The sequence below is a fragment of the Miscanthus floridulus genome, chromosome 15 (assembly GCF_019320115.1).
Source record: "Miscanthus floridulus cultivar M001 chromosome 15, ASM1932011v1, whole genome shotgun sequence".
Taxonomy (NCBI): domain Eukaryota; kingdom Viridiplantae; phylum Streptophyta; class Magnoliopsida; order Poales; family Poaceae; genus Miscanthus; species Miscanthus floridulus.
The window spans coordinates 2,838,723-3,124,452 of record NC_089594.1 but is presented as its reverse complement, the minus strand read 5'-3'; the positions used below and the strand labels follow the sequence as shown (position 1 = coordinate 3,124,452).

The 285,730-nt window shown below is 47.0% G+C and overlaps 14 protein-coding genes, 4 long non-coding RNA genes, 2 other non-coding genes and 6 pseudogenes across 29 annotated transcripts; 7 read left to right on the top strand and 19 right to left on the bottom strand.

Moving 5' to 3' along the window:
• Positions 1-1,265: 1,265 nt before the first annotated feature.
• LOC136506642 (uncharacterized) lies at positions 1,266-2,429 on the top strand. Its single transcript, XM_066501542.1, has 2 exons — positions 1,266-1,409; positions 1,470-2,429. The coding sequence occupies exons 1-2, from the start codon at positions 1,266-1,268 to the stop codon at positions 2,427-2,429; spliced, it is 1,104 nt and encodes a 367-aa protein (XP_066357639.1).
• Positions 2,430-8,114: 5,685 nt separating this feature from the next.
• On the bottom strand, positions 8,115-12,057 carry LOC136508499 (uncharacterized). 4 transcript variants are annotated; one of them, XR_010771996.1, is made up of 6 exons: positions 11,919-12,057; positions 11,747-11,820; positions 11,474-11,575; positions 11,018-11,273; positions 10,750-10,939; positions 8,115-8,312 (listed from the first exon to the last, which is right to left on the bottom strand). It is a non-coding gene; the product is annotated as an uncharacterized lncRNA (long non-coding RNA). The 4 variants fall into 4 exon arrangements; XR_010771997.1 differs by having other exon boundaries at positions 10,750-10,935; XR_010771998.1 differs by having other exon boundaries at positions 10,750-10,813.
• Positions 12,058-15,977: 3,920 nt separating this feature from the next.
• Positions 15,978-16,050, top strand: TRNAK-CUU (transfer RNA lysine (anticodon CUU)). The gene has a single exon. It is a non-coding gene; the product is annotated as a tRNA-Lys (tRNA).
• Positions 16,051-16,201: 151 nt separating this feature from the next.
• On the bottom strand, positions 16,202-20,369 carry LOC136508098 (PRA1 family protein B2-like). The gene is made up of 3 exons (XM_066502715.1): positions 20,227-20,369; positions 19,952-20,136; positions 16,202-18,454 (listed from the first exon to the last, which is right to left on the bottom strand). Exons 1-3 carry the CDS (start codon positions 20,235-20,237, stop codon positions 17,628-17,630), a joined length of 1,023 nt encoding a protein of 340 aa, XP_066358812.1. The 5' UTR covers positions 20,238-20,369; the 3' UTR covers positions 16,202-17,627.
• A 22,335-nt stretch (positions 20,370-42,704) lies between these two features.
• On the bottom strand, positions 42,705-57,452 carry LOC136508097 (uncharacterized). Of its 2 annotated transcripts, none has more exons than XM_066502713.1 (12): positions 57,228-57,452; positions 47,592-48,297; positions 47,216-47,341; positions 46,994-47,142; positions 46,410-46,676; positions 46,215-46,336; positions 45,257-45,374; positions 45,062-45,154; positions 44,860-44,943; positions 43,676-43,763; positions 43,148-43,192; positions 42,705-42,906 (listed from the first exon to the last, which is right to left on the bottom strand). In XM_066502713.1, exons 1-12 carry the CDS (start codon positions 57,336-57,338, stop codon positions 42,893-42,895), a joined length of 1,923 nt encoding a protein of 640 aa, XP_066358810.1. In that variant the 5' UTR covers positions 57,339-57,452; the 3' UTR covers positions 42,705-42,892. The 2 variants fall into 2 exon arrangements, with proteins under 2 accessions (XP_066358810.1, XP_066358811.1); XM_066502714.1 differs by having other exon boundaries at positions 46,410-46,532.
• Positions 50,331-50,403, top strand: TRNAK-CUU (transfer RNA lysine (anticodon CUU)). The gene has a single exon. It is a non-coding gene; the product is annotated as a tRNA-Lys (tRNA).
• Positions 50,855-51,817, bottom strand: LOC136508099 (PRA1 family protein B2-like; annotated as a pseudogene).
• An 18,045-nt stretch (positions 57,453-75,497) lies between the features above and the next one.
• LOC136506838 (protein DETOXIFICATION 44, chloroplastic-like) lies at positions 75,498-78,313 on the bottom strand. Its single transcript, XM_066501749.1, has 9 exons — positions 77,801-78,313; positions 77,519-77,610; positions 77,286-77,386; positions 76,930-77,093; positions 76,775-76,846; positions 76,567-76,683; positions 76,381-76,476; positions 76,132-76,253; positions 75,498-75,978 (listed from the first exon to the last, which is right to left on the bottom strand). Exons 1-9 carry the CDS (start codon positions 78,311-78,313, stop codon positions 75,927-75,929), a joined length of 1,329 nt encoding a protein of 442 aa, XP_066357846.1. The 3' UTR covers positions 75,498-75,926.
• Positions 78,314-82,676: 4,363 nt separating this feature from the next.
• LOC136508101 (uncharacterized) lies at positions 82,677-103,203 on the bottom strand (annotated as a pseudogene).
• Positions 103,204-111,737: 8,534 nt separating this feature from the next.
• LOC136509607 (uncharacterized) lies at positions 111,738-112,194 on the top strand. The gene is made up of 3 exons (XR_010772395.1): positions 111,738-111,806; positions 111,899-111,965; positions 112,086-112,194. It is a non-coding gene; the product is annotated as an uncharacterized lncRNA (long non-coding RNA).
• LOC136509606 (xylan O-acetyltransferase 12-like) lies at positions 112,067-128,244 on the bottom strand (annotated as a pseudogene).
• Positions 128,245-129,839: 1,595 nt separating this feature from the next.
• On the bottom strand, positions 129,840-132,057 carry LOC136506600 (probable serine/threonine-protein kinase PBL28; annotated as a pseudogene).
• A 1,542-nt stretch (positions 132,058-133,599) lies between these two features.
• Positions 133,600-136,127, bottom strand: LOC136509031 (uncharacterized). Its single transcript, XR_010772199.1, has 3 exons — positions 135,508-136,127; positions 135,347-135,381; positions 133,600-135,274 (listed from the first exon to the last, which is right to left on the bottom strand). It is a non-coding gene; the product is annotated as an uncharacterized lncRNA (long non-coding RNA).
• A 14,667-nt stretch (positions 136,128-150,794) lies between these two features.
• LOC136508879 (xylan O-acetyltransferase 12-like) lies at positions 150,795-153,258 on the bottom strand. 2 transcript variants are annotated; one of them, XM_066503659.1, is made up of 6 exons: positions 152,855-153,258; positions 152,708-152,764; positions 152,088-152,262; positions 151,794-152,002; positions 151,474-151,632; positions 150,795-151,378 (listed from the first exon to the last, which is right to left on the bottom strand). In XM_066503659.1, the coding sequence occupies exons 1-6, from the start codon at positions 153,163-153,165 to the stop codon at positions 151,030-151,032; spliced, it is 1,260 nt and encodes a 419-aa protein (XP_066359756.1). In that variant the 5' UTR covers positions 153,166-153,258; the 3' UTR covers positions 150,795-151,029. The 2 variants fall into 2 exon arrangements, with proteins under 2 accessions (XP_066359756.1, XP_066359755.1); XM_066503658.1 differs by having other exon boundaries at positions 152,708-153,257.
• A 3,221-nt stretch (positions 153,259-156,479) lies between these two features.
• On the bottom strand, positions 156,480-160,751 carry LOC136506837 (reticulon-like protein B16). Its single transcript, XM_066501747.1, has 4 exons — positions 160,720-160,751; positions 158,521-158,662; positions 156,753-156,947; positions 156,480-156,578 (listed from the first exon to the last, which is right to left on the bottom strand). Exons 1-4 carry the CDS (start codon positions 160,749-160,751, stop codon positions 156,480-156,482), a joined length of 468 nt encoding a protein of 155 aa, XP_066357844.1.
• Positions 160,752-160,988: 237 nt separating this feature from the next.
• Positions 160,989-164,041, top strand: LOC136506836 (uncharacterized). Its single transcript, XM_066501746.1, has 2 exons — positions 160,989-162,309; positions 163,647-164,041. Exons 1-2 carry the CDS (start codon positions 160,989-160,991, stop codon positions 164,039-164,041), a joined length of 1,716 nt encoding a protein of 571 aa, XP_066357843.1.
• A 10,220-nt stretch (positions 164,042-174,261) lies between these two features.
• LOC136508670 (LOB domain-containing protein 23-like) lies at positions 174,262-183,631 on the bottom strand. 4 transcript variants are annotated; one of them, XM_066503409.1, is made up of 4 exons: positions 183,503-183,604; positions 182,673-182,939; positions 175,568-175,769; positions 174,262-175,433 (listed from the first exon to the last, which is right to left on the bottom strand). In XM_066503409.1, the coding sequence occupies exons 3-4, from the start codon at positions 175,748-175,750 to the stop codon at positions 174,990-174,992; spliced, it is 627 nt and encodes a 208-aa protein (XP_066359506.1). In that variant the 5' UTR covers positions 175,751-175,769; positions 182,673-182,939; positions 183,503-183,604; the 3' UTR covers positions 174,262-174,989. The 4 variants fall into 4 exon arrangements, with proteins under 4 accessions (XP_066359506.1, XP_066359509.1, XP_066359507.1 ...); XM_066503412.1 differs by having other exon boundaries at positions 182,673-182,906; XM_066503410.1 differs by lacking the exon at positions 182,673-182,939 and having other exon boundaries at positions 183,503-183,631.
• A 614-nt stretch (positions 183,632-184,245) lies between these two features.
• LOC136506835 (protein DOUBLE-STRAND BREAK FORMATION-like) lies at positions 184,246-186,456 on the bottom strand (annotated as a pseudogene).
• A 6,823-nt stretch (positions 186,457-193,279) lies between these two features.
• Positions 193,280-194,956, bottom strand: LOC136506544 (uncharacterized). Its single transcript, XM_066501458.1, has 4 exons — positions 194,163-194,956; positions 194,004-194,087; positions 193,715-193,903; positions 193,280-193,599 (listed from the first exon to the last, which is right to left on the bottom strand). The coding sequence occupies exons 1-4, from the start codon at positions 194,541-194,543 to the stop codon at positions 193,429-193,431; spliced, it is 825 nt and encodes a 274-aa protein (XP_066357555.1). The 5' UTR covers positions 194,544-194,956; the 3' UTR covers positions 193,280-193,428.
• A 13,182-nt stretch (positions 194,957-208,138) lies between these two features.
• LOC136506415 (uncharacterized) lies at positions 208,139-210,763 on the bottom strand. Its single transcript, XR_010771587.1, has 5 exons — positions 210,465-210,763; positions 209,715-209,889; positions 209,468-209,591; positions 209,308-209,374; positions 208,139-208,998 (listed from the first exon to the last, which is right to left on the bottom strand). It is a non-coding gene; the product is annotated as an uncharacterized lncRNA (long non-coding RNA).
• A 1,239-nt stretch (positions 210,764-212,002) lies between these two features.
• LOC136506766 (L-type lectin-domain containing receptor kinase SIT2-like) lies at positions 212,003-214,055 on the top strand (annotated as a pseudogene).
• Positions 214,056-215,355: 1,300 nt separating this feature from the next.
• On the bottom strand, positions 215,356-216,656 carry LOC136506470 (SWR1 complex subunit 6-like). The gene is made up of 4 exons (XM_066501399.1): positions 216,445-216,656; positions 216,183-216,285; positions 215,649-215,752; positions 215,356-215,559 (listed from the first exon to the last, which is right to left on the bottom strand). Exons 1-4 carry the CDS (start codon positions 216,553-216,555, stop codon positions 215,356-215,358), a joined length of 522 nt encoding a protein of 173 aa, XP_066357496.1. The 5' UTR covers positions 216,556-216,656.
• A 13,417-nt stretch (positions 216,657-230,073) lies between these two features.
• Positions 230,074-232,494, top strand: LOC136509180 (L-type lectin-domain containing receptor kinase SIT2-like). Its single transcript, XM_066504009.1, has one exon. The coding sequence runs from the start codon at positions 230,187-230,189 to the stop codon at positions 232,230-232,232; it is 2,046 nt and encodes a 681-aa protein (XP_066360106.1). The 5' UTR covers positions 230,074-230,186; the 3' UTR covers positions 232,233-232,494.
• A 3,523-nt stretch (positions 232,495-236,017) lies between these two features.
• LOC136509487 (SWR1 complex subunit 6-like) lies at positions 236,018-237,787 on the bottom strand. The gene is made up of 4 exons (XM_066504267.1): positions 237,560-237,787; positions 237,310-237,412; positions 236,574-236,683; positions 236,018-236,483 (listed from the first exon to the last, which is right to left on the bottom strand). The coding sequence occupies exons 1-4, from the start codon at positions 237,668-237,670 to the stop codon at positions 236,280-236,282; spliced, it is 528 nt and encodes a 175-aa protein (XP_066360364.1). The 5' UTR covers positions 237,671-237,787; the 3' UTR covers positions 236,018-236,279.
• A 3,513-nt stretch (positions 237,788-241,300) lies between these two features.
• LOC136506834 (L-type lectin-domain containing receptor kinase SIT2-like) lies at positions 241,301-243,352 on the bottom strand. The gene has a single exon (XM_066501745.1). It carries the CDS (start codon positions 243,350-243,352, stop codon positions 241,301-241,303), a length of 2,052 nt encoding a protein of 683 aa, XP_066357842.1.
• A 4,802-nt stretch (positions 243,353-248,154) lies between these two features.
• Positions 248,155-254,111, bottom strand: LOC136506654 (uncharacterized). 2 transcript variants are annotated; one of them, XM_066501546.1, is made up of 4 exons: positions 253,844-254,111; positions 253,221-253,323; positions 249,253-249,391; positions 248,177-248,284 (listed from the first exon to the last, which is right to left on the bottom strand). In XM_066501546.1, exons 1-4 carry the CDS (start codon positions 253,937-253,939, stop codon positions 248,209-248,211), a joined length of 414 nt encoding a protein of 137 aa, XP_066357643.1. In that variant the 5' UTR covers positions 253,940-254,111; the 3' UTR covers positions 248,177-248,208. The 2 variants fall into 2 exon arrangements, 1 of the variants encoding a protein (XP_066357643.1); XR_010771689.1 differs by lacking the exon at positions 249,253-249,391 and having other exon boundaries at positions 248,155-248,284.
• Positions 254,112-285,730: the final 31,619 nt, after the last annotated feature.

Below are 285,730 nucleotides of genomic sequence, written 5' to 3'. Positions count from 1 at the left end.
TACCCTCATGCATTAGCACTAGGAAAGCTGAACGTGGCGTCGTCCCCGAGTACATGGTGAAAGGATTAGATAAACAGAGGTGGGAAGGAAAATAATAAGTTTCAGGAGCATCTCCAAGAGTTTCCTAAATCTCTTTCTAATCCATATTTTTTAGCAAGATAAGAAAAAAAACCCCTCTCTAACAACTCCTAATCTTTTAGACTTGAGAAAAGTTACCTGTTACGCGTAAAGTTATGCGCTTTCGAGTCACGCGTATCTTCTCTCCCCGCGCATGTTTGTCTAAAGGTGGAAGGACGTGGAAAGAATAAAGAGTAGGAAATGGTTTCTGATGCAAATATACAAGAGAGAAAGAATATATAAAAGTGGTTAGGATAATTTGAAAATAGTATAGGATTCCTGATGTAAAATTATCTTTTATATTTTAGCAGTGGATTATCAGAAACTATCGGAGATAAACTAATTACTGATAAAAAAAACCGAGTTCCCGAGGCAAACGTGGGTGTGGGTGGGTAACACCTTGGCCCAGCCCAGCCCATGTCCTCCCAACCAAACGATGCTCTCTCATCACCAGTCCCAATCGCGGCGACCCATCAACCAAACGATTAGATTAATGGATGGATTGTGCGGTTTTTTATGATGTTTATTTATTATTATGGCCGGTGTCATTAGAGGCGCTCAAGCTCGTTCACAGTCCGGGGGTCGAATCGGACTTGAATGACCGAGGCGGATACGTGTACCAGTTCCAATTTTAATTTGGGTCCAATAATACACAACACCGATCCGATGGAGGAGAGGAGTCCACGCCGGCCTCCGCCTAGCTAGCTTATATAATCGAGCGAGCCTGCATGATGATATCTCATCGTGTACTCGACAATACCTGCTGCACCTCAAGATTAGATTAGATAGATATTATTGTCGGAGGATCCGACGCCTTCTTGCTACACCGGTCGGCTGATCTAGCTGGTGAGAAGCATCAATCCATGTGCCTTTGTTTATCAGATTCAGATCAGATATATAAAAAATCTAAATGTTTTTTTTTTTGAAAATTAATCAGAATGTTTATCAGATATATAAAATTCTAAATCATGATTCAGACAGGCAGCTGCCATCTATACCTGTTCTTCTTTCTCATCATTACATTATTTTGATTGATTTATAGTCATCTATATACCTGCGCTTCTTTCTCATCATCGTTTCGATTTATTCTCTTGTGATTTGAATCACGTAGGGCCCGCAGCAGGTACACAACCGATCGACCGACCATCATGGGCATGTTGATGATGAATAATGGCGGTAGCGGGACTAGCAGTAGCAGCTGCATCCAGCCATCGCCGCAGGTCCTTGCCTCCCTGCCCTTGCTCGTCTACGAATACGAGGATCATCCCGATGCAACGACAGCGCCCACTGCTGTTGTTGATCCAGCAGACTCTACTGCTACTGCTGCCACAACCACAAGCACAACCACAAAGATGCTCATGTATAGCCTGTCCGAGCGGAGCATCGTCTACACGCACGGCAGTAGGCCTCAGATGATGGATGGTAACTTCTGCTTCAGCACGCCTCAAGGATGGCTGCTCATCCTTGGACAAGTGTCGGAGGCCTCGCTGTGGCATCCGCTCACCGGAGAGACCATCACCCTCCCACCCATACACGACGACCACTACATCCCCGTCAACTGCAAGTGCCTGCTCACCCACAACTCCGCCGCCCACCCAGACTGTGCCGTTGTGCTTCTCGACGTCACCGATCCTCTCATGTGGTTCTGCCGGGTCAATGGCGGGACTGACCGGAGGTGGGGGCAGCACACCTATGACATTGGCGACCACGACCTCCCTGAGGAGTTCCGCACCCCCTCTACGCCCACCAAGAATGTCATCGAGGACGTCGCCGCGCTGAGAGGGAAGCTGCATTTCAACTTCACGAAATCAGACCAAGACAAGATGGGCATCATTGACTTGGATTTCCCGTCTGATCATGGACACCCTCCTGCCGCAGAGTTCCACGAGTTTGATGTCTCCGAGCTCCCCGAGGGCATGTGCTCTGGTTCCATCTACTTGGTAGAGTCCATGGATGAGCTCTTTGCTGTTTGTATCTGCTGTGTGGATTTTGATCCCAGCAACATTGGCGCCGCTCTTATCTACAGGGTGGACTCGTCTGGTGAGAAACCCGTAGCCTGGCACCGGGTGGATGATATTGGGGACAGGGCTTTTCTTTTGACGGACATGAACATGGCAACTTGGTGCTTTGCAAGCACCAATAACCTTAAAGGGAACACCCTCTACTTTCTCAAGGAATTAGTGGCTGGCAACAGGGATCTATGCATCTATGATATTCAGGAGCAAACCATGGAGATTGTCCAGGTTCACGACCAAGAAGATTTGGAGATCGTGCGCACGCAGCCATACTGGATTAATGTACCTCCGTGCTAGTATGCTAGTATTAGCAGCCGATTACATTGTACTTGCTTAATTAATTGTAGCTCGTTGCTAGTGCTATTTGCTCCAATTTTGCATTATTCGTATGAAGTTTTAGAAGAGGATTTTGCATCTCAATTTTTGTGACAATGTACATCTATAGGTACGTACGTATATATGTGTTTTGCAGTGAATTACTATCATGACTACCCGGTTGTTTCCCCCCTTGCCTATCGCTTTTCTGTCCAATTCCAATGTATATTGTTTCTTCTCTTGACGACCGGCAGCTCAACTGAGAAGGCCGATCGAGCGTGATCGTGCGCGCTGTTGGCTGTTGTCAACACCACACTAGTATGTTGTTCTGCTGCACGTCAGAGTTTTTCCAATGTGTCCTAGGTATTTGCATGGGAAGGTTCCTGTTTTTCCTTGGAAGCTTTGGGCTATATATGGGCTCCATATATCCATATATTTATGGTTGGTGTTCAATCCAGTTGCTTGACCAAACGCCTACAATATGTTCCTCACAATTGTTGATGTCCATTACTGTCGGTCTAATGAATAGAGAGCAGCATCGGCCTCGCCCGGCGTAGAGACTGGGTTTGATCCTAATTGGATGAAAGCACTTTGGCAGCATGGTGATACAAGGCCTGCTTGCTCCGATCCCGTCTTGGTTACAGGGTGTATTTATCGATCTTTATTGCTGACGAGTGGGACTTGCTGCCGTGGGCCCGTGGCTGTATGTCTCTCCGACGAGCTGCTGGTGCTGCTCCTCCGATGCTCGTCCTCGCCTCTGGTCCGGCCATGGCCCTCCCTGGCGTAGCCGTTGACAGGGATGGGACCGACCGGAGAGTGTAGGGACTGTTTCATATTTTTTATATGCACTGTTTTTTCCTGAAACATTCTAAAATATAAATGACCTGTCGTCCTAAGTAGTAACATTACATTATTACAGAAAAAAAGAGAAGAAAGAAAGAGTCCCAAACACATACATACACAATATAGATTATAGTAACTACTAGCCTGTAGCCACTTTGAGTTATGATAATTACTATGTTAATTTATGAGATTATAGTAAATCTTTACTAAGTGGTTTACTATAACATTATGGTAAATATCTCCATGTGTTACAGTGACCCAACTATCGTAAATATGTATTGACATTATCGTAAATTAGTATATAAAATTATCGTAAATGGAGGTGGCTACAGAATAACTTATTTTGTAGCTGGCTACTGAATATACTGAATATATATATATATATATATATATATATATATATATATATATATATATATATATATATATATATATATATTGGGAAATCAAACATCGTGCCTAATAATAATGAATCTGTAAGACATCCTAGCCTCCTATGTATACAAAACAGTTTGCTTCATTTTCTAACCACCCTGGGCAACGGGAACTGAGCTACGCTCAGCTGGTTGGGTTACTTGTGGTGGAGCATGCCCATCCGGGTTTAAGTCACCAACTTAACATGAGTGATCGCATTTTTTTGGATTTATTTCAGAATTTAACGGCGTTATTCTTTTAGTGGTAGGTGATGTGCCCGTTGATAGCGAGCCGTGCGTTCATAGGAGTGAGTGTGCGCTCGTGTACGTGAGCGTCTGCGTTTGTAAATGGGTCTCGCAAAAAAAAATCACCCTGGGCAACTTAACCTTTTATTAGAATTAAGTAAGTTTACTAATTACTCTTTTAGAAGAGCGGGCCTAGTGCAAGCGGTAGAGTCTTACCGCATATGACCGGAAGGTCCCGGGTTCGAGTCGCGGTCTCCTCGCATTGCACAGGCGAGGGTAAGGCTTGCAACTGACACCCTTCCCCAGACCCCGCACAGAGCGGGAGGTCTTTGCACTAGGTACGCTCTTTTTTTACTAATTACTCTTTTAGTTCATTTTGGTTTTTGTCCTACATATTTTCTTTTTGAAAAAAGGGCAGATCTTGAAAAAAAAATATACCAACATTTATATCATGAATATCAATTTTATTGAATTAACCATAAAAATATATTTTGATGGTGTATATTTATTCGAACATGTACATATTAATTAATATACATAGTTCTCTAAAAGTTTGAACAAAGTTAGAGAAGTTTTACTTCCAAACAAAGCCAAAATGAACCATAATCTAACAGAGGGAGTAGTAAAGTTGTGGCAACTGCCACAAGTTGGTACATGCAAACATTATACATAAAGAACTATAAGAAATAAAGAAAGAAAGAAAAGAAAAGAAAAGAAAGAAGGAAAAAATGAGACCCGGTGTGTCGGCTCAGTTCCTAAGACCACCTATCATCCACACGAGGGACAAACAGTTACCCGTGCGAGTGACATGATCACGTACGGGTGTCCTTTTGAATAATAAAAAGCTGAGCTTCTTTCTTTTAAAAAGAAAAAAGAGCCATCAAATACCAAGCTCTTTTGGAGTGGCTAAGCGGCCCCATCCCATGGTCAGACGCTAGAGGTCATGTCACGAGCTTTAAGGCAGGAGGACCTTGCGACTTTGGCCCCGTTCGGCTTGCTGAAACTTGGCTGAATTGGCTGAAAAATATTGTTCTGGCTGAATTGTTGTGAGAGAAAAACACTATTCCGGCTGAAAAAACAAGCTGAATAGTGCGGATTATAAGGTAAGCCGAACGAAGCCTTTGCGAGGAGGGATGCCAATCGTAAGCCTAGCCGGTCGATTTTTACAGTAAATCATTTTTTTTTTTGACAACTTTCAGTGTGTTCCACTAAAAATTAAGGTGTGAATAGGAACGTTCAGTTTTAGGGTTCATTATTCAACGTGGAGCCCGTGTTGACCTTACAATTCCGATTCACACAGAGTAGCTTCATATCATTTGAATCAGATCCAACAAATCTCAGTCGATTTCATTAAAATTGTAATTGTAAGGTGTTAACACAATGTTTTTTTATTCGCCTTTTGATGTGAGGACCCACATGTTGATAGTGGTATTCCCAAAATAGGTGTCATTGTGATATTCGTGCCGGTGAAACTTTCTTAAGTTTGACTAAGTTTGTAAAAAATATTATCAATATTTGTATCTTCAAATAAATTTATTATAAAAATATATTCAACGATCTATCTAATGTTACTAATTATGTACTATAAATATTAATAATTTATTAAATATATTTGGTCCAAGTTAAAAGCGTTTGACTTTTCGCGAATCAGAAAATGACACTTATTTTGGCCTTGGGACGGAGGGAGTAGTTATCCTTTGAATCTTTGATGTCACGGTTTTATGTTGAAACACTAAAATATACATATATAGACTAGAAAATATAGACTAGCAAAAAAAAAGTCAAAAGGGATATAAATATCTCTACCTCATATATTTGAGGTGTTAATTAGTTTTATGTTAATGTCGTCATAGTAGTCATATCGAGTAAACGTCGAGTCAAGCAACTCGTTTAACCTTTTTAGCCACATCTAACTATTTTTAATCACGATGAGATAAATGGTGTGTTAATTGGTGAAGGTTTTTACATTGAATGGTCTCCAAAGTGCAAGCGAAATGGCGTATTTTTCAACCTTGAGCCTGTTCGCTGGTTGATTTCTGGGCTGATAAGTCCGGCTGGTGCTGATTTGTTGTGAAAAAAAATACTATTGGCTGGCTGATAAGCCCTGGCTGAAACCAACAAGCGAACAGGCTGCTTTTTATCTCCTTAATTCAAAATTCAAAATGATGGAAACAAGTGGAAGGAGGAAAAAAAAAAAGGTTCCGTCCCACGCAGGAACCACTTCGACTTGCGGCGCACGCTGGGTGGGACCAGCTGTGCAGCGTCGCAGCGATTGGTTGGGAGTTTAACGATTGGCGATTCGTCGTGTTGGTTCGATCCTGTACAAAGGGACAGGAGCAGCAAAAAAGCAGCAGCGCGCTTGTGAATTCTGATCTTGTCTACCACCGCGCGCCGCCGCCGCCTTTCGCATCAGGTCGCCGTCTCGTCGCCCAGGTGAATCTGATGTGACTGATCATCTCTAAGGCTGTGTTTAGTCGGAGGAATTTGGATTTTGGGATTACCGTAGCACGTTCGTTTTTATTTGGCAAATAGTGTTCAAACATGGACTAATTAGGCTCAAAACGTTCGTCTCGCAATTTCCCACCAAACTGTGCAATTAGTTTTTCTTTTCGTCTACATTTAATGCTCCATGCACGGGCCGCAAACATTCGATGTGACAGGTACTGTAGCAACTTTTTAGAGGTTGGGGTGAAACTAAACAAGGGCTAATTCTCTATCCACCCGTTGCATTAGCCTTTGTTTAGTTTCACCTCAACTTTCAAAAAGTTGCTACAGTACCTGTCACATCGAATGTTTGCGGCCCGTGCATGGAGCATTAAATGTAGACGAAAAGAAAAACTAATTGCACAGTTTGGTGGGAAATTGCGAGACGAACGTTTTGAGTCTAATTAGTCCATGTTTAAACACTATTTGTCAAATAAAAACGAACGTGCTACAGCAGCCCCGAAATCCAAATTCCTACCGCTAAACACAGCCTTAATCAATGCATCTGCCTCTCATCTCTACTGCAGCGGGAACCATGCCGACGGTCGCCGTGCCGAAGCCGGTCAAGAAGAGTGCGTACAGGGTTGTCTGCGCCGTGTGCGGCACTAACGCAGGTTACTCGTTCAGCGCTTTCGACTCCCATAGCCAGTGGTGCGCCGCCGCTAAAAAGAAAAGGGGACTTCCTGTGTGCTATTATAAAAGATCGTAATCTTTTGTATGTCTCTTAAAAAATTCAGCAGTCTTTAGCGTCACTACTGTAACTTTTTCGTGTCCTCCATGCCACTTTCATCAGTTTGGGTTCTAACGCCGTCAAACTGCAGGTGTGAAAAGACGAAAATGCCCTTAAGTTCAAATATGTTATTTTTTTTTACATCTTAACGACTTCAAATAAAAAAACTCAAAACTAGAAAGTTGTAGATCTCGTCGAGATCTATAATTTTCATATAATTTTTTTTCATTTAATTCCACAAAAAAAAATATGATTTTTCTAAAATATATTAATCATATCAAATCATATTTTTTTGGAATTAAATGAAAATAATTTTTATATAAAAATTATAGATCTCGATAAGATCTACAACTTTCTAGTTTTGAGTTTTTTCATTTGAAGTCGTTAAGATGCTTAAAAAATTAATAACATATTTAAACTTAAGAGTATTTTCGTTTATTCACACCTGCAGTTTGACGGCGTTAGAATCAAAACTGACGGAAGTGGCATGGAGGACACAAAAAAGTTAGAGTAGTGGCGTTAAAGACCGCTGAATTTTTTTAAGGTCACACAGAAAATTACGATCTTTTATAATGGCACACCGAAAAGTCTAAAAGAAAAGGGATGATGCCGCAAGGGCGAAGGCGGCCAAGGCCCACCGCACCCCTCTCCGCCGTTAGCCAACCCACCGCACCCCCGCTCCGCCGTTAGCAACAGGTGAGAAAAAAAAAAAAAAAAACAGGATCCCCTTCTCACCCACGCCGCCTCGTAATCTCAGAACAGTTTTTCTAACAGATCTGTTTATTTCTGCGCTTTTACTGCAGGGATGGGTTTTCAAACGCAATATCCATTGCAGTAGTATCTATCCGTACTAGTAGTATTTTGTAAAATATTCAGGTTGTGCTAGAAGAGAAGCTGAACACCGGAACCTCGTCCTTCCCAGACTAAAAAGTCTGTAAACTGGTATGATACTTGTGCCATGCACGTCAATCATGTTTGACGGGTGAGCAAGACACCATGCAGGATGCTCCCAGAATAATGCTAATGTTTCTGTGTTTCATTGTTGGGCGAATTTGTTTGGTGCCATCAGAAAATTCTTTCACGCTGCCGGGTACATCGGGGGATCATTGGCTTGTGGTGCATGGATGGTCAGGGTCTTCAGCTCTTGATCTGCATATGATATATGAAATTGTTATATGAAACTGAATTTAGTTTCTTTAGGACGATGCTATTCTGGTTGTGATTGGCACAATATGTCAAATTGCTATGCGAAAAGAAATCTATATTCGTGTGTATACCCTAAACTCATAACATAGACAAGTTAAACATTTTAGTAATGGTTGCTGCAATCTTCATGGATCATTCTGACTGCATAGATAGAGACCCAAAGCCAGAACATGTTGACAGTAAAATAGGTGTAGAAACCTTGAATTCACATAAGTAGGAGAGGTAAGCATGAGTACATCAGAAAACACTCTGTGCCACTGGATGATTGCATGTAAAAAAGAGCGCTGTCCTAAGATACAGCCTAAGGTGAATTTAATATGAGGAAAGGAATGTGTTATTTTACTAAGTAGTAAAGGCTGGGTCTAACAGGCACAAACATGTTTTAATGTCCATGTGTTATGATGTTCGGTATCTCGAACTCGCCTCTTTGCCAAGGGCTTTGATGATGAGGTAGCACCTTTTTTAGCAACTTGAATAGTTTTGTCTGTATACATTTCTCCACTGTGCATATATTAGATACACTGTTTAAGCAGCCTATGGATTATGAAGTCATATATAAGGGCATGATTAAATATTTGAGCTGATTTCTGGGTTCTAGACGAGGTTTTGTGTTTTCAGTAAACACTATGAATAAAGTTGACTAAAGGTCGTTTGAAAATGTCTGATTTCGTAAGCAAGGAGGAACTATTTTGCTTAATACGTACATCGGTTTGAGCCATAGCTCTGTAGGGACATGTTTCTATTCGACAATGTTGCGCTGGTAAGTACACTAATGATCAGGAAGAGAAACGAAAATAGGCACGGCACAACAGCACATCACATTATTTAAATGAATCTCTAGGATATGCATAAAATAATTCTGTGCATGGAATGATTCATGAGAACCTATCTTTTTCAGCTCCCAGTGTCCTAGTTTATTTTAAAGAAATACTTGACATAATCAGCATAGAACCATTTCTTAATAAAAAAATTGCTTGGCAGAGCTTATAAATTAAACCTAGAAACAGCTTTAAGAGCTCTATGAAACAGAACCTAACTGACTTAAACACTAAGCTAAAAGCACAATTAGGAAACTCCTCAATGTACCTGAAGGAAAGACAGTTTTGCATTCACAGTAGACATAACAAAGACTGGAACCTAGAGAAAGTTAGGATAGCCCAAATGTGATCTGCGACATGTCTGTTGGTATGTACTAAGCAATGGCTATGTAAATTGTTAGCTCTGATTAAGAGCTTTTAATAGTTGGGTAGCAAATTACTGAAGACGAGGTTCTCTTACAGCAATGGTTCGATTGTTTGGAAGTTGTGTTCTAACATGAATGGTAGAGTAGTGTGGAAACTGGAAAGGTCACAAAGTGGGGGGCTAACGACTCTGCAGCAAGCAGCAAACTCAATTGGTTGGTTATGACTTCTGAATGTGGCGTTTGTCTCTAATTTGAAAACATGTGAGGTCCAAGTGGGCATGAAATTTAGAACTCAAGATCTACATTCAAAATTCTTCACACAAAGCTACACTTGTTTATTCTTTGCCTGCATAATGATAATATGATACTATTGCTTTGGTACTTGATTGAGATGTACACTTCTGAATTAATTGGGTATATACTTTTATGTGCCCGTTGTGTTAAACCGTGCTGCCTCCTCTGTTCTGGTCCCCCAAATCTCCCAGCCACCTGCCGCTTTTTGTATTTCTTTGCTCTGCCTTTGCTCCCTTTGCTCACGGACTGATGTGGGTACTCTGTTCTTAGCTGGACTGGTGCGTGTACTCTGCTCTTAGCTGCACTAGTATGTGCTGGGTTCAAGAATTGGGAACAAACAAGGTATGCATGTGCTGCACTAGTATCTAAAATTCTAGCCTACACAACGCCTTCATGGCGCTTAAAATGTGCGTATGGCGTCGCCTAGGTGTCCACCATAAACGCCTAGGCGTTGTGAGGGGGGTCGGGCGCCGCGCCTCACCACAGCGCCTCAAAAACCATGGCCTTATCAAAAGCAGGGGCAAATTTGAAAGGGTGTATTTGTCTTTTCATATATCATAGCTCAGTTTGACACCATTAGGTACCATTGACGGAATAGGGGCAATCTGAACCTTCGGTTCAAAAAGCAGGGGTAAATAACAGAATTGAAAAAATGGGAGCCAAAATCATCATTAGCCTTGAGAGTAGGGGCACAAACACAAGAGACCCTTTTTTGTAAAGGCAAAAGTGATTATGATAGGTAGTTTTTGATAGTCAATTGACCATTTATCTTTTTTAATAAATGAGACTGAGTATAAACATTTGATGTAAAGATGGCCATAAAAAAATTCAAAAGATGAATCATCATTTCAAATGCGCCAGTGAAAATGGTGATCATGCAAATCAGGGTATTTGGGTATTTACCTTTTAGCTCTCTGGTTTTGAAATTTGATGACTTCTTGATCTTCGAGTCTACTTTTTGTTCCTGCTTTAGACGATAAATGGGCAGATGAGAGGTGGAAGGTGGCGACAAACATGAATTTGTGTCACAGCACCCAAAAATCGCATAGCATTTGGATCGCATATAAGTTGCAGCACATTCAGGATAATCTAGCTTGAAGAGAATGGTAAAGTTCAGTAAAATAAAGCCAAGAAAGACCAGAAACAAATGAAATAATTTAATGGAAATTACCGATACTTTGTTGCCATCCACAATTAGATCATAGTGTAGCTTTTAACAGCAACCAGATTGCCCCTCCATGAGGACGAGGGCAATGTCTTTGGTTTCCAATTATCTGATCGATTTGCCCTTTCATTCTGTCCTTGGTAGTTATAAAAAGTTGGTGTGTGTTCCATCTGGGTCCCATGGTTTGTAGGCTCACTTGTCAATCCAAGCTATAGACCTCCTGCTCATCACTGTCTTGGTTGTTACTTGTCACGCAGAGGACCTACATACATACAGTATGATGGTTTCCAAAATTACAGGCTAGTTAAACACAAAAACGGCATAGCTGTCCATGCATATTCTGTGAAACCATGTTTGTATTTCTCACAAGACTACAATGAATGAAAGACTACAACGAATGAACAAACATGATCGAATCTATATACGTCACATGTAACAAAACGAGGAGCCAAAAAAAATCACCTGTTAGGAGGAGTCTCTTTCATTCAGATCCGATGAGAAGAGCCATGAAACAGCAGTGGTACTCCATGGCTCCGAACAGATGTTGATTTGCACCTCACGGACCTGGGGCACGTAAATCAACGGATTGGACATAGCGTCTAAGGGGATTTCACATGGCGTTCAAGGGGATTTCATGTCAGACGGTAAGAACCGAGAGGGAAACTGAAAACTCAAGGGGATTTCACATGGCGTTCTGTCAGACGGCAAGGACCGAGAGGGAAACTGAAAACCCACCGCATCTCGGCTAAAGGTGCCGCCTTTCGGTCCCAGGACGCCCAAGGAGGCCGCAGACATGAAGATTCATGAACCTGGTGGAAGAAATTTGCAAGATCTATGAGAATTCATCCGACGACAGCACAGGACGAGAGAAGAGAAGAGACGAAGAGCGAGAGGTCAGGAGGCATACCAATCGTGAGATCTCAGGCGCAGGCATGGAGCGCCCGGCCTCCGGTCCGGCGAGAGATGAGGACCCGCCGCCGCCGCCGCCGCCGCTCGGGTCAGAGGGGAAGAAGGGGAAGTTCTATCTTGGCTTGGCCGGCCTTTCTTGTTCCCTTCGTATTCCCCTTGCTATGATGACGTAGTAAGGCCGTCGACTGAGACGTGGGCCCCACACCATGGACCCACATCCCGTTAAGACGACGTACACCGTACGTAAGTACGTGCCTTTGTCAACGTCTGCCGTGACGTGATTGGCTCCGCGTAATACTGTACTAGTCTCCTTCCACTTTTACGGCTTTACGTTCTGGCTGGAGTAAAATAAAAAATACATGATTCATCAGTCATATATACCTGTACCATGTGCTAGATAAAAATATGTATAGTACTACAATAACAAAAAAAAAGTATTATCTTGAGACAATTTCCCTCAGTGACTTTTGCATTTATTATTTGTCATCATATATAAATTGAAGTTATATTAGTTTTTTTTTAATTTTTGCTTACCTTGCTCGACATGATTTTTGGTGGGAGTGAATTGCATCCACCATGCAATAACTATGGGTGCATATTGGTTTAACATCTTGTAATCTGTTTAATTTAACACGCACAAATTTGGTTTTCTGCGTCTACGGTCCAAATACCATGATTGGTGAATTTGGCCACATTGTATTTTGAGGATAATCTGCTGTTACTTGAGGGTGTGGTCCAGCTGGCTTGGTTTGGTCTCCTTAGCACGCCCGACATCACGACGGTAACTTATTTTGATCGGCTGCCCAGCATCACGACGGTAACCTAGTGATAGTGAAACCCCTTGATAGGTCACCATCTAGCATAGAAAAATACACACGCATGGTAGTGTTTGAGTCGTAGGTGCACTAATCTGCCAAGTGCTTCTAACAAAATGAGTATTTGCATGTTGTTGGATTAATATGCACCTACCTGCTTAGTTGTTGTATGATGTATACAATTTTACTCTTTTTGGTGGGGACTTAAAAGCCCATAAAGTGAAATCGAGCATGCTACAATGTATAAATAATAAGTGAAATAATCTATTTACATGATTTAATGGAGGAGTTCAAGAAAATTAAATGAAATATTGGAGTCCGAGAGAAAAAGACAACAAAAAGAAAAAAAACAAATGCACATACCTTGGACTAGGTCTCACCATGCCAAACGTAGGAGTGGAATCTCTTTGTCTTGCCTTTTGACCCGTAGGCATCTCTCTCTTTACCTAGAACAGACTTGGGGAAAATAGAGACAGGCTTAAGGTAAAAGATGAAAGGTGTGTGTATATAGGTCATCAAGGAGATACATAGGTGGCTATGATGAGAGACATGACGAACTCGAAGATAGAGGGACGGCATATCAACAAAATGAGTATTGAAACAAGGGATATCATTAGATATCTCTTTGGTGTTGCTTACATTGTGATGATAGATCATTTGTTACAATACTAACTGATTTTTCAGAAAAGCAAGACTACAAGCTACGCTAAACTTATCAAAACTTTCGCTTAAATTGTTAGTTCCGTCATCAACAATAAATATTTGACATTGGGACAAAGAAAAGTAACTTAAAACTAGTGCTACGTTTCCAAGAAACTTTTTTTGTAGATAGTATAAAATTTTAGTACGTTCTTTTTATGTCATTGTGTTTGCTGATGTTTATTTATACATAGAAAAGCAACTTAAGGGTCCCCTTTGGATTGCCGGATTCTTTCCCGTTCCATGCGTTTTTCCTGTAAAAATGAACTGATTCCTGTTAAATTCCTTCACAATTTCTGCAAAATTCCTGCATTCCAAAGGGGCCTAAAACTTTTAGGCTGGTCGGAAAAACTGTATATATTATATGCATAGTAGTTTTGAACTTTTTTTAGGGTAACAACAAAGATCACCCACACCTATGATTACCCATGTGTAGACGCATGTGCGGCATGAAGTCATAGCACATAAGGGGCAAAGCTAGCAATAGTTGAACTTTGGTGCACAACTAAAAGACCACATATATTTTTATAAAGATATAGGGTAAATCTCAGACATTTTAGTGGTAAAAGATAAAATTTACCTTAATGCATTAGCACTAGGAAAGTTGAACGTGGCGTCGCCCCCCGAGTACATGGTGAAAGTACTATATAGATAGAGGTGGGAGGGAAGATAATAAGTTTTAGGCTAAGTTACATCAAAGAGCATCGAGCACCAATCAAGTCCCGCCTGCCACGCATGCTGCTAAGGGGGTGTTTGGATCCAGTGACTAAAGTTTAGGAGGTGTCATATGGGGGTGTTGCATGGGGTGTTCGGATACTAATAAAAAAACAAATTACAGAATCCGTCAGTAATCCGCAAGACGAATTTATTAAGCCTAATTAATTCGTCATTAGCACATATTTACTGTAGCACCACATTGTCAAATCATGGACTAATTAGGCTTAAAAATTTCGTCTCGCAAAATAGTTTCAATCTGTGCATTTAGTTTCGTAATTAGTCTATATTTAATACTCCATGCATGTGTTCAAACATCCGATGGGACAGCGACTAAAGTTTAGGAGGTGGAACCAAACACCCCCTAAGCTTGCCCCGCCTTTTCCAAAAAAAGCATGCCCCGCATGCAACCCTTTGTGCCTGCACATCCCGCATGTAACTGCTGCGCCTGCACACCCGCCCCTGCATGCTAGTGCGCCTATACATGCATTTGTGCGCCTCGTGCCTGCTAATGTGCATGCAGGTGGGGACCGCTATGGCCGCGGGGATCGCATCTGCATGCGACCGCTTCCTACGCCTGCTAATGTTGCAAAATGAAAGCACTTCTGCAACATACGTCTGAAATAGGTGGAACATTTACAAACATACGTTTGTATAGCAACTACAACATCTCGATAAACACATTTGCAACATATGTCTGAAACATATGCAACATCCGCATGAAACACTTGCAACATACATGTATAGCCACAACAACATACGTTTGAGACAGCTGAAACATTTGAAACATACACTTGCAACATACGTCTATAGCCATTGCAACACATGCAACACCAGATCTACTTTTGCAACATCCAGATGAAACATATGCAACATACATCTGAAACGCATGAAACATACGGTTGCAACATGTGCTCACCTACTTGCTACCGCCCAGTGGAGGCTAGTTGACGCGGCGTGGGGGAGCGCAGCGCGAGGCGCGGGCGGCGCGTGGCGCGAGCGGGGGGCGCGTGGCGTGAGGTGGGTCTGGTGCAACCGTACGGGGCGCGAGGTGCAGGGTGCACGACGCGAGACGGGAGGCGTAGGGGCGCGAGGCGTGTCCGCTGCAACCGTGCGAGTCACGAGTTTTTTTAGGAAAGTGCGAGGCGCGAGGTGCAGGAGCACGAGGCGTCCGACGGACATCCTGACAGGAGCATTACTGATCAAGAAAGGTCAGGCGTCAAGGTGTTGACGCATCAGCGGTACAACCGGGAGAAGTGATGGATGCCAGTCCCATGTTCGACTTGCTTTCAACTACTAGTAGGGCCAGGGGACTCGATATGGCATATGCAGTGCCTCCGCTAGACCTTGATTTTAGCGCATCATATCTTCTTCTCTTGTGCATCCCGGTTTTCTCTAGTGTTTTTGCCTCTGTCTCTACCACGAATCGATCAATGGAGCTCTTATATATTGTCATGGTTGCACAACACTTTAATTTCTATGAGTCCTCCACTATTGCCTACTAGATCTCTACTTAGCTTGGTTCCAGTTAGACGCACGTGAATCTTTTTTCCCTTGATAGCACTTGCAAGTGCAAATACATTTATTGTACCCGATCCAAAAAAAAAGTGCAAATACATTTTTTATCACTACATCATCGTCAAAAACTAACTACTAAGGATTATAATAAGATAGACGCAGTAGTAATAATAGTCACGTTGCATAATATATGGAGCGATTACAGCGCTATCCTCAGCTGCAAAGAAGAGTGGACAGCGAAGGAGTTGGCTAAACGAGACGCGGGCAGCTTGTTCGATCTGATGATGGAAGGAGATGTCGCTGCCAGCCAAGCCCGTCTAGCTCAGTCGGTAGAGCGCAAGGCTCTTAACCTTGTGGTCGTGGGTTCGAGCCCCACGGTGGGCGCTTTGTATTTATTTTCCCAGAAAACTCCTGTTTGCACACATGAGACATCCTATAATCTTTTGCCTTTTATTTTTTGTTTCCAGGAAACTCCTCTTTGCACATATAAGAGTATAAGACATACTATACTCTTTTGCCTTTTCTTCTACATCATCGCCAAAGTTATTTTGATTTAATGTTTCCACAAAAATCCTATTTACACATATAAGACATATTACAATCTTTTGCCTTTTCTGTAAGCACTCGTGCTGAAATTTTCTTTACACCATCGCCAAAAGTAAAGCCCAAATCCAGTGTCCCTAACAAACATAATAAAATGCTTGCAACCATTTTTTTTTTGAAAGTTTAAATTTTCATTGTATCACAAACAAAGTACACATATAGGGCTAAGATTGCCCCATTCGAAATGCTCCAAAACTTGAGGGAAGAGAGAAGACAACAGTTTAGATTCTAGCACACCTTGCTTTTTTGGCAAGTGTGTCAGTTGTTTTGATTGACTCTCTTCCGATCTTCATGAATGAGAGATTTCTGACTTGACTGATCTCCTGCAATTCAGAAAGTAGAGGCCGTAGTGTCCAATGACCTAGATGAGTTTGATGTGAACCAGCACAAGCAGACATAGCTAGCACCTGATTGTCAGTACAGAGAGTTGCTTCCTACAAGTTGAGTGTCATAGCCTCCAAGGGTTCCAAAACCTGGGGAATTGCTACCTGGAAAAAAGATGCATGGGAAACACTTCTTGCAGGGGTTGTGAGAATGAAAATCCCAATGTCTGTTTGGTTTGGCGTGGTGGCACACCGGCATCACAAATAATTCTAGGACCAGCTGAAATCTGTAAGCATGTGGGCCTAGGTTGTGGAGGAATATGCGTAACAGGGTCCTCCTCAATAGCCATGCAATAAGCTTTGTCAATTGCATTTGCCTCATGTAGAACTCTAGAAACCGACCAATTTATGTTGTTGAATCTATGATAGAGGAAATCATACCTAAGGTAGCATGAGAGGGTCCTTATTGCACAATATATAGTAGCAATTTGAGTGTGAAGTCCATGGTCTGACGAAGGCAAGGCATCAACTCTAAGGCCCCGTTCGGCTTACCTTATAATTCGCACTATTCAGCTTGTTTTTTCAGCCAGAACAGTGTTTTTCTTTCCCAACAATTCAGCTAGAACAGTGTTTTCAGCCAAATTTTAGCAAGCCGAACGGGGCCTAGGTCCGAGGCAAACCAAACCGCCCTGGCAACCATATCTTTTACTGGTGCGAGTTGAACACAAATTTCGTATGTTTACTGATTATTTATTATCATAATAGGTAATCATTAAAATACAGATATATAATGCTATAAATAACAAGATTTGTCAAAAAAAAAAAAGACATAACAAGAAGATTTGTTCTGCTTTTCTGGTTTCTCATACAGGGGACACCACTAGATCGACTAGACTAGTAAATCCAATGTTTAATTTCCTTGTGTGCTAGCTAAGGTACCTTTTGTGTTGTAGTATAGTTTCGTATAATCGAAAGAAATGATGATAAGTGACCTCTCACACTCATGAGGGTGTGCATCTGGATCTCAGAGACTCATCAGACACGGCCTCCTCCGGTGGCGGACGCGATGAACGACAGCAGCGGGTTACCGGCGCCACCACCGGCAGCCTGGTCAACCTCATCGAGGAACAGGTCCTCAGGCACCCGGCACGCGCCGTGCGCGCACACAACCGCGGCCCCGAGAGCGAGCGCGGAGAAGATGAGCGAGCCCACCGACGTGAGGAAGATGACGAACGCGGACGCGGCGACGAGCCCGCCCAGCACCTCGCGGTCGGAGAAGGTGCGGCCGAACGCGGCGACGGGCGGCGCGTCGGCGGGGCGGAGCACGTAGAGGAGGCACCAGGCGGCCAGCAGCGCCAGGAGCGCGGCCAGCGAGAACGGGTGCGCGAGGAGGGACGCGGCCAGGCACAGCGCGGTGACCGCGGCGTAGTTGACGCGGAAGTAGGCCAGGTTCTTGCGGAGGCGGGAGGTGGCCTCGGCGAGGGACTCTGGGCGGGAGAGCGCCGAGCGGTCTGCCAGCTCGGACCAGGGACGCGCGCCGGAGAGAGCGCGGCGGGTGGTGTCGACGAGGCGGGAGAGGAACGCCCGGATCGCCGCTGGGTTGGTGTCGGTGGCGTCCGCGGAGGAGAGGGCCGTGGGTATGGGCGCGGGGGTGGGGGTGGGGGATGGTGCGGCGGCCGGGACCACCGTGGTGGGGAGGATCGGAGGCGAGGCCGCGGCCATGGCGAGGTGGCGATCGGCGATCTCTGTGTCTCGCGGGTTTGGTGGATCTGAGGAGTGAGGAGTGAGGGAGGGAGGACGCGGAGAGAGAGATGGGGCACGAATACAAATGGAGACCACGCCGGAGAGAGAAGGTCGCACGCCTGCACCGCACCGACACACAGGTCAACGGTTCACCAGTCAGCACTCGCCAGTCAGCCGCTTGGGTTATAATCCATACTTTTCAGCTTGTTTTTTTAACGAAATAATATTTTTCTTTTATAATAAATTAACCAAAACAGTATTTCAAATTATTTTTTCGCGAAACGAACAGGGCCCATGGCTCCAGTTCATCAAGTCAAGAGTTCCTCATTTTACACTCAGAATTGTGACTGGCTGACAATTGTAATAACAGCAAAAAAAAGAAAAGTTTTTTTTCCTGGCTCCATTAAAAGTTCGTTTTTTATTACATCAATTCAAAATTCATACAAGCAATGTCGGATGGGCAGTCACTCTAATAAATTCATTTAAAGATATAAATATTATACATATTTTTTATAAATCTAGTTAAAATTACAACACGAAAACTAAAAACGATAATTAATTTGGAACAGAGGGAGGGAGTAGGCTCGAGTTGCCGACAAAAGCAGCAAAGTCAGTGCTTATACAGCTAACATTGATGGTTTGGTAAGGTAACGACGCAATGTGCTCTGAAATTGTGATGCACAAGAAACAAAGCTCGGGTGGCAGAGGAGTTTTCGGCAGGACTGAAAAATAAGCCGAAATACTATTTCGGCTGATTATTGTGAGGAAAAAAATACTATTTCGGCTTTCGTGAGCTGGCTGGCAGCCATCCAGCCATCCAGGTTAGGCAGCAACAAAGAGTAGGTCCAGCACCAACAGCAACAAGTCTGCAATGCATCTTCCTCTTTTTTTCAATATCAATCAACCACCATGTACTTTGCTTGGATCTAGAAGAAGAAACAGCCGGCACACCAGAAAAGCTCTTCCACCATACCCAAGGGCCAAAGTCCAAACCTCCCTCCCCTTGCATCATTTCTTGAATGTACTATACTACTATACCAGGACAGCAAAATCACAACTGCAAAAGGCTAGTCTGAAAAGCAACATTGGCAGATTTTCACTGTTAACAAAGATCAAACTATTTCAAGCTACGGTCACCGTACCCGAAGTCCAACCAAGACAATATAGACTGATCTCAAGCCAATAATAAGATAGCACAAGCATGCTAGGAGGCACTCAACACGTCTGGGTCCCAGTTTCAGTCCCACAACAACAGTTACCGATTCTCAGTTCAGCACCAATTAACACACATGTAATGACATTGTTCTTAATAGGCAATAGCCATGGCATTAGGCACCATGAATTTCCTTTATTAAAGATATGGGCCCCAAATCTAGAAGGTGGAGCCGTTCCAACCGAAGTCCGAGCCCTCCATGATTCATTATAATGAATGTATCAGTGCTCACAATTAGCATGACATTGAAAATATGCTTGACAGTGAAGATCTTAACACCATCTACGTAGGCAAGATGCAAAACAAGAAAATGGAATGAAACAACAGGTGATTATTTACATGATCTATTCTTGATGCAAAACCACCCTGAAGGGCGGGCCTGGTGCAAGCGGTAGAGTCTTACCGCCTGTGACCGGAAGGTCCCGGGTTCGAGTCGCGGTCTCCTCGCATTGCACAGGCGAGGGTAAGGCTTGCCACTGACACCCTTCCCAGACCCCGCACAGAGCGGGAGCTCTTTGGCACTGGGTACGCCCTTTATTCTTGATGCAAAACATGCAAACATTGAGCATTTTCTTGTGCAGGATGAGCCTAACAAACAACAAAATTAATATGAGAACTTTGGTGAAGGTTAAAAGGACCCCATGAGTGAGCACTCAATAAGAAATATTCGCTGCCTACCTTTGAGTCATTGAACTTGAGGTAGAAGCGCGACTTGGGAACGGACAGCTTTGACTCCAGGATAGAAGCAATGCCAGCACTAAGCTTCTTATTCACATTAGGGTTCAGGCCTCCAATGGAAACGATCTCACCGTAAGCTGCAGGCTCCTGGGTACCTCCAAATGCCATAGGGACTGAACCCTTGAGAACAACCATCACGTACTGTGGGAGGATAACCATTCCAGTTAGCTCCTCAAGATGATAGTACTCAAGAGAAATGGCTTCATCCAAATAAGTCAAGAACAGAGAAACAATAAAAGCTAAAGTTCAGTAATTTGAGCCTAGCACCACAGGTCAAAACCAGGAATCCAAATAATGTTAGTATATGAGTTATGAGAATGACATTAGCATGGTCAGATTATGAACACAATGTATTCACTATTCAGAGAGGTCATTTTTGTCCTTGATAGTAGCTAAGCAGCTGCCTGACTAACACAAAATGGACTAAACGACTAACAGAAGATGAAAAGCTGTGACCTCTAGTACAGGGCATAAAAATTTGGGTACTGAACTACATAGCAAAGCAGCTGCATGAGTAACACTAGCACGAAGTGACCGATAAACATGAACTTTCAAAATTCATCTATGTAAAATTGATGGCTGTAGTACTAGGGTAACATAAAGGAAAAGCACACGCAGCCCATGGTCCACATATTTAACAGCACTTGGGATTAGTGCTGAAGAAAGGTATACACCAGGGGTTGCTGGTTGATAGAAATCTGGTCCAGAAAAATTGTGAGCATAGACTTTCATCAGTTAGTTTGCTTTAACTACATCTGTTAAATTGGTAGACGAATGGTTTGGCATTTCTTGTACTGAGTGATCACAATGGTCAGTATATCAGTCCCACATAGACCCTGGATGTGCAATCTGATACTTTGAGTTATCTAGTTGTCTTCCTCAACGCTGAAACTATTAATATTAAAAAAAATACAGTTTACTGATATATGAACTCAATTTAAGAATGTCCATGATATACAGGAGATTGCAGTCCCATCCTAGGGATTCTCCGAGTGAGTTCAGTGAGAATCAACATCGGGACGTCCATAATGCACCTAGAGGGTATTCCCCCAAAATAAAAGCCTAGAGGTAAAAATCTCCACTTGCAGTATTTACCAAAGAGAAACATGGGGAGATTGACTGATTCAAACGAAATTAATAGTACAGTAATATTTGTTTTCTTACCCCAAGATGTCAGCCTGGCGGTGATCTCACCCAAGGAGACGAAGTATGTCACGCAATCTGTGTTTCCCCCATGTAGCAGCCCAAGAACTTTACCTGCCGTGTCCACCACTGGTGCGCCTGAGCTCCCGGCCTCAGAAGTGATATTCACTTCAATAGCAGAGAAGTTATAGCCATGTTCATTGTCATCATGGATATCTTCTTGACCCCTCAGGTTATGAGACATGGACCCTTTGACAGTTGTCCCATGCCTATCAAATGGCCAACTAACCATACCTACCAGGCCTAGATGGCTAGGGGGTAGGTTCTCAGCCACCTCCAGAACCAAATGGTTCTCAGTGCACAAACCCTGCTTCTGAACCCTCAAGAGCAGCATGTCTTTCCTTGAGTCAACCCTGTAAACTTCAGCCTCGGTATACACTCTCGGTCCCCTCTGGTTATGCTTAAGCTCTTCATGACCACACCTGACCGAAATCTTGAACAGTTTCCTCAAAGATGTAGCTGAAATTGGATTAGATCGATTGAAGCATGCTTGGAATGCATGAGCGCAAGTCAGTATGAACAGATAACCCTGATTTTCTCCAACCACAAAGCCCGTGGTAGTTTCTGAGATAGCACCCACAATTTCATCCCTCTTTTTATGCCATTCATCTTTCCTCGCAGCAGGCAGTTGGCTATCAGTTGCTGGATATAAGCTTCGAGATCAGATTTATCCCTGGACCTCAACTTCACATGAAAAATGGACCCGGATATCTTTACCAGCCAATTTCAGACGTTCGTCATCAGAGACCGAGGCAACCTATTGAAAACAAAGAGTAATCACTATTGAAACACACTCAGCTGGGCAAATCGAACACACGCTGGGAAACATCGAAATCTCGCTGGGATGGCAAAACCACCTCAAAAACGGGGAAACCTGAAATGGCTTCGTGAAAGATCTCGGGTCATTTTTCAGGAAGTTTGAGTCCAGGGATAATCTGATCCGACTATCGCAACATAGCCAAGCTCGCTGCGGAAAGAGATGGGGGATGATTGTGGGTCTATCCAGAAATACCCGTCTTGTGGTTGGAAAACAGGTTACTCGTTATCTGACTTGGTACCATCCAAGCAATGATCTATCAATAGCTACATCTTGAGGTGGGTGAGATGGGTGCTTACATTGGGGACCGCAGTAGCAGATGTGCCGCTCGCGGGCATCGCCGGGGTGGATCCGGCCTTGCTGATGTGTGCCGGTTCACCTGGAGCCGAACTGGGCACCTGTGCGGGGACGGGTCCGGGAGACGGCGGTGTGGATCCGGGGGCCGGCGGCTTGGACTCCATGACGGGAGCAGTCGCGATCCGGAGGACGGAGGAAGAGGAAGGTGTGAATCCCACGGGGAGCGGCGGGCGGGTACGGCAGTGTGAAACCTGTAGCGCGCCGCCTGCGTCGGCCGCAGCTGTGGGAGGGGATACGAGAGCAACGGGCTCCGCGGTGGAGCGTGGTTTTTTTTTTCAATTTGATCTTTTTTTAAAACTATTTTTACATTTAGCCCCGAGCAAAATTTATTCTAAAAAATAGACCCTTTGTCTCGGCGTTTACCGAGGTTTGTGGCTCGACATGGTCCCGTGATACGCCGAGATTGCCATGTTAGTGCCCAGCTCGGCGTGACAGCCATTAACACCGAGCCACGTACCTCGGCGTTAACCCGCGCCACAACGAGGTCTGGGCACTTAACGCCCGTGACCAGCCCTTCTTCCTTCTCCCCTCTTTCTTTTTACTTCTGGCGTCGCCCCCTGAAAGCATCTAGGCCCCTAGTTAGGTTTCGGTGATTAATGACAATACAAGATTACTATGACTAACGTGTGTTTTGCAGAGGCAATTAAGTTAGGACATGGTAATGGAGATCGATTGAGCAATCAAGATGTCATGCCCCTACGATGTAAATCATTTCGGTTTTCAAAGGATGGACGACAAGGTTAAGGATGACTAGTTCTAAGTGTCGATTGGAGTTGGAGTGATACTTAGAGTAGTTTAGAATTTTGTTTTTCCTTTGGCCGTACTATTAAGGGGGTATGAATGGGTAGCTTGACCTAGGTGAGTCTAGTGAGTTAGCTGTGGTGCACACTTGTTAAAACTAGCTCTAGGTAGCTCCTATAAATGCCTAAGATCCTTTGGAGCAAACTTCATTCACATATGATCGAGAGTTGGAAATGAATGGAGGGTCAAATGCTGACCGGACGTTGGCCCCGGTGCGACCGAACGCTGGCCGCAGGGTCCGGTCAGTTCATTTGATCAGCAGCCTACGTTCGATGCGACCGGACGCTGGAGAGGTCAAGTGACCGGACGCTGAAAGGCAGCGTCCGGTCGACTCCAGTAAGGTTCCAGAGAAGGGAATCTGCGACCGGACGCGTCCGGTCAGTACTGACCGGACCCTGAGGGTTTAGCATCCGGTCGAGTCCAGTAAGGTTCCAGTAAGAGTTTAATGCGACCGGACGCGTCCGGTCAGTGCTGACCGGACCCTGCCAGCGTCCAGTCAACTCATTTTCACTAGTTCGCGGGTTGAACTGACCGGAGCGTCCGGTCACCCCGCAGAAGCTCATAACGGTTCGTTTTTCAGGCTGCCTTATAAATAGAAGCTCCACTCGTGTGTGGAGTTACTTTTGCTCATTCCAACAGCTGAGAAACACGTTTGTGAGTGCCAAGAAGAGCAATGTCCTAGTGAGGTGATTGAGATTTGAGAATCCAAGATAGTAGCCTCATTAGTGAATCAAGAGTAGTCAAGTGTGCATCCATCTTCTCATTAGGCTTCGCGTGGTCAAGTGAGAGTTTGTGCTTGTTACTCTTGGTGATCGCCATCACCTAGATGGCTTGGTGGTGATTGGGAGCTTGGTGATCACCCGGTGGAGCTTGTGGGTGACCCAACTCAAGTTGTGAGCGGCTTTGGGTGATTCGCCGTGACGGAGTGTCGAAGAATCAACCCGTAAAGAGCACTTAATCCTTACGCGGATCAAGGAGGAGCTACACCCTTGCGCGGGTGCTCCAACGAGGACTAGTGGGGAGTGGCGACTCTCCGATACCTCGGCAAAACATCACCGCGTTCCTCTCTCTCTCTTTACTTTGAGCATTTACTTTGAGTATTTACTTTGAGCAATTCAATACTTGTACTTACATTCATAGAATTGCCATGCTAGAGTAAGTTTGGAACATATGTTGCAAGTCATTTGTGCGTTAGTTTGATAGAAACATTTTTCTAGGCACAAGGGGTTAATTGGGCTATCCGTAGGATTTGATTATTGCAAGAAAATTTAGAATTAGCCCAATTCACCCTCCTCTTGGGCATCTTGATCCTTTCACCCCCTTCTCTCTCCGCACCCAAAAAACTAGGATCGATTTGACATGTTATGAGCCCGCATTCAGCGTGGATTAGTCTCCCCGAGTGTCGGTGTTTTGGAACCGGGGGGTCCTCAACCGACGAGTGAATTTGTGCTGCGTGCCCCTGTCCCGGATGGTGATGCAAAGAGATACAAGGTTTATACTGGTTCAGGCAATCGAGGCCCTACGTCCAGTCTGAGAGATCGATCTTGTATTCCTTGCACCGGAGTGCTTGTAGTAGGGGGTTACAAGCTAGGTGAGAGAGGGAGCTAGCCCCAGGTCTCGGCGGGGGTGGTGCGGGCTACTTGAGGCGTTGTTCTCAAGCAGCGTAGAAGCGTGTAGTTCTATTGGTGAGTTCCTCCTTCTGTTCGCCGTTCTCCCCTAGAAATGACCCCGGTCCCTCCCTTTTATACTCTAAGGGAGAACCAGGAACATACATACATAGCGCTTTATAAATGGGGGTGGCGTGTCCGAGCCCTGTAGCCGGCCACTGTTGTGGTATGGTCGATGGAGTGGCCCCGTCCTTGTCGTGCAGAAGTGACGCGCCGGTCATACTTGATCTTGTGCGTCGTGGGGCTCCAGTACAGCTTGAGGCAGGACATGGCGGGCGACGTGCTGGTCATCAGTGCGATGACAGTCGTAGGGAGCCGTGGCTCTGCAGATGCCGAGGCCGAGCCATCGTGGGGGGCTCGGCGGACATGGATCCTCAGGCTGCCGAGCCCCCGAAGCAAACTGCCGAGGCCTTGGAGGGAATTATTGGTCCTGGGTACTGATTCCGAGGCCACAGTATCCCAGACGTGGCTCCCCACGCCGCGTTGTTCTCGGAGCAGGAGTTGGCAGCACAGTGAGGCATGGGCGTCAACCATGTGCATAGCGGTTGGCACAGTGGCGAGTAACCCCTGCCCAGTCCTGCCTCCTGTCCCGTCGGCCATTCCACCATACTGTGCCGAGCATGCGCCCGATGTCAGGGGTAGCAGTTGGCTGAGTTAATGTGACACGACGTTTTGTCGGAGGGACGGGTGAAGGAAGAGGCAGCGGAGTGCTGCCGAGCCCGCCTCGCGCGAGACGGAGGGTCGGCGACCCGGCCGAGGCCTGCGACGAGGGGGGTCGGCCGAGGCCTACGGTGGGGGATCGCCCGAGGTCAGCGGTGAGGGGGCCTCGGGCGAGTCGGAGAATCGACCGAGGCCAGCGGTGTTTAGCTGGTTTCGATCTTTACGAAGTCTAAGCAGTCGTTTTTTGGTTCTTGCTTAGGGTACCCCTTCTCACGGTATCCGACAGTAGCCCCCGAGCCTTGGGGGAGTAGGAGGCACTCCCCTGAGGTTCTGACGAGAATTGGCTCTTGATAGTTCCTGTCGGGATGGTGTTTTGTACTCGAGGTTTTGGTGGGTGCGCGCGAGCGCACCCGCCGGGTGTAGCCCCCGAGGCCCTGGAGGAGTGATTTCACTTCTCTAGGGGCTTTTTTCTCTTTCGAGTGAGGGGTTTACATTGTGTTTGCCGGGCCCGTGGGTGCGAGTTCAGATCGCAGGGCCTCGACGATGCTGCGGGAAGAGCCCCTTAGCCTCCGCCTGGAGCGAGAGGGCCGTCAGGGGTTCCCACGGCTTTTTGTACGGCCCTTGCGCTTCCTTTTCGCTCGGAAGGAGGGGTGGAAGATGCCATGCTACCCTCGGTGGGCGCGAGCGATGACATCCCCGGTGAGCTGTTATCGGGTAAGTCCGAGTGGAGGCCCGTACCCCGTTCGCTGGGGGTTGGCTAGCGGTCTGGAGACGTGCTCCAAGAGTATCGGAGGGTTTCTCTAGTGGGTGCCGAGGCCGTTCGCTGGGCCTCGATGGCTCGGTGCCTCCCTACATGGGATCCCATTCGGAGACCTCCCTGCCGATCTCGGACACAATTTAGGGCGTCCCAAGCATTTCGCTTGCTTGGACCTCGGCCTCGTACAGGCTCGCCCGTAGTCGTCCCTGACTCTGTTGCCATGGGGCAGCTGTCGAAACCCCTGGGGGCCCAGCCTTCGAACCCCTGGACCGTAACCGGCTTGAGTCGCTTGTCTTTATCTTAGGTGCGGGAAGAGCCCCCGAGCCTCCGCACGGAGCGAGAGGGCGGTCAGGGGTCCTCCTAGCTTTTTTGTTCGTCCCTCGCACGTCCTTTTCGCTCAGACGGGGGGTTGTTTGCCGAGCCCACTCGTGTGCGAGCCTGAGCCGCTAGGTCTCGGCAAAGTTGCAGGAGGAGCCCCCGAGTCTCTCGCACGGAGCGAGAGAGCGGTCAGAGGTCCCCCTAGCTTTTGGTTTGCCCCTCGCGCTGTGAGGGTCTGTCTGCCGAGCCCCCCTCGGGTGCGAGCCTAGGTCGCGGGGATCTCGGCGTCTTTTGTAGAAGGAGCTCCCTAGCCTCTGCACGGAGCAAGAGGGCCGTCAGGAGTTCTTCTAGCTTTTTGAACGACCCTCGCGCTTCCTTTTCGCTCGGAAGGAGGGTTTGTTTTGCCGAGCCCCCTCGTGTGCGAGCCCAAGTCGCTAGGGCCTCGGCAATGTTTTGCAGGAAGAGTCCCTTAGGCCTCTGCGCAGGAGCAAGAGGGCCGTCAGGGATTCTCCTGACTTTTTATTCGACCCTCGCGCTTCCTTTTCGCTCGGAAGGAGGGGTGGAAGATGCCATGCTACCCTCGGTGGGTGCGAGCGATGGCATTTCCGGTGAGCTGTTATCGGGTAAGTCCGAGTGGAGGCCCATACCCCATTCGCTGGGGGTCGGCTAGCGGTCCGGAGACGCGCTCCAAGAGTACCGGAGGGTTTCTCTAGTGGGTGCCGAGGCCGTTCGCTGGGCCTCGGTGGCTCGGTGCCTCCCTACGGTGGGATCCCATTCGGAGACCTCCCTGCCGGTCTCGGACACGACACAGGGCGTCCCAAGCGTTTCGCTTGCTTGGGCCTCGGCCTCGTATGGGCTCGCCCGTAGTCGCCCCTGACTCTGTTGCCCTAGGGCAGCTGTCGAACCCCCTAGGGCCCAGCCTTCGAACCCCTGGACCGTAGTGGGCTCGGTGCCTGGTTCCTTCGCCTGAAAGGAATCGGGTGGGGGTTATTTCTCTCCCTATGGCTAACAACGGCAGGCGCGTCTTTTGAGGCGGCCTTTTCGGGGAGGCGAAACGGCGCCTGCTGCTGCTGTGGTTGGACGCGACGTGGCGTCAGCCGACGGGACGTAACTGCATGCGCGATTAATGAGGAGGGAGTGGGCGCGTGGGCGGTAAGACCGGATCTGGGTAACCGCAGCGGATTTTTTGGGGGAAACTTCCCCGATTTCGTCGCCCGGTGGTTTCGTCTCGTCCCTGCATAAATACGCAAAGAGCCTCGCCCTCCCCCTCCTTACCTTTTCCGCGTTCGCTTTCGCTGTCTCCGTGCCGTTGTTGAGAGCATAGAGCGGGGAGGAGAAGGGCGAGAGAGAGACTGAAAGAAAGAGAGAGAGAGAGATTACCGCCGTAGCAGCGTCCTCAGCCACGCAATGGCTGGTGGTCCCGTCATCCTCCCGGCGGATCCCTGGGAGCGGTCTGACGTCACCGAGGAGAAGCTGCAGTCACTCGTGGAGGCCAGTCTTCTTCGCCCGATTACCGACCCTGACGAGCCGGAGTGGATCGCTCCGGGGAACGAGTTGAAGCCGAGGCCACGTGACGGCTACGTGGTGAGCTTCGTCGTCTTCCACGAGCGAGGCCTCGGGTCGCCGGTGGATCAGTTCATGCGGGCGCTCCCGCATTACTATGGCGTGGAGCTTCACAACTTCAGCCCCAACTCCATCGTGCAGGCGGCCATCTTCGTCGCCGTCTGCGAGGGGTACTTGGGGATCGCTCCCCACTGGGAGCTGTGGCTCCACTTGTTCCGAGCGACGTTCACCACCAAGCCAGGGGGAATGAGGGGGGCTCGGAAGGTGCTGAGGGCCAGCGGCTGCACTCTTCACGTGTGCCAAGACCGGCAGTCCCTCTACAGCCCGGCCTAGCTGTCATCGTCCAACCGTCGTTGGTATGACAGCTGGTTCTACCTCTGCAACAACGACGGAGGACTTCCCCCTTATACCGGGCGGGTTGTAGAGAGTCAGCTAGAGAAATGGGGATACGGCGTCATCAAGGTTGATCAGCCTAGGCTGGAGCCACTCTTGAGGGCCTTGGGGAAGCTGCGTGACCGCAGCCTTTCGGCGGCCGTGGTCGTGGCGGCTTTTCACCGCCGGAGGGTGTTGCCGCTGATGGCTCGGCGGCGGCGGCTGTTCGAGATGACGCCGAGCGATCCGATCGCCGGTATCAAGATGTCCGCCTTCGCCCTTACCGACGACGAGACCCTGCGTCGGGTGAGAGAGGCGGTAGACGGGAAGCCGAAGATTGGCGATTTGATGCCGTTCCCGATGCGCCCGTCGCAGGGGCACATTTCATTGGTAAGTTGGATGTTGCCGAGGCTTTCGTGGCCTTCTTGTTTTTCGCCTCTTTGGTCTGTTGTCTTACTTCGTCGTTCCCACAGGGGATAAGAGACGTGCGAGACTCCCCGCCGCCCGTTCCCGAGGACGCCCGGCGGCGAGCCGTGAACAGGGCGCGCGCCGAGGAGGAGAAGAAGAAGAAAGATGCCAAGGAGGCGAAGCGCACGAAGAAGCTCCTCGCACGCGAAAAGCTGGACGCCCGTCGCCGGCGTCAGAAGCTCGACGGTCTCCCGTTGGAGCCGTCTCCCTCGTCGTCGGTGTCGGATTCTTCGGGCGACGGCGGCGGGCGCGAGGTGGGGACGGCCTGCCTGGAACACCTCCCCGACATTAGGGAGATGGTGCCCGGGGCGCCGGCAAGGAGCCTGACGCTCCTAGGAGGAGGAGGTGTCCCAGGGCCAGGTGGCGGCCCATCCCGGGGCCGAGGCCGAACCGCCCGAGGCGCGGGTGTCGGAGGAGCGTGCCGTCGGCCCGATGGGCCCGACGGTGGAGGTGGAGCGAGCGATAGTGGGGGCGACCCCATTGTCTCCGCGAAGGGTCGAGGAGGTGCCGAGGTCCGGCGGAGGCCAGCTGGCACCGGTGGACACAGAGGCCGTGCTGCTGCTGCCACCGCCGCCGTTGCAGAGGAGGCTGGCGGTGCCGAAGCGGCTGCATCCCCGTTCACGGTAAGCGTCTTTTTCTGGTGGAGTTCGTAGTACTTCTTGTTTGCCCCTTGGTCGCATGCTGACCTTGGGAGTGTCTTTGCTTCCAGCCAGAAGCATCTGGTGGAAGATCCTACCTTGGCGCCCCGTAAGGCGCTCAAGGTGAACGTTAGCTCCTCCGCCCATCAGGCAGCGGAGGCGCAGGCTGGCATGCAGCGTGGCGTGGCGTCGGGCGGGGCCGTTTCGGAGGAGGCGGCTGCCCAGGAAAAGGGTGCCGAGGCGGCCGCGGAGCGAGTGGAGGAGGAGGAGCCCGCGCCCCGCGATGTCGTGGGTCTTGGGGCGAAGGAGGCTGGGGCGTCCACCATCGCCGAGGCCATTGAGGCTGAGACCGGAGCCCCCAAGACCTCCGAAGTCAGGGCGGTGGACGTCGGGGCCACCGAGGTAGAGATGGCGGAGGCCAGAGCCCCTGGGTCTGTCGAGGCTGAGGCGATGGAGATGGAGACGGAGCAAGTTTTGGCGCCGCCCCTGGTTCAGGCAATCTCGTCTGATGATTCCTCCCATGGGAAGGAGGCGGCGGACGTCGAGGCGGCCAGTACCGTGGAGCAGCCAGTCCTAGATCCCGCCGAGGGGAGTTCGGCCCTTGTCCGGCTATGGCTCGAGCCCCGTGGGTGGAACTTCCCACGTGTTTTCTGGTGGAACCGGGCTGACCCCAAGGGGGAGCCCATGTTCGCCCTTGAAGATATCGCAGAGGGGGGGCGATGGGATACCCTCGAGCAGTACCGCCAACTGGCAGTACGGTCGCTGCAGACAGCGATGACTATTATGGGAGGGGACTTGCCCGGTGTCACCCAGGTAAGTACTTTCCTCTCTCGTGCCGCGTTGTTTTCTCTCCGAGCCCCCTCGCAGTGTTTGACGTGCGTTTTTTGTTTTGCCTCCTTAGGAGCTCGAGACCCGATCCCTTAGGAAATCGGTGTTCCTACGAAGGGAGAGGGATATCTGGGACCAGCTTCGGCGGTAGAAGGGCCTGCTCGCCGATGCCCAGGGGCTTTTGTCGGCGCGGAGTGCGGAAGTGGAGGACCTCCGCCTTTGTTATGCTGACATTCAGGCCGAGTTGGCCACGGCTAAAGAGCAGTCTACCCCTCTGGTAGCGAAGATCAAGGAACTGGAGGAGGAGCGAGACGCCTCCAGGTCTCGGGCCCAAGAAGCGATGGCCTCTGCCAAGGCCATAGCCGGGTAGCTAGGTGCGGAGCAGAGCGAGCATCAGCTGACAAAAGTCACCTTGGCAGAGGCTACCAAGGCGGCCGAGGCCTCTCGGGTCGAGGCCTTAGACTGGAAGAGCAAGGCCAAGGGTAAGTTCCACTGAACCGTGCTCCTTGTTCTTTTTGTTCTGGTTCGCGTTTGACTCCTGACCCCTTGTTGCGACGTAGATCTGGAGAAAGAGGCCTCCTAGGCGGCTGAGGCCTCCGTCGCAGCGCAAGCGGCGCTGGATGTTGAGGTCCGGGAGCACGAGGCGTTGCGCAGCGCTATCCGTACCGCCTGCGAGGCCCTGGATGTCAAGGGAGTCCAATCAGCCAGCTCCCTTGGGAGCCGCCTAATTGCGTTGAGCGGCCGCGTCCACGAGAGGCTCCGGGGGCCGTTGCACACAGGTGTCAAGCGCGCCCTGGCCGTCGTCTCCTCGCACTACGCCATCAACCTCGAGGCTGTCAGCGACGGCTATGTGTTGCCAGAAGATGATGAGGAGGCTGATGTAGAGGTCATGAAGCTGTTGGAGGCGGCCGAGGCACCTGGCACAACGCTGGCCGGTCTATTTGAAGAAGAGGTGGTCCCTCCCGCGCCGGCCGCCGACCCTTGAGCTTTGACCTGGGCCAAAAGGGGCCATGTAACCGGATTGAGTTAGTTGCCATACCGTGATGTTTTTGTGGCCGTCGAGGCCTTTAAAGTATTTGTGTATGTGCGTCTTTTAACCATTTTCTGTTCTACTTCCGAGCCTATGCCCTCTGTCTCGATCTTGGGAACCTGCAAAGAAATTCCTCGGAACCTAAGCCATCCTTTGGCGAAGGGTGGTGAGGGAGCTGCCGTAGCCCAGAGGCGTAGGCCGTTCTCACGACTCGATCGGCCCTTTGGCCTCGAGACAAGCTTTTGGTCTTTGGGTTTCTTGTGAAGGTCCCGTCGGAGCGCGAGAGAGCTTGGCGTAGAAATTTTTTGAAAGTCCATTAACAAACGGTGTTCGGGACTTAGGGGGTTCCCCCTTTTTAGCCACCGAGGGAGGCTCGGCTTTGCAGAGGCAGAGCCGAGTCTCCCTTATAGCGCTATTGTGGCGTCGAGCCCCTATTGATAGACAAGCTCTCTGCACAGAACTTCCTCGGAGCCTACGCTGTCCTTTGGGTGAAAAGGTGGTGAGGGAGCTGCCGTAGCCCGGAGGCGTAGGCCGTTCTCACGGCTCGGCCGGCCTTTTCGCCTTTGAGACGATCGTACGGTCCTTAGGTTCTATACAATCGACTTGTCTATAAGGGGGTTCCTCGAAAGATTATAACAACTAAGAACGCTTCTTTATTGTATTTCGAGAAACAATGTAAACAACGTTTGGAAATTTAAGGGTAGAAACGACGTAGCTGTTCTATGTTCCAAGCGTTGGTGAAGATTTCGCCCTTCTCGTTGGCTAACTTGTAGGTCCCGGGCTTCAGCACATGAGCGACGATGTACGGCCCTTCCCAGGGTGGGGTCAGCTTGTGGCGGCCCTTGTTGCTCTGCCTCAGTCTCAGCACCAGGTCGCCCACCTTCAGGTCTCGGCTTTGGACGCGCCGGGCTTGGTAGCATCGTAGGGCTTGCTGGTACTTGGCTGAGTGTAGCAGCGCGACGTCTCGGGCTTCCTCCAGTTGGTCGAGGGCGTCTTCACGGGCAGTGTGGTTGCTTTGCTCGTTGTACGCCTGTAGCCTCGGGGAACCGTACTCTAAGTCAGTGGGGAGGATGGCCTCGGCTCCATAGACCGGGAAGAACGGTGTGAATCCCGTGGCTCGGCTCGAGGTATTTCTTAGGCTCCAGATGACTGACGGGAGTTTGGCAAGCCATTTCTTGCCAAACTTCTTCAACCGGTTGAATATTCTTGGCTTAAGGCCTTGTAGGATCATGCCGTTGGCACGCTCTACTTGGCCATTCGTCCTTGGGTGCCCTACGGCCGACCAGGCCACCCGGATGTGGTGGTCGTCGCAGAACGTTAGGAACTTGCGACCGGTGAATTGTGTCCCATTGTCAGTGATGATGGTGTTAGGAACCCCGAACCTATGGATGATATCCATAAAGAATAGCACCGCTTGCTCGGATTTGATCTGAGCGATCGGACGAGCCTCGATCCATTTGGAGAATTTGTCGATGGCTACCAGCAGATGGGTATAGCCCCCGGGTGCCTTCTGCAGAGGCCCAACCATGTCCAGCCCCCACACAGCGAATGGCCATGTGATGGGGATGGTTTGGAGGGCTTGGGCCGGGAGGTGCGTCTGTCGAGCGTAGTACTGGCATCCCTCGCAGGAGCGTACTAGCCTCGTGGCATCGGCCACCGCCGTTGGCCAATAGAAACCTTGGCGGAAGGCGTTACCCACGAGCGCCCGAGGCGCCGCGTGGTGCCCGCAGACTCCCGCGTGCAAGTCCCAAAGTAGGGATTGGCCAGCCTCGGTGGTGATGCATCGTTGGAGAATACCAGATGGGCTATGCCTATACAACTCGCCGTTGCAGAGGACGTAAGTCTTGGCTCGTCGCGCAAGCCGTCGGGCCTCGGTTCTGTCCGCAGGAAGCTCTCCTCGAACGAGGCGATCAAGGAAAGGGACTCGCCAGTCCGTTCCTTGGTCGGCCTTGGGAGGCTCTGCGTCAATCGCCATGGCCTCGGGCTTGGCTGGCGGGGTCTCGGTGGCAGAGGGGGCCTCGGGCCCTGCGATGGGCTCGGCCGATGGGCCCTCTTCTATCGCCGAGGCGTAGTCGACGGATGGCTTGTGGAGGTCTCTGGCGAAGACGTTCGGGGGGACCGGTGTCCGCGCCGACGCCATCTTTGCTAGTTCATCTGCGGCCTCATTGAACTTTCGCGCAACGTGGTTGAGTTCGAGGCCATCGAACTTGTTCTCTAGGCGATGTACTATCGTGCAGTACGCCTTCATTTTGGGGTCATGGCAGCTTGACTCTTTCATCACCTGATCGACGACGAGCTGCGAATCACCCCGTACGTCGAGTCGTCGCACTCCAAGTTCGATGGCGATTTGCAGGCCGTTGACGAGGGCCTCGTATTCGGCCACATTGTTGGAGGCGGCGAAGTGAAGCCGGATCATGTAGCGCATGTGTGCTCCGAGGGGCTGAGACCAGGAGCAGGCCCGCGCCAGCCCCCGTCTTCATCAGAGACCCGTCGAAGTACATGGTCCAGCATTCTGATTGGATCTGAACGGGTGGCAGCTGCGAGTTGGTCCACTCGGCTACAAAGTCGGCCAGGACCTGTGATTTGATCGCTTTCCGAGGCGTGAAAGACAAGGTTTCCCCCATGAGTTCGATAGCCCACTTGGCTATTCTACCCGAGGCCTCCCGGTTTTGGATTATCTCTCCCAGAGGAAAAGACGACACCACAGTTACTGGGTGGGACTCGAAGTAGTGACGTAGCTTGCGTCGAGCCAAAACTACGGTGTACACCAGCTTCTGGATGTGGGGGTAACGCGTCTTAGTCTCGGAGAGCACTTCGCTGATGAAGTAGACTAGGTCATTGGACGGGTAGAGCATGTCCCTTCTCCTGCCTCTCGACTACTACGGCCGCGCTGACCACTTGGGTCGTCGCGGTGACGTAGAGTAAGAGGTGCTTGCCCTCGGTGGGCGGAACCAGGACTGGGGGGGGGTTGGTGAGCAGTGCTTTGAGCCTGGCGAGGGCTTCCTCGGCATCGGTGGTCCAAGAAAAGCGCTCGGACTTTCTCAAGAGGCGGTACAGGGGCAGGCCTTTTTCGCCGAGGCGCTGAGATGAAGCGGCTTAGGGCCGCAAGGCATCCCATGACCCTCTGCACCCCTTTGAGGTCTCGGATCGGGCCCATGTTGGTCACGGCCGAGACCTTCTCCGGGTTGGCCTCGATTCCACGTTCCGAGACTATGAATCCCAAGAGCATGCCATCGGGGAACCCCGAAGACACACTTCTCGGGGTTGAGCTTGATGCCCTTCTCTCTGAGACATGTGAAGGCAACCTCCAAGTCGCCGACGAGATCACCGGCCTTCCTGGACTTGACTACGATGTCGTCCACGTAGGCCTCGACGGTTCGCCCGATGTGTTCGCCAAAGACTTGGATCATGCACCGCTGGTAAGTAGCCCCTGCGTTTCTGAGGCCGAACGGCATGGTTATGTAGCAGTACATGCCGAATGGAGTGATGAAAGAAGTCGCGAGCTGGTCGGACTCTTTCATCTTGATTTGGTGGTAACCGGAATACGCATCAAGGAAGGAGAGGGTTTCGCATCCTGCAGTGGAGTCGACGATTTGGTCAATTCGTGGTAGCGGGAATGGGACTTTCGGGCACGCTTTATTTAGACCAGTGTAGTCCACGCACATCCTCCACTTGCCACTTTTCTTCCTGACTAATACAGGGTTAGCCAACCACTCCGGATGGAATACTTCCTTGATGAACCCGGCTGCCATGAGCTTCTGCACTTCTTCGCCGATGGCCCTGCGCTTCTCCTCATCAAACCGGCGCAGGCGCTGCTTTGCCGGCCTGGAGCCCGCCCGGATATCTAAGGCGTGCTCGGCGACCTCCCTTGGTATGCCCGGCATGTCCGAGGGACTCCATGCGAACATATCGACGTTCGCACGGAGAAAGTCGACGAGCACGACCTCCTATTTGCTGTCGAGGGTGGCGCTGATCTTCAGTCCTCGGCCGCTGGGGACGGTGGGATCGACGGGGACGAGCTTGACGGCCTCCGCGGGCTCGAAGGTCCCGACGCACCGCTTGGCGTCGGGAACCTCGCTACCAAGCTGGTCGAGATCGGCGATGAGGGTCTCGGCCTCCACGATGGCCTCGGCGTACTCGATGCACTCGACGTCGCAGTCGTATGCATGTTCGTACGTGGACTTGACGGTGATGATGCCGTTGGGGCCTGGCATCTTGAGCTTGAGGTAGGTGTAGTTGGGGACCGCCATGAACTTGGCGTAGCACGGGCGCCCCAAGATGGCGTGGTAAGCCCCCTTGAATCCAACCACCTCGAAGGTGAGGACCTCCTTGCGGTAGTTAGAGGGAGTGCCAAAGCAGACGGGTAAGTCGATGCGCCCGAGGGGTCATGTGCGCTTTCCTGGCACGATGCCGTGGAAGGGCACGGAACCGCCTCGGAGCCATGACTGGTCGAGCTCCAGGAGCTCCAGAGTGTTGACGTAGAGGATGTTGAGGCCGCTGCCTCCGTCCATGAGCACTTTGGTGAGCCGGGTGTTGCCGACGATCGGGTCGACGACAAGCGGGTACTGCCCAGGGTTTGGAACATAATCGGGGTGGTCATCCCGATCAAAGGTGATTGCCTCCCGAGACCAGTCGAGGTACCGGGGGGTGGCCACCTTGACCGAGAAGACCTCCCGGCGTTCCCTCTTTCGCTGGCGCGCCGTGAGGCATGCCGAGGGTCCGCCAAAGATCATGAAGGCGTTGCGTACCTCGGGGAACCCATCATCTTTATCGCCGTCCCTCTCGCCGGCGCCCCTTTTCCTGGCCTCATCGTCGTCGGGGAGCCCAAGCCTGGCGTAGTAACGCCGGAGCATGGTGCACTCCTCGAGGGCATGCTTCACCGGACCTTGATGGTAAGGACAGGGCTTCTTAAGCATGTCGTCAAATAGCCCGGGGCCCCGGGGGCCTCGGGGATTCCTGCGATCTGCTGTGGCGACATGGCCGGCCTCGAGGACCTCCTGCTTCCCTGGGCGACCCTTCTTCTTTCTCTTGGGGACGCGGGTGGGCGAGGCCTCGGGGGCCTCGTCCTTCTGCTTCCCCTTGGCGTCGTTGTTGGGGAAGATGGCCCCAACCGCCTCTTCGCCCGAGGCGAAGTTGGTGGCGATGTCGAGGAGTGCGGCCGCTGTGGTTGGTACGTTCCGGCCCAATTCTCGGACCAGGTCTCGGCAGGAGGTGCCAGAGAGGAATGCTTGGATGATTTCCTGAGTCACCAACGCGGGGCAACTCGGTGCATTTCTTGGAGAAGCGCCGGATGAAATCTCGAAGAGATTCGTCCGGCTTCTGGCGGCAACCTTTGAGGTCCCTAGGAGTTCTCGGGGCGCACGTAGGTGCCCTAGGAAATTCCCGACGAAGACCCTCACCAAGTCGCGCCAGTCGTGGATCTGTGCGGGAGGAAGGTGTTCGAGCCAGGCTCGCGCTGAGTCTGACAAGAACAAAGGGAGGTTGCGGATGATGAGCAGGTCATCGTCCGCACCACCTAGCTGACAAGCCAGGCGATAATCGGCTAGCCATAGCTCGGGGTTCGTCTCGCTGCTATACTTTGTGAGGTTGGCAGGTTGCCGGAACCGGGCTGGGAAGTGAGCGTTGCGGATGGCTCTACTAAAGACCCGAGGGCCAGGTGGCTCGGGAGAAGGACTGCGGTCCTCTTCGCTGTCGTAGCGACCAGCCTCGGTGTGGGTGGTAGCCCCTGGGCGGCTCCGTCGTCGTGGCGCCGTCGCCTGCCAACTACTTCGTGGTCGCCTTGTGCCTCGCGTTGGTCTCCAGGTCGATCGCGCACCGAGGGGGCCCTGTTGACCGTCGGCGCGCGAGCAGCCTCGGGGCGGACCGAGGCATCCTGGCCCCGGCGAGGTTGCGCTGTGGGTTGCTCCGAAGTGCCTCCGCGCCGGCGGGAGGCGGAACTTTTGGCCTGCTGGACCGCAGCGGTCTCGAGGAGGTCGCGGAGCTCTCCGCGGACCCGTCGCCCCTCGGTGGTGGAGGGCTCGGGCATTGCTCGGACCAGCATCGCAGCGGCTGCGACATTCTGGCTGGCACGATTAAAGATTGGGGGTGGCTCTCCCCCCTCGTTGTCGTTGATGCGGTGATGGATGTCGTGGGCCCTCCGTCGGGCTCCTCCGCCCTCACCGCGCCCTTGCTGCTCCTGCTCGAGAGTGTCCCAAAGCTGTTGCAGAAGGAGTCGGTCTTGTTCGACCTTGGCTTGAAGCTCGCGGAGCTGCTCCAGGTCTGGGCGTCGATGCTCCCCGCGGACGGGATTCTCGTTCCGTGCTGCCGGGGCTTCGAGACGCGGAGGCGTGGCATCGCCCGCCCTTGCCCGGGGCGGGGAATGGTTGCCTGTCCCCTCGTCCTCTTCGCCCGCCCTTGGCATCCCGAGCCCGACGTGGAAGCACTCACGAGATGGATCGTAAGTCCCTTCGTCGTCGGAGTCGGAATAGCCGAGGCAGTAGTCGCTTGCGGCCAAGAATTGGCGCAAAGCCCCAGGGTTGTGGAGTTCGGAGAAATCCACCCCGGGCCATGCCTCGTCCTCGTCCGAGGAGTCGGAGTGGGTGCTCAGGTCGAGAGCGAAGCGCTGGCGGCGTTCCGAGGGGTGCTCGTGAGCGGCAGTGTAAGCGTAGGCATAAGAGGCGGCGGCATTTCTCAACCCAAAGGGGTATGGGGATGGTGCCGTCTCCAGATTCTGCCCCGCCGGGGTTGGCTCTTCAGGGAGTGGTGGAGCGGAGCTAGACGACGGGGCATCGCCGCGAGCCACCGGCGATTTTCCTTTGTCCATGCTCAGGCCAGACAGGTCCCCAGCTAGGGACCCCGTACCAACAGCTGGTCATAGGATACTAGCGGAGAGTGGCATGCCACCCCGGGTTCACGTAGCGTCGGGGTGGCCTTGCTCGCGTCGTGCCTGGCGAGCGCGGCGAGAGCGGCCGCCCGGGCGCCGCCTGCGCCTAGGCTGCCGGGGCATGACTTCATCGTCGGACGGTGGGGCTCGAGGAGTGAGGAGCACCATGTCGTACTCATGCCCTAGAGACATGAACTCTAGGCTCCTGAGCCAAACTACGGTGCCGAGACGCAATGGTCGTATGGGATCTGCCATCCGGAACTTGCTAGGATGACGAAGCTGACACGCAGAGACCCCTACCTAGCGCGCTAACTGTCGGTGTTTTGGAACCGGGGGGTCCTCAACCGATGAGTGAATTTGTGCTGCGTGCCCCTGTCCCGGATGGTGATGTAAAGAGACACAAGGTTTATACTGGTTCAGGCAATCGAGGCCCTACGTCCAGTCTGAGAGATCGATCTTGTATTCCTTGCACCGGAGTGCTCGTAGTACGGGGTTACAAGCTAGGTGAGAGAGGGAGCTAGCCCCAGGTCTCGCGCGGGGGTGGTGCGGGCTGCTTGAGGCGTTGTTCTCAAGCAGCGTAGAAGCGTGTAGTTCTATTGGTGAGTTCCTCCTTCTGTTCGCCGTTCTCCCCTAGAAATGGCCCCTGGTCCCTCCCTTTTATACTCTAAGGGAGAACCAGGAACGTACATACATAGCGCTTTATAAATGGGGGTGGCGTGTCCGAGCCCTGTAGCCGGCCACTGTTGTGGTATGGTCGATGGAGTGGCCCCGTCCTTGTCGTGCAGAAGTGACACGCTAGTCATACTTGATCTTGTGCGTCGTGGGGCTCCAGTACAGCTTGAGGCAGGACATGGCGAGGCGACGTGCTGGTCATCGTGCGATGACGTCGTAGGGAGCCGTGGCTCTGCAGATGCCGAGGCCGAGCCATCGTGGGGGGCTCGGCGGACATGGATCCTTAGGCTGCCGAGCCCCCGAAGCAAACTGCCGAGGCCTTGGAGGGAATTATTGGTCCTAGGTACTGATTCCGAGGCCACAGTATCCCAGACGTGGCTCCCCATGCCGCGTTGTTCTCGGAGCAGGAGTTGGCAGCACAGTGAGGCATGGGCGTCAACCATGTGCATAGCGGTTGGCACAGTGGCGAGTAACCCCTGCCCAGTCCTACCTCCTATCCCGTCGGCCATTCCGTCGTACTGTGCCGAGCATGCGGCCGATGTCAGGGGCAGCAGTTGGCTGAGTTAATGCGACACGACGTTTTGTCGGAGGGACGGGTGAAGGAAGAGGCAGCGGAGTGCTGCCGAGCCCGCCTCGCGCGAGACGGAGGGTCGGCGACCCGGCCGAGGCCTACGACGAGGGGGGGTCGGCCGAGGCCTACGGTGGGGGATCGCCCGAGGTTAGCGGTGAGGGGGCCTCGGGCGAGTCGGAGAATCGGCCGAGGCCAGCGGTGTTTAGCTGGTTTCGATCTTTACGAAGTCTAAGCAGTCGTTTTTTGGTTCTTGCTTAGGGTACCCCTTCTCACGGTATCCGACACCGAGGTAATTCCCATCTCCTCTTCTCTTTGAATCGAATGGATTTTAGGTACATTTCTTCTTTGAGTTGGAGCACTAGGGTTAGAGTTCATGAATGGTTGTTAGAGTTTCGGGTTGGAGCACTAGCATTGTTAGAGCACTAGCATGAGTTGGAGCACTAGGGTTAGAGTTCATGAATGGTTGTTAGAGTTTCGAGTTGGAGCACTAGCCTTGTTAGAGCACTATCATTGTTAGAGCACTTCATCTAGCTAGATATGTATTGGTCAAAGATAAATAGTTACATCGTCATTAGAGCGCTCTCTCTCTTTTAGTACACTCAGCATTGGTTGTTATCTCTTTTAGAATGTTCCATTTGAGTATTGCAGTTGTTATTTTTAAGAGTAAAATGCACCGGAGGTTCATCAATTTGTAAGAGGTGTCACTTATGTCCATCAGCTCTGAAAGTGTTTTTTTGGGTCCATCAATTTTTTAAGTCATTCACCGTAGGTCCATACCCCTCTACATGGACATCTGATGATGATGTGGCACGCTTATTGGATGTCTTAATTCTCTATGTTAAGGAGCTGATCCGAATACAGATACAAGGCCCCCCACTCATCACAACGAATGGCGAGCTTTCCCACTAGCCTCACACGATTAATTGATCATGTTGTGGGCGCCTCGACCACCACAAGCTTGGCCAGCGCTCACAGCAGCCACCGGCGAGGACGCGCCGTAGCCCACCGAGGGGGCTAGCCTGGCGTGCCGTTGTCCACTTCCTGCCTCCCATCTACGTGGGCTATGGTGGCGCCTCTCTCCTCCGCGACATGAATGGCGATGAAGATGGATAGCACCACCAACACTGAGGGCTGAGGCGGCATCGTGTCCTACATCCGTCTTCACGGCGTACTTCTTTCCTCGAAGGAGAGGGAGGAGGGCTGGGCCGATGGGTCTCTGTCGGGGCCCCAAGGAGGAAAGGGAAACAAGATGACGCTCGTTAAAGTCTAGGCACATAGGAAATTTGAGCTTCCTCAATTCTTCGAAATCCCAACAAGATGGGCACGAATGAGCGCAGGACACGAGTCTACCTCCATGGACGCTAGGAGCACGCGAGCCGGCGGGAGAGGTCGGCCGCGGCAAGGTGCCACTACTCACCGTCCCCTGTCTCGTTGGCGGCGCCGCCCAAGGCCGACGTCGGTGATGGCGACTAGCGGGGTGGAGCAGCGCGTGAGGGAGACGAACAAAAAGCGGATGCAGAAAGGAACGTCGGCGCTCAAGATATGCTCGATAAAATGCCAGAGATGGATGGAGAGAAAGGAGAGGGATGAGAGAGGAGATTCCTCGTCGGCGTGTCATGTCAACATTAGATAGCCATGTGGAGATGTATGGACCTGCGGTGAACGACTTAACAAGTTTATAGATCCAAAAATGCACTTTCAAAGTTCGTAGACCTAAGTGGCACCTCCTTACAAGTTGATATGCATTTTACTCTTTTTTTTAATGATGGGGCCATGGTAGTTTATGGTATCTAATCATAGAATTTAAGGATTATTGGTCAATATGAGAGCATTTGGCAACCATATAATTTTCTTACATTACATCATTGCATTTTTTCCGGCAATGAAGAACAACGACAAAAGGGCAATCAATCGTCGCGCGCGTTGACGCCGCGGACCGACTCCCACCGGAGCGACTCGAGAAGGCGAAGAAGGAAGCATTGGAGCAGGAACTGCCAACCACTCAGCCAGAAAAAGGCAGAACAGTTTTGTGCGACGAAAACATTTTCTTTTTTTTTTCTTTTTTGATAGAAAACATACTTCCATATCAACAGCATGGAGCTGTTAGAACCATTAGAGAGTCAATGGTTACAGTTTGCAGTGCATTAGCTACTGTGCACTGGTGTACATGATCTGCATTAGAACAGCTATAAGAAGAAACAGGAGTATCAGACTCTATGTTTCTTAGCGCTTGTCTTGCAAGTGAATCAGCAGTTTGATTCAGACTCCTATTGATGTTGAAAGTTGCTGTTCTTCTGTTGCGGGTGCAGTTGATGAAGAGCTGTCAGGTGCTTGATTCTCCAATCCGGGGGATTGGAGTGGTCTGCTGAATTTAAGAACTCAACCAGCTCTTGATTATCCAATAAGAAATTTGTGTGTTGAAGATGTAATCGATCAGTTTTGTGCAACGAAAACATTAAAACAGTAGCAGCGAAATAGTTTTTATCGCGAAACAACGTGACGACCGCACCCGTCTCCCCTTTTTGGCGACCGAGGCTTGTCTATCACTCACCCATTTGCCTGGATTAAGGGCAGCCCTTGCCCCTTGGAGCCTAACAGCCATTTTGGATGGTCTCACAAAGTGTATGATCCCAATGTACGGAACTTCTGGATTGCGTAAGCTTTTTAACCGTCCCCCCGCACAGGCTCGAGTAGCTACAACCAAAACCCTAGCCCAAATAGCTAGCCGGAGAATCGGTTTTACACGATGGAGCCCCCATGGATGAACGGGAGAAAAATCACCTGAATGGCTTTTAAAGAAAAAATACGTTGGCCGTAGCTCGGAGAGTCCAACCAAACATAAATTAGGAGTTTATACGATTAAATGACAAATATTAAATTATCACATACTTGTAGTACAACACCTGACATTAAACAAGATAGCGAGAAAATAAAGGTCTACCCATAGACAAACAATTGCAAGTTCTTCAAGGAGACGACTGAGCAGCCTTCATTTTTTTCACCAAGTTCATCATCATCTCTTCTAAAAGGAGACATCTGTCATGTGAATGTAATCAATGCGTACAAGAGAAAAAACTTATCAGCCTTCAGATTATTTTCTCTCACAGAAAACTATTGAATCAGCCGAAAAAACTACTCAGCCGAACAGCCCCAAAATGAAAAATTATCACAAGAGTGCACTGGCGTACGTAAACGACAGGCAAAGCACTCAAAAGTGCAATGGACAAGCAAAGCACTCAAAGGACAACATAATTAACGCGGGAAAAAATTAACTTGCCTGGAGCAGCTACATTTGGCCTTTTGTAGATAACATTGTATTTACCTAAACAATAAACTATTTGTTAGAATCGAGGTAGAAAGGCCTCTTGTGGAAATAGGGAATTCACTAAACAGCAAAATATTGGTTAGATGTATAATCTATGTTGATGTTATGATACAACCATTTTCGTTCTCAATTGTATAACCATCATAGCACTGAAGCCCAACCATCTCTGTTCTTAAAAGAACTGGACTGAACCAAGATCTATATAAATTTGAACTAGAGTTGCTAACAACTCAACGAGACCTACATAACAATTGAACTTCACTTTTACACACAAAAAGAAAATCACTTGACTGCATAGGAGTGCTAGGTTTCATTGTGACTATAACTGACCATCGATTTTTAGAAAGGGTAATTACAACATGCTGGATCAGCCAACCCAAAAGAAAAGGCTAACTACTACTATACTTTGACATAAATTGGAGTAAATGTCTCTCTTTTTCTTTCTCTAATGGGTGTTTAAACTTGAAATAAGATGTATACCTTCTTCGATGATTTCCTCATCATTTGACAGTTTTGCTCTTAACAGTATTCTGCCACGGGCACATTTGGTGGTGTTGAATACGCCGAGCTACAAACATAAATTAAAACAAAATACTTAATGCAGCTGAACAGGATTATTTCAATCTCAAAGAAATACACCACCACAGAGCTCAAGTTTCAAGCAAATTGGTGTATGATAGAGATGAAAACATGTGCCACTAACAAAGATATACAGGTTTAAAAATCCAACCCTCCGATCACAAAAATGCAAGTCATTTAGGACATTGACATTGTCTACAAGGTGAATCTTGACAAGCAGTTTCCATAAGAATTTGAATGTAAAAGGACTTATATTTCTGATTAATCTACTAATGGTCTAATGTAGACATTACATTATCAAACTAAATTCTTTATATACTGATGGTCAAAGTAGAAAAAGCTTGATTGACAAGGATTCTAAAACATATATTTACAATTGGAGCACGCATAATTTCTTACTCTATTCGTTTTGATATCTTTACCGTCTCATGTCATGTTTTAGCTGACCTATTCATCTCGTCACATTATTAGAATGTCATAGGATTTTGGTGTGTTTGTTTGGTTTTGCACCCAAAATTTCACAAGCTATGCAAAGATTTTTTTTACTATGGTTAAGTTTGCCCACTTCATTTGGTTGGCTGCAAAACTTGGCATGATAGCCCTCAGAACTTTGTGCAAGTGTTACTACAACCAGAGTTAGAAGATTAACTCAGATAAGTCACTGACTAAATCATTCTTCCATGCCTTCATCCATATCGAACTGTGCACACACATCAGGAAAACATAGGGAATACGCTGCCAATGATTTGTGTGGTTGGCAATACACAACAGATGTCGGACAACATCATCCACTCATCTCTTTGTGTGTTTGCAACAGCAAACTAATGATTCAGGCATTCAGCGATTGGTAGGTGAAGACAAGCAAAAGGTTAAACGAAGTTGATAAGAGGATTCAACTTGCTAGTAATCCTAGGAATTTGATGGGTATGGAATGAAAAAAAAAGAACACAATGTTCACGTGTTGAATGGTGCGACACCAAGTGCTCAAAGGGGCCCTTCGACTGACCAGAGATGAGGGTTATGGTCTGATGCGGGGGCTAAGGGTGCACACCTCGCTGGTGGAGGACAGTTGAAACAAAACTTACCGCTAACGTTACATCCACGCCGGAGCCAGGGACAATTCCTTTTTCCAAAAGGGCCTTGCTTATATCTAGCAACTTATTCTCCAACTAAAAATAACAACAAGTAACATATATGAGCATAAAGCAAAAGATTATGCATGAAATATGACTTCTGTTTATAATAACATTTATAGAGAACATGATTTGATCAATAATGCACATATACCTCAACTGCAGTAGCAATGACTTCACCATTCACGGATAGAATAATATCACCCATCCTAACACCAAGTTTCTCAGCATTAGATTCTGCTGACACCTGCAGTTCAATGGAAATAAATAAGCCCTTATGCATAACAATGAAAACAAATGTTAGAAAAATGAAAAAAAATGGTTCTACTTATGGATGGACAATCAATACCTCTTTGACGATAAGACCGGCATCAACATTATACTTCCGAGATATCTTCTCTTTACTGACAAGGTTTAAACATTTGATGCCAAAAAGCTTCATCCCAAGATGGATCCGAGGTACATGACTATACCAAACATTTATTAGATTCCAAGGTAGGCAAATAACAGCAAACATTTTCAACAAAGTGGTTAAAAGTTACAAACGAAAGTGTGTATCAAACAGAACCAGATAATTTGATCTTAAATATATAAGCCTACAAAGTATCGTGTGATTTAACCCCTCCCGACCCAATAAAAAACCCTTGTAAAAAACTTGTTCAAATGACCTTCTACAAGGTTTTAGAGCTTGTTCAGTCAACCCAGGTGGTGACAAAACACAGTTTCATCCTAGCTTTGGTGTTGAAGATGACCTGACACAGTCCCCTTTTGGTCAGAATAAAGAGTACAGATAGTCATATGTATGTTTTATGTTTAGAATCTACAATGCATTACAAATTTCATCAGAAATGCTTGCATGTTTCTGAAACTAGCATTTCTCGTCACCAATTTCCCATCAAATGGTCATGGTCACGTAAGAAGATATATTCTGTTAGATTAATCAAAGGATCAGTGTGCTTCTACCGGTGCATTATTTATGTAGGTAAATGTAGGTACAAATTACATCAGACACTTGGATGTTTCCAAAATAGGCATTGGTAGGTACTAATACCCAAAATGCGCAAAACTTAATATACCTAACCCAGTTCCATGGCAGGCAGAAAATGGCAATGCTCAGATCGCATCCATTTCCCACCTCACCAAACCCAATATCTAGAAATAAAGCGGTTGTAGTCTAAGGCATTAAAACAAAACAAGACCAACTAGGCTTTTATACAAAAGCATAACTAAGAAAAACTAAGAAAAGGCTCATCTTCAAAGGGGGCTGAGCAACATTATAGAACAATAGAAAAGAAAGAGAAACATACCTGTATGTCCTCCAAATCTCCAAACACTTTCGAATGATTGAAGAAGGTATGAAATGTATGGAACTAGTTATCATTCCAGTAACATCTCCTTCAAAGTTTATAACTGCCCCTCCAGCACCAAACTACATATTTTTTGTTGTTAGCACAAAATTTAAAGCGGCGTGCAAATCAAAATAAGAAGAATATGAATTGTACCGGAGAGATATGACCATCGGTGTACATGTAATGGTGATGTTGAAACTTGCCTGCACCTTTGCTCAGCACTTTGCCATTACCTATTTGTAAATTCAACTCGTATCTTCCAAGAAGGAAAACATCCTGAGCAAACCGTTCATTGCTGAAACGAGGTAACTTCTTTGGTTCATCCATGAGTACACGGAACAGGGCAAAACCATATTGCTTATCTAAATACATCAATTCACCCTTCCCAAAATCATCCTTATGCAATAACTGAACACGGACCTAGAACAATAGTTGGAAAAGACATGATGCTATCTTTGAGAAAGTAGCTTTCTAGAAATGCAGAACATAACCTATTAAATCTAAAACTAAAGCATCTAGAAAAGCCAAGGGAGTTATCATTTTTTTAGCTATCTACACCATAAGTGATACCAAGGAATGGTACAGAAGTAAATAATGTCCACAGAACAATGCACAATCTGCCACTCCCGCTTTGGGTCGAAATTTCTTATCATTCGATATAGCCCGTCAAATTGTTCTGAAAACTAACGCTAATATTTTTTTCTTTTAAAAAAGGCATTATATTTTGAAAAACTTACCTCAGCATTTAGAGCATATTCATCTCCGCCTAACCACTCATCCACATTTGGAGATCTTGAGCAGATGAGTTGCGATGTTGTTAGAATGGTTCCAGCGCCCTTACTCCACTCCATCAAAATGCCAGAGCAGTTTCTTAGTAACTCACCATCTGCATATGCACATTTGCGTTAGGAAATTACAGCAAAATCTGTAGCACAACGAAATACAACAATATTACATACCAATATATGAGGAGAGCCCTAAAACAAACTCTGATGCTTTAAGGATGGTATCTGCTTCACTTTCTTGAATAATATTTGGACTAGTAGCAGTGTCTGAATCCAGTGTGGGAAGCTTCGTTATTTGAGCTACACATAGAAAAAAAGAAAAACACAAAGTGAAAAAAAAAATAGGACGAAGTTTAACTACGAACATGAATTTTGTGCTGCATAGGGAAAGACAATATATATATAGGTCCATAAATTAATTAGCTATCGAACATAGTCTTGCCTACTACTACTGTACTTTGTTGGTTCTAAGCAATGATGCATGGATACCAATTGTTGTTCTTTGGTCCTAGACAGGATACAAAGAGGAATTGGGTGCTGAAATACGAACCTATCTTGTCAAAGTACTCTTTTTCCGCCTTCCAGTAGGGTTCCATCAGCACTGGGTCCGGGTCAGGGGATTGTTCTTCGCAGAGTTGTCCGTTTGAATCCTGCTCCAGCAGGTACGGCATACGGAGGGGAGAGGAGTTGGGTAAAAAGGCACCTGCAGCAGCAGTATCCTCAGGCTCCAGCATGGCACCCGCAGCAGTATCCTCAGGCTCCAGCATAGGCTCCACCTCTTCCCCTCCGGCAGGTGAAGCTGGAGCTGTCAACTCTTCCCCGCCGGCAGTTGAAGCTGGCAAAGCTTTCCCTCCGGCAGTTGAAGCTGAAGCAGGCTCGGGAGTCACCAACTGTGCGCCAATTGAATCTCCGGCAGCCGCTTCCTCTGGAGAGGAAGGTGCGGCCGCAGATGCGGGCATGCCACGAGGGCGTCGTGCGGAATAGGACCGTCGCGTCGATCGGGACCCCGACGACTCCACCTCCTGAGGGACGGTTGGCGCCAAACCTGAGGGGGTCGAGGTGCCAGATCTGGCCGCCCTCGACCGGGACCTCGTCGCCGGGGGCGACCGCTCTACGGAGGAGGGGGAGGGGGAGGTGGGTGAGGATCGCCGCCGCTTTCTACCCATGGATAGAGAGCCGGTTTTCGAGTATGTCTTCGAACGAATCACGCCGCCGCTGCGATTTCGATTTCGCGGTGGAGTCGATGTAGGGGAAGACTGGGGGGTTTTGCCTTTTTTTTTTTTTTAGGGCAGGACTGGCGCTATGCCCTGCCCAGCCTTGCAATTCCTTCGCCCCACGCTAGCCTGTGCCCGGCTTCTAAAAAAGGAAACCGGAATCTCAGGGGCTCTCAATCTCCTTCCTCCGTCCCGTGTGCTCCCGATCCTTCCTTCCCAGCTCGTGCGATATCTGTTCCCCTTCGATCGCTAAAGGTGACAATCTCTCTCGGTAGCCCTAGCCATCGCATGCCATCACCGAAGCCAAATTGCCATCGCGCTGCAGTTCTCCGCCCTCGCCATCGCTTTGCGACCATGGGCGCATCCCCGACGCCCTAAACATAATCATAATAATTTGGTGATGGCGTGATTATTATCATAATCAAGTGCGAGTTGAACACAAATTTGGTGACGTTCACTGATTATTATCATAATAATATAATGGGTAGGTAATAAAACACAAATATAATGCTACGAATAACAAGACATAGCAAGAATATTTTTCTGCTCATCAGGTTTCTCAGATCATACATGGGAGAGACACCACTAGATCCACCAGACTAGTAAATCCAATGTGTTCATTTCCTTGTTTACTCTAGCTAAAGTATCTTTTGTGTTGTATACTTTTGGCGACCGACTTGACCGTACTTAAATAGGTGGCCTCTGTGAACGTTCCCGTGATTGGCTCGTCTCCCTTGCCTTGCGTCTTACGCCGATTTTTTTTTCTTGACTCTATAAATCTAAACGGAAGTAGTAAAAAAATACTACCAGAGTGGAGAGAGTGAATTGTGATTTTGTTGGTTAATTGACCGCCATATTAACTATGGCTAGTAGCATGAGGAAGTCGAATTTTTATATAATAATAGTCAAAGCCAAAATGCCCCCACTTTCTTTTCCACGTTTTTTTCCCAAATATCACCAAGTAGCCTGTCATGTTCAAGGACTAGTATGCATTACCACGATCCACGAGTGCCTTGTCGTAAATCTTTATCACACTCACTCCGCTACATGCATCTGTCGTCCAAGGCAACCGATTCATCATCCGGCGATGAGACGCAGACACGCTCTAGATTTGTTCATTTTCGCCATCTGGACAAGAGTCGCTAACCTTAATTTGGCACCATCAGAAATTGCATAGCCCCAAAAATGGTAGTGGGAAGAAAAAGAGTATTGCTAGAAATAAGAATATTAACAAAAAGATATTTTAAAAAATAAAATCAGAATATCAAAATATAACTATCTACACACAATAAAACAAAGGAGTTTTTGAAAGGTTGCCAACCCTTTCAATCTCCATACCTTTGTAAGAAGGAGTACATCCAATTCATCCACTGATTGTTATCGACCACAAGATGTAGATATGAGCATATCTATATTCATTATGCTGGGTGTGACCGTACTCACGGAAAAAAAACAATAGTAGGTGTCAAATTATCACTATATTCACACCCCCCATGTCAAAAAAACCTTTCGCGTGCAAGGTATACACACTCTCCTTGGATATGCTTCAGCTCCACCTCTGGAGCTACACGCACATGTGTGTGAAATAGAGCCCTATCTTTTGGAACACAATACTTACATTGTCTTATATAATATTGTAACTTTACCTATAATTTTTTGTGATCATCGTGTTCGGTTGTCTAATTTGCATTACCCATTGGGTTATGTACCATGCCACGTGAAAATGTCATAAAAAATATTATTTTGAGACAGTCTCTCTTCGTGACTTTTATATTTTGCAATTTACAATATATGAATTGAGTTATATGAATTTTTAAAAATATTTTGGTTACCTTATTCGATATGATTTCGTGGGGACTCAAAAAGGCCATAAAGTGAAACCGAACATGCATGATACTACACCAGAGACATAATAGCCTCATCATAGCATAATATATGGAGCAGTATCCTCAGCTAACAGTGAATCAATGGCCAAACGAGATACCGGAAGCATTCTCAATCTACCTATCTAGCAGAGACAAAATGTCGGAAAACTTTTATGTCATTAGAGAGAAAGAGGTGTCACTACCAGCCAAACCCGTCTAGCTCAGTCGGTAGAACGAAAGGCTCTTAACCTTGTGCTCGTGGGTTCGAGCCCCACGGTGGGCGCTGTTATTGTTTTATTTTGATTTTTTCATTTTCCTCTCCTTTTTGTGTTGCTTAAAACATGTTTCAGGAAACTCTTTTCCCTGCTTTTATGTTGCTTATTATTCTCTTTGCAGAAAACTTGTTTTGCACATATAAGACATACTTTACTCTTTTGCGTTTCATTCATGTAATGAATTGCGCTGAAATTTTCTTCTATGTCATCGCCAAAAGCAAGCCCAAATCCAATGTCCCTGACAAACATATCCATCTTTTACTGGTGAGAGTTGAACACAAATTTGGTGAGGAAAAAGTCTACTTAACCCCCACCTTTCATACTTGGTCTACTTCACCCTCCAACTATGAAACCGTCTGTTTTACCCCTAAACTTTCCAAAACCGTCTATTTTACCCTCAGATGGTTTTGACAGCGATTTTGCTACAGCAACCGCGGGTTGCTACAGTAAGGGTGCGTTTGCTACAGTAACGGTGGATACCGTAGCAAACCCGCTGCTCATCAGGTTTCTCAGATCATACATGGGACACCACTAGATCGACCAGACTAGTAAATCAAATATTTCATTTCCTTGTGTACTCTAGCTAAGGTTTCTTCAGTGCTGTATAGTTTCGCGTAATAATCGATCAACAATTCAAGAAATGATCAAACGACAATGACCTCTCACTCTCCCTGCGAGACGAGAGAGTGCATCTAGATCTCACAGAGACTCATCAGACACGGCCTCCTCCGGTGGCAGATGCAATGAACGACAGCAGCGGGTTACCAGCGCCACCGGCACCCTGGTCAGCAACCTCATCGAGGAACAGGTCCTCAGGCACGCGGCACGCGGCACGCGCCGTGCGCGCACACGACCGCGGCGCCGAGCGCGAGCGCGGAGAAGATGAGCGACCCCACGGACGTGAGGAAGACGACGAACGCGGACGCTGCGACGAGCCCGCCGAGCACCTCGCGGTCGGAGAAGGTGCGGCCGAACGCGGCGACGGGCGGCGCGGAGCACGTAGAGGAGGCACCAGGCGGCCAGCAGCGCCAGGAGCGCGGCCAGCGAGAACGGGTGCGCCAGCAGCGCCGCGGCGAGGGACAGCGCGGCGACCGCGGCGTAGTTGACGCGGAAGTAGGCCAGGTTCTTGCGGAGACGGGAGGTGGCCTCGGCGAGGGAGTCTGGGCGGGAGAGCGCCGAGCGGTCTGCGAGCTCGGACCAGGGGCGCGCGACGGGTGGTGTCGACGAGGCGCGAGAGGAACGCCCGGATCGCCGCTGGGTTGGTATCGGTGGCGTCCGCGGAGGAGAGGGCCGTGGGTATGGGAGTGCGCGCGGGGGTGGCGGATGGTGCGGCGGCCGTGACGACGCTGGTGGGGAGGAGCGGAGGCGAGGCCGCGGCCATGGCGATCTGTGTCTTGGCGGGTTTGGGGATCTGAGGACTGAGCCCTCGTTTAGTCGGAGAAGTTTGGATTTGGGGCTACTGTACGTCCGTTTTTACTTGATGAATAGTGTTCAAACATGGACTAATTAGGTTTAAAACGTTCGTCTCGCAATTTTCCACCAAACTGTGCAATTAGTTTTTCTTTTCGTTTATATTTAATGCTCCATGCACAGGCCACAAACATTCGATGTGACAGATACTGTAGCAACTTTTTAGAAGTTAAGGTGAAACTAAACAGGGCTGAGGAGGGACGGGAGGACGCGGAGAGAGAGGAGATGGGCGCGAATACAAATGGTGGCCTGACCGACCAACCCCGTCCGTCGCGTGGTTGCCAAACAAAAAGGGCCTGGTTTAGATTGCAAAATTTTGCAATCTGAACACTGTAGCACGTTTCGTTTGTATTTAACAAACTTTATCCGATTATGAATTAACTAGGCTCAAAAGATTCGTCTCGTGATTTACAACCAAACTGTGCAATTAGTTATTTTTTTTATCTACATTTAATACTCCATGCATGCGTCCAAAAATTGATGTGATAGAGAAAGAGCGAAAAAACTTTGAAATTTGGAGGAGATCTAAACAAGGCCAAGGCCAAGGCCGCACCGCACCGACACACGGGTAACGTTTTTACCAGTCAGCACTCACCACACTGCACATTTCCTTGTCAGAACTGTGACTGGCTGCCAATTGTAGTAACAGCAAAAAAAGAAGAGAATTTTTTCCTTGGCTCCATCAAAAGTTCCTTTTTATCACATTCAAAATTCATACGAGCTATGTCGCATGGGCAGTCACTCCAGGGCTCCAGGTTCGTGTTGCCAAGAAAAGCAGCAAAGTTCTTAACATTGATGGTTAGGTAAGGTAACGACGCAATGTGCTCTGAAATTGTGATGCACAAGAAACAATGCTCGGGCAGCAGAGAAGTTTCCCTTTCCAGGTTAGGCAGCACTAAAGAGTAGGCCCAGCACCAACAGCAACAAGTCTGCAATGCATCTTCCTCTTTTTTTCAATATCAATCAACCACCATGTACTTTGCTTGGATCTAGAAGAAGAAACAGCCGGCATTCCACCATATCCAAGGGCCAAAGTCCAAACCTCCCTCCCCTTGCATCATTTCTTGAATGTACTATACTACTATACCAGGACAGCAAAATCACAACTGCAAAAAGCTAGTCTGAAAAGCAACATTGGCAGATTTTCACTGTTAACAAAGATCAAACCATTTCCAGCTACGGTCACCATACCCGAAGTCCAACCGAGACAATATAGACTGATCTCAAGCCAATAATAAGATAGCACAAGCATGCTAGGAGGCACTGAACACGTCTGGGTCCCAGTTCCAGCCCCACAACAACAGTTACCGATTCTCAGTTCAGCACCAATTAACACACATGTAATGACATTGTTCTTAATAGGCAATAGCCATGGCATTAGGCACCATGAATTTCCTTTATTAAAGATATGGGCCCCAAATCTAGAAGGTGGAGCCGTTCGAACCGAAATCCGAGCCCTGCATGATACATTATAATGAATGTATCAATGCTCACGATTAGCATGACATTGAGAATATGATGACAGTGAAGATCTTAACACCATCTACGTAGGCAAGAAGATGCAAGACAAAGAAGATGGAATGAAACAACAGGTGGTTATTTACATGATGATCTATTCTTGATGCAAAGCATGCAAACATTGAGCATTTTCTTGTGCAGGATGAGCCTAACAAACAACAAAATTAATATGAGAACTTTGGTAAAGGTTAAAAGGACCCCATGAGTGAGCACTCAATAAGAACTATTGGAAAAAGTCTACTTGACCCCCCCAACTATCATACTTGGTCTACTTCACCCCCTCAACTATGAAACCGTCTGTTTTACCCCCTGAACTATCTAAAACCGTCTGGTTTACCCCCGGGGGCGGTTTTCAGCGGCGGTTTTACTACAGTAACAGCGGTTTGCTACGGTGGGTTTGCTACAGTGCCATTGGTTTTGAATTTTCTTTTTTTTTTTATTTATTTTCGGTGAATTTTTGAAAAATCATAGTAAATCATAGAAAAATCATAAAATGAAAAATCTAATTTTATTGGACTCCACATGAGTAGATCTACATAGTGAATATATAATACGGTATACTTTAGTACAAAATTTTTACTGTAGTCTTAGATTAATTAGAAAATCTAATTTTGTCTGTAATTAATTGGAATAATTCATAGCTGCAGCTTCTATGGTCCAATTGTGGTGAAATTTTTATGGTACGCTAATTATTGTATGCTTGAACTATAGTAAAAATTTCGTACTCATTGGACTATGTATAACTTAGTTATAGATAAATTCTAATTAATTACAGACAAAATTGGATTTTCCAATTAATCTAAGGCTACAGTAAAAATTTTGTACTAAAGTATACCATATTATATATTCACTATGTAGATCTACTCATGTGGAGTCCAATAAAATTAGATTTATCATTTTATGATTTTTCTATGATTTACTATGATTTTTCAAAAATTCACCGAAAATAAATCTAAAAAAAAGGAAATTCAAAAACAATGGTACTGTAGCAAACCCACCGTCACTGTAGCAAACCGCTGTTACTGTAGCAAAACCGCCGCTGAAAACCGCCCCCAGGGTAAACCAGACGGTTTTAGATAGTTCAGGGGGTAAAACAGACGGTTTCATAGTTGAGGGGGTAAAGTAGACCGAGTATGATAGTTGGGGGGGTCAAGTAGACTTTTTCCAAGAAATATTCGCTGCCTACCTTTGAGTCATTGAACTTGAGGTAGAAGCGCGACTTGGGAACGGACAGCTTTGACTCCAGGATAGAAGCAATGCCAGCACTAAGCTTCTTATTCACATTAGGGTTCAGGCCTCCAATGGAAACGATCTCACCATAAGCTGCAGGCTCCTGGGTACCTCCAAATGCCATAGGGACCGAACCCTTGAGAACAACCATCACGTACTGTGGGAGGATAACCATTCCAGTTAGCTCCTCAAGATGATAGTACTCAAGACAAATGACTTCATCCAAATAAGTCAAGAACAGAGAAACAATAAAAGCTAAAGTTCAGTAATTTGAGCCTAGCACCACAGGTCAAAACCAGGAATCCAAATAATGTTAGTATATGAGTTATGAGAATGACATTAGCATGGTCAGATTATGAACACAATGTATTCACTATTCAGAGAGGTCATTTTTGTCCTTGATAGTAACTAAGCAGCTGCCTGACTAACACAAAATGGACTAAACGACTAACAGAAGATGAAAAGCTGTGACCTCTAGTACAGGGCACAAAAATTTGGGTACTGAACTACATAGCAAAGCAGCTGCATGAGTAACACTAGCACGAAGTGACCGATAAACATGAACTTTCAAAATTCATCGTAAAATTGATGGCTGTAGTACTAGGGTAACATAAAGGAAAAGCACACGCAGCCCATGGTCCACATATTTAACAGCACTTGGGATTAGTGCTGGAGAAAGGTATACACCAGGGGTTGCTGGTTGATAGAAATCTGGTCCAGAAAAATTGTGAGCATAGACTTTCATCAGTTAGTTTGCTTTAACTACATCTGTTAAATTGGTAGACGAATGGTTTGGCATTTCTTGTACTGAGTGATCACAATGGTCAGTATATCAGTCCCACATAGACCCTGGATGTGCAATCTGATACTTTGAGTTATCTAGTTGTCTTCCTCAACGCTGAAACTATTAATATTAAAAAAAATACAGTTTACTGATATATGAACTCAATTTAAGAATGTCCATGATAAACAGGAGATTGCAGTCCCATCCTAGGGATTCTCCGAGTGAGTTCAGTGAGAATCAACATCGGGACGTCCATAATGCACCTAGAGGGTATTCCCCCAAAATAAAAGCCTAGAGGTAAAAATCCCCATTTGCAGTATTTACCAAAGAGAAACATGGGGAGATTGACTGATTCAAATGAATTCTCTTTAAACTAATATCAATAAACACGACCAATTGATTGATTGACTGACAACGTACAGAAAGGTGACAGCAGCAATGCACATCCTGCTCAAAACCCTAACAGATTGCCAAGTGCCAGAACCCTTGAGAACAACCATCATGTAATGTGGGAGGACAACCATTCCAATTAGTTCCTCAAGATGATAGTACTCAAGAGACATGGCTTCATCCAAATAAGTCAAGAACAGAGAAATAATAAAAGCTAAAGTTCAGTAATTTGAGCCTAGCACCACAGGTCACCCAACCAGGAATCCAAATAGTGTTAGTATGAGAATGAGATTAGCGTGGTCAGGATATGAATATTCAGAGAGGTCATTTTTATCCTTGATAGTAGCAAAGCAGCAGCCTGACTAAAACTAAATTTACTACACAACTAACAGGAGATGAAAATCTGTGGCCTCTAGTATGGGGCATAAAAATTTGGGTACTGAACTACATATCAAGCAGCAGCTTGAGTAACACTAACACAAAGTGACTGATAAACATGAACTTTCAAATTTGATCTATGTAAAATTTGGGTACTGAACTACATATCAAAGCAGCAGCTTGAGTAACAGTAACACAAAGTGACTGATAAACATGAACTTTCAAATTTGATCTATGTAAAATTGATGGCTGTACATGCAGCCCATGATCTACATATTTAACAGCCCTTGATATTAGTGCTAAAGAATGTTATACACTAGGGGTTGCTGGTTGATAGAAATCTAGTCCAGAAAAACAGTGAGCATAAGACTTTCATCAATGTCAATATACCACATTCAATAATCAGATTGGCAGGATAGTGAAAATGGTGGGTGAATGGTTTGGAATTTCTTGTACTGCGTGATCACGATGGTCAGTATATATTCTACATAGACACTAGGGATGCAGTCTCATACTTTGAGTTATCTAGTAGTATTTCTCAATGCTGAAATAACAGTTTAGTTATATATGAACTCAATTTAAGCATGGCCACTATAAGCAGGAAAATTGCAGTACCATTCTAGGGATTGTAGGATGTGCCATGTGAATATTATCAAAGTTCGAGTGAGTTCAGTGAGTGTGAGCACAGTGGCGTCCATACTGCACCTAGAGGATATTCCCCAAAAATAAAAGCTTAGAGGTAAAAATCCCCATTGCAGTATTTACCAAAGACTAGAAATATTGGGAGATTAACTGATTCACACGAAATCTCTTTAAACTGACATCAATAAACACGATCTATTGATTGATAGCCTGCAGAAAGGTGTCATGCAGCGATGCGCATACTGCTCAAAACCCTAGCAGATTACCATGTGCCAATTAAAAAATGGAAGCATAATCTCCACCAACCAAATAGACTCACAATCTACAAGAGCCTACCTACACAAGCAACAAGAGACAGAAGGGGAGCCAGAACCAGAGGGGAAGAGAGAAGTCCGGGGGCAGGGGAAGGCGGAGGCTTACGGCCTCTGGCTTGCCGATGATGTCGGCGACGGACTTGGAGGCTTCGGCGAGGATGGTGGAGGTGTCCACCCCCTCCAGGTTCACGTTGGTCGACACGTTCAGGCACGGCATCCTCGCTCGCTTCCTCTTCCTCCTCTCCGCCTCTGCCTCCGGCTGGCCGCCTTCTGCTCCTCCTCTGCTCTGCTCCGCTCACTGTTCTCTGGTCTCTGCTGCTCCTCTCCCTCTCTATCCTCCTGCTACGGAAAAGGAATCTCCTCTGCTCTGCCTGGGCTAATAATGGGCTTTTGGGCCTGTTAGTTTCCACTTCGCTATGGGCTCTAGCCAATGGCCTGTCTAGCCTCCTCTCTTGGCCTAGAGCCCGTGGTGGCCGGATATCGAGCCAGGCTCGGTACAGCTCGTTATACAAATAAGCCAGCTCGTTTGGCTCGTGAGCCAAAGCATAAAAACATAGTACATAGATATTATAATCGTAGGTTAACAACAAACACATCATATGCATATTTAAAATAGAATAAACAAATTACATATGTGTCGGTGTTTCGTACAAACACCGGCAAGTAAATTTATAGTAATGCGCGTTAGACTCGGATGGTGCGCTAAAGGACACAAGATTTATACTGGTTCGGGCCAAAAGTCCTTATGTCCAGTTTGTTGCTGCTCGTGTTATTAGCACCGTGAACGGTTTGTAGTAAGGGGTACAAACGATCGAGAGAAAGACTGGTCCCAAGTCTCTGATGGAAGGGTTGAAGGGAGGTCAAGAGGTTCGAAACAACTTGACTGTGTGTATCTGTGTGTCGTATTCTTCGGTCTCAAGAGTCCATCCCTCTGATGGAGGAAGCGCATCCCCTTTTATAGAGGAATGGGGTGGCTTTTACAAGGGCGAGGGTTTAGGATGTATACTCTACTTAGTCTTGTGGCTCACGTCTACCTGGCTTTGTTCTTCATTTTGATGAGTACGAATGAAGATAAGCGCCTACAATACTGTTGATGTCTCTGTAGAATGTCAGGTTGATTACAGAATGCTGCCCTGCGCAGGGTGTGGGCTATAGTACAGTGGTTTTGACTTATTGGCCTCTCTCCAGCCTTGCTCCGCACGTCTTCTGGTTCCTGTGAGTCTTCGTCGGAGGGACGAGGGGTTGGAGTCTGGAGCGAGGATGTGGTCAAGGCCTTCTGACTTGGCGGACCTGAGGGGTCGGGAAGCGGGTGCCGCTCCCTTGGGTCCATAGCATGGTGACGGAATGTCCGTCGTGCATGGAGATATTAAGTCTTTTTCTGGAGCGTAGCGGTTGTCGTATATCTTCGTCGGGTTGCGTGTCCCAGGGCTGAAGGCGGCGCCTATAACTCTACAGGGCGAGGAGCACGCACCTGTACAACCTTTCGGGCTCTGCGGCGCCCGGAAGGGTCTAAAGCACCTGTCCTGTCATCCCCTGGCAGTACTTTTCCTGCCAGGGCGCAGAGTATGGTCCTTGGAGCCATGGTTGACCCGAACGTCTTGTCTTGCCCTATACTTATCATCTTGAGGGAATGGGGAGAAGTTGTCAGGGAGGATGAATTCAATCTTTAGATATGGAGCAGGGTGAGACTCGTTCCTTGCCGTCGGGCGAAACAGAGACCAATTCCTATCTCTCGGGTGAGACCGACCTCGCCCCTCCGGGGTCGGGCGAGACGGAATCTATCCCTCAGCCCTCGGGCGAGACCGAGCCCGCCCTCAAGGCGTCGAGCGAGACGGAGTTTATCCCTTGGCCCTCGGGCGAGATCGAGCCTGTCCCAATGACGTCGGGCGAGATGGAGATTAACCTTGAGCCCTCGGGCGAGGCAGAGTTATCTCCCAAAGGCGTCGGGCGAGGCGGAACCAAACTCCTGTCACTCGAACAAGGGATGAAACGGCGCCCTTATGCGTCCAGAAGTTTTTCACGTTTGGTGGTTATTGGTTCCACCTTCTGGGGTACCCCGGTATTAGGTCCCCGACAATATGAATTTTAGACTCATCTCGCGTGAACATAATGCCGTGGGGTAGGCTGGTGGGGTGACTGGGTGGGGCCATGGGGTGGATTGGTCTAGAGTTTTAGTGTTTAATCGTGTTGAGCCATAGGAAGAGAGATATATGGTCAGCTTAAAATTGTATTGGGCTGGACCGAGTGTATAGGGGGCGATTGCAGTTGTTGTCATGTGAATTACCTTGGCTTGTTTTGGCTCGTGAGTGGCTCACGAGCTGGCTCGTTAATTAACCGAGCTGGATCGAGCTGGCTCGTTAATTAAAAATTCAAACGAGCTGAGCTCGAGCTGAACCACTAACGAGCGAGTCGAGCGAGCTAGCGAGTTACGAGTTTTTCATCTAGGCCAGGTGCAGGACAAAACTTGTCCATGCCATCACATTACTTTCGTCCGCAGCAGATTCTCAAAAAAAAAACAAGTGATATTTACCTGTATAGCCCTAGAAAAAATGCCCCTTTCTTGTATGGTCCGATTTTTTTTGAACTTATCTGTCGGTGTTTCGGACCGGGGGGTCCTCAACCAACCAGTGAATTTGAACTGCGTGCCCCTAATCCCGGATGGTGATGCAAAGAGACACAAGGTTTATACTGGTTCAGGCAATCGATGCCCTACATCTAGTCTGAGAGATCGATCTTGTATTCCTTGCACCAAAGTGCTCGTAGTAGGGGGTTACAAGCTAGGGGAGAGAGGGAGCTAGTCCCAGGTCTCGGCAAGGTGTCGTGTGGGCCGTCTGAGACGTTGCTCTCAGGCGGCTGGGATGTGTGTGTGTGTTACAATGTGTTCCTCCTTTTTCTTCTCTTCTAAGTGGCCCAAGTCCTCTCCTTTTATAGTTGAAGGGAGGACAAGGACAGTACATGTGTTTAACTATGCGGCGTCGTGCCAACAGGGGCGGCATGTCCGAGCCCTATGGCCTGTTCCTGTGGTGGCGTGGTCGTCGGAGTGGTCCGTCCTTGGAGCACTGGGGCGGCGTGCTAGTCCCATCCGATCCTGTGCGTCGTGAGAGCCCTGGGACTGCCTCGGAGTGGGTGCGGCGGTGGACGTGCAAATCACTGTGGACGGACTGTGCGCGAGGCCGAGGCTTGGTCGGTGCCGAGGCTGCACCGCTGTGGGGGGCCTCGGCGGGCATGAACCCTAAGATGGCCGAGACCTTGGTGCACAGTGCTGAGGCCCCGAGTGGGCGGCTGACCTAGTGCGCCGGCTTGGAGGCGGTGATGATCTGGGCCAAGTTGTCCGTGCGATGTTGTTTTCGAGGCGGGGATCGTGGGACACAGTGTAGTGTGGGCGCTGATCGTGGGAACAGCGTTAGAACACAGTGGCCGGTAATCCCCGCCGTGCCCTATCCCAACCGGTATGGCGCTGATGCGACCTCGGGTCCCGTCGGCCATTCTGTGGCGTCGAGCCATCGTCCGCCTGAGATTGCGGGAGTGGTTGAAGTATTAATGAGACATGACGCGCTGTCGGGAGGGTCGGTCGAGGTGAGGGGTGACGGGCTGCGGACAAGCCGGCCTCGAGCGACACGGAGAATGAGGCCTCTGAAGGGTCGAGACGGCGGACTAGAGGGCGGGTGAATAGTCTTTTCTTAGTCTTTTCTAAAATTAATCACGTCGGCTAACCGAAACAAGTGCGGAATTATAACTATCGGTCTAGCCAAGACTACACCCCTCTATCTATGTTTTCTAGCACCTTGCAAAGATACTAATTATGCAACTAAGGTGCCGGGCTAGCTAGAGCTCTCCTAAATAATTCTAGGAGCAATGTTACACAAACCTATGCCACTAGTACATTAAGCAACAAGGGAGCTCCTACACATGCTAGTAAGCAAAAGCACAAAGCTTAACTAAGCTCACTAGCAATGCTCAATAACAAGGCAACCAATGCCTAATTAGAGAGCGCAAATACTTAGTTACACAAACTAAGCAATATGACTAACAAGGTTACTAAAACCAAATTAGCCACGCAAGGGAGCTACTTCTATGCTACACAAGCAAGAAGGTAATTAGCAAGCTACACAAGCTATCTAATTACAAGAGCAACTACACAAGCTTAATATGTATAAAAGTAATTGCAAGCTTGTGTAACGGGGATGCAAACCAACGGAAAGAATAAGGTTGACACGATGATTTTTCTCCCGAGGTTCACGTGTTTACCAACACGCTAGTCCCCGTTGTGTCGACCGCTCACTTGGTGGTTCGGCGGCTAATTAGCATCACCCGCTAAGCCCGCACGTCAGGCGCTGCAAGAACCTACCCCTTAAGTGAGGGTAGCTCAATGACACGCTTTACTAGAGTTGCTCTTCGCGGCTCCCGCGGGGCGAGCACAATGCCCCTCACAAGCACTTCTCCGGAGCACCGCACAAGCTTCTTGCGGGCTTCGACGGAGACCACCACCAAGCCGTCTAGGAGGTGGCAACCTCCAAAAGTAACAAGCACCATGGGCTTGCAACTCGATCACCTAGTGCCACTCGATGCAACCTCACGATGCAATCGCACTAGAATCACTCACTCACACAATCGAATGATCACTATCAAGTATATGTATGATGGAGGGCTCCCAAGCACTCACAAGCATGGACACTAAGTCCCTTGAGGTGCTCCACACCAGCCATGGCCGAAGGCCACTTCTATTTATAGCCCCAAGGGCTAAACTAGCCGTTACCCCTTCACTGGGCAACGGTCGGGCTGACCGGACGCTCCGGTCGTGTTGACCGGACGCTGGACCTCAGCGTCCGGTCGCCCGCAGACGACCACGTGTCCCGATTCCAACGGTCACTTGACCTGACTGGACGCAGCAGCTTTCAACTGACCGGACGCTGAACCCCCAGCGTCCGGTCGTTTCCAGTAAGGTACCGACCTCGACCGGACACGTCCGGTCACACTTGATCGGACACAGCCAGCGTCCGGTCACACTCCAGCTTCTGCGTCATCGTACATCAGCCTGATCGGACGCAGCCTGCCAGCATCTGGTGCATTCAGATCCAGTGTCTGGTCAGTTGACCGACGCCAGCATCTTTGCGATCAACTCGTTTTCACTTCTAACTTCTTCACCCTTGCTCCAATGTGCTAACCACAAGAATTTGCATCTGGCGCAATAGAAAATAGGCATTCCATTTTCCTGAAAGCGCCGAATCCCGCTGAGCTTGCGAGGCGGGAGGGAGAGAGGGACCCAAACCCATCTCAACCCTGCAAACACCACCTCCTTTGTAAATGTGCCAACACCAGCAAGTGTACACCACCATGTGTATGTGTGTTAGCATTTTCACAATCATTTCCCAAAGGATGTTAGCCACTCAACTTGCCACGCCACTCGATCCTAGCGACAATGCAAAGTTAGATCACTCGAGTGGTACTAGATGACCAATATGCAAACAAGTTTGCCCCTCTTGATAGTACGGTCATCTATCCTAAACCCGGTCATAAACTTATCTACACACCTATGACCGGTGAAATGAAATGCCCTAGGTTATACCTTTGCCTTGCACATTCCATTCCATCTCCTCCAATGTCGATGCAACATATGCACCAACACGATCAACAATGATATGATCCACTTCATATCATCACGTGATCATATTGGTTCATCGATCTTGACTCTACTTGCTCTTCACCGTTGCCATCGTCCATCGGCGCCAAGTCTTGCTCAAGCTTCACCGCCATGCGGTCCATCACTCCAAAGCCTTCGACTTGCCCTTCACGCTTGCAACCGGTCCATCAAGCCAAGTCTTGTCTTGATCTTCTCCACCTTGATCACATGACTCAATGTCATGTCTCATGTGCATTTAAGCTCCTTCATCATCACATGTGTGAGCTTTGCAACATTTCCAAGCCATCTTCACCTTCATGGCATATGTTGCTCACACACATGTACCTGTGGACTAATCACCTATGTATCTCACATAAACACAATTAGTCCACCTAAGTTGTCACTCAATTACCAAAACCAAACAAGGACCTTTCAGCCTCGTGCGAGACGGAGATCGGACTTCTTGCCGAGGCATGCCGCGAGAGGCCTCGCACAATACGGAGAATGCACCCCCTGCCGAGGCCTTCCGTGGAGAGCCTCGCGCGAGGCGGAGTTTGCGTCAGGACGCCGAGACCTCCTGCACAAGGCTCGAGGCGAGGCGGAGGGCCTGGTGGGCTCGGTTGTGGCGGGTGAGGGGCCCATGACTTACCTTCTAGCTTTATTTTTTGATGGGACTTTAGCGACCCCTTTGATGTTCACTCGGGGTACCCCGTTCTAAGGTACCCAACAGTAGCCCCCGAGCCTCGGGGGGAGTGCTTGCACTCTCCCTGAGGGTTTGCCGAGGCTTTGGTTTATACCCGCTCCGTAGGAATTGGGTTTTGTTTTTCGAGGTTCCGGTGGGTGCGCGCGAGCGCACCCGCCGGGTGTAGCCCCCGAGGCCCTGGAGGAGTGGAGTTACTCCTCTAGGGGCTTTTTTCATTTTTGCGTTTGAGCGAGCAGTTTTTACCGCGTTTGCCGAGCCCGTAAGCGCAAGTTCGGGTTGCGGGGGTCTCGGCGAGGCCGCAGAAAGAGCCCTCTAGCCTCCGCACGGAGCGAGAGGTTCGTTAGGGGTCCCCCTGACTTTGGGTACGACCCTCATGCTTCCTTTTCGTTTGGAAGGAGGGGTGGAATGTGCCAGGCTACCCTCGATGGGCATGAGCGTGGACACTTCTGGTGAGCTGTTATCGGGTGAGTCCGAGTGGAGGCCCGTACCCCGTTCGCTAGGGGACGGCTAGTGGTCCAGGGACGCACTCCAAGAGTACCAGTGGGTTTCTCTAGTGGGTGCCGAGGCCGTTCGCTAGGCCTCGGTGGCTCGATGCCTCCCTATGGTGGGATCCCATTCGGAGACTTCCCTGCCGGTCTCGGACACGACTTGGGACGCCCCGAGCGATTGCTCGCTCGGGCCTCGGCCATTCGTAGGCTCGCCCTGAAGTCGTCCCTGACTCTGTTGCCCTGATGCGGCTGTCAAAACCTCTTGGAGGCCCAGCCTTCGAACCCTTGGACCGTAACGGGCTCGGCGCCCTTTATCGTGTTTTGTAATGAAACCTCTAGCATGGGCTTGGACCGTTTGTCTTTGTCTTGGGTGCAAGAGGAGCCCCCGAGCCTCCGCCTGGAGCAAGAGGGCGGTCGGGGGTCCCCTGACCTTTTCATCCGACCCTCACCTATCCTTTTCGTTCGGATGGAGGGTTTGTTTGCTGAGCCCCTTCTGGTCTCGGCAAGGTTGCAGGAAGAGCCCCTAGCCTCTACGTGGAGCGAGAGGGCCGTCGGGAGTTCCCCTGGCTTTTTATACGCCCCTCGCGCGTGAGGGTTTGTTTGCCGAGGCCCCTTTGGGCGTGAGCCCGGGTCATGGGGTCTCGGCGTATTTGCAGGGAGAGCCCCCTAGCCTCTTCATAGGGTGAGAGGGCCGTTACGAGCTCCCCTATCTTTCTGTACGACCCTCGCGCTTTCTTTTCGCTCGGAAGGAGGGTTTGTTTTGCCGAGCCCCTTCGAGTGCGAGCTAGGGTCGCTGGGTCTCGGCAAGGTTGCAGGAAGAGCCCCCTAGCCTCTGCATAGGGCGAGAAGGCCGTCGGGGGTTCCCCTGACTTTTTGTGCGACCCTCACGCTTCCTTTTCGCTCGGAAGGAGGGGTGGAATGTGCCTCACTACCCTCGGTGGGCACGAGCGGTGGCACTTCCGGTGAGCTGTTATCGGGTAGTCCGAGTGGAGGCCCGAACCCCGTTCGCTAGGGGATGGCTAGCGGTCCAGAGACACACTCCAAGAGTACCAGAGGATGTCTCTAGTGGGTGCCGAGGCCGTTCACTAGGCCTCGGTGGCTCGGTGCCTCCCTACGGTGGGATCCCATTCGGAGACTTTCCTGCCGGTCTCGGACACGACTTTGGGCGTCTCAAGCATTTCGCTTGCTTGGGCCTCGGCCCCGTATAGGCTCACCCGCGGTCGTCCCTGACTCTGTTATCCTGGGGCGGCTGTCGAAACCCTTTGGGGCCCAGCCTTCGAACCCCTGGATCGTAATAGACTCAGAGCCTGGTTCCTTCATACGAAAGGAATAGGCCACGGGGAATATCTTCCCTATTGGCTTAGCAACGGGTGGCGCGCCTTTTGAGGTGGTTTCATGGGGAGGCGAAACGACGCCTGCTGCCGTAGTGGCCGAGCGTGACGTGGTGGATGGGACATAACTGTCCTCGCATTTAATGCGAGAGGCATGAGCGCGTGGGCCGGCGAAATCGGCTCATGGTTAACTGCGCCGGATCGGGGGGAAAACCTCCCCGATTTCGTCGCCCGTTCGTTTCGCCTCCTCCCTGCATAAATACCCGAAGGGTCTCGCCCCTTCTCGTCTTACCTTGCCTGCATTAGCACTGCCTCTGTCGAGCCACCGCTAGAGCATTAGGTGCTGGGAAGAAGAGGAGAGAAGAGCGAGCCTAGGGAGAAAGCGAAAAAAAAGCGAGAGAGTGGGAGAGAGAGAAAAAACTCACCGCCACACCCGATTCCTCCATCGCACCCATGACCGGCGACATCGTCGTTGTCGAGGCGGACCCCTGGGACCCGTCGGACGTCACCGAGGAGATGCTTCAGTCGCTTATCGACGGTGGACTCCTTCGCCCGGTGACAGACCCCAGCAGGCCAGAGTGGATTGCTCTGTACGGCGAGCTAGAGCCGAGGCCTCGCGACGGCTACGTCGTGAGCTTCGTCTCCTTTCACGAGCGCGGCCTCGGCGTCCCGGCGGGCCGGTTCATGCGGGCGCTCCCGCACTACTACGGCGTGGAGCTCCACAACTTCAATCCCAACTCCATCGCTTAGGCAGCTATCTTTGTTGCCGTCTGCGAGGGGTATTTGGGGATTGCTCCCCGTTGGGAGTTGTGGCTCCACTTATTCCGGGCGGGGCATACTACCAAGCCGATGGGCACGTCGGGTAAGAGGAAGGCGACGAGGGCCGGTGGCTGCACTCTCCAAGTGCGTCAGGACCGCCTGCACCTCTATATCCCGGCCCAACTCGCGTCCTCCAATCGTCGGTGGTACACGAGTTGGTTCTACCTCCGCAACAATGACGGAGGACTTCCCCCCTACACTGGGCGGATTGTGGAGAGTTGTCCGGAGAGATGGAAGTACGGCGTCCTGAAGGACGACCAGCCCAAGCTGCAGCCGCTTCTGGAGGGGCTGGCGAGGCTATGGGGCCACGGTCTCACCGTGGCCGTGGTTGTGGCCGCCTTCCACCGCCAGAGGGTGCTGCCGCTGATGGCTCGGCGGCGGCGGTGGCTGTTCGAGATGAAGCCGGGTGAGCCTATTGAGGGCACCCGGATGTCCTCCTCTGCCCTTTCCGACGAGGAAATTCTTCGTCGGGTGGGGGAGACGGTAGAGGCGAAGCTGAGGGGCGGCAATTTGACCCCTATCGCGATGCGACCATCGCGGGGGTTCCTCTCGCTGGTAAGTCATGTGCTGCTGTAGCCTCCGAGCCTCCTCAATCTCCCCTTGCCCCTTGTTTCCTTATGCGCGTCCGTCGTTCCTATAGGGTATGAGGGACGTGCGTTCCTCTCCACCGCTCATCCCCGAGGACGCGAGGCGGCGGGTGATCAACCGCGCGCATGCTGATGCGTAGAAAAAGCGGAAAGACGCCAAGGCGGCGAGGCACATGAAGCAAATCCTCGCGCGCGAGGAGCTAGATAAGCGCCGCCGCCAACAACGGAAGGATGGTCTCCCGTTGGAGGAATCCCCATCGACGTCGCTGTCGACGGAGGCCTCGGACGGGGATGATGGGGGCGAGATGGGGCGAGGTCCCCTGGACTACCTTCCTGACGTAGTGGAGGTGGCGCTCGGGGCATCGGCAAGTAGCCCGGCACTCCCGGGAGGAGGAGGAGAAGCGGACCCGGGGCCGGTGATCGCTCGCTCCGGGGCCGAGGCCGACACGCCCGAGGCGTGGGCGTTGGGCAAACGCGCCGTCAGCCTGGTGGGCTCGGCGGCCGTGGTGGAGCGAGTGGCGATGGAGACGACGCCACCGCCCCCGCAGAGGACCGAAGGGGCGCCGAGGTCCATTGAGGACCGACCGGCACCGATGGATACGGAGGCGACGCCTCTGCCGCTGCCTCCGCCGTTGCGGACGAGGTTTGCCGTGGCGAAGCGGTTGCCGCCCCGTTCAAGGTAAGTGTATTTTTGGTAGGGTCATAGTGCATTCCGTTCGCCTTTTTGGTCTCGCGCTGACCCTGTAGGTTATTTTTCCTTAGTCGGAAGCGGCCTGCGGACGAGCTCCCCTTGGTGCCCCTTAAGGCGCTTAAGGCGAGCCCCGGCTCCTCCGCCCACTGGGTGGCGGAGGCACAAGCCGCTATCCAACGCGACGCGGCATCGGCGAGGGTTGACCCGAAGGAGCCGACCGCCCAAGGAGGGGCTACCGAGGCGGCCCCTACACAGACGAGGGAGGGAGCGCTTCCGCCTGGTGGGGGTGAGGCTCACGAGTTGGATGGGGCCGGCGTGCCCTTGGTTGCCGAGGCCCCCGGGGTCTCCAAGGCTGAGGCGACGGAGGATAGGGCGCCCAAGACCGCCGAGACCGCTATGGCCATGGTTGGTGTTTCTGCGTCCTCCGAGGCCATGATGGCGGAGGCCGGAGCCCCTAGGGGTACCGATGCCACCGTAATGGCGGTGAGGCCATCTTCCCAGGAGGCGGAGATGAAGGCGGGGGAGGCCTCGGAGGCGCCCTTGGTTTAGGGGTCGCCGTTGTTGCGAGAGGGCGCTTGGGAGGCGGAGGTCTATCCGATCTCCTCCGACGATACTTCCTGGGCGCGGGAGGTGGTCAATGCCGAGGATGCCGGTGTCGTGGAACAGCCAGCGCCGGTCTTGGACGAGGGAAACTCAGCCCTCGTGCGGGTGCGGCTCGAGCCTCACAGGTGGGATCACCCGCGGGTACTGTGGCAGAGCCGGGACGACCCTGAGGGGGAGCCTCTGTTTGCCCTTGAGGACGCAGCCGAGGGTGGGCGCTGGGGTAGCTTTGAGCAATACTGCAAGCTGGCGGAGCGGTCGCTATGGATGGCCCTGTCCATGGTGGCCGACGAACTGCCCGGAGTCACCTAGGTTCGTGTTTTCCTTTCTCGCGCGACGTTGTCCTTTTTTGGTTTTGTTGCATTCAATGACCCTCGTTCTGCTTCCCTGGGAGCTCGAGACCCGGTCGCTTGGGAAGTCAGTCTTTCTCCAGCGGGAGAGGGGCGTCTGGGACCAGCTTCAGTGGCAGAAGGGCCTTCTTGCCGGCGCCAACGAGCTCCTATCGGCGCGGAGCGCAGAGGTAGAGGACCTCCGCCTTCGTTGTGCCGACGCGAAGGTCGAGGCGGCCACGGCCCGGACGCAGCTTGCCCCTCTGGCGGCGTGGGTGAAGGAGTTGGAGGAGGAGCTCACCTGCACGGTCAGAGATCGGGATGCCTTCAGGGGCCGAGCCGTTGAAGCTACGACCTCGGCCACTGATCTCGCGGGGCAGCTGGGGGCGGAACAGAGGGCGCACCAGCTGACGAAAGGTGCCTTGGATGAGGCCCTTGCTGCAGCTGAGGCCTCGCGGATCGAGGCTGTGGTTTGGAGGGGGACGGTCGAGGGTGAGTTTTAGTCCCCTTATTTTGTTTTCTTTTTCTTATGTTCGCTCCCTAACTCCCTTGCGTGACGCAGAGCTAGGGAGTGAAGCTTCTAGGGCACCCGAGGCTTCTCGGGTCGAGGCCCAGCGCTTAAAGGAGGAGGCCAAGGCTTCCCGGGCCGAGGCCCTGCGCTGGAAGGAGAAAACCGAGGCCTGTCAGGTCGAGACCCGACGCTGGGAGCATAAGGCCAAGGGTGAGTTCCGTTGGTTTCCGCCCCTAGCTTAGGTTGTTTTCTCCCTCGCTCGACCTCATTCCATTTTCCACGGTGCAGAGTCAGAGGCGGAGGTTACTCAGGCCGCTGAGGCTTCCAACGTGGTGCAGACGGTGCTCGAGACCGAGATCGAGGAGCACGAGGCGCTGAAGCATGCTGCCCTTTCCGCCTGCGAGGCCCTGGAGGTTGAAGGGGTTCAGTTAGGCAGCTCCCTGGGGAGCCGTTTGATCGCACTGAGCAACCAGATGCGCGAGCGACTCCGAGGAGCGCTGCACACGGGTGTCAAGCACGCGCTGGCCATCATCTCTTCTCACTACGTCGGTGTCGACCTCCCGGCCATCAGCGATGGGTATGTCCTGCCTGATGATGACGAGGAGGCTGACACGGCTGTCACGAAGCTGATGGAGGCAGCGGAAGGCCCTGGCATGGCGCTGGCGATGCTCTTTGAAGAGGAGGTGGTTCCTCCCCTACCACCCGCTGATGTTGAAGGCCCTGAGCCTTGATCTGGGCCCCAGGGGCTTATGTAAAAATAGAGTAGGAGTTATTTTTGTATCATAACGTTTGTGGCCGTCGAGGCCTCTATTTCTGAAGTATTTGTGTTTCTTAGTTGTTTTTCTTATGTTTCCGAGCCTCTGCCCTCTGTTGCTTCTGATCAGATTTCGTTTGCAAAACACCCCTTTGGGGCCTAAGCCGTCCCTTGGGCGAGAGGTAGTGAGGGAGTGCCGTAGCCCGGAGGCGTAGGCCATCTCGCGGCTCTACCGGCCTCTTGCCTAGGAAACAGGCCTTGGTCCGAGGAGTTTTTACAACTGATTCGTCAGAGCCTGCTAGAGTCTTGGCGTAGGAATTTTTGTGAAAACAACTAAAGAATGGTGTATGGGACCTAGGGGGGGAGTCCCCCATCTAGCCCCCGAGGGAGGCTTGGTCCTGCCGAGGCAGAGTCGAGTCTCCCTTGCCGTGTTACTGAATTGCCGAGACCTACGATGGGCTCGGGGGGTTACTCGAAAAATTTAGACCAACTAAAGAACGCTTTTTAATTGCATTTCGAGAAACGACATATACAATGCTTGGAAATTTAGGGATAAAAGCGACGTAGCTGTTCTATGTTCCAAGCGTTGGTGAAGACTTCACCCTTCTCGTTGGCCAGCTTGTAGGTCCCGGGCTTCAGTACTTGGGCGATGATGTACGGTCCTTCCCATGGCGGGGTCAGCTTGTGGCGGCCCTTGTTGCTCTATGCTAGCCTCAACACTAGGTCGCCCACCTTCAAGTCTCGGCTTCGGACGCATCGAGCCTGATAGCGCCGTAAGCTCTGCTGGTATTTGGCCGAGTGTAGTAGCGCGACGTCTCGGGCTTCCTCCAGTTGATCGAGGGCGTCCTCTCGGGTGGTGCGGTTACTTTGTTTGTTATAGGCTTGTAGCCTCAGGGAACCATATTCCAAATCGGTGGGGAGGATGGTCTCGGCCCCATAGACCAGGAAGAAAGGCGTGAACCCCGTGGCTCGGCTTGGAGTGTTCCTCAGGCTCCAGATGACCGATGGGAGTTCGGCGAGCCATTTCTTGCCAAACTTTTTCAACCGGTTATGAATCCTTGGCTTGAGGCCTTGTAGGATCATGCCGTTGGCACGCTCTACTTGGCCGTTGGTCCTTGGGTGTCCTACGGCCGACCAGGCCACATGGATGTGGTGGTCGTCGCAAAACGTCAGGAACTTTTTGCCGGTGAACTGCATCCCGTTGTCGGTGATGATGGTGTTGGGGACCCCAAACCTGTGGATAATGTCAGTGAAGAACAACACCGCCTGCTCGGATTTGATTCGATTGATTGGACGAGCCTCGATCTATTTGGAAAACTTGTCGATTGATACCAGTAGATGGGTGTAGCCCCCGGGGGCCTTTTGCAGAGGCCCGACCATGTCGAGCCCCCACACGGCGAACGGCCATGTGATGGGGATGGTTTGCAGGGCCAGGGCCTTGAGATGTGTTTGCCGAGCATAGTACTGGCATCCTTCGCAGGAGCGTACTAGCTTGGTAGCGTCGGCGACCGCTGTCGGCTAGTAGAACCCTTGGCGGAAAGCGTTCCCTACGAGCGTCCGAGGCGCCGCATGGTGCCCGCAGGCGCCTGCGTGCAAGTCCCAAAGTAGGGCTTGGCCCGCCTCGGCAGTGATACATCGTTGGAGGACACCTGAGGGACTTCGCCTGTACAATTCGTCATTGTAGAGGGCGTAGGTCTTGGCTCGGCACGCAAGCCGTCGTGCTTCGGTTCTGTCCCCAGGAAGGTCCCCCCGATCAAGCCAATCGAGGAACGGGATTCGCCAATCTGCGTCCTGATCAGTCTGCGGAGGCTCGGTGTTGACTTCCATGACGTCAGGCTTGGTCGAGGGGGTCTCGGCAGCAGAGGGGGCGTCGAGCTTTGCCATGGGTTCCATAGGTGGGCCCTCCTCTGTTGTGTAGCCAATGGAAGGTTTGTGGAGGTCTCTGGCGAAGATGTTCGGGGGGACCGGGGCCCGTGTTGAGGCCATCTTTGCTAGCTCGTCGGCGGCCTCGTTGTACTTCCGCGCGACATGATTTAGTTTGAGACCGTCGAACTTGTCTTCTAGGCGTCGTACCAACTTGTAGTAAGCCTCCATTTTGGGGTCAAGGCAATTTGACTCCTTCATCACTTGATCTATGACGAGCCGCGAGTCGCCTCGGACGTCGAGGTGCCGTGCCCCAAGTTCGATGGCGACTTGTAAGCCGTTGATGAGGGCCTCGTACTCTGCCATGTTGTTGGAGGCGGCGAAGTGTAGCCGCACCATGTAGCGCATGTGTACTCCAAGGGGCGAGATGAACAGCAGACCCGCGCCTGCCTTGGTTTTCATCAAGGATCCGTCGAAATACAGGGTCCAGCACTCCGTCTGAGTTTGAGCCGGTGGCAGTTGGGTGTCTGTCCACTCGGCCACGAAATTGGCCAAGACCTAAGACTTGATCGCTTTTCGAGGCACAAAAGTCAAGGTTTCCCCCATAAGCTCGACGGCCCACTTGGCTATCCTGCCCGAGGCCTCCTGGTTATGAACTATCTCTCCCAGGGGGAAAGATGATACCACAGTCACTGGGTGAGACTCGAAGTAGTGACGCAGTTTGCGCCGGGCCAGGACCACGGCGTAGATCAGCTTCTGGATGTGGGGGTAACGTGCTTTGGTCTCGGAGAGCACCTCGCTGATGAAATAAACAGGTCGTTGGGTGGGCAGAGTATGTCCCTCTTCTTGCCTCTCTACCACTACGGCAGCGCTGACCACTTGGGTCGTTGCGGCGACGTAGAGTAAGAGGGCCTCGTCCCTGGCCGGGGGTACCAGGACGGGAGGATTTGTGAGCAGCCTCTTGAGTCTGTCGAGGGCTTCTTCGGCCTCAGGGGTCCAGGAAAAACGCTTGGATTTTCTCAAGAGTCGGTATAGAGGCAAACCTTTTTCGCCGAGGCGCGAGATGAAGCAGCTCAGGGCCGCAAGGCATCCCATGACCCTCTGTACTCCCTTGAGGTCTCCGATTGGTCCCATGCTGGTATGGCCGAGACCTTCTCTGGGTTGGCTTCAATGCCGCGCTCCGAGACTATGAATCCCAAGAGCATGCCTCGGGGGACCCCGAACACACACTTCTCGGGATTGAGCTTGATGCCCTTCTCTCTAAGGCATTTGAAGGTTATCCTCAAGTCGTCGACGAGATCCTTGGCCTTTCTGGTCTTGACCACGATGTCATCCACGTAGGCCTCGACGGTCCGCCCAATGTTGTCGCCAAAGACCTGGGTAATGCACCGCTCGTACGTTAGAGTCGGAGTAGCCGAAGCAGTAGTCGCTCGCGGCCAAGAACTGGCGCATAGCTCCGGGGTCGTGGAGTCCGGAGAAATCCACTCCGGGCCATGCCTCGTCCTCCTCCGAGGAGTCGGTGTGAGTGCTCAGGTCAAGAGTGAAGCGCTGGCGGCGTTCCGAGGGATCCTCGTGAGCGGCAGTGTAAGCGTAGGCGTGAGAGGCGGCGGCATTTCTCAACCCAAAGGGGTATGGGGATAGTGCCGTCGCCCTACTCTGCTCCGCCGAGATCGGCTCCTCATGGAGTGGTGGAGTGGATCTTGACGACTGGGCATCACCGCGTGCCACCGGCGATTTTCCTTTGTCCAAGCTCAGGCTAGACAGGTCCCCAGCCAGGGACCCTGTGCCAACAGCTGGTCGTAGGATATCGGCGGGGAGCGGCGTGCCGCCCCGGATTCGCGTAGCGTCGGGGTGGTCTTGCTCGCGTCGTGCCTGGCGAGCGCGGCGAGAGCAGCCGCCCGGGCGCTGCCTGCGCCTAGGCTACCGGTGCATGACTTCATCGTCGGTTGTTGGGGCTCGAGGAGTAAGGAGTACCATGTCGTACTCATGCCCTAGGGACATGAACTCTAGGCTCCCAAACCAAACCACCGTGCCGAGACGCAATGGTCGTACAGGGTCTACCATCCGGGACCTGTTGGGATGACGAAACTGACACGCAGAGGCCCCTACCTGGCACGCTAACTGTCGGTGTTTCGGACCGGGGGGTCCTCAACCAACCAGTGAATTTGAACTGCGTGCCCCTAATCCCGGATGGTGATGCAAAGAGACACAAGGTTTATACTGGTTTAGGCAATCGATGCCCTACGTCCAGTCTGAGAGATCGATCTTGTATTCCTTGCACCGAAGTGCTCGTAGTAGGGGGTTACAAGCTAGGGGAGAGAGGGAGCTAGTCCCAGGTCTTGGCAAGGTGTCGTGTGGGCTGTCTGAGACGTTGCTCTCAGGCGGCTGTGATGTGTGCGTGTGTTACAATGTGTTCCTCCTTTTTCTTCTCTTCTAAGTGGCCCAAGTCCTCTCCTTTTATAGTTGAAGGGAGGACAATGACAGTACATGTGTTTAACTATGCGGCGTCGTGCCAACAGGGGCGGCATGTCCGAGCCCTGTGGCCTGTTCCTGTGGCGGCGTGGTCGTCGGAGTGGTCCGTCCTTGGAGCACTGGGGCGGCGTGCCAGTCCCATCCGATCTTGTGCGTCGTGAGAGCCCTGGGACTGCCCCGGAGTGGGTGCGGCGGTGGACGTGCAAATCACTGTGGATGGAATATGCGCGAGGCCGAGGCTTGGTCGGTGCCGAGGCTGCACCGCTGTGGGGGGCCTCGGCGGGCACGAACCCTAAGATGGCCGAGACCTTGGTGCACAGTGCCGAGGCCCCGAGTGGGCGGCTGACCTAGTGCGTCGGCTTGGAGGCGGTGATGATCTGAGCCAAGTTGTCCGTGCGATGTTGTTTTCGAGGCGGGGATCGCGGGACATAGTGTAGTGTGGGCGCTGATCGTGGGAACAGCGTTAGAACACAGTGGCCGGTAATCCCCGCCGTGCCCTGTCCCAACCGGTATGGTGCTGATGCGACCTCGGGTCCCGTCGGCCATTCTGTGGCGTCGAGCCATCGTCCGGCTGAGATTGCGGGAGTAGTTGAAGTATTAATGAGACATGACGCGCTGTCGGGAGGGTCGGTCGAGGCGGGGGGCGACGGGCTGCGGACGAGCCGGCCTCGAGCGACACGGAGAATGAGGCCTCGCGCGAGACGGAGATCGGACTTCTTACCGAGGCATGCCGCGAGAGGCCTCGCGCGATATGGAGAATGCACCCCCTGCCGAGGCCTTCCGTGGAGAGCCTCGCGCGAGGCGGAGTTTGCGTCAGGACGCCGAGACCTCCTGCGCGAGGCTCGAGGCGAGGCAGAGGGCCTGGTGGGCTCGGTCGTGGTGGGTGAGGAGCCCACGACTTACCTTCTAGCTTTATTTTTTGATGGGACTTTAGCGACCCCTTTGATGTTCGCTCGGGGTACCCCGTTCTAAGGTACCCAACATTATCTGTGCGGCCCCAAAATAAAATTATCTTTCTTCATTGGCCTTCCGTCTGTTTTTGGCACTTGACGGTGTTAAGGGTAAATTGACCATTTTACCCCTAGCGAAAGAAATAAAATGCAGAGTTTTATTTGTTTGTTGTATATTTGAAGTAATATTACGCAAATAAGTTCACACATAACTGTACATAATATGTGTGTACTCTTATGTAATATTACGCAAATATGTGTCAACTTATTAATATTACTCCAAATATACAACAACAAACAAAGTTTTGCATTTTATTTTTTTCACCAGGGGTAAAATGGTCGTTTTATTCTTGACTAACACCATCAAGTGTCAAGGAAGATAATTTCATTTTGGGGCCATACAGGTAAGTTCAAAAAAAAATCAGGCCATATAAGGAAGAGGCATCTCAAAAAACAAACCTTTTGTCTGCAGCTGAGGCGTCACCCAAATCGTAGCAAATTTGCAGTGTCCGATGATGATGCATATTGGAACAACCAACTCAGATTATTATATTTCAGATAATCACTGCGTTACATAATAATACCAAAAATATTGGACAAGGCTTTCATTTACAGTTTACAGATCAACTAAAAAATAATGATAACCAACTAAAAAATAATGCATGTTGGAACAACCAACTCAAAAATAATGATTGCCAGATTTACAGATCCTAGAATATTGGACAAGGCTTTCATTTACACGGAGGATTTCCAAAACGAAATTTACAGGAAGGGATTTTCTATTCGAACACAGCTTTCGTTCCTTTTTTTGGTTATAACTAAACACAACTTTCTTGTACAGTATATGGTATGCAAAACACAGTTGAAAGCTGTGAGCTCCTAGTCTCCTACAATACAACAGCCACAAGACAGCCCAGTTATCCGACACTGGTACATCTTCCACACAGATGCATCAGCTACCTCTCACGCAGGGCTATATATGACCTGCAGCAGTATGCACATTTCTTGCTACCGTTACCCTTTACCTGCTGTGGGAGTGTGGGAGATCAATTGAACAATCGAACCTACATAGTCATATATCTGTGCTTTACTCACTATCTGACCAGATAATCTCCCAAGGTCCACCTTTGCTCCCTAACCTGAAAACAAGAAAAAACCGATTGTAAAATCTAAGACTTCCATGCTGCTTCTATTCAAAGACTCCAGTACATGAATATTCCTTTTTCCTCAAGTTTTTAAAAAAATATGAAAAAAATAAATCAGAGAAGAACAAAGGGATCATCAATTACTACCTCCAGAATCCAGCAACTGCACGCAAACTCATGAACAGAGTAAGACCAGCCCATATGCCACCCAGACCAAACTTAGGAGCAGCTACTAGTAGAAATATTGATGAGACTGCCCCCGCAAAAAACTGAAACAACAAAGGTTCAACACGATTAGGATGGTAAAGTTGTGTTGAAGTGATAACTGATGACATGATAATGTGTGATAGTATCGTTGACATAACAATGCGACAGAGTAAGATTATGAATCACAACCGTGGAATATGCAGCATAGGCAAAGTCACAAACACCATAGTAGAGCCCATCAGCCACAAATGCAATAGCATTCACCGGCTGAGAAATAGTGACAAACTGCAAAAATCCAACAACTGTGAACATAAATCGCTGTACATTTCTTCAGAAATTAAGTGTAAACTTCTCATTTCTCAAGCATGTTCTTACCCAGACTCCAGAGCGCGCAATGTCTAAAACTGCTGGATAATCTGTAAACAGCAAGGACAAAGATCGAAACCCCACAAACAAGGAAGCAGCAAGGGCAAAGCCAGTCACACCTCCAACCTACAAGGAAAAAAGGAACAGTATCAGCTCCTTAATGAGAAGGATAAACTGGTGGCATTTGCGAACTATTTCCAAGAAATGACTTCTTAACCTGCAGGACTCTGTATAAAACCGTGCGGGCTTGCTTGTAGTTCCCTTTTGCATATTCGCTAGCAAGTAGAGCCTGCGCAAATTAGGGATACTTCACAAGCAGATACACATAGGTAACGAGTTCAACGAAAGTTCCATTCCAGTAATTTTGCAGACCTGGCCAGCAAGGGCTAGAGCATCATTGAGCAGAGAAATTGTTAACCACACTTGCAAGCATATCTCATAGCCCGCCATTGGAACGGGTCCTTCCCTTGCAGCCAGGGATGTAGATAGTGTCAGTGTCAACAATACTGCAATTGTCCTGCCAATTAGTAGACCACCTGAAAATCGTTCAAATTCAAGTGGCTATCATAAAGGTCAATTACACTAAGATGTTTTTTTTACCCGAAAATATATTACACTAAGATGTAAGTTTGGGTGCTTAATGCGATAACTATCAAAAGAAGTTAAGATTAGGCAAAAACCATCAGATGAAAAATCCTTGCATATGAGCATGAGGGATATTGATCAACCAGATTTCAGGTAGCGGATGACTCCATCCTCAATTATATTCCATGAGAACAGATCTACTTCTTTATTCAGCTTCCAAAGGAGGATGAATGCTGTCAAGTACCTGAATACATGTAGACAAAAGATAGAAATACTTTAGATAATTATAAGTTCGATAATAGTAATAGAGGCAAATATACTCCAAATAAGTAAACCTCATTTTATATATAAGAATATCATGATGGCATCAACATACTCAGAGGTCATAGTGGCCAGTGCGGCACCGCTTACTCCTAGACCAAGTGGAAAAATAAGTAATGCATCAAGCCAAGTTTTGAAAGTCGACGACTACGACGCGCCTAGTCGCGCCTAGTCGCTAGGCTACGGCCCGGCGCCTGGACTAGGGGGGTAGTCGGCCCTCAAGTCGACGGGAGCGCCTAGGCGGCGCCTCCGCGCGACTCGGCGGCGCCTAGAAGCCCTAGGCGGCGCGGAATCGACTCGAGTCGGCCCGGGTTTCCCAGCGCGCGCAAAATATTACGCGGCGGCCGGCGAGCGCGCGCGCGGGAAAGGTTGGCGCCCGGGGGAAATTGCCGCGCGCGCGCGACGGATAAGGCCGCGTATGGGTACCGAAGCCGCGCGCGACGCTATTCCGCTGCCAGGCGACGCTCCTCTCCGCCGGGAAGCAGCTTCCGCCGGCGCCGACGCTCCTCCCCGCCCGCCAGTCCGTTCCGACCTCGTTCTCCTCCACTCCTCCCCGGTCTCCGCCCAGCTCGTCCTCCTCCCCGCATCGAAGCCTCGAAGGGCCTCCCCGCTGGCCAACTCCCCGCCGCCCAGTACCCTCCCCGGCGGTCATCTCCCTCAGGCGGAGCCCCAGCCCCCAAGGCCGACGCCCGAAGCCGAAGGTATGTCCTCCCCTGCTCTGCTCTGCTCCCTTGAACTGCTCTGCTCTGTTTCCCTGCTGCTCTCCTTTCCCTGCTGCTCTCCTCTCCTCTGTTTCTGAAATCTGAAGTATGAATCTGTGAATTGCTGTAGTACTGCATGTATATATCATTATATCTGATTGCTTGTTCTGAAATCTGATTGCATGTTCTGAAACTCAGATTGGTTGATTGCTACAGCCTACAGGCATACTGATTGCTTTGATTTCTGAAATCTGAAATCTGATTGCATATACTGATTGGCTGATTGCTTTGATTGCATGTGTATGTTTGTAATTTGATTAGATGAACCCTACTGAAGAAGTGTGAGACAGCCTCATGTCATGTTTGCTTTGCTTTTGTGATCTTAGAACTCTTTGCTTTTGTCATGTGTGCTTGTGTTTTGTGTTGTGAGAACTAAGAACTGAGAATCATGTGTTGTAATGTGTCTTCTATCCATTTTATGTTCTCTGTTGCTGCCTGTTGTTGTCTTCTACTCTTCTCCATTGCAGTTGGACTATTGGAGACTTGGAGCATTGCTGCATCAACTACAAGTAAGGAACATCACTTCTGTTATTCTGTATCAACTACAAGTAAGGACTAAGGACCTAAGGTATGTCTATCTAAATTATTCATGATTTCTGCTATATAAATATATATATTATGCTATATATATTATATAGAGTAAATTGCACCCTGGGTACTTAAACTATTGGGGCATTACCATCAAGGTACTCGAACTGAAAAACCTATCACCTAGGTACTTAAACTATTGGGCCATATCATCTGGGTACCGTCGCCGCCGCTGCAGAGTGAACAGGAGCGCGGGAAAATGAATTTTGAATCTTTTTCTTTTTCTGAAAATGGATGAATAGTGCTGGAATTTGTTATTTTTGTAAAAAAAATAATTAGAGCTCCAAACATTCTAAAATTTTTTGTGTAGCCTCTATATGATGTACTCTACCTAGGAAAAATATGAAACTTGAAAAATGAATAGTTTTTGTATGTTTAAAAATTACCTCTTTTAATTAATAAATGAACTTCCATAAATTTTATAATTAAAATAAATAAATGTCCAAACCATCTCCGAATTATATTTATTTTAAATGTCCAAACCCCTGGGACCTCAAGAGCTGTCAGCAGGAGCCCAGCGAATCCCTGCGGGATTATATCCGTAGGTTTTCTCAACGATGCAACTCCCTCCCTGATGTCGTCGACGCAAACGTCATCAGCGCATTCCTCTCCAGGACAAACTGCGAGTCCCTGATCCACAAGCTTGGCTGCCTAAAACCCCGTACCACCTGCGATCTGCTCGACGTTGCCACCAACCACGCCTCTGGCGAGGAGGCGGTCGGACTGGTCTTCAGTGGAGGCCAGGACAAAAGCAAGCCCAAGCGCGCGGATCCGGACGAAGGCCCCTCCACTCAGAGGGGCAAGAAGAACAAGAAGGATTGGCGCCGGTCGGACAACACCGCGTTGGTCGCCGCGGCTGATCGCACACCCAGGCAGCCCCAATAGGGACTGCCTAACCACTTCAACAAACTCATGGACGGTCCGTGCCCGAACCACGCCTACCCCGTCAAACACCTCTTCAAGGAGTGCGAGCTCCTCAAACGCTTCCTCTAACAGGCCGGCGGGTCAAAGGAGGGAGACAGCAAGGACCCGGCAGCCAAGAGAGGAGGCACGACAGGCAAGGACGGAGACAGTTTCCCCGAGCCCGAGGAGTGCATCATGATCTTCGGAGGGTCCGACGCCATCTAGACTAAACGCCAGCATAAGGTACGCTACAGGAAGGCATGTGCCGCCGAGACGGTCGTCCCCTCTTTCCTCAGCTGGTCAGAGTCCCCGATCACCTTTGATCAGAGGGACCATCCCTCCTGCGTCGCGAGACCAGGACGCTAGCCGCTTGTCGTCGACCCCATCGTTCGCAAGAAGCGCCTCACCAAGGTGCTAATGGACGGAGGGAGCGGCCTCAACATCCTGTACATCGACACCCTCGATGCCATGCGCATCCCCCGGTCGGAGCTCCGCCTGGTGGGCTCCCCCTTCCACGGGGTGATCCCGAGAGTGTAGGCATACCCGCTCGGACAGATCAATCTGCCCGTCACGTTCGGTAGCCGGGCCAACTTCCACTCGGAGGTCCTCACCTTCGAGGTGGTGGACTTTCTAGGGTCCTACCACGCCATCTTGGGGCGGCCATGCTACGCAAGGTTCATGGCCATCCCCAACTACACCTACCTCAAGCTGAAGATGCTGGGGCCGAACGACGTCATCACCGTAAGTAGCGCCTTCTCGCACGCCTTCGCGTGCGACCGCGAGCACTACGAGCTCGCCACCGCGGTCGTCAACTCGTCTGAGCTCCCGTGGCTCGGGGAGTCATCAACTCCAGCAGTCCCAGACTGCAACAAACCGACCTCCTCGACGGCCTTCCGCCCGCTCGAGGAAACCAAGGCGGTGGGTGTCGACCCCGCTGATCCAGCCAAAACGGTGTGAATTGGGACCCAGCTCCCGGCCAAATAGGAATGCGAGCTCATCGACTTCCTGCGCGACAATCACGATGTCTTCGCATGGCAACCTTCTGACATGCCGGGGATACCACGAGAGGTCGCCGAGCATGCACTACGCCTTATCCCGGGCTCGAAGCCCACCAAGCAACGCCTGCGTCGTTTCGACGACGAGAGGCGTAGGGCCAATGGCGAAGAGATCGCCAAGCTCCTGACGACCGAAATCATCAGGGAGGTTTTCCACTCCGACTGGCTCGCCAATCCCGTCCTTGTCAGAAAAAAGACCGGGAAATAGAGAATGTGCGTCGATTATACTGGACTCAACAAGGCGTGTCCTAAGGATCACTTTCCCTTACCATGCATAGACCAGATAATCGACTCCACCACAGGTTGCGAGATCCTCTCCTTTCTGGACGCCTACTCAGGCTATCACCAGATCGCGATGAAAGAGTCCGATCAGCTCACGACCTCCTTCATCACCCCGTATGGTTCATACTGCTACGTGACTATGCCTTTCGGCTTGAAGAACGCTGGCGCCACATACCAAAGGCGCATGCAGCAGTGCTTCGCCGACCAAATTGACCCGCCCGATCAGCCTGATCAGGCCGAACGGCCGAAACCAACAATCGCCGTCTATGTTGACGACATAGTGGTCAAAAAAGCCCGAGCGTGCGACCTGATCGCAAACTTGGCCGCGACGTTCGCGAACCTCCGAAGGTTCAACATCAAACTAAATCCCGAAAAATGTGTTTTCGGGGTTCCGAAGGGGAAGCTGCTTGGATACATCGTATCCGAGCACGGCATCGAGGCCAACCCCAAAAAAATCGCAGCCATCTCCAACATGGGCCCTATACACAACGTGAAGGGCGTACAAAGGCTCACCGGCTGCCTGGCGGCCCTAAGCCGCTTCATCTCCCGGCTCGGCGAACGGGGGATGCCACTCTATAAGCTCCTCAAAAAGATGGACGCCTTCGTCTGGACTGAGGAAGCCCAGCAGGCTCTCGAAAGCCTCAAAACGTCCCTGACGTCAGCCCCAATCCTCGTCGCTCCCGAACAGGGAGAACCCCTCCTCCTCTACGTCGTGGCAAGTAACCATGTGGTGAGTGCCGCCCTGGTCGTCGAAAGGGAGGAACCAGGTCACCAACTCAAGGTACAGCGATCCGTATACTTCGTCGGAGAAGTACTTACTGACCCCAAGGTCCGGTACCCCTAGGTGCAGAAGCTCCTATACGCCGTGCTAATGGCCACTAGGAAGCTCCTACACTACTTCACCGATCATGAAGTCACAGTCGTCACTTCATACCCACTCCGAGACATCATCCGCAACCGCGACGCCGCGGGACGAGTCTCTAAATGGGCCCTTGAGCTCATGGGCCATGACATTAGGTATACCCCCCGCACCGCTATTAAGTCTCAAGCTCTCGCGGATTTTGTCGCCGAATGGACGGAGGTCCAGCTACCGGTCCCGGACGTCTCCCACGAGTACTGGACAATGTACTTCGATGGATCCGTAATGGCGCCCGACTCAGGGGCTGGAGTGGTTCTGATCTCCCCAGACGGGAGTAGGCTCCGCTACGCCATCCGCCTCCACTTTTTGGCTTCAAACAACACCGCGGAATATGAGGCCCTTATCAACGGACTATGCATCGCCATCGAGCTCGGTGCTACGCGACTCTACGTCCGCGGCGACTCGGAGCTAGTCGTTGATCAGGTCATGAAGGAGTCCTCCTGCAAAAGCCCCCTCATGACAGCATACTACCAAGAGGTGCGCAAGCTCGAGGACAAGTTCTAGGGAATCGAGTTGCATCACGTCCCTTGAAGGGACAACGATGCCGCCGATTTCCTCACAAAACTGGCCGCCAGGCGGGATCCATCCCCGAGCGGGGTCTTCATCAACGACGTCCACGAGCCGTCCGCCCGCATCCTGGAAGGTCCGACCCAGACACGCCCCGACGGCCAACCGGCGATCGGGGGCTCCGACCTCGACGCCCAGCCAGCGCCCGGGGGCTCCGACCCCGGTAGCTCTACTCACCTGCGGACGTCGCCGTACTGGCACTCGATGAAACCGATTGGCGGGTACTGCTACTCGCCTACCTCCTCGAGGAGGTCCTCCCACCCGAAAGGACTGAAGCCCGATGAATCGCTCGACGCGCCAAGACCTTCATCGTGCTCGGTAACGAACTCTACAAACGGAGTCCGTCAGGGGTGCTCATGAAATGCATCCCCGCCAGCCGGGGAAGCAGATCCTCCTCGAGGTCCATGCTAGGATCTGCGGGCATCATGCGGACCCAAGGTCTTTGGTCAGAAAACCTTTCGCCAATGTTTTTACTGGCCCACCGCGCTACGAGACGCGGAGGAGGTCGTCCGTAGGTGCGAAGGATGTCAGTTCTACGCTCGGGAAACCCATTTACCAGCGCAGGAGCTCCAAACCATCCCAATCACCTGGCCATTCGCAGTCTGGGGCCTCGACATGGTAGGACCCCTCAAAAAAGGCCCAGGCGGCTTCACTCACCTACTCGTAGCAGTTGACAAGTTTAACAAGTGGATAGAGATCAAGCCCATCACCAATCTCTGCTCGGAAGAGGCGATCAAATTCTTCCTCGACATCATCTACCGATTCGGCGTTCCTAACTGTATTATCACTGACCACGGGACCAACTTCACCAGGAAGAAGTTTCTGGACTTCAGTGATGGATACGGCATCAGAATCGACTGGGCTTCGGTCAGACATCCATGAACTAACGGTCAGGTCGAACGCGCCAATGGCATGGTCCTCCAAGGACTCAAGTCGCGCATCTTTGACCGACTCAACAAACACGCTGAGCGATGGGTTGCTGAGGTCCCAGCGATCCTTTGGAGCCTAAGAATGACCCCAAACCGATCCACGGGATTCACACCTTTCTTCCTGGCCTACGGAGCAGAAGCCGTGTTGCCCTCCGACCTCGACCATGGCGCACCAAGAGTAAAAGCTTTCGACCGCAACCGAGCCGTGGAGGCTCAGCAAGACGCCGTCAACCTGCTCGAAGAGGCCCGCGAGACAACCGTCATCCGCTCCGCTCGCTATCAACAAACCCTCCGCAGGTACCACGAAAGGAAGATCAGTGGAAGGATACTTGAAGTCGGCGATCTCATGCTCTGAAGGACCCAATCGATGAAGGAAAACACAAGCTCTCCACCCTAGGAAGGACCCTATATGGTAACCGAAGTAATCTGACCGGGCACCTACCGACTGGAGGACAACAACGACAATGTTCTCAACAACACTTGGAACATTGAACAGCCACGTTGTTTTTCCCTTAAACTTAGCCTAAGCACTTTTGGTTAAAACACATGCTCCCGTAAGAGCGCCCCCGCCCGAAACACTTTCAACCCGGGTCGCTCGGGGGCTCCATAAGTGTACAAATATTGAGTATTACCTCTCTTTTTCTTTACTATCACATGGTATACAACTTTCTCCCCGAATGGAAACACAATCCATTCCTTTGATTACCCTACGTAACCATGTTCTTACTCCCAAACCGAACGCACCCCGCCTTTCCCTACGAATGCGAGCAACCGAGCCCCGCGGGCCACACCCCGGGCTCCCAAAATCGCACCCTACGGGACAAAACGGGCAGGTACGAAAAAGAAAGGATAAAAACAAAGGTTATGCTAGGATAGAAACAAGGAAGCAGATATGGTGGTTTCGTCACAGGGGCAGTACGGTTATATTTATTGATGCAAAGAAACTATTTACACGGGGACATACCCATAAAACTTAACTATTACACTTTTTCTACTGCTACAAATACTACTGCGGTCGCTCGAACGACATCGCCTGGAAGCCAAAGAAGAAATCGGATGCAACCACCAGGACCTGCTCGACTCTGCTCCTTTGACTTCAGCAAAACGCAATAGATACCTCCAGGGCGTCGCACCTATAGATGCTCAGTAGAAGAACATGGAGCTCCTGACCTTCTCATGCAGTCGAGGCAGCTCCTGGGTGGGGGCGCCGCTACTGAGGTATGGCCGCCATGGCTAGAAGAAATCTCATCAAACTTTATGAACTGGCCGACTTGAGCGGCTATAGGCAAGGAACCCTCCATCGGCACAATCATGAGTAACCTCCCCTCCGACGAAGCTCGCCCGAGAAAGATCCACCAAAGAAAATCTACCCACGGCTCCATCCCAAAGAAGGCCTCGCAGATTAGATCCGGCATCACTTCTAGTCCAACATCACACTCCGGGTTCACAAAAGGATTTGTAAGTCCTCCCCCTCGCTCACTCTCTCTCCCACTTAGGAACCGCCACGGCATACAGGCACTCTCGGTGAGAAGGAAGAAGGAAGAGAGACAATAGTTGGAGAACAAGCAAAAGGACTGCGACGGAGAGCCCTCTCCCTCCCCCTATTTAAAGAAGAGAAGCAGACGATCAGAGCGCAAAACTCTGCCCCCATTCAATGCGGATGGGAAACGATGGGACACGCCCTGGCCGAAGGGGCGCACATTGACTGACGGAGCAACGCCGGGTCAGACGGAACGTCGCCTGGCAAAGCGAGACATGGCCTGGGTATGGCCCACCACTATCGCACGACCGAGCACGAAAACCGAAGCGTCACCACACGCAGACAGCTCCTCGCTCCCCAGGCCAGGGGAGACCTAAAACGAAATCTCCGCCGGGAGACCAACCGATCCCCCGAGCCGATCAAATCGCTCAGGATAAACCCCGAGACACGGGTAGGAAGCTAAGGGACGACCCACGTGGGCCATGCCGACTCCGTCACGAACGACGAGCTCGAGTCCCGGTCGGACATTTCCGACTGAAGCTCTTCGAGCCCCGTCACTCCAGTCGCCAAGGTAAACATTATCAAAACCCCCTCTATTTCTTTATAAAATCATTTCATACATCCATACGCGCATTTCATTCCATACGCCCGCGCCTCCCGGACGATTCGGGCCCTGAACCGCCCGGGGGCTCGGGAACTAAGCATCGCACGTGCAGCGAAATGCATCAGAACGCTCCGTGTTGCGTCACGAAGCGGTGGTTGCCTCATTCGACATGGGCAACCAACAGAGCCAGGGGAGAAAACCGTAGATGAGCACCGTGCGGCCCTAGCTCGGTCCGGCAGACCGGGTCATCTCAACCTTCTCGTTCGATCCTGAACCTCTCGCTAGGCCCACAGAATCTCCATCGAAGGGGAGGCCGTTAGGCCACCTGGGTCGGTCTCCGGAACGACCTAGGCATCTGTCGGGTTGCAGGCAAAGGAGTAGTGGAATGTCACAAGAGGGCTATGCCGACCCCGTCACGAACGATGGACCCGGATTCCACTCGATCACACCCGTTAGCGAACTCACCGAGCTAGTCTTCGAGCCCGAGTGATCGGGACAGGCGACGAAACTCAGCCCCTCCGGTTGTGAGGAACCGAGGATGGGGTAACGCACAATACTCACATCGACCCCCACGAAGGCTCGATAGGGCTCGGGGGCTCAAGAAAAACGGCAAGGACAGCGACCTCGAACTCGCCAGATCCACGACTCCGACTCACCCGATCCCGCGACGCGCGTCGACGCCAGGATCCGCGAGCATCGCCTCGTCCGATCTTTAACCAACTAACTACGCTTTGGCTTCAAAACGGCTTCACTGCGCTCCAAATAAACCTGGGACCGTGACTCCTAAACTCGCGTAACGGCTTCAGACGGCTTCACTACGCTCCAAAAAACCTTGGGACCACGACCCCAAACTCGCGTCGTCAGGATCTATGACATCCGGCTACGGCTCTAGGGACCGTGACCCCGAGCTCGCGTCGACAGGATCTATGACATCCGGCTACGGCTCCTAGGACCGCGACTCCTAAACTCGCGTAACGGCTTCACTTCCGACTACGCTCCAATCAACCTGGGACCGCGACTCCTAAACTCGCGTAACGGCTTCACTTAGGATCCACGAGCTCCGGCTCGTCCGATTCCTGAACTAACTAAACTAACTCCCGCGATCCACGACACGCACCGACGCCTGGGTCCGTTCGCGGTCCTACCTCGCTCGATCCCACAGCGCGCATCGACACCAAAGATCAGTGAGCTCTGACACGACCGAACCAAGCTATCATCGTCCGTGGCGCGCACCGACGCCAGCGGTTTCTCTGAACTAACCTTCTCACCCGATCCGCAGCGCGCACCGACGCCGGGATCAGTAAGTTCTGTCTCATCCACGCCTAAAAGACCCCTCGGCTGCACAACGACGCCGAGGTTAAATGAAATTTTGTCTCAAAAACTAAAAACACGCACGTCCGCCGAAGCAACACCCCTAGCCGGTTCGGCCCGAACCGCCCGAGGGCTCGGGGGCTACACCCGCGGGTGCGCTCGCGCGCACTCGCCGACACAACAGAAAAACCTCCCCTGCTGACAACACAGAAAACCCCCCAGCCGGTTCTGCCCGAACCGCCCGAGGGCTACACCCGTGGGTGCGCACGCGCGCACCCGTCGGCAGGACAAAAATCCCCTGGACGATTCTGCTCAAATCGCCTAGGGCTCGGGGGCTCTTGTCGGGTTCATAAACCCGGGGTCCCTCGAGGACCGGCTTCTACGCCAGGGCTCGGCCCAGGAAAACAGCATGTAGTTCGTAGGCCGGCCCAAGAGCCTAAGACACGACGGGCCGGAGGGACAGTCCGGTCGCCGACTGGAAGGTCTACCCAAAAACAGGCGCTCGCTCGTCAACCTCTCCGACCCACCTCTCCGACCGGAGCATTCGCTTCGGGCACCAGCCGCCTCCGGGCGGTCTCCCCGATCGGAAAGGCCTGGCCCAAAGCACCGCTTCCTAATCCGACCCCGCGTCTCCGACCGGGGACCCCGTAGGAAGCCTGCTTACCACTCTTCTCCGACTGGCGCGGCCAGGGCCGACTAGGGCCATCCGACCGGGGACACCCGCCCGGAAGGGACAAGGGGCAAACGGAGAAGGCAGTGCACAAAGTCAAACCTCGATACCAGGACCATACCCTGTACGTCTGCGGGAATAGTGCTCCTCAACCGCCCTGACACAAACAGTATTGTAGGCGCCGACATTTGTGTCTACAGTATTGTAGCGCCATCGGGCTCCCATACGGCAAAAAGCCTCCCACACACCGCTGGGCATCGATAGTAGGCGTCAGGGTTCACCATACCTGGCACACAGGGTAGGGCTTCTCACACACCAATAGTATTTTGTAAGTACCGACATCCACCCTTTCTGAAGAAGCCAACGCAACCTCCCATGTGCACCTGACATTCTACAGTGACATCAACAGTATTGTGGGTGCCTACCATCATCACTACCCTCATCGGCGTGGGCAACAAGGCTTAGAAACATCCGTACTCTCTCCCTCTCACCTGTAAAGCCATCCCCTTTATCTATAAAAAGGGGATGCGCTCCCTCCAACAAAGGAGGTCCACTTCTTCAAGTTCAGGCTCACTAGATCGATAGCTCAAAAACCCCTCAAGCACACGCTTGAACACCTAGCTCACAGCGGAGTTCCGGTCGCCCTCGGCCCTTCCAGTCGGACCCGACCGGGCCTCTCGTACACCCCTCCTTTCCCCTTCTCGTTTGTAACCCCACTACAGACTTCGAGCACCTGGGCTCAGGAATAAAGTCACCGACCGACCCACACTGGACGTAGGGCACGTTGCCTGAACCAGTATAAATCCTGTGTCATTGAGTGCTAGGCCACCTCCGATCACAACGTACAGCAAAACTACAAATATTCACTAGTTGGTCACTTTCTGTACCGACAATAATCCTTGTTACCATCTTCCTACTGAGTCACCTAGACATGGTCATTTCTTGTCACTTATCAGCTCAGTATCTGACCAGATGTCCTTCCATGGTCCACCTTTGCTCCCTAACCTGCACACAACAGCAAAATACTATGAGTCACCAAGGTTTACGCTATCCATATTTCAAGAAAAGGGGCAGCTGGATCTCAGGTAGTACCTCCAAAATCCAGCAGCTGCTCTCAAGCTAATAAAAAGAACTAGACCAGACCAAACACCACCAAGACCAAGCTTAGGAGCAGCGACAAGTAGGAATGCCGATGAAACAGCACCAACAAAAAACTTAGCAACACAGATGCCCAAAACTGTAAGCACGCCAGAGTCCCGCTATGTTTAGTTATGACAACCTAATGGGGGATACAATAGAAAACGGCATCCATACCATAGAGTATGCAGCATAGGCGAAGTCAGACACGCCATAGTACAGCCCGTCGATCACGAACGCAATAGCATTTATCGGCTGAGAAACAGTGACAAACTGCAAGAGTTCATATTGTCACAATGAGCATAAACAATATCATGCTTTACTTCTGAAAGTCAGGTGCTTTATTCCAATTATTCTTCATTACCCAGACTCCAGATTTGGCAATGTCTAAAACTGCCGGATCATTTGTAAACAGCACAGAAAAAGAACCAAACCCAAAGAACAGAGCCACAGCCAGTGCAATTCCAGTTACACCTCCAATCTACACAACAACAACAACAACAACAACAAAGCCTTTAAGTCCCAAACAAGTTGGGGTAGGCTAGAGTTGAAACCCATCAGAAGCAATCAAGGTTCAGGCACGTGAATAGCTGTCTTCCAAGCACTCCTATCTAAGGCTAAGTCTTTGGGTATATTCCATCCTTTCAAGTCTCCTTTTATTGCCTCTACCCAAGTCAACTTCGGTCTTCCTCTGCCTCTCTTCACGTTACTGTCCTGGCTTAGGATTCCGCTACGCACCGGTGCATCTGGAGGTCTCCGTTGCACATGTCCAAACCATCTCAACCGGTGTTGGACAAGCTTTTCTTCAATTGGCGCTACCCCTAATCTCTCACGTATATCATCATTCCGAACTCGATCCTTTCTTGTATGACCGCAAATCCAACGCAACATACGCATTTCCGCGACACTTAGCTGTTGAACATGTCGTCTTTTCGTAGGCCAACATTCTGCACCATACAACATAGCAGGTCTAATCGCCGTCCTATAAAACTTGCCTTTTAGCTTCTGTGGTACCCTTTTGTCGCATAGGACACCAGACGCTTGCCGCCACTTCAACCACCCTGCTTTGATTCTATGGCTAACATCTTCATCAATATCCCCGTCCCTCTGTAGCATTGATCCTAAATATCGAAAGGTATCCTTCCTAGGCACTACTTGACCTTCCAAACTAACATCTTCCTCCTCTCGAGTAGTAGTGCCGAAATCACATCTCATATACTCAGTTTTAGTTCTACTGAGTCTAAAAGCTTTGGACTCCAAAGTCTCCCGCCATAACTCCAGTTTCTGGTTCACTCCTGTCCGGCTTTCATCAACTAGCACTACATCGTCCGCGAAAAGCATACACCAAGGGATGTCCCCTTGTATGTCCCTTGTGACCTCATCTATCACTAAAGCAAATAAATAAGGGCTCAAAGCTGACCCTTGATGTAGTCCTATCCTAATCGGGAAGTCATCCGTGTCTCCATCACTTGTTCGAACTCTAGTCACAACATTGTTGTACATGTCCTTAATGAGCCCGACGTACTTCGTTGGGACTTTATGTTTGTCCAAAGCCCACCACATAACATTCCTTGGTATTTTATCATAAGCCTTCTCCAAGTCAATAAAAACCATGTGTAGGTCCTTCTTCTTCTCCCTATACCGCTCCATAACTTGTCTTACTAAGAAAATGGCTTCCATGGTTGACCTTCCGGGCATGAAACCAAATTGGTTCATAGAGACCCGCGTTATTGCTCTCAAGCGATGCTCGATAACTCTTTCCCATAGCTTCATAGTATGGCTCATCAACTTAATTCCCCGGTAATTCGTACAACTTTGAATATCCCCTTTATTCTTGTAGATCGGTACCAATATACTTCTCCTCCACTCATCAGGCATCTTGTTCGATCAAAAAATATGGTTGAACAGCTTGGTTAGCCATACTATAGCTATGTCCCCGAGACATCTCCACACCTCGATTGGGATACCATCCGGTCCCATCGCCATACCTCCTTTTATCCTTTTCAACGCCTCTCTGACCTCAGATTCTTGGATTCTCCGCACAAAGCGCCTATTGGTGTCATCAAAAGAGTCATCCAACTGAAATGTTGTGTCCATATTCTCACCATTGAACAATTTGTCAAAATACTCTTGCCATCGATGTCGGATCTCATCCTCCTTCACCAAGAGGTGCTCCCTTTCATCCTTAATGCACTTAACTTGGTTGAAGTCCCGTGTCTTTCTCTCACGAACCCTAGCCATCCTATAAATGTCCTTCTCTCCTTCCTTCGTACTCAGATGTTGGTAAAGATCCTCGTACGCTGTACCCTTTGCCACACTTACAGCTCGTTTTGCAGTCTTCTTTGCCACCTTGTACTTCTCTATGTTGTCCACACTCCTGTCATGGTACAAGCGTCTATAGCATTCTTTCTTCTCTTTAATAGCCCTTTGGACTTCCTCGTTCCACCACCAAGTATCTTTAGCCTCGCGTCCCCTTCCCTTGGTTACTCCACACACCTCTGAGGCTACCTTCCGAATGTTGGTTGCCATCTTGTCCCACATGTTGTTTATGTCGTCTTCTTCCTTCCAAGAGCCCTCTTTGATAACCCTTTCCCTAAATACCTCTGACGTCTCCCCTTTCAGTTTCCACCACTTTGTTCTTTCAATCTTAGCTTGTTTATCCCTACGGGCCCGTACCTGAAAACGAAAATCTGCCACCAAAAGCTTATGTTGAGAAACAACACACTCTCCTGGTATCACCTTGCAATCCAAGCATGCTCGTTTGTCCTTTCTTCTTGCGAGGACAAAGTCAATCTGGCTACAGTGTTGTCCGCTACTGAAGGTCACTAGATGAGATTCTCTCTTTCTAAAGAAAGTGTTGGCTATCATTAGGTCAAAAGCTACCGCGAAGTCCAGAACTTCCTCCCCCTCCTGATTCCTACTACCATACCCAAAACCTCCATGAACTGCCTCGAAACCTGCGCTTGTAGTACCTACATGCCCATTAAGATCTCCTCCTATAAAAAGCTTCTCACTACTAGGTATAGCTCTAACCATGCCATCTAAGTCTTCCCAGAACTGTCTCTTAACACTCTCGTCGAGGCCTACTTGGGGGGCATACGCACTAATTACGTTCAAGACCATATCACCAACGACAAGTTTGACTAAGATAATCCTATCTCCTTGCCTTCTCACTCCCACCACACCATTCTTGAGGCTCTTATCAATCAAAACTCCTACTCCATTTCTATTCGCGACTGTCCCTGTGTACCAAAGCTTGAAACCTGTATTGTCCACCTCCTTCGCCTTCTGACCCTTCCATTTAGTCTCTTGAACGCATAATATATTTACACGCCTCCTAGTCGCGGTATCAACTAATTCTCTTAACTTACCAGTAAGTGACCCTACATTCCAACTACCTAAACGGATCCTAGTTGGTTCGACTAGCTTCCTTACCCTTCGCACCCGTCGACTCAGATGCGAAGACCCTTGCTCATTTTTCACTACACCCGGGCGCCGATGTAGCGCGCCACTAAGGAAGCGACGACCCGATCCTTGGTTACTTGACACCATGCCCAGATCACGACACGGCGCGTCACGGGGGTGACGACCCGGCCCTTGCCCATTTAACACCATACCCGGGTTCCGATATGGCGCGTCGCTAAGAGGGTTACGCCCCAACGATTTTCTTTCGGGTTTCATCTCCATTAAAGTGGCTAAGTTTTTACATTGGCTCGCCACGCCTAACACAACCCTCCTCCTTTACCAGGGCTTGGGACCTGCTATGCTGGGACACCAAAGGCGCCCCACCATAATAAAACGTATCAGCAAGCAGCTCATGACTGGAGGTAAGATATTCCAGCAGCGTTTCTGAACTCCAAAGTGCATTATTAACCTGCAGAACCCTGTATAAAACCAAACGAGCTTGCTTGTAATTCCTTTTCGCATATTCACTCGCAAGAAGAGCCTGCATTGATTATGGAAACTTTAAAACAGAACACATACAGATTTGTAATATAAGACCCTAGACAAGAAATGTCACATATTGTAAATGTACATACCTGCCCAGCAAGAGCTAGCGCATCATTCAGAAGAGAAATTGTCAGCCACACTTGCAAGCACTGACCCTTCTCTTGCAGCCAGAGATGTCGACAGTGTCATGGTCAGGAGTACTGCAATAGTCCTGCCAATCAGAAGTCCACCTACAGAATAGTTTCCAGTTAAAGTGGCTATCATGGGGCTCTGCTCTGATCTAGTAACCTATAATTTGGAGTATGTTAAATATTAATGGAGTTGCAACAAAAAGTTTTAGCAACAAAATAAGTTTGTCCTGAATCAATATTTGGAGCATCCACCAACCTGATTTTAGATAACGTATGATTCCACAACCAATTACATTTCTGGAAAAGTGTACTACTTTACTATTCAGCTTCCAAAGAAGGATGCAAGCTATCACGTACCTGACAACAAGCAGATAGTTGTACCAAGGATTTAGTTCTCATGAGTGCAGTTGAAGATGAAAAGACAATCCAAAAAAAGGAAACACATTAAATTCTGAAGATGGATTCAACATACTCTGAGGTCACTGTTGCCAAGGCAGCACCTCTAACTCCTAAACCAAGTGGAAAAACAAGTATGGCGTCAAGTATGACATTTACTAGGTTGCCAACACCTGCATCCAGAATGCTTAAATCTTTACTTTTGTCGTTTGCAGGAACATAAACATCATAAATAAGACAATCATCAGGCAAAGTTCTCACAACTTGCATTGGTAGTAGCTATCACTTCCTAGATCTTACTGCCACTCATTAATGGGGAACTTTAAATCTAAAATTGATAACATTGACAGGTCTATTACTGTTAAATTTCTAGATGACCACTGAACTAGTTGTATAGATAACTGAAGTGGCAATACATGCACAAGACATTTCATCCTGAAACTTGCTCATAAGAAATACATAATTGCAAAAGTTCACATGGTCTACTTTGTCCATTTCAGCTAAAAGAGTTTCATATAATCTTACCCACAGCATATAAAGGTGTTTTTGTATCCATGAGCCCACGAAATGCACCCTGTGCAGCAAGTGCCACCACGATCGGTGGAGCACCATATGCCCTAAATGTAAGAAATTGCTCAGCTGGTATTCGCATTGGAGAATCCTGCATAGATAATACACAACAAATCAGGTTTTGACAGTTTGAGTAAAGGTACTGTAAGAATAACAGATGATAAAAAACTTGGGCTCAAATGTCAAAACTAAAATAAGGTGTTAGTATTACAGTTATTCATGGTCTTCAATTCAACTATTGACACAAGGTATATGTCTATATGACAGGTACATGATACTTCTATTTTAAAGAAACATAGCTAGGTATGACAATTTTTGTGTAACTAAAAAAAAAAATACTGGCTAAGCGGATAACCAACTGGGTGCCAAGTCATTGATACTAAAGTTTCTGAGAATAGAAATAAATTAAACTTCTTACTTACAATAGGTATGCCGATCATGTCCATTAGTGTCCCCGATCCAAAAATCAGTGCCACAGTTTCCATCAGCCCAATACCAGCAGCTAAAGCCAATGATGTTGATACTGCTGGAAGAAACTTCCTTTTCGGGGTCAACTCTTCAGGAGACCTTGGAAAGTCGAATCCTAAGCGAGAACTAAATAATAGATTAGTGTAACACAAATAGTGGGGTTATTGTTAGCAAATGTTCGAAATCTTCAGCTGCTTACCTTCTCTTGTCCCACTGAAACCATCATCCGTTGCCTGCTGCTCAGCAACAAAGGATGTGGTCACGTTAAGCAGGGGCACATTAAACAGCTTTGACACCAAATTGAACACTGAAATTGATACACCAACAGCAGCAAGTTCGGCCGAACCTGATGACAGAAAAATTATGGGTAGTTTAATTTAAATATCAGCGAATGCTCATTGACAAAACTAGGAAAAACAGGAAAGATCAATCAAATGTTTCCATCTGTAGCATGAGACCCCCCAGAGAGGCAGAAATTGAGGAAAAGAGGAAAGATTCACTTCACCTAAGTGACTGACGAAGGCGGTGTCGACGAGCGCCGCGATGGGGTCGGCGGCGAGCGCGAGCGCGGCGGGCAGAGCGATGCTGAGGATGTCCAGCCCGATCGTATCCAGAGCAAACCATCCCTGCACCCCGCGCCCCTTGTCCCCCTCTCCGTTCTTGGCCTCCCGCGAAGAAGCTGCTTCCTCCTCGACCACGGCAGTTTGCTTCCCGCTACATCGAGGGGGCCAGCGGCGGCGGCGGCGGCGCTGTGCGAGGCAGGCGCGGGTGAGCCGTGATGACGGGGTCAGGGTGAGAGCGCAGGCGACCGCCCTCACCGTTACCGGCGGCGAGGTCACCATGCGCGCGAGCGAGAGGAAGAATATCTCGCCTCCTATTCGGCCAAATGGTTACTTGACTTCAGACAGACAGAACGTATGGCCACAAATGCAACGATTTCACAAAAATACGGTGTAATTCTTGTAGAAAGCACTATATGTATGATCCATATTATATTTCAACTAGGATTTAAATTGGTGGATAACGAAAAACGACTCTTTTTTTCTCTTCCTTCCCTTCAAACTGCAGTAGTGCAGAATTACCAAGGGTGGTTTGCTGTCCACTGATTGGTATCTGAAAGCATCAAATCCACTTGGCGTCTTGGCGATGCTGAATTGCTGATACTGACTGCTTAAATGTAGATACGTCAGCAAGCTGTGACAATTTTGGAATATTTTGTGTGAACCATGTCATGGATTCCAATGGCCCCGTGAGGAGAAGGTTTTCAGATGAACCAAATGATATACTCCCTCCGTCCTAAAATATCTATCGTTTTCGTTTTTCAAGAAACAACTTTGACAAAATATATATTAAAAAATATTAATATTTATGATACATAATTAGTATAATTGAAAATATATTTAAATCTAGTTTTTTAATAAATTTATTAGGAGATACAATGCTGCACGTATTTTTTACAAATTGAGTCAAACTTGCGACACGAAAACCAAAAACGACAAATAGTTTGGGACAGAGGGAGCATGTGGTTCTTGGAGCAATTCTGCCCAATAGATCTTTCAAGATTGCTACTCTCCTTTAACGATCATTTCAAATATTTTCAGTCACAGTGCCCCTTTGCTATCTTATTTTCAATTACACTCCAATAAAGAAGCGTATACTCCCTCTAGTCATCACTACACTAGTTTAACGATTAATTAATAGTATATAACCAATACTAAGAATTGATCGCAAAAACATATTAAGAATTTTAAGCGTACCATTTTCAGCAAAATAAAATTTATAATATTTCAAAAATTATGGACAAAATCTACCGTTCCCATTGTTTTTTGAGAAGTCCATTCAAAATATTCAAATAGTCATTGATTCAAAAAAAAAAAATTAAACATGTCGACAAGTATGTACATGTGGTGGGCTTTCGTACTAGGCCAACATGGGCCAATGTGGAATTAGTTCAACGAGCCCAACACACTGCCGGCGTCACGTGCCACTGCCCCCACTGTTCTTCACCAGAAACCCGCCGCCGCTCCGCCGCTTTGGTCTCCGTCGTCCCCATCTCCATCTCCGGCCACCACTAGCTTCCGACCCGTAAGTACCAACGCCCCTTCGCTCCTACCTTACCCCCACAAGCACACTAGTTCTCGATGCGAGAGTCATTCATTCCATCCATGAGATTGGCCTTTGATTCGTACCGCGTTGTGCATCGGTCGCAGTTTGCAGTTGCTAGGAGCAAACTCTCCCTGACCGAGGGACGAATTCAGAGGGTGCGTGCATGAAATTCGCAGGCTGGTACCTGAAGATCGCGGTGGTCGGGGCCTCCATTGGCGCCGCCATGGAGCTCTTCATGATCCACACGGGCTTCTGTAGGTTTCTCCCTCCCTGCTCTGCTCAGCATCCAACCCCCTCACCCTTGTAATTTATTTCTGATCTCTAATAATCAGTCGCACTTGAATCAATTATTATTGGCTGTCCATCTGAGAGCTTGCATCCAGTCCTCAGTTTTTTTTAACCTGTAGGTAGCTTTAGGCAGATTGCAAAGTTTTCAACTGCAGCATTGCTGCTATTGTAGATCCAATTGGCACTTGCATTTTTCCAGTCATCCAAGTTCAGACCAGCTGATGGTTGACGATGAAACTAATGGGCTTGTTTAAGTCATTGGGTAATTGCCAAAGTTCCCAAATTTACCACGAATCACCAGTTGTTGGTTCAGTGCATCTTCCCATGTAACAACAATCCAAACTTCTGATACTTTGGTGGCCACAAAACGAGTTCAGATTGCCTAGTACCATTCATCCTGTCAGGCTCTCTATTTTTTCACTTCTGCACAGGAAGGCATCTTACATATATCTTCTCCATGGTTATATGTACAGATGATAAGGTTGTTGTTTTGGAGTCAGAAAAACGAGCTTGGGAAAGCAGTCCAGAGGCCCAAGCTATGAGGGAAGCCCTGAACCCATGGCGCAAGCATGATGAACAACAGAAGAAATAGTCATTAGTCATGTGTCCTGTCAAGTGATTGTATCCTCCATTCGTACTTTCGTAGGCCCTTGAACGAGGTAATATGAATGTGAGTCTTTTGCATTTGGGCTAAAGCACGTTCTCGGAAAAAAAAGTCTTTTGCATTTGGTGAATAATTTGTACTACTTTTCGGAAATTGCTGGATGCCTGGATGGATGTTACCTTCCAGGAAAGGTTGAAGGCCTATAGGTAACGGAGCTATTTCTTTTTTCGAGGGGACAACCTATACACTTTCAGACTGGATTTCACTTGTTATGTGTTATTACTTATTTTAACATTATAACAGCGAAATTGTAGGTATAGAAAGAGATGAAAGTTGTATGTCTGTTTGTACAATAATTGAATGCTCTGTGGATCCCGCGCTGAAGTGTAGTTCCTTTTCAACTATTGCTCAATGAAGTTTAGTTCCTTTTCAACACCTGAGTAGTCCATCCTGACCATTCTTGCAAAAGTTAAACTTTCTCTGTCATATTGTCCTATTTGAAGAACTCATTGATCCCCTGTTTGCTGTATCAGTATCTCCTTAATAAAGATTGAAAGTTGAAAGAGAAGTTATTTGACTTCATTTTAGGCAGAAAGCTGAAATGCCAATCAGTCCAATCTCCGAAGTCCTGCATACTTTAAGCCATTAAGTATAACATAAAAACAGTAAACATGGAGCATTTTGCACACAATTCTATTTGACCAGCAACAACAGTCTAAACTGACTCATGCTATCTTGGGCAAACTTGTTAGTATTCATGCTCTGTGGACTGTGAATGGTGTGTTGGTTTTGTACTTTAACATATCAGCTATTAAGCCGTTACTTTCCGATCATCTTTGTTTTGTTCAAGTATTTGCATTCACATTCTCCAGTTGTAACCCCTCAAATGAAGTAATACAAATGTGATTCTTTTTGCATTCCAGTGAATATTCTCTCCTACTAATCTGAAATTGCTGGACGGTAGCTTCCAGGAATGTTTAAAGGTTCATAGGCATGTGTCCACACTGGATTCGCTTTCTACCGTGCTATTTAACAATATAATAACAAAATTATAGGTTTAGAAAGGTGACAAAGGTCCATTTCTTTGCCTGAATCGAATGCTCCATGGGCTCCATACTGAATTATATTTCTTTTTTTATTACAGCTCACTGGAGTGTCCATCTAGGACATCCTTCCAAAATTTAGAACTTTCATGTCATTTTCTGCTATTTAGAGAACTCGCTGCCCTCCTTATTTAATGTAAACGTTATTGCCCTGACAAAGATTGAAAGATAAGTTATTTGCTCGGAACTCTACCATGTGATACGTCGTTAAGTAGCACTAGCTCCAAGTCAGAATATTCTTGTCAATCAAACTTTTTTAACTTTGATCATAAATGTACAAGAATTATTAGGTTGATTATTTAAGATATAGATGTTACTAAATTTACCGTGAGAAGTACTTTAAAAAAAATAATTCGTTCCTTTGAAATGCCATGTTTTCATTGGTCGAAATTTCAACGTACATAACAACAGTAAATACAGAGGATTTTGCACGTCTCAGTCAACCAGTAATAAACATTCCAAACTGACTTCATCCAACCTTGGGCCTACTTGTTAGTATTAATCCCAGTAAAGGTAATACTGGTTGTACTTTACATACCAGCTGATAAGCTGATAATTTTCTATCCTCTTGATGTCTCTTGTCATGGTATTCATTTCGTGTATTGTATCTAGCCCATTTCACCTAGAACTAAGTCAATTCTTTTGTACAAGCTAACTGTGGTTTCAAATCAGTAAGGAACTGATAAAGGAGTTTCTCTGTTAACTGGAAACTTGGTGAATGTGCTTACAACTTTACCGGCTAGCAGCAGCACCATAAGCTGGTTTTGTTCGTATGAATAGAACTATGCTTGATGCTAACCCCAGAAATGTGATGCAAGCCCACAGGAAGAAGGTGGTTGAGTAGCACTTCATCCCCATGCACACAATCATGGTGTCAACAGTGCCAGTGCTGTTATCCATTACTGTCATCTTTTGGCCATTTCCATCGTATACCATGGCAGCAATCTGGCCATAGAGGAGTGAGCCCAGCGGGATGTTGGTGATTAGGATGTTGTGATTCACCCCAACGCTATTTGGTCCAAAGAGCTCGGAGGTCACTGACACTGCTGCAGCAAAGATGAACCCTGAGCTTAGGCCAACTAGTGCTGTTCCTGCTACCAGGGTGCTTGCATCTTGTTGGTTCCACATAAGGAAAAAGGCCATTGGCATGGGGACCAATGCAGCAGCAAGCCACCCTGTGCGAGCAAGTGACACCTTCCTGTATACAAATTTTAGTTAGGAAGCATGTGATATGATGAGATATATGTTTGTGTATAAAGCAAAACAGATACCTGTGAAGGATGTCAGGTAGTGCAGAAAGAAGACGACCGAAGAAGGAGCAGGATGAGTAGACAGCAAGTAGCATGGTGAGCTGTGACTGCTGGCGCAATGACTGCGCAATCTGCCCCAAGTTGTTGCTGTATACCAGGCCAACAGTGGCTCCACAGAAGTAGGCTGTGTAGTAGAGCCAGAAGTCCACACACCGAATGAGCTTCTTTGCACTATGTTCTTCACCGAGCGCCGCCAGGTGGCCCTTGCCCACTATTGTTCCACAACAATTGCCTTGCGTCTGGTGCTCCATTGGTTTTTGCACCATCGCATTGGACTCCATCTGATGATTGTTACTGATTAGGAGTGGCTTATGTGGATCATCATGGTTTAGTGGCGATGCAGGGTCAGGGCCATCTGTATCCACATATGAGCAACTGGAGCAGGCAGGGATGATGAGAGGAAGGGTGAGGAGGACCATGGCACCTGTGAGGATGACCCATGCAGTAGAGCCGGTTGCGGTGAAAGATCCAAAGACCACCAGATATATCCCGGTGATGAATGCGAGGATGTAGAGACCGAGGAAGACACGCCTGTCATGCCTGGGCGCACTTTGGAGGTGGCTGTCATTTGTGTGGCAGAGGAGGATTGCTGGGAGTGCAAGAATAGAGACACCAAAAGGGAGGATTGCATTGAGGAGGAGGTATACAGCTGGGGAGGAAGGGGATAGGGCATTCGCAAAGAGAGTGTAGAAGGCAGCGCTGAGCCCGTTGAAGCTTATTGATAGGGAGAGGGCCAGGGAGCGGTTGTTTGCAGAGAAGCTGCGTATGCAGAGAACAAAGCATACTGTGTTGAACCAGCAGATGCTGCACCCTGCTATCAAGCAGACCAAGAACACCTGCAAGGGCCAACATATGAATCAGAATTTGATGATATAATTAAGTTCAATATAAATTGCAATTGCATATTATGGCTTTAATTGACAATTTAACCTCTGTCGTCTCTACATCTTGGCTTGAATACATTCGAGTGAAGTGTTTGCAATCAGTTTGTCAAGAAAACCGGTGGTGTGCTAATATAGACTATCTACTGAAAACTGCAGGGTTGATTTCTATGCTGGGAGGCCTATCTATAGGGCCTGGAATGCATTTTACTACTGGAAGAATGTACACATTTTTTTTTCCTTTGAAGATGTAGAGATAAATGCTTTTAAAATGTGCTTGGAATGGGACATGTAGTCTCATTTTCCTCAACAATTACCAGTAGCCTGATATGTGGTAGGCATTGAGTAGCTGAGAAGGGAAGTGAGGTTATGCATCAAATACTGTATAGTATTTTGTAACGGTGCTGTGGCAATGTGACCTTAAAACTTTGTGATTCCGTCTATGTGTTGTGACATGCCACATATTTCTCCTGAATGTATTGAAGGAAGGTGTGGAGTAGGTGGATGATGCAGCCGTGACTTGTGAGAATGGAATGGCATGATGTGATTGCGATGTGTGTTTGTTGGTGTGATGGTAGACTTATTTCGCAGTGGCTGAGAACTCATCTACCTTTGTGTACTACTACTAGGCCTTCAAGATTTTTTAGTGTGGATAAAGATAGTGTCCTGCTGGTGCTGTGGGGGAAATGAATTTGAGTGGTTTGCTTGTTAATAGAAGCAAGAACATTTTACGCTTCCCCAGGATTTTGATTCCTTGATTGATGCTAGTTGCTGGAATATGTTGTCACTGTTTGACAGTTGAAAAAAAGGGTTTTCGGATTGGGCACACCTATCAATGAACAAGATATTTACCAGAAAAAAGAAACGTATACAGTTTGGAGTATGTGTTTGTTTTATCAGGTTATTAGACAAAGAAACAGGAGAAGTTAGAACTTTGCGAGAGCGCGCGTGTTGTGCAGGTGGCTCATCTAGCAGTCAAAAGCAGAGCAGAGGCAGACTGGTAGGAGGAAAGCAGAGTTGAGTTAGTTGCAGATAACATTCAATTCAGACCTGAGACTGAATTTGAAATGTACTGGTTGGTTGGTTGTTGTTTTTTTAATTTTTACGGTTGGTTGTTGATGAAGTAACTTAACTATTGCTGGATACTCCGCTGGTTGATGATGGATGTCTAATCCCCATCTCATGTCATGTCACTTTAGCTCGGCCCTTTGTTTGGATTTTCTAAGGAAAATGCATGAGAAGGTGATAGGAGAATAAGAATGCCAAACACTTGCATTTTAGAATGAAATTCTAGAATCTAACTATTTTTTTATCCGAACACTGCCATTTGTAGGGATTCTTAATGTACAAAGACAATAATCACTATGTGAGAATGAAATATAAAGAAAACCCTCATTATTTTTTAAAATTCTATGACTATATATATAGTTTGTGACAGGACTGTATAGTTTATGACAAGAAAATCGATCAGCACCATACGAAAAGCTTTGAAATACGAATGCTAAAGAAAGTATGTGTTCTGTAATAAACACGCGCAGTAAAATAACATCAAAGAAGAAGAAGAAAAGGGAGAGGGGAAACAAAGAAGAGGTAAGGTGAGAATGGGTTGGTTCGGATAATAAACGTAAGGAAGGAGATGGAGATCCGTTCCGACGGGTGCAGCTGAGCATATACGATCTTTGTCTTTTCAAGAAAAGGAAAGGAGATGCCAGATGGAGCCATCTCCCATCCACAACAGCCCACAGTGGAGTAGCGTGCTTGCTTTGTGCTGGACTGCTGGTCACCGTCCGTCCGTCACCCTCCGAATATATAGAAGCACAGCAAGATAATACGGCGTCCGAATAGGAGCCGGCCGGCACGGCATGGTCGTCGCCACCGACGACGGAAGGGCGAGCGGCATGCGCGGCGCCGGCGTCCTTTTCTGCTCCGCCGGCCATTGGCCATTGGCCATTATATTGCTGCTCGCTGCCTCCGTCCCTGATTCCCCATCATCACACTCTACAATCTCCATCGTCGTCTACGTCCATTCCTATCTTCTTCTTTTTTGTTATTTATTTCTTTCTTTCTCATAGACTAAACGAAACGATCGAGACGGCTGGTAATTGATCGATGAGGGTGACTGACATATACTCCTATATGCACTGCCTGCCAACCACGGCCCAACCTCAACGATCGAACATCAGCTGGACACGCCGCCAAGCAATGACAATGACGACGACACGCACGTACCAGAGGGTAGGGGACGGCGACGGACGCGACCAGGCAGTAGTACTGCACGGCGTAGGCGGCGAGCCCCATGGCGGCGGAGACCATGAGCACGGCGTGGAGCGGCATGTGGAGCAGCGCCAGCCCCGACGACCACCCCAGCGCCTTGCCCAGGTCCGACGCCGTGGCCAGGTAGTTGAGCGCCTCCTGGGAGACACCCAGCGAGGATTTCAGCGCCGACGAGTAGGCCGAGAAGTCGAAGTTGGTCCCCGTCAGCGCCTGGATCCACACCGTCGCCGCCAGCATCGCCCACCGCCGCCACGCCTCGTCCCGGCCGCCGTCGCCGTTCCTCCATCGCTCATGCCGCTGCCCCTCCACCTCCGCCATTCCAGCGCCCTCCTCCCCGCCTCGGCCTGGTTGCGCCATGCTTGTTTGATTCTGGAATGATGATTGCAAGGCGCGCGCGCTCCCGCCGCGCGGACAAGCGCCCGCGTTGCCTGTCCGTCCGTGCCAACAACCGCTTCCCCCCTCCCTCTTTCTTCTCTGCTCAGCTACCTGCTCTATCGATCGCGCTGCCTATATTTATACATACATACACATGAGCTTTCCTGTTTAGTAATAGTAAGTTCGTTTCGATCTATTCCATTTGTTTTAAAATATATAGAACCTGTTAGGCACAGCTTAGTTCACTATTTTTTTTTATAAACAGCTTCACAAGCAGTTTTTTTTATGAAGCTGTTTTGAAAAAAAATGTTTGGCAAAATAGCTTCACCAACAGCGCATGAGTGAGAGAGCTGGAATAAGCTATTATTTTCAGCTTCATCCCAACTCATATCTTTGTGAGAGGAGGATTGTAAAAATAAGTGTTTGGTAAAAAAAACAACGAGCTGTTGTGAGATGTGCCAAACAGGCCCATACTATTAGTGGTTTCAACTTTATTTTATGATAACTCAACCTTTTTTGAAAAAAAATCTGACCAAGTTTATAGACAAATATATATCAACATATACGGTGCGTACAATACTGATGGGTTTAATTAGTTTTGAGAAAGAAAATGGTGGCTCTAATGGAAATAAATTGATTCTATATAAATGCCCGACACGACACACGGTTCAATTCCCGTTCTAAAAAATGATGATGTAACACCTTGATAGATCCTATGAAAGATAGCAAAATTGAAAAGACTTCGGGGCATGAAATCGTGTTCAAGGGGTCCTTGGATGGTCAGGAGAATATCAAAATCACTGTCAAGTCTTCTGGGCTCGGAGGGCAAGTGAAAACTCCCGCTATAGAGAGCAAAACGTTTATGGAATTGTTGCTGTCTACGGCAGTAAACAACAAAAAACAGTAATACCGATTTCTTAAAATGGGCCTAATAAAGGTGGATCAAAGACCCCCGCGCACCTCCAAACCAAGGCAACTAGAGAGAAAAACGTGGAAGATAAATAAGGTCAAGAATTTTACTAACGAGATGCAATTACAATCACCGACTCTTGAATAAGTATACCAATCAAAGGACCGTCTCGATGAATCGACTCGTAAAAAAAGAAGTCTAGTCACCTCCTAAACAAATTTATGTGCTTAACAAGAAGAGGTTCCTGCGCACCTATGCAAGGCATCAAACAAGAGTATCTTATATGTAGCTGGCTCTATGGAGGTCTCGGTTAAAGAGATCAAAGAGCCGATTGTCATTGAGAACCAGGCTCAATCCACTATTCAAAAAGTGGAGCAATAGTGCCTCTACAGGTAAAAATGAAGTTGGGAATAGTGGAGCAAAAGTACTTCGAACCAAGGTGGCGTCCTTCAGACTTGACCAAGATGCAACGATGCAAACTTTAGCGCGCTCGTTGTAAGAAAAATCGAGCAAGAAGCCTAGAGTTTCTTGAAAGACAGCCGTATACAATATCGCCCATGCTTTGTTGCTATGTGTTTTAAAACTCCCATATGCCCCGCTTTAAGAACAAGGTGGCATATGTTGGCACCATAAAGGGCCAGATGAGGTTATATTTTCTTAGGGGGTTGAGATGTCGGAAGTTCCGAGTTGCGCGAGACTCCTAGGTCTTGGGAGTTGGCTCCGTCTGAAGTTCCGACTTTCCCTATTTGAGTCTAGCTATTCTCAATTCTGATCCACCAAACTCCTCTAATCTCATGGAAAACTTGCAGATTGTGTCCTTGGAAGGTTTTCTACGGGGAGAATACCACACCCCCAATATATATTTTGGAGGATCACTACCGATTGAGGTATCTAATACACAATCGACAAAATTATTCTATCTTACCTATTATCTTCTACCTCAAGCTCTTCCAACACTCTTGTTGGTCCATCACTTCTCTCAAAGAGATTTGCCAGCGTTTTAGGTGGCCTCGCCAATCCTAGAACACTCCTATCATGCTTCTCCCCGCTAGGTCTTCCCTAGAGGCCTTTGCAAGTTTCACAGGCGAAGGAGCGTCTAATCAGCCTCGTCGACCTGCTAGTCGACATCGCCGTTGAGATCTTCCTTCACTGCATGTGTATTTAGACCGTGTGTGACGACTTCAAGCGATGTAGCCTCTACTGGTATGTGATCAAAGTCAGCGTCAATACCTTACTAGTGTATAGTCATCTAATATTATTCGTCGTGACGAATATAAACATCATGTTTTATATTAACAGAATATTGTACTTCCAAGCACTTGTATTGTACATTCCCTTAATTCATCTGTAGAGATTAATTCATCATCAACTGGCTGCTAGTTAATGAATGGAACATCCGAGAACATGCATACGAATCTAATCCAGGCTATTGTATACGCGCTGTGCTCGGCTTGCATACATGTGATCATTATTTAGATGCTACTAGCTAATTGAGCAATTTGGATTGTACTACCTCCGTCCACAAAAAAATGCAATTATTGGATCTGTGCCGATTAATATAGTTCAAGTTTGACCAAGTTTATAAGTAAATACTATTAGCATTTATGTCTTCAAATAAATTTATTATGAAAATATATTCTATAACGAATCTAATGATATTTATTTTGCATCTTGAATGTTAGTATTTTTTTATATAAATTTAGTCAAAGTTCAAACTGTTTGACTTCTCGAGAAACGAGAATTGCATTCTTTTGTGGATGGATGTAGTATGTATCATGCAATGTATGGAAATGGCTGTATGCATGATGTATAGGCACAGGGTTTTTGATTCCAATACTAAAAAAAATTATGGCCACCCCCGAATTACCGAAATTCGTAAATTTTGGTTGAGATTTGCACATGAAGTATGGTTTTTCTAAAAAAAAATTAGATCTAGGTAAATATTAGAATGATTTATGATTATGCAACATAAACAATAGAAAATATGAGTCTAGAGTTATATAACACATTTATTAGTGTATTACAAAATTTCGGATTTTTCTTTCGCCCACCGCGAAATTCGCAAGCCGAAATTTTGAACCCTGTATAGGCATCGGTCTTCGATCGATGGATGGCACACAGAACAGAACACGATCAGGGTTTTGTTTTGGCCTTATTACAAAGTAATACAAAGGGCTATGCATATATAATAATACATGTATAGCAGGCAGATCTATTTGTTAACTAGGAGACGTGACGTATTACGTGTGTGCAATCAAATCGAAACCAACATCTAACGTAGGAAGTGAGTGCATATTCTATGAACCGAAACACAGTGAGCTTTCCTGTCCGTCCGTGCCAACCGTTGCTCGAGCGATCGCGCTGCCTATATTTATACGCATTACCTTTCCTGTTTAGTAATAGTAAGTCCATTTCTATTCCATTCGTTTTAAAATATATACTATGGGTGGTTTCAGTTTTGTTTTATAACTCAAGTTTTTTTTATAAAAAATGTAACCAAGTTTGTAGACAAATATATTATCATATACGGTATGTACAAGATAAATGTACAATACTATAGACATATTCCATGGAGGGTTTAATTCGTTTCGAGAAAGAAAATGGTGGCTTAAATGGAAATAGGCTGATTTTATATAAATGCCAACACGGTACATGGTTCAACGGTCTAACAGATGGTGACCATCATACATAAGACAACAAGATTCCAAAGACTTCGTGAAATCATGTTCAAGAGGTCCGTAGATGGTCGGGAAAATATCAAAATCACCATCAAGTCTTCTTGGCTTGGGGAGCGAGTGAAAACTCCCACTAGAGCGCAAAAAGGAGATGGGATTGTTGTTCAGGGCATTAAACAACAACAAAACAAGAAATCGGCCTAATAATAAAGGTGGACCAAAGCCTCCTCCCCCTACATGTTCGCTTGAACTTATCAGCTGACTTATCAGCTAGAATCTATAGTATTTTTTTTTCTCACAACAAAACAGCTTCAGCCGGCTTTAATACCAGCCGAACAGGCCAAAGAGTTCCAACAATGAGGTGCAATTACAATAAGATTTTGAATGACTTTTGAATAAGTATATCAAGCAAAGGGACGTTTCGATGAATCGGCTCGTAAAAAAAGAAGTCCGGACACCTCCTCAGCAAATTTATGTGCCTAACAAGAAGAAGGTTCCTGCTGCAACTATGGAGCGCATCAAGCAAAAATCTCTTATAATTGGCTCTACGGAGGTCTCGAATGAAGAGATCAAAGAACCGATTGTCATTGCGAGCCATACTCAATCCACTATGCAAAAAGTGGAGTGAAATGCCGCTGCAAGTAAAAATGAAGTTGAGAGCAGTAAACCGGAGTCCAAGCACTTCCAACCAAGGTGGCGTCCATGCTTGACTAAGATGCAATGGCACAAACTTTAGCGTGCTCGTGGTAAGAAAATCAAGCAAGAATTGTAGAGTTGCTTGAAAGATGGCAGTATCACCTTTAGAAAAATATGGCCGATGCATGCATCGGTCTCTTAGAACAAAATAGCCGATGCCATCGTTGCTTTGTTGTCATATGTTTTTAAAACATTCATATGCACCGCTTTAAAAACAGGGGCATACGTTGACAACAAAAAGTGTAAGATGAGGTTATATTTACTTGGGAGGTTGAGATGTCACTCGTTGAAAGTTCCAAGTTGCGAGAGACTACTAGTCCTAGGTCTCTGGAGTTGGGTTGGGCGTCAGAAGTTTCTATTTTCCCCATGAGTCCAGCTATTCCCAATTTCAATCCAAACTTTTTCGATCTCGTGGAAAACTAACTTGCTGATTGCGTCCTTGGAAGGATTCCTTTTCGGATAAGACCAATTGAGGTATCATCTAATACGCAGCTCTTCCAAACTCTTGTTGGTCCATCACTTCTCTCGATGAGATTTCCTGGCGTTTTAGGTGGCCTTGCCAGTCCTGAAACACCCCACCATGTCTCTCCCCAACGAGTCTTCCCGAGAGACGTTCGTGGGGTTCACGGACAAAAAAAGAGCATCTAATCGGCCTCGTTGACCTGCTGGTCGGCATCGCCCTTGGGGTCGCTCCCTTCACTACGTATCTAGGCTGTGTATGGCCTTAGATGATCTAGCCCCTACCAGCACGTAATCATTGTCAACATCCTTATTATTAGTTTAGTCATCTAATAGTATTTGTATTGTATTGCACGTCCAAGCAGGGGCGGATCTACAGGGGGGTTGGGGGGGCTCCAGCCCCCCTACAGCTGGTGCATCAATGGAAATATGAGGAGGGTGAGGGAGAAGAAGAGGTGGAGGAAAGAATAAAAATGAAGAGAGAGAGAGGAAGAAGAAGAGACCAGTCCCCCCTTCAATCCTGTTCTGCATCCGCCACTGCGTCCAAGCACTTGTATTGTACACTCCCTTAATCTATCTGTAGAGAGTTAATTCATCAAGTGTCTGCTGGTTAATGAATGGAACATCGGAACATGCATACGAATCTAATCCAGGCTATGTATAAGCTGTGTGCTCGGCTTGCATGCATGTGCCCATTATTTAGATGCTACTTGAGCAGCTTGGTTGGATTGTATGTATCATGCAATGCATGGAAATGGCTGTATGATTAATGTACAGGCATCCATCTTGGATCGATGGATGGCACACAGAGAACAGAGCACGGCCAGGGTTTTGTTTTGGCCTTATTACAAACAGCTGGCAGACACGCAGATTATTTGTTAACTAGGAGTAGACGTGACATATGCAATCAAATCGAAATCAAAATCAAAATCAGCATCTATAGTTCAGGAGTGAGTATATATTCTATGAACCGTAACCACTGAAATTTACAAATCAGGCATCAGCCATATATATATTGCTAAGCGTATAGCGTCCCGGAAAGCATATAAAACCAGATATGCACATGCAGATTGAATTCCCCTAGCTGCCGTCTCTGTCCCTCTCGTGTATATATAATACTTAAGCAGAGTGCAGACAAATTTTTAAAATATCCCATGAGGCGGAGTAAATGACAATAGGACTACAAATTTATTTAGCTTTTCAGACCAAATTACATACGTTTGTCTTATTTGTAATTAACCTGAAAACAGCTGCGTACACCGCTGCATGTTTTCAAGCAGCCGGCGGCTCAATCATACATCAAGTCCTGACTGGCAGACGTCCTCATGACTACGCGAGACGTTTTGAGCCTTCGACTGCGAGTCGCGGAGTCAGTGACTGTTCATTTTCTTTCCTCTGCATACGACCGCGACTCTGCCGCTCTACGAGTCGCCAGCGGGCGGCGGGTAGCCAGGCAGGCTGCAGGCAGGCACGTCAGCACGTGAACGAGTGAGACTGAACGTGCTGTCCTATCTCCTATACGATCCCTAATTCCCTCCTCCTCCGGCCCTAAATATCTACCGTTCTTGCTTTCCGAGAAATGACTCTGATTAAATTTATATAAAAAATATTAATATTTATGATACATAATTAATATCATTAGATAGATCTTTTAATCTAGTTTTTTAATAAATTTATTTGGAGATACAAATGTTGCACGCATTTTCTATAAATCTAGTCAAACTTGTGGCACGAAAACCGAAAACGACAGATAATAAGGAACAGAGAGAGTATTCCCTAACCATGTATTGCCGACCGCTAAGTTAAAGGTTAATCATTGATTCAGATTTCACACGGACGGACATCATTTGGAATTTCAGATTTGTAAATTGTTTAATCTTTGACTAATTGTTTCTCTAAATTTTAACGGTGCCATGTCATCAAGAAAGTATGCTTCCGACAATGACAAAAGAAAGAAGAAAACACGAGTATATGTTTTGATACAATAACAGAGAGGGGCTCTTCATAAATTTCTTAACAGATGATTTGAGATATGGAGGAACCAGCTAACGCTAATCCAGAAGATCCAAAGGTTAAATGGATTGGAAACATTAATCACTGAGAAGCGATTGTTGGAGATTGATATTGACACCATCATCGAGGTCTTCGCATCGAGGAATGTTAGAAGAAAATTTTGAGGTAATTCAATATGTATACAAATTATTTCACATGAATATTGCTTTTGCATTCAGTTAACTGCTTATTAGTAACATTTTGTATATTTGTGTATATATATTGGCCATGAATGGTACTAGTGTTATCGTGTTTATATGAAAGGGCCCCAAATTTTAGTTTCGTTCTAGGTCAAAAAATCTCAGGACCGGCCCTGCTGGCAGTTCTAAGTCCTAACCATATACTCCTACGTCATACATCAAGATCTACTACTCTGTACATCTTGTACAGTTGTACTTACACATGCATGTTAGTTGACCCTAACCATATAGTTTATAGTACCGGTATATAGTTTACGACTTACGAGAGTTGTTATTATATTCGTTAGCAGCCTCCTGATGATGGTCAATCTCTTTATTTGGACTCTCATCAAACAGCTTCCATTTTTGCAGAAAAATTGAAAAAAAAATCTCAGCTTGCAAAGATTCTTTTAGTAACTAATGATCTTTGTCTTCTAGGTCTGAACATGAACCGAAGGAAATATGTGTACATACTGGATGACTACTCTTTCCATCCCAAAATGTAGGCAATTTTTTTATTTAATTTGCATTGTTCATTCTAAATCAAATTATTCTAAGTTTGATCATGTTTATAGAAAGGACATCAACATTTATGATATTGAATGAGAATCATTAGTTCCGTTGTGACATGTATTTTTTATATTTCTCTTACTTCTTTGACCATGTTTACAGTTGTTCTCTTTGTGTGCACTGTTTTATTTATTTTTTCATAAATAATGCTCGTTTTGTCATATCTACGAAGAAATGAGAATACTTGCCTGCCACCTACTACTTGCATTGGCTTGTAGTAAACTTGCATGGAGGCTCACCAACCAGCAAGTTAATAATTCAAAGTTCAAACAATAGATAGATATAGATAAAATAAATGCCTGAGGCGTGACCAAGGGCTGCCAACAACCTGAAATGAATTGGAACCACACAAAAGATATAAACAAAAACAAAAAGGTGAACGACTGAATGAACGACATTCCAGTTTGTATGGTCTATATATGGAGTATAATAACAAGAAGCTGCTTTTTCTTTAAAGAGGCTGCTACTTTCAGTGACAGTGACCGTCGGCACAGGCACAAGACAAATATACTATGCAAATACTTGCATACATGTCTGGAGCTAGACATCTCGATCTGCATTCAGATTCGTTTGCATCAAAGGAGCAATTGTATGGGACGTTTCTGATTTTGGTGTGATAGTGATGACTGTTGTTGTGGGCTGATAAACGTGGAGATACTTTCATGGACCTGGTCAGCCCACTCCTTTGAGGCCCGCTCTCACTAAAAGAACAATAAACTTGTATACAACATGTCAGATAGGAATGAAGCAATTCATTTTTTTCTTACCTGCTGGGCTCTCTGTCTAATACATCACAGCTAATTTATTCCTTTCTAATATATAGGTTAGCTAGATTAATTACTTGCTGAACACTTTGACTGATTACATTTACAGAACATTGACGGCCGGAGCCGTTCCAAAAGAATATATTTATTGCAACCTCTGAATAGCACGTGCCAAATGTAGGGCGATCGATGGAGTGTCCCTGGAAATAGGTCAGACTTGCGCTTGGGGATACATCCTCCTACACAGATTGTGGATCGGTGGTGCATCTCAGAGACTGATCTTCCTGCAAAGTAAAAGAATAACATTAGAGATCTACAGGGCGGGTGGATAAGCGAGGATTGAGTGCCTCATGGATTTGTAAGGAAGGGTGTCAGGTGTTGTCTCTTTCATTTCCTTTGATTGCGAACCCGACTTGGGATTTGAAGGGATCAAACATGAACTGTGACGGTCTGTTTCCGTTGTGCAGGGGAGGAGGGAAGCCACATGAATGTTCAGATGGTTGCTGCGATGTTTTCGTTTGGAAGTGGGCACAGGTGGGTACGGAATGAATGGGGAAGATGACTTATATAGATGTTTTCCATCTATATTAGATATATTGATATAAGTACATACTCTGAGTCTCTGACATTATATGTCATTTGTACATGAGGTAGCCGTACAGAAACTCATTCCAGACATCAGGAACACCGGGGAGGCACCACTGAATGCAATCCGCATAACTTGCTGGGTTCATGATCTGTTCTTTCGTTAGAGGGTGAAACTGTTTCCTAAACACCGTTGGGTGCCCATCCTTACGGTAGTCAGACAACTCCGCGATGTTCAGTATCTGAATGTGTATGCCCGTCTCCTCTAGCGTCCCAAAATATAACTTAGCCTTCTCCATCATACTGTAATCTGCCGCTTTGTTTTTTTCCCGAGCGTGTCTTTGCAACACATATTTTATTAAGCAGAAGCAGAGTTTGACCGGTTACAACACCCCCAAGTAATCCATAGATTACCGTGCAAGGATGGAAGCCAGCACGACCAAAATAAACCTAACTTAACATTACATGAAAGTTGTGCAACCAATTGCGCCGGTGCCAACGAGACTAGCAAGCCTCCTCGAACAAGTAATTTGCTGCTTTGTATCTGTCGGGGACCAATACTAGGGTACCCGAAGAGGAGGAGCTAATGGTTATCAACATTGATTCACCCGAGCAGTCACGTGCGCGACTATGGCCTCGCCCGACCCCCAGGCGCACAACCTCCGCCTCACTCGACCACTGGGGGGAGGGCTCCGCCTCGCCCGACCTCTGGGTCGGGGGCTCTGCCTCGCCCGACCTCTAGGTCAGGGGCTCCGCCTCTCCCGGGCGGGCTCCGCCTCGCTCGACCTCTGGGGGGCGGGTTCCGCCTCCCCGACCTTTGGGTCAGGGGCTCCGCCTTGCCCGACCTCTGGGGGGTGGGTTCCGCCTCGCCCGACTTCTGGGTTGGGGGCTTTGCCTCACCTGACCCCTCAGGCGTGGCTCCCGACAGATGCCTGTATCGCCGCCAACCAATACGGGACAGAAAGTGCAACCCAAGGTCAAACTTCTGGCACCGTGCAGGGAGCGGGCACATCTCGACGTGACCCATGCCTGCGACATGTCGCTCCAGGGAATTCACATCACCAACAGTGATGGACGCGTGGTCACTATGCTGCCTACTCCCTGTACGGCCGCTGACCAGCACGCTGGTTCGCCACGTCACCCGCCAAGACAGAATGGGACGCCACGACCCGCTGATAACGCCGGGGCGTGGCATCAGTGGTGAACAGGCGCCCGGCGTGGAGCCATCCCAGTTACCATCTACAGTGTCAGTGGGACCCGCATAAAGGAGGAGAAAGGCTCGGTGGTACTGGAAGCCTTCCTCTACTTGGCTCTTGTCCCCCTTTCTCTCTGTAACCTGCTCTTCCACTTCGTCCATAAAAGGGGAAGCAGGATGCCCCGTGAAGGGCACAGCTGTATACGACTACACGGCGGTAGACATAAAAACACACATCCTAACATGTCTTAGCAGCACACGCACACATCAGAGATTTGGGACCTGTCCCTCTCTCGCTTGTTTGTAACCCCTACTACAAACCTTCAGTGCTAGTAACACGAGCAGCAGCGACGAACTGGACGTAGGGACTTTCTGCCCGAACTAGTATAAACCTCGTGTCCTCTAAGCACACCATCCAAGCCAGACGCATAATCTAGAAATTTACTAGTTGGTAGCTCGAAACACCGACAGTTAGCGCACCAGGTAGGGGCCTTTTGCACGTCTCGACGTCATCATCATCAGGCTTCAGATGGCCGCCCACGACATCAGCTGTGTCCCGGGCACGCACGTGCGCTTCGGGAGCCTAGACTTCACCATCACGATGGAGGGAGAACTGGAACAGGCTCCCGCCACCGCCTAGCCTCTCCACTCCACTAGCCTCGATGCGATCGACGAGGCATTCGAGGAGCTACGGCTGCACACACCGGAGGCCCGCGCCCTCGGGAGCGACCAGCTCCTTGACTTCGACTACGGGAGGCTTGAGCGCCAGTTCGCCGCCTTCCTGAGACCCCGACCATCCCGGGAGGACCTGCGCTACCTCACCATCTCCTTCGCCAACGTCATGACGTAGCTCGCAGGAGGAGAGCCGCTTGCCCCAGAACATCTCACCTGGGGCGCCGCGATGGCTTTCCCGTTTGGCCTGCACAATGCTGCGTGGACCACTGGCCACCTCATGGCACAACACGTCCACTCACCCCTTGCGAACAACGAGTTCGTAGGGATGACAGAGTATGTCACGGAGTCATTCCACGAGCTTCTCGTGGGAGACTTAGAGTCGTTCTCTGACTCTGACTCTAGCAGCAGGAGTTACCACCCCTCGTGGGAATGCTTCATGGCGGAGACCCCCGAGGGGCACGTTGAGAACGTCCATGAGGGAGGGCCTAACCCACCGCTGAAAGGTCCTTGTTTGGTTTTGGTAATTAAGTGACAACCTAGGTGGACTAATTGTGTTTATGTGAGATACACAGGTGATTAGTCCACAGGTACATGTGTGTGAGCAACATACGCCATGAAGGTGAAAATGGCTTGGAGATGTTGCAAAGCTCACACATGTGATGATGAAGGAGCTCATTGCACATGAGACATGACATTGAGTCATGTGATCAAGGCGGAGAAGATCAAGACAAGACTTGGCTTGATGGACCGGTTGCAAGCGTGAAGGGCAAGTCGAAGGCTTTGGAGTGATGGACCGCGTGGCGGTGAAGCTTGAGCAAGACTTGGCACCGATGGACGATGGCAACGGTGAAGAGCAAGTGGAGTCAAGATCAATGAACCAATATGATCACGTGATGATATGAAGTGGATCATATCATTGTTGATCGTGTTGGTGCATGTGTTGCATCGACATTGAAGGAGATGGAATGGAATGCGCAAGGCAAAGGTATAACCTAGGGCATTTCATTTCACCGGTCATAGGTGTGTAGAGAAGTTTATGACCGGGTTTAGGATAGATTGCCGTACTATTAAGAGGAGCAAACTTGTTTGCATATCGGTCATCTAGTGCCACTCGAGTGATCTAACTTTGCATTGTCGCTAGGATCGAGTGGCGTGGCAAGTTGAGTGGCTAACATCCTTTGGGAAATGATTGTGAAAAGCTAACACACATACACATGGTGGTGTACACTTGGTGGTGTTGGCACATTTACAAAGGAGGAGGTGTTTGCAGGGTTGAGATGGGTTTGGGTCCCTCTCGGCGGGATTCGGCGTTTTTAGGAAAATAGAATCCCTATTTTCTATTGCGCCGGATGCAAATTCTTGTGGTTGGCACATTGGAGCAAGGGTGAAGAAGTTAGAAGTGAAAACGAGTTGATCGCGAAGACGCTAGCGTCGGTCAACTGATCGGACGCTGGGTCTGAAAGCACCGGACGCTGGCAGGGTGCGTCCGGTCAGGCTAACGTACGGTGACGCAGAAGCTGGAGTGTGGCCGGACGCTGGGCTGCGTCCGATCAAGTGTGATCGGACGCGTCCGGTCGAGGTCGGTACCTTACTGGAAACGACCGAACGCTGGGGGTTCAGCGTTCGGTCAGTTGAAGCTGCTATGTCTGGTCAGGTCAAGTGACCGTTGGAATCGGGACACGTGGCCATCTGTGGGCGACCGGATGCTGAGGTCTAGCGTCCGGTCAACACGACCGGAGCGTCCGGTCGGCCCGATTTTTGCCCAGTGAAGGGGTAACGGCTAGTTTAGCCCTTGGGGCTATAAATAGAAGTGACCTTCGGCCATGGCTGGTGCTGAGCACCTTGGGGGACTTTGTGTCCATGTTTGAGAGTGCTTAGGAGCCCTCCATCTCACACATACTTGATAGCGATCATCCGATTGTGTGAGTGAGCGATTCTAGTGCGATTGCATCGTGAGGTTGCATCGAGTGGTACTAGGTGATCGAGTTGTAAGCCGATGGTGCTTGTTACTCTTGGAGGTTGCCACCTCCTAGACGGCTTGGTGGTGGTCTCCGTCGAAGCGCGCAAGAAGCTTGTGCGGCGCTCTGGAGAAGTGCTTGTGAGGGGCACTTGTGCTCGCCCCGCGTGAGTCGCGAAGAGCAACTTTAGTAAAGCATGTCATTGAGCTACCCTCACTCAAGGTGTAGGTTCTTGCGGCGCCCGACGTGCGGGCTTAGCGGGTGATGCTAATTAGCCGCCGAACCACCAAGTGAGCGGTCGACACAACGGGGACTAGCGTGTTGGCAAATACGTGAACCTCGGGAGAAAAATCATCGTGTCAACCTTATTCTTCCCGTTGGTTTGCATCCCCGTTACACAAGCTTGCAATTACTTTTATATATATTAAGCTTGTGTAGTTGCTCTTGTAATTAGATAGCTTGTGTAGCTTACTAGTTACCTTCTTGCTTGTGTAGCATAGAAGTAGCTCCCGTGCGTGGCTAATTTGGTTTGTGTAACCTTGTTAGTCACATTGCTTAGTTTGTGTAGCTAAGTATTTGCGCTTTCTAATTTGGCATTGATTGCCTTGTTATTGAGCATTGCTAGTGAGCTTAGTTAGCTTTGTGCTTTTGCTTACTAGCATGTGTAGGAGCTCCCTCGTTGCTTAAAGTACTAGAGGCATAGGTTTGTGTGACCTTGCTTCTAGCATTGGTTAGGTGAGCTCTAGCTAGCCCGGCACCTTTGTTGCTTGATTAGTATCTTTGGAAGGTGCTAGAGAACATAGATAGAGGGGTGTAGTCTTGGCTAGACCGATAGTTATAATTCCGCACTTGTTTCGGTTAGCCGACGTGATTAATTTTAGAAAAGACTATTCACCCCCCTCTAGTCCGCAATCTCGACCCTTCAACCGCGCAACAACGATGACGACGACAAAGGCATGGGGGTTCTTCCACACATGCGGGAGGAACAGCTGTGAGCATTATGCCAGGAGCTCGAGGAGGCGCGTCTCAAACTTGAGCAAGAACATGTGGAACTCGAGCGGGAGATCGCACGTCGAGGAGATGGCGGGCGCGTAAGTGCTAGGGCCCATGAGGTGAACTAGAGGATCATCGAGGACGACGGGGGCCTCCCGCGTTTCACCCGAGCGAGCCAAAACATAGCAGCCATGGTAGCCTTGCTTCGAGGGCTCCCTGAGCCTGCAATGCTCGAAGATCGTCGGGCCCACTGTGAGATTCGCACACTGGTCGAGCGTGTAGTGGCATAGCAAGTGGAGAGCTCGTTGTCCCGATGACGCGAGCTCGACGCCAGTTAGTGCACGCCCTCAGAACGACCCAACAGGGACGCTTCCGTCCACCAGGTGCAACACGATGATAGGTTGCGCTCCGTAGTCCTGGTGCATGAGCATCTAGGCCTCCACCGTGACGCGCACAACACTCTGGACGCCCATAGAAGTGCCCGCTGCGGCGTGGGAGAGGTGGCCAGCCCTAGCTACCACCCTCGTCACGGTGGACGCTATGACAGCGGCGAAGACCAGAGCCCGAGCCTTGGCCTCCTGGGGCCTTAGGCCTTTGGCCGACACATCCTCAATGCACCCTTCCCACTGCGATTCCGACCACCGACCAATGTCCTGAAGTACTCTGGGGAAATGAACCTTGGGCCATGGATCGAGGACTATCAGCTTGCTTGCTAGGCCGGTGGCACAGATAGTAATGATTTCATTATCCGCAATCTCCCTCGGATACCTGCCAGCATTGCAAGGGGCGACAAACATAAGTGACGATGAAATCCGATTAAAACAGAAAAAATAGAGGAGTCGACGCACCTCGGCGCCGTTGGACGACAGATGCGTTTGGGGGACAAACCCCCTGGCCCTTACTCTGCCTCATCAGAACGAGTCCATTTCAAGCGTGCCCCCTACTCCTGGGCAGAGGGCCTCGCCCTTGATGGCTCCTAGGGCACATCGGCGGAGCTACCCACCTCCACTGGCTCCTAGGGCGCAATGACAGAGCCACCCACCTCTGTTGGTTCCTGGGGGGCATCATCGGAAAGGCCCGCCTCCGCCGGCTCCCTAGACGTGCCCTTCCCTCTGTGGAACGGGAAGGGTCCCGACGCCTGCAAGGATGAACCGATGCTTGTCAGTGCATCCTCATTTTCCGGGTTGTCCCACTCGATATCATCGGCTACCGTTTCTTCTTCCTCCATCACCTCACCGTCATTGCCATCATCATCGCCATCATCGTCGTCAGTGTCCTCCCCTCATTCCCATGCCCGTAGCTGCCGCTGCTTCTCTCTACTCTTGTCCTCCTTTGCCTTCCTCAGCCGCTCGCCCTCGGCACGATTTGCCACCCTCACGGCCAAATCCCTCGGCAGCGGCGCCGGGTGATCCGTGAGGATGAGGTCCCTTGGCTAGTCCTGCCCCTCTCAAAGTTAGTCTCACGGGGTCAGGAAATGAACTGAAGGAGAGGCAAGAGAAAGAGAAACTTATGAAGATGATGTAGCCTGGTTCCAACCACATCAGGGGATGCCCCGGCACCGGGTAGACAAAGTCAAGGATGACACCTATGTCATCCCATAGAGGCTCCATTGCCTCCTTGATGCGTTGCGCGATCTCAGTGTTGGGTAGCGTTCCCTCGGTGAGCGATGCTCCATCAAACGACGCCTCAGGCGCCATCGCGTATAGCGGGAGCGCACACGTCATCAATGGCACCACCCTCCTCGCATGGTAAGCCCCGATGACGCCTGACCCTTTCAGGCTGTTATCCTTTAGGATGTGGATGGCGGTGATGTGGTCTTGGATCCTCTTCTTGTCCTTCTCCGGGACACCCCACTTGCTCCATGGCTCCGAGGCTTCTTCGATCAGGCACCTGGTGAACTCAGGCAAAGGGGCGGCGGCGTCGTTCTTGAGGTAGAACCACTACGAGTGCCACCCCTTGTTGGCCGTCAAGAGCCGCATGGACGGGTACTCATCGACCCGATTGTTCCAAAGCTGGATGTCGGCGCACCCCATCGGCATGTGTAGCTCCTGCTTGCCGCCCTTCTCCCTTTTCTTTTGGAGGTTGATGGCGAAGAAGTACCTCCACAAGTCAAAGTGAGCGCTGATCCCCAGGAATCCTTCACACAGCGCAACGAATACCACCATGTGTTGGATCCCGTTGGGATTGAGATGCTGCAACTCAATCTTGTAGAAGTGCAACAGCCCCTAGAGGAATTTGTGGATGGGGTCACGAGCCCGTGCTCATGGAAGTGGGCGAACGACACCACGTAGCCATTGGGCTACGATGGTGAATCCTCGTTGCCAGGCCGCAACCACTCCTCAGCTACGGTCCATGCATGGAGAAGACCGCGATGACCCTCCTTGCACTGGAAGGTGATGTCAGAGCGGCACCACGGATCCATCAGAAGCGGGGGTGGATGAAGGCGAGCTCAATGACAGCGAGGATGCGGGGCAAGGAACCCTAGCGTTGGTGGTGGCGGCGCAGCTACGGAGGTGAGGATGCAGGCGTGCGTATGAAACACGGAGGGCTAACCCTTTGGTTTTTATAGGGGTGATGGGTGCGAGAAAACCAACCGCCCGCGTAGATCTCTGCGCCCTCCATGACCTGTCACCCTGTCTCATTGCGGTGTGTGCACACGCAACCTTTGGCCCGTCCCCTCAGAAAATGCACCGGACGTTTTGGCTTCCTGAATGGACCCGTCGTAGGTAAGAGGGATACGGAGCTGAAAACACTCCTATGTCCCTTCTAGGCCCACCAACGGGTTCAACAACCACTCTCGGCCGCCTTAAAAGTGAGGGGTGGAAAGGGATGGGCCTGCTAGTGGCCAATACCCCCGCGCCATGGGCATCCCAACCCACGTTCGAGTCTCGGCCGGACACAATCCATGGTTTTTCCTCGAAGAAAGGCAGAGAGCCCTCAGGACTAGTCGAACGGACCCGAGAACTATATGGATTTACTGCTGAAAGTCTGGACCAGTCAATAGCTGACCTAAGCCAGACCCCCATGAACGGAATGTCGGGGCCCCACTCGGACTAGCCCGTTAATAGCTCACTGAGCACCATGATTCATCCATAGAGGAAAATCATGGCATGGCTTAGCCCCTCCGTTTTATCGAAAAAATTCTTGAGGGAAGACGATCACAAAGAAGAGCCAACCCTCAACCGGACCCCTGCTACATGCGGGGGCTCGAGGAAAGTTGGACTCGCAAGGAGACCGAACACACGATCGTAGAACGACGGTAGGTCGTTCAGACCCCCATAGTCGTCGGAATCAGGAGATACCTTTTTCTGACCCACCGAATCTCACGGCTATACCCCTAAGAGGCCCGATCATGATGAAAGGGAATCGTTGTCCCACTAGGACACGCTGTGGGCGACAAAAGAGGGCCAAGGCCCTCAGAGTCCTCCTATCCAGAAAAACCTCCGAAGAGTATTCCACTCCTCTGCAGGCTCGAGGGCTACACCCACTGGGTGCGCTCGCGCGCAACCACTGGCGAGTAAAAAAATCCCTCAGGAGATTCTACCTGAATCACCCAGGGGCTCGAGGGCTACTGTTCGGGACCAATACTAGGGTACCCGAAGAGGAGGAGCTAATGGTCATCAATATTGATTCACCCGAGCAGTCACGTGCGCGACTATGGCCTCGCCCAGCCCCCAGGCGCACAAGCTCCGCCTCACCCGACCACTGGGGGGCGGGCTCTGCCTCACCCGACCCCTAGGTCAGGGAGTTATGCCTCACCTGGGCAGGCTCCGCCTCGCTCGACCTTTGGGGGGTGGGTTCTACCTCGCCCGACCTCTAGGTCAGGGGCTCCGCCTCACCCAGGCGGGCTCCGCCTCGCTCGACCTCTGGGGGGGCGGGTTCTGCCTCCCCGACCTTTGGGTCAGGGGCTCCGCCTTGCCCGACCTCTGGGGGGCAGGTTCCGCCTCGCCCGACCTCTGGGTTGGGGGCTTTGCCTCACCCGACCTCTCAGGCGTGGCTCCCGATAGATGCTTGTATCGCCGCCAACCAATACGGGACAGAAAGTGCAACCCAAGGTCAAACTTCTGGCACCATGTAGGGAGCAGGCACATCTCGACGTGACCCATGCCTGCGACATGTCGCTCCAGGGAATTCACATCACCAACAGTGATGGACGCGTGGTCACTATGCTGTCTACTCCCTGTACGGCCGCTGACCAGCACGCTGGTTCGCCGCATCACCCGCCAAGACGAAATGGGACGCCACGACCCGCTGATAACGCTGGGGCGTGGCATCAGTGGTGAACAGGCACCCGGCGTGGAGCCATCCCAGTTACCATCTACAGTGTCAGCGGGACCCGCATAAAGGAGGAGAAAGGCTCGGTGGTACTGGAAGCCTTCCTCTACTTAGCTCTTGTCCCTCTTTCTCTCTGTAACCTGCTCTTCCACTTCGTCCATAAAAGGGGAAGCAGAATGCCCCGTGAAGGGCACAGCTGTATACGACTACACGGCGGTAGACATAAAAACACACATCCTAACATGTCTTAGCAGCACACGCACACATCAGAGATTTGGGACCTGTCCCTCTCTCGCTCGTTTGTAACCCCTACTACAAACCTTCAGTGCTAGTAACACGAGCAGCAGCGACGAACTGGACGTAGGGACTTTATGTCCGAACTAGTATAAACCTCGTGTCCTCTAAGCACACCATCCAAGCCAGACGCATAATCTAGAAATTTACTAGTTGGTAGCTCGAAACACCGACAGTATCCGACTTTGTAGATCGGTTCTGTCTCATTAAGACATTTGTTCCTATCTTCTCCACCCCAGTTGCTAGCCCTGAAAAACATATATGCATACGTATCACTTTCATGTTTGATGGAGATGGTGTTCTACTATGTCATTGTTTGTGTTAACACAAGATGCAAGGGTATTGCTCTCCTCTCACTCACCATGAATGTGTAGGTATGATCCTGCAAAGAAGATTCTAGTCTTGTTCTTGTCAATATTCTCTCCAAGCCATTCAGTCAGTTTCTTGAGAGCTATCTCGAAACCATCTATCATTTCCACTGCGTTTAACCTTGCATCACCATCCTCAAATGAACCATACCTGCCCATACAAAATATGCTCCTCGTATTCATTGCCTTCAAAAACTTCTCTTTGCTTGTATTTGATAAGTTTTGAACTTTTCTTTTTTACATAATGGATAAGTTTTCAACTGTTTCAAAGTGGCAATGTGAAGATGAGGTTGTGTGACCTTACATAACCTTACTTAGATATGAGTAGGAAGTAAAGGAATGAACTTACATAACCTTTTTTTTGACCCAAAAATACAGCTGGGGAGACCCCCCACTGTAAGAGATTTTTATTAATTTTCAAAAAGAGGAAAAAAACTATACAAAGTAAGGAGGGGCTAAAAGAACTAATCCACACAACCAGCAAGAGGGCAGGAGAAACCGCACTCTAGAGAAGCAGAAAGAACTAGGAGAGGGGGTCTAAACAGAGGAGAAAAGCATGTCGTTTTTCTTCACTAAGTCTAAAGGCTTGAAGTTTGGCTTCCTCATAAAAGGAGGTTTTCCAAGAGATAAAGGAGAGGCGTCCTCTGTCGAAGATGAAGTTATTTCTCTGCTTCCAAATATGCCAGGAGGCAATGATGAAGATCTCCATAAAGAAGGGGTTTCGAAGCTATAGCTTTGCTTGCATCATCATTTGGAAAAAATCACTTGTAAGGTTCCAATGAACAGCAAGAGAACAAGTGGAAAGCCATCTCTTGTGTTAACACAAACAATTGTTTTTCCAAGAGATAAATGAATATGTAGGAATCTCCAGCAAGCCTGACTGAAAGAACAGCTAAAGAATAGGTGGAAAGCCGTCTCTTCAACATTGTTATTGCATAGGACACAATTGTAGTTGTTGCCTTCTAGCTTGTGTTTTTTCCTTTTGAGAATGTTCCTTGTATTTAGCCTATCCATGAGAAGAAGCCAAGCAAAAACTCTGAGTTTATTGGAACTTACATAACCTTCATCCTCATGTCAGCCTTATGCTTCCTCCACCACACATAAGAATTAAAGATTATGATGTCAGCATCTCTCCAAGCGCTAGCATGCTTCTCAATCCTGTCTGCCCATATGATCTTGTACTCCAACAAGTGGATGGTAGGGCTGTCGCCATTGGACTCCAACAACAGTGGTGACCAGTAGAAGTCTATGGTTGCATTGTATTCCTTTCCACTATCAGTCGACTCTGTGGCGACTTGATGGAGGAGGTGATGGACGATAATATTGCGGGCCTTGATGGAGTACTTGTTGACATATCCATTAAGGTGGCAAAAAATAGGAAGATAAAGAAGCTCCTCAATAGGAAGGTACCTGTAAAGAAAAAAATGTTCTAATGAAAGCGATATTATGGAATTGCAGAGGTCTGCGCGACCTTGCTAAACATACTTTTTACATGATGTGGCCGAAGATAATAGACTTGATTTTATAGCTTTATCACAAAAATAGTTTCTCGACTCAGTGTCTGGAAAATTTCTGTGCGGGGGCTGATTTCGTTTGGCATTGGCGGTGTCCTCGGGGTATGTCCGGGGGATGCTAATGGGAATAAATAAAGATTGTTTCGAAGTAGAAAATATTGTTGATGGTGACTACCATATCAAGTTTGTCTTAAGAAATAAGATAGACGGTTTTCGATGGGCCCTTCTGTCTGTATATGGAGCAGCACAAGAAGAGCAAAAAGAGAACTTTTTATCAGAGTTAGTATGAGCATGTATCAGTTGCGGGGATCTACCTTTCCTAGTAGGGGGGATTTCAATATAGTTAGGAACCCGTCGGAAAAAAAATCAAGATATAATACTAAGTGGCCACTTCTCTTCAATGCCATTATTGAGACTTTGAATTTAAGGGAACTAGAGATGATGGGTAGAAAATTCACATGGGCTAATTATGCTGAAATTACAACTTATGAAAAGTTAGACCGTATCTTGGTGACAACTGCCTGGGAACAAAAATTTCCGTTAGCTACTGTCCAGGCTCTCACCCGAGAAATCTCCGATCACACACCACTTTTACTAGATGGAGGGGAACCATCTCACAGAGGCAACGTTAGGAATTTTAAATTCGAACTAGGGTGGCTAACAAGGGATGGTTTTTTTATCTGGTAAAAGAGGTTTGGGAGTCTGAGAATAGAGGTAGATCACCCATGGAACGGTGGCAAAATAAGATTAGAAGGCTGCGACGTTTTCTTAGAGGTTGGGCTAAAAATATGGTTTCCCAAAATAAGAAACATAAATTAGACCTGATGGCTAAGATAGATATCTTTGATAGAAAGGTAGAAACAAGTTTGTTGTCACCTCAGGAGGTGGAGCTTAGACATCATCTTAAAGGGCAATTAACTAAGTTGCTGAGAGAAGAGGAGATCTTTAGGCTCCAGCGATCAAAAGCAACAAAGTTATTGCAAGGGGATGATAATACTAATTATTTTCATATGGTGGCAAATGGAAGACATAGAAAAACAAAAATCATACAGCTAGAACAGTAAGAAGGAATTATTGTTGGGGATGCGAATTTGAAAGACTATACAACTTAATATTATAAACGACTGTTTGGACCTCATATACAGAATTCTTTCTCAATGGACGAAACTTTGAGGCATGACATATCTCAAGTGTCGGAGGAGTTGAATGAAGTATTGGTGGCTCCATTCAGCGAGGAGGAGGTCAAAATGGCAGTCTTCGATATGGAACATAACAAGGCACCTGACACGATGGCTTTCCTGTAGAATTTTACCAGTTCTTTTGGGATGTTGTCAAGCAAGATTTGATGAACCTCTTTTATGAATTCCATGCAGGGAGACTGCCCATTCATAGTTTAAACTTTGGGGTAATTACACTATTACCCAAGATCACTTATGCGATCCGGATACAACAATATAGGCCTATTTGTCTCTTAAATGTGTCTTTTAAGATTTTTACAAAGGTGCTAAACAATAGAATTTTGAAAGTGGCAGATAAACTGATAGGTCCATCTCAGACGACTTTCATTCCGGGGCGCTATATAATGGAAGGAGTTGTTATACTACTTGAAACAATACATGAGTTGTATAGGAAAAAACAAGATGGAGTGATCTTAAAACTAGACTTTGAAAAAGCGTATGATAAACTAAAGTGGCCTTTTATATAACGAGTCATCAGAATGAAAGGATTCTCACCAGTTTGGTGTGAATGGATTTCAAAAGTCATGACTAGAGGGAGTGTTGTAGTAAAGGTCAATGATAATTTAGGCCATTACTTCCAAACAAGAAAAGGAGTGCGCCAAGGGGATCTGCTATCTCCAATCTTGTTTAATATAGTGGTTGACATGCTGACAATTCTGATTTCATGAGCAAAAGAGGCCGAACAAATCCAAGGAGTGGTTCCGCATTTGGTAGATGAAGGACTCTCAGTCCTTCAGTACGTGGATGACACTATTATCTTTATGGACAATGATCTAGAGAGGGCCAAAAACATGAAGCTCCTGCTTTGTGCTTTCGAACAACTATCAGGACTCAAGATTAATTTCCATAAGAGTGAATTGTTTTGTTATGGAGCAGCCAAAAATAATCAAAATGAATATGCACAAATTTTTGGGTGTAATGCAGGATCATTCCCGTTTAGATACCTAGGAATTCCTATGCACCATAGAGAGCTCATGAATAAGGACTGGAAACATGTTGAAGAAAGATTTCAAAAGAAATTGAGTGGTTGGAGGAGTAAGATGTTGTCGGTAGGTGGGAGACTGGTTGTCATTCACTCGGTTCTAAGTAGTCTTCCCATGTTCATGATATCTTTTTTTGAAATACCTAGAGGGGTTTTGAAGAAGTTGGATTATTTTAGATCTTGGTTTTTTCGGCAGAGTGATGAACACAAGAAAAAATATAGACCGACAAAGTGGGAGGTAGTATGAACACCTAAAGACCAAGGACGATTGGGAGTCCTAAATCTAGATGTTCATAATAAGTGCCTTCTAAGTAAGTGGCTTTTCAAATTGTTAAATGGAGATGGGGTTTCGCAACAATTGCTTAAGAATAAATATTTAAGGGATAAAACTTTGACACAGGTTCAATACAAGCCCGGGGACTCTCAGTTTTGGACTGGCCTCATGAAGGTCAAGGATGAGTTCCTTTCGATGGGTAGGTTTGATCTAGGTGACGGGTCCCAGGTGCGTTTTTGGGAGGATTCGTGGATAACGCCACGCCCATTGAAAACGCTCTTCCCGGCACTATATAACATTGTGAGAAAGAAAAATGCGTCTGTTAGGAATGTACTGTCTATGACACTGTTAAATGTAGCTTTCAAGAGATATCTTATGAGCGTTAATTTGCAAGCGTGGCACAATGTGGTGGCCATGGTTGCAGATGTACATCTAAGAAACCAGAGAGATCGCTTTGTGTGGGGGCTGCATTAGAATGAGTTGTTCTCAGTCAATTCCATGTACAGAGCTTTGTTAGGTGTACAGGCTTTACCATATAACACTTTAATTTAGAAACTTAAACTACCTCTCAAAATTAAAGTCTTTATATGGTACTTGTACAAGGATGTAATTTTAACGAAAGATAATTTAGCTATGCAGCAGTGACAAGGAGATAGGAAGTGTTGTTTTTGTTCCTCCAACGAGTCCACACAACATCTATTCTTTGACTGTCATTATGCTAAATTTTTGTGGAGAATTGTTCATGTTTCTTTTAACCTAAAACCTCCAAATAGTGTACACAATTTGTTTACAAGTTGGTTGGAAGGGTTAAACAGGAAAATAAAATATCAAATTCTTGTGGGTGTAAGTGCTATTTGCTGGGCGCTTTGGTTAACCCAGAATGATATTGTGTTTGACAAGGCCCTAGCACCATCTTATTTGCAGGTTATCTTCAAGGGGACTTATTGGACCAGGTACTGGTCCCTACTTCAGAAGGAGGAGGATCGCCATACGATGAAGATGGGTTGCAGAACTATTGAGACAGCCGCGATGGAGGTGTTCGCAAGACACGGCTGAAGTTTTAGCAACAGAATTGCTCTTTAGTTTTTCCTTCTGAAAACTTTGTTGTCTTTATGGCTCAAAACTTTGTTTTTGAGATTCCCTGGACCGTTTTATGCCTACTTGTAATAATGAACAGCCATATGCATTAGTCGATGCAGAAGCTGGGATATTAATATATTCCCTTTTCTAAAAATGATAAATTAATAGTGTTTTATAATATGCTAATCGAAATTGTTGATTTCTGTAACCTGTAGGTTTATCAAGGAAAACATACTGATGCCTTGAAGGAAAGGAGTGAGCCATTGATGCTGTGCATCTTGTGCCTAGCATCAGGTATAGAGGACTCCACCATGCACACCAGGGAAACCCATTGGTTCCTATTGAGAGAGTCACCCACGAACACCAACCTCTTGTTCCTCAGCTTTTCAAGTAGCCTGATGGCATCAAATCTGTTCAAACCCAAATCCAGGTGATGTGTCATAAATACCATGCATCATATCCTTTTTTTTCAAAACTTTGGACGCACTCTTTAATTTGGTCAACGACTGGATTTTATGCTTGATTTGATCCCCTTTCTAGCTTTCCAGGGTTACCAAATGTAATTAATTATAAAATAAGAAGAGATGTAGTTTTCCTCGTCTTTGGTATTTCACTGCCAATTAGTATCCTTATGTGATGGCCAGCTAAAGTATGTTCATGGCAGTTGGTTTCTGGTTGGCCACCCAGCTATCCACCGCAATTAGATAAAACTTCCAATCTTAACTAGCACAGATTTTTTTTTTGAAAGAAATAACCATTACAGATTTTTTCCCTCTGCAATACTATCCTTTGTTTTCTGTTCCAGTTATAGAGCATCTGAATGTTTCTCTGCTTCAACAAAAAAAAAGGTTACTATTTAAAAATCCTGACACTGACACAGCTTCTCTAGTTCTGCAACTTTATATTTGGTGGAACTTTTGGATTCAGAAGAACAAAATTGAGCTACAAATACTCCAACTCTACTAGGAAAGTTTATGATTATCATACCTTGGAAGGTCGCATCCATGAGGCTGCCATCTCCACTGCTGGTACATGACATCCTTCCTGCCATATTTGTCACAAGCAACCTCGGGGAACATGAAGGTGCACTTGAGTCCAGAGTACAATGGCCGGGACACGTTGTCGTAGACCCACCGTCCTGTGGACCAATTGCACTCCTCCCTGCCGGCGTCTGGGACTGGGAGCTTTCCTCTCAGTTGTTCATGGTGCTAAGCTGCCATCTTGGCCTGCATTTCTTGGTGTTCATGCTTGACCCCGATTGCCACATGTACTTCCTGGCCTTTGTAGAACAAGATGATGAAGCTGACAATGACAGAGAAGGCGATTAGGGTGTTGATGACGCCTCTCCTCAGTACTCCAACTTGAGAATTGAGATTCGTCATCTCTGTGTGTGTAGGTGGTGGTGGGGAGATTGGGCTATGCTTCTTCTTCAGAAAACCATGGTGCAGTGCATGACTCCCTCTTTTATTGTGCACCTCCTTATATATTAACAATGGGAGCACCACTTTTGCACATGGGTAAGTGCTCAGATTTGTTTGTAATCAAGCAATGAGCTGAACACTAACCCTGGGAGGCAATTTCTGATTGTTTAGTATGTAAAGGTGCAGAAACCTATACCATCACGTGACATTTTTCTAATTAATTTAGTGTGAAATCCAATATTCGTTAATGGTTTAGTTCAGAGGAATGCATCTTTTTTAACATGATGATGGATAAAGTGTAAAGTTTAGTGGGAGATCATATACAAATCACCATATTCTAGCATGCATCAAACTGGTTTGGATGTGAATCTTAGATGATGCCCTCTTAGGTGCTAAATAGTTGTCCTGTTACAGCATATGGCTAGATCATTGACTCCAAAGACCAAATACAGGGTTTGATGGTGCTGCTTGCTGTGCTTGATTTTGCTATATATAATATCCTGTCAAAACCATTGGGGGTCTATTTCTCATGGAGGTGCAGTGCATGGTCTGGCTTGGTTGCAGAGTTCCACTTGTATTAATTTGTTGGCAACATTTTATCATTTTTTTTGTTTCTTTTCTGGCAAGAAAATTAACTCTGTGAAGAATAGATGACGAGGTAACCTTAAGATGAGTGGATGCGCACACAGTAGCAAACAGCAGTGGCTAACTTGGATGGATTATTGGTACCTCATAACAGTTAACCTAATGCTTGCTGCTCCACATGTCTCCCTACTTCCTGGAAGTCCAAGGAGAGTCAGTTCAATGGCTATGGAGATTTACAATACTGCAGGTATGTTCTTGTCACCTTGTCTGAGATATATATATAGAGAGCCATGTGCAAGAGAATAATCAAGTGCGCTTCAGGAAGCTGCAAAGGCAAGTAGTGGTTGTACACTTTCTGGTAACGAAGAATGAACTCTGATGATGCCAAATATAATATGCATTGAATACATCTATCGGCCTGGACTGTAGTGTACTTCATTTTAGATTTTTATGGCACTTGTTCCCCATATTCTCCGTGTATATTGCCGTTGCTAACTAAAGAGTGATCTCTCTCATGAATAAACGATACATTTGCAATTCTCCTCTGAGAAAAAGAAACGGCTGGCATTCACAAATAATCACAATTCGAGTGAGCACATGCACACTACACACAATCTAATGTTCCTGGAATCTCTTCTATTAATCATTAAAAGTAACTATAAAAAACTGTTAATACTAACTTGCACCCACCTAGCCCAAATTTGACTGAATTTTACATATAGGTTCTTCACTTCATTTAATTACAAGTGCTTATACAGAACCTTAAGTATCAACATGTGGGCAACCGCGCAAGGCAGTTGTTATCATAGAACTAATAGTGTTGCAGGTACATCAGTCACCACAGTGCAACCACACCTTTGTCAAATATGTTCACCGCCGAGCATCTTCGTCAGAACCTTTTACCCATGTGACGAAAGTATGGCCTTGGAACTTCCATGCGGTTGTTGTAATATCTGAAGGCATAATGCGATCTATACATCCAACACTTTTGCATATTGGCCGATCAAATTTGCTGCATTCATCTCCTTCCTTGCTTTAGTCTGCAAAATGACAATATTAATACGGCCCATCGTAGCTAGAATGCAAGGATTTTGTAGTCAACAGTGTAACTCCAGTGGGAGTAATATGAGATTTGTGTGGTCAAAGGTTAGAGTAGTGTTGTTTCCAAAGAAAATTCATTGAGTTTGTAAATTGATTGGTTATTAAAATAAAAAGGATATACATTAGTTAAGAGTATCGATCCACCACAGACCAGTTTAAAAGAGTGTGCAATAGATGATAAAATTTGAACCTTTATGGTTGTATTTCTCAAGGCTTTGTCCATCTCCTCGAACACATCCTTTATGGTGGGGCGCCCTACACTTGAACTCGCAACGCAAATGACTGCGATTTTCAGTATTAACACGAAATCTTCTATGATAACATCATCCCTAACACGTGGATCAATGAATTCCTCCAGTGGCTTTTTCCCACTCACTACATCCTTGGCCTTCAGACAAAAAAAATGAAAACTTAATATTGTCAAATATTTAATGGAAATAGGAAATGTGTTGATAATACAAGGGATCATAATACCGTCAACATAACCGGGTCTTGCTCAGTAAACATGAACAAAGGAAGAAGAAAAAAACAGATGTTGCTTCTGAAGTTGTAGAATCATTTCCACATGCTTGGCATATATACCATCTGAGAAATAAAAGATCATATATGTTTACCTTCTTCGTAAGTGAATCACGCGCAACAATGTCAAGTTCTATGACCTTCCGTCCTGACAGAAGCTGCAGAGCGACAACACCAAAACTATATATGTCACTGGCGCAAGTGAGCTTGGAGTGTGTGATGTACTCGGGATCCATGTACCCAATGGTTCCCCTCACATCTGTGAACACCTTGGTCTCCTCCATTTCTAGCATTTTTGCCAGCCCGAAATCAGCCAGCTTTGGCGCCTTGTTCTCTGTCAGCAAGATGTTTGTGAGCTGCAACAATTCCAATAGCAATAGCACGTTATGGTTCAGAAGCAACCTCAGTTTGTTATGCCTGCAAATTTCAACCAGCATTATTTCACCTTGATGTCTCTATGGACAATGCATCCATCAGGGTGTGTGTGAAGAAACCTCAGGACAGATGCACAATCCCTCAGGATCTTCACTCTTGTTTCCCATGGTAGCACAGAGTCAGTTCCTGCATGCCAATCATCATGAACAGAACATTGTTGTATGAGTTAGTTTCAGAATGAACCGATTGAGAGCGCTATACTAGATGATAACCTAATATATCTATTTCCCTTACTCAGTAGGTTCTGGGCAAGGTTTCCATTGGCACAGTACTCATACACCAGGTACTGATCTCCCTCCTCATCACAGTAGCCGAAGAGGCACACCAGGTTGGGGTGCCTCACCTTGGACAGCTGCTCCACCTCCCTCATGAAGGATCCCGACATCGCCGTCTTGTGGATGTGCTTTATCGCGACAAGCTGGCCACTGGGTAGCACCCCCTGGTACACCAGACCTGCGCTACCGGAGCCAAGGTAGATCCTGCTGCTCGCGTAGTTGATCGCCCTCTCGATCTCCTCCTTGGTGAATTTGTACAAGCCTGACCACTTGCTGTTCACCTCCCCTTTATGTACCCTGTAGTTGCCTTGTGATGATTTTAGTGATGATTCTATAGTGGTTTCGTTTTCTTTCTTCTTGTTCCTCAGGTATTTGGTGATCGCGATGGCGATGCCGACTACTAGGAACGCTAAAACTATCAGGACTGCAAATGTGCTACCTGAAATATAATTTGTGAACACGTAATGTATAGTGAAGACTTTTTAATGTCGATGAATGTTGTTGAGGTGTGCAGCGTGGATGCATAAAACAAGGGCTTGGATCCACTTACGTCTGACCTTGATGTATTCACCATCTGCAAGGTTAAGAGAGATTTCATTACATTCAAACTCAATGTGCAAGTTTGGGACAGTTGATCACAACTACAAAACATCATTTATTTGATGCCTGAAAGAGTATTCAAGAGTATTCGATAATTAAGTGAACCGTAGCGAACCTGCCACAAAATCACAATCAGCCTTGCAGCCAAGTACAGACATCACCAAAACCAGAATCAGCCGAAACAACCCTCTCTCCATGCTTTTCTCTTTGAAGCTTCCAAATCGATCGAGTTACAGAGGTCCAAAGAACTCTCTGCCATGGCCCCTATAGCTAACCTTTTATTTGCCCCTCTTCCTTAGCAAACTTCGCTGGATATTCTCCTCAGTAGCATCTGGCACATCAATACTTTAATGGTGTCTTGTGTGTATCGCTCTTGGCGTTTTTGTATTATATTTGATTGATAATGTGTCGAAGAGAAGAGGAATTATGCTAGTATATAACAGCTATATGTCTCTTTCAGTCACATAGTTTTCATCGCTTTTTTCGTCTGTTGTAAGAGGTAAAGAAGCTGTAGGTTTCGTGTTCTCTGTTGTTTAATTGGACTAACTTTTATGGGTTGCAGCACAAACTGCCTGATTAGGACGATCAAAACTCCATGTACGTCCCAATCAGGCAGTTTGTGCTGCAACCCATAAAAGTTAGTCCAATTAAACAACGGATCGGATACGGACGGATATCACCGATATTACATTTGTTTTCATATTTCTGTCCAGATTCGGATTCGAATACGGATAGTGTCAACTATGTCGGATAGGATACGATTGGATATCGACATCATAAATATGCGATTTGAGTATTCAGATACGGATACGGTATCGGATGTTGGATATCCGGACTCGGATACAGACAGATCTCAACCCCTCTAAACGGATTCGGTTTCGAATACGGTCGGAAAATATCCGTACCGTTTTCATCCCTAGTGCCCAGTGGCCAGTGTCATCGTGTTAACACAAAAAATGAGGACTGAGCGCCCTTAAAATTGATGGTACTTCAATATTTTTTGGACATTCAGGTTAAGCAGGAGAAAGGTGGGATTCTCTATTGTCACAAAGACGTTATGCAATTGATCTGCTCAAGAAAGCAACACGGAAAAGTGCAAAGCAATTTCTGCTCCCATGATGATTCAACTGAAAATTATTCACAAACGGAACAACTCTGTTAGAACAATTGAAGCAAAGAAGCATTATAGTTGGTGGCTTAGAGCCTTAGATCAATGCAAAGGGGAAGAAAAAATAATTAGTGAGAAGAGAGGAGAATGAACTTATGCACGTCTGTGTGAGCTGTTTTTGCATGTACGTGTTAATAAACATCCCCCTAATCACTGTAATTAAAAAAGTAGGAAATGGCCCACATGCCAGGAAGAGGGCGCGTGTGTGTGCTACTTACTGAATTGTAAGAAGTTATTATCACTTTTTCTAGATATATTATTTTTGTTATACATCTAGATTTATATTATACTAGGTAAGTGCCCGTGCGTTGCACCGGGAGTTAAAGGATTGTTATAGGATAACATAATTGTCATGGGATAACATGTACTTTGATCGACAAAATTTCAAGGCAATAGGATCATGAAAATTTTTGTTCCTGTGAGAGGTCAATGGATGCACACCATCGATGCAATGACCCTCCTGTTGTCACATCGTCTCAGGCTCCTCTCTGCAATGCGCATACTCTGTTTCTCCTGCACCATCGACGCGGATTGCATCAAATATAGCACTCAGGCTCCTTTCAATGCTTATACTCTGTTGCTCCTGAACCATCGATGCGCATTGCATCAAAGATGGCACAAAAGACCGACAATACAAGGAAGCGGTTTGCCCTACCCCAAGAATATGTGTGGCCAAGAACTTATTTCAACTGAACTTTGACAAATAAGACCAAGACATAGTAACAAACCTGCTGTGTGTTATTCATGTTGCTGCCCCTCAACATGAACTCGTTGAAATGCTTTCCCTTAGTCATAGTCAGCTCACTATTCACTTATTGCAGATGTGCCAAAACATATCTAAATGACACTGCAAATTTGTAGTTAACTAAGTTATCTACTCGTGCCCAACACAAATATGCACTGGCCTTTCCACTTGTGTTCACAAAAACTCCAGTATGCATCCCTTAAACTTCTATAGAAATCATGTAGCGTCGCTACTGTGCTACAGTGCGGCCAGCGGACGGCTGCAGGCGTGCAGCGGCCAGCGGGGTGCTGCTGTCATCGTCGGCAAGCGTGGTCCTGCTGTCGTCGTCGGCCAACGGCCCCTGCCTCTCTGCTGCTGCTAACAATGTGATGGGAAGGTCTTAACTGACCTGAAGCAAGGCTTCAAATTGAAGAAAAGTTAACAGTAATTAACACAACCATATCAAACTGAAATATTTTACCTAAAATTATCCTGTTTTACTGCCCAATAAAGCTCGCTCAATAATATTTTTCATGTAAATTGACATAATTCATTGTTGTTATCATATTTTCGTGACTCCAAGGCAATGACACACAATTCTCTTAATCTCCGAATCTCTAAACATGAGGAATCTCTAAATATAAATCCAATCAGTTTAATGCCCAATAATATTTTAGTCAGATCATGAAACGAATCCTGTAAGGCCCATGTTCATATAAGGCTGGATAACGAGCCGGCTCGGCTCGTTTCGGCTCGGCTCGTTCTGGCTCGTTAAGATAACGAGCTAGCTCGGCTCGGCTCGTTATCCTAACGAGCCAGAAAGCCAGCTCGGCTCGGCTCGTTAAAAGCTCGAGCTGGCTCGTTAAGCTCGCGAGCCATGTATAAAAAATACACAAAATATAATATTTGTATTTATCTAAAGTTTGAGAATAATAATAATACAAAAGAAATGCATCTCACAACCTTAAATTGAATAAAAAAATTAATATGCGCTAATATATATACAAGTATAATAAAATACTATAGTATTTATGCATCTAACAACCTTAAATGATACTTTTTTCCTGGAAGCTTGGCTCATTTAGCTCGTGAGCGGCTCGCGAGCTGGCTCGAGTTGGCTCGTTATAGCTAACGAGCTAAAATCTTGGCTCGGTTCGGCTCGTTATATTAACGAGCCGAGCCGAGACGAGTCGAGCCAGCCACGAGCCGAGCGAGCTAACGAGCTTCGAGTTTTTCGTCCAGCCTTACGTACATACCACAAATGTGTGATAACAGTTATAAGTTTTCAGATCCTAGAAAAGTTAATCTTCACCTATCATGATGCAAATTAAATTCAGATGCGCAAATGGCTCAACCACACTGACTACATGCTAGGGTATCAAGTGCATATCTCCAGTGCTCCATGGTCCAAAATATTATCTAAATTATTTCTTGCAAAGGTACAGAGGATGTCCAAAATTCAGATAAACTTATGGAGCAAATGTGCAGCAATAGTACTTCGCCTAGAAGAGTTTGGATGTTCCGGTCTTCTTTCTGCAGACCCTGAGCCAAACCGTAACTCTGAGCTGCTATGTGCTACAGGGCCTAACAGAACAAGAAGCATTTGTTACCTATTTGAAATAACTGAAATTTATGCTAGTTCATGTGTCTTAATACCTTTATTGTTGTTCACGTTGTTGGAGCCTTTTCTGCTACAAATATTTTTTTGGAAGGGGCAAACAAAATCAAGTTCTGAATAGCGGCAATGGTGGCTGGGAGAAGATGTGCTGTGCTGTATGCAGATGCATCGAAAATCTGGTGATTGGGCTGTCAACTACCTCAAAGTTTGTTAGCACCGGCTCAGCGCTGTGGAGGCGGTGAAGAGGAACAGGAGGCGTAGCCAGGGCAGATCCGTCTGGCACGGCGATGCTGGTCCTAGCCGCGGCGCTGGTCGTTGTTAGGGTCGGCGTGGCGAAGGGCGCCGGCGAGTCAAGGGCTCGGCGGGTCGGTGCAGGACGACAATGAAGGCGTGGGCTTCCGGCACGGGCGCGGCGCTGCCTTGACCGCTGCCTCCGGCAGGCAGAGCAGGAGGCACGGCTGGGGCAGATCCGTCCGGCGCGGCGAGGGTGGTCCTGGCTGCGGCTGCTTGTGGGTGTTGAGGTCGGCATGGCGAAGGGCGGCGGCGGCGGCCTCCGCGTGGGCAAGTGGAGGGCTCGGCGGCGCGGTGGAAGACGACGATGAAGGCGTGGGATTCCGGCGCGGGCGCGGCGTTGCCTTGACCGCTGCCATCGTCGTCGAGGCCCATCAGTAGCCCGCGCTCCGAGCAGGACTGCAAGGGCGATAGCGACGACGGAGGCCAGCCAAGTGTGGGGCGCGAGGAGGAGGACGACTGCCGAAGGCGAGGGCAAGTGCGCAGGCGAGGGCAGCAGTGGATTTGATTTGCGGAATCCGAGCTTTCTTCCCGAGAGGGTGGGAGCGCCCGACGGTAATTTTGTCGGAACAAGATCCTCTAACTTCGACTTGGATGACTGCCGGGTGCAGTGGATGAAGGATCGTCGTTCCTTCACAATCGGACGTCCGCGCATCTGGCTAGCACTTACGGGTGCGTTCACAGCCTCCAGTCCGGTCCGGCCCAACTACAGCCCACGCTGTCGACAGCTCGTCGAGTTGCGGCCGCATCCGCAAGTTCCCTCGACGAGAACCTAGGCGCCGCGCTGCTGCTCTCCGCCGTTTGCTGCGCCGCCGCTCGCTGCCGTGTGCCGCGCCATGCTTCGCCTTTGAATGCTCGACTTGGTCTGCTCCGTGTGCCGGCGAAGTTAGCGAGCAGCAGGCCGTGGGCTCACGGCAAGTAGATCATGCCTACACGAGAGCTAGGCTTGCTTGCAAGCATGAACGGGTTTCTTGCATGGATGCGCCATGGATATTCTTGACGTCCTTGCAGTTTTAGACTGTCAAATGTTCAGAGTGTGTCCCATGCTATTCAGATGTTCAGAATGGTCTGTAAATAGCAGAGCTGATTGTTGGCAGTTCAATAGCAGAGTGGTTACATAGGATTGTGAGATTGTAAAGAGATATTATGACTAAACATGTGAGAATGTGACCACTGAATTATCAAAATGAATGACTAGATGTACAAATTGTGTTTCAAAGTATTAACTGTAATATTTCAAAGTGATAGACTGTTTCTCTGAACCATACATTGTTTTTCTGAACCTTTTATTTTGCAGGGGGCAATCAATGTTATTGCTGAATGCTAGTAGCATGGATATTTGGTGCGTTCTGAATATCTTTTTGCAAATTTGTATGAATGCCTCCTGCCTCCTGAAATTCAGAGAATTGTAAAGTTCATATGACCAGCAATAAGGTCATATACACCTACTGGATGACAGAGAACACCAGAACATTGTGTGCATCTCTGAATTTGCAACAATCAGCAATTGAAAAAGCTCCTATGACAGGAGCCATGTCTGCAGCTAGCCAAACTCAAGCTGGGCACTGGTATAAGGTGTGCAGGACGTGGGCGAGGTGGAAACGCTGCAGCCCAGCAGGGTCCAGGACGGCGACGGCGCTCAGCCAGGGACGGCGAAGGCGTGCCGCTCGGCATGAGAGCGGCGACGATGCGGCCCTCGGCAGGACCCGTGGGCTACGATGGGCCTTGCTTTTGTGCAACCCATGTCACTTTTGCAGGGAATTGCAGAGCTATCGTCCGATCCGCAGCTGACGGTCCTGATACTTCGACTGCACTCTGCTGTCATCGAGGGTGAAGTTAGAGGATCTGGTTCCAATTTGTCGCAGGTAGGTTTCGTTCTGCCGTTGATGATTGCGCTGTAAATTTCTTTAGTTGTAGATAGATATCTCTGCTGCGCCGGGGGAAGCGTGCGGGCAGGCGAGCGATCGCACACCGTGTGGACGATTGGTCTACGAATGTTTTAGTCGTAGAGATTTAGATATATAAAGCCTCGCGCCCGGAGGTTCGCTAATGTCACTACACCCGACCTACATGTGTTTTATCTTGGGCGCAGGTTTACGGCGGAGCATCTAGAATGGACCCACGGGTCCCAAAGCAACGAGGAGCAAGACAGGCATCAAAGGTTCCTTCACGTGGCGTGAAGGCTGCTGCCTTCGGGGGAGGCAAAAGCCAGGATCAATAGTGGTAGGAGGAGTACGGCGAAGGCCTCACGAAAGGTACCAAGGCCTCGGCTTGAAGGGCCCTTGAGGGACCTTCGATAACTAGGCGTGGGAGGCCTTCGCGTTAAGGATCCTATAGATAGAACTGACGACCCAGCAGGCCCAGCGGTGGCTAGACAAGGGCCCATTTGGCGAGGCAGTTGTGAGAGAGAATGACCGTTCAGCCCTTGTGACCGTGGATGTAATACAATCAGGAATATTCCAGCATATTCTGGAGAAGGTGGAGGGTATTAATGTATAAGGAATTGCATGTATACCCTATAAAAGGGAGCTCTTGCATCAATAAGACGAACACTTTTTGGCTCGATAAGAGAACTGTGCATTGGTAATCATGCTCAGTCATGCGAAGGCCTAGCCTCCGAGCAATGAGCCTTTGCTCGCTCGAAGCGCAGTAGCGCAATCAGCCCCCGATCCCACACCAGAGCAGCAACTCCAGCAGCTGTAGGCTGAGTTGCAAAGAGCAAAGTAGGAAAGAGACAGACTGGCCGCAGTAGCAGCCATGAGCGAGAGAGCAACCCTCGCAACGCAGCAAGCAACCGAAGTTAAACAGCAGCTTGCGGTCCTGCATGCAGAAATCCAAACTCTGATCCCAATTCAAGCAAATCAACCTTTGTCTGCCAATACCCCAAACAATCCTCTGCCAAGCATACAGAACCAAACCACCATGCAGCCAAACCCACAAATTCAACAAGCCTTCGAAACCTTGCATAACCCGACACCACCCTCCAAACCAATAGACAACAAATCCCCATTATCCGAAGGCCTGCAAACTTCATCGTGGCCATCCACTTACAAACTCATATCCCTACCAAAGTACAATGGCCAAACCAACCCCCGTCAATTTCTCATGAGCTATGAAGCTGCAATAGCCTCCGCAAAGCGGGCAGCGATAGTCTTGGCCAAATCCTTCATCATCGCAGCCAAAGGAGATGCTCTTGCATGGTACCCGATGCAAAAGCCCAAGTCCATATACTCATGGGAAAACCTCTAGGACAAGATAATGGCAAACTTCCAAGGCTTCGCAAACGAATCCCTAACATCCTCTGACCTCTTTCAGTGCAAGCAACAACCCAAAGAATCACTCAAGCAATACTACCAAAGATTTGTACATCTTAAAGCAAAGGCACCAAACATACCAGAAGAAGTCATTATCAAAGCAGCCATAAAAAGTCTTCGCATAGGACCCTTCGCAGGTCATCTAGCAAGAGTAAATCCCTCGTCTATCGAAGACTTCTTAATGTGTTCGAGAAATATTGCAGATCAGACAACGACCTCCGCAAGAGAGTCAAACAGCAAAATCAATTCAAGCAACACCCGCAACCACAAGGTAACAAGCAACCTCCTCTGGACAACAAAAACTACAGACGACTGGTTTGCTAGGTTTGGGCCTTAAAACCTTGGGAAGGATCTTGGAGCAGCACGTGGCATCATCGGAGAGCTTGCATCGAGGCCAAGCGACCACCTGAAGGGCCCATGGTCGTTCGCGGCTTGAAAACCAATTTGGACCAGTTCACCCCGTGGTTATCTTAAGTGGTTCAAGTCTAAACCTAGGGGCACTCTTGGAATTGGTTAATAGCCCTATAAATAGGGTAGTAGCTGCCCATAGCCATCTCTCTCACCCCATGTCATTTCCTTAGGCTAGTCAAGTGCATCTTGTTTAGATGCGATTAGAAGTAGAGAGAGTATTAAGCACCTGTTGCTCTAGTTTTCCATTCTTAGAAGGAGAATGAAGGGAGGAGGCTAGACCTGATCTTGTAAAGATGATCTCTTAGTAATTCAATCAAGTTGTTCTCTAAAATCTCGAGTTCATCCTTTCCCTTCTCCGGTTTTTTTCTTGTTGTGATGTTTTTTGTGGTCATTTTTTGATGACTTTCATCCGGCTCTTTTGACTGATTGTTGAGCATGTTTTAGGAGTCTTTGGGACCCTTGGAACATTTCTAAATCATCTCTTGAAGCCCATCTTCAAAGCTCTTGGTTCCAAGCCCCAAAACTTCTTAATTCTTGCTTTTTGGTGAGTTTCTTGAGAAATCTTTGAGCTGAGCTTTTGGAACTTGTTTCAATTGTGTCTTGGGTGCTATGAATCTTTGGGAACATGATTAGGCCATGTCTCTATTAATTTCCAACGAGTATCCCCAAAACCTCTCTAGAATATTTTAAAAACCCCATTTGAATATAAACATTCGTATTTCCAGCCCAAGCTTTGAGCTTGTTGTGGAGATCTTTGGGGATAAGTTCGTAGTATCCTAGTAGAGATGTGTGCAAAATTTGGGAGTGGTCGGATTTGTTTTGGACGAGTTTTTGAAGTTTTCCATGTTTTTCAGCGCTGTTGTTTTCATTTAGGTAGAACGGAGAACTTCAGCACTCTTGGGAAGAACCTCCACGCCGGAAACTTCCGTGGTTTGGAGTTTTTCCGGGACTATGGCTTGTTTCTCTCTAGCTTTGCTTTCGATGCTTCTCTAGGTTTATGCTGGTCACCTCTAGGTTCATCTTGTCACTAGTTGCCTTGTGTGACCTGCAAGGGAAGGGAAAAGTGCTTTGGGTTTGGTTTGGGACATAGGCCAAGTTCTTATGAAAGAATTTTAATTGGTGCCCATTCACCCCACCCTCCGGTTACCTACTCAGTCCTTCAATCACTCATACACAAACCATTAACATGTTACATGTATGTTATATACACATATAGGCATCACACCAGGCTCATATGTGGACATTGATCTACATATCTATGGAAGACATTTGGTTTATTTTGAGGCATAATGGTGATATCTCACTCTCTTATAACATGTTATCCTGATCTTAGACATGTAGCCTTGGTAGCAACACTGAACATGCAACTAGGCATTTGTTCATATTAAACCTAAACCCATGTTTACCATAATCATCTATTATCCTAATTAGTTTATTTAATATAAACCCTAATTAAAAGATCCTATCCAAATATCTCTTTTGGAGCTAGAAATTTTACGAGTGGAAAATATCAACAAATTAAAGCTATTGTTTGAATTTCATAATTTCTGGATAAGCCAATTAATCACTAATATTTAGTTAATATTTAATTGGTAAGTAAATATGTGACACTTGATAATCATAATCTCAACATTTTCTGTAACACTACAATGATATTATGTGTTCATAGTGTACTACAACGGTAATTCTACCCTTAGGACACATGTTTTCCATTTTTAGTTTTAATTATGTATAAAGCTTTAAACAAGCATTTTGCAAGATAAATCATAACTTAGTCATATGACATCAATTGAACATGAAGTTTTTACTACAGACCATACACACCAAGAGTAGGCTACCAAAAAAATTTCACATCATTTGGACTAATAAAACATGTTCTACTAATTAAACACAGTAAACCCTAGATTTATTAGTACACCTATAACTCTATACAAAAGCATGTGATTTTATATGTTCACTATGTAGAGCTGTTCTTGAGGAGTTCAACAAAATTGGATTTCCTATTTTTTTTATTTGATTTATTTCAAATTTGCACATGCTTAACATTGGGGTGTTACATCGACAAGCTAGCTTCTACACAAGTGCCCACGTTGAATGGCCAAGCTTGGGTGCTCACGAGGCTTAAGCGGTAGTCTAAAGGACTCGCCTCAACAGGGAGTAGGTTACCGGTAAGCAACCGAACCTTGAGGAAAATCTTGTGTCACTTGTCCTCGTCGGCTTGCTCACCTGAAAGCCCTAGTTTGGTTTTGGATAATCGATGAAACCTAAGTGAACTAATCCTTTGCTCTAAGTGACATGAGATAGGTTGGTTCACACCAAGTGATGGAGCTCGGTGGCACTCAAGGATGATGGAGATGGCCACATGTGATGATGATAATCAAGTGCTCCAACTTGGAAAAGAGGAAAGAGAAAAACAAAATCATATGGAGATAAAGGCAAAGGTTATAAATAGGGATTTTGTTTTGCCAATCAAGACGCAATAGAGTGCGTGATTGGATTTAGAAAAGATGGTCGTACTATTAAGAGGGGAGCTCTATTAGACAATTTAGTCATCTAGTGCCACTAGGTGTTGGAATATTATGCATTGCATATAGGCCTAGTGCATGTCGAAAGTGAAAATATTTATGAAAAATGTTTTGGAAATGCTAACGTGGCTCTAAACATGTTTGTGAAAACATTTTAGAGTTAGCAACGCTTGCAAAAGGGGTTTTGGGTTGTCGGTGTCGCCACCTGAGTGGCACTGGACAGGCTGTTCGGTGGGACCGGACAGTGCTACCAAGTAGCCAAGTGAGCCCAAGTCCTGGCCTAGTCACCGCCATGACCGGTGTTCACCGGATAGGCTGTCCAGTGCACCGCCATGCACACCACCATAAAAATCTAGAGAGATGTGTTTTCGGGGACTTCGTGAGCACCGCCAAGGGCACTGCCCTAAATTTCTAGAGGCTTGGTTTTTCAGACTAGGATCACCACTAAGGTTGTCCAGTGCACCGGATAAGTTGTCCGGTGTCACTGGCGCAACTAGGCGTTGAAATTCGACCATTAGGGTCACCGGAGAGGCTGTCCGGTGTGACACCATCTTGTCCAGTGTGACACCGTCTTGTCCGGTGAACACGCAGAAAGTTGCTCCAAGGGTGTAACGACTCTATTTGGAGTCTGTGCTATAAATAGATGGTGTGGTGTGGCCAGCCTTACATTTGTCCAAACCCTTTGAGAGCTGAAAAACTCACTCCACTCACTTTGACACTTGATTTCATCATTTGAATGAGATTGAAGAGCCTCTAGTGCATTGTTTAGTGTTCTTGCATCTTGTGGCACTAAAAGAGCGTATTGGGCCGGTGGAATTTTTGTTACTCTTGGTGTTTGCAGACACCTAACTGGCCCAAAGTTTGTGGGATCATTGAGCGGCTATTAATGATTGCGGTCAGCTCCGATCATGGTGATTGTGAGGGATTCTTGACGTTATCCCCACGGGAGATCGCAAAAGGTACTCTAGTGGATTGCTCGTGACGTTGAGTGCCCTCATTTGTGTTGGTTCTTATGGCGCCCAAGTGTTGGGCTAGGCGTGATGCCTATAAGCGCGTGAACCACCAAGTGAATAGGCCATCACAATGGAGACTAGCTTGCTGGCAAGCAAGTGAACCTCGGGATAAATCATTGTGTCAATTGATATTCTTGGTATTCATTTAATTGACGCTTGCCCGGCTCGGTTTGCACACTTGTACACTTGCTTTTTACATTGTCTAGTTCATATTTTGTGTAGAGCTTGTTGGTAGCCTTGCTAGTTGAGTAGCTTAGTATAATTAGTTGTAAAATTAATTCTTGCTAGCTCACTAGTGTTAGAAGTAGCAACTTAGCCTAGTTACTTGATTGTGTGCCATAGAGATTGAAGCTAACTAGATATTTGGTAGGTAGCTTGCCTTTTCAATTAGAGCTAGAGCAAAACCGTATTTATCGCTATTTGTCTCACTAACCATTTTGCTCTAGTGAATTTGTAGATTTTTTAATTAGGCTATTCATCCCCTATAGCCATTTAGGACCTTTCATCACTCCTACACTTGTGCTTTACATTCATACTTGTGCTTGTGTAATTGCTTGAGTAGTTTTAGTAGTAGCTCTCCCAGTGAGTAGAGTAGTTTAGTAGCTTTACTTGTGTAGCTCACTAGTTGTAGTTGTTAGCCTCTAGTAGCTTATGTGCTTAATTGTAGAAGAAAACCTTGCTACTAGAATTGTGTAATAAAGGCTTGTTTTGAAGTGAATATGCTAGGCATGTGGTTGCTTTTAGGATCATCTCTTATTCTAATAAACTTGGCAAGTATTGTGTCATCGAAAGAAATTTTAGTAGGCTATTCACCCTCTCTAACCATCTATAGATCCTTTGACCAACTACTTCTGTTTCTTGAGGGCACCGCTCAGTTACTGCTCGCTTCACTCTGGTACTGGTTCCTGCGTGCCATGGAAAAAAAAGACTTCACTCGCTACCATGTGGACCATGTATGAGAGGAGGTCTTTTAGGAGAGGTGGGTAAGAGATATGTTGGAGGAGACAGTAAAAATAGTTTGGATGGTGGGTGAATGAAATAGGATAGATGGCGGATGAAAAATCTCGTATATCTTGTTTTAGGAGATGTAGGATAAGAGATCCGGTGGACATTCTCTTAGGATAGATTAGTTGGGAGTTTTAGTCGAGTCAAGCTAGTCTTGGAGTTCCGAAAGAAGCCTATGTGAGTTCTGGTATAGCTCTTATATCTTTTTCGTAGGACTTCGAGGATTTAATATAGGCTTTGTTCGCTTGTCTTATAATCCGTACTTTTTAGCTTGTTTGTTTTAGCCGAAACAATGTTTTTCTCTCGCAACAAATCAGCCAACAGTACTTTCAGCTATGGCTTATCAGCTAAGCGAACAGGCTAGTTGTTTTCGCTATTTTACTTTAAGCAATTACTATTACAATCTATTTTATTTATCACCAAGTGAGAAAATGTAAAATTAGAGTTCTCACTAGAGGACACCTGTTAATCCATGATGGAAAATTTCTGTCACGGATCACAAAAAACCGTCACTATACAACATCTATGATGGTTTCAAAATCATCATGGATTGAGCGTCATGGATTAAACCACGTGACGGTTTACCAAAAACCATCACGGATTAATGGAATCGGTTACGGTCTCAAACCGTCACGGTAGATCCCGAGGCCTAGTTAGCCCAGCCCAAACCCATTTCCTATGACAAAAAATAACCATTATGGATGAATTGCCACATCATCATGGATGCTTATATAGATGCTTATGTGGATGATGCCATGGGCACCCCGGCTCATTTATTAACAGCCCAACATCAAAGATGGACCATTTTTAGCCTATTTTCAGGCAATTTTCAACCTGTATTCAGCCCATTTTCAATCTATTTTCAGCCCATTTGCAATATATTTTCAGCCCATTTACATCCTGTTTCAGCCCACATAACACATACAATTTTTACATTAAGCAACATCTCGACAAATACAATGTAGATTATAGGCCACGCACATAACACATACGGTTTACATTCATGATATAATCAACATAGTACCATTGGATACTCTACATGAAGTACTCACACGACTAAATCACAGGTCATAATAACATATGGTCTGAAGCCAAAATACTAATCATTCTGAAGGTAACTACAGTTAAGGAATGACCTACTCCTTCATTAAAAAGCAAAGGACGAAGGGTATTGATCTCATCAGTGGTATCAAAATCACCATGTCTTCTAGTTGCTTGTCTCATCCTAATTTTCAACACAAAGCAGAACTGCACCTCGCGAAAAATCTGTCAGCAAGGGCCAAGCTACCATGTCCCTCACTTGTCTTGCTCGTTGCAAAGCTGCAACCTGCAAATGAACAAAACACAAAAGAAAATAAGTAGCTGGACAGAATGACTGCTACAAGCAGACTGCTAACTTACTCGAGAAAAGAAAATAAGGCAAGGCTAATAAATGAAAAACTATCAGCAAGCTAGAGTTAACATGCACACTATTACAAGCTAACTAACTCGAGAACAATTACTGAAACCAACATACAACAAGCAGACTGCTACAACTAAGGAAAAACAAGACTAAGGGTAGCTAATTACAGTAGTAGCAGTATAGACAGACTGTTATTGCTACTAAATTACTGCTCATGTCAATACACTTACACACAATTGCTACTACCAATTGGTTTACTGAATCATTTTTAGTGATGGACTAATTTAGGGTATGTTTGGATTACAACTGCATTACTAAAATCTATATTCTAGATATGATTATATGGATTATGGATTATAATAATCAAAGTGTTAGTTCAACTGAGAAATATCTATAATAATCTCTAAAAAGTGGATCTCAGGTGGATTATAGGACTATTGTAATCCGGTGTGAATATAATAATCTACCTCATAATCTAGTCTTTTGTATCATAATTAGATTATTTTAATTGATTATTATAATCATAATGAATTCAAATATGCCCTTAAATTCCCTAGCCGCTCTATTGCTTATCGCACGTTTCTATTGGTCCAATAATCTGAGTGAGACAAAGGAACAAAGCTACCCACCTAAAATAAATGGAAAAAGCCCTAAAACAATGTGAACAGGTGTGCATGCGGCCTTGTTCCCGAACTAGGGTTGCCTTTTTTCTATCCACCTTTTCACCACTAGCCCTGTTTGGATCTGCTTCTTAGGCCCTCCACAGCGTGTAGCCTCACTACCATTGCCTTACGTTAGAAAATTGCTAGCTTCGCTAGTAAATGCTACAGTGTGAAACATCACTCTCCCTTGTAGTGGGACCCACAATATATGATTAAAACTTTTCCACTCGCTGGTCTACTTGTACTACTCTAGTTTTTCAACACCCGCAACAATTGTTTAATAAGCCAGGAATTTTTTTCAAGCATCGGTGGTTGTAGTGTTCTTGCACAGGTAGAAGTGATCTTTGAAACCCCAAAAGTCATTTCGAACATCGGTTCAATAGTACACTGTGGAGGTCCTTAGGCCTCCCGCGCAGTCACGCCTGCCTTACCACCGTCTGCATCTCTCAGGAGCACCGCCTCTGGCCATCCTACATCACCAACCTCCCCTGCGCCTCTGCCCTCTTCGCCTCCGATCTGCCCTCCATACGCCTCCCATCCTCCAACTCTCAAGCGATGGCGCCGTCGCTGGATTGGTTGGTGAAACGTATCCATGATACTTTTTTCTCCCATTTCGAAATAAATCACTACACACCGTTGTCACCTAGTCCATTGATTGACGCCGGCAACTCTACAGTGCCACTTATTCATACCTACTTGAACCAATTCAAGCGAACAGACAGATTTTCAATCTGAATTTTTAATTTATGTGGAAATTGAACTACCATGTTCTATATTTTGTTGTTGAATAGACTGATTTTTGGATGTCTGGTGACATTGGTCCATGTGGGCCAAGTGTTAGAATTCTTTTTGATTTTTCTGACAGCGAAGACAATACCGCTTCTGTTCCAAACATAAATGATGATAGATTGTTGAGATTTGACCTCTTGTGTTTATGTAGGTTATCCTCTTATTTTTTGCTAATGATTATGATCTTTTGCATACATAAATGAACTTCTTATGTATAATCAATTATTAAGTTTTATAGCTACACAATGTTCTTGTTGTACTAACATATGTATTTTTTTAATTTTTAGTTCAATTGGTAGGAAGATAGTGTTTTAGGACCTTTGCATATGAGGCATGTTATAATAGGGATGAATGTTGAATGTTTAGCTTCTATCCTTTAGACCAAAACAAGCCATTATATTCTTATGATATCTCTGGTTATTTTTTCTGTTGTTTCCCATGGTACTATGTGAATAACATGTTATAATGACTTAAATGCATATGTGAATGCAGGGCGTTGGTGATGGAGTTGATCACTACTATGGTAAAGTTAGTAATGATGATACCTACCAAGTTGATACGACATATCGCCTACTAGCAGATCACTTGAGAATGATTTCTATTAGTACTATTTATTATGCTCAACCTGGTAAGTGTGTGCATTATAGGTTGGTTGTGAATGTTAATAGCTACCGCATTAATATGACTTTTATTTTATTTTTGATCATGAACACATCATGGTTGAGGAATAACTTATCGCGTCTATATATGATTAATGTTTTTTTGGCATTCTTACTTCTCTAAAAAGAAACATTACTTGTTTCTTTATTTATATCAGGATTACAAACTGAAGATCGAGAATATCTTTTAAAGCACGTAGATAGACATGGTTGGTTTTACAACCGAACATAGAGAGAGGGAGTGAAGAATGAGAAGTGGAGCCATATGAGTGATGGCCCAAGGTCCCCCTCCACCTTGCCCATCTCTCCCTTTTATAGGAGAGGTGGGAGGGGAGGTTTTTATTATTTTCCATGGTCGCGCTTGTGTTTAAAAAAACCTCTAGGGGCTACAAATGGGCGCTAAACATTATCTACAAGCCCCTTGGCTATATAATTGGGCCCCAAACATGCTAAATGGGGGTCCATAACAAATGACACACCCCCAATAGTAACCCCTCAGCTATTCGGTTTTGCTCAAGAGCACAAGACCTAATAGCCGAATGCAACTAAGTGTGGCCCAATTACAACTTAGACCTAGCACACAACTCACGTCTATACAAAGATAGTCTATGGATGATTTTATCTTTGCCTAGACTTCGGTGGCAACCCTCTCTCGAACCTCTGTGACACTATCTTAAGATGTTGATGACGATCCCCCTGCTCCAAAATAATGTTGATGAAGGCATTGTTGATGATGTCGTAGTCGTTGGTGAAGCCCCTCATCGAAATGTTAGCGAAGGCGTAGTCGATGACCTCGAAGTCGGTGGCGAAACCCCTTGCCAAAATGTTGGAGGAAGTAGTGTTGTTTATTGCCAAATTCGATGGCGAAGCCCCTTGTCGATATGTTGGTGAAGGCATAGTTGACGATACCAAAGTAGTTGGTGAAGCCCCTCGCTGATAGGTTGGCGTAGGTGGAGTCAAGTTAGCCAAAGTTAGTGGTGAAGCTGCTCACTGATATGTTGGTGAAAGCATAGTTGATGACGTCGAAGTAGCTGGTGAAACCCCTCGATGATAGGTTGGTATAGGTGGTGTCAAATTGGCCGAAGTCGGTGCTGAAGCTGATCATCGGTATGTTTGCAAAGGCCTTGTTGGTGACAGCAAAATCGGTGGCAAGGCCCTTTTCCAAAAAATAAATGTTGGGTTGGTTGGTGTTGAGTTTGCCGAAGTAAGTGGCAAAGCTCCTCACCGTATCTCAACCAAAGTCTCAAACAATGGGTCGTTGAAGTTTCAATAGCAAGGTAGGGAGCGAAAGCGATGTGAATGATGAAATTCTTGGAGAGAGTGCCCTGATGGGATTTGATGCTTTAGTGTCAGTATGATCACTTTAGTGTCTTATCTTGTTCTTTTTTATGGGGGTGAAATGTGCGAGAGGTAGCGAAGAGAGCTCCTCGGCTGTTTTAGATTACTTTCGACCCATACCTTTTTGGGGCGAGGGGCCGAGTGAAAGTCCTAGTTTGGTTTTGGTTAATTGATGAAACCCTAAGTACTAACCTTTGGTACTAAGTGAATATGAGATAGGTTAGTACACACCAAGTGATGGAGCAAAGATGAAGTCCATGGTGATGTACATTGGTGGACATGTGATGATGGTGACCAAGCTCCAAACTTGGTAAAAAAGAAAGAGAAAAACAAAATTAGCTCAAGGCAAAGGTATACTTGATAGGAGCATTTTGTTTTGCCACTCAAGACACCAAGTGAGTGTGAGTGGACTTAGGATAGATAGTCGTACTATTAAGAGGGGTGAAACTCATCGTGAAATGCGGTTATCAAAGTGCCACTAGGTGTTTCGGCCGGAAGCTTGATAGTGAAGACGGCAGGGAGCGGTCCGAGAGAGGCACACCGGAGACTCACTTGCGCATGGGAAAGACCCGGGGCTATCCATGGAGTTACCTGACTAGGAGCTTGGCCCTTGCGAGGGATTCCTTGCGAGGGGCTCCAACGAGGACTAGAGGGAAGCTTGCATGCTTCTCGATACCTTGGTAAAAATACCGAAGTCATCGACGGGAGTTTGCATCTCTATCTCATTTTATATTGCTACCTTGATTGTGTGCTTTACTTTCCTAGCTTAGTTGATAAGCTAGTTGATAGGATTGAAATCTAGGATTGATAACTCTTTTGCAGTAGAGATAGCAACACACTAGCAAAACCGTAGTTGCACATTTAGATAGTTTATTTAATTGCATAGGTTTTGTTAAGGTGAAAAATAGAGGCCATAGTTAGAAGTAGAATTTTTAGTTGCCTAATTCAATTCCCCTCTTAGGCGTCACGGTCCCTTACAAGCCCCTCAGAGTTTTTAGATTACTTTGATGTCAATCCTCATACCTTTTGAGGTGATAGGGCGAGGAGTCGCAAAATGAGCCCCTCGGTGCTTTTAGATTAGTTTGGAGCCGACCTCATACCTTTTGAGGCAAAGGGACGAGGAGTCATGAAATGAACCCCTCGGTGCTTTTAGATTAATTTGGCACCAACCCTCATACCGTTTGAAGTGAAGGGATGAGGAGTTGCAAAATTAGCCCCTCGACGCTTTTAAATTAGTTTGGCGTCGACCCTAATACCTTTTGAGGCGACGGGGCGAGGAGACACGAAATGGGCCCCTATGCGCTTTTAGATTAGCTTGGTGTCCACCCCATACCTTTTGAGGCAATGGGGCAAGGAGACACGAAATGGCCCCTAGGCACTTTTAGATTAGTTTGGCGTCAACTCTAGTCGATGTCATCGATGGCGAAGCCCTTCACCAGGACGTTGGCGAAATCCTAGTTGATGACGATGATGTTGACTATGAAATTAATTAAAACAAAGTTTGCAAAATATAAATTTGCATTTTGCTTATGCTGCATGTATTCTTGGCAACGCCAACTGCTTTTTTTTAGTGGAATTAAATCATACTTCTTGGTTGCTTGTATTTTTGCAACGTGAAGCCTCTGAGCTCTTAGACCCATTAAACTTGGGCCGTTGTCGGGCCACATCAGGCAAGTGTTACTGACATGGGTTGGGCTGGCCTTCCAGCTCGTAGCCCGGCCATGGCCTGGATAACTACGGCGGCGCCGGCGGGGTTGTCCGGACGTCCAGTGTCAATGGCGTGCGCGGTCTAGGGTGTCCCTGCACGCGGCGATGACGTCGTGCCCCCTCCGCGGGTGTTGTAGGCTGCTGCGTGCGGCGGGCCAGCGACAACTGGAACCTGTGGCTGCCTGGCTCAGCGATAGCAGATTCAGGTTGCTCCTCTCTCCTTGACCTATACCCACAACCCACCACTCAAATGTTAAATGTGCTTTTGTTGCCTGCTTGCCGTCTGCCGGTATGACTGAATTGAATTGAACTGAATTTCAGGGGCATCTAAGAGTCTAGGACAGCTAATCATTCTTAAGCTGTTCTTTTCCATGCCAAATTTCTTCGAAATTTACAAAATCATATTGCTCTGTTAGATGTAAACAAATAGTACACTGATCCCATTAGGTGATGCACAGACAGATCCTTGCTGTTCTCCTTTTATCTGTCTCTACATGTAAATGTAATAGGTCCAACCACTCTCTGCACAAGAGCATCCTAATCTAAATGAGTATGCCTTTTGTACATTATATATAAGGGGTAAACCAAACCTGACATTTTGTACATCATTTATGCACAAGATAGCCATATAAAAACTCATTCCAGACATCAGGAACTCCGGGGAGGCACCAATGCGTGCAATCTGCGTAGCTGGCTGGATCCGCGATTTGCTCTTTCGTTAGAGGAACAAATTGTCTCCTGAACACCGTCGGATGCCCGTCCTTCCGGTAGTCAGAAAGCTCGGTGATGTTCAGTATCTGAACATGTATGCCTTTCGGCTCCAATGTTCGGAAATAGGACTTGGCCATGGCCATCAAGCTGTAGTCTGTAGTTGCAGCTTTGTATCCGGTTTTGTAGATCGGCTCTGTTTCATTAAGGCATTTGTTCTTGTCTTCTCCACCCCAGTTGCTAGCCCTGAAAGTAAAGTACCATATGTGAACACTAGATGTCATGGAGATGTTGGTATTGTACTATTTGTGTTGCAAATGATTCGTGGGTATCTCTCTCACCAGGAATGTGCTGGGGATGATCCTGCAAAAAAGATCCTAGTCTTGTTCTTGTCAATATTCTCTCCAAGCCATTCGGTTAGTTTCTTGAGAGCTATCTCAAAACCATCGACCATTTCCATTTCGTCTAACTTTGCATCACCATCTTCAAATGAGCCATACCTTCACATATATAAAAGTTTTATTACCTATTCGCTGATTGCATTTTGGTAACTATGTTAGTGCATTTTAATTACCAGTTCTGGTATCTTTTTTCCTGATATGCGAAACTGACGGTGCAATACCTATGATCTATGATTAGGAAGGTTAGAAAATGTACTTACATGACCTTCATCCTCATGTCATCCTTCTGCTTCCTCCACCACAGGTAAGAATTGAAGACAATGATGTCAGCATCCCTCCAGACACTGGCATGCTTCTCGATTCTGTCTGCCCTTATGATCCGGTACTCCACCCGGTGGATAATGGGGTTGTCGCTGTTAGACTCCACCAGTAGTGGTGACCAGTAGAAATCTATTGTTGCATTGTATTCCTGAAAAATAATTATATGTTCAAACAGGCTAACCAAATAAAATTGTTGGTTTCTGTAGGCTGTAGATTTGTGAAGGGAAGCATACCAATGCCTTGAAGGAGATGAGTGAGCCATTGTAGATGCGTATCTTGAGCCTGTCATCTGGTATTGAGGCCTCCACCATGCACACGAGAGAGACCCATTGGTTCCTGTTGACTGAATCACCCACAAACACCAATCTCTTGTTCCTCAGCTTTTCAAGCAGCTTGATGGCATCGAATCTGTTTTGAAAAAAAGGAGAAGTTCAGACAGCATGTCAAAAATACCATGCAAAGTTATGCTAAATTTGATCTCCTTTCTACTCTTACATACAAGCTTTGGAAATGGTACAAATGGTAAAATAAAAGGTAGGACCTTTCATTGTCAATTAGTTGCCATGCATGTTTAATTAGTTTCTTGTTGGCCTCCAGCTAACAACTCCAGTGAGATCAGTTTTGCAATCTCAGTTCTAGTTGTTTCTTCCTCTCTGCTGCGCTATTCTGTGCATTTATTCAGTTACAGATTATCTCAGTGTTTTTATGCTTCTATAAAACAAAAACATTTACTACCCTTGGAAAATTCTTGACTGATACTGACAGAGCTTATTGTTCAAGAACTGCACCTTTGGATATGTTGGAATATTTGTGCTTGAGCTAAAAACACTTGGGAAATCTGTAATAATCATACCTCGGGAGGTCACATCCATGAGGCTGCCATCTCCAGTGCTGGTACATGACATCCTTCCTGCCATATTTGTCACAGGCCACCTCAGGGAAAATGAAGGCACACTTGAGCCCGTTGTACAATGGCCGGGACACGTTGTCGTACACCCACCTCCCCCTCGACCAGTTGCACTCCTCGTTGCTGGCGTCCCCCTCTTCAGTTGTCCCTCTGATCGCTGGTTCTTGGAGCCCAGCTTCCAGCTTCACCTGCACTTCTTGGCGTCCATGCTCGACTGCCATTTGCACTTGCTCTTCCTGGCCTCTGTCAAGGAGGAAGACGATGGAGCTGGCCAAGATCAAGAAAGCCACCAAGGAGGTCACGATGCTCCTCACTCCAACCGGAGAATGGACCACCGTCATCTTGCCACCTGCTGCTATCGCCTTGTGAGTGGCTTCTGTCTTCATTCTTTCTTCAGGAACCATACTGCTTAGCTCTCCTCTTTTATGGTCACCTATCGAGTCTGTACAATGGCAATGCTGCTAGCAACACACCTGCACATGGCTATATGGTCCAGCTCTACAAAAAGTAGTGATACTCAAGCAACCCGAGCACTGACCCTTGGGCTAACCACAAAAAAGGGGGGTAGTGTCGGACTATTTGGACTGTTGTTGTAGAGATGAAATCTTTTTGCAGGTCAAAGTAGTTAGAATAGCCCTTGTACGGAAATCAGAAATAGAAAGTTTGTGTGTATACATCGGTGTACTATGGTTATACTGTCTGAATTTGCAAAATCATCTATAGATGAGTCTCATGTGTGCTCCAGATATTATCTACCTGTCACTAGTATTTTTTCCAAAAAAAAAATGAAACAAAAAGTTTAGAATATCAGAATGTAGAAGTGTTTATTTGTGTCACCGACGGCTGCACCAATCCACTCACACCAACTAAATGAATAAACAAAGGACTGAGACACTACTGAGTGTGTCAACTCCAAAAGACCAATGAGTGCATCTCAAGCAACAAAAAAGGTGATGGGCTGATGGCCAGCATGCATCCTTGCCTAGCATAAATAATTATTAATCTAAAGCTATTAAGCTCCTGAATGCAAACATCACTAATGTTTGAATTCAAATCATCATAATCCTCTATTTCTGGTTATACTCTAGTAAACCAATATGCGCAGAGTCTTTATTTCCCTGAGAACTAACACTTTCAGCTTTCCAGAATTCTTAAGAAGGAATTATCTCTGCAAATTGTCTGTTCTGCCCAACACAGTACATTAGTCAATGATTTATGTTTGACACGGCCCCCTTCTCCCTACCTAAAAATATGAAGCATTGCTGTGAGGCACACGATACGGCTTGTGGTCCTTTTTATTGTGTGGCAGGATTCATATTAAAAGGGGGAATTTGTTATGATCAATTTGGCCTATCTATGCATAAACTTAGAGTAAATTAAGCATTCTATTTTAAGATACACAGTTAGTCGCTCTTCTTTTTTTAAGAATACACTGGAAAGCTACATGTTTTGCACAAGCCACATGTGTGCATACTACAGATTAATTCAGTAATTCTGAGTCAACCATTACAAACTTTTGTCCAAATAAAAGGGGGCCCATCATATTGGCCTATCAGTGCATCAACAAAAATAAGTGAGATACGAATGTGTCACTTTTGAAGACAGTGCGGTGTGAATTCCTTTAAAAACATCTGCTGAAAAACGTTGAGTTGTGCAAACACGCACCATCAATGATTAGCCTTGCCTTTTGTTTGCCTTCCTTTCCACACTTGCCATCCAAAAAAAGAGTAGGGCAGATCCTCACTATTGCAATTGTTTGGGAGCACTATGAGTATTTAATTTGATGGAAGTGCCTAGAGGTAATATCATAAATCAACACATTCTATCTTTAATTTGGTTTGGTATCTTAAAATGACCCTACTCGGTGCTATAAATCATAGGCCCTTTTTGCATTCCTTCTTTAAGCGTACCAAGAAATGAGTGGCTCCAAAGACCAAAAGGAAGGGTTAGGTGAAATCCTGTGCTCACATTTGCTTTATGGAGTATCCTGTCCTATCCCTGTGGGGTCTAAATGATAATGCTTGGCTGTCAAGTGGTATAATATAATATATGCGGTGTGAATCTAATTTGCTTTTGCATTTTCAGAAAACTATTCTGCCTGGTACATTCAGTCTGAAAAGCATGAATAGTGAGCAGCAGAGAAGAAAAGAGGCCAGGGAAACATGCTTGCTGGCTGGACAATGGGTACCATTATTTACTGCATTGTACACCAGCTGATGGTAAGATCTGTATCAGTAGTTGCAACCGAATGGTGGTCCACATGATTCCCTGCAGGATCAGGCACGGGTTGGCTTCCTGCACAAGTCCAAGAAGAAGCCGTGCAACCAGTAGTATTTGTTCCTGAATAGCAGTCCATGTATAAGCCCTTGTTTAGTTCCACCCCAACTTCCAAAAAGTTGCTACAGTATCTGTCACATCGAATGTTTGTGGCTCGTGCATGGAGCATTAAATGTAGACGAAAAGAAAAACTAATTGCACAGTTTGGTGGGAAATTGCGAGACGAACGTTTTGAGCCTAATTAGTCCATGTTTGAACACTATTTGCCAAATAAAAACGAACGTGCTACAATACCCCAAAATCCAAATTCCTATAACTAAACACAGCCTAAGAGTGCAAGGCACGTATTAGTTGTAAGGTGTGCGTTGTAATTGTCATGTTAACGATAAATGCACTGAATGTTCGCATAACCACAAGGAAGCTCTGATTTTGATCCACCACCAAATACTAGTAATTAGCCTATTCTTTGTGCAGTCATTCCTAGATTGAAGTTTGTCACAATCAGTTAGAGACTAAAATGACTGCAGTCATGGTACTGATGAATGTTCTGGAATCTTTGTTGCTTGCATGGTTCTGCACATGATGATGATGCAGTACAAACAGGAAGGTATGACGTGCTTGTTCAGCCTGATCAACACTATTCATTCACTGTAGCTGACGTGGCGTGCGAATATACTCTCAGGGACGGGTTAACCTGTCTGGAACTTTGCATGAGTGGAGTGAAGATGCACATGCATCTTGGGCAGTCTGCAGTGTACAAGGACGATAGCAGTTTGGTGGTTCTTCTATGGTTCTGCTTGCAATTCATCAGCAGGGAAAGTAGAAGAGCAACATCTAGCTACAGCAAGCACGTCAAGTAACACTGTTCCTGTCGGCTGCCTTTACATTGTACTGGGAATGCTGCAGTGCAGTGCAGTGCAGTGAGTCTGAAACTCGAGTCAACCACCAGGGGCCTACCCTACCCTACCTACATGCAGACACCTAGGACGAGCAAGAAATGTAGCATGCTGTGCCAGCCTCAACCACCGCTAGTACCGCACCAAACATGTTGTTTAGTCCTAATGACAAATCAAGCTGTGGGACTCAGAGACATTTCAGCCTGTTCAGTTGGCTGGTTCGTATCGTTGTTGGTTCGTGAAGAAGTACTGCTGGCTGGTTTGTGTGAGAGAAAAATACTGTTCCGGCTGGAAATTTACGATCGTTTACGACAAGCCACAGCCAAACGAACAGGCTGATTATGCAGCATCGAATCTTTTGTACGTGGACAATGCGCTTCAAGCACTGATTAATGGAATGCTTTCCCACTCTGACATTATTCTTAGCATTTAATCACTGCTTGAGATGACATATACTGCTATGCTGTCTTCAATTCATACTCATCCTGATAAGATCATAAGACTGAGTCCTCTTATTATGATTAGGTTGTTGGCCTATCGGTGCATCAGTCAGAGTAACCATGTGCTACTGAGCGCTTCGGTTGTCGGCAGACAGTTACAAGTTTCTGTACTAAATCAGAGAAGGGAGCATGCATCAAATTGGCCTATGATATCAGTTCAGAGATTTCAATAGCTGTTTTTGCCTGGAATGCATCTCTTTCCCATTATGGTTGGTCTTAGAATGCATCTCTTTCCCATTATATGGTTAGTCCCTTGTGACACACTCAACCTCTGAATTATAGATGGTGTGTTCTTCCCAGTGATGCCAATTTACTCACTATTTTGGCGAGCTCACGTTTTCGAGTATCAGTCCTCTTAATCTCTGATAAAGCTTGTTCGTTACTACTGATCACATTCTCATCAACTATCTTGTAATGCCTCAATATGTTCCGGAGGACCTCCCAGCGTACCTCGACATACCCCTCGTATTTGTTGAATAATGCAGGTATTGTAACCAAAGCAATGCATGGTTCCTGTTATGCACGTGTTGTAACAAAATCAGCAACGAAATTCAGACAAAATTGTGAGACCAAGCTCATGGGCCCAATTACGGTTGGGCTGGGCTACTGTAGCCATAATGATGAATTAGGCTGGAATGAATTTGGGTTGCTGTAGCATACCAAACGTTTAGTATTATACCGTGAATTCTGAGTTCGCCGAACTAGCTTAAATAGCCAGACCAAGGACACGTAGTAACCTTCGGTTAACCATTTTGCGCGAAGCGAGGACGAAAGCGCAAGCGGGTTGCTACGGAGGTGGGGCCCACCCCTCGGCAGAGTGGGCCTGGGCCGTGTGCCGGGCCTAGGGTGTTACAAATGGTATCAGAGCCAACTCTCGCGGTTTCACGATGCGTATGGTCTGGAAGCCTGGATAGGCTGTGCATGGTTCCCGAGAGAGGGCATGACACCTAGGCCGGGGAACTGGAAATATGAACGTGGCCAAGAGAGTCGATCCTGAGCATTTATCCCGTATGGATAAGCTGGTTCGATAGCTCGACAAGGATGTCGAACCCATTGAGGGTGGGTGGATGTGAGACCCAGCTCATGGACCGAATTGCGGTTGGGCCGGGCATTGTAGCTATAGCGTTGAATTGGGCTAGGTTGAATTTGGGTACTGTAGCACCAAGTTACTGCAGCTACGGAAAACACTGTGCAGCCAGACGTTTAGTACTGTACCGTGAATTTTGAATTCGCCGAACTAGCTTAAATAGCTGTCGATGTTTTACCACCGGCAACCCGTCACGGGGTACCCGGGACGGTGATTTGTTCGGAGGGGTATCGGCGTTTTGCAGGAACTCGATGGTAAACGCAGGGAGACAACGATTTATACTGGTTCGGCACGCCGGAAAGTCACGGCGCCCTACGTCCAGTCTGGTGTGGATAGTATATTGCGCCCTGCGCTATTTGTTGTGTTGCGAGGTATGTTGTGGTTGTGAGCTCTGTCGGTTATGTGTGTCTCATATCTCTCAATCTAGGGACGCCTGCCCTCCTTTATATAGTCCAGGAGAGGCGGGAGTCCTAGTCGGTTACAAAGTAGAGATCCTAGTAGGATTACGTGTAACTAGTTCTAGTAGGATTACATGGGAATCCTAGTTGGACTAGGTCTTCTTCTCTCTTCTCCGTGGGAAACCCCATGGGTCCCGTATCGACAATAGCCTGGCCAAGGACGCGTAGTAACCTTCGGTTAACCGTTTTACGCGAAGCGAGGACGAAAGCGTAAGCGGGTTGCTATGGAGATGGGGCCCACCCCTCGGCAGAGTGGGCCTGGGCCATGTGCCAGACCTAGGGTGTTACAAAAAATGAACTGAAGACAAAGCAGATACGTATAAGATTCTGCCTGCCCTTTGGTACTGTCTATTCCTAAATGTAAGGCGCAAAGTGTAAAGTATGATCTGTGCAGGACATGCCTATGTAAGTAAGAGTGATAGACGAACATAAATTGCTGATAACAGATAGCAGCCAAAGGACAGGCACAACCTGTGAAGACAATTTTCTGTCTCGGCAACGACAGGAATAACAAATGACAACAAAAAGAAGTACAGCTAACCTGGAAAAATAGCCGGAAGTCCTTGCCATGAGTAAAGTCATGTGTTATCATCAACATGTTGTTAATTTTAACACGGAATGAGGACGCAGTGTTGCTAATCATCTCCTCTGATAAAACTAACTCAGCTAGTGGCCTAGGCTGCCTGCAAATAGTTAACCAGTAGGAGTATGAAATAACACATACTACAGTCAATTCGATCCAAATTTGAGATAGAATGGAAGGAGGATTCGGGTTGATCACCTATTTAGTATTCCAGCTATTTTAATTAAGAGTAGAGTCCGGGATCAGACGGACTTGCTTAAATTCATGCACAAATCCGTCCAAGAAGAGGCTTCAGGACGAGTACGACCGTTACAAGCAATCACATGATGCTGTCGTTGGCCTTGCAGGTACTTTTTTTTTGTCCTCGATAGGATGGATAGAGAGGCATGTACTGAAAGTCTGAAATAAAGATTCATTCGGTACATTTAATTAAGAGTGAGATTATGTATGTATATGCATCATTAGTGGCTGCCAAGGCACATATTAGTTGAACACTTTGTGTCACTGAACTTGTTGGTATGGTATGTGTGGGCCATATGGGGTACTGTGCTCTTTAATTTGGCTCTCTTTATATGTGAATGCGATGTGATGTGGAATGTTTGAGGTTTACAGGAGGCGTCCATTGGCATGGGAATGAAATTGACATTTTACCACGACTGGTTGATTTTTCATGGGTTATATAGTACTAGCATGCATGCATGTCATGCCTGCATGAGTTGACTTTTTTCACGTACTGATTCTGATTCTGTATATCTTGTAGGAGTAAAAAAGAAGTCTCCACTTAATTGGCCGGTACGAGGAGCTGGGATGATATGAGATAATGAGATGCTGGATTATTCATCCCTCGATCGACAGCTAGCTCGGCTGGAAGGAATGGCAGCATCCACGACCCACAGCCACAGTGAACACTGAACACAGAGCACTGGTGGCGGTGCTCTGAAGTCAAAAGATGGACAAAAGGCAAGGAGGGACCGACTACCTACAAGGCTACAATGCAAGGACAAGCAAAAAAGGAGTAGTGTCATCTCTGACTGTCATGCATGCCTCCCTCCTCAACAACCCCTCACCAAAACCATATGCAGTGTTGTTTAGTACGACCGACAATCATTCATTCACAACTCTCTTTCCCTCTCTTCTCTGTTCTCTCTACTCCATCTGACCATCTCCACAGATGATGATATATAGGGCATGGGCGCATGGCATTTCCATGGTTGCCAAGTACTTCTGTAATCATGCATAATAAAAAAAAGTACTTCTGTAATCAGATCAGGTGCTAATTGCTGTTTTAGACAGATTCTAATTGCACGGTGGCATCCAATCTTTCTTGCTAATCCCACCGACGGACTCATGTGTGGACAATGTAATGCTCCTTAATTAGACCGTAGCACTAGCATCAACTAGTGACGATGTCCAGATATTATACAGTTGCATTTCTTCTATTCTGCAAAGGGAAGCACAACTTCTTCCTCTATCTTAGCTTCTTCCTCGAAAAAAGAAGAGAGGCAACTTGTTCGCCCAAAACAAGTGTCCAAATTGTTGGAATGTAATCTAAAGATATGATTTGGTGTGGCCACGGCGCGGCCTGAGGGTGGCCACGTCGCTGCCTTTTCGTGGCCGTCCGATCGGCCGCGAGGACGGCCCAGATCGGGCAAGCCGCGGTCGTTTTACGAAAAACCCCTTTAAGTTTTTGGAAATCAACCCGCGCTCCAGATGTCCTCTCAGAATTTTTTAAAAAAAACGCCTCGTATTATTTCCAAATCAACGCTCAGTCCAGACCGGATGTGCACTGGTTTTCTTGCAAAAAAGACCTCCACTTTGTCGAAAATCAACCCGCACTCCCCAGACACTCTCACCGTTTTTTGCGAAAACATCCTCAGATTTTTCTCAAATCAAAATACATCCCAACTTTGATTATATCTTTTTTCCTCCAAAAAAAATACGTGTGGCCAGTGGACCGCGCGCATGGGCGCGCCCGAAAAACTAGTATGGCTTACATGGCAAGTGGGCATGTCCACAAGCCTATATATATGTATGACTCTCAATCACAGTAATATTCATTGATAATTCTCCTAATCTCTTTCTATCATGGTATCACGAGACGGTAACGATTCCCGTGCCTCTCGCTTCCGCAATTAGCGCCGCGTCGCAGCTCCTCACGAGCGCCGCGCCGCCGCCGCCGCGATCCCCATCGCCGGCTCTCTCCACGCCCGCGCGCGCCCCCAGTGCCAGCGCGACGCGCTCCTACCGCCGCCGCAGCGAACACTCGCCGGCCTCCATCTCTCCTCAAGATCGCGTCGCCCGACGTCTTCGTCTTCATCGCGCCGAGATCGCGCCGCCCTGACGCGCCGAGATCGAGCCGCCTCGACGTCTTCGTCTTCGCGCCTTCCACGTGATCGCGTGGTCACCGAGACGTCGTCCTCCTCTCGATGGCTGAAACCGAGGCCGACCGTAAGGCCCGCGAGGAGCGCGAGCAGCGTGCACGCGACGCCGCGGAGGCTAACCGTGCTGCGGCTCTCGACGCATACGAGGCGAAACACGCCGCCGTCCACGCCGCCGCCATCGCCGTCCTCAACATCAAGGTCCTCGTGCCCTTGGTTTTGGATCGCGCCGCCGACAACTACACCCGGTGGCGATCCATGTTCCTCACCGTCTTGGGCAAGTACGCCCTCACGGATCACGTCCTCTCCGACGTCGCCAACGTCGATCGCTCGGCATGGGTGCAGATGGACTGCACCGTGCTCACGTGGATCTACTGCACGATCCACGCCGACCTCCTGCAATCGACGATGAACCGCAAGCCCACCGCTCGCAGCACCTGGACATACCTCGAGCATGAGTTTCTCGGCCAGCGCGAATCGCGTGCCCTACTGCTCTCGGCGGAGTTCTGTAACGCGAGACAAGGCTCGGCCTCCATCACCGACTTCTGCCGCCGTCTCGAGACGATGGCGGCGACCCTCCGCGACTACGGCGATCCGATCGGAGACCGCACCATGGTCTTCACTCTACTCCGCGGCCTCAACGGCAAGTTCCGGCCCATGGTCTCCAACCTCAAGATACGGCAGCCCTTCCCCACCTTCGAGGAGGCTCGCACACTTCTTCTACTCGAGGAGATCGACATCGACGACATCGCCGCTGGAGAGGCGGCCGGGGTCTCCGATCCGCCGGCCTCCTCCGCGCCCACTGCCCTCGTCGCCACCCCCCGGTCCTCCAACGGGCGCGGCGGCTATGGCCCCGGCGGCCAAAGTGGCTCTGGCCAGGGCGCTGGCCATGGTCAGCCCGGCCACGGCCAGGGCGGCTACGGCGGCCACGGCCAGGGCGGTTCCGGTGGTCAGGGCGGCTCCCAGCGTTCCGGCCGCCGCCGCGGCGGGCGTGGCCATAACCAGCAGCAGCAGCAGGCTGGCGGCCCTCGGCCACCGGCGTCGTTCTACAACCCTTGGGCGGGTCACGTTCAGTTCTGGCTATGTCCACCGAACGGTTCCGGGACGCCATTTTGCCCTCCTCCGGCTGCCTTCACTGCGCAGCAGCAGTACACGCCGCAGCCGTACGCCTTCAGCCCTCCTCCGGGCTTCGGCTATGGCGCGGCACCACCACCACAGCAGCAGCAGCAGCCCTGGACGCCCTTGCAGGGCATGTCTTGGGACCCGTCCGCCCTCGTCAGTAACTTCAACACCATGACGCTGACGCCCCCTCCATCGGGCGAATGGTATGATGATTCCGGTGCCGGTGCTCACATGGTCAACAACGCTGGTATACTTTCCACTCTTCACCCTCCATCGTCATCCAGCCCTTCATCTATCATTGTTGGTAACGGAGCTTCGCTTCCCGTTACATCCATTGGGTCTCACTCTTTTTGCAACGCACGTCGTCCTCTAGTTCTTTCTAATGTTTTAGTGTCACCTCACATTATTAAGAACTTGATTTCCGTACGTCGTTTCACTACTGACAACAATTGTTTCATTGAGTTTGACCCATTTGGCCTTTCTGTGAAGGACCTTCAGACACGGAGCGTGATCGCCAGGTGCAATAGCACGGGTGACATTTACCCGTTCTTCCCGACACCATCCAGTGCCACTGCTGCCCTCGCCACCGCCACGTCATCCAACACTCTTTGGCATCGTCGCCTTGGTCATCTCGGACACGCGGCTTTATCTAAGCTTATTAGTTCCAATGCTATTTCTTGTAATAATAAGCACACTACCGACCATGTTTGTCATGCCTGTCAGCTAGGTCGCCACGTGCGCCTACCCTTTAGTGTGTCAAACTCGCATGCAAATCGTCCTTTTCATTTAATCCATTGTGATCTTTGGACGTCTCCAGTTGTCAGTGTGTCTGGCTATAAATACTACTTAGTCATTCTTGATGATTGTACTCACTACACCTGGACTTTTCCTTTGCGCCTAAAATCTGATACTTTTGGTGTCATTTCTAACTTCTTTTCCTATGTGCGCACACAGTTTGACTCCATCATCAAGGCAGTTTAGTGCGACAACGGCCGCGAGTTTGATCACTCCTCGGCCCGCACGTTCTTCCTCACTCATGGAGTTGACCTTCGAATGTCGTGCCCATACACCTCCCAACAGAACGGACGTGTTGAACGCACTCCTCGCACTGTGAACAACATCGTGCGTCCCTTCTGTTCTAGGCCAGTCTTCCTCCTGTTTATTGGGCTGACTCACTCCACACCGCCACTTATCTTCTTAATCGTCACCCAACTAAAACTTTAGACGGCCACACACCTCATTTTGCTCTTCATGGCACACACCCATCCTATGATCACCTTCGAGTTTTTGGTTGTGCCTGTTATCCCAACCTTACCTCCACAGCTCCCCACAAATTATCGCCTCGCTCCTCCCTGTGTGTCTTCCTAGGGTACTCATCCGATCATAAGGGGTATCGATGTCTCGATCTTCACTCCAACAGGATCATCGTCTCTCATCATGTCGTCTTTGATGAGACGTTGTTTCCTTTCTCCGAGATGTCATCCACTCCCCCGGACCCTAACACACTTGCTTTCTTGGACGATGCTGATGATTACTCTTCGCCTATTTGGCCTAGAGCTGTGCCTGCATGTACTCGTCTTCCAGGTGGCATGGACGCCGCCCCAGGGACACCAGCTGTCGTTCCTGGTGTTTCGGCCAGTGGCTCGCACCACACAGGCGGCCACAGCCAGCCCAGCCTGGGCGGCTCCTCTGCTGGCAGCGCCAGCAGCCTGGCTGGCCACGGTGGCCCCGAGCAGGCCAGCCCCGGCAGCTCCAGCGGCGGCCACGGTGGTCCCGAGCAGGCCGGTCATGGTAGCTCCAGTGGCGCTTCTCCAGCCGGTCCTGACGGTGCTGCTGCACCTACGGACTCCTCGTCGCAGGTTGTTGCCAGCGGCACCGGACGGACTATCGGCCGCACCACCGCTACGGTTCCGGAGGCAATCGTTCTTGTCACAAACGCGCATAGCATGCGCACCCGTGGCAAGGATGGTTTTCGGTGACCTGTGGATCGCCTCAACCTCCACACGACGGCTGCCGTCATCTCCCCAGTACCGTCGTCTGTCCGGACTGCTCTCTCGGACCCAGCCTGGCGTCTCGCCATGCAGGCTGAGTTTGACGCCCTGTTGAGCAACGACACCTGGACCCTGGTACCTCGCCCTCCTGGCGTTAACCTTGTCACCGGCAAGTGGGTGCTCCGTCATAAGTTCAAGTCTGATGGCTCTCTTGACCGCTACAAGGCTCGATGGGTGCTTCGCGGCTTTACACAGTGACCAGGCATTGACTATGATGAGACTTTCAGTCTAGTGGTCAAGCCAGCTACCATCAGGATGGTTCTCACTCTGGCACTATCTCGCTCCTGGCCGATTCATCAGCTTGATGTGAAGAATGCCTTCCTCCATGGCACCTTGAGCGAGATAGTCTACTGTGTTCAGCCGACTGGGTTTGTTGATCCTTCCAAGCCCAACCATGTCTGTCGCCTGAACAAGTCACTATATGGTCTGAAGCAGGCTCCTCGTGCGTGGCACAGTCGCTTCGCCTCTCACATCACCTCCCTTGGGTTTGTTGAGGCCAGATCCGACACGTCGCTGTTCATCTACTGTAGAGGTGCTGATATGGCTTTTCTCTTACTATATGTTGATGATATTGTGTTGACTGCATCCTCTGCAAGCTTTCTTCACCGCATCATCGCAACACTTCGCCGGGAGTTTTCGATGTCAGATATGGGGCCTCTTCACCATTTTCTGGGTGTCAGTGTTCAGCGCCGAGGTGACAGCTTATTTCTCTCTCAGCGACAGTACATGCTAGATATTCTAGAGCGAGCTGGTATGAGTCACTGCAAGCCGAGCAACACTCATGTGGACACACACTCCAAGCTCCCTACGGACGGTGTTTCTGTTGCAGATCCCAGCCAGTACCACAGTCTTGCTGGAGCTCTTCAGTATCTCACTTTTACCAGACCAGATATCGCATATGTTGTTCAGCAGGTCTGCTTATACATGCATGATCCTCGGGAGCCTCATCTCAGCGCTTTGAAGAGGATTCTCCGGTACCTTCATGGTACTTTGGATCTTGGCTTGCACCTTCACCGGACCTCTCCGGCTGATCTCACTGTCTACACCGATGCAGATTGGGCGGATTGTCCTGACACACGCAAATCCACCTCGGGTTATGCGGTGTTTCTCGGGGACAATCTCATCTCTTGGTCATCCAAGCGTCAGCCTACAGTGTCCCGGTCTAGTGCAGAGGCGGAATATCGAGCTGTCGCGAATGGAGTTGCAGAAGCTTGCTGGCTGCGCCAGCTCCTCATAGAGCTTCGCTACCCTCTTCGTCGTGCTACAGTTGTCTACTGTGATAATGTCAGCGCCGTTTACCTCTCCACCAACCCGGTTCAGCATCAGCGAACCAAGCATATTGAGATCGATTTGCACTTCGTCAGAGAGCGAGTCGCCCTCGGTGAAGTCCGCGTCCTGCATGTTCCCACTACGTCCCAGTACGCTGACATCTTCATCAAAGGTTTGCCGACGTCCGTCTTCACGGAGTTTAGGTCCAGTCTCAATGTTCGCGGTGCTCCCAGTTTAGACTGTGGGGGAGTGTTGGAATGTAATATGGCTTACATGGCAAGTGGGCATGTCCACAAGCCTATATATATGTATGACTCTCAATCACAGTAATATTCATTGATAATTCTCCTAATCTCTTTCTATCACAAATATAGTTTACCAGGCCAATGCTATTAACCAAATGAACTTGTTTAGAAGTTGCTTATTTTATCTTTTGTGAAACTCAGAAGGACCAAATGAGCCTTGGCTAACTTTCGTTTATGAAGGCCTACACACACACGCTCGCATCTATGAATGAACTCATACGCTGAAGCAGTTGGTGCAGGGTTCGGAGAGGATAAAGGGATGGGGTCTAACAATGATCTCGGCCTATCAGCAGAGTTTGGCAGGGGCAAGGAGAGTGGTGAGGCTGTCAAGATGGGTGGAAGATGCTCCAAGTGTTCAAAGAAGGGACATCAGGCTGCAGCGTGTGAGGCGGAGGTGTACTGTGTGATTTGTGACTCGCATGATCGCATGAATCACAGATGTCCTCTCCTCAAGGCGTCGAGGCCTGTGGCTCATGCTACGGGTTATGCTGTGATGGGTTTGGGATTCTATCATATCCCTCATCCACCATTGCCTAGGGTGAAGAAGGATTCCAAGATGGCTCGAGTGTCAGTGGTTGGGGGTACTTTGTTAGGCGACCAACTGATCATGCAGCTAAAGAGGGTTGTGCCGGTTAAATGGAATTGGGAGCTAAAGGATCTTGGAGAAGGTAAATTCCTTACCCAGTTCCCTTCCAAGACCGAACTACAATGTTCAATTACTTATGGTGGGGCTGATGCGAAGGGAGAGGGAGTGCCAGCTGGTACTCGGTTGCAGTTCGAGGAATGGCAAGAAAAGGAAGAAGGTTTTTTGTTGCCTAAGGTCTGGGTGAGGGTGAGGTGTATCAGACAGCCGCTGCGTGAGTTTCTTATTTTGTGGGCAATGGGGTCCCTGTTCGGTTCGACTCAAACAGTTGACATGGAGACCACACGAAAAAACAAGTTTGGTCGAATCTTGGTCGCTGTACTTGGTCCTAAGCTGATTCCGAGGAAGCTAGATGTAGTTATTGGTGACCACTATTTTGACTTGGAGTTCGAAGTTGAGAAGAGAGGTTTTGATGAGAATGGAGAGGAGGCTGACATTGAGTGGGATGGTGGAGAGGATGAGGGGGAAGGAGAGGGGAAGAAGCAGCGTCCGAACAGCGAAAACGGTCTTGATGATGACCAATCAAACGAGAGGACTAACAAGCGTCCAGCTAATAAGGGACACTTTTTGAGTGAAGATGAGTTTCTGGAGTTTCTTAATTGGAAGGCCAGCAAGGTGATCGAGGTAGCTGTGGATGAGGTTTTGGGGGATGCAGCCACAAAGGTGATGGAGGAGAAGGAGGGGTCCTGGGAGGGGGCTTCGGTGACACCTGATTTCACTGGTGTCCTCTCTACTAGGACGGAAGAAGAGGTGACACCTGATTTCACTGGTATCCTCTCTGCTGGGACGGAAGAAGAGGTGCAGGCGATGGAGGTGGAAGAGGGTGCAACTGTATCTCAGATGGAAGAGTTGGAGAAAGTTCCAGAGGTGGGTGCAGAGGTGGAAGGAAAGGGATGCTGCATGACGGTGGCCCAGGATGGTCTTGCTGATGAAAGTTGGTGGGTGCTGCGATGATTCCAGAGGTCGTGATCTCCCCAACTAGGATGAGTCCGCGACTGGCTGGTGTGGCGGCTGAACACACTCTGGTGCGGGCAGAGCGTTTGGTGCAGTCCAGGAATCTGGAGTGCAACAAAGGTAACAAATCCACAGACCCCTCTTGTTTTTCATCCATTTTAAAGGCTGTGGATAATCTGCGGATGTTAGGCTTAGGGGTGGGCAGTAATATTTGTAGTTCTTTTGAAATGAACGTCCAGAACTTAGTGGAAGGGGATTTAGTTTGTAGAGGGCCTGGTTCTATTGTGGGGACAGAGGAGGCGGAGTTTTCGGATGTTGATTCAGTTGAATCAGAGGGTTTTGAGAGGAAAGCACTAGAATTTTTGTGTGGGGATCTAATGGAAGAAATCTTCGACGATGACAGTTATCACCTAAGTAGTGATCTTAAAACCGTTCAAAGGAAGCCCGGCGCTAAGTCATCACGAAAGAGGGCTTCGAGAAAGATGAAGATAAGGATTAACAAGATTAGTGCGAAATGAGGGGAATTTTCTGGAATAGCAGAGGTCTGCGCGACTTGGCTAAAACCAAATTTCTGAGTAACACATCAAGGGAGCAGGGACTAGATTTCATTGCTCTCCTGGAAACCGGTAAAAAGGATTTCACACAAGCTAAGCTTGATAGGTACTGTGGGGGGAGGAATTTTGTGTGGCACTGGACTGAACCACATGGAAGGTCAGGAGGTATGCTACTAGGAGCGAATCTAGATGTTTGTGATGTTGGAAGTATCGAGGAGGGAGACTTCTTTATCAAGTTTCACCTCAGAAATAGAAGTGATGACTTTCACTGGTGCTTAGTAGCGGTCTATGGGGCAGCTCAACCAGAGTTTAAAGAGAAATTCCTAACTGAATTAGTACAGGCGTGCAGGAAAGTCTCTCTTCCTCTACTGGTTGGCGGAGACTTTAACATAATCAGAAATCCAAGTGAGAAAAACAATGATAACTACGATGGCCGATGGCCCTTTTTATTTAATGCCATCATAGATGGGTTAAATTTAAGGGAGATCGAGATGTCGGGAAGAAAATTCACTTGGGCCAATTCCAAAAATGTTCCAACTTACGAAAAATTAGATAGGGTACTAGCCAGCACAGAATGGGAGCAAAAATTCCCCCTAGTTACTGTTGATGCATTGAATAGGGAAATCTCTGACCACACTCCCCTTCTGCTTTGCACAGGCGAGAGGGTGCAAAGAAGTAGCCAACCTGAGTTCAAATTTGAACTTAGTTGGTTCCTTCAAAAGGATTTTTTTTGAGATGGTCACGAGGATTTGGAGAAGTGTAGATTATGGATCTACCCCAATAAAGAAATGGCAGAATAAGATTAGGAGGTTAAGGTAATTTTTGAGAGGATGGGCAAGAAATGTGAACGGAAATTTTAGAAAAGTAAAGGAGGAGCTGTTTCGGCTAGCTGGGGAACTGGATATAAAAGCAGAGTCCCATATATTGAGCCAGCAAGAGCTAGACCTGAAGCAAAGTGTGAACGAAAGAATCACACAATTGCTTCGGGAAGAAGAAATCAAGTGGTTCCAAAGAGCAAAGACTAAGGATATGCTAGAAGGGGACAACAATACTAAATATTTCCATATGGTGGCCAATGGAAAAAGAAGGAAAACAAGGATTTTTCAGCTTGAACAAGAAGGGAAAGTAATTGAAGGACAGGAAAACTTAAAAGTTTTCATAACAAAATATTATAAAGATTTGTTTGGGTCATCACAAAGAAATAACTTCTCTCTTGATGAATCACAAATAAATGATATACCTAGATTAATGAGAAAGAAAACAAATTGTTAATAGAAGAGTTTACAGAAAAAGAGGTAAGAGAAGCGATTTTTCAAATGAAACATAATAAGGCACCAGACCCTGACAGCTTCCCGGCAGAGTTTTACCAAGTTTTTTTGTCTCTCATTAAAGATGACTTAATGGCCATGTTTAGAGAGTTCCATGCTGGTAATTTACCTCTGTTCAATCTGAATTTTGGTACAATTACTCTGATTCCAAAGCAAAAGGAAGTCAAATAAATCCAGAAGTATAGGCCTATCTGTATGCTCAATGTGAGCTTCAAGATATTTACTAAGGTATTGGCTAGCAGGCTAATTGTTGTGGCAGACAAAGTAGTGAGACAGTCACAAACAACATTTATGCCGGGAAGAAACATTCTGGAAGGAGTTGTGATATTGCATGAGACAATTCATGAACTGCACAAAAAAAAAAGAAAAATGGGGTCATACTAAAATTGGACTTCGAAAAAGCTTATGATAAAGTCAACTGGTCCTTTGTGCAGCAGACTCTTAGGATGAAGGGTTTCTCACCTATTTGGTGCAATTGGATCGAAGAGGTTGTGAGTCGAGGAAGTGTGGGGATCAAAGTGAATGAGGAGGTCGGCCATAACTTCCAGACCAGAAAAGGACTGAGACAGGGGGACCCCCTCTCACCTACCCTTTTCAATTTGGTCGTGGACATGTTGGCTATCCTCGTTTCGAGAGCAAAAAGTTGTGGTCAGTTTAGAGGCTTGGTACCTAACCTAGTTGATGAGGGGTTGTCTATTCTGCAGTATGCAGATGATACGATTTTTTTTGGAAGATGATTTAGAGGAGGCTACAAATCTTAAACTGGTGCTGGTAGCCTTTGAAAAGTTGTCGGGCTTGAAAATCAACTTCCATAAGAGTGAACTGTTTTGTTTTGGGGCGGCTAAAGACCGGGGCAAGGAGTATGTGGAGCTTTTCGGTTGTGTAGAGGGAAGTTTTCCCTTCAGATACTTAGGGATCCCATTGCAGTATCGGAAACTTTCAAACAAACATTGGAGTTCAATAGAAGAGCGCTTCCAGAAGAAACTTAGTAGTTGGAAAGGGAAGCTTCTTTCCTCAGGGGGTAGATTAGTGTTGATTAACTCGGTCCTGTCTAGTCTACCGATGTTCATGATGTCGTTTTTTGTTATCCCTAAAGGGGTAAGAAAAAGACTGGATTACTATCAATCCAGGTTTTTCTGGCAATGTGATGAACACAAAAAGAAGTACAGGTTAGCAAAATGGAGTATACTCTGTAAACCAAGGTGCATGGGGGGACTCGGGATCTTAGATTTGGAAGTTCAGAACAAGTGTTTACTTAGTAAATGGCTGTTCAAATTTTTTAATGAAGATGGCTTATGGCAGGCGGTACTTAAAAAGAAATACATCAAAGACAAATGCCTGTCTCATATAGAAAAACGCCCCGGAGATTCACATTTCTGGTCAGGTTTGATGGAGGTGAAGGAATTGTTACTACAACAGGGAAGGTTCATGGTTAACGATGGTCACCAAACAAGATTTTGGGGAGATGTGTGGGTTGATCAGCAACCGCTAATGCGGCTGTTTCCGGATCTGTACAGGATAGTAAGGAAAAAAGGGGTTTCGGTAGCCAGCGTACTTAGTTCGACTCCGCTGAATGTCTCGTTCAGACGGGGAATAGTGGAGGAGAGACTGAAAGAGTGGCTTAAGCTAGTCTCGCTAGTGCTACCGGTAAATCTAAATAATGATAAAGATATCTTTATTTGGCATATAAAGAAAAATGGAATTTTTTCAACACAGTCGATGTATAGAGAGATCATGAAAAGGGAGAAACTGTTAGGAAAAGAGATGTTCTGGAAAGCAAAACTGCCATTGAAAATTAAAATTTTCCTTTGGTACTTAAAAAGAGGGGTAATTTTAACAAAAGATAATTTACTGAAGAGAAGATGGAAAGGTGATCCTAAATGTGATTTCTGTGGTTTGGATGAAAATATTCAACATCTTTTTTTTCAATTGTCGTGTGGCTAGATTTGTTTGGAATACGCTATTTATCACCTTTAACTTTCAACCACCAAAAAGTACTTCTCATATGTTTGGATCTTGGATAAGGAGATTTGCTCCAGGGCTAAGAAACCAAATAATAGTGGGAGTAGCGACTATTTGTTGGGTCTTATGGTTGAATAGAAATGATGCGGTGTTCCAAAAACTAGTTACTAATTCTCACTTGCAGGTAATCTTCAAGGGAACTTTTTGGATCAGGCAATGGTCACTACTGTCTAAAGAGGAAGAGGGAAGAGTGATGAAAGAGGGATGCAGACGTTTAGAAGGCGTGGCGCTACAACTTTTTGGTTCCAGTGAGTGGAAGAATCTAAAGAGGATAGGAGTTTAATGCCTGTGTGTTTTGATCTGCCTTCTCTTGAAGCTGGGAGTTTAGTGTTGTCTAGTTGGTGTTCAGTGGAGCTTTGGACATCTTGTTTTGTCACCTGTGTTTGTCAGGTTAGTCCAATTAGCAGAAACTTGTCAGGTTTGCCTGGTTGGGGTTCAGTGGACCTTTGGACATTTTGATTTGTTGCCTTCTGATGTAAGGTCACCTGTGTTTGTCAGGTTAGTCCGATTAGCGGAAACTTGGGCTTAGTCCCTTTCTTGTAAGTTTAAGCCATAAGCATTCACTGGTGAATGTGAAGGCTTACCTAATATGAACAGAGAGCTTGAAGAGACAACCAAAGCAAGCTTGCTGGGCTACATGCCTTTGTTCTCGGAAGGAGCTGCGGCCCGTTTCTTTCTCATCTTTCCACAAAATGAGGCCTACGATCATACTTCCTTGACTGGGTTCTTTCTATTTTATTTATTACAACTCGATTCAAAGTCAAAAGTACGTGTCTTGTCCGTTCCTATTTTGCCTCGCTCAGCTAGGATCCCTGTTTGGCAACAGAATTAAAAACTGGTTTTGCCCGGCACCCTAGTTTGACTCAGCAAGGTTTTCCTTGCCCGCATGGGCGAGCTGAATCCACCCTCTCGAGTGGGCAAGATTTGCTTGCTCTGTTTGGCGGTTCCGTCAAAGCAGTGGAAGGGGAAAAGAGAGAACATGACAAGACAAGAACCAAACAAATAGCTTTGATAATGCTTGACCACGGGCATCCACCCCATCCGAACGCCACGCGTCACTCCGCCTCGCTGCTCTCGCTCGTGCCGCTCACTCCCACCCGTGACGTGTGCCCCGACGCTTGCTCACTCCCATCGCCCGCCTCGCCCGTCGAGCGCCCCGCCTACACGGATTCGCCGCCTCCATCGCGCCTCCCCTCGAAATCGGCATCCCGCCTAGACTAGCGCCGCCTGCCGCGGCGCTGCGCCCATCCGCCTGCTGCAGCCACTGCCAAGGCCCGTGCCACCGATGAGCTTTGCACCGGCAACCTCCGCAGCACTCCATGGCATCGAGCTCCACGCCGATGTTGAGCTCCGCGTCGATGAGCCTTTTGCAACCGTATGTTTTCAAATGTATGTTTCATGTGTTTCATCTGTATATGTTTCATGTGTTCATCAGGATGTTAAAGTAGATTTGGTGTTGCGTATGTTGCAATGGCTACACACGTATGTTGCAAGTACATGTTCCACATGTTTCAGCTACTATTTCAGACGTGTGATGCAAATGTATATTCCAAATGTTTCAGCTATTTCAAACGCATGTTGCAAGTGTTTTATCTGGATGTTGCAATGACTATACAAGTATGTTTCAAGAGTAACTGCATATGTTGCGACAACAGGGCGGATGTTGCAGAGGAGATGAGATGTTAGGACGAGGGAATAGGCGCGATGCAATGCGCGCGGAGGATGGGGCGCGGCAGGAGATGGCGCCGCGGCAGGGGCAGGAGTGCAGCGCAGGACGCGGGATGGGTCGCGGGCAGTCGGACGCGGTCGCTGGTGCGGGATTGGTCACAAGGGGGGGGGGGTATCTGATGCAGGCGTGGGACGTGGCATGCTATGCGGGGGTGCAGGCGCCAGAGCTGCGTCCGTACAGGAACTAGCGTCCGGTCGCTAGCCACGCCGAAATAGCTTTGCTTGCTTTGCCTATTCTTGCTTGGCGGGGAGAGCGGAGCAAGGCCAGGAGAGCTCGATAAATTTCCAAGTACTGTAGCATGCATGTAATACTACATCCTAATACTTTGCTAGTGTCAGTTTGAAAAAAAAAATCAGTTCAAATTTTCAATAATGGATAATAATAATGTACTTGTTCAGAAACAAAACCTTGTCTGCAGGGGCTGTTGGGCCTATTCGGAGTCCTAAATAAATGACCCAATGATGCATATATTCTGAGCCCACTTCTTTCTGAGCAAGCCCATGCGTAATTTGCTAAAGGCCCATAGTAGTATATATGTCAGTATTGGTACTGTAAACAATGAACAACATGTAACAACACATTAAAAAGTCTCGATGCCATGTGCACCATCGAAATACAGCAGCAAGGACAAGGGTTGAGTTTAGGGTTTGAGTGAAGGTTTGTTCCACCTATTTTTAACCCGCCGTCAATCATTGATCTTGGTAAAGATTGATCACTAATTAATAAAATGGCCGGTTTGCACTTGATCCAATGTTAACTGCCACAATTATATAGTGATTGTCAGTGTAGGAGGCGATACGTCCTCACAAAGAACACTACTGCCGTTCGATGAGCTAGAGGGCTAATGCAAATGCTATGAGCCGAAATGCGACGGCTTGTTTATTATTATCTGAAGAGAAGGACTTAACAGATTACGAAATGCGCTTCTCCCATGTATATATTTGTCTTCCTTCTTGTTAATCTTAACAAGTGCTTTGTGCTAGACCTAAGCAATGCTTTGTGATCTAATCTAAAAAAAAGCAATACTTTGTGATCAACACAACTACAATTCTGGTCTGAAACACAAAACAACAGTTAATAAAGTTTTGGTCAAGCAAAAAGCAAAGTACTCCACCCAAAGGTGCATATCCATATAAGCAACACGTACCGTGGGGCCGGGCTACAAGCCTATACAACCAATACTTTTTTTGTTTGTCCTAGATTCACCTCCTCGTGAGTCCATGCATGCACCCTGTCATCACTTTGACAATATCAAAACCTAGCCAATCATTGCCAAAAAAAAATGTATAAAGTGAAACCACTTAGCCTCCATGCACGAATCATTTGTAGTAGATCCACCAAAGCCATGCTTGGAACTCAATTCTTTTTTGAACAAAAAGAAACGAATTAGGTTTTGCTTTGTCGGTTTCTTGATGACACGGGGCGCACAAGTAACATCTTTAGCATCCAGTTATTCTAATGCTTTGGCATTTATCAAGTACCAATGTACAGTTGCACAGCAGATAGAATATCAGTAAAGCCAGGTAAGCCCTTGTGCAGCCCAGCAGACGAAGGACACACGTCCTATGCAGAAAGCCAGAAAGCTTAGGAATCTGTTAGGTCAGGTCTTCCAGTTGGATGCAGCAGCAGTCATATATACACAACTCCGATCCAGCGCGGTGGGAAAAAAAGTTTTTTGATGCTTAGTGTCCAGTTGTCCACGAACAAAACAATCCTACTGTGCACACCATGTGAATCCAAACGCGTCCAAATAGCTGACTCTCAACTCCCAGGTCTGCCAAAAGGTGAACAACCTCTGAAACTTCACTGGCTCGTGCAAAAACTCTGCTTCACATCAAGATCCCTCAGATAGCTTCGTCTTGATTCTTAGTTTTTATTTTTATTTTTTCCGAAAGATCTGATTCTTAGCTTTTAAGTAGAAATGCTGAGAGCCTGAGATTGTGATGCTCATGTGGCCCAATTAACTCGTCTCTTAATAATTTCCCATCTTTTTGGAAAATTACAGCGGTGGACAGCGATAGAGACAAGAATTTTTTTTGTTATCGACAAATGGAGGTACATAATTCATTCATTCATGCCCAGAGGGACTCTTTCTTGAGGCACGCCTCCTGCAGCATCATTGCAGTGTTCCCTGCAGAGCCGAAGCCACCCAGCATCTGCTGCTGCTGATGAACTTCACCAGTGCCGTTCAACGTGTTCATCATCAGGCCATTCTGCACTAGCAGGCTGCCATAAGCCTCGCATTCCATCTGCTGCTGCTGCTGGTGATGGAGTTGTTGCTTCGCCGGTGCTGGCGCGGCAGCAGCTGAAGCTGACTGTGCATGACCGTCGTCGTGCTGCATCTGGACACAGAGGATCTCGGCCTTGGCGAGGGCGAGCTGCACCTGGAGCTGGGAGACCTGCTGCTGGAGGTAGGAGATGGCGCCGACGCAGCCGTACACGGGGTCCCTCATGCGTGCGTTCGCCTCGTACACTAGGCTGCTCACAGCGTCCGCTCTCTGCCGAGCAGGCAGCTCCTGGAATCAGCAGTTGATCCAGTTTCTTAGGTTAGCCTGATAAGCAAGCTAGCTGAATGGTCCATGGATGACAGTAACGAAGGAGATGAGAAAACTGAATGCACGAGGTCAAGGAGGAGGAGAATTGAACGGACCTGCAGCATCTTGCTGACATTGCTGGCGCCAAAGACCTTATGGACGATGGCGAACTTGTGGGGGTCCTCGGGAGGGAAGTAGGGCGCGAACACGCACTCCTGCGTGCACCGCCGACGCAGCAGCTTGCACGATGCGCATGGCGGGCTGCTGCTGCTCCCACTCCCGCTTCCGCTGCCAGCCATGTTCGTGTTCCTCAATCCTCTGTCACAGGGGTTTAGAGTGAGCAGTGGAGACAGGATGGTTGCAAAGGGAAAGGGGAGACTACTGCAGGGTGCTGAGCATCCTCTTTTATAGAGCCAGGCTAGAGGAAGGAACAAAGTATAGGTTAGAAGAACTGATGATAGGTTGGAACTGATCATAGGTCTAGAGAAGATGGGAGAGATCAAATAGTTTGCATTAACTAGCAGAGTATCAGGTCAGGACAAAGATGATAGAATATATATTTGTGTTGTTCTATTGTCACGATGATCTATCAGCTAATGACCTTCCTTAGCTTCCAGCTGGATCACAGGCACAACAAGCATGTTATGGCTGCGTAGTGCTGTACCAGTACAGTGTGTATGGTTCTATGGTTTTTCTTTGTCTGTATTTAGCAGCCACGATCAACAAGGTTTGTTGGTCGCAGCAGATACAGCTGAGAAAGTCTTTATCTCCTTATAATTAATTACTAGAAACAAGAAAGAAAGCGAAACGTAGTCTACGCGTTCATGATGGTTCATGGACTACGCGTTCACTTGAGACCTCAAACTCTGCCAGACCAAGACATCATTGTTTATTGTCAGTGATGACAAAAGTAAACCATGTTCCATGTTAATGGCTCACATGCATTAGGACTAGGTAAATATCTTGAGAAATGAGTTGACTATTATTGCAACTGACCAAGGGCAGTACGTGGCCGGCTGCTGAGCAAACATATACCACGTACTGCTGTGTGTACTAGCATACTGACGACACCTAGCTAGCTCTAGAGAGCAGGATTATTTGACTATGGGTGATGGTGGAAATTAGCGCCACATGCACGTTCGGTCTGTTGACCTTAATTACATTAGGGAAGAAAGAGTACAGCCAGCTACAACACCCTTACGTACAGAAGAACCAAAGCCGTCTAGCAATAGTTGACCCTTAAGTACTAATTGATTCGATCTTAATGCTAGTGGTTTTGTAGCAAACTAGCAATGCATGTATATTAGCGGTTACAGCTTATAAATCAAACGATGCATGCACTAGCTAGGTAGTAGAATTATTCATCTACTCATAGGCCTGGGATGAAATTAAAACAGGGCAGGGAATTGGCGGGGTTCAATTCAACAAGGATGCCTCTGTATTGTTTTATTGGCATTCACGTGGGTCAGCTCTCTCCCTATGGATCACTGCTTCCCACTTCGTATCATTTAGTATTGGACACGGCCACATCATGGTTGGTTCAATCCAATCCACATAATAATTTAAAGAATCACTAATCAATTAATCATTACATTACAAGCAAGAGAAAACGACAGAGCATTAGCGTAGCAAAGATGAAAGAGAAAGCTGACACAGTGACACGTTTGTAAGCAGTAGGTCAGGAGTGGCTACCCATGCATGAATGCAAGAGGCCACATGACAACAGCAAGATTAGGGATTTGTCGTGCATGACAACAGTGGGGAATCAGAGTATGTTGTACTCCCATATAACAGCTACAAGCATTCGTGTCTTGACGAGGACTAAGTTGTAGCAGGAGACAACAGACAAGTATGCTATATACCTACATCGGATGCTCCACCAGTTGTGACATGTGTACAGGTTAGAGGGTGACACATGTATACCGTGGTCTGGAGCGCACCTGCAGTCGGATGCGGACTCCACAACGACTCACTATATTTTACCCACACTGGGTTTCCACTCTGCATGACAGAACAAATTCATGTTGCAGCAACTACTATCACAAAACCATGCATGCACATGCACGCATATATCCGCTACCATGACGTCTCTACTCGTGCGTTAATCTTAATTAATTTCCTGCTAGTATGAAAATGGAAAATCAAACGAAACAGAACAAAATCTCTACGCCCGTGTTTGGTTGCGAATGCAAGCATGATCGATGATTGATCTTCAGATAAGACGTCCTAATTGTCTCCCTGTCTCTTACAGAGGATCGGCTTTCTGATTTTCTCACTGAGCGCATGGATCCATGAGATGCAAAGGCCTACTACATGAGTAACCTCCAGAGTCCAGACCAGGAGGAGGCAGGACTTCTAAAAAAGTTTGCTGCCATGCGTGTGTGCACATGCGATTGCTATCAAAAGCAAGCCTTCCCGAGGTTTGATTGGTCCCTAATATGGATGGATGGCATGCCAGTCAAGTACAACCGCGGCTGCCCAGGCTCCTACCACTACATTATTAAGCTCTGCCGACAGTGTTAGTTTCACAGCCTATGTAAAAGTCTTCAGAATTTTCGAAGTCAAATTCAATCCGCCACTGAGTGCTCACCCACATGGCACATGACGACCCATGTTATGACCGGTAAGGTCTATAGGCGTAGACGCCTAGATAGAGTCCGGCTTAGCCGGCCTGTTGGTTCTAAGGTCCTAGAATCTAGGACGGTTATCTATTAGAGTTGGTTATCGGATTGAATTAGGTTTGAGTCGGTTGAGATCTCCTTGTATAAATATTAAAGAATTATAATAGAAGAGGTAACTTAGGATTGAGACTTACTGTCTCCCTTGGGTGCCCAGCTACGTTACTATTCATCGTCACTTCTTGCCGCCGCCACCACGGCTCCTGCCCGCCAAGCCCTAGCTCGCTCTCGCGTTCCTCGATCTCCTCCGTACTTCCTTCGAAGTAAAGCCCGCCGTAATAACCTGGTATCAGAGACCATGGTGACATCCGGGGAGTCATCGGCGACGGTCCCTCCTTCCTCCGCTGTTCCCACGCCCGGCGTGACCGCCGCCGCCGGGCCACAATCCGCCGGGTTGATGCCGCTGGTGGCCACATCGGGCACCCTTATGGCCACTGCGCCGGCCGCATCCCAACCCATGTCGACTGTGGAGGCGCTCCAGGCGCTGACACAAGCAATCGCGGGCCTCCAACTCCAGATGACAGCCGTCAACCACCACCTGGCGGACCAGGGTGCCCGGCTGTTGGCGATCGACAGTCTGCCAGCGTTCCCGCAATTCGGCATGCCGGGGTTCGGTGGGGTTCCAGCCCTTCCCACGGCCTCCGCTCCGGTGATCTCCGAGGTCGGTGCGGCGTCCTCGGAATCAGCCATGGCGCCACAGCCGTTTGTGCCAGGGTCATCTTCAGCGGCGCACGGCTCAAGGCCGCCTGCTCCACCACTGTCGACGGGAGTACCAATCACCCAGATCAAGTTCCCGCACTCACCGTCCCCGCTGCCTGTGTTCTCATCTACAGGACTGCCCTATGTCTCGGCGCCGACGTCGCACATGTCCTCGATGCCGCCACAGATCCCCTTACCGCCAGAAGTGGAGGGCGTGGTTGTGCCAAAGTACCACAAACTGACGTTCGCCACCTACGACGGCAAAGAAGACCCGCTCGGCTGGCTCAACAAGTGCGAGCAGTTTTTCCGCGGACAGATGACACGGGAGGTAGACAAGGTCTGGCTCGCATCGTATCACCTCACGGGCGTGGCTCAACAGTGGTACCTCGTCTTGGAAGGCGACATAGGCCGCCCCGCGTGGCCGGACTTCCATCGCATGTGTCAGCAGCGCTTCGGGCCGGCCCTCAGCACCAACCACTTCGTCGACTTGGCGCGGCTGCCGTTCGGAGGATCGGTGGACACGTACATGGCGGAGTTTCAAGCCCGTGCCGCTCACGCCGGCGACCTGTCTACGCTGCAGAAAGCGCGGCTGTTCACTGGCGGGCTGCCGGAACACATCCGCATCGACGTCGAGCTCCTCGAGCCACTGGACCTGCAGCATGCCATGCGGCTTGCGAGCGCTTATGAGCGCCGCAACGCCTCGCAGGCTCCTGCCTTGCCGGCACCGCGCTTGACGCGCCGCCCTGTTGGCACACCAGCCGCGCTGCCTGCACCGGCAGCATCCAGCGCCACCTCTTCGTCATCAGCGCCACGCACGTTCAAGCGCCTCAAACCAGAGGAGATGGCGGATCGGCGCAAGATGGGCCTATGCTACAATTTGCGATGAACAATACATAAGGGGGCACAAGTGTGCTCGGCTCTTCTACCTCGAGGCCTCAGATTACATCGTGGAGGAGCCGGATGAAATGGAGGTCACCCCGGCTGCGCCGCCATTCGACCCCGACGAGCCTATGATCTCTCTGTCCGCCATCACGGGCATCCGGGCTGAAAAGACCATGCAGCTCCACGTCCACATTGGTGCGCACCAGTTCACCGCTCTCCTGGACTCCGGTTCAACTCACAACTTCATCAGCACAGAGGCAGCTCGGCGTGCGGAACTGCAGTTTTAGGACAGCCACGGTGCACACGTGGTTGTGGCGAACGGGGACCAAGTCGCGTGCCGTGGTCTCGCCCGCAACACCAAGCTCGAGATCGGCGGAGAGGTTTTCCCAGTGGACTGCTTCTCCATCCCGCTGGAGTGCTACGACATGGTCCTGGGGATCGCCTAGCTATGGACCCTGGGGCCGATCCTGTGGGACTTTGAGGGTCTTCGCATGGCGTTCGTCCTCCGCAGCCGCCGCATACTGTGGACGGGCATTGGATCGCCAAGTACGGGCCGCGCCGAGCAGCTACTCTCCGGCCACATCCTCACCGACAAGGGGGCGGAGCCACTCCTCCTGGACCGTCTCCTCGACACCTACGTCGACATGTTCGTGGAGCCCACAGGGCTCCCACCCATGCGTCCCTGTGATCATCGGATACACTTGAAGCCCGGCGCCGAACCTGTCGCTGTCCGCCCCTACAGATATCCCTATCTCCAGAAGGATGAACTGGAGAGGCAGTGTGAGGCAATGCTCCAGCAGGGGGTCATACGGGACAGCACGTCCCCCTTCTCCGCGCCGGTACTGCTCGTCAAGAAGCAGGACGGAACTTGGCGCTTCTGTGCCGACTACAGATCACTCAACGCCGTGACGGTGAAAGACAAATTCCCGATCCCGGTCGTCGAAGAGCTTCTGGACGAGCTCCATGGCGCCAAATTCTTCACCAAGTTGGACCTCCATTTAGGTTATCACCAGGTCCACGTCGACCCCGCTGATGTGGAAAAGACGGCGTTCCGGACACACCACGGCCACTTCGAGTTCTTGGTCATGCCTTTTGGCTTGTCCAACGCGCCTTCAACGTTCCAGGCGCTCATGAACCTCGTCCTCAAGCCATTCCTGCGGCGCAGCGTCCTCGTCTTCTTCAACGACATTCTCGTCTATAGCTCCACGTGGACCGAGCACCTGCAGCATCTCCGCGCCGTCCTGGAAGTCCTCCGTGAGCATCGGCTGCATCTCAAATGGTCCAAATGCTCTTTCGCTACCACGTCGGTCAACTACCTTGGCCATGTCATCACGGTTGAGGGGGTGGCCATGGACACGACCAAGGTGGCGGCTGTCCAGTCGTGGCCGCAACCGTGTTCAGCGCGCGGACTTCGTGGTTTCCTTGGGCTAGCCGGCTACTACCGCCGGTTCATCAAAGACTACGGCGCCATTGCCGCCCCACTGACGCAGCTCTTGCGCAAAGAGGGGTTCAGGTGGTCAGAGACAGCAGACGCGGCATTTACGGCCCTCACGGCCGCGCTGTGTGCAGCGCCAGTACTCCATCTTCCAGACTTCAATGCCACGTTCGTCGTCGACTGCGACGCGTCCGGCTCCGGCTTCGGAGCCATCCTTCACCAAGATGGGAATCCCGTGGCGTTCTTCAGTCGGCCCTTTGCGGCTCGCCACCTCAAAGCGGCTGCGTACGAGCACGAGCTCATCGGTCTTGTTCAAGCAGTCCGCCATTGGCGCCCGTATCTTTGGGGTCGCGCCTTTGTCGTTCGGACTGATCACTACGCCCTCAAGTTCATGCTAGACCAGCGGCTTTCGACAATTCCACAGCATCAATGGGTGAGCAAATTGTTTGGATATGATTTCAGGGTTGAGTTCCGCCCCGGCAAGGCGAATGTGGTGGCCGATGCGCTGTCCCGCCGCGACGGCGACACCCCGCTCTTGGCGGGTCTCGAAGACCATAGCCATGTACTTAAGATGTCTCACGGGTGACCGCCCTCGCGACTGGCTGGACTGGTTGCCGTGGGCGGAATTCTATTACAACACCGCATATCACACGGCGCTGCAGGCCACTCCGTTTCAGGTGGTCTATGGCCGTCCTCCGCCCGACCTGCTGCCATATGTTCCAGGGGAGGCGCGCACGGAGGCCGTCGACACCATGTTGGCCAACCAGGATGAGTTCTTGGATGAGGTACGCGCTCGCCTCCTACAGGCGCAAGAGTACGCTCGGCGCTTCTATGACGCCAAGCACCGTGCATTGGAGTTTGCCGTCGGGGACTAGGTACTGCTCCGCATGCTTCATCGACACACGCAGTCCCTAGTTCCTGGCGGTCGCGGCAAGTTGGGGCCCAAGTATGCTGGCCCTTTCCAAGTGATTGAGCGGGTGGGCGAGGTGGCCTACCGGCTTCGTCTTCCGGAGGGGGCCCGGATTCATGATGTCTTCCATGTCGGGGTGTTAAAGTCGTTCCGTGGTACACCGCCGACGATCGAGCCTGTGCTACCTCCACTTCGCCATGGCCGGCCTCTCTAGCGACCGGAACGCATCCTGCGCTCCGAACTTCGTCGTGGCGTCTGGCACATCCTCGTCGAGTGGTCCGGCATGCCTGCGTCCGAGGCAACGTGGGAGCCAGTTCCTGCATTTCGGGAAGCTCACCCTTCGTTTCAGCTCGAGGACGAGCTGTTTCTTGAGGAGGGGAGAGATGTTATGACCGGTAAGGTCTATAGGCGTAGACGCCTGGATAGGAGTCCGGCTTAGCCGGCTGGTTGGCTAGGAGTCAGGCTTAACCGGCCTGTTGGTTCTCAGGTCCTAGAATCTAGGACGGTTATCTATTAGAGTTGGTTATTGGATTGAATTAGGTTTGAGTCGGTTGAGATCTCCTTGTATAAATATTAAAGAATTATAATAGAAGAGGTAACCTGGGATTGAGACTTACTATCTCTCTTGGGTGCCCAGCCACGTTACTGTTCATCATCACTTCTTGCCGCCGCCACCACGGCTCCTGCCCGCCAAGCCCTAGCTCGCTCTCGCGTTCCTCGATCTCCTCCGTACTTCCTTCGAAGTAAAGCCCGCCGTAACAACCCATATCTAACCTCTTGTACTCCACATAACCCTTTTACTTAGCATCCCAAGTTTCCTTGCTGGAATAAGCAGCAGACGTCTTTTTTTCCTGAAACACGACAACGTGTTCCCCATCTGAGCACTTCAGACTCGATGGAGGACCCAGGATTAACTCTACCAGGATGGACCTGGGCAAGTAACAAATTTAGGTTCTTGTCATTTCACGTAGCATGTGCTCTGGGATCATAATCAGAATATTCCACTGCCACATGTTAAGTAACTGACGTTCAAAAGTATAAAGCCCATTCTTACCTTCTAGATTTGCAAGTATTTCCAAGAGCACATATCAAGAACAAAATCTCCAAATGCTTGCTTAAAAGAAACGTGGCGAATGCATTGTGTTATGACAATTTTTTTCTATTGTGCATTTGTACCTAATAGCGCATTTCCAAAGGAAAAACATAAACCCTGCTCCCTTATTTTTCTTTTTTTAAGAAGGACAGTATGGTGGGGCATTTCCAAGCAATAGTCTCAAAAGACAGTGCTTCACATGTATTGTTCTCCAACACTCAACTCAACAGCCAGCAACAGATTCCAGTTCATATTATAAGGCAATATATAAATCATGGCAGACAGGCGGAGTTACTATTTATTATTGTTCTGCACATGAAAAACAGTCTGCAGATACCGAAGATAGCAACTTACTTGCAGAGTGAGTATGCTACCAAAGGATGCAAGTCCACTTCGACGTCTTTGTCTTAGTGTTGAATAAAGACTCATCCATAACTCCACTTCATGTCTCCACTTCAAAAAAAAATGTCACCTAATTGGACTGCATGTAAATAAAGCAAATTAACATTTTCCAAATATAGTAAGCACAACTGTGCATAGCTAGCATTACTTCCTGCGATCAGATTGAGCAGAGTAGGCAACCAGGCTGCAATATGTGGTTAAGGATTGTAATAATGTAATCAGCAAACCTTTTATAGTAAATATGCCAATGACAAATGACATGATTCCCTGTAAGCATCTTATGTCCATGCAACTGACTTATAATTAAACTTTTTGAGCTGAAACAAGACATGATGATCTAGTCACAGTTTTCTTATTTATTTCAGGGGTCCAATGCTACAAAAAACTAAGCTGAAAAATACTGTGGTTCTGTTTCGGAGAACTCATGAACAGAGGTTGTGGACTACTTAAGAAAATGAGGACGGCTGGCATGCACATGCTGCCAATGCCACTCCCGCATACCCAATTTCAATAATCAGATGAATGTAATTGACACTGCAGATATTAATTTCAGCTGGTACTCTAGAAGTTGAACTAGGCATTTAAGAGATTGAAAGTGCATATGCACTGGTGGTAACTTAGAAAGAAATAAGTAAATTAAGGCATAAAACTCACCTTTTTACAACATTCCTCTCGGTCTTGCGGAAGATGCCACGTTAATATTGCTTCAAATCTCCCGAGTTCCTTTCCTAGCTACGAAGCAATTTCTTTATGTTCCTTGTTTTAATCCCTAGCCTAAACATTGAATTTCCTGTTAACTTTGGTTTTCCTGATTGCAAATTATACTTCTCGTGAACACCTGAAGCTCTCCTTTTTATGTATTCAGCGGACTGTGTCTGAACTGTCACAGCAGAAGTAAATGGCATCAGAAAGCTATATCGAAAATATGCTCAAACAGTAGGAAGATACAAGAGAAGATTTGGTGTCACAATAGGTCCCCAAATCTCCCAGATAATAGATGGCATGTTTGAGACAACCAAAAAAACATTAGTTACTCAATCATAAAGGAAGACATACATTCAATCAGATTGGACCTCTGTTGATTCAACATGTATCACTCTTTCATTTACTCAACTTAAGAAGATGAAGGCAAATTTAGTTTCTCTGCACTTATTTTACTTGAAAAGTTAAGGCAAGATCAGTTTCTCTGCATGTAATTTAAGCAATCCATCACATTGAAAACTCACCAGAATGCTGTGCAGATAATGACTTGGCCAAGTTCTGGAGTCCTGTTATATCATTGATCTTGTCCTTCTCCTCAATGGCATTAGCAGAGTCCAAGTGCCCTGGGTGGCTTGGATGAATGTGCCCAAGAGCATTTGCAAAAGCCTGAATTAGTTACAATAAAATGTAAGTCAATGTCATTCTCCACGGTACTCTATTAATTTGTGCTCAGATGTACAGCCATAAACATTAGTGCATTAGTAGCAATATACAGTACAGTCATCAAGCAACCTTCATTGCTTACCTCAGACAGAGCAAAAAAATGGTACTTGTCCATTTGAATGACAAAAATCCTTCACCCATTAGAGAAAATATGAATTTGAAGTAGTATTTACCGATAGAGTTATTTTCCCCCGAAATGACTGATAGAGTTATTTCAACAATTATTTCTGAAATGATTGAGACTTAGTTTTCCCCTTAGTATTAATTATATCATACCAGCAGTTTGATTATCAGAGTGGCATAAAAAACTTACACGGGAGCATTAAACTCTCGAGCACATGGAATTGCCTAAAACTAGTAATCAAAGAGAGATAATAATGTAAAGCAGGCAAGCAGGTAAGAGAGGAAGGCTTTCGATACATTTGTTAGATCTTTAGGTTAAACAAACTACAGTAAGCCTGCTTCAAACTTCCAGAACTATCGGATTGTGCTCTTCACACCATTGAACCTAATAGCTTAGTGCGAACATGCCAATAAAAAAGAACAGTAAAGGGCCATTTCCTACAACAAAGGTTGCAGCTCAATAAAACTACCTTGGAGGCAATGGTGTAGAAGCCATTATCAAGAGAGTCCTTTGCGAAAGTTAACCCACTCCTGACGGGACACTTGCAAGTGAAGATCGTTGCAGTATTTAGCGTCTCGAAGCAACAGGGCCTCGTATCTCATGGCAAGGCAGCTCTATCAGTACATGAGGAAGCAGAGAAAAACGCAACGCATGCTCTGGGTTTCTGCAAACATTCAAGTCTGAGTAAAACAAATGACTAACGCACGTTGGTTGATGAATTTGAGTGTTGCTTGCTAGTGTGTATGAAATATGCTGCAAACATCTAAAATAAAATGCTGCAAGCCTGCAATTAGGAACATATACTGAACTGAAGCACGACAACCGCGGGGGCCTAAAATCAGAGTAAAGCCCCAGGTAATGCGCACGGACTAGCGATAGCAGTGCATAATAATCTGCACACCGTATGTGCCAACAACTAATTTGGCTGGTGCTGACCTCGACATCGCCTACGAGCGCGAAGGCGCGTGAAAAGAAGTCGGCTACGGCGAGGCTGGTCCCACCATCCATCACTGAACCCGTCGCGGTGAACGCGAATGCCTCCACCGCGCTTGCTTGAAGCAGACTCCGGGCCACCGAGCGCGTGGCGAGCAGCGCGGGTACGTCAGCGCCGGCGGACAGCGCGGCCTCCAGCACCCGGAGGTCCTCGTCCCCGAACCTGCAGCGCACTCGCACCCAGTCAGGGGCGGCGGGAGGGAGGTCGAAAGGTGAGCGAAAAGGTCGCAGAGGTCGCGCGGTTGGGTGCGGCAGGTGGGTTGGGGCAGGCGCGCGGCCGCGGCGTAGTACCTGTGATAGGAGAGGCGGGAGGCGAAGAGGGCGTCGTGGCGTTTCCATCCTGCTCCGCCATCACCGGCGGCATCGTCCTTTTTTTTGATTTGGTTTTATTTCGAAATGAAAAACGCTCGCTGTCGCCGGAGATGGATGGCACGGGAATGAGGAGGAATTTTTGTTTGTGGTGGGCCTGGGCTGGTTGAATTGAACTGAACTGAAAATGGGCCGGGTCGGGCCATCAACGGAAATGGTAGAGGCACGGGCACTGGCAGGCCGGGGAGTGGAGAGGGACCATCATCGTAGTTGTTGTAGCTGTTCCCCTAAAAAAATGCTGTAGCTGTTTCTCCGCCTAGTGGTCTAGTGAAGATCAACATCGACACAGCAATATCCAAGAACACAAGGACGGCATCGACTGCAGCTGTGGCCAGGAACGAGAGGACGAGATGGGCAATTTTCTGGGAGTCTGGGCCCTTATTCTAAAAGGCATAGACGAAGCAGTAGAGGTGCCAGAAGCAATAGCAAAGCCGAGAAGAGTTATCGCTTCCTAGTGATCTTGGGTCGCAAACGTTGTGTGATGGTTTTGGGAGATTTGGAACAATCATCCTGGGGGGGGGGGGGGGGGGGGGGGTGTTGATGATGATGCCGCAGCTCTCAGCCCCGTGGCAGCTCCGGCCTCCAAGCGCAGCCTCATGTCCTTGCTCATGGACGCCACCGCGCTGCTCCGCTCCCCCTCCTTCAAGGAGGACTCGTACGTCGCCGCCGCGCTCCCGTCGTCCGAGTTCAGTGTGCTCGCCGACCTCAAGGTGCTGCTCGCCACCCACCCAGACCCCACTTCCATCTGGGGCGTCCCACTGAACCCCCACTCTCCTCCCCGCCGTGGCGGACGACGCTGCCCCCGCCCCGGTCGATGAGCGGGCCGACGTGGTGCTCCTCAAGTTCCTCCGCGCGCGGGACTTCCGCGTCCGCGACGCGCACGCCATGCTGCTCCGCTGCGCCGCCTGGCGCGCCGAGTTCGGCGCCGACGCCGTGCTGGACGGGCACCTGGGCTTCAAGAAGAGAAAGTTTTAGCAAGGTGGAGTTTGCTCATGATGGAAGACAGTTCAATCATGAAGCTCATTTGTTAGCTATGAGTTCGGTTAGCTTATCCTCTGGTAGACATGTTTGGTTCATCTCTCCTCCTGATGAGTTTGTAATATAATTTCTGACGGATAATGTTTCTCAAAAAAAAAGTTGTAGCTATTTCTAAAAAAAGTTGTAGTTGTAGCTCCCTTCATTTTCCTATCTCATCATGACACACAGAAATCAATTAAAGAGAAAAAATAAATACAAAGAAGAGAGCAGATCAACGCAGACAGTTACTCAATAAATGGGAATTAATAAGAAGCTAATATTAGACGAGACGAGAAAGCATACAAAGGAAGAACAACGTGCGTATAAGCCAAGCAATAGTCAGTGGGAATGGAATCATCCTGTGGCCTGTGCTTAGCAACATCTCGGAAAGGAGGTATCAAAGGCAACAAATAAACAACCATTCAGAGAACGATGATCCTCCATGAAACGATAACGATGTACTGTTCAGGCTGCTGAACAGAGACAAGACGTTTGTGTCCACATGCAGACGTGGATGATGAGGACGGGTGCGGTGGCGGGCGCCGGGCCAATCTGGTCCACAGGGCGCGTGAGGCATCTACACGCACTGCCTAGTCAGCTTGTGGTGGTACTGCTGGGTGCTGGTACACAGTCGTGCATGCATGTGAGGGCTCCTCTGCTCTGGCACTGGCAGCCTCCACTGTTTGATTTCCCTTGGAATTTTATGTGTGCTTTCGCCACCAAGAATCTAGTATCTCCTTGTTCTAGCTCGGCCACTCTTTCGTGCAATCTCTCTTGCTCGATCGTAGATGGAGGATGTGCTGTTTGGGTACGTCATCATCAGGCGTGTGCCGGCCACACGACTATTTTTGTGAATACGTATGTCACGTTTGTTTGTTGAAATAAGGTGCTACAAGTCTCGTCGTTAATTATCCTTTGGATTAGATGGAGCTTATAAAAAAAAGTTTTGCCTGATTTAAATATTTCGGTTTATAATCAAGCTTACAGCCTATTTTGAACTATCTGATCGACAAACCACACACCGATAGACCTTGTAAAGAAAAGCTATCACCTAACTCTCCTTAGATTCAATTCAAGTTGGGAGGAAGACCTACTGTGTTATGCAATCCAAAGGAAGAAGTACACCTGTGCCTTGATCAGGGGCAAAGAATAGACTTGTAGCAGACATCAAGAATTAATTCAAGATTGACTAAAGGAAGCCCCCAACGTGCAGCAACAAGATTAGAAGGAGAGATTCTTGGTGGCGAGCAAGAAAAGAAACTCTACGCTGAGTCACTAATCAAGCGGTTGCTGTAGCATTGGAAAGAGTTTTTTCACACCCACACCCCATTTCCATCTGGGGCGTCCCACTGAACCCCCACTCTCCTCCCCGCCGTGGCGGACGACGCTGCCCCCGCCCCGGTCGACGAGCGCGCCGACGTGGTGCTCCTCAAGTTCCTCCGCGCGCGGGACTTCCGCGTCCGCGATGCGCACACCATGCTGCGCCGCCTGGCGCGCCGAGTTCAGCGCCGACGCCGTGCTGGACGGGCACCTGGGCTTCAAGAAGAGAAAGTTTTAGCAAGGTGGAGTTTGCTCATGAAGGAAGACAGTTCAATCATGAAGCTCATTTGTTAGCTATGAGTTCGGTTAGCTTATCCTCTGGTAGACATGTTTGGTTCCTCTCTCCTCCTGATGAGTTTGTAATATAATTTCTGACGAATAATGTTTCTCAAAAAAAAAATTGTAGCTATTTCTAAAAAAAGTTGTAGTTGTAGCTCCCTTCATTTTCCTATCTCATCATGACACACAGAAATTAATTAAAGAGAAAAATAAAATACAAAGAAGAGAGCAGATCAACGCAGACAGTTACTCTACTACTCACATGAAAGAGAGAGAGAGAGAGAAATAAATGGGAATTAATAAGAAGCTAATTAGACGAGACGAGATGCCCCGTTCGGCTAACCCAGAAAACCGGCTTGTTCGGCTTCTTTTTTCAGCTGAAACAGTGTTTTTCTCTCACAACAATTCAGCCGGAACAGTGCTTTTCAGCCAAATTCAGCCAAAGCGAACAGTGTTTTATCCATGCTCATCCTAACTGCTATTTGATTTGGATCCCTCTCTGGAAGGGAATGACAAAAAAGGTCAAACTAGCTAATCATACGATCAGTTTTTCCATTGCCTTTTTCCTCTGGAATTCAGGATACTTGGTTAGCTAACACTTCAGTATATGTTATTGCAGTATTTATTTTGCCTGCAGAAATATTGTTCATTTATATCCTATATAAGGTGTTATCTTCACAGGAATTCACTTTCAGAAAAGAAATTTGGTTTATTTATATAGCTCCAGCGTTTTTAAGAATAAATAACCCATGTTAATATATATTCTGATGCAGTAACTCTTCAGTTCAGACTGTAAAAGATCGCCTAATCATCATTTGCCTTGCACAGGTTAGGGATGACATGGGAGATAACTGAAATATATTATGTCCAGCTAACTAGATATGGCCTGCAAAAGATCGCCTAACCATCGTTGCTTTTTACAGGTTAGGGATGACATGGGCGATAACTGAAACGTATTATGTCCAAATCGATGTTCCATCGAACCAACTTGGACCGGCCTTGCATAAGTTAGGGACAAGATGGGGGATAGCTAAAATATATTATGTCCAACTAGCTACGTATGGACTGCAAAAGGTCACCTAATCATCGTTGCTTTTTACAGGTTAGTGATGACATGTGCGATAGCTGAAATATCCATTTTCAGTTTTCATCCACTAACATTTTATTGTTTCTTCGTTGCAGATTTGAGTCCTTTTCCTTTACCCTCTAAAAAAGTTAAGAAACTGCTTACTCCACCCAAAGTTATTTTGCCATGGACTCTACATGTGCCTGTGTTGGTCACCAAGGAGTTTATCATGTGCTATTTTCATGTTAACTAACTTTTCTTTGTAATTATCAATGGTTCATTTGTTAGTTCATTTGCTGGGTAATACCTTACGTGGCAGATATTATTAGGTGCAGTATACTACAATTTATTACTTTACTGTTATACTTAGGTGCTTTATATTACAATTTGTGAACGTCATCTGCATCAAACAATGCTGTTGCTGCTGATCATGTACATCCTAGAGGTAATTTCAGTTCCCCACTGATTTTCTTTTGGAAAAAAACGATTCAGTGCGTTTTTGGTGTTCTGATATTTAATATTTCAGTTTAAAGTGAAGAGCTTTTAAATCAGATTGTCTTTCGCGTTGAAGTATATTTACTTTAGACTAACCAGTTTTTTGTTTGATTTTATTTGGCCAGATTAAGCTTGTGCTTTCGCGACTAAAGATACGCTTATGACATTCCCATGCCTTCTCCTGTCTAAATTATCCTCTGGCTATGTCTATCAAAATCTCTTTTGGTTGACAAGGGGTTCAACTATGACAGCAGGTACCTATAACTGTTTCCCTATTGTTACTTGAGCTTAATTTTTTTTACCGTGACAGCTATATTGTAGTTCAGAGATAAGACTACTGTGTAGGCAGTTTTTAAATTATTTCAGGGTGAGGCTACTTACTACTTACAGATAGCCAGACATAGAAAAGGAGGGTCAGAGAAGCAGCGCAAGCTCACTCTGGTTATAAATATAGTTGGAACTTATGATACATCTCCTACCATAAACAAATCTTCACGAATATGAGACCCATGGGAAGGCCTCTGTTTTAACCCACAGTAGTAAAACGCTCATATGTTAATACCTATTTTCATGTTGAGCGTTTCGAGGAGCTTCCTCTTGGATTGTGGCCATGAGTTTTTGTTATGTGCATGAAGGTTTTACAGAGTTGCCAGTCCAAATGTCTAATCAAATTTGTCTAACTTATTTTAGTTTTGTACCAATTAAACTATTAAGATCCATTTGTAGTGGCTAAAAGATTACTCATTTGGTCAGTGCTTCACATAACAATTGAGTGAAGATATATTCTTGATAATTTATGGCTCATAATAGTTTAATCTGTTAACTCTCCGTGTTCACATGTATGGTTTGTTGATATCATGTGCTATTGTGTTCCTGCAGGTAGATGTTTCTTCGATATACTGTGTGCTTGGTCACAACAGGAAGCTGCTGCAGAATCGGACTTGGGTCAGGTACATCCCACTGTGAGACTGATGGTCTATCATCCGATCCCACACATTCCCTACGACTGCCTACTAATAATCATATATATGAATATGAACACCTCACGCGTATGGTCAGCACGGGCGCAGCGAAGCGCGCCTACCGTGCTAGTCTCTTCCACGGTCACGAAGTCCCTGACGTACGAGCGAACACCGAAGTTGGAGATGTCATATATCAGCAATACGTGATGCCAGAATCGGAGAGGGAAGAGGGTAAATCTTACTAATCCAGGAGGTGAAGCAGATCGAACCAGGAGGTCTTCTTGCTGCTGCCTCTGCCTTCCCGGGCAACCGGCCGGTCGGGCCCAGCCGCCGCCCGCCTGTGGCGTGCCGGAGCCTGCCATCCCTCTGCCTCCGCGTCCGCGGCTCCGCCCGCAGGCTCGCGCCGCCACCTCCCCGGTGCTCGGCTGCTACTAGCTGCTGTGCCCGGCGCGCCCTGCCCCCCCCAAAAAAAAAAAGGATTCATATATAAATGTAGTCTATACAGTTTTTGTGTTAGGTGTAATACCAATGAATTTTTTTTTGGCTAAAGTTCGACCTACCATTGGAAATAACCTTTTTAGTGGATTTAATAGGCTAATGGCTTATCTTGCATAACTTATGAAACTGATGCATCCTATATATTGGCTCCTGCCAATGTACTAACTGGCTACTCAAGTGCTCTTTTCAGCAACCTGCTTTAGATATAATGGCCACATAGTCATACAGAGTTTTTACCTGTGTCTCGATTTGAACTGTGATATACATACTTAGGGTTATACTAATCTTTCAGAAACTTTTTTTGGCTTCACACCACACTGCCACAGGGTCCTCAAGCTTGGACAAATATTTGGATTGCAAATTACGTTAAGCACATCAGTAGTTGGCTGCCCTGATGCTCCAGTGGTGATTTGATCTCAGCTGCAATAGCATGTTACTCCGCAGTTCCCAATAAGTTATAGTTCTCAATAATTCTGTTACTTATTAATGTTTCTATGATGTACAACGACCATAGCATCTATCGTGACACACGAAGTAACAGCAACCATATAACACATTTCACTGCGCCTCCATCAAGACAGGACAATTTTTTTTTTTATCTTTGTGTGGAATACAACACTTGCATTTCTACCCTTCACCGTGTGAAACAAACCGGCGCAGCGGAGCGCGCCCTTCCGTGCTAGTAATATTTATGCTGCTGTAGGAAGCTTGTTTGGCGTGGCTGGTGCCAAATTTCAGTCTTAACCTTCGTGTTATGAGTTGTAGCTGCTGGACTTGGAACTCATTCTGTTACAATCAGACATAGACGGCTTTTTTTTCTGTATGATCGCAAATATTCAACATTCAGATTTGTCTCCATGGAGCAACCACCCCCATCGTGAATCAGGAGACTGCGGAGGTTGCCAGGCGGCAGGTTTCTTTTGGTTCGCCCGGCGCGAGGTTTCATTTTGAACACGGGCGGGGTGGCGAGGTTTCCTTTTGAGCGCCGGGCCAGCTTTTGTGCACGGGGTGGCGAGGTGAAAGCGCCGGGCGGTCTCTCACGCGGAGGCGAGGTTAAATCGCCCGGTGAACGATTCTCTTTTGTAATTTTTAGTTGTAGAGAAGAGACATGTGACATGCTGCAGCTCCTCCCGTGTGTAGAGCATTATTATTATTATTTCCTGTTTTCTGATTACACTGAGGAATTGATAATTTACTGTCCATACATATATGCATATTTACGGTCTGAAACAAGCACAAGCATGCAGGAACACAAAGCAAAAGCACAAATAAATCACAAAATCTATGTAGTACGGCATCGCCACAGTCGATGATATTATATATCTGACCATCAGCACTGTTTCTTGTGGTGGCCGCCCGCCGCCTGGGTACCTGCAGGTGGGCTGGTGGCTGAGGATGGGCTGGTGCCTGGTGCCGCTTCACTGGCTGCCGGTGCCGGAAGTGATTTTCCATGAACGCGAACGCGGACGCGGCGCCAATAGTTGATGACTACTTCGGCGGCCTGCAAGATGGTGGAATCATATCATGCGTCCATTTGAGTAGTACTAACTGATTCTATATAATTATTATTTGGCCCTGGAACAGTACATGATAACAATAGTAAACCACGCACGCACCTCGTATATTTTGAGCAAGGCGTCTTCGGAACTGCTTTTCTTTAACTCGATGCAGCAGTCGAACAGCCGTATGGCAATCGTAGACTTGATGTCGTCCTTGAGATCATCATCCAGGGTGGTGGCGGCGGCGGGATTGTCGCCGCTGCCGGTCGTCCGGGTACCACCACCCTCGATCGCTGCTTTGACGGCCTGCAAAACAAAAAATTAAATTGCACGTCCAACAGTGAGGGGTTAATGAATTTATAACACACATGGTATATATTATTACTAGTAGTACTAATTAACCCACCTCGTGCACTTTGTTCCCGAAGTTCAACGTCTCGAGGGTGGATGCTGCGTCGCGGCGACGACTTTCGTCCCACTTGTCGAACACCTGTTCCAATTTCTCCAAGAGCATTATGGCACTCTGACGACGACTAGCTTGCTGGGCCACCAAGTGCTTGCTTACGTTGCGCGCCGCCGCCACCATGGCTGGCGTCAGGCGGAACGGCGGTGGCACTGGCAGACCCGTGGTGGTGGCGCGCTGCATCTGGCAGCTCGACACCCAGGAATAGATGCAGCCCAACCCCGAGCCTCCCTCCAGGCTCGAGGCCATCGCAGCCATGGCCTCGTCGATTCGCTGCAGGTCGACAAGGTCATTCCCCCGGGCCATCCGCAGTAGATTTCCTTGGCTCTTTAGCTTGTCGTCCCACCTCTTCCGCAGGTTTCCCACATTCGCATCATTAGTGTTGGTGGTGGTTTTGGCCTCCGCCTTGGCCTTGGCCTTGGTCTCCTCCTCCTCCTCCTTTGCAAAGCTGAGCAGCATTTGCACCACCTCGAATAAGATCATCTGTTGCAGGACCCTGGAGTTGGGAGCCTGTCGCTCTAAATCTTTGTACGCTTTCTCGGCACCCTCATCATCATGGCTTGATGTGACTAGGAGCCGCACCTCGCATTCAGGAAGCGGCTGCTGCTGCTGCTTGCTTATTTTAGATAATTGCTGCTGCTGCTGCTTGCTTGAAATATCCTTATAATGGTACTCGTACTCCACAGCAGCGGTAAGAACAGCCGATCGGGTTCGCCCGTTGCCGCTCTTAGTGCTCTTGAATTGAAGGCGGACGATGAAGTCCTTCACCTCACCAGCGTAGAGAGGACGCCGACGGAAATTTCGCCTTCCTTTCCCTTGCTCTTGATTTTCTTTTCGTGGCCCCCTGATTGGATCTCTACTATTTTCAGCTCTTGAATAATAAGGGTGTCTGCTGTTGCTGTGTCGTCGTGCACGCTGATTTTGACCCTCGTGTCGATGGCCACAACACTCTTGAGCCCGCCTAAGCACAAGGTCATGGCTTCCATCACCAGCTTGCTGTTGTTGAGCTTCGCCGCCTCCGTGTCCGTGTCCGCAACCGGAACGGACGAGTAGGTTCCTCTGGATTTCTCGGCGATACGATACAAAACCTTGGGGTCATGATTCTTACCCAAGCCGAAGGCGTGGACCGGGTACTTGCTAAGTTCTTTTTCAAAACCACGGTCGTCTAACTTGCTCTCTCCATCCGACACGAGGATGATGAAGCCAACACGATCCACGGAAGATTGACGACGTTGTTTCTCCAGGGCCTGTATTAATAATCATTAATTACAGTTACCACACGATCGACAAACAAACATAACGCGCCTTCCTAAAAAAAACATAATGCGCCTGCCAAAGGTTTTACAATTATTTTGTTTATTAAGGCCATTCCTAGTGCAATATATATTTCATTACACTCTTTCTAATCTAATGGTAAGTAAAATGAAATGAGACCCACCACACGTTACGTTCCATGGTTTCATAGATCTATGTGATTTCAGATCCGTATTCGGTAATATCTGACAGTATTTCGTATCCATAAAGAATACAAGTATTTAAAAATTCTCTCCATAACGAGTGTGACCAATTATTTAATTTTATTATTACTAATGATGCATTGCAACCATTTAATAGTATATCTATAAATAATAATTAATGATACATAAAGATTAAATTAATTTTAGTATTTTCCTGATTTAGTTTTAACCTAATATATTTGTTGTTTTAAATTATTTTAATACTTTAGTTTATTTATTTATTGGTGTAAAATATTTTATATAATTTATACTTTCATGCTAAATATTTATATAAATAAAAGATTGATTGATTAACTGATATATTTAATTATTAAATATTTATTGATAACTATATTATTTCATGAGCCGTCCTTGTCTATCTTATATACACAAATACTTTAATCTCTACTTGTGTAGTAATTTTGTAATTCCAAAAATATTGATAAAGAAAATGGCTATTTGTTTTCTACCAATTTTTTTTCACTTGACCTGTTATTTTATTAAATATTATCCATTATAATTTTGTTTACTTCAATATTGGAGATTATTAGAAGTGTACTTTTGTTATCGTGGAACTTAGTAGTAAATTTTTTTCATGCATGTTTATTTAACAATATACACTTTGAGTTGAATTGAGTAAATATCCGAATCTGAGACATCTGTTTTGTATTTGTATTCGAAAATATTCATATCCGTTTTCGAATTTGAATTAAAATATGATAAAAGGTGACACCCCAATCCGACTCAATGTGAATCCGATCCATTTCCATTCCTACTCTTTGGCCTGTATCTAGTCATGATAAACTTATCAATTAATGATCTATATGTTTCTTCACCCACATCCATAGTTTTTCCCCTTTGTGTGGCACCTCTTTGTATCTTGAATATGTATTTAGTTGAGACCTTAGCTTAGACTATGGTGACTCTTGTTTTAGCCCATACCTTATGTTGTTATGAATATAAATTTAGGAGGTTTTGAACTGTGTTTCATGAGATAGAGTGGGTAATTTGTATACAGATTTAGGGGATTATTTTTAATTATGCTATGTAATGGTAGAGGTGGGTAATTTTAAATGCAAAATCAGAGGTAACTTTATGTGTTTTTCATAAAGGCAAAGGCGGGTGATTTTTCCAAAAATAAATAGATCCAATGGCTATAATTAGCAATTGTGGTTATATTCTAACAAATTAGATTAGAGGCCAGATGTTCCTAATTATTGCCAGAATTTATTTTTAGAATTTATCCTTTTTTTTCTAGCGTGTCTAGAGAGAAATAACGTGGAGGCTCCATTCGGGTCTCTAATTAGTAACAGTAAGATGTAAAATAATAGGAATTATATTCACGAAAGAATTATCCATCTTTGCCATATGAAAAATAACATAAATTTAACCACTAAATTTGCATCTAAATCATCAAACCAGCCATTATTGAAAAGAACCGAAGTAGCTTCTAAATTAGCACCTAAATTTACATCTATAAACTACCCGACACTTCCATTATGATAGATAACCTAAGTAACTCTCTAATTTGCATCTAAATAACTCAAACTTTTATAAAATCAATCACTCAAATTTGCATCTTAATCACTCAAATTTGCATAAAAATGAAAAATATTCTCAAGTGGACGTCTAAATTAACAACACATTAATTATATGAACCAGATCGATATAGTTGATCTTATATGGAAACTCTAACAACTAATGTACACTAAGGATGCCACTTACGTGGAGGGTGCGCTCCAAGACTGTTCCGAAATACTATCACCGAACGCAGTCACGACGTCAACCTTGTGTTGTGTCGCGTCTCCATGGAACAACTCTCCTTTGATAAACTCCATCATCTTCAGCAGGTTGAACCTTGGTCCTGTTGCCCGCTGGCCCGTTGTACCACAGACATCGAGCACAACAACTAGGTGTATGGGGGACGCATTGCTACGTACCGATAATGGTGGCGCTTTTACACGAATCATTGCTGTGAATTCTGATTCGGGGGTCGTCTCCTTTGAGTCGACTCGGATCCAGGGCAAATAGAGCGAACCACTTACTTTGACCTGCATGTGAAATGTTAATAATTAGCTCATTCGCAAAAAGAGAGAGAACAATTAGCTTTATCAAGAAAACCATAAAACAATAATTTAGTACAGTTATTAGCATCCAGTCAGCCTTGTCGAAAGCTCCTTGAGCAGCATAAAATAATATTTAAGTTGCTTTAACTGAAATACAGGATCAAAATTACCCTATTTATTACAAATCAAGTAGGAGTAGATATATACTATGTCTAAATACATTTCAAAAATTCAAAACTATGATATTTCTCTCCAGTACATTACAATTAATAAGACGTTGTTAAGAATTGAGATGCATGGCAATTTCCTCGAGAAGGCCCCAACCCTTCACCCGCCCACCTACAACCTATCCACACTAATGTCTATTGATTAAATGCCAAAGGTCCTCTAGCCTAACTGGTTAGATGGCTCCAGCGGCATCCCTCATGTTCTGAGTTTGATTCCCCACGGGGACGAATTTCAGGCTTGAGGGTAAAAAAAATCATCTTATCTGTTCCACACCAAAGTACAGATCTGTAGCCGTCCCGTCTTACGGGGATGCAGGTGCCGCTGTATATGGGTGGGGCCAGGGTTCGGGGATTTTTCTCGAGCTGCGTGAGAAGTTCATCTTCTTAATAAAATACCGGCGGGACGTCCTGTAGTCTTCTTCAATCTGACTTAGTTATATTCTGTCTAATCCTTCCACGTCTTCCCATTCTAGCGTGGTGGACACTGTTTGAAGCCTCCATGAGGTGGTTTATAGTGTGAAATACATGTTAAGATATTTTTCTCATCGCTCATGATTACAACGCAAGAAAAACTCAGAAGACAAGAATGGTTCCGGGCAGGGTTTTCATTATGAAAATAAAAATTTATCCGAGGTCATGGATAAACAGGATATATATCGAAAATATAGGATCAAATTTTTAAAAAAAATTCAAATTATTTTGAAAAAAAAAATTATAGAATTTGACTTGACACTATTCCTAAGCTATTAAACACCACTTGTTCTCAGATAAAAACAAAGGGCAATGCTAAGGTACTCTCTTTGCCTAGAAGGAGGTAATATCACAAATACATCTAAGCTGTTGATTTTTCTTATATTATGAATTAGTTAATGAAATTAACAATGTCTAGAAAAAGGAAAACAAATCACTCCGATTCCCTTAATCACGGGTCACGGGAGAAACAAATCTTGCTCAATCCTCCTTTCTCGGTGGGTAGACATTACATGGTATCTAATTTTTAATTACCTCAGTGTCAAGTCAAAGACAATTTTTGTTCTTCTTCCATCTCTACGAACATTATATTATTTATATTAAAAGTGGTTACTCCCTTAGTAAAAAACAATTCTCACTTCCTGACGAGTGAAACAAATTCAAACTTGATCAAATCTACACAGGAAAGTACTAATACTTATGACGCTGAGTAAGTATCATTAGAATAACAAAGATGATTATTATCAGCAGTAGCCTCTCAAAATCAAGTGACTGCACATTTATATCTATAAATACTTAGCTTGTATAATTTTCAAGTAATAACCATGGTGTGCTAAAATATTCAAGTTCTAGAGCGCAATAACAGTTTCTCTTTTTCGTTAACACATAAATGATTGGATGTTAACACATAGATAGAGCGCAGTAACCGAAACTCTCAAAAAAAATTGGACATGTTAATCTAAATCTTTGTTACATATATTCAGAACAGAACTTGAATTAGAAACTAATTCCAACTAGGAACACAAAGTTTCTCTTTTTTTGTGTTAATAGACATCATCGATTAATATATGCATGAATAATCTACCGGCTCAGTCTTTTGGAGGATAGGGATAGTGTGTGTGGGTTTATAAAAATGAGTAAGTGTATGTACAGCATTGATCTGCGTCCCTACTGTGTGATTAGAAAAATAGACTCGCTCGCCACACATTATACAAACACTGCTTCTTATGTATTTGTCAAATAAAAAGGAGAGATTATGATGGAAGCAAAAACAACCAAATCAAACCAACAAGAACAGTTAACTCTGCTACATATATATAGTGGAATGAAACAAATTACCTTATCGGCCGCCATATCGCCTTCAAGGCTAGCTGCTTCGAGCGAGGTACCAGGTACTACGTATAAGTTATAACACACGCGGCTGCCTGATGACTCTTATATAGAGCTGAGCTAACCTCGGCAAAGGTTTGCCTCTATATGTAATCTCAATCAAAGCAGCTTCCTTCGGGCTTCGCATTCCAAAAGGTGTTGCCGGCCAGCTGGGGTATTTCAACGTTACAATAATTTACAAAGACGCCAGATTTGTTGAGAAGGTAACTTTCTCAAAAAGCCAACAACCCACACTAATGATCAAATAAAATTTATTCGCTGAGTGCGCTGCCTTTTATATATAAATTGACACACGGCTTGACCTCGGCGAAATTTTAATGTAATCAGGTCTTCCCGTCTTAAAGCTTATCTTACTACTATTACTAATTAGATGTCCCACCCACACGCACTAATGATCAAATAAAAATTATTTGCTGAGTGCGCGGCCTTATATATATAGGAATATAAATTGACACGGCTTGACCTTGACCTCTGCGAAATTTAATGTAATCAGGTCTTCCCGTCTTGTTTGATAGTGTCTAGACTACTACAAATCTTATCTTACTACTATTATACTAATTAAATGTTCCAACGGAGACACCACGTTAACTCTCACCAGACACGCTAGAAAAAAAGATAAATCATAAAAATTCTCACATGCCTTTAATTTGGTAGACTCTAATCATCGTCTTCGATAATAGCCATTGGATCTATTGTAATTTTGTAAAAAAAACCCCCACCTCTACCATTACGAAAAATACATTAAGTAATCCCCTTATTTTATATCTAAATTACCCACATTTGCCATTACGAAAGATAATTCAAAATAACACCATAAATTTGTATATAAATTACCCACACTTGTCATTATGAAAAGTAATTTAAAATAACCCCCTAAGTTTGTATCTAAATTACCACTTTGCCATTATGAAACATAATTCATAATAAACCCCTCACATTGCATCTACATTATCCCACCTCTCAAAACTATATGTAAATGCTAATATATTCTATTACAAAAAAAATCAATATCCATAAAGTACGAGACATATATATTTCTAAATTATAAACTTCCACAATTGTGAAAGTATACTATTAATAATTAGAGGCCCGAATGGAGGCATCATGTTAACTCCAACCAGACACGCTAGGAAAAAAGATAAACCCTAAAATTTCTCACAATAATCAGAAAGATCCGGCCTTTAATTTGGTAGACTCTAATCATCGTCTTCGATAATAGGCCATTGGATCTATTGTAATTTTGTAAAAAATTATGCACCTCTGGCATTAGAAAAATACATAAAGTAACTCCTAATTTTACATCTAAATTACCCGATGTTGCCATTACAAAAGATCATTTAAGATAACCCCTAAATTTGTATCTAAATTACCCCCACACTTGTCATTATGAAAAGTAATTCAAAATTGTTGGGGGGGGGGGGGGGCGCCCTTGGCGCGCCGCGTCGTCCTAGCCCTCATCCAGAGACTAAACCCTCGACCGCCTCCTTTCCCCCACACTCAAGAGAGCAACCAATGCGGCAATTGTCTCGCACGGCCTGAATACTGCCTCCGGCAAAACCTGCAGATTGAGCATCGCCCGTGAGGATGCCTAGGTGAAAGGAGGTCACCACGAAGCTAGCTCCGTTGTGTCGTGGGACACAAGATGGAAGATGGTGGTCCCACGGATGGAGCCCTCGACAGCATCAGGAGAGTAGTTTGGGGGAACACGTGGATTGCCCGTGGTGCCCCTACGTCCTTGTAATATAAAGCCCGGCACAACAAGGGCAAAGTGTAAATTCACGAAGCCACTGGGTGTGCCCTATAAATACTCGATCGTTGGCGCTGTAATGGACGATGAATTAATGGTCATTTACTCCTGAATTTATTATTGTTTCTCTCGGTCCCCCTTTGTCCAACCTTCGCTTTATTTCTCCTGTGGGGCCTCCTTGGCTTCCGCCGCACCATCCTTTAGCGAGGGTAGGAGACCAAGCAAATCCCTACAGTTGGCAGTTGGCGCCATCCGTGGGGACCCCACCGTACCACACACAACCTACCTACAATGACATGGGAGACGCGGAGGACCCAGAGAAAGGCACATCATGTTGGCTGTAAAGGCACAACATGTTGATCCAAGGATATAAAACAAATCTTATTGTGATGCATCATCTAAATGCAGTCTCACTTTCATCTTTTTTGAACTGATGTCTCTTTTTTATCTTAGGCTAGTAAAATTGAACTATGGAGAGCCATGGCTCATGCTTCGCAATCTCATTTTATCTTACGCTAGTAAATTTCAGCATGTTTTAATACAAGATAGCTTGCTCTACTTGTTACTATCTAGTCTATTCGAGTTGTTAGCAGTCTAGTTGCCATCTTTGATTTATTGGATTACTTTAATAATATTACGATGTTCTCATATTTCATACAGTATAAGTAAAGCTCAAACAGGAATTTATAGTAAGAAAGATTATAATATGCCTTGTTCTATGTAGTCTTGCCACTCTGCCATGGTCCAAGCATTAGCACAGCCTTTGAAGAAATATTTTACCATACGCCGATTAATGGGGATATTTACATACCAATTCACATATTTACCCAAGTCATCAAGCTCACATTTGATTCATCAAGAAAAATTGCACATATTTCGAAACAAAAGAGGTAATTTTAATGCCCCTGCTACTTTGCGGCTTTCACGAACCAGCACCCAGCAGAGCTGAACCAAAGGTAAATGCGGTTCCCAGTCGGTGAAAGCCAACAGCAGCCGTCCCATTGCTAGTGAACGGCATCCAGGCATGAATGAAACTCGAAAAGAAACCTTCCAGGCCAAAGCGATAAACAATTTTCTTCTGCATTCAGCCTCAGACACTGCATTGCACCGCTACCGCACTGAACTGAACCTGGTAAACTGTTCAGGATCAGCGTCTGATGGGCCGTGCGGAGTGCACTAACAGACCTGTCGATGGGCCTGGCGTTCGTGCACGGCTGAAGAATGAGGAACAGGGCCCCCAGCAAGAAGTGCATATTTGTTTTTTTTCTTTTAGATAATGAGAAGTGCATGTTTGTTGAAGAACACTCTTGGTTGAACGAACAGAGAGCACTTGTGTCAGGACTCAGGAGATTACACTTTGGGTTGGAGCTTCAAGGCTGATGGAGGAGAAGCAAGAGCGCTCTCAACACACACCGCACTGTCACTCGAGACTGTCCAACAGCTTGCGTGCGGCGCAAACACGCACTTGTCCACGCAGCAGCAACAACAGGAGGGTAAGGACGTTTATGCGATTCTTTTGCCAACGCTTGGAATTATTGTTGCCATGCATATTGGTTTCCGCTGCTCTTTTCAAGCTCCATAATATGAAGAGGTGCGCGGTCAATACTGAATCTACAACCGAAAGAACTTGAGTGATGTGCTGCGGCATGCTCTGCATATATACACCAGAGGGCAAAAATGTAGCAAGTATTTAGGTTTTTCCAGAGCAGCATATTGTTTCATGTCTGGGTCCGACCTTTCAGAATTCTGTAAGTAGGTTTTGGTCAACTTTCATGCTTTCCTGATGATTACTCGGGGACATCTAAGAGCCGCTTGCAATTATTAGCACAGTCTAGTAGTCGATGTTTGGTTTTACAATTAAAGTTTTCTAAATTCTATGAACATGTTTTCTGTTAATTAAGACTTGCCACTCTGCTTAGAGGCTCTGCATTAGCATCTGACTAGTACCCTTACCAATCGCACTATCATGTCTCTGTCTTCTCCTTACTGGATTGCATGCAATACACCGATGGGACAATCGACAACAAAGCATATCCTACTAATAAAAGCACAGATGAAGCATCCTTAGGTACTAGATAGACATCAAATGTAGCTTGTACACATCCAGTCGATCAAGCCAAAAACGGCTTCACCTGAGCGCGCAGCGTGCACATCACGGCCCGTTCGCTTGGCTGATAAGCCATGGCTAAAAGTACCGTTGGTTGATTTGTTGTGAGAGAAAAATACTATTCCGACTAAAAAACAAACTGAAAAGTACGGATTATAAGACAAGCGAACAGGGCTGACGTTCCTGGTGGAGGGCGTTGGGGACCACTTGGGGAGCTGCAGTCCCTGGACGAACCTCCACCTGACATGCCACTCTGCTGAAAGGCTCACATAACATGTACTGATTCACATTCGGTCAACGTCAAATTCATCAGGAAAAACTAACAATTTATTTCAGAAATATTGAAACAAAGAATTACTATACTATAGCCAGATACAGGACTTTTCTGCTTCCTCGACTTCAACAGAGGGACTGGGTGGCTCACTGAACTGCAGATTTTTAGTATCCATCCATGCGTCGAGACTCTAGAGTAACAAAATGGTTTCTATTCTACCTCCAACAGAGTGGATAATATATATATACATAACGAGCAGATACTATGATCAAAGCACAGGTAGGCTACGTCTCTCAGTGTCAGTCAGTGACAGCCCAGAAGGATGAAGCCACAAATTTCAGGCAGCGAGTACCAAATTGGGAAGAGCATTGGTCCGGACCGCCATTTTGGTTCCAATATAGGAAAAGTGTCTATTCATCTCTTCTGGGATCCACCAATCAATATAATGCGGTCACCGCGATTCTGAAAATGGTCATGTGACTTTTTTTTATTAGCAATATGTTGCCCATGGCCTTCCACATCGATCAGTCACCACGATTGATGTGGCAAACCCCTAGCATTCGATCATTCAGTTAGAAACACCAGTTTAACAAAGTTGGGTAACCGGCCAGAGCTGCAGTCAAGTAAAGAAAGCTTGACCGGGTACCAGTCTCCGGCCGGCCCCATACATAATTCAATTGTGTGGATTATTGCGGATACGACATACAGTATTAGCTTTCCATCATTATCCTTGCTTTAGTTTATAGCTACTAGTCCATCACGCGCGCCCTCGCGCGCGTCGGTAGTCAGTTGGAACTGCAATCGCAGATCTAAACATGTCTATATATTTTTTCAAGATCAGAGCATGGAATCAATGGGACAATAAACAATGAAGGCCGCTGCATATAGCGTTTTTAACAATTCAGGTTTATTTAGCAGAGGCTAACTGGAAAACAGACCCATGATCATAGCAATTGGTATGTATCTCGTAAACTTGTGGTAGCAAAATATGAAGCAAGGCTGTTGTAGTTGTACTACTAGAACAAAAAAAATTACTTTCTTTGTTATAAGGAAGTTTTTGTCATGCTTGTCCTAAAAAGACAATTGAACGATGCAAATTGATTCTGCTAGCATGGACGAAAACTTTCTTATAATAAAGTGCGAGCGCCCATGACGAAAACAATATAACAACGCTACCGTGGACGAAAACTTTCTTATAACAAAGTGCACGCGACCGTGGACGAAGCAAGGGTGTCGTAGTTGGACTACTGGAACCAAAAAATTATTTTTAATTTAAACAGTTGGACAAGCCACACACATGTCTACACTATTCTGAAAGTGCTATTCTACTCATCGATACCGTGGCTACAGACTTGTCATATAAAGATAGGTACCATGAAAGCCACAAACTGAAACTATACACAAGGGTACTATCCTACTGATTTGCATAGTAGGTAATCAGGTACAACAAATAGATTTTAGGCTTAGTAACTATGCTTAAGCGTGAGAAGTAAACTGATGGTCTTTCCTGCAATAAAAAATAGGAAAACAATTCCTACTGTAAATAGATACCAACCCAACTGCAAACCTGTAACTAAAGCAGCTTAAGCGTGTTGCAGAATATAAATTTGCCTATAGCAGCCTACATAATATTTCCTCAATGAATCATTTAATGGGTAGCTGATCCACATGAACTCATTTAATGGAATAGAAATTTGCTTATAGCAGTCTATAAAAGCAAATGAACTCACCAGTTCACTTTCCAATCTAGCTGATCCACAGGACCTTAGTTCCGGCTGTTTCAGACCTGCAAGAAAGTGGATTCTGCAAGAAAGTGGACAGAGATGGATAGAAATAGATACATCATTGGCTATGGGGTGTGGTCAGTAATAGAACAGCCAACAAATCATGTGAAGACATCACTGACAATGGACCTATGCTCAATGACAAACGCACAGAATGTAGCGAGTAACGAAAACGAAACAACACATGCAAAAGCGAATTGGTAAGATATAATGACATTGTCATCACAAAACTAATGCAAATAACAAGGCTTATAGAAGATTGAAAGAACTAATCATCATCGCACAATTCCATTGTCTCCGTCTAAAAAAAGTTCATCATCCCACAACCCCAAAAGCTCAGTAAATAACATGGAGAATGAAACAACTAATCATCATTGTACAATTTAGGATATCGGTTCTGCACATGGTCTGTGCATTTGAAAACAGTAAAGTGGCAAAAGCCGACGGCCTCTTAGGGGTGGGGCCAAGATCCTCGCAGTGAGGAAGGAGCTGAGGGAAGGGCGCCATGCACAACAGGCCAGATGCACCGGTGTGGGGCTCCTCCAGTGATGAAGGCCGGCGAGCCAGATCCACACATTTGCCCGGGCCTAGCGTTTGCAAGGAGAGCACGCACTGGAGAAAAAGGTCTTTCCCAGCGCACGCAGCGCAGAGAGCTCACTCATGCCACAATGAAGAGGAAGGAAGGGAAGCCTCATACCCAGTATTATACATAGGTCCAGTGAGGAGACAGACCGAAAAGCGTAAATTTTGGCCACACACCAAAAGAGCACAGTAGTCACCTAGGTGGCTTAATGGAAGGGTGCAGATTCGGTAGGCCTGGACCTGAACGTAGCAACGAACAGACGTTATATAGGTATAAAACAAGATGGTAATGATGCTCTTAAGTATAAGAAACCAGGAAGTATCCATGTAACGATCCTGCAATTCTATTGATTGAACTTCAGCACATAAAATTCAGATGCGTTCTAGACTCTAGAAAGTACATATACATCTGTGCATGGTACCTCAATTCTGGAAAGATCAAAACAGCAATAAATGATCATGTAAGAGAAAAAAAATACACATCACACACTACCGTCAGAGTTTCCATTTAAAATCAACTATTGGCATCATTTAGGTTTCAGTAACTAATTTAAAAGCAAGCCATTCAGGTATGGCAAGGTTTGAACACAGAGGGCTTTGAAAATAATGGCATCACAGATGGACTGATGGGAAAAAATAATATTATATTTAAACTCCAGAATGTGTATAAAGAATCTTTTTGCTTCTTAGCAATAAAAAATCTTAATTCTAAACACGGAGCAGACACACCATGCACATAAAAAGCCATCTCAGTAATTAATTTTGGGAAAATACTAATAGTTCGCTTGGTGAAATAAACCAGTGAACAATCAACAATAACGATATTGCTCCACGGCATACAATTTTAATATTTATGTTGAAAAAGTGGCAGGTCAAGCTGAAGACATTCAGCCATGACAGTTTGAAGACAAGGAGATGAAAATCATCATGGACTAAATAAGAATTAGGCACCTTCAGTAACACATGAGATAGAAAAGGTAATAAGCATCCTGTATAAACCAATCACATGGATTAAGATGGTAGCTGCAGTCCTGTACTCACCGATGCAAAGTGACTAAGGCCCTAAACAAAGTCCTAAAGTCACCTATTTCCTGGAGATATCCTAGGAAGATCATGTTGGATAGCACACTCCAAGAACCCATATGCCTTGAGAAATATTTCAACAGAAGCTCATCTGTTCTCCGAAAAGTGGATGGAATTGACAAGAGTTTAATTAGCATAATGCGAATGACAAAAACCACAGCCGTTGATATCGGTAAATGCAAATCTGCATACCTGTAAATGTACCTATGCATAATTGCAAATATTGTTCATCTAATTCTTCTCATACCTACTACGAAATTGAAAAATCAGCAACGTAGAGCCGATAGAGAATTTGCTCTCCTTTAATATCAGCATGTTATATGCGTATGTTGAATTCTCTTGTACACAGGCTCATGAATTTTCTGTTGACCAGAAGATCTAACTATTAGAAAAGGTATGTCTTTTCTATATTCTACGAAGCATGAAAGGCTAGAGCTATGAAAGCAAATTACAATGTTGCCATCCATCACCACCCTTTGATTAACATTTTCAAGCAACCTGGCCTGTATCAATATTGTGGGGACAATAAATTTCATTGGTAGTTAATTCAAAGAAAAAGGGGAAAAGCAGACACATAAATACCTTGCTGACTTAACTGAACAAAGATGAGGCCTAATAATATATTAACAATTCCTATTCGCTCATGATAATTAGACATGTACACACATGATGCAATCATTAGTTGGCTATTGCAAGCTCTATGAGTGCAGAATAGCTATTTAGAATGGCTAGATATATAGTACCTATAAACATGGAATTCCGTTCACTTTACGAGCATGGAATTTACTCATGACAATTAGCTATCCATATAATTTTGTATGCATTAAGTAAATATAAAATTGCTGTAAAAATTATCACTACAGGTAAGACAAATGTTTATAAAATATCAAAGCAATTTTATAAACATATTAGTAATTTATGACGCAGGGCATATGCTCAGACTTAAATAATTTGTTCAGACTTAAATAAATGGTTTTATTTATATCATTAGCAAGGGCAACTAATATCATTAGTAATTTAACTTGCGACATATTAAACTCATATCATTAGCAAGGGCATATGCTCAGACTTAAATAAATAAAACAGCACCATAGTCACACACTTATAATCCAGAAGAGGCACATAGAATAATTTTATTTCCAGGTAGGCAGTGATTAACTATTTTGGCAAACTTTTTTGCACAAGACAGTGTGCCTGTTGTGAACTGTACATAATTTGTTCAAACATTAGCAGATGGAAATATTAGTGGCTGCAATATTTGGCTCTCAGCTAATAATATGGTGCTTCAGAATTCTGTGGAATGCCAAAAATGCTCTATAAATATTAAGAACTATTTAAAAGAATTAAAATATGGCCATACATTTTGAAGTTGATGCTGTAAGACACAAGGAAATGAAGGACTATTTCACAGTTATGATCCCCTTAACCTATCAAAAAGTCTTGTCTCTATCACAAGACTGGTATAATATAAGAGCATTGTCTTATATACTGACTGAAATAAGAAAGAAGCACTATTTTTTTTAATTCTGCAAAAAAAACTAGAATGCAGAAATATTGTTGGCCTTTTACTTTTTGTACATCATCACTAATCCACAGGCAGAGCACATATGGCAAGATGCAGCACCTGATTACTCGAGGTGGTGCCTACTGGCCAGTGTATCCATGTAGACATCTCATCAATCATCTTGAAGGCATTTCCCCAAATGCTGTACCTGCAGAACACATGTCAGTATCTGTGAAACACATTAAGAGCTGAGGAGGCACCAGCAATGAACCAGCACACTAATGGACTCATTCAGCACGTGCTTTGATTTATGTTCGAATCATAAATTGTATGTAACCTTTATTGAAATTGGAAAGCACAGAGAAGATAAACCATCTTACAAAACACATGTTGTCCGTACACGTCTACCCAGAATACACAGTTAATCTAAGAGATGCGTAGTTAATATAAGAGGAAACAAACAACGGCACAGACAACAGCATTAAACAAATATTTCAGGAGACATGAAGTCACTAACCAATCCTGAGAGGCCCTGGGGAGCGATGCATGCAAAGAAATTCAGATCGAGATGATCACATTCAGACCTGTAAAGACCAACAACTGTAAGCAATCTGATGGCAAACACACATCACTAGATACTACATGGGAAATCTAAACGAATAAGAACAAACATATACCTGTCAAATTTAGGGAGCACTACAGATACCTCACCCCGGCATATGAAACAAATTTAGGGATTTTAGTCACACCTTTCGGGCCCTCATAGTATACACTTGCAACAATGAAGATCAATTTCGAGACCTGTGAAACCAAGCTTAAATCAGCTAATTGGAATCTAAAACTCTCAAACTTGTAAGACCTGTCTTGTATGAATGCTTGTGGCATAGTAGTCAAAATTCACATAAAAGGAAGCACTACAGATACCTCAGTCTAATCTGTTGCATTACTCTGTAGTCTGCAGTACTAAATAAATATAGACAACAAAACTATCTTGAGCATGTAGCGCTTCTGGGTAGTTGACTGAAGAATCAATGGCAACAGCAGCACCAAGGCTGGGCCCGACTAACACCATAGGCCTTTTGATGTATGATTTCCAGAACTACACAAACAAGATAAGTTGTAAGGGTCACATCACTGTAACCAAGAAAATAACAGATCAATGTAACCATTAGATAGTAGCATCGGTTCACGACAACTCGACAAGAACTGCCTAGCCTTAATTGGCTGGACTGTTAGGCATAGGGAGGAGCAGTGGGTGTGCTGTTCATATTGTCTGGTACGTTGTCTTTTAACGAAATGATAAGCAGCTCTCGTAGGTGTTCGAGAAAAAAACACAGAAGTGGAAAATAAACCGAACACTATTGTAGCAACTCAGGAGAAAGTTGTTAATTTTATAGCATGCCTGGCAAGGACGGCGGTTCAGCTATTCTTATGCTAAGTAAGCTGTTACTGTCATGGTAAGTAAGTTTTTGAAATCAGCTACTATAACGCTCTAATGTTATAAGCAAGTTGTTCCAATCAGGTACTATCAGTACTCGAGTAGCATTCTAGCGTCTGCCATATTAGAAGCAGGAAATTAGGTGACCACAAGGAAAAGGACACACAATGTGGCAATTAGCAAAAGGTACAGATAAGCGAAAGAGGACGAATAGGGAGAGCAGCGGCGTTGGGTACCAGCGATGGCGTGTAAGCGGTAACCCTAGCGCTCCCGCGCGGGTCGCTGTCGACGACCGAGGCGGACGGAGGGGCCCAGAAGGCGACGGATCCGGCCAACCAGGCGACAGATCCGGCCACCCAGCAGGCGGATCCTGTGGAGACGGGGAGTGCTCGCGCTGGATCCGGCTGCTCGCCGCAGATCCACCGCCTCTGTTGGCTGCGCGAGGTCGACGCCGTGCTCAAGCCTCAGATCGCCCGCCAGGATTGGCCCCGCGAGCGGCCGCTCCAGATCCACCGCTGAGGTAGCTGACGTGACCTCCCCGTCGTCATGCACGCCCACCACGGAGGCTCCTCCGGCGCATCAGGGCGTCCGCTGGCTCGCCGCGCGGCCGTGGGGATGACCAGCGACGGAGGGGCGAAACCCTAGGCCGTGTGACCCGACGCGTTGCGTCGCGAGGAGGAAGCGGCGTGGTGGTGGTGGTGGTGGTGGTGGAGGAGGAGGAGGAGGAGGAGGAGGAGGAGGAGGAGGCTAAGGAGGAGGGAGGGTGCCGCCGCGCGGAGGGCGGGCCACCGCCGAGGCCGTCCCGCGCCGTCGCCTGAGCCGCTCCGCGAGTCGGGAGCGAGGGAGGGAGAGAGAGAGAGAGAGAGAGCGAGCGGCGAGGAGGAGTGCGTCGGGCCGTCGAGGGTTTCACAGCGGGCGGGGCGTACTGTAGCGAAAAGGTGGAGCCAACAGGGGCCGTTGATGGGAGAATCGGACGGGCAGCGGGAATTCGGCCGACGTGGCCACGCTGGTTGGCGGCCAAAGCTTCCCGGTTTGATAATAAGAGATATGCATGCTCACCAGGTCAAGCTTTACTTGTTTTCAGACTCTCGGTCGATATTGTGGAGAAGAGGACAAAGCAGCTTTGGGCTGTATTTAAATTCAGGGGCTAAAGTTTAGAGGTGTCACATCGGGTGTCACATGGGGTGCTACAGTGCTACATGAGTGTTCGGATAGTAATAATAAAATAAATTACACAAGTCCTCAGTAATCCACGAGACGAATTTATTAAGCCTAATTAATCCGTCATTAGCGCATGTTTACTGTAGCACAACATTGTCGAATCATGGACTAATTAGGCTTAAAAAATTCGTCTCGTAAATTAGTTATTTTTTTAGTCTATATTTAATACTCCATACATATGTCAAACATCCGATGTGATAGGGGCTAAAGTTTAGGCGGGGAAAATAAACACAGCCTGGTTTGCCTCGCCTGTCTAGCTAACTAGCGTGGGTGCCCACGCTTCGCGTGGGAACTGGGAAGTAGGGCGGAAAAAAAGGGAAAAAAGATGAAACGGGTGTGTACTGTTCCATAACAGGCATGTACTATTCTGTATTGGGTTTATACTGTTCCTTATCGGGTTGTACTGTTTCCTTATTGTGTTGGCACTGTTTAGAGCGGATCCGGTACCCGGTACTGTTGATCTACAGGGAAATGAGTCTTGTGGAGCGCCGGAGTGAAATGACACACATTTAAAGTTTTATATATATATATATATATATATATATATATAGATATGCATCATCCTTGCTTGCTGCATCTGCAGCATCTCTTCATCCCCGTGCTCCTGCTGCTGCTGCTGCTATCTGCCTCTTCCACTGGCGCCTCCGTTGGTGATGGTGAGTTCACCTTCGATGGTTTCTTCGGTAACGACCTAACCATGGATGGTGAAGCCTCAATCTCTGATGGCCTTCTGAGGCTAACCAGCGGACAGAACCAGTCGCAAGGTCATGCTTTCTACACTTACCCTCTCAATTTCACAACTACTGGTTTTGGTGTCCCAACAAGCTCCTCGTCTGTTCCATCCTTCTCCACAACGTTTGTCTTCGCCATCATCCCACAGTACCGTGACTTGAGTAGCCATGGTCTTGCCTTTGTGCTTTCTTCCACCAAGAAGTTGTTTAGTGCCTTGCCTGGCCAGTTCCTGGGCCTTCTCAATAAGTGGAATTATGGCAACTTTTCAAACCATCTTCTTGCTATTGAGATCGATACCATAATGAACACCGAGTTCAGAGACATCGACGACAACCACATCGGGATCGACATCAACGACCTGAATTCCGTTGCCTCGCGAGTGCAGGTTACTACGCCTCTGATGGGATCTTTTGCAATGTGTCCCTCGCCGGTACAAAACCACTGCAGGTGTGTGTGGACTACGACAGCAAGCACACCATGCTAAATGTCACAATAGCGCCTTACCAGCGGTTTTCTGCTAAACCTATCAGGCCACTCCTCTCGGTTACATACAATCTTTCCACCATTTTGCCAAATGCAGCAGTGTACGCAGGGTTCTCCTCTGCGACTGGTGTAATTAAGAACTCCAAGCATTACATTCTCGGCTGGAGCTTCAATCTCAACGGAGAAGCTGCAGCACTCAACTACTCTGCCTTACCTCTCAAGGCTATCCTCCCACTCGTGATCACCAACACAGCTACAAAACTTTAATATGCAAAGTTCTCTTACCAGCTGTTGCAATGTCCATATTAGTTTCTGCCGTTCTTGTTAAGGTCTACATGAAGAGGCAATTACATGCAAGGAAAACTGAACTAGAATGGCAGAGGGAGTATGGGCCTCCGTCTTTCACCTACAAAGATCTGTTGGCTGCCACCAATGGATTTAAGGACAAGATGCTTCTTGGAAGAGGAGGCTTTGGGAGTGTCTACAAAGGAGTACTGCCCGTCTCCAAGCAGATAGTTGCTATTAAGCGGATGTCGCCAGATTCAAAGCAAGGGATGAAGGAGTTCATGGCTGAGATCGTCATCCTTGGTCATCTTCGTCACCGTAACCTTATGCAGCTGCTCGGCTATTGCCGCCATAAACAACTACTCCTTTTGGTCTATGACTATATGCCCAATGGAAGCCTTGATTGCTACTTGCATACTCAAGATCACAGCACCACCAATCTATGCTGGGCTCAAAGGTTCCACATCATCAAAGGTATTGCATCTAGTCTATTCTACCTCTATGAAGACTGGGAGCAGGTCATCATCCACCGGGACGTCAAAACCAGTAATGCCCTCCTTGACGGTGAGATGAATGCAAGATTGGGTGATTTTGGCCTCGCAAGATCGCATGATCATGGAGCTGATGCTCACACCACACGTGTGGCAGGTACATGGGGTTACATTGCACCTGAGAGGGCCCGGCTTGGCAAGGCCACCAAAGCAACTGATGTATTTGCCATTGGTGTGTTGATGATGGAGGTCGCTTGTGGAAAACGACCAATCTGGGTGAACAACCATGGAGAGCCCCTTGCACTGGGCGATTGGGTGCTTGTGGCATGGCAAAGTGGTTCCATTACCGACGCCATTGATCCAATACTAGATGATTATGTGGAGGAGGAGATAGAGCTGGTCCTGAAGCTTGGCTTGCTCTGTTCACACCCCTTACCAAATGCGAGGCCTTGCATGCGCCTCGTCATGCAGTACCTGCAAAGGGATGCACATCTCCCATCAGACTTGGAGCCCAACAGTTTGCTGAACATTGGTTCCATTCATGATGAAATGCATGATCAGGATGCCATGTCATGTCAAGGAACTGTTATAACTGATCTTTCAAAGGGGAGGTGACACTGTTGTGCCAGTGGGTAATAATCATCTACAATGTGCTCTTGCTTACTGTTGGTACTGCACAACTGCTTATGTGATGTGCTACTCTTTGGTGGAGTTTCAATTAATTTGGAGCATGCACAAAATCCCATGATGTCGTTGACTTACTATGAGCATGTTTCATTTCAAATTATTCAGCTAGCATTGAGGACGTCAATATACTCAATATAATATTAATGGTACTAAGCAAAGTGCAACATAAGAAGGTACAGAATATTGTAAACGTGTATGCTTGCCCTTTTAGAATGTTGAATTTTTTTTATTGAATTTCATGCTTTCTGATGATTGCTCAGGTCATCTAAGAACTTCCATTTGTTAGCAGTTAACTTGTCTATATTTGATTTAGCAAATTACTTTTGATGCTATTAAGATGTGCTCATATTTGTTTCTAGTAAGAAAAAAAATCAATATTATATTATTCCAATAATACTGTGTGCTATTCATATCTGACACTCTGCTACATCGGTCCAGGCATTAGCGTAACATTTGCAGTAATGTCTTTTGCATTTCTTTGCCTTATGCTAATTAATTGGGGGTAGTTAGAATAGATACCAAATCACATCTACTGCATAACTGTAGCTACTTTCAGCTAATTGGGGTATAGTTGCCCACATTTGGTTCACAAAGAAACAATGTCAAATTACTATTCAGATATAGCGAAACAAAGAGCTACTTTCAGCTCAACTACATAACTGCAGCTACTCGCATACCATTTCTGAAAAAAGAAAAATTGATCGGCGTACAAGAGATCTACCTGGCACCTGCAAAAACAGTACACTGCCGAGAAAATGGTTTTCTACCACTTACCTTACCTAGCTACTCCTATACAGAGTACAAAACATACATAGCAAGCATATCCATGTAACAAAATGTGCTTTATTGGCACAGTGAGGCACATTTTGATGGAGCATAAAAAAATCCAAGGAATGATTTCCAAGGATGGAACAAAGGCAGCGGCGGTTATAAATATTATGAGTTCAGGCCAACAATAGCGAATTATGGCAAATCAGGCTAAGCTAAGCATAAACACAGCTACGTACTCGCATAACATTTTCTCACGATATAGTGGCTGACCTACAACTACAACCTAGCAATTTCAACTGCTGCACATAGCAAACAAAACCAGTTTCCTACCACACTTACCTACCCCATCATACAGAGTAGAAAACATACAAAGCAAGCATATCCTACTGATCAAACCACAGATGAACAATCATTAGGGAGTGCACATACATGAAATGTAGCTTATATATCCAGTTGGTCAAGCCACAAATTTGAGGCAGAGTGTATCATTGTGTATGACTTGACAGCGGCAAGAACAGAACCTTGTTCCACACCTCACACATGTGTAGTTTGCAGAACTACCACAGACTGAACAGTAGTGCCATCGAGATGAAGTGCTCGGTGGACCCACAGCAGCTCTCAAATATGTTGGGACATGAGGAGGCAGTGATTCCAGATTTGCCTGTCACAGTTCCAGATGAAAATCTTTTAAGTACCCTCCTTAGAAAATAAACATGACGAGAAAGAAACTTATAGCACAAGGTTACTTACTTCTTGTAAGACATCCATGAAAGATCTTGCCGCCCTCTTCTCCAAAGCTTTTCCTTGCCTTGTCTTGTGTTTCATAATCTTGGACTGCTTCTTTTGCATGAAGACTGTAGAAATGAAATTCGAAAACAAAAGATGGCTTACATCATCGAACTGTAGTTATCAGTGGGTTGAGCATTTGAGTCACCTTATAAATAATTTGTGGGTTGTTTGTTCATGCCAGATTGCCAGACGTGTTGAAGCAAAAGTACGTTTCAAATATTTGCTTCGAAGGATAGTTTTAATTCTTATTTATCAAATCGTTTGCGAGTATTATAGGAAATAAAGAATGTTGTTGTTGTTTTCCTTTGCACAATTGATTTGATGCTGGAAGCTATATCAAAATATGTCATACACAAGAAATCAGTGTTTCAGTACTTGCCGTTTGCAAAGAGTAACATTTCGTCATTGAATTTGTACATACTGTATCTACCTTATCCTTTTTCACATCATGGCATTACTATTACTACAATGAAGATAAATAAGAAAGAAACTGACCAGGGTCTTCCTCATCCGTGGATCCGTATTCATCATCATTAAGATCTACCACCTCAGCACCGGCATTGTCGCTCTCAAGAGCTTCAAGGCGAGCTAAAGCAGCCTGCATGGCATTACAGATATGAAGGTATTCATAACTGGGCAGCAGAACATAAAGGGGAACAATTTCATGAATGAGAGGGAACCGGCTTGGAATAAATTGGAGGAAGAGGGGAAGCAGGACTGCAGGAGCAGTCAGTCGAATCCCCCGTTAGGCCGTTACCTGGGCGCGGTTGTCAGAGCTGGTGAGCGCGGACGCCATGCGTGTGGCCATGCGGCGCGTGCGGGCGCTGGTCCGGCGGAATGGCCCGACGTTCTCCTCCTCCCCGTCCATCTCCGGTCGCCAGCAGCAGCAGGCAGCGGCGGTTGGCCCTTGTGCTGGATGAGCCGGCAAGTGTGGAGCCCGCAGGGGCGTGGGCTCGTGGGATTGAGCTGGCGGCGGCGGTGACTGGTGAGCGGCGTCGGCGGGCGGCGGGCGGCGGGCGATGATTGCTTTCAGATGTTTGAGCTAGTGGGCTAGCCGGATGTTGGGCCAGGCCGTCTGGTTAAGGAGGCTGCCTTCTCGTAGTTTCTGTTTCTTTCAGTCGAGACGAGAAGCAAAGCGATTAACCCCGGCTCCTCTCTTCAGAGTTGCATTGCATTGCATTAACCTAGTAGTAGGACGATTGAAGTAGTTTACACTTTACAGCATCCAGGTCCAGCGTTACAGCTAAAAAATTTGAAAAGAAAAAGAAACTGAGGGACACACATACTGACATACACTGTCCACACTCGCAGAGGCACACCAAGTTCATCTGATCGCCATGTTCAGCAGGCTTCGCTGACCTCAAATAGATACCTCCACTCTTCATCCGCTCCTGTTCGAAAATTAGGTATTTTCATGGTTAATTTAATCTAGAAATATAACATCAGTAAATTCGTGACGGCATATATGTGCATGTGTATATTTCTAATGAACGGTACAGCATGCAGACATGACATACAGGTCGATACAGTAAAAGCGCAAATTACAGTAATCAGAGAGATTAGACTGTACCCAGCGGAGGGTCTCATGCCGAGGGCATCGGAGGCTCAATTCGCACTAGTCGACATAGTGCGTTGCTCGAAGTCGCGGACCACAGTCGATGTAGGACGATGTTCATAGTGCAGTCCCACGAACGGATCACCAGGAAGAAGATGGGTTCCGAGAGCGATCACCACCACCAGGAAGAAGGCGTACGTGGACGAGCAGTCGTGGATCGCTCCCCAAAGACCTAATCGTCGCACACCCCCGTGAAAGGTTCTCAGGCAGACGAGGGTTCCGGAGGCACCTGCTCTCCCGCTACTCCGTGCGCGCAGAGGTACGGGACGAGAAAGCCAGAGGGCTGCTGAGATGTGGTTTCTCTCGGGAGCGGTTGTAGAAGACGGAGATCTAGACTGACGGAGGACTACGGATATATAGCTGTGACGGGAAGGGAGAAAGGCAGCGGAGAATCCCAGGAGACGGAGAAGCGGAAGGGGCGGTAACTGACGCAATCAGTTCGCCTCCACCATCAAAGGGAGAAACTCCCATGATTATGTGGATTAAGTGGCAAAAGACTGGCCACGCCCGCCGCTTGCCTGCCTCGCCACGGCCCGTGCCCGCGCCTAGCCAGCGGCGGCGGTGACGTGCGCGCGCGTGTGGCACCTCTTTGTCCTTTTCTCAGCTTCTCAATTAAGATGAATAATTTCCAACCATACAAGCCGAGTCAACGTTCAGTCAAAATCCCGTATGGTATTAAACCATACAACGCTTAAGGTTACGTACCATAGAGTTTTATTTGATTTATTAAATATTATACGGGCCAAGAGGTGTAGAGCTCTGTCCGGGGAGAACGCCCCAGAACTGCGCCTCGTACGGCTTTAGGTCCGCCTGGGCTATTTTCAGGGCGGGCAGACTGTTTTTGAACAGTATATCAATGGAGCTGCCGCCGTCGATCAGTACCCTATCGAACTGAACCTTGTTGATACAAGGGTCGAGGACCAGGGGAAAGCGCCCTGGCTCAGGTATGGCGGCCCATTGGTCCTTCCTGCTGAAGTAGATTTCGCGGTGAGACCACGGAGGGAGCCGCGGATCGGTGAGAAGGTTGTCGGTGTTTGCCACGTTCAAACAAGCGCGGGCAAGCAGCTTGCGTTCTCATTTGGTCTCGATGGACACCTTGCCGCCGATGATGGTGTGCACGCGATCGGTTGGCTTGACGTATTTATGACGAGGGTCTGCATCGTCGTCGTCGTTATCTTCGTTGCGCCGTTCCCCTGCGTCGTTAGGCTTGTCGGACGTATTCGGAGCCTGTTAACGCGTGTAGATAGTCTTGAGGATGCGGCAATTCTCCATGGTATGGTTTGACTTAGGATGGAGCTGGCAGGGCCCCTTCAATGCTTTGGCGTAGTCGTCTTCGTAGTTACGACGTCTGCCGCCCTTTTTCACGGTATTGACCTCGCCGTCGTCTTCCCGAGCACGCTTGCTCCTATAATCGTCACGGTGGTTGCGCCGCTGATTACGTTGGTCACGGTGGTCGCGGGAGTCATTGCGCCGGTTGCGGCGGTCAAAATTGTCATTCCAACCACGATCGCCGCGGTAATCGTCGCGGTGTGGAGGGTGGTCGGAGCGTGGAACCCTTGCTGCTTCTTCAACAATTATCTTTTTAGCGTCGTCGGCATCTGCATATTTCTTAGCGGTGGCCAAGAGCGCTGTGACTGATTCAGGTCTCTTCCGGAGGAGCTTGTCTCTTAGGGCGTCGTGGAAGCGGAGGCCAGTGACGAAGGCCTCGATTGCCTCGTTGTCGGAGATTGATGGGACCTTGATGCGCATCTCCGAGAAACGCCGGACGTACTCGCGTAGTGGCTCGTCCTTTCGATCTCGAATCCGTTGCAGATCGTATTTGTTGCCTGGCTGTTCACAAGTAGCAATGAAGTTGTCGATGAAGGCCTGCTTGAGCTCCTGCCAAGAGTCAAAGTAGTTCGCAGGCAAGCTGACCAGCCATTGGTGACCTGCATGGCCAACAGCGACTGGGAAATAGTTAGACATGACGTGTTCGTCCGCCATGGCTGATCTGCACGCGGTCTCATAGAGCATGACTCATAACTCGGGGTTTTCCTTGCCGTCGTACTTCTGAAGTTTTTCGAGTTTGAAATTCTTGGGCCATATGACTTGGTGAAGGTGTGGAGTAAACTGCTTCAAACCCGGCGGGCCGTGGGCAGTGTCATATTCCATACGGCGATAACTTTCATGGGATGCACGATCGTTGGCTCTCTGGTTGATGCGAGCGCGCAGATCACGCCCACCGAGGTAATGGCGGAGATCGTTATTGCCATCGCGGCGATCTCGATTGCCATCTGGATTAGCCCTGCGACCGTGGTTATCACGGCGATTATCGCGGTTATCGCGGCGATTGTCACCTCGAACATCGTGGCGATTATCCTCCCGGCGGCGGTTGTTGTCCCGACCACCATCATGACCACCGTTTCCACCCTGACGGTTGTCCGATGGGTCGTGGTTGCGCGAGCCACGTTGGTTGAGTGGCTGTGAGCGACTTGAGTATTGGCGGCTGTGGCTTGATTCGACTGAAACGGATGGAGCCCGGGCTTGATTCATCTCTGCGGTCTGAGCCATAGCAGCTGTCAGATAAGCTTGTATGTCATCATGAACTGCCTGGGTCTCGGGAGTGTTGGGTAGCCGCTGCATTGTCGCCATAGCGACGGCTACGTTGGCGCTTGGGGTCTTGAAGACTTGTTTGTCCCCCACCCTGTCGAAAGCATTGTTGAGATCACGTGGCTGGACCCTTATGCGTCGTGCCTCCTGGTCTGCTTCAGCTTCGATTTGTCGGCGATTAAACCGGTCAATATTGCGTGCTTCGCGTGCAGTCTTTTCTTAAACTGTTTCGCCAACTGCTGGCGGCTCGTCATTGCTGACAACATGGATCAAATCCCCTCGTCTTGGTGGGAAAGACGGAAATTGGGGGAAACCTGGGGCGTGATCTGGTAGATCCAGATCGTATTCGACGCTTTCATCTTCGTGACGCTGAAGCTCGGTGTGGACAGATGCATTGGACGCGATGTCGGATGAGGAGCTGGAGTCGCCCTCTCGGACTGTGTGGACGGATCCTTCTTGATAATCTTCAATCCGGACCATGTTGACGAGGTTGCATGGCTTCGGCCGAGATAGGTGTATAGGACACAGATCCGAGCGGTGTTGTAGGTTGTACGCGTAGCTGGAGGCAGCGTTTTGCAGGCCGTAGGGCTGGACCTGGTGGTTCTCCATCGGGGCTTCGTACTCGTAGAGTCGGGGACCCGTCGCGAAGGCTGGCTGGCGACGGGCGAAGCGCCCCTCGGGAGTAGATACGACCACGAGATCTGTTCCCAGTCGTGCAGGACGACTGGTCCGAGCTGATCGGGTAGATCTGTCATGGGGCGCGGTTACCTGCTCATTGGGTTGGCTTTGAATCGTACTTACCAGAGCTAGGGTTTCAGCGAGTTTGATGCCGACCCGATCGATGGAGTCGAGCAGGTCGGTGTTGTCGATCTGCTTCCCTCTGTAGCGGGGAAGCGGATGATGGGTTGTCGGCGTGGCTGTAGGTGTGGTCGGAGCCAGATGTACCGTGGTCAGAGCCAGATCCATCGTGGTCGGAGCCGTGTTCACCGTGGTCGGAGCCGTGTTCACCGTGGTCGAAGCCGTAGCCGATGCAGGTGAAGTAGTGGTCGGCGCAGGTTGAATCCACGCCTCCTCCATGGTCATGGCGATCTAGGTGGTCCAGGTGATCTGGCCGACGGTGAATGTGAGGCCGTTGGGCGTAGCTATGGAGCCGAAGATGATGACCATCTTGTTTGCTTGGAGAGCAGTACGCACACCCCCTACCTGGCGTGCCACTGTCGACGAAATATGGTCGGCAGTCTACCTAGGGGTATGCCCAAGGTAGTAGATTATCGGCAGACAGATGCGCAAGCCCCAAACAAGACGGTGACGCAAGACAGACACGAGGTTTTATCCAGGTTCGGCCGCCAAGAAGGCGTAATACCTACGTCCTGCGTCTGATTTGTATTGCTGTATGTCAATGAGAGATGTTTTTTAGAGGGGTCCCCTGCCCGCCTTATATAGTCCGGGGGGCAGGGTTACAGATCTGGAAACTAATCCTAGTCAGTTACAATTGCCATATGTGGCCGGATAAGGATTCCTATTCTAACCGACCAGGATCCTGCTTGGTCGCCAAATCCGTCTTGATTCCTTGTGCGGGACTCCGATCAGGTTAGCTAGGCCGCACGTCGTCTTTCGGGTGGACTGGACCCGTCGATCCGGGCCAGCCCAAGTTTAGTCGTAAGGGTATAGGGGTTAATACCCCCACAATATCCAACTATCCCCACCAAACTCTAGGATTTGTAACAAAGTAGTCTCAAAACCACATTTCTTTTATATACCAGTGTTTCGATGGAGACTGTTAAGTTGAACATCCATCTAGAGCAATAGTTTCACTCAGTCACAACTGAACAATAGACTAAGCCTTGAATTGCCAGTTTTATGTGAGGTGAGTGTCACTAAAGTTCTTAGCTGATACTTGGCTGCAAAAAGCATCCCCTCTATTTGAAGCATATAAGTCATACTCCAGTGCCTTTTATGAGTATTTAGAGATCACCCAAATCTCATAGACTATGACTAGCAGTCTGACTCATATAGGTGTGCTCCTCAAAAGATGTTCTGTAGGACATCTTTACTTTAGCAAGCCACTTGGAACACATTAAGGTAAAAATCAACCTGCCTTACAGAAAGAAAAGATATGCATCAGAAATGAGTCTTACTAAGGATCTTTCCTCATAATTTACTACTAGCTTGTTTCACCATCCTACTTCACAGGATCTCCGATCACATAGAACATGTTATCACTATAGTTAATTTCAAGTGGGTCTCAAACCCATCTCTCTCGATGCACTTTCTATCACATTACGTGACAGACCCTTAGTGAACTGATCTACCAGATTGTTAGACGTATGAACATAGTCCAACACTATTACTCTGGAGTTTCTCAATTTTTTGACAGATTTTAGTCGTCTCTTAACATGCCTTGTGGACTTCATGTTGTCCTTAGAACTGTTAACCTTTGTAATCACAGTCTGGTTATCGCAGTTCATAGAAATAGCCGGTATGGGTTTTTCAACAACCGGTAAATCCATAAGGAGATCACGAAGCCACTCGGCCTCAGAGCCAGCAGTGTCTAATGTTGTGAGTTATGCTTCCATTGTAGACTTCGTTAAGATAGTCTGCTTGCAAGACTTCCAGGAAACAGCGCCACCTCTAAGCGAAAACACATATCCACTTGTGGCATAAAGCTCATCAGCATTAGAGATCCAGTTGGCATCACAATAGCCTTCCAGCACTTTCGGATATCCGGTATAACGAATACCATAGCTCATGGTGCCTTTTAGATAGCGCATCACTCTCTCAAGAGCACGCAAGTGATCATCTCCCGGGTTTGACACAAACTGTCGGTGTTTCGAACAAACACCAACTAGTAAAATTATAATTGTTGCGCATTAGGCCCGAATGGTGTACTAAAGGACACAAGGTTTATACTGGTTCGGGCAGAACGTCCCTACGTCCAGTTTGCTGCTGCTCGTGTTATTAGTACCAAAAAGGTTCGTAGTAGGGGTACAAACGGTCGAGAGAGGGACAGGTCCCAAGTCTCTGATGGAAAGGTCGAAGGGATGCCAAGAGCTCGGTTGCTGCTTGGTTGTGTGTGTAATTTATTTGTCGTGTCTGAATTCGATCCCACTAGCGGGATGCTCTGCCCTCCCTTTTATAGACAAGGGGGAGCAGGGGTTACAGATGGGAGAAAGAGAAAAAAACCAAAGATAGAGAAGGTCCTTCGAGGGTGTCGGGTCTTCCTTTTCCCTTGAGCCTGCCCTGCTGACATGGCAGACCATGCCAGGGATAGCATGCTTCGCTGATCCTGATAGGGCCGGGCTCTGGCTTCGTTTCAGCGAGTGGTCTTGTCCCATCCTCCCCCAGCGGACGGTGCGGTGTGTTAGGGCTTCGAGCCATGACTCTGCGGGGAGTACACAGGGAAATGACTATACGCCTGTTACTATATATGATGTGAGTTCTTCCTTGGATTGTAGTGGTTGTCGTATGCCTGTGTTAGTATCTGCGCCTGAGGGCTGATGGCGGCGCCTACAACACTGTAGGATAAAAGTCGACGCCTACAACACTGTTCGGACTCTGTTAGGTCGGAAAGGGCTTAAAGCGCCCGTCCCGTCATATTCTGATGGTACCTTCTTGCAGGCGCGCAGGGCATGGTCCTTGGTACCGCGGTTGACTCGAATGTCCTGTCGTACCCTATGCTCATCATCATGAAGGAGCAGGGTGCAGTCTTTGGGCGAGGCGGAGCCTGCCCTCAGCCGTCGGGCGAGGCGGAGCCAGCCCTCAGACGTCGGGCGATGGAGCAGCGCCGTTGTTCCCTCCCCAGCTTGGGTGCTCCTGCGCCTTCCTCTGCAGCCTGTAAAACAGGAGGAGCCACACATAGGAGAGAAACTCACCGCCTTTGCCCAAAGCCTTAGTGTGTAGGTATCCTCTGCATCTGCTGGTGGAGAAGCATAGCATCTACACTGGAACACCCCAAAAACTCTCTACCTAAGATGCCACCACAAGAGATACAAACTAGAGTGATCAACAACAATTTAAGCAGCATCTCCCCTTAAAACTAGACCAACGCAGAAGCAATGACATAGAGAGAGATATGATTATATGAATAAGCTCAACAACAAGATATAGTATCCTAATGAGCAGGTCAGGTTAACCAATAATCAGAGACTATAAGTTCTAGTACTATTATTACTACAGCACAAGTTTTCACACTAAAAATGACATGAATCCCATATATGTCGGTACCAAAAAAATCATACAACTTCTCACAAAAATTGAAAGGTCTGGCCACCAATTTAGTACATTATTATGTTTCACAAAATAAAAGTTTTTATTTTTAACAACTGTCAAGTCTGCCTAATAGATTTCTATAGCATATTTATTTGTAATGCGTATTAAGAGCTTGTTTGATTACTAAGGGCTAATTGTTAGCTAATTTTTAATTAGCTAACAACTAGCCCTAGCCCATCCAAACAAGAAGGCTAATACGTGGGCTAAATTTTTTAGCTAAGTCTTTAATTAGTTGTTGGAGTCTTACCGCATGTGACTGGAAGGTCCCGGGTTCGAGTCGTAGTCTCCTCGCATTGCACAGGCAAGGTATCACTAACACCCTTTCCTAGACTCCCACACAGATCGGGAGTTCTCTGCACTGGGTACACCCTTTAATCAGTTGTTAGCCAACTAGCTTGGACTAATTTTTTGTCCAACTAGTTAGCTCTAGCTAATCCAAACTGGTCCAACCTGAGACGTAAAACAAAGTCTCCATAATCAATACTGGTATTATTGCGACAAGCATCGGTTCTGATATTAAAAACAAGTATGTGGCGTAATAAGTTGGGTTCCATTTTGACTAAGCGTGGAAACACCGTTTGGTCTACTTGTACATACAGGGACTATATATATACACACCGTACACACCGTACAGCCTCGGGTCAACCAGGAGAAGCTAACGGGTTGAGAAATATCAGTTGACGCATGCTGATAACTTCCGTGAAAAACGGATCAGGTTTGCTTTTGACATTGCGTTGGCAATTTTTTTGAAATGTGTGCATTAAATAGTAGTATGTGTATATACCGAGTTTTTTAGAAGTATGCATGGATACTTGTATGTATTCATACTTTGTTTAATCTAAACAACAAGCTGGCCAGGTTTGGTTAGCGACGCTCATTAGCATATTTCTTCGAAAATATCGCACACATGCTTTTCGTTAAAAAAGCATAAACAAATACTAGTCCAACATAATAGTATGGACCAATACTTTAAAATAAAAATAGTATGTACAGATACTGCTTCAAAAAACAAGCACACATACTATATCCTCGTGATTAATTTTAGCACAAAAGCAAGAGCCACTAATAGACCTAGATTATAGGAATGGATGCTTCTAGAAGTCGCCAATCCAATATCAAGTGATACGTACTCCAATCTGAAAAAAAAAATCTAGATGAAGTGATATTATATTGAAAAGTATCAAGTGATACTCTAGTCATTAGTATCGCTGCTGTATCAAGTGATAGTCCGATCGATCTGAAAAATAAGGATCAAGTGATCCTGATTCCTGAACATAAAAAGAGTATCATGTACGTGGTACTTCAGTCTGTAAAAATGAAACCAATGCATCAGATCTGGGTAGGAGGGAGAGGAAGGAAAAGGCAATAAAAGCATCTTTGAATCCACCGATGTGCTAGCCTTCAGTGCCACATCAGATGGGAAGCAAGCAGCACATGTAGACACGGATCGATCTTGACCTTGTTAGGGATGGGGCAACAAGCAGCGTGGACGATGGGGAAGTGGATGTAGGGGCTACCTGGATGAGGAGGAGGCGACGAGGAGAGTCCGGCGTGTCTGGCCCGGCGGAGTTGCAGCAGAGGTGCAGGACCTCGGAAGCTTACGTCACGGCGTCGACGCTGAATGCCGAATCCCTGTGTGCGGCTGCGGCCTCCATCTCCCAGGTGCGCAGCACACATTCCCGCTTCGCTGATCTCGCAATCAATGAACCGATCTGCGGAAGTGAGATAACAAGATGTTGGAATCAACCATCTCCCGATCTGCATGCCACGAGGAGAATAAGATTAGGGATAAACAAATTGATCATATCAGCAACAGCGACGTGGGTTTCAATCTACTGTACCTAGACTGCATCAATGAACCGCGTTACCAAAATCTCAGATCGAAGCACAGCATCGTGGCCGCCGGGCGGCGGCAGGCTATTGGAGCGAGAAAAGCCGACGCCGCCGCACGGGCTGTACAGCCTGTTCGTTTGGCTGTGGCATGTCGTAAACGATCGTAAATTTCCAACCGGAACAGTATTTTTCTCTCACACAAACCAGTCAACAGTATTTCTTCACGAACCAGCAACGAAACGAACCAGCCAACCCAACAGGCTGGTAGCCGCTAGACGCCCACAAATAACGACCGAATCTCCTTATATTCATTATATTAACGGGTCCCCTTAATTAACCCGCTAATGCACCCTCGGGCACCACGTTGGGAGGCTCTTTCAGTGTAAACTAGGTGGGAGCAGTTACTAATTATTTCCTACTTCTAGGGAGTAGCTACTCTGATGTTTATATCTCTAGATTTAGAACGTCTATGGCCCGACGAAGTGTATATAGACGGAGTATATCATCGTACTAAACCATCTAGGGTAATATGTATGTCAAGTATGCAAATATACATATAGTATATGGTTATAATTTTTTTATATACTACTGCAGTGGTATTTTAGTAATATATTAAAAAGTATGGGCTCTTTCAAAAAAAATCGCGTACTAAGATTTCAAGTATCTTAAATTGAGTATCTAAACATACTCAAACTGATAAATTAGTATGCACACATACAAAATGTGGTTTATTGAAGATGGAGTAATTACTACTGGGAGTAGGAAAAATGCATCCTTATATATATATTCTTGTTTCGGCAAGTTCCAGCAAAGTTCAGCAACCGTAGCAGTCATCCAGACTGTGTTGGAATAAACTGAGGCCCTGTTTGTTTCCGCTTATAAGCGGTTTATCGGTGGAAATAAGCGAGAATCCCGCCAAACGCTTTGCTTATTTCCACCGATTCTCGCTTATGTGGTAAGCCGCTTCAGAGATTTGAACTACGAGAAGCGAAAAGCGAGAAGCGAGAAAATCTTCGCTTAGATTAAGCGTGTCTGGGAGAAACGGAAACAAACAGGGCCTGAGTACAGCTTGACCAGGTTGCAGGTCTCCCCCACCTCCCTACTCCTACTCCTAGTAGAGTATTGAACCGAGTTCACTGGATCGTTGGTAGAGCCAGACCGAGTTTTCTCTTAGTCTCATCGTTCCCAGGAAAGTGATTCGACAAATCCCCATCTATCTATATCATGCAAGAGCAAGAAGCAGCAGCCTTGCCTCGTCTAGCACTGGGCATGCATCTTCCCTGCTTCGTTCAGTTTCTGCACTGCCTCCTCATCCTCGTGCTTCTCCTCCTATCTGTCTCTGCTGAGGCTGGAGACGCTGCTGCCGCTGTTGATCACGGCGAGTTCATCTATGATGGCTTCTCTGATAGCAACCTGACCGTTGATGGTGAAGATCTAATCTCCGACGGCCTCTTAAGCCTAACCAGCGGGTTTCCCCAAGTTAAAGGTCACGGTTTCTACTCCTACCCTCTCAATTTCACAGATGTTTCAAATGGCTCCTCACTGGCATCTTTCTCCACAACATTTATCTTCTCAATCATGGGGCCTTACACTGACTTGAGTAGCCCAGGTCTTGCATTTGTGCTTCGTTCCACCAAAGATTTCTCTGACGCCTTGCCTTCCCAGTATCTTGGCCTTCTCAATTCCACGAATGATGGCAACGCAACGAAACATCTCCTTGCTATCGAGCTTGATACCATAATGAGCACGGAGTTCAATGGCATTGACGACAACCACATAGGGATTGACATAAACAGCCTGCATTCCGTTGCCTCACATACTGCAGGTTACTACACCTCTGCTGGTGGTTACCTTCCCTTGAGCCTCATCAGTGGACAGCCGATGCAGGTGTGGGTGGACTACGACAGCAAGCAGACCATGTTGAACGTCACAATAGCGCCTTTCAATCAGTCCAAACCCAGCAGGCCACTGCTAACACAGGTATATGATTTATCAACAATTTTGCCAACCACGCCAGTGTTTGCTGGATTTTCCTCGGCGACTGGCACACTTCGTAGCAGGCATTACATTTTGGGTTGGAACTTCAAGCTGAACGGAGAAGCTGCAGCGCTAAACTACTCAGCGCTATCTTTGAAGGCTATCCAAGATCTTGCAGCACAAATTGGAGCTCGCCCAAGCACGCGCAGCAACAGGACAATATTATTTGCAGCCCTTGTATCAACTCTTGGAGTTGCCATAGTGGTTTCTGCTACTCTTTTCAAGATCCATAGGAAGAGGAGGTTAGAAGCAAGAACAAATGAAATAGAGTGGGAGAGGGAGTATGGGCCTCCATCCTTCACCTACAGAGATCTATGGGGGTGTTCGTCTAGAGGAATTTGGATGGTTAGGAGGAATGCTGGTGGAATTTGTGAGAGAAAAACATTGTTCCGGATGAAAAAAGAAGCGGATCAAGCCGGGTTTAAGGGCACGCGAACGGGAACAGACGTTTGCAACATACATGTACAACCATGGCAACACATGCAACATCCCGATCTACTTTTGCAACATCCATACGAAACACTGCAACATACCTCTAAAATATCTGAAATACTTGAAACATACGCTTGCAACATGTGTTTTCAGCGTAGCATCTACTTGCTACTTGGACGATTGGAGGATCGTCAACGCGGAGCTCGATGCCACGGAGTGGCATGCAAATCCGGTGGAGAAGGCAGCCGACGTGGTGGAGAACGCCGCGCCGGGCAGATGGGCCAGTGGAGAGGAAGGATGGCAGGCAGCGACGCTAGAGCGTGGTGGAGAGAGAGAGAGAGAGGACGGCGGCCGGTCGGGCGCGGTAGATAGCGCCGCGATGGCCTGGTCGCGTTGGAGCACGTGGGCGGTGGAGAGCAACGCGGCGGCATGGTCGCGTTGGAGCACACGTGCAGCGGTGTGGACGCGACAGTTGTGCGGTGAATGGAGAAGAATGGACGACGGGCTCACAAGCAGATATGGTTGGGGCGAGCGATACACAAGTGGAGAGTTGGGCCATTAGGCTGGTGTCGTGGCCTATCAATAGGAGCGTCCGGATGGACGGACATCCTTAGCACGAAATTACCGTTGTTTTAACCTAGACCCTGTTTGGATTCACTAGCTGATAATAGTTATCTGGCTAATAGCTCATTATCTGATTTGGTTCAACTATGAGAGTTGTAATATTACGCTCAAGCCAACAATTAGCTAGTCTATTATCTATACATGTTTAGATCCTAAAGAGATAATTATTAGCAGATAACTACTATCTATAAGGATCCAAACAGGGTCTAACTCCTAACAGAACGATTAAAGCAGTTACAGCAGTCAGGTCCAGCGTTACAGCTAAAAAAATGAAAAGAAACAGCACTAAGGGACACACATACTGACATACACTGTCCACACTCGCAGAGGCACACCAAGTTCAAACCCAAGTAAACACGAGCAGTTTCAGCAGGAACTTTGTCATCAGCTACACGGCCAGACGCCTTGGATCACCTCCCACATCTTCTTGTCACCCAATTCATGCCCCAAATCCAACAACCCTTGGGCAAGAGCCCAGGCGTCGTCGATGAAGTTTTATTCAGAACCCTCCCTTTGAATATTCTTCTCTAGTACCTTCGTTTGACTCCTCTTCACAGCTATGTTTGGACTCCTTTTCAGAAGCTTTATTTTTGGACTTGTCCAGCATGGTAATTATTACTCTCTCCATAATCCTTTTCTCTTTCACTGGTGCAGTCTCCCACTGACTCCAACTAGCTAGTCGATTCCAGCTAGTTTGGACTATTTTTCATCCAACTAGTAATTAGCTCTAGCTAATCCTGGTCCAACCTGAGAGACGTAAAACAAAGTCTCCATAATCTATACTGGTATTATTGCGACAAGCATCAGTTCTGATATTGAAAAACAAGTATGTGGTGTAAATTGTGTGATAAGTTTGGCGTTGGTGTACAGTGATGCCGGCCTGCACACGATACGCGTTCCGTTTTGACTAAGCGTGGAAACACAGCTTCGTCTACTTGTACAGGGGAATAAATTAGTTTGAGCTTGACCCGGCTGCGGTCTCTCCCACCTCAGACCTCACTACGTACTGGAAGCAGCAGCCATGGCTCGTCTAGCTCTTCCCTGCAGCTTCTTCCCTGCAGCTTTCAGTTTCTGCACCTCCTCATCACTACGTACTGGGCATGCGTCTTCTTCCCTGCAGCTTTCAGTTTCTGCACCTCCTCATCCTCGTCCGTCTCCTATCATCTGGCTCTGGGGCCGGCGGTGCCGCTGTTGATCACCCTAGCTTCATCTACGATGGTTTCTCTGGTCACAACCTGATCATGGATGGTCAAGCTTCAGTCGTTGATGGCCTCTTGAGGCTAACCAACGACCTCCCCAATTCTAAAGGTCACAGTTTCTACCCCTATCCTCTCAATTTCACAGATGCCTCAAATGGCTCCTCCCTGACATCCTTCTCCACAACATTTATCTTCTCAATCATGGGGCCTTACACTGACTTGAGTACCCATGGTCTTACATTTGTGCTTTGTTCCACCAAAGATTTCTCTGACGCCTTGCCTTCCCAGTATCTTGGCCTTCTCAATTCCACGAATGATGGCAACGCAACAAAACATCTCCTTGCTATCGAGCTTGATACCATAATGAGCACGGAGTTCAATGACATTGACAGCAACCACATAGGGATCGACATAAATAGCCTACATTCAGTTGCCTCTAGTACAGCTGGTTACTATACCTCTGCTGGTGGTTACCTTCCCTTGAGCCTCAACAGTGGACAGCCGATGCAGGTGTGGGTGGACTACGACAGCAAGCAGACCATGGTGAACGTCACAATAGCGCCTTTCAATCAGTCCAAACCCAGCAGGCCACTGCTAACACAGGTATATGATTTATCAACAATTTTGCCAACCACGCCAGTGTTTGCTGGATTTTCCTCGGCGACTGGCACACTTCGTAGCAGGCATTACATTTTGGGTTGGAGCTTCAGGCTGAACGGAGAAGCTGCAGCGCTGGACTACTCAGCGCTATCTTTGAAGACTATCCAAGATCTTGCAGCACAAATTGGAGCTCCTCCAAGCATGCGCATCAACAGGACAATATTATTTGCAGCCCTTGTATCAACTCTTGGAGTTGCCATAGTGGTTTCTGCTACTCTATTCAAGATCCATAGGAAGAGGCGATTAGAAGCAAGAAGAAATGAAATAGAGTGGGAGAGGGAGTATGGGCCTCCATCCTTCACCTACAAAGATCTATGTGCTGCCACTGGTGGATTCAAGGACAAGATGCTTCTGGGTAAAGGAGGCTTTGGGAGTGTCTTCAAAGGACTGCTTCCCCATTCCAAGCAAACAGTTGCCATTAAGCGCATATCGCCAGAGTCCAAGCAAGGGATGAAGGAGTTCATGGCCGAGATCATCATCCTTGGTCGTCTCCGTCACCGCAATCTTGTTCAGCTGCTTGGGTATTGTCGGCACAAGCAACAGCTCCTTTTGGTGTACGACTATATGCCCCATGGAAGCCTTGACTTTCACTTGCACATTCAAGGTCATAGCAGCACCGGTCTGTGTTGGTCTCAAAGGTTCCACATCCTCAAATGCATCGCATCTGGTATCTTCTACCTCCATGAGGAGTGTGAGCAGGTTGTCATCCACCGAGACATCAAAACAAGCAATGTCCTGCTTGATAGCGAGATGAATGCGAGGTTGGGTGATTTTGGCCTTGCAAGGTCCCATGATCATGGAGCTGATGCTCACACCACACATGTGGCAGGAACATGGGGCTACATTGCCCCTGAGCTGGCCCGGCTTGGCAAGGCAACCAAAGCAACTGATGTATTTGCCCTTGGCGTCCTGATGATGGAGGTTGCATGTGGGAAACGGCCAATATGGGTGAACAATCATGGAGAGCCTCTTGCACTGGGCGACTGGGTGCTTAAAGAATGGCAAGGTGGATCCATAACCAATGCTGTCGATCCAAGACTGGATGATCATGTGGAGGAGGAGATAGAGCTGGTCCTCAAGCTTGGCTTGCTCTGTTCGCACCCCTTGCCTAATGCGAGGCCTTCCATGCGCCTCGTCATGCAGTACCTGCAAAGGGATGCACATCTCCCATCAGAATTGGGACCCAATAGTTTGCTGAACATTGGTTTGGTTCAAGATCAAATGCTCGATCAGCATGCCATGTCATGTCCAGCGACTGTTATAACTGATCTTTCCAAAGGGAGGTGACATTGCTGTGCCACTTGGTGATAATCATCCACAATATGCCCTTGCTTACTGTTGGTACTGCACTACTGCTCGCGTGATGTGCTGTTCTGTGGCAGAGTTTCTATTCATTTGGAGCATGTACCAGTTCCCATGATGTCGTTGACTTACTATGAACATGTTTCATTTGATACAATTCAGAGCATTCAGGACATCAATACTCAATATAATATTAATGATACTATAAGCTAAGCACAGCAAAATAGGTTACAGATGGAATATTCTAAATGTGTGTTCGCCCTTTCAGAATGTTGTAAAATTTTGGTTGAATTTCATGCTTTCTTATGATTACTCAGGACATCTACGAGCTTCCATTTGTTAGCAGTCTAGTTGTCTATATTTGATTTAGCAAATTACTTTTGATGCTATTAAGATATTTTCATATTTGAAGCAGTAAGGGAGCAAAGCTCAAAAAGAAATTCACGGTAGGCTAGAGTTGAAACCCAACAGAAGAAATCAAGGTTCAGGCACGTGAATAGTTGTTTTCCAAGCACTCCTATTTAAGGCTAAGTCTTTGGGTATATTCCATCCTTTCAAGTCTCCTTTTATTGCCTCTACCCAAGTCAACTTCGGTCTTCCTCTGCCTCTCTTCACGTTACTATCCTGGCTTAGGATTCCACTACGCACCGGTGCCTCTGGAGGTCTCCGTTGGACATGACCAAACCATCTCAACCGGTGTTGGACAAGCTTTTCTTCAATTGGTGCTACCCCTAATCTATCACGTATATCATCGTTCCGAACTCGACCCATTCTTGTATGACCGCAAATCCAACGCAATATACGCATTTCCGCGACACTTATTTGTTGAACATGTCGTTTTTTTGTAGGCCAACATTCTGCACCATACAACATAGTAGGTCTAATAGTCGTCCTATAAAACTTGCCTTTTAGCTTCTGTGGTACCCTTTTGTCACATAGGACACCAGATGCTTGGCGCCACTTCATCCACCCTGCTTTGATTCTATGGCTAACATCTTCATCAATATTCCCGTCTCTCTGTAGCATTGATCCTAAATATCGAAAGGTATCCTTCTTAGGCACTACTTGAACTTCCAAACTAATATGTTCCTCCTCCCGAGTAGTAGTGCCGAAGTCACATCTCATATACTCAGTTTTAGTTCTACTGAGTCTAAAACCTTTGGACTCCAAAATCTCCCGCCATAACTCCAGTTTCTAATTCACTCATGTCCGGCTTTCATCAACTAGCACTACATCGTCCGCGAAAAGCATACACCAAGGGATGTCCCCTTGTATGTTCCTTGTGACCTCATCCATCACTAAGCCAAACAGATAAGGGCTCAAAGCTGACCCTTGATGTAGTCCTATTCTAATCGGAAAGTCATCTGTGTCTCCATCACTTGTTCGAACACTAGTCACAACATTGTTGTACATGTCCTTAATGAGCCCGACGTACTTCGTTGAGACTTTATGTTTGTCCAAAGCCCACAACATAACATTCCTTGGTATTTTATCATAAGCCTTCTCCAAGTCAATAAAATCATGTGTAGGTCCTTCTTCTTCTCCCTATACCGCTCCATAACTTGTCTTATTAAGAAAATGGCTTCTATGGTTGACCTTCCGGACATGAAACCAAATTGATTCATAGAGACCCGCATTATTGCTCTCAAGCGATGCTCGATAACTCTCTCCTATAGCTTCATAGTATGGCTCATCAACTTAATTCCCCGGTAATTAGTATAACTTTAAATATCCTCTTTATTCTTGTAGATTGGTACAAATATACTTTTCCTCCACTCGTCAGGCATCTTGTTCGATCGAAAAATATGGTTGAACAGCTTGGTTAGCCATACTATAGCTATATCCCCGAGGCATACTATAGCTATGTCCCCGAGACTCCAAATTCATAGTAGGAAAATTTTGAATATTATAATATTCAGATCATACCATGTGCTATTCATATCTGCCACTCTACAAGATGGGTCCAAGCATTAGCATAGCATTTGCAGTAATGTCTTTGGCATTTGTGTACCTTATGCTAAGTAATTGGGGTATTTACATACCAACTCAAATCTGCTACCAGAGTATGCCCACATTTGCCAAGAAACAATTTAAAATTACTATTCAGATATACTGAAACAAAGAGCTACTTTCAGCTCTACTGCATAACTGAAGCTATTCGCATACCATTTCTAAAGAAAAACTGGTTGGTATTGTGAGGAAATGGACCCTAGGCCCATTTACTTTGGATTTTGGTGTTTGATGACCAACACAACCAAATTGGTCTAATGAATTTACAAGCAATTGTTTTGTAGTTCAATAGGGTGCAAGACGTGACTTGGACGAAGGCGATGTGATGATCCGATGATCAACACTACAAGCAAGACCTTAGAAGCACAAGAGAAGACCCAAGATATCAAGCAAAGTCCAAACACGAAGATAGGAACCAAGCCAGATGCAAGATCACAAAGAAACGAGCTCACAGAGGTGACCGGACGCTGGTAGAAGCAGCGACCGGACGCTGAACAACAAGATCGACCGGACGCAGGACAGCAGCGTCCGATCAAGTACAGAGAGGTTCCAGAGCGGCGAAATTGCGACCAGCGGACGCTGGCAGCGTCCGATCAGTGGATCGCGGCTCCAATGGTCGGGACGACCGGACGCGTCCGATCAAGATGACCTGAGCGTCCGGTCAGTAGCAGAAAAGCGGGATTTCGTCCCCAACAGTTACTTTCTCGGTGGGGCTTATAAATACAACCCCCAATCGGCCATTTGAAGGGTGTGGAGCTGAGGAAACATATCAAGGGTGTTGGTACACCATTTTAGTGATCTCCACTTGCATAGTGCTTAGTGTTTTATTAGGTGATTAGCGTAGGTGCTTTGCGAAGTGCTTAGGTTGATTAGACCACCGCTTATGCGCTTGCTTTAGATTTAGGCCTAGGGTTTAGTGAGGTTTGCATACCTCTTACCACTCGGTGCTTGCGCGCACCATTGTTGTACATCGGAGGGGCTTATAGTCTTGCGAGATCACACCAACCGCGTTTATGGTGTGGCCGCCACCGTGTACTGGAGGGAACAAAGCCCACGGCGGTTCGGCCGGAAACTTGATAGTGAAGACGGCAGGGAGCATCCGGGAGAGGCTTGCCGGAAGGCACGTCGGAAACCCACTTGCGCGTGGGGAAGGCCCGAGGCTATCCACGGAGCTACCTGACCGGGAGCTTGGCCCTTGCGAGGGATTCCTTGCGAGGGGCTCCAACGAGGACTAGGGGGAAGCTTGCACGCTTCTCGATACCTCGGTAAAAATACCGGAGTCGTCGACGGGAGTTTGCATATCTGTACCTTGCTCTTTAGCTTCCGCATTTACATTGATTGTATTACTCCTTTTGCGGTAGAGATAGCAACACACAAGTAAAACCGTAGTTGCACCTTTAGATAGTTTATCTATTGCATTGGTTTTCCTAGGGTTAGTAAAAGAGGCCATAGTTTAGAGTTAGATTTTTAAGTTGCCTAATTCAAACCCCCCCCCCTCTTAGGCGTTACGGTCCCCTACAGGTATACAAGAGATCTACCTTGCAACTGCAGTGCACTGCTGAAAAAATGATTTTCTACCACTTACCTTACTTTACCCACTCCTACAGGGTACAAAACATACAAAGCTAGCATATCCTTGTAACAAAAGGGGCTTTATTGGCACAATGAGGAACGTTTCGCTGGAGGCATAAAAAATCTGAGAAATGATTTCCAAGGGTGGAACAAAGCCACTGGCGATTAAAATACTATGAGTTCAGGACAACAATAGCAAATTATGGAAAATCAGGTTAAGCTAAGCATAAACACAGCTACTCACATAATATTCTGATGAAAAAGTGGTTGGCCTACAACCTAGCAATTTCAACTTCTGCACATAGCTAATAAAACCAGTTTCCTCCACTTCCCTACCCCACCATACAGAGTACAAAACATACACATCAAACATATCCTACTGATCAAACCACAGATGAACAATTATTAGGGAGTGGACATACATCAAATGTAGCTTGTATATCCAGTTGGTCAAGCCACGAATTTCAGGCAGCGCGTATCATTGTGTATGACTTGACAGCGGCAAGAACAGAACCGTGTTCCACACCTCACACATGTGTAGTTTGCAGAAGTACCGCAGACTGAGCAGTAGTGCCGTCGAGATGAAGTGCTCGGTGGACCCACAGCAGCCCTCAAATATGTCGGGACATGAGGAGGTAGGGATTCCAGATTTGTCTGTCACGGTTCCAGAGTGAAAATCCTTTAGGTACCCTCCTTAGAAAATAAACATGACAGGAAAGAAACTTATAGTACAAGGTTGCTTACTTCTTGTAAGACATCCATGAACATGAATGATCTTGCCGCCCGCTTCTCCAAAGCTTTCCCTTGCCTTGTCTTGCGTTTCATAATCTTGGACTGCTTCTTTTGCATGAGGACTGTAGAAATGAAATTCAAAAACAAAAGATGGCTTAGATCATCCAACCTTAGTTCAGTGAGCATTTGAGTTGAACGTACAACACAAATGCAGTATTTACAGAAACTGTGAACACAGGAATCTTTACAGTTGACAAGTTGTAGGCTTGTAGCATGTGGACTTCAAATATATCATATATGTATAAATAAATTACTGACTTTAGGGGCATTCCAGATGCTAACAACACAAGGTTGGCAAGCTGTAGCATGTGGATCCCAAAGGTGTCTAAACAACTGGCTTTAGGGGCAATTCCAGATGCTAATAACAGTCACTTAGAAATATTTTGTGGGGTTGTTCATGCCTGATGTGTTGAAGCAAAAGTACTTTTCAAATATTTCCTTTGACGGATAGTTTTAATTCTTATTCATCGATGCAAGGATAAGAAACACAGAATGCTGTTTTTTCCCTCTACAAAATTGATACTAGAAGTGATATCAGAATGTCATACACAAGAAATCTGTGTTTCAGTACTTGTCGCTTGCAAAGAGTAATATTTTGTCATCGAGCTTGTATATACTGTATCTAACTTATCCTTTTTGACATCATGGCATTACTACTACTACGAAGCTAAATGAGAAAGGAACTGACCAGGGTCTTCCTCATCTGTGGATCCGTACTCATCATCATTAAGATCTACCACCTCAACCCCGGCATTATCGCTCTCAAGAGCTTCAAGGCGAGCTAAAGCAGCCTACACTGGCATTACAGATGTGGAGGTATTCATAACTAGGCAGCAGAACATAAAGGGGAATAATTTCATGAACGAGAGGGAAACGGCTTGATTGGAATAGGAGGAAGAGGGGGGAAGCAGGAGTCGTGACTCCAATCCACTCTTTACCTGGGCGCGGTTGTCGGAGCTGGCGAGCGCAGACGCCATGCGCGAGGCCATCCGGCGCGTGCGGGCGCTGGTCCGGCGGAACGGCCCGACGTTCTCCTCCTCCCCATCCATCTCCGGTCGTCAACAGAGGCAGGCAGTGGCGGGCGGCCCTGGATGAGGAGACAGGCATAAGATTAAGCGCGCGGCGTCGGCGCCGGCGGTCGAGAAGTGCGGCGGCCGGTAGGGAGAAGTCGGGATGGCTACTTCGTGCTTCGTGGGCTCTTGTCTTCCCATGTGTGTGTACTGGACTCCGGGATATTGGGCCAGGCCAGGATGCATGATCCATCTCACACCCTAATTGAGTCCAGAACACCCTCTGATGGGTTGGGCTAGCCTCCTTACTTCCGACCAGACTTGAACGGGCCGATATTGGAAAAGTTTGTACTCCTGATGGACTGCTAATGTTGCAACTGCAATTTACGTGTTCAGAGATGCCATCTGATGTTTGGCATGTTGCAATTATCAGACGAAGCAAATCACTGCTGCAAAGTTGGAAACTGGCGACTCGGTGATGACGCATCCAAATTTCAAACATTACAATGCAGCTTCAGGAAACAACATTACACAGAGCATAATTAATGCATTATGAGGAATTCTAGAGGAATTTGAATGGTTCGGAGGAATGCTGGAGAAATTTGTGGGAGAAAAACACCGTTCCGGATGAAAAAAAGAAGCGAATCAAGTCGGGTTTAAGAGCACGCGAACAGGCCATAACGTAGCTTTTTTATTACACACAGTGACAGTGACAGATGAGGAGCAAGAACAGTAGAGAGTAGCACGCGCACGCCCACAAAACAGACTTGTAATATACAGTACTCCCTCGAGTTTCCCGGAGGATGTCGTTTTAGACAATGATATGGTCTCCAAAACATAACTTCGACTTCTATTATATAAAGGTATTTTTCAAGACAAATATATATATAGTTTTCATATTTCTAAACTCAATCGGCTTGTTCGCTGGTTGGTTTCTGGGCTGGTTTGGGCTGGCTGGTGCTGGTTTGTTGTGAGAGAAAAATACTGTTGGCTGGCTGGTTTGAGCTGGCTGAAACCAACAAGCGAACAGGCTGAACAACTTAAAAGTTATTCATGATTTATATTCCCAATGTTTGATTTAAACCTTGTTTAAAACGATTTCCTTTAGGCCTTGTTTGGATGCATGTGTATTTACTCCAATCCACATGTGTTGAAGTGGAATGAAACTTAGTTTAATTGAACTCCAATCCACTTCAACACATGTAGATTAAGATGAATACATGCGTATCCAAATAAGGCCTTAGAGAACTGGAGGGAGTAGTGATTAAGAAAAGGGCGGGAAGTAGGATTAACCGGGACGAGGTGTCAAAGTCAAACCATGTCGTCTTGAACCATGCCATGCAAATCTTCGCACAACCAGCGCAGGGTGCCGACTCCGCGTCGTAGTTATTAGGACCGGACCGGAGATCGAACTGGCGAGGTCATCGGTTCACTGGTTCATTGGTCCAACCGTTTAGAATCGGTTGGACTGCCGGTTCAATTGTTTTGGACCGGATAAATTGAACCGGCCACAGATACCTTGAACCGGTATATATGTATGCCGTAATTAATAATTGCCATATGGAATAATCTCATAAACAACGCTCAACACTACAACGATAACAGAGAAGTCACAAAGTGCACAACGCTACAGCAGTACGAGGACAAGCTCATAACCGAATTTTATGTTCTAACATGTGGATTGAATTTTTGCAGCAGTAAAGAACTAGCAATTTGAGTCAGATTTTTAATCTCTAACACCGGAAAGCATGAGTACGAAACACATCAAATGATTTTGAGTTTGGAAACTAAGTTACTAACCACTTGCCACGTTGGTCCGATTTCTCCCTTGTGCACAGAGGAGGCACGGACGCATGGTGCCGCTCGCCGCTGCATTGCTTGTTTGCCTACGAAGAGATGCGACTCGGTGGCTGTTTAGTTGCACTTTATTTTGCAAATTTTTTTAAGATTTTCCGTCACATCGAATCTTTGGACGCATACATGAAGCATTAAATATAAATAAAAAATAAAACTAATTACACACTTTAGACGAAATTCACGAGACGGATCTTTTAAGCCTAATTAGATTATGATCGGACACTAATTGCCAAATAACAACGAAAGTGCTACAGCACCATTTCGCCAAAAAATTCGCCAACTAAACAAGGCCTCGGCCTTGTTAGCTTGCCGCTGCCGCTGAGATGCGTGCGCGCCGCGGCCTGAGCTGGAGCAGATGGACGAGTTCGGCTGCCGCCGCGGCCTCAGAGACGCGCCCGCCGCCGCCGGAGCTAGAGCAGAGCAGTAGCAGCCGCTGCACCCGACTACCTGAGCTACAGCAGATGGACGTGTCCCTCCGCCGCCGCACCTGCCCAGATGCTCGCGTGCGCCGTCAATGCCCGATGCACGAAGCTGCTGCCGGCCTGCCACCAAGATGCGCGCCGCCGCCGGCTACTCCCGCCCAAATGCCAAAAAACGTGAAAATTTCCCTCCCGCCGGCCATGGACATCTAAAGGGCCTAGGTCCCGTTCGCGTGCCCTTAAACCCGGCTTCATCCTTCTTTTTCATTCGGAACAGTGTTTTCTCTCACAAATTCCTCCAGCATTCCTCCAAACCATCCAAATTCCTCCAGAATTCTTCCAAGCGAACAGACCCTTAATGTGACAGTTTCCGTATATACCCCTAAGTAGATAAGGTGTTCCTGAATGCACAGAGGGTAATTTTGGGAAAAAATCAAAACCCGTCCGGTTCGGATGGAACCAGCCGGTTCACCAGTTCCGTAAAAAACCGATTGGTTTAACCGGTTTTTAGCGGTCCAATTGCATGGACGGTCTTTTAAGTGAACCAGACTGTTATAGTCTCTGGTTCGGTCTTTTACCGGTCCAACCGCCGGTCTAGTCCGGTCCCAGTAACTATGCTCCACGTGACCACCCCGCCCCCACGGTCATGGCACTTCGGCGCACTAACGCTGGCCCAATATATATACTATTCCATCCGTTTCAAATACTAGATTATTTCAGCTTTTCTAGATACATAGTTTATAGCGTCACCTCTTTAATTACCAGAGATCTTAATTTTCTTAGTCACCCATATCCTAATGTCCGGATGTTTCAGATTATAAGTGTCCTGTCTTTTTTAGCTTGACTGAAAATCGGTATTGCTGATTTTTCACTACTACAACTATCATTTGTAAAGGCGGCTGCTACTCTTTCGTTGCTACGAATCAGCGATTTCAGAGGCAGACGCTGTCTAACAGCCCTACAAATAGGATTTAACAACCGCCTCTACAAATCGATTTTTAGAGACGACTATAAATCGCAGCTGCCTCTACATATCGTTTCCTAAAAACCATCCAAAACTCATAAATCGGGTCACAAAATAGAAAACGAAAAAACAGAGGAGGTCCATCAGGCAGACGCACCGTGCATTTGCCAGCACTAAACTGAGTGTACTCAACAATCTACTGCACTTAGTATAACTTTTGGAGTTAGGAGGGCACATGATCTTGAAGGATATAAATTTATGAACAAATTAAAACTCTGCCACATAGCACATCAATCACATATGTGTAGTAAGACGCCAAAAGCAACGTAAATCAACATTATTGCATTAATAAAGAAAGCCAACATGGGGTACAAGTATATATATATGATCTATGGTTTATGGCCAAGCTAAGTAGCACAACAATATTCATCACCTCCCTTTAGAAAGATCAGTAATAGTAGTGGCCGGACATGACATTGGACGCTCCACGCTCATCATCCTGAGTTCCTGACTCACACCAATTCTCAGCAAATTATCAGGTTGCAGGTCTGCCGGTAGTGGTGCATCGCTTCGTAGATACTGCATGACGCGGCGCATGCAAGGCCTAGCATTTGGGGAAGGGTGTGAACAGAGTAAACCAAGCTTCAACACTAGCTCTATGTCCTCCTCCACATAATCATCCAGTCTTGTGTCGACAGCATCGGTAATGGAACCACCTCGCCACGCAGCAAGCACCCAATCTGATAGGGCAACAGGCTCACCATTAGCACCGTCCACCCAGATTGGCCGCCTTCCACAGGCAACCTCCATCGTCAACACGCCGAATGCAAACACATCGGTTGCTTTGGTTGCCTTGCCGAGCCTGGCAAGCTCCGGAGCAATGTAACCCCATGTGCCTGCCACACGTGTGGTGTGTGCGTCAGCTCCATGATCATGGGACCTTGCTAGACCAAAATCCCCTAGCCTCGCATTCATCTCACCGTCAAGCAGGACATTGCTTGTCTTGATGTCCCGGTGGATGACGACTTGCTCCCAATCCTCATGGAGGTAGAAAAGACCAGACGCAATGCCTTTGATGATGCAGAACCTTTGAGCCCAGCATATATTGGTGGTGCTATGATCTTGAGTATGCAAGTAGCTGTCAAGGCTTCCATTGGGCATATAGTCATACACCAGAAGGAGCTGTTGCTTGTGCCTGCAGTAGCCAATCAACTGAACAAGATTACGGTGCCGGAGGTGGCCAAGGATGAGGATCTCGGCCATGAATTCCTTCATCCCTTGCTTCGACTCTGGTGACACTCGCTTAATAGCAACCGTCTGCTTGGAATGGTGCAGCACCCCTCTAAAGACACTCCCAAATCCTCCTCTACCAAGGAGCATCTTGTCGTTGAATCCACTAGTGGCAGCCAACAGATCTTTGTAGGTGAAGGATGGAGGCCCATACTCCCTCTCCCACTCTATGTCAGTTGTTCTAGATTTTGACAGCCTGTTCATCATACGGACCTTCACAATAGTAGCAGAAACAATCATGGCGATTCCAAGAGTTGGTAAAAGAACCGCACATACTATTATTATTGTCTTGTAGGTGTGTCTGCCAGCGCGAAGTTGTTGTATAGACTTCAAAGGTAGGTCGGAGTAGTTGAGGGCTGCGGCTTCTCCGTTCATGAAGCTCCAACCCAGAATGCAATGCATGGTGGGAATTCCGCCAGCTGCTGCTGAAAACCCGACATATGCTCTTGTGTTTGGCAACACGGAGGAAAGATCATACGGAATCGAGAGCAATGGCCTATTAGGTTTGGTAGATGGCAAGGGAGCCATTGTGACATTTAGTATGGTGCGCTCGCTGTCATAGTCTACCCACACCTGCATCGGTTCCCCACTGTTGAGCTTCAAATTCTTAAACTCCCCATCAGGAGTGTAGTAACCTGCACCCTTGGATGCATTGGAAATCAGGCTGTTCATATCGATCCCGATGTGGTTGCTGTCTATGTCTCCGAACTCTTGGTTTTTTATGGTATCGAGCTCGATAGCAAGGAGATGATTTGACTCGTTGCCCATGGTTTCAGAATTGAGGAGTCCCAGGTACTGGGCCGCCGAGCTGCTAAACAACTTATTGGTGGAAGATAGGACAAAGGCCAGACCATCGGTGCTCAAATCATCGTAGTCGCTAATTATGGCGAATACAAACGTTGTGGAGAAGGATGGCACGGAGGAGGTATTTGATGAGATGATAGGATTATTTGAGAAATCGAGAGGGAAAGTGTGGAAAGCATGACCTTTAGTATCCGTGCCTTCGGATAGCCTCAAGAGGCCATCGATGACTGAAGCTTGATTATCCATGGATAGGTCCGCACCGGAGAAGCTATTGTAAATGAATTCATCAGCATGACCTTGGGCGGCGCTAATGGCAGAGAGCAGCACAAGTAGTAGGAGGCGACGACGCAGCTGGTGCAGATAAGAAGAGCAAGCTGGACGATGCATCGTCTATCTGTCTCTAGACAAGATGATGGAGTTCCAATAATACAACTAGCAAGGCTCGCTCGCTGGTGGCTCAATGGGCAGGGGTGAACAGACGCATGATTGTATATTCTACTAAGGCCTTCTGCAATGTATGCCTTGCTCCACGGCCACCCAAGTCAAGCTTTTTGTCTAAACACGTGAAAATGAGTTTCGTTGATTTTTGATTTCTTGAAAAAGGATGGTGCAGTAGTTTCCACTTGATTTTTTTTTTGATAGTCGACAGAAAAGAATGGTCTTCTATAGTCACGACATGAGAATATATATGGACCAAACATACAGTTCGATACGTATCAAACCATTTAAAGCGACCGGCCGGGCCGAGATCCCGGACGCCTGCCCAACGCGCCCGCGACGGCGGAGCCCATGGCTGCTGCTGCCTCTTCCCAGCGTACGTAGCCAGGCACGGGTGCCTTGGCCAGCAGCTCCATTGCGGCGCGGCGAGGGCGAGGTTCACGAGTCAAGTCCGGCTGCCTTGGGGAGAGGGGCGCAGCGACACGTAGCCTGTTCGGTTGGCTGGTTCGTATCGTTACTGGTTCGTGAAGAAGTACTGTTGGCTGGTTTGTGTGAGAGAAAAATACTGTTCCGACTAAAAATTTACGATCGTTTACGACAAGCCACGGCCAAACCAACAGGCTGATGGTCTCGATGCGGGGCGACGGGGAAGGAATACACGGACTGTGCGCCTGTAAGACCGGACGTGCACACGCACAGGCTCGTTAAGACTCAGGCTGGGAGACTCGTATCTGGTAGGGATTAGGTTCGGATACGGCATTAGGAATTTCGTACGTGGAAACGTGAGGCAGGGCTCGGGCGCGCACATGTGTTGGACGAAACCCATCGAGACTTTTTAGGTGGTATAGTAGATGTATTTGTTACGGAATATATTTTATAACAATATCGGGAAATTATTTCCTAATCCGAGGGAGTAGTTACTCCCATATGTATATCTTTTGATTTAGGATGTATATGGCCCAACAAAGTGTACGTTGACAAAGTATATAATTATACTAGACCCTCTAGGATAGCATGTATATCAAGTATGCAAGTACACATTGAGATATGGTTATACTTATTTTATATACTACTATAATAGTATTAAAATAATATGTTAAAAAATATGGGTTCTTTTGAAAAATTATCATGTACTATGATTTGGAGTATCATAAAATGAGTATATAAACATACTCAAATTGATAAATTAGTATGCACACATACGCAATGGCCTCGTTCACTTCGTTGAAAAAACAAGTCGAACATTGTTCCGACTGATTTGTTATGAGAGAAAAACACCGTTTCGACTAAAAAAACAAGCCGAAAAAGATGGATTATAAGAGAAGCGAGCAGGGCCAATGTGGTTTATTGAAGGCGGGAGTAATTACTCCCGGGAGTAGGAAAAATGCACCCAACAATATATATATAAATATTTCAATTTATAAGTTAATATAATTTTACAGGGATTGCTATTGAGCGAGAGTTGTATTGAAAACGGTCATTAAGAGTCAAACTTCGTAATTCACAACCAAAGATTAGCCCCATATAATACGAATATATAAATTTTAAGCACTGGATTCACATTTGAAAATACATTATTATAGTATTAGACATTAGAGTCGAAACATAGTGTCAGAAAGCCAGTTAGGGAGCCACCTCATGTCAAGAAACTAAGAGAAAAACATTACATATGGTTGGAAAAGTAGGGTTTAAGGGGATAAAAATGCATAAAAGGTAGAGAAGGAACAAGTAATATTTTCAGATGAAATGATGATGCATTAATCGGCTATGACCCTTTATATTTATAGGATGAAATGTCTTTCATCTGCTGAAGTCCAAATACATTACGAATTATGCTTAAATCTGATTGTAAAAAAAAAATGCTTGATTATTTATAAAACTGGCGTGGAGCTTCGAAAGGCCATAACTCCAAAACATGATGACCCGGTTTTAGGAAATCGGATGGTCTTGTTTTCATAGCTTGGGTAGCCTCTGTCGTTTCATGATGGTGTAAAATCTTCGTTGAATTTCATGATTCTTTTATGATTACTCCTCATATTAAAGAACTACCATTTGTTAGCAATCTAGTTTCGTATATTTGATGTATAATTTTTTTTAATGCTACCATACGAAGGTAATCTCATTTTTTTTACATAGTAAGAGAGCATCTCTGCCAAATCCCCTCACTTTTTTACATAGTAAGAGCATCTCTGCCAAATCCCCTCTAGCGTTCCCTTAAAATCTAGTATAGGGGATTGACAAAACTGAATTAAATTTTGAGGAAACAAGAGGCGTGCGATCCCGTACTGAAAAAATTATTAAAAGTAAATTAAAAGAGGGAGTACAACACTTTAATTAAGAGATAAAAAAAGGTCAAGAAGCATGAGTGTGTAATTAATTTAGGTCTTATTTGGATGTTATCGGATTCACCTCAATCCACATGTGTTGGATTGAGGTGAATCCGATAACATCCAAATAAGACCTAAATTAATTACACACTCATGCTTCGACAAAAAAAAGGTCAAGAAGCATGAGTGTAATTAATTTAGGTCTTATTTGGATGTTATTGGATTCACCTCAATCCACATGTGTTGGAGTGAAATTTAGTTCATGTTCCACTTCAATCCACCCCAATATATGTGGATGGACGTGAATCTGACTTTTGGGCTCAGCCCACTGTGTAGATGAAGTGTCTCAAATTAAAGAAAAAAGTAATGTTCAGTTCAGTCAGCACTCATGGTGCTAATCGTATTAGTAGTTCCATCTCTGGAAAAGAACTGCAAAAAGCATGGCCTACATCTCTTGACCAGCGGTCGATGGAACCTAGCAGCAAAACAATTGAACAAGAATGTAGTACCAATACTTCATCTCGGCAATGGTTATGATGCTAGGACTTACCGCAACACCAACCTCAGTCTCACAGCGACACTCTTGCCTCCGCCACAAGATACGATGGGCTGAGCCATGCCTCCTGTAGATTTGTGATTTGTCCTGTTGAATGGAATGAGAGACGGAGGAGGAAAAAAGGATAACTTCGTTTAAAAAAAAAGAAAAAAAAAAGATAACCAACCGTGTAGAGTCGTCGTTGTGGCCAGTCGTAGAAGTCAGGGCGGACACAACAACGCTAACGCCAACGCCGCGTGCCGCGCACGCACGCGAGCTCCGGGCCGGGACCTCCGCGCCTGCGCCGGGGCTGCCACCGGGGATGCGCCTCTGTGCTTGCCGAGGCCGTGCCTCCGCGCTGGGACATGCCTCCACGCCTGCGCCGCCGAGGCTGTGCCTCCGCTCCTGGGTCGGGACCTCCATGCCTAGAGCCAAAGCGCGGCGGCGGGTGGTAGTGGCCGAAAATCTGCTCGTGAGGCTGGCGGCGGCGGACTGGGAACTGGAGCACCAGGCGGATCTGAGGGGGGAGTGCGAGAGATGAAGAGGTGTGCGGCACGACAAATATTTAAGAAAAGGAATTTGGATTCGACGGGCGTGAATTTGGCCGCCAAAACTTTTGGCACCTTCTTATTCTCAGCGGCGGCCGTCTAAAACTTTCTATTATTTTATTATTTTCGATTCATAGGATTTTTTTAGTTAATTGGTTTTAACTTTTTAAAAGATACTACGAAACAAATTATAACTAAATTTATTTTACATAAATAAATATGCAAAAGTAAGGTAATACTCCTCCATTTCAAATATAAGACGTCGTGACTTTTCTAAATACATTGCTTTCACTATGTATCTAGATTGTTATGATTTATTTTAATGATCAATTAGGATTATCCACGTCATTAGCAACCGCTAATGATGGTTACCTTTTGGTACTCATTCTGGGCATGTATATATACACTTACTATTCATATGTCACTTTCATCCATCACTCTTTTCACTCGCTCACGCTCCAACATAGATATGGTATATATCTAAGTGCATAGCAAAAGCTATGTATCAAGAAAACCAAAACGTCTTAAAATTTGAAATAGAGGAAGTACTATACTTTTCAATGAAAAGGGTAGACTTTATTGTTAATCACCTCATATTTATTTTCCTATAAAGAATTGATGGGTTTTTATTAGAATGTAGTTTGATTCCATACCAAAATTTATAATTTTCTAAAAATACCTAGTACCACTACAAAAGTAACAAATATTATATTAACAACAGAATATTTTGAAGGCCGATAACAATCAATACTATACAAGTGACTAAGAAAACTATAGGGTTGAGGTTTAAACTTTTGATTTGTCATGCCAAAGTTGCTAAATAACGTACTAGTGTGCTCTCCTCTCATATATATATTTGTTTGCAATTTAAAGATGAGACCATGACCATCCTAAATGTCACACATCCAAGACCAAGAGGGGAAGGAGTGAATTGGATCTCTACGAGTATGCCTTAAAACAATTTTTGTACTCATGTATACACTTTCTTGTAACTTTTATTTAAGTATTTTCTTTTTGAATCCCACAAAACCTGAGCGAGCAGATCTCGAAACATGGTAGTGAGTATAGGGGAAATTAAAGAGACATGCTCTAAAATGGATAGGGCCTATGATAAACACAAAAAATGTGGTAGAATCGTCTGAAATAACACACTTATGGAGGCGCTCGTCTTACACCAGACACTAAGCACCCTCGAAAGCGAGCTACAGCGGGCGAGTTTCGTCGGGCACACCCCAAGGGAGAGCCCGAATAGTCCACATTTCTCCCTAAGGATCCAATAATGAGAACGAGTTACAATACTTAATCTATTTCATACATCCAGAGTTCTTAGAAATTTATTATTACATTACCAAATTCAGAGTGAGGAATATTAAACAACGGAATGATAATAAACATCTATCGATAATGAATAAGGATCCATCTGTGCCCACCAGAAGAATCATTCACACAACGGGTACTCCTCAAGTTGAACCTGCAACAGGGGTAAATAAACCCTGAGTACACAATGCACTCGCAAGACTTATCCGACTAGTGAGAATAATTTTCCGACTCCAAGGAATATGCAAAGCTTTATGGTTTGCTGAGTTTCTTTTTACAGAAAGCAATTCTAGTAGTGAATCCTTATTTATGTTATTATTAGCAGTCATGATTAATTTATTATCTAGACATTTTATGTAAGCACATGTTCTACTTTCAAGCAAGGGTTGAGCAATCAGTTCTATTTCATCATCTTTCTGTTCTTACTACGGTGCTAGACTGTAAACAAGCCGTACCGGAACGCCGGCGATTCGCGAATCAATGCCCCCAGCTGGGTACCCCAAAAACACATGCCCCCACTTGTACCCCAAGCACAAACAGGACCAAACCATCACCCTCATGTCACGGGGTCCAGGTCCCCGTCCAAACTTGAACTCCAAGCCCCCGCTCCTAAGTCCCGGACTTAATGCGGTGCAAGGACCTCTACCATCCCCGCCTCCTATCAGTCGGTCCGAAAAGAGCCGGAACCCACAACAAGAGAGCAACAAGTCTTCCCTGCGTCCATACCCAAGTATATGCTCGGGATAATAAGTCTGTGACTTGCCTAAAATCCAATGCAACAGCCAGTTCTTAACCGACACAGACAGAGAAAAAGTGTAACCAATCTATGCCCTGTTGGTCGCATGACACAACGTCTTACACCCACCAATACCCAAATCGTATCCCTGTCTGGTCTTTATTTTTCTTTCCACCATTTTATCATGAGTGGTCATAATTATCACCTATTGTGAGTAACAGCAGGTTACTCATGCTACCGATACCCTGAGCATAGCAGCTACTCGACCTATATCAGTAGGACTCATAGGTAGATATATCTATGCATGTAGTTTTCATAAAATGCATGTAACGTAAATGCACATCATATATATATTCAATAATCGTTCAAAAATAGGGGTTATGTACCGGTGCTTGCCTTGGGCAGGCGGTGTGTCAACAAAGTCAGCAACAAACGGCTCCGGGACTCCCTCCTGTATGAGAACCTCTTCCTCGTACTCCTCAATAATCTCCTCATAGTCCTGTTCGTCCACAGGCACGAACTTGTCTGTGTTTCGAGTAAACACCAACTAGTAAATTTATATTTATTGCATGTTGGGCCCGGATGGTGTGCTAAAAGACACAAGGTTTATACTGGTTCAGACAGAATGTCCCTACATCCAGTTTGCGGCTGCTGCTCGTGTTATTAGCCCTGAAAGGTTCGTAGTAGGGGGTACAAACGGTCGAGAGAGGGACAGGTCCTAAGTCTCTGATGAAAATGTTGAAAGGGCGCTAAGAGCTTGGTTGCTGCTCAGCAGTATAGTCTATGTCAGATTTCTCTAAATGTTTTCTGCAATGATGCATAATCTGTTCTTGTAAAATAATTTGCTAGTTTAGCAGGACAAAGGGATATAGTGATGTAGCACAAGAAGTAAGTGTATGTATATCTATATATGAACTAAAAATATGCATTTTTTCTTGCTGAAGTCAGCAGTATTGAGACTACCATGCTGTTCACTGTACAGTTGCGGCTGGCAAGTATTTTCGTGGTAAAAATATCCGTCTGTCAATCCAGTGTTGATTCAAGATCTTTATACAACAAACATACGAAGGAATGTACTATTTTTTTTCTAGTTGAGGTGGTGTTTATTCTTTCATTATTTCTGAGTTGTTATTGTTGCTGGAGGTTGACCAAGAAGCAAGAAATTATTGTTTGTAGTTATCTATTATTGTTTTGTGAAAATCTCGTGTATGGAAATTGAATTGTTATCTTTGACTTTGTGCAAATGTGCCTCCAAATGTACTTTGAATAAAAACATTGAATCCTCTTTGCCACTCAATTTTTTATTCATGTGCATTTAGCTCCTACCATCACGTGACATACTATTTTCCATGCCATGCACACCCAAAGGTCCACGAAAAGGAAGTGTTGTAATACAATACCATATTGCAACGAATCACGATGTTCTATAGCAACAAAATATATTTGTGGCAATAGAAGAATGCTAGTGCATCGCTTTTAGATATTTACTTGCAATAAACAGCTACCTATTGCAATGGCCGTGATAAATATTACAACCAAACAAAAATGTGGCAATAACAACAAACTATTGCATCGCCTTGGAAATGTAGTTGCAATACACGGTCTACCTATTGCAATAGTCGTGAGAAATATTACAACGTGTGTTTAATGACAATACAAGATTACTATGACTAACGTGTGTTTTGCAGAGGCAATTAAGTTAGGTCATGGTAATGGAGATCGATTGGGCAATCGAGGTTATCATGCCCCTACGATGGAAATCGTTTTGGTTTTTAAAGGATGGACGACAAGGTTAAGGATGACTAGTTCTAAGTGTCAATTGGAGTTGGAGAGACACTTAGAGTAGTTTAGGACTTTGTTCTTTCCTTTGGCCGTACTATGAAGGGGGTATGAATGGGTAGCTTGACCTAGTTGAGTCTAGTGAGTTAGGTGTGGTGCACACTTGTTAAAACTAGCTCTAGGTAGCTCCTATGAATGCCTAAGATCCTTTGAAGCAAACTTCATTCACATATGTTCGAAAGTTGGAAGTGAATGGAGGGTCAAACACTGACCGGACGCTGGCTCCGGTGCAACCGGACGCTGGCCGCAAGGTCCGGTCAGTTCATTTGACCGTGAAGAACAAGTCTGGTGTGACCGGACGCTGGAAGGTCGTGTGACCGGACGCTGAGGGCTAGCGTCCGGTCGACTCCAGTAAGGGTCCAGACTTGAGAAAGTGCGACCGGACGCGTCCGGTCAATACTGACCGGACCCTGAGGGTTCAGCGTCCGGTCGAGTCCAGTAAGGTTCCAGTAAGGGTTTTATGCGACCGGACGCGTCCGGTCAGTGCTGACCGGACCCTGCCAGCGTCCGGTCAACTCTTTACTACTGGTTCGCGGGTCGAACTGACCGGAGCGTCCGGTCATCACGACCGGAGCGTCCGGTCATCCCGCAGAAGCTCATAACGGTTCGTTTTTCAGGCTGCCTTATAAATAGAAGCTCCACTCGTGAGTGGAGCAACTTTTGCTCATTCCAACAGCTGAGAAACACGTTTGTGAGTGCCAAGAAGAGCAAGGTCCTAGTGAGGTGTTTGTGATTTGAGAATCCAAAAGAGTAGCCTCACTAACAAATCAAGAGTAGCAAAGTGTGCATCCATCTTCTCATTAGGCTTCGCGTGGTCAAGTGAGAGTTCGTGCTTGTTACTCTTGGTGATCGCCATCACCTAGACGGCTTGGTGGTGATTGGGAGTTTGGTGTTCACCCGGCGGAGCTTGTGGGTGACCCAACTCAAGTTGTGAGCGACCCAACTCAAGTTGTGAGCAGCTTTGGGTGATTCGCCGCGATGGAGTGTCGAAGAATCAACCCGTAGAGAGCACTTGATCCTTGCGCGGATCAAGGGGGAGCTACACCCTTGCGCGGGTGCTCCAACGAGGACTAGTGGGGAGTGACGACTCTCCGATACCTCGACAAAACATCGTCGCATTCCTTTCTCTCTCTATTTACTTTGAGCACTTACCTTGAGTATTTACTTTGAGCAATTCAATACTTGTTTTACATCCATAGAATTGCTTGCTAGAATAAGTTTGGAACATAGGTTGCGAGTTCATTGTGCATTAGTTTAATAGAAACACTTTTCTAGGCATAAGGGGTTAATTGGGCTATCCGTAGGATTTGTTTATTGCAAGAGAATTTTAAATTAGCCCAATTCACCCTCTCTCTCGGGCATCTTGATCCTTTCAGCAGGTATGTGGTGTAAGTCTCCATAATCAATTCTTGTTCCGGGCAAAGTTCCAACAGAGGTCGGCAACCGTAGCCGTCATCCAGCCTGTGTTGGACTAAACTGAGTAGAGTAGAGTACAGCGCTTGACCCAGTTGCAGGTCTCTCCCACCCTAGCTAGGTTCTTCGGCCGTCAAGCCATCGCTTGCCCTTCACCTTTGCTTAGTACCTCGAAGCCTTTTCTTGCTATCTTCACCTTCTCAAGCCATCAAGTCACATCTTGCTTTGAATCAACAATTAAGCTCACAATATATCTATTTTATCTGTATTGATGTCTTCATCATTTTGATTGATCAAGTTTCAAGAGTGAGACCATTCCATATGCAAACCTCTATGTCTCACTTATAATTGATGCATACAAGCTTGTCAATTTATTTTGATAGAATGCATCAAGCTCATTTCTCATTTGTATGCCATATGCTATATTTGAGCCCAAATATAATACAACACACTTAGGAATAAATACCTGTGAATATCTGCAAGTCTCATGAAACACATTAGTCCCTTAATCGTGTTGTCATTCAATCTATCAAAACCCACTTAGAGGCTAGATGCACTTTCAAGAACTATATAAGTATATAACACAAAAGCAGCATTTACAGAAATTGTGAACCCAGGAACCTTTGCATTTTACAAGTTGTAGCAAGTGGAGTTCAAAGATACATAAATTACTGAATTTAGGGGCATTCCAGATGCTAAAAACATGGTTGACAAGCTGTAGCATGTGGACCTCAAAGATTCAAAGATATCTAAATGACTGACTTTAGGAGCAATCCAGATGGTAACAACACAATCACCTTATGAATAATTTGTGGTATTATTCATGCAAGAAGCGAAAGTATCTTGCAACTATTGCCTTTCAAGGATAGTTGTACTCTTATTATTTATTGAATCCTTTGCAAAGACAAGAAATAAAAGTTTTTCTTTTCAAAATTGATACTACAAGCAATGTCAAAATATACCGTAAACAAGGTATCTGTGTTCAATACTTGTTGTTTGCAAAGAATAACATTTTGTCATAGAGTTTCTAATACTGTATCTACCTTATCCTTTCTCACATCATGGCATTACTAGTATGAAGATAAATGAGAAAGAAACTGACCAGGATCTTCCTCGTCCGTGGATCCATACTCATCATCATTAAGATCTACCACCTCAACACCGGCATTGTCACTCTCAAGAGCTTCAAGGCGAGCTAAAGCAGCCTGCATGGCATTACAGATATGGAGGTATTCATAATGGGGCAGCAGAACATAAAATAGAATAGTTTCAGACACAATGATTGATCATCAGCGACTATATAAGCACGAAATGGTCCAATATGAATGAAAGCTGAGTTAACAACTCAGTCAAATCCTTTGGTAAGGAGTCATGAGAAATGCTAAAGAGCATAATAAGCAGTGCAGACCCAGGATGGAAATATTTTCCTAAAATACCTTCTAGAGCATATATACTTAGTATTAATTACCAAAACTACTCGTCAATGAGGTCAATCCTTCTTGTAGAAAAAAAAAATACTTGAAATGGTTCTTGTATACTCCTAGATAAAATTGGAGAGCATTCTGACCCCAATACATGAGGAGACAAAATATAGAGAGGGCTCTGCAACTGCAATTCTAACTTCAACGCAGTGGATACTCGAAGAGAAAGGGAATTGACATCCTCTTGGAATAGGGGGGGCGGGCGGGGAACGCACGAGCAGTCAGTCCAATCCCATCGTGTTACCTGGGCACGGTTGTCCGAGCTGGCGAGCGCGGACGCCATACGCGTGGCCATGCGGCGCGTGCGAGCGCTGGTCCGGCGGAACGGCCCCACATTCATCTCCGGTCGCCAACAGCGGCAGGCAGCGGCGGGCGGCCCTTGCGCTGGATGAGGAGACAGGCAGGTGTGGAGAGTGGAGACGTAGAGGGCGCGTCGATTAAGCGGGCGTCGCGGGCGCCGGCGGTCGACCAAGTGCGGCGTCCGTTGGCCGGTGGGGAGGGACAGGGAGAAGTGGGGATGGCTACTGGGCTACTCCATGGGCTTTGCCATGTGTGTCTAACGGATTGTTGTATATTGGGCCAGGCCGTCTGGTTAGCAGGCAAGGTAATAAGTCAATAAAACTCCCTAAAAAAACACTCTAATCCCAATTTCTGTACGTCTCAAAACAAATATATCGATAATGCTTACGAGCGGGTGTCCGTTCGTCCGGAGCTGCTTTACGGGCCTGCTGCCTTGTTTCCCATCTCTTTCTCAAAATATCTTCCACTCCCATGCTCGTCCATCGCGTGCGGCTGCGCTGCGCTTGTTGCTCGGCTGCTATTGTCTTCCCCGCCACGCACCCCATCTCGTGCCGTGCGGATCCCCCATCCAGCGCCGCGCTCCCATCCCACACCGCGCCCCCTCCGTCGCCGCATCATGCTTCATCCCCCGCCGCGCCCTCTCTAGCTCGCTGCGCCCTGCTGCTACGCGCCGTGTCGCGTCCCCCACGCGCGCTAGGGTGCTGCTGCCACTGTCGTTCCCCACCAGAAGGTCGTGGCCGTTGTCGACGTCGTGGCCTCCGTGACGCACAACCTTAGCAAGGAGGTGTTGTGATGAAAGCGCATGTTGTAATTATTTCATATGAATGCTGCAAAAGTAGATCGGGGATGCTGCAAGTGTTTCAGATGCATGTTGCAAGTGTTTTCAGAGGTGTTGTTCAAAATGTTTTATCTGTTCCAAACGTATGTTGCAAGTGATCCGATCTGAATGTTGCATATGTTTCACACATATGCTGCAACAACATGTTCAAAATGTTTCAGTCTTATGTAGCAGTAAGTGTTTTCATGTTGTAAGTTGCAAGTGTTTCTATCTGATGTTGCATATGTTTCACATATGTTGCAACTTGCAACTGTATGTTCTAGATGTTCCATCTGTTTTTCATATGGATGTTTCATTCAAGTGTTCCATGTTGTTCGGAGAGTCAAGGGGTGCGGGGAGTGATGATGGCACGGCACGGGCGCTGGGTGCGTGTGCGGGATGGGGCGAACGGCCTCGAATCGAGGCGGACAAGGCGGGCTGCGCATGCGAGGCGAACGTGTGGACGCATGGGCGCGTTGACAGGATGGTGCCGTGCGGGACGGGAATAAAATCAGCGCACGGGGGTAGGCTGCGCGGGTATCCGGATGTGTCCTCGCGCCGGACATCCGAGCACTAATTGCCCCGAGTAAATATACATCTCGCTTTTCTGAGGAGTCAAACATTTTAGAATTTTACAAGATATGTAACTAAAATTTAATTGACTACCAAGTAATCAAACCATAAATTTACAATGGCTTGCTTAATGGCAATACCTAGTTTCTTATAACCTTTCTTGCTCAGAGGAGTTGGAGTTGTGGTTGCACTCGTGGTGCTACTATTTGACCTAGAGCCAGCTCTGGTTTCATCTCCACACCAACGAGTTACGAAACCACCACAAGGACAGTCAGGACTTAAGGTGGAGGCTAGAGCCTGTTCGTTTTGGCTGAATTGGCTTATAAGTCATGGCTGAAAGTACTGCTGGTTGGTTTGGTGTGAGAGAAAAACACTGTTTAAACCATGGATTATAAGTCAGATACGAGCGAATAAACCGAAATGAACAGACAGATAAAGCAGAGGTGCGCCCTGCCGAGGCGTTGCCTCCTCCCTAGCCTTAGGCCCCTCTGCACCAGCACCACCATTGGCCTCCTCGAAATTCTGAGCCTGTTTGGAGGGGCTCCGGCGACTCCGGCTCCGTCTACTTATAGTTGCACTGTGGAGGAGCCGTCGGAGCCTCCAAATCGTAGCTCCTCCAGCTTCCTCCCCTTCGCAGTGCATTTCAGTAGGAGCCGGAGCCCTTCGATGAGCAGCTACAGTAGAAACAGTGCGGTACAGTGTTGAGGGAAGAGGAGCAGGAGCCCTGGAGCTGCACCAAACATGCACTCTGTGTTCTGTGTGACACCGTCGCACAAATACGAGTGTGCGGCACCATCCGCTTGCTCGACGCGTGTGTACAGGGCCCACCAGGCAAGACGATCAGCCGTTCCGCACGGTCAAGCCAATGAACCAGTCCGCATTTCAAGTAGCCAGCGATTAGATTTTCTAGAGAAATAGGGACACATGTCACGTAGTCATGCGGTGTCGCACATCGTCTCCATGCGACCGTGTTGCATATTGTGCCGGCCTTGTCGGTGGTGAGCAGAAGTGGGAATCCTCTTTCAGACCTCATTTCGGCTGGATTGCTCGTATCTGGCCTATAATTTATGGTTTAAATAATTTTTTTCTCTCATATCAAACTACCCAGTAGTACTTTCAGCTATGGCTTATAAGCCAACCCAGTCGAAACGAACATGCTGTTTATCCAGTCAGCCATAGTAATTAGGGTTTAATTAGTCACAATACATCAATTATTTTCGCTACCAGCAAACTTTGAACCTGATACTTTGTTGAGTAGTGATTTTGGTTCGGATTGTCAGTATGAAAAGCTATCAAGTTGCCACATCATCTCCCGTGGCCGCTATAACTCATCTTTCCAAAGGGAGGTGACATAGCTATGCCACTTGGTGATAGTCATCTAGAATGTGCTGTTGCTTAGTGTTGGTTCTCCTCTGTGGTAGGTTTCAATTCATGTGGAATATTTATGGTCTAGAATATTTTTGATAAACATAGAAGTAAAATTTTGAACAAAAGATACAATAAACACTAGAGTTTTAAATTAACATGTAGACAAAATTTTTTTGCAACAACTAAAAAGATTAAAAGTTGAAAACCAAATATGAATTCACGATGTCATAGAAACAGATGCAATAAGAATTTACATAATTTAACCTTAAGTTTCAATTAAATATACACTAAAGCCCAACGATAGTGCAATACAAAGGATGACAACAAATATCTTAATTTATATGTAAGGTTATAGTAAGGAGTGTTTCCGTGCCTATAGGATTTAGAGCAGTGTGTCTATATGCGGAGTTTGGGATGCCGAATGTTTCGTCACTCTCTCGCGTGCCTGTATGAGTTAGAGCAGTGTGTCTAGGCATGGTTTGCAATCTAATCCTAAAAGTAATTTAAATACACGACAAGATCGTTGGATAAATCTTTTAGCCTCAGGTGTCTATATGAGTTATACAAGCACGTGTCCACACACGAGATAAAGTCCAATTGATACGCCTAGCGCCCGGGCCTCCGGACGGGACGTCGTGTCCGGACGCGGCTCCAACACCTGTACCGCTCCCGCGTCCTCATCCCGCCTCACGCTCAGCATCCCGCGTCCCGCCCCCCCAGCACCCATGCCCGCGTCCGTCGCAAGGACCCGCGCCCACCCCGCGCCCCGTACAACGACATACACTGGCCACGCTATGCAACATCCCGATCCACTTTTGCGACATCCAAATGAAACATTTGCAACATTCGTCTAAAACAGATAAAACATTTGAAACATACAGTTGAAACACCATTGCAACATGTGCAAAACATCCCCGATCTACTTTTAAAACATCTCGATGCGACACTCGCAACACACAAAAGAAGACAGATGAAACACTTTGAGACATGCATTTGAAACACTTGCAACATACGTGTATAAAAAACAGATGAAACATTGGGGATAGACGCTTGAAACACACGTAAACAACCATTGCAACATATGTAACACTCGATCCATTTTTGCAACATCTGCATGAAACAATTGAAACATGGGCTTGCAACATGTCTGAAAAGCGTCCATAAACACTTGAAACACAGCATCGTCGCGCGACCATGACCTACCTGGTGGGCAACTGCGGTGGCGCAGGCTCGCTGGATGGTGCGCGCACGCCATGCCCGCTGTCGCCGAGGGAGATGAGACACTGCCGGATCTAGGGAGGGCGCCGCCGGTCGGGGTAGGGGAAGGTTAGTGGCTTGCTTGGATCTCGCCGGGATGGGGGAGAGTGCACCGGATCCGCGGGCGTTGAACACTCCCGGTGGGTGAGGACGTCGGGGTGGGGAAGGAGCCGCCGGGGTGGGGGAAGGAGCCGCCGCCGTCCAGGGAAGCAGCGATGGCCACGTCGTCGGGTGTGGGCACGAGACGCGAAGGGATAAGAATGGGGAGAGGTGCGAGCGTTGCGGGAGTGAGCGGTGGAAGCGTCCGTCCGTCCGAGCGTCTTAATCATATCATTATCGAAGTCCAATTATAAGATAGAATTGAATGCATGACGTTCAGAGTCGCAAGTCAGCAACATGCTTATATATCTTGTTGCAACACATGAACACAAGGTCCCTATATATGGAGCCTGCACATTAATCCTCGTAAGTCGCTAGGGAAAAATGGGATAAATCATACAAAAATGAGAAATTAGAAAGGTCTATTGTTAAGAATTGTGTAACTCCACCTAATAGATTTCTATAGCATATTTGTTTGTTTGTAATGCGTATTAACTGAAAGACGTTAAACAAAGTCTCCATAATCAATGCTAGTATGGGTTCTGATATTGATGAAAAACAGGTATGTGGTGTAAGTTTTGCGTTGACCCAGTTGCAGGTGAAAGCATCTAAGCCCTTAGTTGGATTTTGGTGATTAATGACAATACAAGATTACTATGACTAACGTGTGTTTTGCAGAGGCAATTAAGTTAGGTCATGGTAATGGAGATCGATTGGGCAATCGAGGTTGTCATGCCCCTACGATGGAAATCGTTTCGGTTTTTAAAGGATGGACGACAAGGTTAAGGATGACTAGTTCTAAGTGTCAATTGGAGTTAGGAGAGACACTTAGAGTAGTTTAGGACTTTGTTCTTTCCTTTGGCCGTACTATGAAGGGGGGTATGAACGGGTAGCTTGACCTAGTTGAGTCTAGTGAGTTAGGTGTGGTGCACACTTGTTAAAACTAGCTCTAGGTAGCTCCTATGAATGCCTAAGATCCTTTGGAGCAAACTTCATTCACATATGTTCGAAAGTTGGAAGTGAATGGAGGGTCAAACACTGACCGGACGCTGGCTCTGGTGCAACCGGACGCTGGCCGCAGGGTCCGGTCAGTTCATTTGACCGTGAAGAACAAGTCTGGTGTGACCGGACGCTGGAAGGTCGTGTGACCGGATGCTGAGGGCTAGCGTCCGGTCGACTCCAGTAAGGGTCCAGACTTGAGAAAGTGCGACCGGACGCGTCCGGTCAATACTGACCGGACCCTAAGGGTTCAGCGTCCGATCGAGTCCAATAAGGTTCCAGTAAGGGTTTTATGCGACCGGACGCGTCCGGTCAGTGCTGACCGGACCCTACCAGCGTCCGGTCGACTCTTTACTACTGGTTCGTGGGTTGAACTGACCGGAGCGTCCGGTCATCACGACCGGAGCGTCCGGTCATCCCGCAGAAGCTCATAACGGTTCGTTTTTTAGGCTGCCTTATAAATAGAAGCTCCACTCGTGAGTGGAGCAACTTTTGCTCATTCCAACAGCTGAGAAACACGTTTGTGAGTGCCAAGAAGAGCAAGGTCCTAGTGAGGTGTTTGTGATTTGAGAATCCAAGAGAGTAGCCTCACTAGCAAATCAAGAGTAGCAAAGTGTGCATCCATCTTCTCATTAGGCTTTCGCGTGGTCAAGTGAGAGTTCGTGCTTGTTACTCTTGGTGATCGCCATCACCTAGATGGCTTGGTGGTGATTGGGAGTTTGGTGTTCACCCGGCGGAGCTTGTGGGTGACCCAACTCAAGTTGTGAGCGGCTTTGGGTGATTCGCCGCGACGGAGTGTCGAAGAATCAACCCGTAGAGAGCACTTGATCCTTGCGCGGATCAAGGGGGAGCTACACCCTTGCGCGGGTGCTCCAACGAGGACTAGTGGGGAGTGGCGACTCTCCGATACCTCGGCAAAACATCGCCGCGTTCCTTTCTCTCTCTATTTACTTTGAGCACTTACCTTGAGTATTTACTTTGAGCAATTCAATACTTGTTTTACATCCATAGAATTGCTTGCTAGAGTAAGTTTGGAACATAGGTTGCGAGTTCGTTGTGCATTAGTTTAATAGAAACACTTTTCTAGGCACAAGGGGTTAATTGGGCTATCCGTAGGATTTGTTATTGCAAGAGAATTTCGAATTAGCCCAATTCACCCCCCCTCTTGGGCATCTTGATCCTTTCAATTGGTATCAGAGCCTCGTGCTCACGTTTTTAAGCTTAATCGCTTAGAGCAAGATGTCTCACAGGGATGGACCTCCTCCTATCTTTGAGGGAGATGATTTTCCATATTGGAAAATCCGCATGGAAGCATACTTAGAAGCTCTAGACGTTGGAATACTTAGAGCCGCCTCTCAAGGGTTCCCAACACCTAAGAATGCCGCACAACTTCAAGGCGATGAAGTGAACTATGAAAAATGGAATGCAAAGGCTCGCAACACAATCTTTAGAGGCCTTTGCAAAGATGTGTTCAATCGTGTAAGGAACCACAAAGACGCCCATGCACTATGGTCGGACGTTTGTGCGCTCCATGAGGGAACCAAGAGTGAGCGTGAGGAACGCTATCATCTTGTAATTAAAAAGCTAAATTCTTTTGAGATGTTTCCCAAAGAAAGTGCTAATGAGATGTATTCTCGATTAAATGTTCTTGTAGAGGAAGTCAATAGGCTTGGACTTACTCAAATGTCACCATCCGACGTTGTGAGAAAAATCTTGAGTGTCCTCCCCATTGACAAATATGGGCACATTGTGACCGTGCTACATCAAGGTGATCTTTCCGCCGCTACACCGACACAAATCTTGAGAAAGATCAATGCTCATGAGATGTACATGCACATCACACCACAAGATGGCTCATCCTCTACAAAGAAGAAAGAGAAGGACTTAGCATTCAAAGCTAGCCTAAGACAAGGGCAAAGCAAGACTTGAGTATGAGAGCTCAAGTGATGAAGATGATGAAGAAAGCCTTGCCCTCATGGTGAAGAAGACCACCAAGATGCTAAAAAGGCTAAACAAGAGTGGCATCAAGTTTGATGGCAAGAAGAAGAAGTTCTTCACTAGCTCAAGAAGAAAGCCAATCTCCGAGATGGATTGCTACAATTGTGGCGAACTTGGCCACCTAGCTCATCAATGCACAAAGCCCAAGAAAGACAAGTTCAAGAACAAGGGCAAGAAAGATGATTCAAGCGATGAAGATGAAAAGAAAAAGAACAAGCCATACAAGAAGAGAGATGGCAAAAAGAGGGAGTTCTACAAGAAGAAGAAGAGTGGCAAGGCCTATATTGTCGGTGATTGGCTCACGGACATTGATTCATCAAGTGGATCATCCGATGATGATAGTGACGATGAAAAGGTGGCCGCCATTGCTATTGATCTTGCATCTTCACCGCCATCATCGCCATCATCCTCTACACACCTATGCCTTATGGCCAAAGGTGAACGCAAGGTAACTAAGAGTGATGATAGTAGTGATGATGAACATGCTAGTGATGATGATAGCGATAGCGATGATGATGACTCACCTACATATGATGATCTTGTCAAAATACTAAGAAAATATACTAAGATCATTAGAAAGAGTAGAGCTACAAATGAAAAACTTGATGCTAAAAATGATTCACTCTTAGCTAAGTGTGATACATTAGAAAAGGCTAATGATGAGCTCAAAGAAACAAATGATTCTATATCATCCAAACTCAAGGAGCTCAAATCTTCTAAGAAAGAGCTTAAAGATAAAAATGATAAACTTGAGTGGGTGCACAATGAGCTTATCACTAGTCACAACAAGCTAAAAGATGAATATACAACTCTAAAGATCAATTATGATACCCTTATTATTGCACAAGAATTCTTACCAAATGAGCCACATGATGCTACTAACCATGTTGTTAAGATTGATATAGCTACCTCATGTGATGATTTAATTGATGAAAGCATTGAGCATGGATCTAGTAGCAAAGGCAAGCAAGTGGTTGAGTGCAATGACTATGATGAGTATGTCAAGCTCAAGAGTGACAATGAGAAGCTCATGAAAGATCTTGAAGAGATGAAAAGTCACAACACCATTGTGCTAGAAACTCTTGATCATGACAAAGAGTTGATCCTTGAGAATGAGAAGCTCAAAGAAGAAAACAAGAAACTCAAGGAAGAGAAGAACAATGATATTCTCAAGGAAGAGAACAAGAAGCTCAAGATGGAGAAAGAGCATCTCAAGGTAGGATTGAGCAAGTTTGCTAGAGGCAAGCATCTCCAAAGTGAGCTACTCATGAATACCGTCATGAAGATGGATAGAAGTGGCATTGGATATATGGCAAGTATAGAGAAGAAGAAGGCTCAAGCTCAACACCAACAATCAAAGCCAAAGCCAAAGCCAAAGAGATGTTTTGAGTGTGGACAAGAAGGCCACTTTGCTCATGAGTGTCAAACTCCACCACCACAACCCTTGCCCAAGCATGCTAGACCCTTTGCTTTCAATGCTCACTACATGCTTAGAAAAGATTCTAGTGGAAAGATGAAAGTCATGTTCTTAGGACCCCCTAACAAGAGTAGGCCTAAGAAGATTTGGGTGGCTAAGTCACTTGTTGAGAAGGTGAAGGGCCCTCAACAAGTTTGGATCCCTAAAGCTTGAATCTCTTGTGTGTAGGTGAACTACAAGACCGGTGGAAGTCATTGGGTTATTGATAGTGGTTGCACTCAACATATGACCGGTGATCCTCGTATGTTCACCTCACTAGATGAAGAGGTAGATGGACAAGAGAAAATAACATTTGGAGATAATTCAAAGGGCAAGGTCAAAGGATTGGGCAAAGTGGCAATATCAAATGATCATTCCATCTCCAATGTGCTCTATGTTGCTTCATTGAGTTTCAACTTGCTATCCGTTGGACAATTGTGTGATCTTGGCTTCCAATGCTTGTTCACCGAGAAGGAGGTGGTTGTATCTAAGGTAGATGACAATCAAGTGATATTCAATGGATTTAGATACAACAACTTATATCTAGTTGACTTTACCTCCGAAGATGCAAACTTGAAGACTTGCCTATTCACCAAAACAACACTTGGGTGGCTATGGCATAGAAGACTTGCTCATGTTGGGATGAGCTCACTCAAGAAGCTTATGAAGAATGATTTGGTGAGAGGGATTGAAGGATGTGAAGTTTGAGAAGGACAAGCTTTGTAGTGCATGTCAAGCCGGCAAGCAAGTTGCAAACACTCATCCAACCAAAGCTTTCATGTCAACCACAAGAGTGCTAGAACTCCTACACATGGATTTATTTGGACCAACAACATACAAGAGTTTGGGAGGAAATCTCTATTGTCTTGTGATTGTGGATGACTATTCAAGGTATACATGGGTGTTCTTCCTTCATGACAAATCCGAAGTTGCATCTTGTTTCAAGAAGTTTGCCAAGAGAGCTCAAAATGAATTTGAAGTGAAGCTCAAGAAGATAAGAAGTGACAATGGCAAAGAGTTTGACAACACAAACATTGAATCATATTGTGATGAAGTTGGAATCAAACATGAAGTCTCCGCAACCTATACTCCTCAACAAAATGGTGTAGTTGAGAGGAAGAACCGGACTTTGATCACTCTTGCAAGGACAATGCTAGATGAGTACAACACCCCCGAAGCTCTATGGGCGGAAGCAATCAACACCGCATGTTATGCATCCAACCGCCTATTTCTTCAAAAGTTCCTTGTCAAGACACCGTATGAGTTGCTCAATGGGAAGAAGCCGGACGTCTCCTTCTTTAGGGTGTTTGGTTGCAAGTGCTACATCTACAAGAAGCGGCAACACCTAGGGAAGTTTCAAAGACGTTGTGATATAGGTTTTCTTGTTGGTTACTCATTGAAGTCCAAAGCATATAGAGTATTTAATCATGCCACCGGCTTGGTTGAAGAAACATATGATGTGGAATTTGATGAATCTAACGGCTCCCAAGGAGCACATGAGAATCTTGATGATGTAGGTGATGAACCATTGAGGGAGGCTATGAAGAATATTCCGGTGGGAGACATCAAGCCAAAAGATGATGAAGATGATGTACAAATCATTAACCAACCTTCTTCATCAAGTGTACCACAAGATGGTGAAAAAGATGGGAGAGTAGAAAATGAAGATACTCATATCTCCCATGAGCAAATGGTGGTACAAGCACAAGATGTTGATGCTCCACAACCTCCTCCTCAAGAGGTCAATAGAAGAAATACACCTCTCCTATAAGATCATCCACAAGATCTCATCATAGGGAGTCCATCAAAGGGTGTAATGACTCGATCTCAAAAACTTACTTCATTTATTGCTCATCACTCTTTTGTCTCTTGCTATGAGCCTACCAAGGTAGAAGAAGCTCTTAAAGATCCGGATTGGATCAATGCCATGCATGAAGAGTTGAACAACTTCACTCGCAATGAAGTTTGGAATCTTGAAGAGCGACCAAAAGGTGCAAGAGTCATTGGAACAAAGTGGGTGTTCCGCAACAAGCAAGATGATCAAGGTGTTGTTGTGAGGAACAAGGCAAGACTAGTTGCAAAGGGGTTCTCTCAAGTTGAAGGTTTAGATTTTGGAGAAACCTTTGCACCGGTTGCAAGATTAGAAGCCATCCGTATCCTTCTTGCATATGCATCACATCATGAAATGAAACTATATCAAATGGATGTGAAAAGTGCATTCTTAAATGGCTTTATTAATGAACTAGTCTATGTTGATCAACCTCCCGGGTTTGAAGACCCTAGATATCCTAATCATGTTTATAGGTTGTCCAAGGCACTATATGGGCTTAAGCAAGCCCCAAGAGCTTGGTATGAGCGCCTTCGGGATTTCCTTATTGAGAAGGGCTTCACCATTGGGAAGGTCGACACCACACTATTCACCAAGAAGCTTGATGGGCATATCTTCATTTGTCAAGTATATGTTGATGATATCATCTTTGGATCATCAAATGAAGACTCATGCAAAGAATTTGGTGAATTGATGTCTAAGGAGTTCGAGATGTCAATGATTGGTGAGCTTACATTCTTTCTTGGTTTTCAAGTCAAGCAAATGAAAGAAGGCATCTTCATCTCTCAAGAGAAATACACAAAAGATCTTCTCAAGAGATTCAAGATGGATGAATGTAAGCCAATCAAGACCCCAATGCCTACCAATGGACATCTCGACCTAGATGAGGGAGGTAACTCGGTTGATCAAACTCTCTACCGTTCTATGATTGGTAGCTTGTTATATTTAACCGCATCTAGGCCCGACATCATGTTTAGTGTGTGTATGTGTGCTAGATTTCAAGCTAGTCCTAAGGAAACACATTTAATTGCCGTAAAAAGAATCCTTAGGTATCTTAAGCACACACCAAGCATTGGCCTTTGGTATCCCAAAGGAGCTTTATTTGAATTAATTGGCTATTCCGATTCGGACTACGCCGGATGCAAAGTTGATAGAAAGAGCACATCCGGAGGGTGCCATTTGCTTGGTAGATCACTTGTGTCTTGGTCCTCCAAGAAACAAAATAGTGTGGCTTTGTCCACCGCCGAAGCGGAATACATTGCCGCGGGTGCTTGTTGTGCACAAATATTATACATGAAACAAACTTTACTAGACTATGGAGTAGTTCTAGAGAAAGTACCTCTTTTGTGCGACAATGAAAGTGCGGTAAAACTTGCAAATAATCCGGTTCAACACTCTCGCACCAAGCATATAGATATCCGCCATCACTTTCTAAGAGATCATGTAGCTAAAAATGATATATCACTAGAAGGTGTAAGATCCGAAGATCAATTAGCGGATATCTTCACTAAACCGCTAGATGAGGCTACATTTTGTAGATTGCGGAATGAGCTCAATGTACTTGATTTTAGTAACTTCACTAAAAATTGAGCTTGTGTTGTCCCTTGCATTCATTGTAATATACAACATGTTTAATTTGTGGCAATGCATATAGGGCTTGTCTAACATGGTTAAGATAACCGCCGAAAAGCGTGTGAAGAAGCTTAACCTTGGATCAAACTTGACAAGCAACTAGATTTACTTACAAGTATTACATATGCATGAATGTTGTTTTGTCGTTTTGTTCCATTTGCCCTCTTGTTGCCTATTTTCTTAAAAAGAATTATAGCCTAAGGCAAAATATTTTGAAAAATATGAGGGTTTGAGAGAGGTCACTCACATCAGTCCCAATTGGTGTTTATTTGGATCTTATTCAAGTTGGGACTTGATTGGGAACAGGCAGCGCGAAGGAAGGTTGAAGGTTTGCTGGAAAAGGTGCACCGGACGCTGCACCGGACGCTGCTGTCCAGCGTCCGGTCAGTTCACAGGAGGTGAACTGCTACTGAAGGAGTGACCGGACGCTGCGTCTGTGCGTCCGGTCAGGAAGGGTTCAGCGTCCGGTCGATCGAAGGAAGGACCAAGTTGTACTGACCGGACCCTGCCTGCGTCCGGTCATGGACCACCGGACGCGTCCGGTCCCGATTCCAGAGGATTTGGACCTCTCTGGAATCGATCGGACGCTGGGTGGTAGCGTCCGGTCGCTACCACCGGAGCGTCCGGTCAGTGGATCTCGCGCGACTTCAGGACTCTTTTCGGTTTCCTTTTCTGTCGCGTTTGGGGGATTATTTAACCGCCCTTCGTGTTCCTCTTCCTTGACCTAACCAGCGCCGTCAATGCCCTAGCCCGACGCCGCCCCGCACACCGCCGTAGCCTTGCCCGCCCAGTGCTCTGCGCCACCACCTCGCGCCCACCCCCGAGCCCGCAGCCGCTACGTGCCCCGGCCTCGCACGCCACCGCGCTCGCCCCCTCGCCACCCGCGCCGCGTACCTCGTCGCGCCGCCGAGCCGAGCACCGCGCTCTCTCCCCTATCTGCGCCGCCAGCGCTGTGCCCAGTCTCGTTGCTCTTGCGCCTGCTGGTCATCACTTCGTGTGCCCTAGCCCTACATCTCCTTGATTGGTAAGGAATTTTTTTTTTCAATCTTGATCTATACAATGGTGACCTAGATCATTTGCAGTCTCTGATTCCCATTACATTCAGGACATTTACCCTAACCCTAGCCCGGTTCCGAGGATCCCCCGCGTGACATCTTATCTATTCTCGGATCGCTGATCGTCAGGTAGAAAGCCACTCGATTCAAGTTCGCATCTACATTGCTTTCTCTATTAGGGATTTCGCATCTATTAGACATATGGTATTTATTTGTATATCCATCTATTCTATCGTGCAGCGAGTCGGTTCCGTTGTGTTTCGTCTGGCAGTTGGCAGTCAACTCGGAGCCAAGCTCGCGAGTAAGGATCGAGGCCAAGCCTCGAAAGCGGCAGTTTGACAGTTGATCTTCATCAGCGACAGTTCACCATCTTGTCAGTTCAGATGGCTCGCACCAAGAATGTTGGTGGTGGCCCAGGTGATGATGATCGGAGGCCCCCGCCTCGCCAGCCAGCCGGATCTAAGGGCAAGTCAACCAAGCAGGTGACATCCAAGAAGCGGAAGTACCCCGATGCAGAGACAGCGAGAGCAGCAGCTGTTGCAGAGGCCGCAGAGCGTGCCGAGAGAGGTGGTGCCCGCAGTGGAGTTGTCATTGCAGATCAGCCGTTTCACCAGCATGAGAGCTGCTATTGAGGATGTTGAGCGTCGTCACGGTAGTCCAGCTGGGACTGCCACGTTTGCAGGACGACGGGTTGCCATTGAGGAGGGTCCGTCAGCACAGCAGCAGCCCCCACCAGCAGAGCCTCAGCCAGCCAGGAGACTCAGGAGGGTCAGGAGACCGAGCCGGCACCTCAGCTACGCCGCTCGAGTCGTACCAGTGCTGCAGTTCCACCGAGGCCAGTTACACAGCGCAGGGGTTCACGCCCTCCGCCCAGACCACAGGGTCCGCCTCCAGTGGTTCACCTCGACTTGAGGGCCGCTACAGCCAGGCAGGTTCAGCAGCTGCGTTTGTTGAGTTTGAGGTTTGGTTTCCTCCGAGGAGGGATGAGAGAGCAGCTGAGGGGTTCTACACGCCACTGCAGGAGGATTTCTACAATGCATATCTCAACAGTGGGGCAGTGTTCAGATCTCAGAGGGTCTGTCAGATAGAGTCTATTGTGGCAGCAGCCGGAGAGAGCATTCGGCCATACTTATCATATTTGCCAGGACTGACAGATTTGATTGGACGGACGGGCATATATGTACCATCTTGGGTCCGTCAGTTTTATGCTTCACTCTACATCGATCCACATCACAGATTCATTCACTTTGCTTTCAAAGGCAAAGACTACTAGAGTGACGAGTGGCAGAGCCAGAGAGATACTGAGGCTACAGGAGCAGCCTGTTAAGATGCATGAGGTTTGCTATGGACAGCAGGAGCCTCCCAGGCGTCCTCATGGAGGGCAGGTGCCCCCTACAGATTTAGTGCGGCATTGCTTCAAGGAGCCTTTGGTGAGGGGTCGAGCAGGAACCCCAGTGACTTGACTCCTACAGCGAGGGTACTAGAGGCCATCATCAGGAGGACACTGCTTCCCTAGGTTGGGATACAGGGAGGGCCTGACTCGCTTACAGCTCTGGCTTCTCAATGCCATCATGCAGAGGACAGTATTTGACATCTGGGACCTCCTTCTTTCAGAGATGGAGGATACTATAGCTGAGGGATTCAAGGGTCGCAGGCAGCTTCCCTATGCTCACTGGATCACGTTCCTCATCCGCAGAATAGTGCTTGATAAGCCCCCTGGTATGATGGATGAGTATACAGGTGCCACCACAGAGTTCCCAGCCTACAACCTGTCACAGAGGATCAGACACACCACTCCTCAGGCACCCAGACAGCCTAGCCGTCGTCCCGACGTGCCAGAGTCCGCAGCTCAGTAGGATGAGATCATCAGAGGGATTGCAGCCACTGAGGAGGAGGAGCTAGAGGCACAGCAGGAGGTGAGCGAGTATAGTGACAGCTCTGACGACGACTACCAGCCTATACCTCAGATGCCTCCACGCAGACACGATGCAGAGGCCGGTAGCTCCAGTTCTGCTCCACCTGCTCCGCAGACAGACCCCGCTCTCATAGCTATTCTTGAGCGGATGCAGCAGGATCAGACACGACAGGCACAGGAGACAGCTGCCAACTTCGCACAGTTTCAGGCTCGTCAGGACGAGTTTCAGCGGCAGCAGCAGCTCCTTCAGCACCAGCAGTTACTTATGCTAGCAGCAGCTCATGGGATTCATGCAGCATGTAGTGACAGCCATTGGGGTCCCACTGCCACAGCCTTCGCCCCTAGCTTGCACAGCCTCCTACCACTTCGACGACTCCAGCAGTACAGCCCATCGGGCTTCAGAGTCAGGGACAGCCTCCAGCTCAGTTTACTTCACCTCCTGTACAGGTGTCCCAGTGGTTAGCCTCACCTGGTGTAGCCCCGCAGTTCACTCCTTATCACACGGGTTTCTCACCAGAGCAGTCTCCCTCGCTATTCGTGCCTGAAACGTCAGTCTCCAGGAGTCTTGGAGCATCTTTCAGCGAGTTGACCGGCATGCCTACTCCGCCTCATATGCATACTAGCCGGTCCGTCTACAGCAGCTCCAGCTATCATGACTACTCAGAGGCTCCCCTCGTCTGTCGCCTCGTCAGATCCTACGACAGACATACTAGCAGCTTCACAGGCAGCACCTGCCCCAGCTCAGACCCAGACCGCTTCAGCGACACTTCCTGCCACAGAGGGTCAGTCAGTTCAGAGCTCAGGGTCAGATGATGATGGCGCTCAGTTCCATATTGCTCCACGTACTTCAGCGCCCGACTCGTCCGCTGCAGCCCCGCCGTACCGACCCTTAGGTTTTGGTGTTTGACGCCAAAGGGGGAGAGGGTTTGAGTATGTAGACTTAGGGGGAGCGAGTTTTAGGGGGAGCTAGTTATCTAGTATTAGCTTATTATATACATTTGGAGTTTTATTTGTGTGATACACTATTACTTATGCATTCGTGTGTTTACTTTCATGCATACTATTATATATATGTGATAGTGCTATCTACGTGATTGTGATATTTGACATGTGTGATTTCTACTTTGCATTATCTATATGTCATATCACTTGTGTAATGCTCATTTGCTTTTGCTTCCGCGTTTATACTTCGAAGCAAATGAGCTTTGTTATTGTACTCATGCTTAATTCATATCCTTTGAGTACATTGTGTTGGCTTGGGTCATATAAGCTTGCCTAACTCTTTTGTTCTTATTGACAAAAGCTTATATGAATCAAGCCCGTCTAAAAACCTCACTCCATAACATACTCGAGGTGGTATTGTCATCAATCACCAAAAAGGGGGAGATTGAAAGCATCTAGGCCCCTAGTTGGATTTCGGTGATTAATGTCAATACAAGATTACTATGACTAACGTGTGTTTTGCAGAGGCAATTAAGTTAGGTCATGGTAATGGAGATCGATTGGGCAATCGAGGTTGTCATGCCCCTACGATGGAAATCGTTTCGGTTTTCAAAGGATGGACGACAAGGTTAAGGATAACTAGTTCTAAGTGTCGATTGGAGTTGGAGAGACACTTAGAGTAGTTTAGGACTTTGTTTTTCCTTTGGCCGTACTATGAAGGGGGGTATGAATGGGTAGCTTGACCTAGTTGAGTCTAGTGAGTTAGGTGTGGTGCACACTTGTTAAAACTAGCTCTAGGTAGCTCCTATGAATGCCTAAGATCCTTGGAGCAAACTTCATTCACATAGTTCGAAAGTTGGAAGTGAATGGAGGGTCAAACACTGACCGGACGCTAGCTCCGGTGCGACCGGACGCTGGCCGCAGGGTTCCGGTCAGTTCATTTGACTGAGGTGATTCAAGTCTGGTTGACCCGACGCTGGAAGGTCGTGTGACCGGACGCTGAGGGCCAGCGTCCGTCGCTCCAGTAAGGGTCCAGACTTAGGAAGAGTGCACCGGACGCGTCGGGTCATACTGACGGACCCTGAGGTTCAGCGTCCGTCGAGTCCAGTAAGGTTCATGTAAGGGTTTTTTAATGCGATCGGAAAGCGTCCGGTCATGCTGACCGGACCCTGCCAGCGTCCGGTCAGAACGTCTTTCACTGACTTGGTTCGCACGGGTTGAACTGACCGGAGCGTCCGGTCATCATGACCGGAGCAGTCCGGTCATCCCGCCAGAAGCTCATAACGGATTCGTTTTTCATGCTGCCTTATAAATAGAAGCTCCACTCGTGAGTGGAGTACTTTTGCTCATTCCAACAGCTGAGAAACACGTTTGTGAGTGCCAAGAAGAGCAAGGTCCTAGTGAGGTGTTTGTGATTTGAGAATCCAAGAGAGTAGCCTCACTAGCAAATCAAGAGTAGCAAAGTGTGCATCCATCTTCTCATTAGGCTTCGCGTGGTCAAGTGAGAGTTCGTGCTTGTTACTCTTGGTGATCAGCCATCACCTAGACGGCTTGGTGGTGATTGGGAGTTTGGTGTTCACCCGGCGGAGCTTGTGGGTGACCCAACTCAAGTTGTGAGCGGCTTTGGGTGATTCGCCGTGACGGAGTGTCGAAGAATCAACCCGTAGAGAGCACTTGATCCTTGCGCGGATCAAGGGGGAGCTACACCCTTGCGCGGGTGCTCCAACGAGGACTAGTGGGGAGTGGCGACTCTCCGATACCTCGGCAAAACATCGCCGCGTTCCTTTCTCTCTCTATTTACTTTGAGCACTTACCTTGAGTATTTACTTTGAGCAATTCAATACTTGTTTTACATCCATAGAATTGCTTGCTAGAGTAAGTTTGGAACATAGGTTGCGAGTTCGTTGTGCATTAGTTTAATAGAAACACTTTCTAGGCACAAGGGGTTAATTGGGCTATCCATAGGATTTGATTATTGCAAGAGAATTTCGAATTAGCCAATTCACCCTCCCTCTTGGGCATCTTGATCCTTTCACATATGTTGAACCCATAGCATTCGCCGAGCAAAGTTAAACGGTCGGCAACCGTAGCGTCTCCGCCGTTTGGACAATCTGATATAATACACTTGCACATTACGCTCTCCCACCACTGTTCTTCCGGTCAAACATGTGTTGCTTATACACGAGCCTTTTCTGTCTACTTTCTCAAACTAGCACATCTTGCTTTGAATCAACAATTAAGCTCACAATATATCTATTTTCTCTGTATTGATGTCTTCATCATTTTGATTGATCAAGTTTCAAGAGTGAGACCATTCCATATGCAAACCTCTATGTCTCACTTATAATTGATGCATACAGCTTGTCAATTTATTTTGATAGAATGCATCAAGCTCATTTCTCATTTGTATGCCATATGCTATATTTGAGCCCAAATATAATACAACACACTTAGGAATAAATACCTGTGATATCTGCAAGTCTCATGAAACACATTAGTCCCTTAATCGTGTTGTCATTCAATCTATCAAAACCCACTTAGAGGCTAGATCACTTTCAAGAACTATATAAGTATATAACACAAAAGCAGCATTTACAGAATTGTGAACCCAGGAACCTTTGCATTTTACAAGTTGTAGCAAGTGGAGTTCAAAGTACATAATTACTGAATTTGGGGCATTCCAGATGCTAAAAACATGGTGACAAGCTGTAGCATGTGGACCTGCAAAGATTCAAAGATATCTAAATGAACTGACTTTAGGAGCAATCCAGATGGTAACAACACAATCACCTTATGAATAATTTGTGGTATTATTCATAGGCAAGAAGCGAAAGTAATCTTGCAACTATTGCCTTTCAAGGATAGTTGTACTCTTATTATTTATTGAATCCTTTGCAAAGACAAGAAATAAAAGTTTTTCTTTTCAAAATTGATACTACAAAAGCAATGTCAAAATATACCGTACACAAGGTATCTGGTGTTCAATACTTGTTGTTTGCAAAGAATAACATTTTGTCATAGAGTTTCTAATACTGTATCTACCTTATCCTTTCTCACATCATGGCAATTACTAGTATGAAGATAAATGAGAAAGAACTGACCAGGATCTTCCTCGTCCGTGGATCCATACTCATCATCATTAAGATCTACCACCTCAACAACCGCATTGTCACTCTCAAGAGCTTCAAGGCGAGCTAAAGCAGCCTGCATGGCATTACAGATATGGAGGTATTCATAATGGGGCAGCAGAACATAAATAGAATAGTTTCAGACACAATGATTGATCATCAGCGACTATATAAGCACGAAATGGTCCAATATGAATGAAAGCTGAGTTAACAACTCAGTCAAATCCTTTGGTAAGGAGTCATGAGAAATGCTAAAGAGCATAATAAGCAGTGCAGACCCAGGATGGAAATATTTTCCTAAATACCTTCTAGAGCAATATACTTAGTATTAATTACCAAAACTACTCGTCAATGAGGTCAATCCTTCTTGTAGAAAAAAAAATACTGAAATGGTTCTTGTATACTCCTAGATAAATTGGAGAGCATTTCTGACCCCAATACATGAGGAGACAAAATATAGAGAGGGCTCTGCAACTGCAATTCTAACTTCAACTCAGTGGATACTCGAAGAGAAAGGGAATTGACATCCTCTTGGAATAGGGGGGGCGGGCGGGGAACGCACGAGCAGTCAGTCCAATCCCATCGTGTTACCTGGGCACGGTTGTCCGATGCTGGCGAGCGCGGACGCCATAAACGCGGGGGCCATGCGGCGCGTGCGAGCGCTGGTCCGCGGAACGGCCCCACATTCATCTCCGGTCGCCAACATCGCGCAGGCGCGGCGGGCGGCCCTTGCGCTTGATGAGGAGACAGGCAGGTTGGAGAGTGGAGACGTAGAGGGCGCGTCGATTAAGCGGTGCGTCGCGGGCGCCGGCGGTCGACCAAGTGCGGCGTCCGTTGGCCGGTGGGGAGGGACAGGGAGAAGTGGGGATGGCTACTGGGCTACTCCATGGGCTTTGCCATGTGTGTCTAACGGATTGTTGTATATTGGGCCAGGCCGTCTGGTTAGCAGGCAAGGTAATAAGTCAATAAAACTCCCTAAAAAAACACTCTAATCCCAATTTCTGTACGTCTCAAAACAAATATATCGATAATGCTTACGAGCGGGTGTCCGTTCGTCCGGAGCTGCTTTACGGGCCTGCTGCCTTGTTTCCCATCTCTTTCTCAAAATATCTTCCACTCCCATGCTCGTCCATCGCGTGCGGCTGCGCTGCGCTTGTTGCTCGGCTGCTATTGTCTTCCCCGCCACGCACCCCATCTCGTGCCGTGCGGATCCCCCATCCAGCGCCGCGCTCCCATCCCACACCGCGCCCCCTCCGTCGCCGCATCATGCTTCATCCCCCGCCGCGCCCTCTCTAGCTCGCTGCGCCCTGCTGCTACGCGCCGTGTCGCGTCCCCCACGCGCGCTAGGGTGCTGCTGCCACTGTCGTTCCCCACCAGAAGGTCGTGGCCGTTGTCGACGTCGTGGCCTCCGTGACGCACAACCTTAGCAAGGAGGTGTTGTGATGAAAGCGCATGTTGTAATTATTTCATATGAATGCTGCAAAAGTAGATCGGGGATGCTGCAAGTGTTTCAGATGCATGTTGCAAGTGTTTTCAGAGGTGTTGTTCAAAATGTTTTATCTGTTCCAAACGTATGTTGCAAGTGATCCGATCTGAATGTTGCATATGTTTCACACATATGCTGCAACAACATGTTCAAAATGTTTCAGTCTTATGTAGCAGTAAGTGTTTTCATGTTGTAAGTTGCAAGTGTTTCTATCTGATGTTGCATATGTTTCACATATGTTGCAACTTGCAACTGTATGTTCTAGATGTTCCATCTGTTTTTCATATGGATGTTTCATTCAAGTGTTCCATGTTGTTCGGAGAGTCAAGGGGTGCGGGGAGTGATGATGGCACGGCACGGGCGCTGGGTGCGTGTGCGGGATGGGGCGAACGGCCTCGAATCGAGGCGGACAAGGCGGGCTGCGCATGCGAGGCGAACGTGTGGACGCATGGGCGCGTTGACAGGATGGTGCCGTGCGGGACGGGAATAAAATCAGCGCACGGGGGTAGGCTGCGCGGGTATCCGGATGTGTCCTCGCGCCGGACATCCGAGCACTAATTGCCCCGAGTAAATATACATCTCGCTTTTCTGAGGAGTCAAACATTTTAGAATTTTACAAGATATGTAACTAAAATTTAATTGACTACCAAGTAATCAAACCATAAATTTACAATGGCTTGCTTAATGGCAATACCTAGTTTCTTATAACCTTTCTTGCTCAGAGGAGTTGGAGTTGTGGTTGCACTCGTGGTGCTACTATTTGACCTAGAGCCAGCTCTGGTTTCATCTCCACACCAACGAGTTACGAAACCACCACAAGGACAGTCAGGACTTAAGGTGGAGGCTAGAGCCTGTTCGTTTTGGCTGAATTGGCTTATAAGTCATGGCTGAAAGTACTGCTTGTTGGTTTGGTGTGAGAGAAAAACACTGTTTAAACCATGGATTATAAGTCAGATACGAGCGAATAAACCGAAATGAACAGACAGATAAAGCAGAGGTGCGCCCTGCCGAGGCGTTGCCTCCTCCCTAGCCTTAGGCCCCTCTGCACCAGCACCACCATTGGCCTCCCTCGAAATTCTGAGCCTGTTTGGAGGGGCTCCGGCGACTCCGGCTCCGTCTACTTATAGTTGCACTGTGGAGGAGCCGTCGGAGCCTCCAAATCGTAGCTCCTCCAGCTTCCTCCCCTTCGCAGTGCATTTCAGTAGGAGCCGGAGCCCTTCGATGAGCAGCTACAGTAGAAACAGTGCGGTACAGTGTTGAGGGAAGAGGAGCAGGAGCCCTGGAGCTGCACCAAACATGCACTCTGTGTTCTGTGTGACACCGTCGCACAAATACGAGTGTGCGGCACCATCCGCTTGCTCGACGCGTGTGTACAGGGCCCACCAGGCAAGACGATCAGCCGTTCCGCACGGTCAAGCCAATGAACCAGTCCGCATTTCAAGTAGCCAGCGATTAGATTTTCTAGAGAAATAGGGACACATGTCACGTAGTCATGCGGTGTCGCACATCGTCTCCATGCGACCGTGTTGCATATTGTGCCGGCCTTGTCGGTGGTGAGCAGAAGTGGGAATCCTCTTTCAGACCTCATTTCGGCTGGATTGCTCGTATCTGGCCTATAATTTATGGTTTAAATAATTTTTTTCTCTCATATCAAACTACCCAGTAGTACTTTCAGCTATGGCTTATAAGCCAACCCAGTCGAAACGAACATGCTGTTTATCCAGTCAGCCATAGTAATTAGGGTTTAATTAGTCACAATACATCAATTATTTTCGCTACCAGCAAACTTTGAACCTGATACTTTGTTGAGTAGTGATTTTGGTTCGGATTGTCAGTATGAAAAGCTATCAAGTTGCCACATCATCTCCCGTGGCCGCTATAACTCATCTTTCCAAAGGGAGGTGACATAGCTATGCCACTTGGTGATAGTCATCTAGAATGTGCTGTTGCTTAGTGTTGGTTCTCCTCTGTGGTAGGTTTCAATTCATGTGGAATATTTATGGTCTAGAATATTTTTGATAAACATAGAAGTAAAATTTTGAACAAAAGATACAATAAACACTAGAGTTTTAAATTAACATGTAGACAAAATTTTTTTGCAACAACTAAAAAGATTAAAAGTTGAAAACCAAATATGAATTCACGATGTCATAGAAACAGATGCAATAAGAATTTACATAATTTAACCTTAAGTTTCAATTAAATATACACTAAAGCCCAACGATAGTGCAATACAAAGGATGACAACAAATATCTTAATTTATATGTAAGGTTATAGTAAGGAGTGTTTCCGTGCCTATAGGATTTAGAGCAGTGTGTCTATATGCGGAGTTTGGGATGCCGAATGTTTCGTCACTCTCTCGCGTGCCTGTATGAGTTAGAGCAGTGTGTCTAGGCATGGTTTGCAATCTAATCCTAAAAGTAATTTAAATACACGACAAGATCGTTGGATAAATCTTTTAGCCTCAGGTGTCTATATGAGTTATACAAGCACGTGTCCACACACGAGATAAAGTCCAATTGATACGCCTAGCGCCCGGGCCTCCGGACGGGACGTCGTGTCCGGACGCGGCTCCAACACCTGTACCGCTCCCGCGTCCTCATCCCGCCTCACGCTCAGCATCCCGCGTCCCGCCCCCCAGCACCCATGCCCGCGTCCGTCGCAAGGACCCGCGCCCACCCCGCGCCCCGTACAACGACATACACTGGCCACGCTATGCAACATCCCGATCCACTTTTGCGACATCCAAATGAAACATTTGCAACATTCGTCTAAAACAGATAAAACATTTGAAACATACAGTTGAAACACCATTGCAACATGTGCAAAACATCCCCGATCTACTTTTAAAACATCTCGATGCGACACTCGCAACACACAAAAGAAGACAGATGAAACACTTTGAGACATGCATTTGAAACACTTGCAACATACGTGTATAAAAAACAGATGAAACATTGGGGATAGACGCTTGAAACACACGTAAACAACCATTGCAACATATGTAACACTCGATCCATTTTTGCAACATCTGCATGAAACAATTGAAACATGGGCTTGCAACATGTCTGAAAAGCGTCCATAAACACTTGAAACACAGCATCGTCGCGCGACCATGACCTACCTGGTGGGCAACTGCGGTGGCGCAGGCTCGCTGGATGGTGGCGCGCACGCCATGCCCGCTGTCGCCGAGGGAGATGAGACACTGCCGGATCTAGGGAGGGCGCCGCCGGTCGGGGTAGGGGAAGGTTAGTGGCTTGCTTGGATCTCGCCGGGATGGGGGAGAGTGCACCGGATCCGCGGGCGTTGAACACTCCCGGTGGGTGAGGACGTCGGGGTGGGGAAGGAGCCGCCGGGGTGGGGGAAGGAGCCGCCGCCGTCCAGGGAAGCAGCGATGGCCACGTCGTCGGGTGTGGGCACGAGACGCGAAGGGATAAGAATGGGGAGAGGTGCGAGCGTTGCGGGAGTGAGCGGTGGAAGCGTCCGTCCGTCCGAGCGTCTTAATCATATCATTATCGAAGTCCAATTATAAGATAGAATTGAATGCATGACGTTCAGAGTCGCAAGTCAGCAACATGCTTATATATCTTGTTGCAACACATGAACACAAGGTCCCTATATATGGAGCCTGCACATTAATCCTCGTAAGTCGCTAGGGAAAAATGGGATAAATCATACAAAAATGAGAAATTAGAAAGGTCTATTGTTAAGAATTGTGTAACTCCACCTAATAGATTTCTATAGCATATTTGTTTGTTTGTAATGCGTATTAACTGAAAGACGTTAAACAAAGTCTCCATAATCAATGCTAGTATGGGTTCTGATATTGATGAAAAACAGGTATGTGGTGTAAGTTTTGCGTTGACCCAGTTGCAGGTGAAAGCATCTAAGCCCTTAGTTGGATTTTGGTGATTAATGACAATACAAGATTACTATGACTAACGTGTGTTTTGCAGAGGCAATTAAGTTAGGTCATGGTAATGGAGATCGATTGGGCAATCGAGGTTGTCATGCCCCTACGATGGAAATCGTTTCGGTTTTTAAAGGATGGACGACAAGGTTAAGGATGACTAGTTCTAAGTGTCAATTGGAGTTAGAGAGACACTTAGAGTAGTTTAGGACTTTGTTCTTTCCTTTGGCCGTACTATGAAGGGGGGTATGAACGGGTAGCTTGACCTAGTTGAGTCTAGTGAGTTAGGTGTGGTGCACACTTGTTAAAACTAGCTCTAGGTAGCTCCTATGAATGCCTAAGATCCTTTGGAGCAAACTTCATTCACATATGTTCGAAAGTTGGAAGTGAATGGAGGGTCAAACACTGACCGGACGCTGGCTCTGGTGCAACCGGACGCTGGCCGCAGGGTCCGGTCAGTTCATTTGACCGTGAAGAACAAGTCTGGTGTGACCGGACGCTGGAAGGTCGTGTGACCGGATGCTGAGGGCTAGCGTCCGGTCGACTCCAGTAAGGGTCCAGACTTGAGAAAGTGCGACCGGACGCGTCCGGTCAATACTGACCGGACCCTAAGGGTTCAGCGTCCGATCGAGTCCAATAAGGTTCCAGTAAGGGTTTTATGCGACCGGACGCGTCCGGTCAGTGCTGACCGGACCCTACCAGCGTCCGGTCGACTCTTTACTACTGGTTCGTGGGTTGAACTGACCGGAGCGTCCGGTCATCACGACCGGAGCGTCCGGTCATCCCGCAGAAGCTCATAACGGTTCGTTTTTTAGGCTGCCTTATAAATAGAAGCTCCACTCGTGAGTGGAGCAACTTTTGCTCATTCCAACAGCTGAGAAACACGTTTGTGAGTGCCAAGAAGAGCAAGGTCCTAGTGAGGTGTTTGTGATTTGAGAATCTAAGAGAGTAGCCTCACTAGCAAATCAAGAGTAGCAAAGTGTGCATCCATCTTCTCATTAGGCTTTGCGTGGTCAAGTGAGAGTTCGTGCTTGTTACTCTTGGTGATCGCCATCACCTAGATGGCTTGGTGGTGATTGGGAGTTTGGTGTTCACCCGGCGGAGCTTGTGGGTGACCCAACTCAAGTTGTGAGCGGCTTTGGGTGATTCGCCGCGACGGAGTGTCGAAGAATCAACCCGTAGAGAGCACTTGATCCTTGCGCGGATCAAGGGGGAGCTACACCCTTGCGCGGGTGCTCCAACGAGGACTAGTGGGGAGTGGCGACTCTCCGATACCTCGGCAAAACATCGCCGCGTTCCTTTCTCTCTCTATTTACTTTGAGCACTTACCTTGAGTATTTACTTTGAGCAATTCAATACTTGTTTTACATCCATAGAATTGCTTGCTAGAGTAAGTTTGGAACATAGGTTGCGAGGTTCATTGTGCATTAGTTTATATAAACACTTTTCTAGGCACAAGGGGTTAATTGGGCTATCCGTAGGATTTGATTATTGCAAGAGAATTTCGAATTAGCCCAATTCACCCCCCCTCTTGGGCATCTTGATCCTTTCAATTGGTATCAGAGCCTCGTGCTCACGTTTTTAAGCTTAATCGCTTAGAGCAAGATGTCTCACAGGGATGGACCTCCTCCTATCTTTGAGGGAGATGATTTTCCATATTGGAAAATCCGCATGGAAGCATACTTAGAAGCTCTAGACGTTGGAATACTTAGAGCCGCCTCTCAAGGGTTCCCAACACCTAAGAATGCCGCACAACTTCAAGGCGATGAAGTGAACTATGAAAAATGGAATGCCAAGGCTCGCAACACAATCTTTAGAGGCCTTTGCAAAGATGTGTTCAATCGTGTAAGGAACCACAAAGACGCCCATGCACTATGGTCGGACGTTTGTGCGCTCCATGAGGGAACCAAGAGTGAGCGTGAGGAACGCTATCATCTTGTAATTAAAAAGCTAAATTCTTTTGAGATGTTTCCCAAAGAAAGTGCTAATGAGATGTATTCTCGATTAAATGTTCTTGTAGAGGAAGTCAATAGGCTTGGACTTACTCAAATGTCACCATCCGACGTTGTGAGAAAAATCTTGAGTGTCCTCCCCATTGACAAATATGGGCACATTGTGACCGTGCTACATCAAGGTGATCTTTCCGCCGCTACACCGACACAAATCTTGAGAAAGATCAATGCTCATGAGATGTACATGCACATCACACCACAAGATGGCTCATCCTCTACAAAGAAGAAAGAGAAGGACTTAGCATTCAAAGCTAGCCTAAGACAAGGGCAAAGCAAGACTTGAGTATGAGAGCTCAAGTGATGAAGATGATGAAGAAAGCCTTGCCCTCATGGTGAAGAAGACCACCAAGATGCTAAAAAGGCTAAACAAGAGTGGCATCAAGTTTGATGGCAAGAAGAAGAAGTTCTTCACTAGCTCAAGAAGAAAGCCAATCTCCGAGATGGATTGCTACAATTGTGGCGAACTTGGCCACCTAGCTCATCAATGCACAAAGCCCAAGAAAGACAAGTTCAAGAACAAGGGCAAGAAAGATGATTCAAGCGATGAAGATGAAAAGAAAAAGAACAAGCCATACAAGAAGAGAGATGGCAAAAAGAGAGAGTTCTACAAGAAGAAGAAGAGTGGCAAGGCCTATATTGTCGGTGATTGGCTCACGGACATTGATTCATCAAGTGGATCATCCGATGATGATAGTGACGATGAAAAGGTGGCCGCCATTGCTATTGATCTTGCATCTTCACCACCATCATCGCCATCATCCTCTACACACCTATGCCTTATGGCCAAAGGTGAACGCAAGGTAACTAAGAGTGATGATAGTAGTGATGATGAACATGCTAGCGATGATGATAGAGATAGCGATGATGATGACTCACCTACATATGATGATCTTGTCAAAATACTAAGAAAATATACTAAGATCATTAGAAAGAGTAGAGCTACAAATGAAAAACTTGATGCTAAAAATGATTCACTCTTAGCTAAGTGTGATACATTAGAAAAGGCTAATGATGAGCTCAAAGAAACAAATGATTCTCTAGCATCCAAACTCAAGGAGCTCAAATCTTCTAAGAAAGAGCTTAAAGATAAACATGATAAACTTGAGCTGGGTGCACAATGAGCTCATCACTAGTCACAACAAGCTAAAAGATGAATATACAACTCTAAAGATCAATTATGATACCCTTATTATTGCACAAGAATTCTTACCAAATGAGCCACATGATGCTACTAACCATGTTGTTAAGATTGATATAGCTACCTCATGTGATGATTTAATCGATGAAAGCATTGAGCATGGATCTAGTAGCAAAGGCAAGCAAGTGGTTGAGTGCAATGACTATGATGAGTATGTCAAGCTCAAGAGTGACAATGAGAAGCTCATGAAAGATCTTGAAGAGATGAAAAGTCACAACACCATTGTGCTAGAAACTCTTGATCATGACAAAGAGTTGATCATTGAGAATGAGAAGCTCAAAGAAGAAAACAATAAACTCAAGGAAGAGAAGAACAATGATATTCTCAAGAAGAGAACAAGAAGCTCAAAATGGAGAAAGAGCATCTCAAGGTAGGATTGAGCAAGTTTGCTAGAGGCAAGCATCTCCAAAGTGAGCTACTCATGAATACCGTCATGAAGATGGATAGAAGTGGCATTGGATATATGGCAAGTATAGAGAAGAAGAAGGCTCAAGCTCAACACCAACAATCAAAGCCAAAGCCAAAGCCAAAGAGATGTTTTGAGTGTGGACAAGAAGGCCATTTTGCTCATGAGTGTCAAACTCCACCACCACAACCCTTGCCCAAGCATGCTAGACCCTTTGCTTTCAATGCTCACTACATGCTTAGAAAAGATTCCAGTGGAAAGATGAAAGTCATGTTCTTAGACCCCCTAACAAGAGTAGGCCTAAGAAGATTTGAGTGGCTAAGTCACTTGTTGAGAAGGTGAAGGGCCCTCAATAAGTTTGGATCCCTAAAGCTTGAATCTCTTGTGTGTAGGTGAACTACAAGACCGGTGGAAGTCATTGGGTTATTGATAGTGGTTGCACTCAACATATGACCGGTGATCCTCGTATGTTCACCTCACTAGATGAAGAGGTAGATGGACAAGAGAAAATAACATTTGGAGATAATTCAAAGGGCAAGGTCAAAGGATTGGACAAAGTGGCAATACCAAATGATCATTCCATCTCCAATGTGCTCTATGTTGCTTCATTGAGTTTCAACTTGCTATCCGTTGGACAATTGTGTGATCTTGGCTTCCAATGCTTGTTCACCGAGAAGGAGGTGGTTGTATCTAAGGTAGATGACAATCAAGTGATATTCAATGGATTTAGATACAACAACTTATATCTAGTTGACTTTACCTCCAAAGATGCAAACTTGAAGACTTGCCTATTCACCAAAACAACACTTGGGTGGCTATGGCATAGAAGACTTGCTCATGTTGGGATGAGCTCACTCGAGAAGCTTATGAAGAATGATTTGGTGAGAGGATTGAAGGATGTGAAGTTTGAGAAGGACAAGCTTTGTAGTGCATGTCAAGCCAGCAAGCAAGTTGCAAATACTCATCCAACCAAAGCTTTCATGTCAACCATAAGAGTGCTAGAACTTCTACACATGGATTTATTTGGACCAACAACATACAAGAGTTTGGGAGGAAATCTCTATTGTCTTGTGATTGTGGATGACTATTCAAGGTATACATGGGTGTTCTTCCTTCATGACAAATCCGAAGTTACATCTTGTTTCAAGAAGTTTGCCAAGAGAGCTCAAAATGAATTTGAAGTGAAGCTCAAGAAGATAAGAAGTGACAATGGCAAAGAGTTTGACAACACAAACATTGAATCATATTGTGATGAAGTTGGAATCAAACATGAAGTCTCTGCAACCTATACTCCTCAATAAAATGGTGTAGTTGAGAGGAAGAACCGGACTTTGATCACTCTTGCAAGGACAATGCTAGATGAGTACAACACCCCCGAAGCTCTATGGGCGAAAGCAATCAACACCGCATGTTATGCATCCAACCGCCTATTTCTTCAAAAGTTCCTTGTCAAGACACCGTATGAGTTGCTCAATGGGAAGAAGCCGGACGTCTCCTTCTTTAGGGTGTTTGGTTGTAAGTGCTACATCTACAAGAAGCGGCAACACCTAGGGAAGTTTCAAAGACGTTGTGATATAGGTTTTCTTGTTAGCTACTCATTGAAGTCCAAAGCATATAGAGTATTTAATCATGCCACTGGCTTAGTTGAAGAAACATATGATGTGGAATTTGATGAATCTAACGGCTCCCAAGGAGCACATGAAAATCTTGATGATGTAGGTGATGAACCATTGAGGGAGGCTATGAAGAATATTTCAGTGGGAGACATCAAGCCAAAAGATGATGAAGATGATGTACAAATCATTAACCAACCTTCTTCATCAAGTGTACCACAAGATGGTGAAAAAGATGGGAGAGTAGAAAATAAAGATACTCATATCTCCCATGAGCAAATGGTGGTATAAGTACAAGATGTCGATGCTCCACAACCTCCTCCTCAAGAGGTCAATAGAAGAAATACACCTCTCCTATAAGATCATCCACAAGATCTCATCATATGGAGTCTATCAAAGGGTGTAATGACTCGATCTCAAAAACTTACTTCATTTATTGCTCATCACTCTTTTGTCTCTTGCTATGAGCCTATCAAGGTAGAAGAAGCTCATAAAGATCCGGATTGGATCAATGCCATGCATGAAGAGTTGAACAACTTCACTCGCAATGAAGTTTGGAATCTTGAAGAGCGACCAAAAGGTGCAAGAGTCATTGGAACAAAGTGGGTGTTCCGCAACAAGCAAGATGATCAAGGTGTTGTTGTGAGGAACAAGGCAAGACTAATTGCAAAGGGGTTCTCTCAAGTTGAAGGTTTAGATTTTGGAGAAACTTTTGCACCGGTTGCAAGATTAAAAGCCATCCGTATCCTTCTTGCATATGCATCACATCATGAAATGAAACTATATCAAATGAATGTGAAAAGTGTATTCTTAAATGGCTTTATTAATGAACTAGTCTATGTTGATCAACCTCCCGGGTTTGAAGACCCTAGATATCCTAATCATGTTTATAGGTTGTCCAAGGCACTATATGGGCTTAAGCAAGCCCCAAGAGCTTGGTATGAGCGCCTTCGGGATTTCCTTATTGAGAAGGGCTTCACCATTGGGAAGGTCGACACCACACTATTCACCAAGAAGTTTGATGGGCATATCTTCATTTGTCAAGTATATGTTGATGATATCATCTTTGGATCATCAAATGAAGACTCATGCAAAGAATTTGGTGAATTGATGTCTAAGGAGTTCGAGATGTCAATGATTGGTGAGCTTACATTCTTTCTTGGTTTTCAAGTCAAGCAAATGAAAGAAGGCATCTTCATCTCTCAAGAGAAATACACAAAAGATCTTCTCAAGAGATTCAAGATGGATGAATGTAAGCCAATCAAGACCCCAATGCCTACCAATGGACATCTCGACCTAGATGAGGGAGGTAACTCGGTTGATCAAACTCTCTACCGTTCTATGATTGGTAGCTTGTTGTATTTAACCGCATCTAGGCCCGACATCATGTTTAGTGTGTGTATGTGTGCTAGATTTGAAGCTAATCCTAAGGAAACACATTTAATTACCGTAAAAAAAATCCTTAGGTATCTTAAGCACACACCAAGCATTGGCCTTTGGTATCCCAAAGGAGCTTTATTTGAATTAATTGGCTATTCCGATTCGGACTACGCCGGATGCAAAGTTGATAGAAAGAGCACATCCGAAGGGTGCCATTTGCTTGGTAGATCACTTGTGTCTTGGTCCTCCAAAAAATAAAATAGTGTGGCTTTGTCCACCGCCGAAGCGGAATACATTGCCGCGGGTGCTTGTTGTGCACAAATATTATACATGAAACAAACTTTACTAGACTGTGGAGTAGTTCTAGAGAAAGTACCTCTTTTGTGCGACAATGAAAGTGCGGTAAAACTTGCAAATAATCCGGTTCAACACTCTCGCACCAAGCATATAGATATCCACCATCACTTTCTAAGAGATCATGTAGCTAAAAATGATATATCACTAGAAGGTGTAAGATCCGAAGATCAATTAGCGGATATCTTTACTAAACCGCTAGATGAGGCTACATTTTGTAGATTGCGGAATGAGCTCAATGTACTTGATTTTAGTAATTTCACTAAAAATTGAGCTTGTGTTGTCCCTTGCATTCATTGTAATATACAACATGTTTAATTTGTGGCAATGCACATAGGGCTTGTCTAACATGGTTAAGATAACCGCCGAAAAGCGTGTGAAGAAGCTTAACCTTGGATCAAACT

Coding starts and splice junctions, on each gene's coding strand:
- LOC136506642 (XM_066501542.1), top strand. CDS start 1,266: ATGGGCATGTTGATGATGAATAATGGCGGTAGCGGGACTAGCAGTAGC. Junction 1,410..1,469: donor CAACGACAGCGCCCACTGCT/GTTGTTGATCCA, acceptor ACAACCACAAAG/ATGCTCATGTATAGCCTGTC.
- LOC136508098 (XM_066502715.1), bottom strand. Junction 18,455..19,951: donor GGACCTTCCGGTCACAGGCG/GTAAGACTCTAC, acceptor GGTGCGGTGCAG/GCGTGCGACCTTCTCTCTCC.
- LOC136508097 (XM_066502713.1), bottom strand. CDS start 57,338: ATGCCGTGCCTGAACGTGTCGACCAACGTGAACCTGGAGGGGGTGGAC. Junction 47,143..47,215: donor AGGGCTCTCCTCATATATTG/GTATGTAATATT, acceptor GTGCATATGCAG/ATGGTGAGTTACTAAGAAAC. Junction 43,764..44,859: donor GCGTGGATGTAACGTTAGCG/GTAAGTTTTGTT, acceptor TTATGTTTGTAG/CTCGGCGTATTCAACACCAC.
- LOC136506838 (XM_066501749.1), bottom strand. CDS start 78,313: ATGATATATACATGCAGTACTACAGCAATTCACAGATTCATACTTCAG. Junction 77,611..77,800: donor GCGCGCTCGCCGGCCGCCGC/GTAATATTTTGC, acceptor GGCGCGTCGTAG/TCGTCGACTTTCAAAACTTG. Junction 77,094..77,285: donor CATCCGCTACCTGAAATCTG/GTTGATCAATAT, acceptor AACGATTTTCAG/GTGGTCTACTAATTGGCAGG.
- LOC136508879 (XM_066503658.1), bottom strand. CDS start 153,165: ATGGTTCCTGAAGAAAGAATGAAGACAGAAGCCACTCACAAGGCGATA. Junction 151,633..151,793: donor GACATGAGGATGAAGGTCAT/GTAAGTACATTT, acceptor ATATATGTGAAG/GTATGGCTCATTTGAAGATG. Junction 151,379..151,473: donor TCATCCCCAGCACATTCCTG/GTGAGAGAGATA, acceptor CTTTACTTTCAG/GGCTAGCAACTGGGGTGGAG.
- LOC136506837 (XM_066501747.1), bottom strand. CDS start 160,751: ATGGGGATCGCGGCGGCGGCGGCGCGGCGCTC. Junction 156,948..158,520: donor ACTTCCGGCTATTTTTCCAG/GTTAGCTGTACT, acceptor CGTGCATAACAG/GAACCATGCATTGCTTTGGT. Junction 156,579..156,752: donor AACGTGAGCTCGCCAAAATA/GTGAGTAAATTG, acceptor CTGATATCATAG/GCCAATTTGATGCATGCTCC.
- LOC136506836 (XM_066501746.1), top strand. CDS start 160,989: ATGGCTGAAACCGAGGCCGACCGTAAGGCCCGCGAGGAGCGCGAGCAG. Junction 162,310..163,646: donor TCACATGGTCAACAACGCTG/GTATACTTTCCA, acceptor CTCGTCTTCCAG/GTGGCATGGACGCCGCCCCA.
- LOC136508670 (XM_066503408.1), bottom strand. CDS start 175,927: ATGATCAGTTCCAACCTATCATCAGTTCTTCTAACCTATACTTTGTTC. Junction 175,434..175,567: donor ATGTCAGCAAGATGCTGCAG/GTCCGTTCAATT, acceptor TGCTGATTCCAG/GAGCTGCCTGCTCGGCAGAG.
- LOC136506544 (XM_066501458.1), bottom strand. CDS start 194,543: ATGATCTTATTCGAGGTGGTGCAAATGCTGCTCAGCTTTGCAAAGGAG. Junction 193,904..194,003: donor TCGGGAACAAAGTGCACGAG/GTGGGTTAATTA, acceptor TTTGTTTTGCAG/GCCGTCAAAGCAGCGATCGA. Junction 193,600..193,714: donor CCTTGCTCAAAATATACGAG/GTGCGTGCGTGG, acceptor ACCATCTTGCAG/GCCGCCGAAGTAGTCATCAA.
- LOC136506470 (XM_066501399.1), bottom strand. CDS start 216,555: ATGGACGGGGAGGAGGAGAACGTCGGGCCATTCCGCCGGACCAGCGCC. Junction 216,286..216,444: donor GCTCTGACAACCGCGCCCAG/GTAACGGCCTAA, acceptor AATGCCATGCAG/GCTGCTTTAGCTCGCCTTGA. Junction 215,560..215,648: donor TCATGGATGTCTTACAAGAA/GTAAGTAACCTT, acceptor GAACTGTGACAG/GCAAATCTGGAATCACTGCC.
- LOC136509180 (XM_066504009.1), top strand. CDS start 230,187: ATGCGTCTTCTTCCCTGCAGCTTTCAGTTTCTGCACCTCCTCATCCTC.
- LOC136509487 (XM_066504267.1), bottom strand. CDS start 237,670: ATGGATGGGGAGGAGGAGAACGTCGGGCCGTTCCGCCGGACCAGCGCC. Junction 237,413..237,559: donor GCTCCGACAACCGCGCCCAG/GTAAAGAGTGGA, acceptor ATGCCAGTGTAG/GCTGCTTTAGCTCGCCTTGA. Junction 236,484..236,573: donor TCATGGATGTCTTACAAGAA/GTAAGCAACCTT, acceptor GAACCGTGACAG/ACAAATCTGGAATCCCTACC.
- LOC136506834 (XM_066501745.1), bottom strand. CDS start 243,352: ATGCATCGTCCAGCTTGCTCTTCTTATCTGCACCAGCTGCGTCGTCGC.
- LOC136506654 (XM_066501546.1), bottom strand. CDS start 253,939: ATGAATGTGGGGCCGTTCCGCCGGACCAGCGCTCGCACGCGCCGCATG. Junction 253,324..253,843: donor GCTCGGACAACCGTGCCCAG/GTAACACGATGG, acceptor AATGCCATGCAG/GCTGCTTTAGCTCGCCTTGA. Junction 248,285..249,252: donor CCTGCCCAAGGCAAGCACCG/GTACATAACCCC, acceptor CCCCTGTTGCAG/GTTCAACTTGAGGAGTACCC.